Source organism: Mytilus trossulus, chromosome 6, assembly GCF_036588685.1.
Source record: "Mytilus trossulus isolate FHL-02 chromosome 6, PNRI_Mtr1.1.1.hap1, whole genome shotgun sequence".
NCBI lineage: Eukaryota > Metazoa > Mollusca > Bivalvia > Mytilida > Mytilidae > Mytilus > Mytilus trossulus.
In genome coordinates this window covers 2,580,587-2,792,883 of record NC_086378.1, presented here as the reverse complement: position 1 = coordinate 2,792,883, position 212,297 = coordinate 2,580,587, and the positions used below count along the sequence as shown (strand labels likewise).

The 212,297-nt window shown below is 32.7% G+C and overlaps 8 protein-coding genes and 1 long non-coding RNA gene across 15 annotated transcripts; 3 read left to right on the top strand and 6 right to left on the bottom strand.

The window, feature by feature from the left end:
- Positions 1 to 2,488: 2,488 nt before the first annotated feature.
- On the bottom strand, positions 2,489 to 32,749 carry LOC134720589 (DNA replication factor Cdt1-like). The gene is made up of 10 exons (XM_063582929.1): positions 32,136 to 32,749; positions 31,436 to 31,570; positions 10,207 to 10,409; positions 9,330 to 9,527; positions 8,645 to 8,784; positions 7,871 to 7,989; positions 7,117 to 7,305; positions 6,625 to 6,744; positions 5,801 to 6,002; positions 2,489 to 4,146 (listed from the first exon to the last, which is right to left on the bottom strand). The coding sequence occupies exons 1-10, from the start codon at positions 32,700 to 32,702 to the stop codon at positions 3,995 to 3,997; spliced, it is 2,025 nt and encodes a 674-aa protein (XP_063438999.1). The 5' UTR covers positions 32,703 to 32,749; the 3' UTR covers positions 2,489 to 3,994.
- Positions 32,750 to 39,533: 6,784 nt separating this feature from the next.
- On the top strand, positions 39,534 to 108,622 carry LOC134722268 (RAB11-binding protein RELCH homolog). Its single transcript, XM_063585877.1, has 29 exons — positions 39,534 to 39,852; positions 42,951 to 43,040; positions 43,375 to 43,446; positions 44,261 to 44,433; positions 45,142 to 45,353; positions 46,684 to 46,762; positions 47,585 to 47,716; positions 48,395 to 48,483; positions 54,010 to 54,378; positions 54,862 to 54,940; positions 55,217 to 55,315; positions 55,776 to 55,888; positions 56,748 to 56,838; positions 57,699 to 57,770; positions 58,093 to 58,233; positions 58,923 to 59,081; positions 59,628 to 59,802; positions 60,268 to 60,424; positions 61,048 to 61,171; positions 61,637 to 61,682; positions 62,110 to 62,201; positions 62,810 to 62,916; positions 63,480 to 63,579; positions 65,423 to 65,505; positions 65,835 to 65,898; positions 74,588 to 74,726; positions 105,362 to 105,478; positions 106,272 to 106,422; positions 107,435 to 108,622. The coding sequence occupies exons 1-29, from the start codon at positions 39,579 to 39,581 to the stop codon at positions 107,544 to 107,546; spliced, it is 3,711 nt and encodes a 1,236-aa protein (XP_063441947.1). The 5' UTR covers positions 39,534 to 39,578; the 3' UTR covers positions 107,547 to 108,622.
- Positions 77,343 to 91,497, bottom strand: LOC134720588 (uncharacterized). The gene is made up of 2 exons (XM_063582928.1): positions 91,432 to 91,497; positions 77,343 to 79,397 (listed from the first exon to the last, which is right to left on the bottom strand). Exon 2 carries the CDS (start codon positions 79,334 to 79,336, stop codon positions 78,143 to 78,145), a length of 1,194 nt encoding a protein of 397 aa, XP_063438998.1. The 5' UTR covers positions 79,337 to 79,397; positions 91,432 to 91,497; the 3' UTR covers positions 77,343 to 78,142.
- A 4,130-nt stretch (positions 108,623 to 112,752) lies between the features above and the next one.
- LOC134720586 (zinc finger protein 260-like) lies at positions 112,753 to 117,985 on the bottom strand. Of its 3 annotated transcripts, none has more exons than XM_063582925.1 (3): positions 117,874 to 117,985; positions 114,949 to 116,176; positions 112,753 to 113,769 (listed from the first exon to the last, which is right to left on the bottom strand). In XM_063582925.1, the coding sequence occupies exons 2-3, from the start codon at positions 116,144 to 116,146 to the stop codon at positions 113,114 to 113,116; spliced, it is 1,854 nt and encodes a 617-aa protein (XP_063438995.1). In that variant the 5' UTR covers positions 116,147 to 116,176; positions 117,874 to 117,985; the 3' UTR covers positions 112,753 to 113,113. The 3 variants fall into 3 exon arrangements, with proteins under 3 accessions (XP_063438995.1, XP_063438997.1, XP_063438996.1); XM_063582927.1 differs by lacking the exon at positions 117,874 to 117,985 and adding an exon at positions 117,721 to 117,817; XM_063582926.1 differs by lacking the exon at positions 117,874 to 117,985 and adding an exon at positions 117,429 to 117,666.
- LOC134720585 (zinc finger protein 160-like) lies at positions 117,721 to 127,677 on the top strand. Of its 3 annotated transcripts, none has more exons than XM_063582923.1 (2): positions 117,721 to 117,830; positions 124,544 to 127,676. In XM_063582923.1, exon 2 carries the CDS (start codon positions 124,550 to 124,552, stop codon positions 126,797 to 126,799), a length of 2,250 nt encoding a protein of 749 aa, XP_063438993.1. In that variant the 5' UTR covers positions 117,721 to 117,830; positions 124,544 to 124,549; the 3' UTR covers positions 126,800 to 127,676. The 3 variants fall into 3 exon arrangements, with proteins under 3 accessions (XP_063438993.1, XP_063438992.1, XP_063438994.1); XM_063582922.1 differs by lacking the exon at positions 117,721 to 117,830 and adding an exon at positions 118,196 to 118,317 and having other exon boundaries at positions 124,544 to 127,674; XM_063582924.1 differs by lacking the exon at positions 117,721 to 117,830 and adding an exon at positions 118,219 to 118,307 and having other exon boundaries at positions 124,544 to 127,677.
- A 2,990-nt stretch (positions 127,678 to 130,667) lies between these two features.
- Positions 130,668 to 134,029, bottom strand: LOC134723135 (uncharacterized). 2 transcript variants are annotated; one of them, XR_010107986.1, is made up of 4 exons: positions 133,947 to 134,029; positions 132,484 to 132,572; positions 131,437 to 131,506; positions 130,668 to 130,833 (listed from the first exon to the last, which is right to left on the bottom strand). It is a non-coding gene; the product is annotated as an uncharacterized LOC134723135 (long non-coding RNA). The 2 variants fall into 2 exon arrangements; XR_010107987.1 differs by lacking the exon at positions 133,947 to 134,029 and having other exon boundaries at positions 132,484 to 132,603.
- Positions 134,030 to 135,831: 1,802 nt separating this feature from the next.
- LOC134722267 (uncharacterized) lies at positions 135,832 to 137,216 on the bottom strand. The gene is made up of 4 exons (XM_063585875.1): positions 137,185 to 137,216; positions 136,506 to 136,672; positions 136,190 to 136,268; positions 135,832 to 135,884 (listed from the first exon to the last, which is right to left on the bottom strand). The coding sequence occupies exons 1-4, from the start codon at positions 137,213 to 137,215 to the stop codon at positions 135,832 to 135,834; spliced, it is 330 nt and encodes a 109-aa protein (XP_063441945.1). The 5' UTR covers position 137,216.
- Positions 137,217 to 156,474: 19,258 nt separating this feature from the next.
- Positions 156,475 to 175,995, bottom strand: LOC134720583 (uncharacterized). Its single transcript, XM_063582918.1, has 7 exons — positions 175,941 to 175,995; positions 163,800 to 165,444; positions 162,127 to 162,518; positions 161,665 to 161,834; positions 160,698 to 160,908; positions 160,143 to 160,286; positions 156,475 to 159,222 (listed from the first exon to the last, which is right to left on the bottom strand). Exons 1-7 carry the CDS (start codon positions 175,989 to 175,991, stop codon positions 159,061 to 159,063), a joined length of 2,775 nt encoding a protein of 924 aa, XP_063438988.1. The 5' UTR covers positions 175,992 to 175,995; the 3' UTR covers positions 156,475 to 159,060.
- On the top strand, positions 175,911 to 201,483 carry LOC134720584 (enoyl-CoA delta isomerase 2-like). Of its 2 annotated transcripts, none has more exons than XM_063582919.1 (10): positions 175,911 to 176,054; positions 184,122 to 184,275; positions 185,223 to 185,321; positions 186,478 to 186,663; positions 187,304 to 187,376; positions 191,894 to 191,996; positions 192,876 to 192,996; positions 193,826 to 193,915; positions 194,729 to 194,872; positions 201,279 to 201,483. In XM_063582919.1, exons 1-10 carry the CDS (start codon positions 175,972 to 175,974, stop codon positions 201,435 to 201,437), a joined length of 1,212 nt encoding a protein of 403 aa, XP_063438989.1. In that variant the 5' UTR covers positions 175,911 to 175,971; the 3' UTR covers positions 201,438 to 201,483. The 2 variants fall into 2 exon arrangements, with proteins under 2 accessions (XP_063438989.1, XP_063438990.1); XM_063582920.1 differs by lacking the exon at positions 175,911 to 176,054 and adding an exon at positions 176,110 to 176,214.
- Positions 201,484 to 212,297: the final 10,814 nt, after the last annotated feature.

Sequence of the window (212,297 nt, the reverse complement as noted above, 5' to 3'; positions counted from 1 at the left end):
TCGGTCAATCTGTTGTTGGGTTGCTGCCCCTGAATTGGTAATTTTGAGGAAATTTTGCTGTTTTTGGTTATTATCTTGAATATTATTATAGATAGAGATAAATTGTAAACAGCAATAATGTTCAGCAAAGTAAGATCTACAAATAAGTCAACATGACCAAAATGGTCAGTTGACCCCTTTAGGAGTTATTGCCCTTTATAGTCAATCTTTAACCATTTTTCATAAATCTAAGTAATCTTTTACAAAATCTCCACTGAAACTACTAGGCCACAATCATCTTTGGGGTATCTAGTTTGAAAAATGTGTCCTATGATCTGGCCATTCAACCAAGATGGCCACCACGGCTAAAAATAGAACATAGGGGTAAAATGCAGTTTTTTGCTTATAACTATGAAACCAAAGCATCTAGAGCAAATCTGACAAGTAGTTAAATTGTCAATCAAGTCAATATCTATCTGCCCTGAATTTTTCAGATGAATTGGACAACTGGTTGTTGGGTTGCTGCCCTCCAATTGGTAATTTTTAAAGAAATTTTGCCGTTTTTGGTTATCTTGAATACTATTATAGATAGCGATAAACTGTAAACAGCAATAATGTTCAGCAAAGTAAGATCTACAAATAAGTCAACATGACCTAAATGGTCAATTGACCCCTTAAGGAGTTATTGCCCTTTATAGTCAATTTTTAACAATTTTCATTAATTTGGTAAATTTATGTAAATTTTTACCAAATATAGTTCTCTGTTACTAATGGGCAAAGTTCATGATAGATATAATTGTAAGAAGCAAAATCGTTCAGTAAAGTAAGAACTTCAAACACATCACCATCACCAAAATACAATTTTGTCATGAATCCATTTGTGTCCTTTGTTTAATATGCACATAGACCAAGGTGAGCGACACAGGCTCTTTAGAGCCTCTAGTTGTCTTGTGAGATGTAAAGATGACAATATTTCAACAGCAGCAGCAATTGCTTAAACTTCTTCTTTAAAGCTTTGTTTCAGAAGGTAGAAGACCTGGATGTTTCAAGCATTCAGATACCTCATGTGACTAAGTTTTTATCTGCAATATGACCATTGTCCTTGACCTCATTTTAGTGGTTCCGACCTCATTTTAGTGGTTCCGAGACTACTTGGGGAAAAAAGTTTATTTTTTGTCATGTAAAATTCTCATTTATGAGTAATAAGAAAACTATTCGGTTTATGGAATCCTTGTAGTCTGTGTCCCTCAGATAGAAACCCGACATAATCTCATTTCATTGATCAGTGGTCAAATTTTTTTTTTCTAGTCGTGTATATTTTTTCAAATACTATAAGCAAAAGATCATGTATATTTGGTGTATAGAGTTATTGTAAGGTATATGTCACATGCAAGATTATTCTGATTTAAATGACATCATGTTCATGCTATATTGGACAATATGCAAATAAGATGTGGTTAATTTAAAATTACCAATGAGACAATTCTCCACCAGACATCAAATGAAAAGTTAACAACTATACTATAGATCATTGTACAGCCTTCAACAATAAGCATAACCCATTCTGCAGTTGGCTATAAAAGACCCCAAAAATGACAAATGTAAAACAGTGAAATTAGAAAACCAACAGCCAGATTTTTTAAATAACCAAGAAGAAATACAAATATGGTATACAACAATAGACATTCACTGAATTACATGCTCCGGATTTTGGACAGGCACAAACAGTATGTCACTAGGTTAAACATGTTTGGCATGTACCAAACCATCCCCATAACCTGGGATACCACACAAGAACATTTTACCCATATGTTCTATTTTTAGCCATGGTGGCCATGTTTTTGACAAAACAAAAATCATAAGGATCATACAACTTAAGTTTGGTTGGAATTGGTTCAGTATTTTCAGAAGTAAAGATGTTTGAAATAATTTGCTCTGGACGCTTGATGATGGACACCAAGTGATGGCAATAGCACTTGAGTAATGGATGTTTGCAAAATATTGAGTGGCAAATATTTGACACAATTTTTGTTTTGTTTTGTTTAAAATCAATAACTTGTACATTTCTTTCTGTAATCTATTGGTATTTTACAGCTTACTATAAAGTCTGAGTTTTGCTCATTGTTGAAGTGACCTGAAGTTAACATCCCTTTTTAATGGATAACCTTCTCGTTGGCATATCAGAAGGTATTCCTGGTTATAACTTCACAAATCAAATGTTGATTACTGTGGATTCATTTATTTTCATGCATATCAATTTTCTTGGATTGAGAAAAACTTTCATTATTGTGGATATTTGATTTCGCTGCTTTTCAAGTTTACATAAATTTCTTTACAAATTTTTAATTCGTTGGATATTTGAATTCCTGGTTCGAGCAAAATTTGGTATCCAAGGTAAAATAATGAACAGTAACTATCATGAATACATGATATACTTTTTTACACCTCCTTCTCTCATTGAGAAATACTATGACTAGATCTGTATACATCAGGTCAAAAGAAAAGTCAATTGCTAAATCAACAAATTTATTTAACAACTGATAATTGCAATGTGTTATCATTTTTCATCACAAGTCGTACTACATCTACAGCATGCAAAAATGTTAACTAATACCCTTTTGATAATTTTATATAGTAAATTTTCTCAACCAATAAATTTTATTCTATTCTAATAAAAAAAAATACACATATTTAATCACTTTGAGTGACAATAACAGAGAAAAATATTAAACTTTCAGAAATCCACAATTTGAATGACATAATTTGTAATGTAAAATCACATAATGTTACAACTATGATTTTTATTATAGTTTGCATTAAAAATATAGTTCCCTACTTTATACAAAATAAATGTAATCCTTTTACAGCATGCAAAACAAAATCTACATTTTCATGATTTCATATAAAAATTTCTCTGAAAATGATTGATTTCAAAATAAGAACAAGATATGAAAGTTATTGAATAGTCATTAAAACATAGAAATAATAGTTTTGTGTCTTGTAAGACATAAAAATCTGTTGTTATCCTTCATGCAACTAAAAATTTAAAATGAAATAAGTTATCATTCTTATTTTTTTCTCATTTTGTATAAGCCCTATACCAGTTAAACCTATCAGGCCAAAAATAAAATACTATTTGTTTCCCCAATCCCGACCGACCCTGCAAAAACGGTGCTCCTCATAAAATTTGATTGTCAAAACTATGTCCAATTTTTTTTTATTCATTTCAGATTTTTTCGGCTTGCAGCATCGTCCGATACTATGATACTATTCAGGCTTTTTGGAAAAAATAAAAATATTTCCCTACCTACCTACCCACACTTTGCTTGGCAGAGTCGGGATTGGGGAAACAATCAATATATTTATTTAGGCCTCACAAACAGATATTGGATACTATTTTGAATTCATATACAAAATATTTGAATCAACTCCATAACCTATGAAATGTCGATTCTTTAACACACCTCCCTGAGTGGCTAATCTGTTGACAAATTTTTGTATTGTAAATATCTTTTCAAATTTAGTCATTTAAAAATGAAACCTAATTAAAATATTGCAGTTTGCAAAGCAGAAAACTACAACATCTATTTTTATCTATTGTAGGGTAGCTACAGAAATTTGATTCCAACATTATTTTTTTAATAAAAAAAAATTGAAGGAAGATATTGTCAAATTTAGATGCTCAATAGTTGTAATATTCTTTAACAAAAAAAAATTCAATGATATAAATTTGTTTTGATTAAACTTTTTATACTGAAACTAATTAAATGTCAAATATCAATTTCAAAAAGAATTTCAACTCCTGAATGATTTCAATAACATACATCTTTTGATATTTTTAAGTTCCCAGTGACTTATTAAAAACTTTATTGTATTTTAATTTAAGTACAACAAGCACAAGGATATGATGAATGTCCCAAAAGACAACCATCTTACATTGTTTCACATTAATTTTAATAACATACAACATATAAAAAATATTTACAATTGCACTAAAAAGTTAAAAATGCCTTTATCAACTGTCTACTGATTTGTTGACATGAGCTATGAGTGTTTGTAACTCCAGATTTCTGTCCATCTTGATGTATTTTCCTTTCTTTATTTCTATCTGTTTTAACCATTGTGGTAAAACCTCAATCATTAAATTCAAATGAGTTTCTACATCACCTGAAAAAGATCCAAAAAATTATTAACCAAAACCAACACCTTAATAAACTAGGCTATATTAAATCTATTATTATTGTAAATTCAACTCAAAATATTAAAAGCAATTCAGTTTCCTTTTTCAAAAACTTTTTAGGCAGTTCAGCAGTAACATGAACCACTCTTAAAAATAATGTTACAGTTAAGGTACCACACCTTGTGGCCCATAAATGAACACCATTCCCCTACCCACATTTGCATTGTCTGCCCAAAAATATTAAATTTGTTTCAACCCCTTATTGATGGTAGATATAATTGCTAGATACGAAAAAAAATCTAATAGTTTTAAGATTCTTCTATGTAAGTGATTGAAATTGAAATTCATTTTTTTCAAATTTTAAGTTTTCAAGTTATTGGTTATTTCCCTTATTCCAGGAAGATGTTGATATTTTTTTTTTTAAATAATCTGACTTAGGAATATTATCATTATTTTTTTTTAATTACCTGGTTTGCGACAGTTTGTTTCAGGTATAAATGGTTGTAAAAAGGGAGTTTTAACACTGGCATTACGATGTGTTATCAAATGTAACAAGAGTGCACACACTGAAATGTCTCGCCTTCTTTACTTATCATTGATATTATGTTGAAAGTCCTAAATATAAAGCTTTATTTCAACCGTCACATAAACCAAGAAAACTAAACATTGACCTTTGAACCATAAAATGAGGTCAAGGTCAGATGAACCATGCCAGGCAGACATGTACAGCTAACAATTTTTCCAAACAACAAATATAGTTGAACTATTGCTTATAGTTATAAGAAAAACAGACTAAAACACAAAAACTTAACACAGAGCAATAAACCCTGAAAATGAGGTCAATGTCAAATAAAACCTGCGCGACTGACATATAGATCATTAAATATTTCCATACACCAAATAAAATTGTCACATTGCATATAGTATTAGAAAAAAAGACAGAAACTCAAAAATTTAACTTTGACCATTCAACTATGAAAATGAGGTCAAGGTCAGATGACACCTGTCAGCTAGACATGTACACCTTACTATCATTGCATACACCAAATATAGTAGACCTATTGCATACAGAATAAGAAAAACCGACCAAAACACAAAAAATTAACTATAGCCACTGAACCATGAAAATGAGGTCACGGTCGATGACACCTGCCAGTTGGACATGTACACCTAACAATGCTTCGATACACTGAATATACTAGACCTACTGCTTATAGTATCTGAGATATGGACTTGACCACCAAAACTTAACCTTGTTCACTGATCCATGAAATGAGGTCGAGGTCAAGTGAAAACTGTCTGACGGGTATGGGGACCTTGCAAGGTACGCACATATCAAATATAGTTATCCTATTACTTATAATAAGAGAGAATTATACATTACAAAAATTCTTAACTTTTTTTTTCAAGTAGTCACTGAACCATGACAATGGGGTCAAGGACATTGGACATGTGACTGACGGAAACTTCGTAACATGAGGCATCCACATACAAAGTATGAAGCATCCAGGTCTTACACCTTCTAAAATATAAAGCTTTTAAGAAGTGAGCTAACACAGCTGCCGTAGACGCCGCCGCCGGATCATTATCCCTGTCGAGCTTTCTGCGACAAAAGTCGCAGGCTCGACAAAAACTACATACCAACAGCAATAGCTGATCTACAGCTGTCCACCAGTTTAGTGACTATTTCAGTTTTCAGTAAGGCTGGTTTCTTTTCTGTTACAAAATGTCCTCGTAAAATTCTCATCATTTCTGGTAATTTCTGTAACATCTTTTGTCTTTTGTCTTCTACTGGATTCCTCATCATTGCAGCTTCCATCTTCTTGGCTTCTTTTGCTCGGATCTATATGAAATAAATTAAAAGGTATCAGTAATAAAATCATTTTCTATGCTCATTGGACTGTGAAATTGGGGTCAAAACTCTAATTTGACATTTAAATTAGAAAGGTCATATCATAAGGAAATAAAGGAACATATGCACAAAAGTTTCAAGTTGATTGGACTATAACTTCATCAAAAACCACCTTGACAAAAAAATTGAGACTGACAGACATATCTGAGGGAGAGTTGTTGGTGTTTATTTTGTTTAAGAATTTACAAGTTTTCAAATCTGGGAAAATAGATAAAATTACTCCAGCAGTTTAATGACATATGTAAGTTGTTTTTCTGTGAGGTTTCAGAAATCTGGCTTTAAACAAGACAGTATCCAATTTTAACTGCCTGCCCATTTGTCATCACAATATTATAATCTGGTAACACAGCCAAATAAACTTCACTATATAAAAAATTCTCAAATTGTTAAGTGACATGAGATCTGATAAAATTTCATTTTTTATGGCCTGGACTGATTTAAAAACCTTCTAAAATCCAACATCTAATATTAGAAGTTCAACCTTTATTATACATGTACAAGTCTTGAAGTTCATTATTGGTCTGGTCAGCTCTAGTGTAAACATATACCATACCTTTTCTAGCAGAGTCTGTGGAACTCCCCTCATTTCATTAGGCTGGTCTTTAAGTTTATCTGTAGATACAACAGGGGTTTCTTTTCTGGTATTTGATACATTCTCTAAAGCTTTCTCTACCTGCAAACACAAAAATGAACAACTGTCTAAAGTACTTAGTTTGGGAGGTACAAATTAAAATATATTACAAAACAGAAACAATCTTACTGATACTTGCAGGTTTAGTAAATTGAATCTGTCAAAGGTACTCAAAAGTGCATAATTTTATTTTTTATATATGAACTTAACAACATTCATTCTCTGAATACATTTCACATATTTCTTCTAACACTATTTATCAGACACAGTCATTACTGAAGTACTAGTGTATTTAAACTGTTCAAATTAATTGACATGGCTCCAAAAAAACAAATTGTGAGATTGTATCGTTGTGAAAATCATTTCGTCATATTTGAATGTGTCCTAACATTTTAATACTTTTTTGATATTTACATTTGGTAATACTTTTCCTCTAGCATTCTCCAATACATCTTTAGCTGTTTGATACACTTCTACATTAGGTGGCTGGGGGAGATCTGATGGTTCAATGTCAGCTACCTCATCCAACCTGAACTTTGGATGCCATCTTGTAATCTTATCATCTGGGACATTCAGTGGTTTGTCCAAATTAGCCAGGAACTCCTGAAGATAAAGACAAACATTTTAAAGAAAAAACATACCTAAAGTTCAAACATCTTATAATTTATATCTTAAGACTTAATGATCTGTTGCATTGTCTCAGACATAAACATTATCTTGAGCAAAGGAAGTGCATGTCATTAGGTAAATTTTACTGTATACATACAAAATAGACTAAACAGGGTGGTTTTTTATCATTATTCAGTCAATCAGTGTATCGATAAAATGCACCATTAGTGAAGGTTTCAATGTTTGAGAGTCTACATATAAATAATTACATTAGATGTAGGTTTCATTATAATACTTTATCTTGATTGGCTGACTGCACATCATGTGTTATTCCGTAGCTTCATACAAAATGTACTTCGGTCAACGCTTTTACACCCCAATAAATTTACAAAAAGAAGCATTAAATTCTTAAATAATAACATGCTGTCCATTCACCTGGGAGAGAGACCCCTAGATGTCAGTTAACAGTATATATTTGGTTGCCTGTCTCATTGAAATTATCCCAGATCTCTTTTATATTTATTTTAACAATACAGAGTGACAATAATAATATCCTTACCTTGTGGTGTCTTTTAACAATAGATATCAATTTGTTTGCGAACACTGATCTTCTTTCCAGCAAATGTTTAGCAGTGAATGTCTGTCTGGTTTTATAGCTGACAGAAGCAGTCTCATTTTCTATGAAAATATGAAATAAATGTCAGTCGATGGTCCTTTTAAGTATGAAGATGTATTTCTTTAACTTTTTAATTTGTTTCATAACTAAATTAATATTCAATTGTCCACTAAAAAGTGTCTGAGAAACTACTCACATGTATGAAAGTTATTGGGTGGGTTCATGTAGCTCAGTCTTAAGTTTTAGGTTTTTTATGTTGAGTTTGTGTACTATTTGTCCATTTGTCTTTTTCTTTATAAGCCATGGTGTTGTCAGTTTATTTTCGATCTATGAGTTTGACTGTCACTCTGGTATCTTTTACAAGTGTAACAATAAACCAAAACATTAATTAAATGCAATATAGTGGAAACAGTAAATCCAGCATTTTTTTCCATTTATAAAGGGCCACAAGTGCAGCCCTGTGAAAGTCATCCTACACAAATTCAAACATGATCTGTGTATTAATTTCATTACATTTGGTTTAGGCCAACTAAAGTTTGAGATATTGTACATAATTGCATGTCTTCTCTATACCTATGTATATGGTTTATTGATAATAAAGATATATAGAATGAGATGTACAGACATATGGATAATCAATGTAAACTTAATGACCAGTTGATAAGTGACGGGGAATAATCCTAAATGATTGCCCTAAAGCAAATGTTTCGGATCTACCTTGTGGTAGATTAGCTTCTACAGTGAGCTGGTATCCAGATTTCTTGTTACCAAATGCAGAAAATCCCTTCTCCTGACGAAGAGTATAGACTGAAGGGTCAACTGCTTTGATCTGTCCTAAGTTCTTCTTTTCAAAGTTTCTAAAAAATTAAATAAAATTGAAATTATAATTCTTGTTTTTAATTCTACTGACCAGTCACATATAATTCATATCCAATGTTTAAATTGAAAATAGATTTCTGCATAGTGAAAGTTGCTGTCTAGTTTGTTTATTGGGTTTTTTTTCTGTTAAGTCATGCTTTTGCTTATTGCCAAGAAATTTCAATTTCAATAGATATGTAGATCGTTCTTTCTTTTATACTCTGTAAGTTACTAGTATTTTGAACATTTCCAATCATCATTGACAATATTACGCTATTCAGGCATGTGTAATGAAATATTAAACACAACCTCCAAACATACCTCATTTCATCCAATATAGCCTTAATTCCAAGATTTGAATAGTTTTACCTTGTCGAAGGCCGTACTTGGACCTATAATGGTTTACTATTACAAATTGTGACTTGGATGGAATGTTGTCTCATTGGCGCACACCACATCTCCTTAACAACAGATTAAACTGAGACATAAAATATATATACCTAAAACGACATTGTATTAATCAAATCTGTAAATGATATATTACCTTTTACCCATATCCTGAACGGCTGCCTTTAACTTGGAGAATGTACATACTTCAGCTCTGTTGTGTAACATACTAACTACTGTATCACAGTTTCTAAACATCTCTGCCAGTAGTTTGTACTTGTAAGGAAGTGACAAGGTGGGTGGGGTAGGCGTGGCCAAAGAATGGAATCTCTCATAAGCAGGTGCTTTCTGTTTACTGAAATGTACAAATAATAAATTTATATATATATAACTGCATTTCACTTTTTCAAATTTTTAAATATGAAAATGTATCAAAGAGAAACAACCTGACTATATGACTATAAAGCAAACAGCCTAAGGCCTCCAAATGTTTTGTTCTGAAGGCCTTCAAAACCCTTTTCACCAATTAACCCTTTCCTCCATAATGGCGTCTTTTGAAACCTGAGTAGTACCTCAGTTGAAACCTGTTGATTCCAAAATGTCTGCGTCAGACTTAAAAGAAATTGTATCCAATACGAAAAGGAGATTCATGAGAATATCTTACTTGAACTTCATTGATGAAATACTCGTTTTCACAATGCTTTAACACTTTAAACCTGCTGATTTTTTTACTGAAAAAAACCCTTTGCGAATCAATGTGTTAAAAAATAAATCCATGGAGGAAAGGGTTAAGGTAAATGTCAAACAATCACTCTGCCACATAATTTCTATACACTGCCTTGTTGTGTTCTGTGCTTTCTTATTTCTATTATATCTGATAAATTTTTAGTACAGACTTCAGACAAGGAGATAAAGCTACTGATGATGATTATTCCAATGGAAATGATTGGACATTCAAACAGTGCATCTCTGATATTTTCACATTTAAATCATGTATACTGTAAAGAAATGGTTTCCATATAAACATATCTTACATAGGTGAAGCTTCCTTAGGTTTTATAATTTCCTTCACTGGTGATTCTATTGTTACTGTTTCAAACTTTCCAAGCTTTGGACTTTCAGTTGGGGTCTTTTTCAGGTCTTTTAAGTTTTTACTCATCTGTGAAAGCTGTGCCTTGATCTCTTCCAGTCGTCCACATTTCTTCAGCTTGTCTTTTACATTGTCTGCTGTAAATTTCTGAAATGGAGATTATTCCCCTAAACAAGGATCTACAAAATTAAGATACTGCAAATTCAGAAGAAGAAAAATTGCATGCTTTTAAAACATTGCAAAAATTTCTGAATTTACAGTATCCTTACTTTTAGTTTAGTTATCTGTGACTATTATATGAGAAATGTCACAAGGACAAAACAACCTTGGAAATTATTTATTTTCTGCAGAAAAAGCAAGTAATGATTAATTATTCAAATGCTTATTTTTAGTTTAATATGTCTTTACATGTATGTCATACTCCATTTAATTCTTTCATTGTTTTGTATAATTTGTGTATAAAATGTTATATTATGCTATATATTGTCCATTGGATTAAATATTGTGCTTTTTGTGCTTACCGAAATAAAGTTTTATTACATTTCAAAAATTAATTCAATTAACTGTCATTAAGATTTAAGCAGGACACTTTAATTGTGTTGGTGATTACCAGATAGGAAAAGAAGAGTTTACGTTACTTAGAAACATGATAGCCAGAGATATGAAAGACATTACATTCATACATGTAGAAGGCATCAGAAAAATTGCCAAACTACAAAACTGTTACCCTTCACAAACACAGTGTGCAGAGGTTCTTCTTTTCATTTAAATAATAAGCACAGCTGAGTCTGAAAGTACTCTAAAAAGACGATTTGTTTATTGGAGTATTAAAACTAGATTGTGCAGCTTCGTGCAATGGCTGTTTTTTCTATGGATATATTACAAAGATGTGCGTTTGCATGACCAACGACTCATTGAGACGATTATTTTTTTCTGTCAACTGTATTTGAAAATGTTCAACATCATATATTTAAAATGTCTAACGACGAGGATGTAACGTTTATGACAACAGCCGAAAGACAATCGTTTGACAAAGTTAAGACATGGGCCATTGTGATGAGACTAACAGAAGCAACCATCGATGCGTTTTGGAGCTTGGGTTTAGCAGCATGGAAGCATTATCTCTCATCAAAGCGAAAGATTTAGTAGAGACTAACATTCCAATTGGACAAAAGAAGCTTTTGTTGAAGGCAATAAAAAAGACTTTTTCGACGATATAAATGAGGAGTTAGCGGAGACAGCATCAACATCTAGTATATGTGTACAACGAGAATTTCAAAATGGCGAATTTAGGAATGATTCCATTGGAAGTAAAGATGTGGCTCCAATGGACCGATCCAAGATGGCGACTCCACTGGACCTAAAAAAGATGGAATCTTCCAGAAACCGATCCAAGATGGCGGCGCCCATGGAAGTAACAAAGATGGCAGCTCACCAGAGGATTATAATTTGAATACAAAATTTGTTTTACATGCTGACGTATAAAAATTGTGTTTTTTTCCAACACAATCATAGGTTTGAACGTTGTTTTCAATTTAGACTTGTTTATAATTTGAATACGTCATACATACGACTGAATTTTATGTGAATGATTTTTTTCTAATTTGTAATATATACATATAAATATATTTCAATAGTGCCTTGATTTTCTTCAGGTTTTTCAGTTTTGAATCAAGTCTTGACTGTTCTTTACCTGGATAAATTATTATTGTTTAAAACTTCCATCATAATGTACATATGATTATCAATACAATGTTTTTTAAAAATCTTTCACTTTCAACATTTAGATTTTCAACTTTTTAGATGCATGGCTGAAACTACTTAATGATTGGCTTGTGTGATCACGGCATGAAAAAAATAAAAGATGCAGATGAGCACTGTTTAACAAGTACACAAGATCTAGACCATAACCTCGGTAAATCCAGATCAGGAAAAGCTTAACCAACATGTTATTCTAGATACTGAAAACATGGAACATGTATGGTTTCCTCACAAGACCTCGTCTTTAGCAAATATAACATGAATGACTGATGTTTCTCATACTGACAACAGTTGGTAGCTAATAAGTGGCTAAATATTTTGTTTGAATTAAAGATTTTTTTTCAGTTTCTATAGGTTGTTTTTTTATATGTATGTTTTCTCTGTACTGCATAAATATGTGCAAGCACTTGAGTTCCAAAATTCCATCAAATTATTAAAACTTTACAGATTGTTCAGCTTGATGATTAGAAACTAATTATATAGACATTTACTTTGATATCTGTGGTAATAGTAGCCAATACAAAAAATAAGGGTTGGATCTGAATGTCCATCACAAAGATGGAGATTAGATATTATTTCCTGATAGTCTGGTGTCAATAATTAAAAAAAATAGCCAAAGATAAGTGTACAAGTCAAATAAATAGAACATTGCCATGAATTTGAAGCCCCTTGCTCAATGAGGATTGTCATAAAGCTATGTAACGACCTCTCCTGACCATGAGACTACATTTTAAGCTATTACTTTATTGACACCTTGACTTCAGGAACTACTATTACCAAACCTGACTTCATAGCGATAAGTCACTTTGTTGTGTTGCTAAAAATACTCAAGGAGTTTATTTGAATATGTTTTAAGTGTCTATTTGTAGATTCCTGTTATATCTATATATCATGTGTATTTTATTTGCTTTATTTGTCTTTAAATCGATATACACAAATTAAAACTTGTTAAACATAACTATAAGTTGATTTATTCTTGTGATTGCATTGCTTATTCTTATTAAATAAAGTATTAATACAGGGGGAACTTTAACTTAGCATTTGCTTACTTAATTAATTACTATCTCCAGGAAGTTCCTTTTATCCAATGATGATTGGAAATCATAATTTACGCAGCCCTAATCTTTAACTAATTGGTATGGTTGGTATCTAGGATGCTAGCCAATCATTATTCTTTATTTATTTAAATTATCCAATCAGATTGTAAATTACAGTCTTTGTTTTATCACAAGCACGCTTGATCACTTTTGAATTTGAACAAAGCATGTGCAGGCTGCTTTTCATATTCCAGTTACAATTCAATTTTATTTATCACTGGAATTATATTAAACTTTTAAAGCTGAACGTTTTTAAAACATGTTTGTTTAAAATATGATGTCTGAACGTGCATATGTTTGTGTGGAACAACAAATTAGAAACATTCTAAATATTTCGGAATGGTATATTTTCTCCAATGCTGAAATTCGGTATGTGGCCAGAGAACTAAAGAACAGTAGAGGAAATTTAACGAGCTTTTATTGGACATTACAAATGTATTGTGCAGCGCAATGCAACAGGTGTCTATTCTGTGGAGAAATTCTAAAATTGTGTAATATTCACAACAGATATTCCAGACAGGGGTAAAGGATTTTATATAGCCATTGGATTTACACTTTGAACACTTGCATTGTTAATAAACTTAAACAATGTTTGAATCGGAAAACGAGGAGATTGGAAACCCAATGGTCATAATATCTGACATTGATCGGGTCAAGAAGTTGGCGGCCAGCAAAAAAGTAAATGAACATTCCGCGGCAGAGTTAATCAGGCTAGGATATGAATCCATAGAGGCGCTGTCTTGCCTCCTGCCTGAGGATTTGACAAAGTCGAAGATCCCCATCGGACAACAACGGCTACTGCTGCGTGCAGTAAGATCTACGTTTCCAGCGATGAGCGGTAGCGAATCCAACATGGCGGCAAATGAACAACTTCTTGCAACTTCACCTGCAGCACAACTCAATGCATGTGCAACAGAGACAATAGATGGTGGTGCAGATCACAACGGAAGTGAGATATGTACGTGCAAGCTATAACAAAACAGTTTTAACAGCAACAGTCGTTACCGTTGGGTGATAGCCTAAACAATCACCAAGAACAATCAACAGTGAATCCTGAACGTATTCAAGATTTTGACTGTTTTGGTATTTGGTGGAAAGACCCACAAATATTTTTAAAATCTTCCTTTAATGATGTAACTATAAATTTTTATGACATTACTGATTTTATAAATGTACATATGTCAGGTACTTGAGAGGAGAAACTTATTTCAGATGCTTCGAGGGGTCAGCTTATTTTTCAAATCTGGTCCAGTTAAGCCAAAACTCGAGTCCCTGAGTTTGTGTCAATGGTCTAGTGCGAATTTATCTATTATGTACAAACTGTTGTCCTCTGGGGATTTGCCACAGACTCAGTTACTTGATTACCTATCATATACTGCAAGGATTTACAATCTTGTTGCTTCTTGTGACATGGTTTTTTGTTGTTTTATTATGACAGAGAATATAGGCAGCTGCAGAAACAGCACACGTTTTGTTGGGGTACAGATGTTCCATATTTACATTCCATATATTTACGTCAAAATATCAGACCACTGGCTCAAGACCTGGGGTTAAACTTGAGATTTCATATGCTTCCAATACATCAGGTTGGCGGGAAATATGCAAAAGGTTTAACAGCAGGAAGGGATGTTTTATGTCAAATTGTAGGTTTGAGCATGTTTGCACTGTACCAGGCAAAGTGCTTTTTTTTTTTATAAAATAAAGTATCAATACAGAGAGAACTTGGGTCAGGGCTCACGCTACCAGGCGAAGTGGGCGAAGAAGTCGCTTTCCCGACCGTCACTTCGCTTTCCCGACCGTCACTTCGCTTTCCCCGACCCCCAAAAGCGAAAAGAAGTCGCCCTGTACTTGAGGATACTCGCTTTCAGTCGCTTCCGTCATCGGACATTTTCAATTTTTACCAAGTTGATGAAACATCAATTTTTTAGATATTAAAGAAATTTAGACATAAACAATTCATTATCTTAAGAAAAGAGGTTGAAGCATTTTCTTTGAAGTCTAGATCTGTAGCAGGTTATTTGATAAAAATACAACTTGTTATCACTTCGTGCATTTCCGCTTGTTCCGGTGCTTGTTACTCGAAAACGTACATCAACCTATATTTCGGCGGCAAAATAAGTTTGTTTCTTCATTTAAACGTGATACAAGTTGCCTCCAGTAAGTGTTTAATCCATTTATTGCATTAAAAACGTAATGTTCCCTTCCAAATAACTTGTCAAACATCGTTTATTTTTGTAAATTTTCTTGCATTCGTCCCCCATTGACCGATTTCTAAACTACGGATCTCAACCGGACCAGCTATGACAAAAATCCGTACTTTTACAATAATTACTACGGACGCACGGATGGAACAGCTGACAGAAGAATATTGATCCCAAAGGGGAAAATTACGTATTCCACACGAATTAAAAGACTTTTGGTTACATTTAATTGATTGGTGTATATAATTCTCTATATTTTTTATGGATTGTTTCACACTATTGTTCAAAGTTGTTTAACTCTGAGACTATCATGACTATTATACTATTATCAATATATTATGGCCCAGCTTAATAACTTATTTTTTTTAATGAAAAACACAAGATAGTTTTGAATTAAATTGTAATTGATATATTATAATTTCTTTACCTTTTTAAGATAAAAAAAATATTTTTTTTAGTGTTAGATACTATTTAATTGGTAGTTTCTCACAAGAACCTGAGTAAAACTTAACAACTTTTAATTTGAAATGTTGCTTTAATTGTATATTCAGATATGAATTGAACATTATAAAAAGAACATTATTTACATATGACCCTTTATACTATATATGCTATAGTATAATAATCCAAACATTGTAGCACACCGCGCGAAAGAGCACTTCTCTTTCAAATCTCACCACTTCTCCCTATCAGTTTCAAAAAGAGAAGTCACTTCTCCCTATAATTCTGAAGTAGTGTGAGCCTTGTTGGGTGTACTTTTTGATTCTGGTGAATTATTTCTTGTTTAACAATATTGGACTTATTCAAGTCGTATTTTGTCTTACATTAAAGGGAGACAAATCCTAAAACTTACAAGTTTAGACCTGTATGAGTCAAAAGCAGATTCAGACTTATTTATGTCTGAGCTCTGACTAATATATGTAAAACTTTGTTTATGGATAGATCGTTTACCATGGAGTGAAAAATTTGTAAGAACATTTCTACGTATCCAAGATTGGTATTTGTTAACTCCAGATGAAGTGGAAACAATTAAATCATACATCGTGGAATTGTCAGCAGATCGTGCTCTCGTTTACTGGAGCATTACCTTAGACTGTGCAGGGTGTTGTAATGGATGCTTTTTTTTTGGTTTCACAAAGGATTTGTGCAGTGGAAGCGTCAAAGTAGAAAGCAAGTCCGATTAGTCGGAATTTACTGTGAACTTTCGATCATGTTTGGAACAATACCACGTTTGCTTAAATTCATTTAAAGATTTGCGAAAATGTCGGATAACAGTGACAGCGACCATAAAGTAGAGATTTTCAATGACAGTGATCGTGTGAAATTGTGGGCAGCAACTATGAAATTAAATGATAACATCTCATCTGAGTTATTGAAACATGGATTTGACACTATGGAAGCAATTTCGATGATTAAGCCAGAAGGTATGCCAACTTTCAACATCCTGTTAGGCCAGCAAAAAGTTTTGCTAAAAGCGTTGCAGAAAACTATTAAGACCGGTCGAGATGAGAATGCTGGAAGTATTTCTAATGCACAACACTAGTGAGAGCGGAGGCGGAGTCACAAGAGAGATTGGAGGCGGGGTTTACAATAAACATGGCAACAGTGGTACTTCCGTAAATATCCAAGATGGAGGCAGAAACACTTCCGTAAACATTCAAGATAGCCCATGCGAAATTTATGGGAAAATAGATATACTAGAATTATTATGTAAATTAGATATATGAGTAATGAGTATTAATGCTATGTAAATTGAATAATGAAAAAACAATATATATCTGTCGACCATGTAGTAGGACAGTCATGTATTGGACACTTGTATTTTGACACTTGTGTTTTTATAAGACTTGGATTTAGACAGTTGTAATTGGATTGATATTAGACATGATGTTATATTATGTCTCATGAACTTATGTAGTTGTGATATATGTGATTACTGTGATTGATAAACTATACTGAATGCTGATTTAATAAACATTATATATTGAACTTTGAATCTGTGTTACGTTGACATGTACAAATGTATTCATATGAAAGCTACCAGCTAGTTCCCTCCAACTTAGCAAGATGAGTAACCAGGTCAGGAACGAGCATAGTACTGGCCTTGGTTATACAAGCATGTGTGAAGAGAAACTCATACAGATTTGTGATGTGGTTATTTGTGGTATACAATAGATTAAGGTTAATACAAATATTTATTTAAATTCCCAAATTTTTATTCATTTTTACCATTTGCACAAAAAGATATCGCCCTAGTAAACAATACAAAAAATAATAATATGAATTATAAATGAATGATCTGAATGTCCATCACAAAGATGGAGATTAGATATTGCTTCCTGATAGTCTGGTGTCAATTAATAAATAAAATAGTCTGATGTCAACTATTAAATAAAATAGCCAAAAATAAAACACAGCAATAAATAAATACATATGTTTCATCCAATTCTATCAACCACTCAGGCTTAACAAAAAATATTTTATCTAAAATCTCCATAAAATACCAGGAGACCAGTAAAAAGCCCCTTGTTCAGTTAGACCTCACTGACCATTGGACCATAGAATACTCAATCTGGTAAACAAATTTTAACTTAAACTTTATTGACACCATGACTTCAGGAACTAATATTACCAAAACCTGATAAGTCACTTTCTTAGAGTGCTTAAAATACTTAAAGAGCTTAAATTTTATATGTTGGTGTTTATCTGTACATGCTTGTTATCTTTATATATGTGTATTTTTCTTGCTTTATTTGTCTTTAAATCAATTGGGCCTACATAATGGATTGACTGACAAACTAAAAGAAGAGTATCCATGAAGGATTGAAGTTCATTGAGCTGTCCATTAGAGACGCAACCAAGAAGAGTTCACAGACTTGCAACTGTATTATAAGGCAAATATACCATTTCTACAATCATAGTCTAATACAGAGAAAAACACTCAGAAAACACTTTTAACGTATGTAAATTGTTGATTTTGTTATAATAAATAAAGTTCATTTTATCATATTCAAATTTTATAATAACTGTAAAATATTTGTTTTGTATATAAGTAAAATAACAAGTTAGGCTATCACCAGCAAGAAGAACATAAGTGGTAATACAGATACAGGTATTAAAGATATAGTGGCTAAACTAATGTTGAAAGATGATCTTGTCTTTAATCTTATCTAAAGACTAATATGATATAAACAACTCAGCTGGATAATCCATAACTATAGATGAATCTACAGATCACACCAACAAAAAACGCTTGATAACTTCTATAGAATGTATTCACAACTAAGTCTAAGAGAAATGCTTTCTGTCAAACATACAATTATCCTCAGGTACTGCCAATGCTGAGGTGATTACCAACTCAGTTCTACCTGATCTCAAATCAGAAATCTTTTACTTTAATTAAATAAATCAAAATATGTGAATATATGAAAAATAAAAGTGTTAACATACATGTATGGTAGCTATTAAGTTTGAACTTACAATTAAAACTATTATTTTTTATTCAAACAATGCTAGCTGGTCATCAATTCAAGATGAAAGAATTCATTGACACAAGATGGTTGTCACATGATAGAGCAGCGACTGCTATAAAATAATGCCTCCCTTCACCTATTGCAAGTTAAGAGGGAGAAGCCAGTGAAATATCAGATGCAGCTCTGCTGTTATTGCAATGTTTTAAAGCATTTGTTGCCTAAATCTACATAATGTCAGACATTCTCACACACCTTGCAAGATAGACAAGACATTCCAAGTGAGTTAAATATTAATTCTTTTATCAATTCAATATCTATTATCTCAAGTTATTTTTCAAATTAAAAAAAAATCTTACTTAAAATTAATGTGTTGACATATACATGTATATGTATAAATTAACTAGCTTATGTCAATTAATAAATTAATTTTAATGAGTGCAGTAAAATTCATTTTCTGAAATTTTATAATTGATAGGCTTGTGTCAGCAACACAGAACACACAAGTGATTGAACAAACAATCTGGACAGAGCATGGTGTTAGACTAATGCAGTCAGACAATTTACAACTTGAAAAAGGACCCTTCCTTGAAAATGTGGTCCAGAACCTATAGGACAGATTTCAAGACAACCCAGTTCTGGGTGCAGCAATTGGTCTCGTTTTCTTCAACGACTGATTATGAAGTTGTTGTTTTTTCTTTTGTAAACACAGGTAAAACACCTTTGAGTGTCAAACAATTCAAAAAAAGTGCTGAATTGCTTAACCCTTTCACCAATTGCTGTCCTGACAGAAGCTACTCTGAGACGATGGCTTCCCTGGCTACTATTACACAAGTGGGAGATCTTCATAATAAATGTCAATAAAAACTTGTTTATAGTTATTTGAGTATTTATTTCATTCACTAACATCATGTTCACAGTTTTGTTCATGTTTTGACAATTTTTTCTTAATAAAATATTCAAATTTTCAGCATTATCTAGGTAAAATTCTCAAAATCCAGCTCTCTCACCCCAATTTGTAGTTTTTTAACCCAAAATGGCAAAATTTTGAAAATGTGTTGACCTATGGAATGTTGAAACAGGAAGATATCAACACAATAATGTGTACATGGCATTAATATGTAAGGCCAAATAAAAATATATGTGTGGTTCTGTAGCAGAGTGATTTTTTATCATTTTATATAAAAATCATCTATTTAATTACTATATTTATTATAAAAGCTTTAATTTCATATTTTGAATATTGTATCTAGTTTAAATTATTACTTGCAAACATTACTTTTGTGTATAGTAATATTCAGGCCCAAAAAAAAAATAGGTGCGTTTCCAGTCGCCCGACCGACCCTAATTTTTTGGCGCCGACCCTAACTTAGCCTTTGAATGGCATCTTTTAAACCTTTGATTTCAAATAAAATTTTAATACAGTAAGCATTTGTGTGATACAGATTGAAGTCAAACAACGGCATGGCTTCTGCTATGGCCATCAGTCAAAGTGTGTTATCAATAACAGTCGATGAGTGTCCACACAGGAACGAGAAAAAAAGTATAATAGCCCCATTTTCTAATTCTACCACCTTTATTGATATATTCAATCAGTATCATGACTTTGGATTAAAGAACAATGAATTTACTGTGACTGGAAAAAACCATGAAATATCTCCCACATGGACTATTCATATCTTGTATACTTTATACAATGAACTGATGAAAATAATCTGAAAGAATAACAAACTGATTATAAAGATACACAAAAAACAACCGAAGCAGGCCAGTAAAAAAAAAAAAAAAAAAAAAAAAAATACCTACCTACCGACCCTAATTTTTTGGGGCATGCAACAGGAAACACACCTATTTTTTATTTTGGCCTCACGTTATTTTATGAATATTCATTAGGGATTCACTTTATTTGATCATTGTATTTGATTGGCTGTTAATATTTCGCGGTCAAGTTAAATTTCCTTAGTTTTGTACCTGTACATTTACACGGGACGATAGCCATGACAGTCCATTGAATTTATATCTGTTTTGACCACATATAGTTTACCTGTAAATCTTATATTTTGGACAACATTATAATAGAATACTGTAAGTTACTTCTTTATTAACATTATTTATATTTTTCACGTAAATGATATTATAGTAAAGTTTCTATTTTGCTTTGTAACGTTCTCCTCATATTGCATGTATGTAACACAAGTACACGAGATGTACATGATAGTATTTTATTAAGCTATAAGCATATGATTTTATAATCTACGGGTCATTTGCCATGGTAGAATTGTATTGTTAATTTGAGTACATTACTATTTGATTATTGTCATGAATAGTCTATATTTTATAAATGACAGCTTATTAAGTAAAAGACGGAAAAGTGTTTCCATTTATATAAAGTAATAGTTTTGTAGTAAATAGTTTTTATCAAGTACAAATATAAATGAGTAAAGAATATTTGTTACGTTGCATATTTTTATAATTAGAGTCCGAGTATTTATGTTCGTATTTGGTTTCAGGACTCCATGAAATGTAATTATGTAGAACACATGATTGTGTGATGTTTATATGATGTGCCGTTAACCTTATCAGTACAACTCACTCCACAAGTGGTAAGAGTATATTTATTTATAGTTAAGCTTTGTTAATATTGTGTTGTAAACATGAATTATCTCCCGTTAGTTTGGAGCTTTTAATGAATCAATAATATTGACATCATATATATAAGTCTTTATGTTTATTATATTTGCAACTTTATGATTGTTGTATAATATTATATAGCTAATTTTATTAAACTGGTGATATAGACGATTTCCCATGAGAGAACAGCCAGGTGGCGCTGTCAAAGGTCATTGCGGTCACGTTGTTGTCCGAGGTCGTACGTGCAATTTTATGAGCTTGATTAGTTTTTCGACATTTTTATCCGTTATATATTTTTGTTGGACTTTTTTCTCTTTATTTATTAACAATTTTGATTGATGGATATTCCGTAATTTTTGTGTGATGGTTTAAAAAACCGTGTGGATTTAATAGATTAACACTGCTATATTGACCAAAGTGGTCATCAAAATGGCGGATAGTAATATTGGTAATTCGACGTCCGAAAGGAACAATTTTGCCGAAATGGTAAAACGTCGAACGAAAGAGATATATAAAATAAAATCAGGAAAGGTTTCTGAAACAGTGGGAAACCACGATACCGATATGAACACTATAAGTATAAATAGAAGTTCGGATGCAATGCGCATGCCCGAGGGAAGTGCATTTCTACGCATGTCCGGGAACCCGGAAAGCGAAAGTGAAACTAACGATCATGAAAACAATAACAGTCCTACAATGAAGGACATGATGAACAAGTTTTCAAGTATGGAAAAGTCCCGAACAGAAATAATGGCTAATTTAGCCGTGAACATTTTGCAATTGCAAGACAAAGTTAGTGGAAAAGAGTCGAATAAAACTAAAACTCATTCACAAAAAGAGTCCGATAGGACAGTAACTGTTAGTGTCAGTGACATTCCTGAATTGTCAGACATATCAGATGATGATATGGAGTCTGAGGAGGAACAAGATGACCAAGATGTTGGTTGTTCTCTTGATCAAATGTTGGATGAGGTAGACGAAGACTTCTTTCTAGAGTTAGAGAAAGAGTACCAAGAGGACAAAAAGTTTGGTCCTGAGATAGATAGTGCTATGGCAAAACTTGCTGAAACAGCAATAGAGAAACCGTTGAAAGACGAGGAGTATCAAAAGTTAGCAGACAAGTATTTGGTGCCTGAAAATTGCAAAAAGATAAAGGTATATTTTCAGGTTATATAATATATTGCTTTAGATATATATAAGTATAGTTAAGATTAAAGCAAAATAAAGCAAAAAGTATATTTATAATTGAACGATAATGTTTTTGAGATTGAAGGTCATTTTTATTCAACGACACTATTAATTCTATTATCATGATAAAATGGTCAAGCATTTATGAATGCTCAATTGATTTTTTAGGTACCTCTGGTAAACAGAGAATTATGGAAGGTGCTAAAAACCAAACGAGAAGGAGATGTGGCGATGCAAAAGGTGACTCAGACATGTAGTTCAGCATTGGTCATGGTACTCAAGGCTTTGAATATTATAAGACAAAAGGGGACATGAGTGAAACCAAACCCATATTCAAAGACTTGTTTAAAGTTTTAACTCATGGGATATGTATGGCAAACAGAAAAAGAAAGCAAATGATAAGGCCTATAGTCCCAGCGAAAAACAGGAAATTGTGTGAAGTAGACACACCTGTAACAGAATTTTTGTTCGGTGACAACCTGGATGAAAAGGTGGACAAATTGGACAAAGATGACAAAAGGTCAGACAAGTTATCTATGGAAGCAGGAGGTGTTTTTTTAGGGAAAAGAAAGCACAATTGGTCAAAGGACAGTCATTGGGGTCCAGCAAAAGACAAAAACTGGCCAAAAGACAAATTCTGGCCAAAGGACAAATTCTGGGCAAAAAACAAAAAGAAACTGAAGAAACCAAAGACAATACATTAAATGTATCTGTAAGTACTTGTATGTTCAAGTTTTACAATACTCCAGATAATTTTATTGGAGGACAGATTTCAGTATTCATTCAAAACTGGAATTTACTAACTTTGGATAAGTGGATAAGAAATGTTTTAACTGGTTATACTATTGAACTAGACAATATACCATTTCAAAATACTATTCCAAAAACAATTGAATTTAATGAACACGAAAGTGATTTAATTCAGAAAGAGATTGAAAAGTTTTTACGGAAAGAAATTATTGAAAAAGTGTCAAATACATGTAATGATACTCATGGATATTATTCTAACATTTTTATTAGACCAAAAAAGGATGGTAGTGTTAGAGTAATTTTAAATCTCAAATCTTTCAATGATAATGTTGTCAAAAAACATTTTAAAATGGAAACTCTGCATACTGCTATTAACAACATTAAATTAAACCAATTTATGGCTTCAGTTGATTTGAAAGATGCGTATTATAGTGTACCAATACAAGAAAGTGATAAAAAATATCTAAGATTTAGATGGAAAAATGATCATTACCAATTCAAAGTACTTCCACAAGGGTTATCAAGTAGCCCAAGGGTTTTTACCAAATTGTTGAAACCTGTTTATGGAAAATTACGTGAAATGGGACACGTCAATGTGCCTTATATTGATGACAGTTTGTTATTGGGTGATACATATCATGAGTGCTTGAAAAATATTGAAGATACTGTTACTTTACTAGATGGATTAGGATTTACAATTCATCCTGAAAAATCAGTATTTTTACCTACTTAAGAAATTGTTTTCCTAGGGTTCATTATAAACACATTAAATATGACTTTACAGTTAACTCCTGAAAGGAAAACGAGTTTAATAGAACAATGTAAACTGCTTCTCTATCAAAAGAAAGTAACCATTAGAGATTTAGCACAAGTAATAGGGAAAATGGTAGCTAGTGAACCAGGGGTGAAATATGCTCCTTTGTATTTCAAGGATTTAGAACATTTTAAAGATAAGTCCTTGAAAGGTAATCAAGGCAATTTTGATACGATTATTGAGTTGGATATTAAAAGTAAAGAATTACTTCATTGGTGGATTGATAATATTATGTCCAGCTGCAAGTCGATGACTATTTCACAACCATCAGTTATTTTTTATAGTGACGCTCGTAAGACTGGTTGGGGTGGTTTTAATAAAACCTACCAATTGACTGATAATGGGTTTTGGACTCATGATGAAATTTTTGAACATATCAATTTTTTAGAATTGAAAGCAGCTTTATTAACATTGCAATCTTTAGGACATATGCTTCATGATACACATATACGTTTATATGTTGATAACACAGTGGCATTATCTTATATACACAATTTTGGGGGACGTATACCTTCTTTACATAATCTTACTAAAGAGATTTGGCACTGGTGTGTTGATAGGAATATTTGGCTAAGTGTTGCACATATTCCAGGGAAAGACAATGTTACAGCTGACAAATTGTCTAGAAAACTTAATGAGGATATGGAGTGGATGTTAAAACCAGAGGTTTTTGAGATAATTGAACAAGTGTTTGACAAAATAACAGTTGATTTGTTTGCATCTGGCTTAAATAAACAATCAAAGAGCAGAATGCTCTGAGGGATACGATTGCCATAGTTTTCATTGACACATGTATAGCAGTTCTGCCAAATTTTCATTAAACAAATGCATGAGATTTGGCCAAAATTCAAAAGATCAAAGAGGAAAGAAATAGATCCAAGAATACTGTTGCAAAAAAAGCATGAACATGCGCGAGTCTCAAGCATTTTTGGCCGGTAACCCTGGTACAGCTGGATAGTATTATTCTCTAAACTAATTCAACTGCACATGCAAAATGTAACAATCTGAATAGTCACTCAACTTAAAGAATAGCCAATCCCCGTTACAAGTGTATGAGCCATGTACTTATTGTGTTTTATCGAATTATAGTTATCTTGTACCATTGTAAACTCGTACCATTAAAAAAAAAAAACTCGAACCATTGCTAACTCGTACCAACTTATTTAAATGCATTCAAATGGTGTTAAATGATGAATATACATGATATACGTTACTTTCACCCAATACCTCTTAAGTCTGTAAAATGTATATAATTTGAAAGTACAATGACCAATTTATGTTCCTTGTATATTGGATAGAAAATACTGTGGCAGATGTAGATAATTAAGGTATATACAGTTTCACCCGAAGAAAATTTTTCATGAATAAAAATTTGTAAGGGTTCCGCGGAACCCAGTGTCTCGCCTATTTTTGCTGTAAATCGCATGCTCAACAACAATGAGGAAAAAAATCAATAAAAATTCCTCTTGTTACTATTTTATGATTGTAAGAAAGTCCATTTAAAAGTAAATTACAGAAAAAACGGAGTAATCTTTTTACAAACTTTACTTCTGGATACAATCTTATGATCATAAACAAGCTTCTGTCAAAGTTTGGTACAAACCCAGGATAGTTTAAGAAAGATATTAAAATTTTAAAAACTTTAACCACAGAGTGAATGTAATGGTTCCCCGTAGAAAAACTAAGTCCATTTAAAAGTAAAATATGGAAAAAATGGATTTATTTATTTACAAAATTTACTTCTGGATACTATCTTATGATCATAAACAAGCTTCTGTTTAAGTTTGGTACAAACCCAGGATAGTTTAAGAAAGTTATAAAAATTCTAAAAACTTTAACCACAGAGTAAATGTAATGTTTCCCCGCAGAAAAATTTAAGTCCATTTATAAGTAAAATACAGAAAAAATGGAATTTTATTTTTACAAAATTTACTTCTGGATATTATCTTATGATCATAAACAAGCTTCTGTCCAAGTTTGGTACAAACCCAGGATAGTTGGAGAAAGTTGTTAAAATTCTAAAAACTTTAACCACAGAGTGAATGTTTTGTTTCCCTGCAGAAAAAACTAAGTCCATTTAAAGTAAAATACGGAAAAAATGGAATTTTATTTTTACAAAATTTACTTCTGGATACAATCTTATGATCATAAACAAGCTTCTGTCAAAGTTTGGTAGAAATCCAGTATAGTTTAAGAAAGTTATTGAAATTTCAAAAACTTTAACCACAGAGTGAATATTTGTTGACGCCGCCGATGACGCCGACGGAATGTAGGATCGCTTAGTCTCGCTTTTTCGACTAAAGTCGAAGGCTCGACAATAAAATCTTAGCAGTTAGTCAAAATGATTGCCAAAATTATTTTTACTGTCTATAAATAAATGTAACAATGAAATTTAACTGATTCCTGTTAAGGGGGTCCGCATTTTCCCCGCAAAAAAAGCACATGGCTTTCAACAATTGTAAACATAGCATTCAATTTGTGATCATGGATTACAGCTTTAATTAACTTAAATTGGATATATACATATTCAACATGTTCAATTTTAATAAGGTACAGTTAAAGCAATGTTTTAACTTTCCTCTGGATTAAGTTCTACAGTGGCCGATCCAGAACTTTTCCTAAGGGGGAGCCCGCTGACTGACCTAAGAGGGGGCCCGCTCCAGTCATGCTTCAATGATTCCCTTTATTATCAACCATTTTTTTTCCACAAAAAAAGGGGGGGGGGGCTGGATCCGCCTATGTTCTAGTTTGAAAGATCAGTTAAAACATTAATGCTTTTAAACATTCTTTATTTTTGTCTAAGTTTTCATTTAACTCCTGTGTAAAATTCAAGTAATTCAACTTTATTTCTATTAAGTTTACAAACAGAAACCCATAAAACATCATATTTTTTATATATTTTTCTGAATGTTACGACTTCCCAGTAGTACAAGTTAACTTTTTTGGTTCCAATGCCATGGTACGAGTTAACTTGCTTCCATATCTTATCACCGTAATTCTAGGAGGAACCCTAAACTGGACCCCTATCATATTGTGTTCACTTATCGCGACCTTCGGTGCGAAGCTAGGGTATCACCAGCCCAGTAGCCAGTACTTCGGTACTGGCATGAAAATACGGATTGTTTGTGTTATTAAAATTTGCTGTTACAAAATATTAAAAATTATTTTAAATTAAGGAATGTATCTCCCTCATGCAAAGCTCTGATTCCTTTCACTGATTTGGCTATACTTTTTGGACCTTTTGGATTATAGCTCTTCATCTTTTATATAAGCTTTGGATTTCAAATATTTTGGCCACAAGCATCACTGAAGAGACATGTATTGTCGAAATGCGCATCTGGTGCAAGAAAATTGGTACCGTTAATTTTATTATATATATATAGAACGGCGGACCAGTTTAGGAGGAACCCCATTTCTTACTCTTTAATTATTGAAGTTCCTTTGGGTCAGAGGGCATGACTCCTTTCCGTACACACTCCTCTGTTTACATTGAGATCGTTCTTAATATAATCAACGTTTACCGGCATTAACGAGTTAATTCTTCTTGACGAATACTTCGAAAAGGGAGACAACTCGAAACGATAACATGGATGATTCCATTTCTGCTGAAGGGGTGTTATAGGTAATTTTTACGATGAAACATTTATTTTAATTTAAATTATGCATGTGATTTAAAATTATGCAACAACAATAGCCCTCCATATGCAGACAGACATAGAAAGAATCCCATGAGTTTCAAATTAATCAATGAAGCGGGGAATCACTCAATCTGATACCCCTTGAAATCAGGAAAACTACACGCATGTGGGGTCTCACTAATTAGCGACAAAAAGCGTCAAGAAGCGACAAGAAGAATAGTATTAGCAACAAGAAACTATTTTTGTCTCTACAATTCTTTTTGTCTCTAATTAGTGAGACCACGCATGGGCATTAATACATTAACAATCCGCGACTTGCAATTTGGAACAAGAACGTTTATTAAATGATGAATGGTTCTGCATTTCTTTATGAGAGTACAGTATCAAATATCAGTTTCATAACGGTAAAATATAGAAATACTCCTCTTCAGTTCTTGTGACAGAAATAGAATTATCAATCGGCTTTCAGAGAACTCTCGCAAGTTATCAAAATTTGGGAATTCCCTCTGACGTGTTTCTAAATTTATAAAAACACTAAATATAAATACTGTTTAATTCTGATTTTCCATATTGTTACAAACACGCAAATAAGTCAAGGAAAATATCACACATGAAGATTATGAGTAAAACATTACAGGAAAGTTGTTTATGTTCAATTGTTTTGCTTGTTTTTACCTTTTAAAGCAAAACAATCATAAGAATCTGAGATGTTGCTGAATGTTTAGAATAAAACGAATGACGTGAGGGAGTGTATCATAGGGTAAACGGTAAAAGTCTACAGATTGCTTGACAGCAATCGTATCCCAAAAACATATCATAAAATTGAGAATGGAAATTGGGAATGTGTCAAAGAGACAACAACCCGACTCAATAAAAAAACAACAGCAGAAGGTCACCAACAGGTCTTCAATGTAGCCAGAAATTCCTGCATTACTGTTTATTTTACAACCAAACACATGTAAAAATGGTGGACTTCTGGTAGGGGCGTCTATAATACTGGAAACAATTTCGGTAAACACACGCTTTTTTCCGGATTTTGACATTAAAAAAAAAATTGCCGACCTACCGACCCTATCTTTTAAAAGTATGTAACTGGAACCACACATATATTTTTATTTGGCCTAATAACTATTGCAGACTGGAATATTTTTATTATTGTTGTCATTAATTCCTCTCATCTGTGTTAAATACTTCAAAGTTCAATGACAGACTTATATGAATTGCTGTACCTCTAAATTAGATTGCTGTATGATTGGAAATACAAATTATATAGTGTACCTAATTCTGAAAAAAAAGCCTCACAGATCACTGTAATTTTCACCATGGACCCACCTTGCATGATAATTTTCTGGGGGAGACACTGCAGTGGTCTCGCTAGCCCAAAATAGAAGGGTGCCGCGCCCTGAGTGCCTTCATCCGCGCTCTTCTGCCCTGACGTTTATTTCTAACCTTCTCTTGTGCCGTTTTTGTAAAATTTCCTTTTGGTTTCATCGATTTCTGATCTCCAAGTTAATTACATATATGACACCTGTGTGAATGTCCCCAGGTTAATCATGTCATTACAATCAATTAAAATGATAAAGACTTCAAAGGTGTTAATAACTAGGTAATTTAATTAGGACAATGTATCTTTTAGTCATACATTTGATGAATGTGTCAGCGAGTGTGTTTAGCGAGTGTGTTTAGCTTGGGTCGGCATTTTAGATCTTCAAGTCACAATGAAAGAGTGTATAAATGAAGACTTTCGTAACTTAAGAAACGAATTTAAGTCATCAAAATAATAATGTTACTGTAAGGTTATTAACTGTCTTTGAACATATTAAAAAAATATATTGCAATTTCTTTTTGATAATTATACTTATACCAATCGATGTTCTAAACATTGATAAATTAGTAATACACATATTTACAAAATTTTGACTGTGCATGGGCTGTATAGGCAGTCAAGGTTGTTAAAAACTTCCATATGTTGTTAAGATATATGATGTATCTAAAGCTGTATATATTATATCAACAAATAAAATATAATGTCTGACAATGGGTAGAGTGAAGATAAACTATAAAAACATAATATGTTGATGAAGCTATAAAGATCATAACAACACAAACAATGAAATAAAGACAATGGTTGAAATGCATCTTTATTAAAAAAAAAAAAACACAATATACACAGTAAAAAAAAGAGATTTGTAACTCGCGATACACACAGAAACGGAGACAAAAAAATTAGCAGTGCCTTTTCTTATCATCAGTGATTTTGCTAGCGCTCGTCACTTTCATATTTTACGAAAAGGTTTTCGAAATGACGAAAATAATTCATATCAATTTCGTCACTTAAATTTTGGAAAGTGTAAAAATATTTACACATCGATATACTTGAATTCTACCTGTCTTTATGTTTCTGACAAGTTTATGACCCTCAGGTAATTAATGTTTACCAAAGGTGTTAAAAGTTGTGATGACAGGTAATCCGCCTATCAAATGGGTCACTAATCCCTTAATTATTATTATAAAACCTCATAAATGACTATCATAATAATCTATTAAGTTAAATCAGTCAGTCAGCATTTCATTTTAATAATTTCTCACAATTCTGTCGTATTTTCGTCATTTGAACAAAATTGATAATCTTCCCGGACATTTCAACTTTATTTTAATTTCAATATTTCCCTTACAATCATAATTTGCAGTTTGCTTGACGTTGTTTCGTCATTTTAACGTATTTTCGTCATACTTTATATAAATATTCATCAAAAACTTTCGACAACTTCGATTAAAGAGAATGAACTTTATTCAAAACGTACATATTTTCACTTGCAAACAGGTGCTTCCTGTTCTATGTATTGCGCATGTGTAGAAGTTCGTAGATGAATCCAGTTTTATTCTGAAATTATAATTCAATTGTCACTTCCCGTTTTCATTTCATTTCGTTTCAAAAAAATCGAAAGTAAACGTGATCTACAGTCTACAGTCATTAGAATCGTCACATTAAGTATAGATGCAGATCCTTCTATCCAATATTAAAAAGAAATTGATTACAAATAGATATTTAAACGTATTTTCAAGGATATAATTTAAATGATTGTGAAGTGAAAAAGTCGTTACAAGTTCATTTGTGCAGTGGTTTAAAACAAAAAATAGAGGCACCCAACTTCTGTTGATCAGGGGTGTTCCCTGAAAATAACTGAAGTGAAGTTGTGAACCATATGACAAGATCCCTGTTCTTATCTTCATATCTTAGCATCACATCAGTCAATTCATTCAATATTGCCAATAACTGCCTACATTAGCAATCCTAAAGTCTTCAAAGATCCAAGACTAGTCCTTGAAGGACTTGGACATATATGTATAGCTAGTTTGATAACATCATAGACCCCTTGCTATTATAAAAAATAAGGCTGATTTTTATCACGCGCAAAAGTGACTAAAGCCCTCAAAATCCTAGCTGAAACCCTGCTTATCATAAAAAGTGCCCTGCCCTCCACTGGCACCCTGCCCCTTTTGATTTCTAGCTAGAGCACTGCACTGTATATGTTTGAAGTTTATTTTTATATATTGACCTAGTTTATCTCTAGAATCTCCACTTCTTTATTATCTAAAAAAAATAAATTATAAAAATTTACCTTCTCGATACTACCCAACAGCTTAACCTTTTCAATTGTTTTCTTTAATCTTGGTGACATAGGAATATCTTTACAAGTAGAAGTTTCTGGTTTATTTAACATAGGAGTCTGGTCTTCAGATACATTGTCAGCAACCTGAAAATAAGAGAGCAAACTATATAATTAATTAATTTAATAACATCACCAAATCAAAGACAAATTCACTTTTTTATTCTTAAAATGTCATATTTATTTTTTATGAAAAGGCTCTAGTTATAGAATTGTTGAGTGAAACAGTACTTCTACAGTTCAACAGAAAATTTATAAACCCCTCAAATAAATGTGCTGGCCATGGTAAAGCAGTGCTTTAATGAAGGTCGTGAGAGTGGTACCTTCATGACAAATAATGGTAAATATTCTTCCAAATGACGTCTGACATCAGTTATTTTTGGTGCGATAAATGGTCAACTTTCTGTTAAGATGATAAAAATTTCGCCATATTAATATTTTCTCGAAATTAATGCTTAAAATAATAATTCAATACCTCTGATGAATCACGCTAAGAATAGTTGGGAATAGTTGGTGAATCGTAATAAATCTTGAGTCATTCTTGACCAATCAAAAATGTTGACATTAACGCATACAGGTAGCTGAAAATTACTGTTTGACACCTGAGAGTAAAGGGCAATCGTACTTTCTTTAATGTTATAACTTATAGTACCTGTTTAAGAATTAATTGTTTTCTTGCTTTAACCTCTGTTCTCGGATTATCTTCAAAGCATTTCTCTGGTGTTTCTTCAATTTCTACCTTTTTTGAACCACATCTTGATCTTTTCTTCGATCCTTGAGCCATTTCACTGTCTGAGTCATTCTGTTCTTTGTTTCTTTTACTTGGGGTTAATAAAGGTCCGTCGTGTTCATCCCATGCCGAGGTTACTTCTTCCATGACCTGACGGTATCCATCTTTACCAGACTGATGATTAAACAAATCTTTCAACAAAGGCTGATTTTTACTTGCTAATGATTTTGGAAGTCGTTTCTTTGTGGATCTGTTGGTTCTAGATGAAGATTTAGCCTCGGGCATTGTTTGCAAAACAGCATTTTCAGGTCTTGTATCCTCAACGTTTGCACTGATATTAACTGTATGTTGTGGTGTTTTGTTTGTTTCTTGTACACTAAATACGTTTGCGGCTTCATTAGTTCCTCCCAGTTTCCTCCTTTTGGAAGGATTCCCCCCATTTTGGTTTTTTCTAGTGGAGAAAAAATCTGTTACGTGCGCTTGGGACATTGTTATGGTTCTAGTTTGGCGCGGTTGAAATCACGTGACCTGATTTTTATTTTACCTAAAACCAAACGTTTACATCCGAACAAGTCACTCGTAGTTTGGGCTCTTGTAGTCACAGAATACAAATCTTCAATACCAGGGTAAATGACAAATTGTGAGTTTTTTATGAAGTTAAATTAAAACAAGATATTGCCCCTTACATTTATTGTTTCAGCATCAAAGTGTTTTTGTAACATTGCTATTAAAGTGAAATGGTTTTCAAAAGATAAAAAGAAAATTGTATTTGACGGAGTGTCAAGTCAGTCATTGATTAAAGCATATAATTCTATATACCAAGTGAAGCATGCTAAGTCACTCTAGATATAAAACGAAACAGGTATGATATTGAAATAGCAGAATATATATTATATATTCACTTGCTAAAATAATCAAAGTCTTGTAGTTATAGGATTATATTTCTGGAAATAACCATTCTACTTAACGGTTCTTTAAGAGAGAAAAAAAATATTCTGTTATATAAGACTATTAAATTATGTTTAGCAGCATTGGGGGTTAAACGGAGTTCAAAGTGACGGTCATGTAAGTGAGCGTTTTATCTAACTAATTTCATTTTTATAAATTTGAGACAATACGTTTTCGATTTATTGAGTTTTATTCATGATAAAAAGGGTGATTTTCAAGTTTTAGGACAGCTTTGTTTATGTCTAATTTTGTAAGCTCTCTTTTTATTGTTTATAAATTTTCGATTTTACGTTTCCGAGTCAGTATAAGATTTTATTTTTTTATAGTCTGATGACAGATTTTCTAAGTATTGCACAACATTACGGTGTATTGCGCAACAGCAATAAATCTTTAATTGAATATAAATCCAACTCATATAACCAATTTCAAGTTCTTTGACTAAAAACTTAAAAAGCTGTGTAAGCTCATTAGAACCATTAATACAAAAATGGATTCTCTCTGATAAAATGGAAGCCTCCAAACTATGCATTCTTTTCTTCTCTATTTGCTGTAACCTCACCATGTTTTATAATATTATTGTGTATGTCTATGTATTTCTGTATACCATTGTATCAACATAGGTTCTTCAGAATAAAATATATATACTACATTTATTCAGAAACCTATAATATGTTTAATATTAAATAACAATTCAAATTCAGGCCTGTATCAAACTTGAATATTGTTGTGTCCTTTTTTGCCATACTGTTCAGGGTTGTACCTCGATCTGCGGGCGTATCTAGCTGCGCTCAGCGAAGCAGTTTATTCACCAAAGTAGCGCCAACATATAAAAAAAAGTTGTTGCTGAAAAATTCTAAAAGCATCTCCAGTATTCGTTGTCAAGTTGATGATAAAGTTAATTTATTATAAATTTGAGTGAACTTCGGAAAACATTGCTTAAAGGACATTCTGAAAAAATACCCTCAATAGCGTGATTCAATTTTGCCCTACCGTGAGTTCCTGATAATTCTCATATATAATCATTTACATGTATATAAATATGAAGATGTGGTATGAGTGTGCCAATCATAGACAAATCTCTATGTAAGTCACAATATATAAAACGTTTAACCACTATAGGTCAAAGTACTGCATTCAACATAGAGCATTGAACCACGCTGAAAAGCTAGCTTTTTAGGGCACCAAATGACCAGTAGGAAATAATTCAAACAATAAACTCAACTATCTAATCTCATGATATACATAAAAACGAGATACGAGAAACACCTATATGAATTACACCACTGAACAACAGGCTTCTGACTGCATATAAAAAGGCACATAAGGAGATGTGGTATGTTTGCCTTCAAACAGTTATTCGAAGCCTCAAAGCAAAAAAAGATAAATAGTAGAGGAAACTAAAACAGCTCATTGTTGAAGGTCGTACGATGATCTATAGTTGTTAATTTATGTGACATTTTGGTCTCTTGTATAGAGTTGTCTAATTGGCAATCATACCACATATTATGTTTTGTCATGACTAGTATGTAATAACTAATGAAAAGCTCGAAGCTCTTTTCGGAATTACCATCAGGTACGACTGATAAAATCTCAAAATCTAATTTGAAACTCATTGATTAATGACTAATTGACGATTTATATAACCAAAAGATGACTAATTGACGATTTATAGGACCAAAAGATGACTAATTGACGATTTATAGGATCAAAAGATGACTAATTGACGATTTATAGGACCAAAAGATGACTAATTGACGATTTATAGGACCAAGGACCAAAAGATGACTAATTGACGCTTTATAGGACCAAAAGATGACTAATTGACGATTTATATGACCAAAAGATGACTAATTGACGATTTATATGACCAAAAGATGACTAATTGACGATTTATATGACCAAAAGATGTAAACATTTTAATCAGTTTGTTGACATTGTACATGAGGAATTCTCAAAAAGCTTGAGGGAGTCTTCTTCATCTTCTTGAAACGGGAAATTGAACGCACAACCATCATTTAACAGCTCACAGACACTATCGTGTCAAAGTTTAGCTAACAAATTGGAATGCATGAAAATCTTGGACTATTATACTAACTGTTAGTAGGAAAAATTTATATAAAAAAAACTGACCCGTCTATCATTTATCTATATTCACAGATTTTTCATAACACTATAATAACAAGAAACTAGTTTCATATGACTTTGAACATAAGTGAACCCAACTTGGGGTTAACAGTGGAGCACTGCCCTGTGCTATAGTTTCTCATTCATGATTTACCTGCATACAAAGCCACATAAAACGAGTCTCTTGTAATTATAATGTTATGGAAATTATTGAACCAATGTAATCATAATATCAAAAAATCAAACACATATTTATGTTTTCTAGTACTTGCACTATCAGGAGACACTGAAATAAACCCAGGCCCCAGAACACCTGGGTGGCCCTGCGGAACATGTGGAAAATCGGTCACATGGAAACAAAAAGCACTCTATTGCAATTCATGTGATGTTTGGTATCATGCAAACTGTCAAGGCATGTTATCTAATGTATATCAATGTATGGATTCATCAAATATATCTTGGGCATGCATACAATGTGGTATGCCAAACTTCTCCTCATCCATATTTGATCTTACCATACATGAAACATCAAACTCATTCTCACCATTATCAGAACATTCAGTAGGAAGTCCTGGCTTACCTAAAGCAACATCGTCACCTATAAAACAAAATTATATCAAGAAAGCTCAAAAGAAAGAAACACCATTGAAAATATTAACAATAAACTTTCAGTCTATTAAAAATAAAAAGGCTGAACTTGATGAAATTATTTCTGATGAAATTATTTCATCTGTACAACCAGAAATAATATTGGGCACTGAAACCTGGCTCAGTAGCGATATCTTATCATATGAATTCTTTCCAGCTAATGATTTTACAGTTTATAGGAAAGACCGCCCTCCATCCAATAATAACCAAAGCTACGGTGGCGTCCTCATTGCCAGATCAACACAATTACTATCCAATGAAATCAGAGAATTACAAACAGACTCTGCATGTATATGGGCAGAAATAAACATGACAAATGCAAGAAATCTCACACTAGGCTGTTACTATATAGACCACCTTTAGATAATGGCATATCAATTGAAAATCTCAACATTTCACTTAATCGCATCAATAATAATACAAAAACCACTGTGATGCTAGGTGACGATTTCAACCTCGGCCACATTGACTGGGAAGTACCATGCATTATTCCCTGCAAACCAGAAATTAAATTGCACACACAACTCTTAGACATCATAAATGACCACTCTTTAGAGCAAATTGTAAATAAGCCTACTAGAGGTGACCGAATACTCGACCTCCTTCTCACGAATACACCAAGTATAGTTAACAAGACAGAAACTATGCCCCTATTGGGAATGCGGACCACGACATTGTCTATTCTAAATGCAATGTATCTTTAAAAAGAAACAAACAAGAATATGTCCTCAGTACACGAATGCCCCATGCACTCGCACTATTATTTTCTATGTTCATTTGACCGTGAAATTGGAGTAAAATCTCTAATTTTGCATTAAAATTAGAAAGATCATATCAAAGGGAACATGTGTACCAAGTTTGAAGTTGATAATCAAAAACTACCTTGACCAAAAACTTTAACCTGAAGCGGGACAGACGGACGAACAGACAAACGGAAGGACGGACAGATAGACAGACAGACGGACGGACGGACGGACGAACGGACGTACAGACCAGAAAACATAATGCCCCTCTACTATCGTAGGTGGGCATAAAAACAACCAATCAAAGTGTTACAATACTAGTATACCAAAGCCGACTGGAACAAAATAAAAATAGTTTAGGAACACTCTTATGCAAAATTAAAGAGCAATTTAAAGAATCAACCTCAAATATTCTATGGAATACATTCACAGAAGCTCTAACACAATCAGTAGAAGCTAATATCCCTCATAAAATAGTTACAAACAAGAAAAAACTACCATGGGTAAACAACAAGCTTAAAATTGACATCAACAAAGATAAACGACTTCATAAAAAGAGTAGAAAAAATGAACAACTGAAGAAAAAGTACAAGCCATCTCAAAAAATCAATTCAAACAGATATGAGAAGATCCTACTGGAACTACATCGAGAACAGGATATTTGATCTCCCAGTAAACGAACCAGATAATCCCATATCTAAAAGACAACCTAAGGCCTATTTTAGAATATGGGAACATAATTTGGGATAACTGCACACAAAAAGAATCAGATCTAATTGAGTCTGTACAACAAGATGCTGCCAGAATTGTAACTGGGCTTCGAAAGGAAACTCCTAGATGGAAATATATTTATAAGGAATTAGATTGGGATTTCCTCCAGAATAGACGTCAGAAAAACAAATTATTGTTTCTTCATAAAACTATTTCTGGAGATATTCCTAATTATATTGCTGCTGATATCTTGTCATATACAAACACTAATGACCAGTATGGTCTGAGAAAAAAAAAGGGAATTTAAAACTCCTCAGTGTCGAACCACAGCCTATAAAAACAGTTTTATTCCACATACTCTTGAAAAGTGGCATTCATTTGATGGAGAAGTTAAAAATATGTTAAGCTTTACAGGATTTAAAAGAAAACTGAATGAGGACATAAGTCCTTGTCCTGCTATCTTTTCCCACTGGTTCACGTAAAGTTAATATAATCCACTGCCAATTAAGAAATGAGGCTAGTGATCTAAAAGTCTTAGATCATCTCTTCTGTGATCATTTGTCGGACAGCTCTATATGTGCCTGTGGAGATCCAGTAGAAGATAATTTTCATTTCTTTTATGTTTGTCCATTTTACATTTATCAGAGATATGAGCTCTTTCGAAAAATAAGTAACTTTGATAATGTCAATCTTGATGTCCTACTACGGGGTTGCTCAGACTTAAATATTGACGAAAACACGGAGATATTTACATATGTACAACAATATATTCATGAAACTGGAAGATTTTTATAATAATTCATGTGATATTATACTGTTTAGAAATCAGCCTATAACCATAGTGTCTCACTCTTTAGTCTAAAGACAAACCTAAATTTAAACACAAAAAACAACCAATTGTGTTTATACCATCAGACAGTCGACCAAGACAAAACACTCATAGTCACTCATTCAGGCACATACAGACAAAAAAAGACTCATATAAATTTTCATTTTATCCTAGGACAATCGTCCAATGGAACCTTTTACCAGTTACTGCTGTCCAATGCACCACAGTTGAAGCATTCAGAGAACAGATTCCTATATCTGTTCTTAACAAATACTACACCATGTAATGTAACACCTTGTAAATAGTTTTATCCACTTGTATTTTTGTCTATCTGATGAGTTAATCCTTTCTCAACTGATTTTTATAGTTCGTTCTTATGTTGTACTGTTATATCACTGTCCCAGGTTAGGGGGACGGTTGGGATCCCGCTAACATGTTTAACCCCGCCACATTATTTATGTCATGATATGCCTGTCCCAAGTCAGGAGCCTGTAATTCAGTGGTTGTCGTTTGTTTATGTGTTACATATTTGTTTTTCGTTCATTTTTTTTCTCACATAAATAAGGCCGTTAGTTTTCTCGTTTGAATTGTTTTACATGATTGTCTTATCGGGGCCTTTTATAGCTGACTATGCGGTATGGGCTTTGCTCATTGTTGAGGGCCGTACGGTGGCCTATAGTTGTTAATGTTTGTGTCATTTTTGGTCTTTTGTGGATAGTTGTCTCATTGGCAATCATACCACATCTTCTTTTTTTATATTATCTTATATGTACAGTGAAAATCAAAAACAAGTTATTATTTCTTTATTAAATTTTTTGATGTAAATATAAAATTGTAAATTTTACCCACGCATGCACGGCACATAGTCATCAATATTATGATGGAGTGCGGAAACTAAAAGAAGAAGAGAGAAGAGAGAATATAAAATAATCTAAGTTTTCTGTGCGAATTGGACGATAGACTGATGCTTATTTGGTTTTCTATATTTTTTCCATGCGTTCTTAATTGTTATCTAAACTGTGTAATGACATTGAGTTGTTAAATGTGGACATTATCCGATTTATGGAGGAATAAAACACATGAATTAGACCTTACTTTACTTTAGTCTGTACTGTTCCGCCTATATCAGACCTCAACTGAATTGATTTTTAAAAAGGAACGTTTACGGAGATGCCAGACATATTTCGTAAATTTGGTTTCGTATTTACCTATTCTCCTCAGTGTGTGGACAACAATATCAATGTAGTTCAATATATATACAGTTTATTGACAATTGAGCTTATAATAAAATCCTTTTTGTTTAATTTTAAGGATGTAATCAAAAAAAATACTGGATATCCTTAATACCCACGTGATCGGAAAATGGCGGATCGTCAAAACACAAATCCGTTCCTCGATGACGATAGTATTTTAGAAGAAAATACCATAGCACAGTCTCCAAAATCTGATGAATCGACAGAAATGACCTTAGATTCTCTAGCAGCTAGACTTCTCAAAGAAAATTTACTGTTAACGGCCCTAGAACTGCATACGGAATTGACTGAGCTGGGAAGGGAAGTCCCACGTCTAAGGGATTATTTTTCAAATCCAGGAAACTTTGAAAGAACTAAAGAGGACCTTACATCTCCTACATTGCGTAAGATATACAAAAATATCAAAACAGCAGTGAACGTGTTTTTTTGTTAACATTATTTAAGGAATTAATATTCTACAAATGCAAAGGCAAAGTTTCTATCAGCATCAGAAACTTTGTCTTTGCATTTGTAGAATAGCTAGCTATAATCAACATGATACATCGTAAATATTCGGCCAAATTGTAGACAGTGTTCTCCCCAGGATTTTTGGATAGCACCAGGGTAACGCGTGACGAAATGAATTTTACAATATTTTGTGTCGCGTTGCGTCGCTTATTTTTTTCTTGTTAGTTTTTGTCATTACCTTTTTGCCTTTGTTTTGTTAACTGTGGCAATGTGTTATATAGACTTTGGGTCAGAACATTATTGGTAGAAAAAGTAAATCAATAAAACAGTTTGTATACTTTAATATCTTGGAAAAAGAAAAGGAGGCACAATAAGTCTTTAAACTAAAGTCACTTCTTATATTTTGATCAAGCCATTTTGTCCCAATACTTGTAGTTACACTACAATTCCCCATGTTAGATTTGACCATAACAATGAATTTTGAACAAGAATAATTTTTGATACAGAACCTTCAGTAAATTATAAACTATTTTCCATTCTTTTCAACATCAAAAAAATATTTATTTTCTCATTCATATTATTCATTACTTTAAAGTTAAAACATTGTTTCAAATGTAAATGGAATTTTAAAATCTACATTCCTATCACATTTAGACATGAAGCTCGTCTAGAATTATAATTTCAAAAACCTACCAACTTAATATAAAAATGTCTGTGTATCAAAAAAGGTATGATTCTCTAAAATAATTTGCAAAACATTTTTGTTGGTATGTTCTAAGAAAGTTTTTATCCTTAGTATAACATTCTAATATAATTTTGCATTCAATTTATACTTTATTTTAATTTTCAATGAGAAATTATATGTGAGGAGCATTTATTTGAAATAAGCAAAATCAGGGGAAGTAACTCCACAGTTATTTTTTAACAGGCAAATTATTTTGACAAAAGACTGGCGTAATAGAGTTCATTAACAAATGTCTGTTTGTCCCCTATTACAAGTCTGATGTTAAAATTATGATCTCTTAATTAATTAAAACACAAGACAATCATGTACATCGATTAAATCCAATCAACAAGGTTAGCCTCAACAGGTAAATCGATGACGTGATGTAAACAATCTACTTGTCAATACTGGATTAAACTGGTTAGAACTGGTCAATTTTCATGTAAAATTTTAACCCTCACTGAAAGTTGAAGTCATCTGAAACTTTACCGATTTTAATACGATTTTTTTTACTGAAAACTTTAGCACCACGGAGAAAAATTATACATCGCGGCAAGAACGATACCACCGCGGTAGAAAATTATACATCGCGGGCCCGTGGTCCTTTAAGGGCCTGGGGAGAACACTGGTAGACTGACTTCAACACATTCAATTATATACACACAACGCAACACTATACTAAAAAATAAAATCAGGGCGAACGGACTCGAAGCGAACAGGTATTAGGGCGGACAGAAACTAGGGCGAACCAGAATCAGAGCTAGCTGCTACTATGACTAGGTTATAAGGTTCTGTACATCCACTATTAAATTGAAATACCAAAAACACAGTCACACTGCTGTACATTGATCACTTGTTATCAGTGTTTTTACCCATCCAAGTTGACTATTTTATTTGAGAAAAATGTTATTGTCATTTTTAATCCATCAAAGACAAGTCATATAACAATCAGTGAAATCAAAGATTTCAAATGATACCTTTTCAGCAATCAAAATTCAATCAACAGTTATTAAAAGTAATTATAAAATAAAGTGTAACAATGCAGCCAAGAATTTTATTTAATTAATATAAATTTGGCAAATACTCTGTATTTAACTTTTAATAAATATACATGTACATAAATTTCAATATATTTCGTTTATTAATATAACATTCACAAATCGTAAATGAATATAGGGCGAACAAACTCAGGGCGAACAAACTCAGGGCGAACGGACTATCAGGGCGAACAAACTCAGTGCGAACTAACCTAGGGTGAACATGTAATTAGGGCGAACGATCCCAATACCTCAGCATCATGATAGGTCTCTTCACGTTTAGGTTGGTCATATACATCTTATGGCTTTTTGTCTTTATAACTGAACATCTCTAAGGTTATGGTAAAATTTGGACATTGATCATGATGTGAAATATTTGAGGCCGTAAATGATAAGTGAGGGCAGTCAAGGGTAGTAATGGGGGTACCTTCATGATGTACAATGGTAAACATTCTTGCCAAATGACGCCAGCTGTAATTTTTAGTGCATGATGATAAAATGTACAATTTTTTAGACACTGAAAAAATCAGCTGAATTTGACGAATCATGCTATTTTTTTCTCCCAAAAATAACAGTAACGATCACTATTTGAGACATCTGACAAATCTGGTCTTGTGATCTCGCGTATAAGTCTGTACCCCTCTCTGGTTGCTGGATCTGTACTATCATACAATTTCCACCTCTTTAAAAAAGATATGCCCCAATTCTATATGGCCGAAATAACCATGGACTGCCTATTGTCTGTTTGGAAGTCATGTGCATCTTCAGGAAGCATCCTCCATACACTACCTCAGTACTATTATCATCAAGTTTATTTTAGTATATATTCCTGAGGCATTGTGAAAATTTTAAAGAATCTACCTACACATGTTACAGTCAAAGAAACTAGGGTTTGGCATTTACAGCATCGAATTGATGATTCTTCAAATTTTTTCTTAGGAATGTTGTGTCTAAATTCATCAGGCCTGGATATATTTGTAATAATAATAATGTTCAAGGACATGTCCTGTCGGTCCTGTGCTAATGTCAAGGACTGTTCTTAAGTCAAGATAATTACTACATGTAAATACATTTGTTGATGGTCAAACAACCCCCTGTAGCTACTTTCTTTTGGTCTCGGGTTGGACAGGTGTATCATTGGCAATAACATAACATAGATTAATTTTTATCCTCTATAAGGACATAGTTAAAACAGCATGTGTCTGGTCTTAAATTTATGTGGCATTAAAAAATGAAGTTAAATTCATGTTTATTTTTTATTTTTTCATTTCAGAAAGAGCTTCCAGCATACAAACTTTTGATTCACTAGATTTTGCTCGATATTCTGATGATGGTGGGGGGCAAGTAGATGAAAGAGTTGCAGGTTTGTTAAAAACTTAATGAAAAGCAGATTCATGATAAATAATTTGAGTTTATACTGCAAACTGTAGCATTGTTCTGATTTAATAAATCTAAATTAAAACATGTGAGGGAGGGTACATGTATGATGATTCAGATATTCATGCAAGGCATGTGCTCCTCAGATCATTGTTGAAAACCTGTAAGCTTTACAAATTTTTGAAGATAAAGAAAGCTAAAAAAAATAGTATAATTTTGTAGTATACTAGCCGAAATTCTAACATAGATATTATTTATGATTATTTCACCTGTAATTAATGTATCTTACATGTAATGAATACTCATTCTTATATTGACAGTTCTGGAATTTGAGTTGAGAAAAGCACAGGACACAATCAAATCACTACGAGCTAGTTTAACTAAAGAAGCAGGTGAGTACATTTATACTCTAAATAAGAAACCCATTTAATGATAAGGAGATACAGGGTTAACATCAATGGAAAAGTAACCAAAAGAAAACTAAAATAGAAAAACAAAGACTGAGATTAATCCATGACACAAAATGAGAAAATGCACAACAAAAGCACCAAAAAAGTAAAGAAACAGGGCTTTTATTACTGTTCTTTAACTTTAAGTCAAAGCTTAGCCTATATACAGAGCTAATAAACTGTCACCTCACTGCAAGTCTAAGACAGCCCTTAGAACCAGCTTAAGCGGAATTATTCTCAAAATGATTTTGATTGAATTTGTAAGATTTAACTCCTAATAGAAGTCAATTTACAGTCTTCTACGTACAATAAGAAGATGTATATATTGTTATGTCAAGCTGTTGTCAGTCCAAAAAAGGTGAAAATATTTTGTTTTAAGTGATTGACTGTGAACAACATTTTGAATTTTTGATGCATTATAAGAGAACCATATTGTATCCACCTTTATTCAAAAGTAAATTGAAATTAAAATATAAATATTGACATTATATGATATATTTGTAACTGTGCAGAAACTGATTCAGTTCCAGCTGAGCAAGTAAATGAAGACAGCATGTTATACATTGTTATGTCAAGATCTTGATTGTCTATATATAGCTATAGTCCAAAAAAGTGAAAAGTCTTGTGATTCACTGTGAACACCAATTTTAATGTCTGATGCATTAAAAAAGAACCATATTGTATTTACCTGTACTATTATTCAAAAATAATTATAAGATAAATATTGACATTATATGATATATTTGTAACTTTGTAGAAACAGATTCAGTTCCAGCTGAGCAAGTAAATGAAGACACTATATCACCAAACAAGGACGATCCAATCAAACCATTGGAAAGAAAAGCTTTAAACTTCCTGGTCAACGAGTACCTGTTACAGAACAATTATAAACTGACATCAGTTACATTCTCAGAGGAGAATGAAGAACAGGTAAAAGCTTTAAACTTCCTGGTCAACGAGTACCTGTTACAGAACAATTATAAACTGACATCAGTTACATTCTCAGAGGAGAATGAAGAACAGGTAAAGGCTTTAAACTTCCTGGTCAACGAGTACCTGTTACAGAACAATTATAATCTGACATCAGTTACATTCTCAGAGGAGAATGAAGAACAGGTAAAGGCTTTAAACTTCCTGGTCAACGAGTACCTGTTACAGAACAATTATAATCTGACATCCGTTACATTCTCAGAGGAGAACGAAGAACAGGTACAAGATGTTAAAAAAGGGGAGCTTACTTATCAAAATTAATTACCACAAAACATGCATATTTTTCATTTATTCAAAGTATGCTAATCTCAAAACCCTTTATTTTAAATCTAACATATCACTGTTTCACTTGTTCACAAAACATACAGGTTGCTACTCTTGGAGATATGCAAAGTATAATGAAATACATGTTTCCAACTTTATACAATTTAATAGTCAGATTTTCTTTATATACCAATTATTTTTTATAGATCTTAGTAAAGCATAAGCAAAAAGCATAAAAGATGTATTTAAAGTCGGTTAACTTATACTTATAACAATACAACATAAGCTCTGTAGACCTTTTATCCGACATGTTCCAGTGTTGTAAAGTTACATTATAAATTGAAAAATTTCTGTGAATAATGATTGTGCTCTTATTTGAACTAGGATTTTGAAGATTGGGATGATGTAGGACTAAACATTGCTCGACCACCAGACTTACTCCATTTGTATAAAGATTTTGGTAGCCATACAGCACCATTGGTAGAAACCTGTAGTGTGGGCTGTATGGTATGCTTTGAAGATGAGAGGATTGCTGCTATACAGGAACAACACAAACTGATGTGTCAGGAAATGGTAAGATTAATGTTGTATAGGACGTAGGGGGAAGGGGAGGTAAATATGTATGGTGTGCTACCATTGGTAGAAACTTGTAGTGTGGGCTGTATGGTATGCTTTGAAGATGAGAGGATTGCTGCTATACAGGAACAACACAAACTGATGTGTCAGGAAATGGTAAGATTAATGTTGTATAGGACGTAGGGGGAAGGGGAGGTAAATATGTATGGTGTGCTACCATTGGTAGAAACTTGTAGTGTGGGCTGTATGGTATGCTTTGAAGATGAGAGGATTGCTGCTATACAGGAACAACACAAACTGATGTGTCAGGAAATGGTAAGATTAATGTTGTATAGGACATAGGGGGAAGGGGAGGTAAATATGTATAGTGTGCTACCATTGGTAGAAACCTGTAGTGTGGGCTGTATGGTATGCTTTGAAGATGAGAGGATTGCTGCTATACAGGAACAACACAAACTGATGTGTCAGGAAATGGTAAGATTAATGTTGTATAGGACGTAGGGGGAAGGGGAGGTAAATATGTATGGTGTGCTACCATTGGTAGAAACCTGTAGTGTGGGCTGTATGGTATGCTTTGAAGATGAGTGGATTGCTGCTATACAGGAACAACACAAACTGATGTGTCAGGAAATGGTAAGATATTTGTTGTATAGGAAATAGGGGGAAGGGGAGGTAAATATGTATGGTGTGCTACCATTGGTAGAAACTTGTAGTGTGGGCTGTATGGTATGCTTTGAAGATGAGAGGATTGCTGCTATACAGGAACAACACAAACTGATGTGTCAGGAAATGGTAAGATTAATGTTGTATAGGACGTAGGGGGAAGGGGAGGTAAATATGTATGGTGTGCTACCATTGGTAGAAACTTGTAGTGTGGGCTGTATGGTATGCTTTGAAGATGAGAGGATTGCTGCTATACAGGAACAACACAAACTGATGTGTCAGGAAATGGTAAGATTAATGTTGTATAGGACGTAGGGGGAAGGGGAGGTAAATATGTATGGTGTGCTACCATTGGTAGAAACCTGTAGTGTGGGCTGTATGGTATGCTTTGAAGATGAGAGGATTGCTGCTATACAGGAACAACACAAACTGATGTGTCAGGAAATGGTAAGATTAATGTTGTATAGGACGTAGGGGGAAGGGGAGGTAAATATGTATGGTGTGCTACCATTGGTAGAAACTTGTAGTGTGGGCTGTATTTAATGCTCTGAGGATGAGAGGATTGCTGCTATACAGGAACAACACAAACTGATGTGTCAGGAAATGGTAAGATATTTGTTGTATAGGACATAGAGGGGAAGGGGAGGTAAATATGTATGGTGTGCTACGATTGGTAGATACTTGTAGTGTGGGCTGTATGGTATGCTTTGAAGATGAGAGGATTGCTGCTATACAGGAACAACACAAACTGATGTGTCAGGAAATGGTAAGATTAATGTTGTATAGGACATAAGGGGAAGGGGAGGTAAATATGTATGGTGTGCTACCATTGGTAGAAACCTGTAGTGTGGGCTGTATGGTATGCTTTGAAGATGAGAGGATTGCTGCTATACAGGAACAACACAAACTGATGTGTCAGGAAATGGTAAGATTAATGTTGTATAGGACGTAGGGGGAAGGGGAGGTAAATATGTATGGTGTGCTACCATTGGTAGAAACCTGTAGTGTGGGCTGTATGGTATGCTTTGAGGATGAGAGGATTACTGCTATACAGGAACAACACAAACTGATGTGTCAGGAAATGGTAAGATTAATGTTGTATAGGATGTAGGGGGAAGGGGAGGTAAATATGTATGGTGTGCTACCATTGGTAGAAACCTGTAGTGTGGGCTGTATGGTATGCTTTGAGGATGAGAGGATTGCTGCTATACAGGAACAACACAAACTGATGTGTCAGGAAATGGTAAGATTAATGTTGTATAGGACGTAGGGGGAAGGGGAGGTAAATATGTATGGTGTGCTACGATTGGTAGAAACTTGTAGTGTGGGCTGTATGGTATGCTTTGAAGATGAGAGGATTGCTGCTATACAGGAACAACACAAACTGATGTGTCAGGAAATGGTAAGATTAATGTTGTATAGGAGGTAGGGGGAAGGGGAGGTAAATATGTATGGTGTGCTACCATTGGTAGAAACCTGTAGTGTGGGCTGTATGGTATGCTTTGAAGATGAGAGGATTGCTGCTATACAGGAACAACACAAACTGATGTGTCAGGAAATGGTAAGATTAATGTTGTATAGGACGTAGGGGGAAGGGGAGGTAAATATGTATGGTGTGCTACCATTGGTAGAAACCTGTAGTGTGGGCTGTATGGTATGCTTTGAAGATGAGAGGATTGCTGCTATACAGGAACAACACAAACTGATGTGTCAGGAAATGGTAAGATTAATGTTGTATAAGACATAGAGGGATAGGAAGTGTCCTTTTGAGGGGCAAGTATGGTATGTATTGTAGATTTAACTGTTTCTGTCACACAGGAAAACATACAAATTTGTCAAGTGATTTGTGTGTGAAAGGACTTGAGTGTTTTTTTTCTCTCAGGAAACTATGGGATTTGTAGTGTGTTGAAATACAGTCATGACAGTACACAATACTTGTTTAGGGTATATTGATTTCTTGGGATGCTAAATATCGGTTTATAGTAGTATTTATTTTCTAACTAAGTCAGTACACTGAAATTTTTATGAAGATATGTATGTTGAGCTTGAATGTTGGTTTCCAAGTAAATTGGTTCAGTTTAAAAACAACAAAAACTCTTTTAAAAAATGTGTTTAATTCTAATATTATTATAAATAGAATACTGTAAATTCAGAAATTATTGCGTGCATTTATTATTGCGATTTTGTCATTTTAGACTTAAATGCGATGTTAATTTTTACGATGTTGAGAAAAATCCTGTTAAATTCATGTAAAATGTTTCAAATTGCAAGTTTAAATTATTGAGTTTACCACTCAGTTGCATTTTTCGCAATAATAAAAACATCGCATTAATTTCTGAATTTACAGTATAACAAAAACAAAATAACACATTATTATATTTTGATTCATCTCTTGCAGGATATAAGAATCTCACAGTTAGAAATAGAATTAGATTGTTGTAAAATAGAGAAAGATCAACTGATGTTACAGTTAGAAGATTATAAAAGGTTGGTATTCTGTGTAGTTAGTTATCATATGATCTTCATTGCAACTCAGCAAGCTTTAAGTTAATTATAAAGTGAAAGAAGGGGAGATGTGGTAAGACTGCTAATGAGATAATAAATCAAAAGAGTTCAATTAATGAAACCTAAGGCAATTTTTATTGCATTGTATAGCCTTCAACAATGAGAAAACCTATACCATATAGTTAGCTATTATAGGCAAGACAATGGTAGACATAAAAATCAATTAAACAATATGAAAAAAATGGGTAATGTGTCAAACAACAACAACCCAACCAAAGAACAGAAAAATTAGACTGCTTAATTTATACAATACAAGATTTAATTGGAAAATGTCTATTTATAATAGGTATTATGTGACGTCTTAAGATTGTGTCAGGATTTGCAACTTCTGCTTTTTGGGATACGATTGCTGTCAAGCAATCTGTAGACTTTTACCATTGACCCTATGACACACTCCCTCACGTCATTCGTTTTATTCTAAACATTCGGCAACATCTCAGATTCTTATAATTGTCTTGCTTTAAAAGGTAAAAACAAGCAAAACAATTGAACATAAACAACTTTCCTGTAATGTTTTACTCATAATCTTCATGTGTGATATTTTCCTTGACTTATATGCGTGTTTTTAACAATACGGAAAATCAGAATTAAACAGTATTTATATTTAGTGTTTTTATAAAATTAGAAACACATCAGAGGGAATTCCCAAATTTTGATAACTTGCGAGAGTTCTCTGAAAGCCGATCGATAATTCTATTTCTGTCACAAGAACTGAAGTGGAGTATTTCTATATTTTACCGTTATGAAACTGATATTTGATACTGTACTCTCATAAAGAAATGGAGAACCATTCATCATATAATTTAATAAACGTTCTTGTTCCAAATCGCAAGTCGCGGTTTGTTTATGTATTAATGTCCATGCGTGGTCTCACTAATTAGAGACAAAAAGAAATGTAGAGACAAAAAGCGTCAAGAAGCGACAAGAAGAATAATATTAGCAACAAGAAACTATTTAGCGACAAGAAAACATTTTTTAGCTCACCTGGCCCGAAGGGCCAAGTGAGCTTTTCTCATCACTTTGCGTCCGGCGTCTGTCGTCGTCCGTCGTCGTCGTCGTCGTCCGTCGTCGTCCTGCGTCCGGCGTTAACTTTTACAAAAATCTTCTCCTCTGAAACTACTAGGCCAAATTAAACCAAACTTGGCCACAATCATCATTAGGGTATCTAGTTTAAAAATTGTGTCCGGTGACCCGGTCAACCAACCAAGATGGCCGCCATGGCTAAAAATAGAACATAGGGGTAAAATGCAGTTTTTGGCTTATAACTCAAAAACCAAAGCATTTAGAGCAATTCTGACTGGGGTAAAATTGTTTATCAGGTCAAGATCTATCTGCCCTGAAAATTTCAGAGGAATCGAACAACCTGTTGTTGGGTTGCTACCCCTAAATTGGTAATTTTAAGGAAATTTTGCTGTTTTTGGTTATTATCTTGAAAAATATTATAGATAGAGATAAACTGTAAACAGCAATAATGTTCAGCAAAATAAGATTTACAAATAAGTCAACATTACCGAAATGGTCAAATGACCCCTTTAGGAGTTATTGTTCTTTATAGTCAATTTTTAACCATTTTTCGTAAATCTTAGTTATCTTTTACAAAAATCTTCTCCTCTGAAATTACTGCGCCATATTAAACCAAACTTGGCCACAATCATCATTGGGGTATCTAGTTTAAAAATTGTGTCCCGTGACCCGGTCAACCTACCAAGATGGCCGCCATGGCTAAAAATAGAACATAGGGGTAAAATGCAGTTTTTGGCTTATAACTCAAAAACCAAAGCATTTAGAGCAATTCTGACTTGGGGTAAAATTGTTTATCAGGTCAAGATCTATCTGCCCTGAAAATTTCAGATGAATCGAACAACCTGTTGTTGGGTTGCTACCCCTTAATTGGTAATTTTAAGGAAATTTTGCTGTTTTTGGTTATTATCTTGAAAAATATTATAGATAGAGATGAACTGTAAACAGCAATAATGTTCAGCAAAATAAGATTTACAAATAAGTCAACATTACCGAAATGGTCAAATGACCCCTTTAGGAGTTATTGCCCTTTATAGTCAATTTTTAACCATTTTTCGTAAATCTTAGTTATCTTTTACAAAAATCTTCTCCTCTGAAACTACTGTGCCATATTAAACCAAACTTGGCCACAATCATCATTGGGGTATCTAGTTTAAAAATTGTGTCCGTTGACCTGGTCAACCTACCAAGATGGCTGCCATGGCTATAAATAGAACATGGGATAAAATGCAGTTTTTGGCTTATAACTCAAAAACAAAAGCATTAAGAGCAAAACTGGCATGGGTTAAATTGTTTATCAGGTCAAGATCTATCTGCCCTGAAAATTTCATACGAATCGATAGTCAATTTTTAACAATTTTCATAAAATTTGTAAATTTTTACTAACACTTTTAACTGAAACTACTGGGCCAATCATTATAGATGGGGATTTATGTACGCAGCAGGAATGTTCAGTAAAGTTAGATCTACAAACATATCACCATCACCAAAACACAATTTTGTCACGAATCCATCTGTGTCCTTTGTTGAATATTCACATATACAAATGTACCAAGGTGAGCGACACAGGCTCTTTAGAGCCTCTAGTTTTATTTATATTACTTATTCGAAATAAATATTAAAAAAATATGCAAAAGAAAACAATTTCAACGACAGGAAAGTTAATTTTGATAGGGGGAAAAATGAAACTTGTAAATCTAATTCAATTGCTACATTTATTTACATGATATTTTATAAGGTATCACAGGAAGTATATTTTGTCATTTTATTTGTTTTTAAAACCATTTTTGTACAATATATAATTAACTTGCAAAATGCATTATTTGTGCATAATTGTCCAGAAAATACATACACAAATTGTGAAATACAAATTAAGAACTGAAATCAAACAAGAGGAAAACATAATTAAAATGTGAATATTTTTCATCATTTTATTTAGTGTATTGTCACATTTAACGATATTTATCATGTTTATGCATATAGATTGAAGATTTAAGGAAACTGATGACAATCTTGAGTTTTCAACAGGTGTTCACTATTCGGTACAATAATTTTATATTCTGGTGCGTGTAATTGATGAAGGTGTTAATGGATGTTATTGTTGCAATAAAACAAAGGACACGCACCTAGTTAATCTCATTTGTTGCTCTTAATTGTGTATTACCTTAGAGTGAAGCCACAGCTAATGTTGGTCCTATCAGGAAAAATTAATTGTACAGTTAGGAAGGATATAATATTTCATGTTTTTGTTTTATTAAATCCTTCAAAAGGAAGGTGACAAATCTTTGTTTTTATTTTCATTTTATAGCGTTTACATTTCCTTTGCTCTTACACATGTTTAATTTCTACATCTATCAATATGATAATAAAAAGTAGACAATCTCTTCATCGAATTTTTTTTATTTCTTCATCTTTCAATATAATCTTAAAAAATATTTTAATGTATGTGATAACAAAATGTATTCTTGTCGCTAAATAGCTTCTTGTTGCTTTTTGTCACTTATTATTTTTCTTCTTGTCGCTTCTTGACGCTTTTTGTCGCTAATTAGTGAGACCCCACATGCGTGTAGTTTTCCTGATTTCAAGGGGTATCAGATTGAGTGATTCCCCGCTTCATTGATTAATTTGAAACTCATGGGATTCTTTCTATGTCTGTCTGCATATGGAGGGCTATCGTTGTTGCATAATTTTAAATCACATGCATAATTTAAATTAAAATAAATGTTTCATCGTAAAAATTACCTATAACACCCCTTCAGCAGAAATGAAATCTTCCATGTTATCGTTTCGAGTTGTCTCCCTTTTCGAAGTATTCGTCAAGAAGAATTAACTCGTTAATGCCGGTAAACGTCGTATTATATTAAGAACGATCTCAATGTAAACAGAGGAGTGTGTACGTAAAGGAGTCATGCCCTCTGACCCAAAGGAACTTCAATAATTAAAGAGTAAGAAATGGGGTTCCTCCTAAACTGGTCCGCCGTTCTATATATAGCTTCGCACCGAAGGTCAGTGTAGCGATAAGTGAACACAAAAGGGGTCCAGTTTAGGGTTCCTCCTAGAATTACGGTGATAAGATACGGAAGCAAGTTAACTCGTACCACGGCATTGGAACCAAAAAAGTTAACTTGTACTACTGGGAAGTCGTAACATTCAGAAAAATATATAAAAAATATGATGTTTTATGGGTTTCTGTTTGTAAACTTAATAGAAATAAAGTTGAATTACTTGAATTTTACACAGGAGTTAAATGAAAACTTAGACAAAAATAAAGAATGTTTAAAAGCATTAATGTTTTAACTGATCTTTCAAACTAGAACATAGGCGGATCCAGCCCCCCCTTTTTTTGTGGAAAAAATTTGGTTGATAATAAAGGGAATCATTGAAGCATGACTGGAGCGGGCCCCCTCTTAGATCAGTCAGCGGGCTCTCCCTTAGGAAAAGTTCTGGATCCGCCACTGTAGAACTTAATCCAGAGGAAAGTTAAAACATTGCTTTAACTGTACCTTATTAAAATTGAACATGTTGAATATGTATATATCCAATTTAAGTTAATTAAAGCTGTAATCCATGATCACAAATTGAATGCTATGTTTACAATTGTTGAAAGCCATGTGCTTTATTTGCGGGGAAAATGCGGACCCCCTTAACAGGAATCAGTTAAATTTCATTGTTACATCTATTTATAGACAGTAAAAATAATTTTGGCAATCATTTTGACTAACTGCTAAGATTTAATTATTCATGAAAAATTTTCTTCGGGTGAAACTGTATATACCTTAATTATCTACATCTGCCACAGTATTTTCTATCCAATATACAAGGAACATAAGCTACAAATTGGTCATTGTACTTTCAAATTATATACATTTTACAGACTTAAGAGGTATTGGGTGAAAGTAACGTATATCATGTATATTCATCATTTAACACCATTTCAATGCATTTAAATGAGTTGGTACGAGTTAGCAATGGTACGAGTTTGCATTGGTACAAGGTTTTTTTTAATGGTAGGAGTTTACAATGGTACATGATAACTATAATTCGATAAAACACAATAAGTACATGGCTCATACACTTGTAACAGGGATTGGCTATTCTTTAAGTTGAGTGACTATTCAGATTGTTACATTTTGCATGTGCAGTTGAATGAGTTTAGAGAATAATACTATCCAGCTGTACCAGGGTTACCGGCCAAAAATGCTTGAGACTCGCGCATGTTCATGCTTTTTTTGCAACAGTATTCTTGGATCTATTTCTTTCCTCTTTGATCTTTTGAATTTTGGCCAAATCTCATGCATTTGTTTAATGAAAATTTGGCAGAACTGCTATACATGTGTCAATGAAAACTATGGCAATCGTATCCCTCGGAGCATTCTGCTCTTTGATTAATATCTATAGCTAATGAGTATAAATATGTTTTTTTTGCAGCAATACATATAATAATGATAAAGTGATACACTCCACACCATCCAAACCATTAAATTCTACCAAGAAATCAGACAACTCAGACCGTGTGTCGTTAAACTTATCTGAAAATAGTGTTGACATTGTGGAAAATGGTATGTTCTCTATAAGAGAAATGGGGGATGGTTCAGAAACTTTGTCTGTCAATCAAATAACATGTGACTCTGTATCTGAGTCATCAGAGACCAATCAAAATGAAGATAGAAATACAAATGAGAATACAAGTGAAATGAATCAAAATGAGGAACCGACAGTAGACACAACAGAGGGAACACAATCTCGTAAGGAAAAACCACCTGATAAAGGACAACAACGTGATAAAAATCTGTCAAGGTAGTAACTAGAAATTTAGCTTGAAATTACAGCAACCTTTCTTCAACAACTATCAATTTTCAAATTTCAATTTAATCTCTGTAATAATTGTAGAGTACTTAAAAAATTGAATTATTGAATGTCATATCTAAACCTGTTCTTTGGAAATTCTTCTTTTCAAATTTTTATATAATTCAGAGTAATTTAGAAAAATATACTTTTCAAAAGATTGAGGATATAATATGTTTTGTCTGATTTCAAAAGTTAATTATCCTTTTTTTTAAATTGCAAAGACTGAGAAGACAACTGCTGATCAACAGCAAAAAAGTTTTGTCATTTGAAGAAAGAAGTTTACATAAGACAATGGATTATCCCCCTTTCTTGAATATATCTGAAAACTTTTTATATTTTAGCAAGAATTTTCTTATTTCTTGATTTTATGCAATGTTTTTATTTTTTTGTTATGTACTGTATGTGAAAATACTTTAATAAATTAATTTACAGAAGAACATCAGTATCATTCCAGAGAGCTTTACGAGATGTGTGTTTCCATGTTTCCAAAGATAATAGATTGATAAATGAGGTATGTTTAGATTTTATTGTCTCCCCTGTAATGCGAGATAACAGTATACAAAGTATTATATATAATACTTTGATTATATAATACTTTGATTTAAGATGGTTAAAAAGTTAGCTATATAACTAATCTATAGATATAGAGATTCTGAATTACAGTGTTGGCATCAACAACATTTAGGTCAAAATATTTTCATATACAGAGTTCATTTTATGTTTTCATATTGCCAGGTATCTTGGATATCATTTCTACAGTGCTGATTTTTTGTTTTATCCTTTCCAGGTGTCTCAGATAGTAGGATCAGATACTGACACTGTAGTGTTGATGTTAAGTCGATGTCTGCCACATATTGTACCTAATGTGCTGTTGGCTAAACGTGAGGTCAGTAGAAGATTTTTTTATCAGCATAATCTTAAATTTCCTGGTGTGTTTTTTTTCTTCAATTTGCTAACCTTATGACCAATGAAACATTATTGTTGAGCCTGTGTAATACATGTTATTGACAACTTGATGAAATGGTAAGTAACAAAATAAAAAGGAACACATGAAACCTGACATTTTTTATTAATGCTGAGATTATTTTATATAACATGCTGATTGGAATTATGAATAAAAGGTGTCGGGTATTAACCAATGAGATATCAACCAAACAAAACCATAAAGAACAGGTATCTTAAAGTCAAGATCAGGTTTGATGTATAATTTACTGCAGTAAGATTTTTGTTTAATTTGAAGCCAAGAGATTATTCAAAGCTATATTTAGTTTATTTATCTTCTTTATCTCGTGAGTTGTCCTAGTTACATGTATACATATTGTAATAAAATGGTGGTTTTTTTTCAGGAGTTAATTCCCCTGATTATATGCACAGCCATGTTACATCCTAACAGTAAAGATAGAGATCGGCTACTGAATATTTTATTCAATCTAATCAAAAAGCCAGATGAAGAACAAAGGTATTTGATGGATAATATTGTATATCAACAATACAAATTAAATTGAGTTCTATTTTTATGTTTTATTCCTTGTACTAGAAAAGTAAGCTATATCCTTACAATTTTTGAAATAAAACTGAAAATTCAATTATTGATATTCTGCTGAAGCATTAACTGTATATATTAACCCTTTCGCTGATGAGTTCCCGTTTACGGGGATTCACGCTTCAGACAGCTCAAAACAGTGCAAACATGAGTTATCTTTCTTTGATGAATACCGGGATGAAAGTGTAATCATGGCGCTTCCGTTTGTTGAAAACTGTGTCAAAATCAGAGGAAATTTACGAAATTTACAAAAATTTGAAATGAGGGAACATTTTTTTTGAAAGAATAAGGAAGAATGGAAGCCAAATTAGTATATTTTTTTTACATAAAATGTCAATTTTTTGTACAAAACAATTTGAATGGACAATTTCAGTGTGAGGAATTTGTCCAGCCTCGTAAAATTTTTCATAATTTTGCCGTTTTGGGTTAAAAAAATACAATTTGGGGTCAAATAGCAGAATTTTGACAATTTCACCTAGTTTATGCTGAAAATTTGAAAATTTGAATATTTTATGAAGAAAAAATTATCAAACCATAAACTAAACTGTGAACATGGTGTTAGTGAATGAAATAAATACACAAATAACTACAAACAAGTTTTTATTGACATTTATTGTAAAGATCTCCCACTTTAGTAATAGTAGCCAGGGAAGCCATCGTCTCAGAGAAGATTCTTTCTGGGCAGCAATTGGCGAAAGGGTTAAAGTTGTTTGTGGAACATATTGCTTAAATAACAATAAAATTACATATTTTTATTTCTGCTTTCTTTTTATAGGAACATGATACTGACTGGTATTGTGGCATTTGCTCAAAGTGTTGGTCAACAGAGGCTGGAGGAAGAATTATTACCTCAATGTTGGGAACAGGTAGGTTTGTTTAAAGCAAAAAGTAAAGAGTTTTACAGGAATGAAAAAAGTTAATATGATAAAAATGAATGTCATCAAATTTCAAAAATTTATGTGATGTATTGGAAGCAGAAGTAAACTACTATTTAAACACTGGCTGACTTCATTTGGATATCTAGAGTAGAAAGGATTGACATGGTCAAATATAACCCGCCATTAGAACTGAAGGAGCCCTGGGTTGTGGCAGGGTTCCTTGAGATTGACTTGATATCCAAGATGTTATGATGTCAACCCAGTTAAATTAGAATGTAAACATATTCAGAGTAAGGGCCTTGTACTTGCGGTAATCTAGAGACCTTACTCTTCAAAATTATTTAATGTTCATATGGAAATCAAGTCAGAACTTTGGTTCCAAATGTAGTCGCCCATTATGTGATGTAGTGAAAATGGGAGGTAATTTACTATTATGTAATTTAGTGAAAAAGGGGAAGTAACTTACTATTAAAACATTATATGATTTAGTGAAAAAAGGGGAAGTAACTTACTATTAAAACATTATGTGATTTAGTGAAAAAAGGGGAAGTAACTTACTATTATAACATTATGTGATTTAGTGAAAAGGGAGGTGACTTACTATTATAACATTATGTGATGAAGTAAAAAGGGGAAGTTACTATTAAAACATTATATGATGAAGTAAAAAGGGGAAGTAACTTACTATTAAAACTTTATGATGTAGTGAAAAGGGGAGATAACTTACTATTAAAACATTATCAAAGTTGTTATCACTTTTATTTAACATCACTGATTTTAAAACACAGACAATAGAACATTTTATGCATGATTGATGATAACATATTGACCATACATGTGTTTTACAGATCAACCATAAATATCCCGAGAGGAGAATTTTAGTAGCTGAAGCATGTGGGGCATTATCTCCATACATTCCAGTAAGTAATTATCAAACACTGTTACATCACCAGTTTTGTCTAAAATCACTCATAGAATTATCTAATGAAATTAAGATAAATCAGAATTTTAAATGCCCTGATATTGTGATAAATGTTTTTATCACTTTTTAAGTTAATATAACAAATTATGATACCTTTAAGGAGTTACATACATAGATATTTTCATAATTTCAGAAAATGCTAATTTCCATTCAGCTTTTAAATGCTTTATTATTGTTATATTGTAAGTTTTATGAATTCTGTGTTATGTTTAATTAAGTCTTGCAGTAAAAACTCATAGTAAAAACTCCATTGATTTCAGAATGAATTACTGAGCTCGTTAGTGTTATCAATGTTACAACAAATGTTGATGGATGATAAAGATGACGATGTTCGGGAAGCTGTGATACGAAGTCTAGGGCTTATTGTAGGATTTATACAAAATCCTGATAAATATACCCAGGTAGGAAATTATATACAATATATTCATGAGAATGTTGATAGAAGACAAATGTATATTGTTCTTTATCTTCATACACTTAGAATCCAACTAAACAATAAGATTGAAAAAAATATTCACATATTGCAAACAGAAGCAAAATTTTAAAAATTCACTCCCTAACCCCTGAGAAGGTCAAAAATTTTGCCTATTTGTTTAGAAATTTTAGTTTTATGGATACAATAAGAACAACACAGAGGAATGACAATATAGACAAAGATCCAAGGATACTTATTTACTTTAGATACAGTCTATATCACAGTCAACAATATAATGGATCAGTTTACAAAATTCCATTGTCTAGATTTGTGAGTTTTCCTGCTGAAGGTTGGTTAATCTATCTCTGGACAATTGGCATCCTCCACCAATTGAACTGACCGCCACAAAATAGTGCCGAAGTGGCATTCCTGTTAATCACCAATCAGTCAATACACAATATTATATAAACATAACTTCTATATTCTTTTCAATTTCTTCATATATACATATACGTTAAGGTCAAAAGCAAAGTTACCATAAATGTCACTGAAGTTGTAATTACTTTTCACCATTTAATTGATAATCATAATCATTATACTGTGTTATAATATATGTATTTAACCTATTCTGAATTGGTTCTGCTGTAGCTATTTTTTCCTTTATTTTATTTATAGGGTTATGAGTTATTAAAGATGGCATTAAAAGATACCTCTGAGAAGGTTGTGATAGCCACACAGCATGTGTTTCTGCCATCGTTTGCTATGTGGGCGTGTGATTTGGATAAACTACAACATAATCTTATACATAGTATACTAAGAGATCTGGAAGATATGGTGAGTCTTAGCAACACAATATTTGTTTCTTCTGTCTTTAAAGATGTATGAATGGATGGAATACAGCTAAGTCTGATACATAGTATCAAAGTTATATCAAGGTAGAAATACGGTTGTAATAACATCATGACATTTTGGCTATTACCTTAACTAATGAAAAAATATCTGCACATCTGTATACATATTAATTCGTGTTCAAACCCACTCGTGCAGGTGCACTCAACTCCAATCTAAATCGACTAAGATTGTCAGTTTTCATATCAAAGGTCAGTGTTTTTCTTCGTTACTCCAGCTTCCTAAAACAATAAAAACTGGCAGCCTCTAAATAGCCCAAGAGTAGTCCTTAAAAAGGCATTACAGACACAAAAAAAATCAAATTTTCTATTCATTCTTCATTTTTATGTACAGCAGAAATATTTGTATTCAGAAATAGTAATATTTTTATGATATACTCATATAGATATGAGAAAGTTCATTTTTAGAGATTTTCTCATCACTGGGCGTCTGGGTGGAATATACATTACAAGTTGTTTACTTGTATTTCAGTGTGCAGCAGGGGCCAAAAGAGCATCAACAAGTCAGACCATTCCATTAAATGAGGGTCGATTCTTGTTGTTATTGTCTTCATTGAAGGAACTTGTGACATTCCTTTATATATCTGTGATATCATCTGGGCCTTACCTAGATAAAGACATAGATTGTGATATTCCCCAGTTAGATGGTATGTAAATTTATTGGCATCGTTATCATGCATCATTCCAATATTTATCTGTGATATTTGGGCCTTACCTAAATGAAAATTAAAACTGTATTAATTTTATAGAAGATATAATGTAATTTATTACCTTAGTTACCACGTCACAGTATACAAGTAGCTCAAATAAACATGAACACACAATGTCCAAATGATAAGTTCATTTTTACCCCCAGAAACACTGTCAAAATAGGAAATTGTATGCAATTGAAGTAATGTAACTTTCATTTCGTAACAGAGTTTAGATAAGGATTAAAAAGAATTGGTTAGTGCCCTTGGATGATAAAACATGTGTTTTAACATATCAAATTCAAATTATGTGCATATTAACATAAATTGTTTATCTTCATTATTCTAATGTATTGATTTTTTTTCTTTTTTTCTGTAGAGATATCTAATTGATTGATATAGTTCTCAGCGTTTTCTTTCCAGAGTTTCAGTTTCCTAAATCCAGTTCTCCTTTAACAGATCTGAACGTGATAATAGGTGACAGTGAAGAGTTATCTTCCTTGGTTCACAGATTTCACAATCATCTATCTCAAGAATGGTTTGAACCATGGGATAGCTTTAATTGGGTTGTAAATAATTTGTAAGTATTCCTTTGACATACACCTCAATTATTTTAAAGACTTGGCAGAAAACAAATAAACAGTTTGTACCACAAATAAAGAACGTTATTAAGTATATAAACTCATCATAGATGCCAGGATTAAATTTTGTATTTACGCCAGATGCACGTTTCGTCTTCAAAAGACTCATCAGTGAGGCTCGAATCCAAAAAAGTTAAAAGGCCAAACAAAGAACGAATATCGCAAGCATTGAGAACCAAAATTTCTAAAAGTTTTGCCAAATACCGCTATGGTAATCTATTCCTGAGGTAGAAAAGCCTTCGTATTTTAAACATCCAAAAGTTTTGTAAACAGTTAATATATTAATATAACTATAACAATGAATTCATGTCAGCACAGAAGAGTTGACTACTGGACTGGTGATACCCTTTGGGAATTTAAAAAAAACTCCAACAGTAGTGGCATCGACCCAGTGGTTGTAAATAAACTCATCATAGATACCAAACTAGGTATACTAGGGTTATTTCAAGAAAATTACTTCACTATAGGATAGGATATGGTATTATAAATTTAATGAATGAATCCTTCAATGTATGTGATTAAAGATTGTTATGTTATAAGGATTATTTATTATTATTTTCAGTATTCCACGTTTATTAGAAGTTGTAATGGGGTCAGGATTATCTATGCCAAAGGTCATAACCCAGTTGTGTTCATGTTTTCTCACTATATCTCGGACGTTTGGCAAAGTATTTGTAGAGAAAAAGGTAGGATCTTTAACTATACTACAACATTTACTGTACTATTTTTGAGTGATAAGTTGTTAGACTTCTATAAGATTTTTTTATCAAAGCAAACATATTAAGGGGTGGATCCAGCCATTTTAAAAAGGGGGGGTTCCAACTATATGCTCCCATTCAAATGCATTGATCGTCCAAATAAAAGGGGGGTTCCCCCCCCCCCCCCCCCCCCCCCCAACCTGGATCCCCTTATGAAGTTCTTCACCCCTGTCAAAATTCTGGTACTAATTATGAACTGTTTCAAGTATTCAGCAATATTTATGTGGTAACCCTTTAATGGCAGGTGAATATGCTTATTTATTCAAAATCCCTTATTATAGAAAAACCTATTAAAGTTTTAGCAATATGGAATAATAGTATTTATTGTATTAATAATCAGAAAAAAAGCTGGCACTATAGTATTTGACTTCAATTTTATTTACACTTTTTCAGGTTAGACCAAAATTTATAGAGCTACTTATACAGAATGACGATGAAGGTATGTTGAAGAGATTTATTTTTTTAATAAAATCAATAAATTCATAAAAAATTATATCAAATAGGTGAACATGTATATCAATATTATTATATACCCTTTTATCTCAAATTATTTATAATCAGTTTGATTGATTTTAGTATAGTAAAGATAACTTTGCTGTAGTCCAGACCTTTTATTTTCAATGACATTAAATGCAGATTTTTTTTTAAAATATTATCGAATGATAAAATGATTCATAATGGCTTTTTTTATTGTAACTTTTAAATTAGTACAAAAATGTTTCATAGAAAAATTTTTTAGCTTTTAAATGGATTGTTATACAATGTACATATTATTATTAATCTCTATTTTTTTGGTGTCCAAATCATTATTACAAAATCACAGAATTTAGTGAAAACAAATCACAGTAAAGTGTATTTTTTTGTAGATGTAAATTCTTATATGAGGAGCAAACAGACAGCAGTAACTACCAGTATAGTACCAGTTTATGCAAGTGGAGTTTTAACTGCATTTAATTCAGTAAGTAAATTGTATAAATACTGGAATTTAAAGAAAATAGAATTTTATTAAAGAATACACCAACTGATAAACTTTGAAAAAGTAGCCTAGATATGTTGCAATCCTCCTTTAAAATTCTTTATTTTCCTGACAACAAAGCTATTTGAAAACTTAGTGACACACTTTTGTTGTCTTGATTAGTCGTCTGTCACACTTAGTTTATTGTTTACTTTTTAAAAACAGCTTGACAAAATTGAATTTTCTCCTCAGAAAGTGCACTTTTGAATTTGTTGTGATCCAAATTTTGGGTTTCCTATACCAAAACAGTGACATACCCATTTCTGTTTATATCAGTTTTTTTAAACAACAGCTGCTAGAAAACACCTTACAGAATTTCAAATAATTTGCTTACATTCTTGTTTAGAACAAGCATTTGGTAAACTTCTATTTAAATAGTTTTATTGTAAAATTCCCATTCCAAAACCTTTTCTGTGTATATTGAAATAATTGATGACACTTTATTTTATGTGAAAATGCAGTCTTAGTCAACTTCGGATTTACATGGTTTTGAAAGAAGATGATTGTATATAACCTACATAAAATATTGGCATTTTTTTTTTCTTTCTCAGGAAGAAGACAAACAGCAACTATGTCAATTTTTACATGAAATTCTGTGTACATTATCATTATACCAAGCTCCTTTAGAGAGCCTCAAATCAGCCATATCTGTTTTAAGGTAAGACTTTGTACCAAGTTCCCATGATGAAATTCTGTGTTCATTATCATTATCCCAAGCTCCTTTAGAGAGCCTCAAATCAGCCATATCTGTGTTAAGGTAAGAATTTGTACCAAGTTCCCATGAAATTCTATATACATTATCATTATACCAAGCTCCTTTACAGAGCCTCAAATCAGCCATATCTGTTTTAAGGTAAGAATTTGTACCAAGTTCCCATGAAATTCTATATACATTATCATTATACCAAGCTCCTTTAGAGAGCCTCAAATCAGCCATATCAGATTCAAGGTAAGTTGTGTATTGCTATCTTGTTTTAAAAATCTTTCTTAAAACTAACATTATTGAAAATGTGAATTACTTGTAGTTAAAATTTTTATTTTTTGGAAATTTGAAATAACTCTGGGAAAATCCATTTTTATTCTGAGAATATCAAGTAATATATGATATCCAGTGAGATATCTATGTATATAAATTTAGATTTTGAACTAGAATGCTAAAGAATGGCTAACATATTACTTGCGGATCTCTTGTTTCCAAAAATATGTATTTATTAATTTTAGTTGTGATTCTACAAACCACGAGCTCTTGTTAACAGTTCTATGGGAAGGAGTTGTTCACACATCTGCCCAAGTCAGGGCATCAGCTGCAAGGTTGTTTGAGGTGAGTAATCTCCCCTGGATAATGGAATTCTATACCAACGAACCGAAGTATGAAGCTAAAATGTTATGATGATATTTCTTGTAGGGTAGACACTTAAACATATCATCTTATTTAAGTTAAATTAAAGAGTATCATTTTTATCCTGGTCACTGCAATTCTGTATTATTTTGTAAAATATCAGTTCAATTATATGACTCAAGATGGTATATATTTGAACTGAATTATTTCTATCAATGATTGAGTTGTTTCTATACCTCCAAGTAAATGAATTATTCTGCTTTAATGGTTAACTTAGAACTATTCTGTTGTATTTTGTTTGTGAAGTCATGTAAGATGCTAAGCTATTTTAAAATAAATTATACTTTGTTGTAAAATGTGGAGATTCTTGATGTTCAATGTTAAAGTTTTCTTGTTACATGTACACAGTCATTCCCAAGGTCATTCAGACTTGTGGCAATGTCCTGAAATTAATTGTTTGGTCCAATAAAATGTCATCAATTACTGGACCAAATAACCAGTTTAAATGTAAGAATCTTGTAATACCCATAATGTAACAGACTGCAAAAACAATTACTGGACCAAAAGACCACTGAAGTCCTAAAAAAATCCATGTTTTGTACATTAATACTGATTTTTGAGAGAAATCTTTATAGCCTTAGTATTCTGTTTTTTAAACCAACAGATGTTATCCAAAGAGGTTCGTCTAGTTACCAATAATGTGATTTTTTGTGGCTATCTTAGAGACCTTTATTTATGCATAATGTAGTATAATAGTGTTATTTGTGACCAAAGTTTTATCTATGATTTGCTAGCAACAACAATACCACATAGCCTTCTTGAAAATATCAATATCATATCTTTTCAATAAAATTGGAAACATTGCAATACACATATACCTTACATGTGTTTTGTAATGTTTGTCTCTTTACTTTTTAAGTAATATGCATTGAACATATATAAAACTTCTTTTCATACTTTTTTCTTCAAATTAAAATATTTGCTTTGGAGTTGTCTTGTTTGCTAAACAAAGATAATGAGAAAAAAATTGAGAATTGAAATGGAAAAATTTGTCAAAGGGACAACAATCTGATCAAAGGGTAGACAACAGGCTGTTTTTACTTCCAAAATACATTGAAAGACTGTACAAAAATAATTTGGCAATGCAATTCACTAAAACATGATAATTGATAAGTGTTATCATTAATTGTATAATGCATTAAAGATATAATTCAAATTGTAAATGTTCTTATCTAAATAACAAATTGAAAGTAACACGTCAAGACAGGTGCCAAAGTCTAAAAGCAAGCAATTACTATATCTGATGTAATATCAGCTTTGTACATTACCAACTTATGTAGGTAAATGTTTATCAAACAGCATTTTGATATCTATGAAATAAATTTTAACACTACAGCGAAATTATCAGACTCTGGTGTAAATTTGGATTTTCTGTTTAGTACTGAGATTTTTAGAAGCAGTATCATCATCAATAGAGCTTATATTTTGTCCTTGTTTTGTAAACAATGTTCTTAAAAAAAGTTTATTTAGTTCATACATTCATTGTCCGTCTGTTCCACTTAAGGTTAAAGTTTTTCATTAAAATTTTTAGTCAAGGTAATTTTTGATAAAATTGAAGACCAAACAACTTGAAACAAATTACACATGTTCCCTATGATATGACCTTTTTAATGTCAATGCCAAATTAGAGTTTTGACCATAATTTCACTGTCAACTGAACATAGAATATGATAGTACGATTTGGTAATTCATGTACAATGGACACATTCTTGTGTCATGTTGCTATTAGAAAAAGACATTTAAATATTTCCATTTTATTTTTCAGCTTCTAGTCAAAGGTGTAAATGAAAGTCTAGTCTCTTCAAGGGTGTTTCCTGCCTTGGTTACACTTGGAAACGACCCAGAAATGTAAGTTCAATCTTATACAAATAAAAATTATATACTTTATGATGAAATTTAAATACTTAGATGGACAGTCATGGACTCTGCATTACATGTGTTTTTATTTAGTCTTTGCAATTATGAAGTACTGGCATTCATCAAAATTTTCAGACATTGAAAAAGTTGTTAGTTTTCATGACAAAAATAAAAAGGCAATTTTTCTGATTTAGGTTTAAAAAAGGTTTCTTCATCACAAATTATCAGTCAATCAATTAATAAATGGTTTTATAGTAAATTGAATAGAATTTTACGTGAATAAAATTCATAAGATTAATAATTTTAAATGTTGATTTCAGATTGGTTAGAACGTCCACCATTCCAGCACTTGGTGCAATAATAGAAAATGTTACTGTTAGAGAGGTGAGTCTTAACTCTTGTGTATATGTTGTATTAAAGCTTTCTCTGGAAAGAAAGGCATTGCATGTGTCTCAATTCCTTTAAAAATATAAACATCAGTGAGCAATGTTGTAGATATCCTTAATATTATAGTTGCATTTCTTTGAGTGTTTTTCTCTGTTGTTATTGACCAGATTTAAGTTCTATCTTTGATCAGGGCCATGTATTGAGAAGATATTACATTCACACTGTTATACTTGACCAGATCTCATGTATTGCACTAACTACTTTTTTCGTCAAGCATCAGGGTCATGAAGGCCTTTGAATGTAAATGGATCATTTGTTTTTCCTTTAATCAGAGAATTACTTCACAAAATTATTACCAATATCCAACAATATTATTTGTTTTTGATTCAGTGATGTAACAGCATGGTCAAGGTTGAAGACTAATTTAAAATAATCAAAATCACACCATATCAAATTTTCATTCAATATGTGTTCGTCAATATTGGAGGCCACAGTAAGAAACCTTTTCATTTTAACTTGATGTTTTTGCCTTAATATAAGAGCTGTTTCCCTAGCTCATGTTTACTTAAATCCATTATAAAGTCTTCATTATATAATATCAATCCAATGTTGTTTTTTTGGTAAGATTTTTCCAATAAATATAACTTGAGACAGAAAGTTTTGTAAATTGTTTTTACAAAATAAGCTTTTAGAATTAATGCTCTCAATATATAGTTGTTAAACAGACTTCAAATGCATATAGTCACTGCTCTGTTAATCCATCTGTCTGTCCATCCATCAAAAATATAAGGTGTCACAATTTTATTTTTGCAACAAACAAATATGAACTCAATAACCTCTCCCTCACAACCACAAAAAAGAAGAAAAAAGACACAGTTTGAAATTGAAATGGCAACACCATTAAGAATAAGTGTTAGGAATATTGTACAGATTTAATAGATTTCCAATGCTATTTAGCACCATGATATTCTTGTGTACAATTTGGAAATTAGTATGGCGTTCATTATCACTGAACTAGTATATATTTGTTTAGGGGCAAGCTGTAGGACACCTCCAGGTGCAGGAATTTCTCGCTACATTGAAGACCTGTTGGTGACCCTCTGCTGTTGTTTTTTCTATGGTGGGGTTGTCTCTTTGACACATTCCCCATTTCCATTCTCAATTTTATGAACACTTTTGTTCCCAATCCTATTTAAATTTGTCCTCTAGACAAAGTATAGAGTGTGGCAAAATGAACCTCTTTATTCCTAGTTATATTTTCTTTAAGCAGGTATAAATAAATTTATTTCAAGAGATTATTAATATTATTTGTTGGATGAGCTCAAGTTAAATAACTTTTCTTTATTTGTCAAGACAGCTTGAAATCAACCAATTATAGTTATAAATATTACAGTGACATGGAAAGACTGAAGGGCAACTTTTCACTTTTCAAGGTCAAATGCTAAAAAGGCTTAAATGGGTTTTTTTCATGATTTGTTCAAAGATTTGAACACTTGGCTTGATCAACTAATTTGTAAAATTTTGTTAATTCAAGTTTTGGTAGAATTTGTTTTGAAGGATCTATTTTACAATTTAGACAAATGATATTAAATAATGTGAATGTCAAGTTCCTACAAATGCTATTTTATAAAAAAAAAAGTTGGATTTAATCCATGCTTTCATCAGTTTTCTTTAATCGGCTTATCCAACATTTTACTTTGTTTACTATAACAAGGTGATTATAGCCCTCTGCTAACATGCTAGTTTATAATTACATGTCAGAAATGTTTTATTGTTTTAATGTTAAATGATTTACCAGGTTTGATAGGTGCTGATTGATTTGTCTTTTCTTGTTAACTATACCACCTGACTTCATGTTGTGAAGCATTACAAAAATCTAAGTAGTTACACTGCTGCACTTTGTTATCTTATATAAGCTTTACCAAAACCAATTTAGAACGACTCTTGCACTTTGTAATCTTACATGAACTTTTCGTATGGTTGCTTAAAAACACCAAATTGTAAAGTTACTGTTTCTACTTTGTAAGCAGAGATAATTAATCTGAAGAAATAGGAAAATGTTAATTGACATAACATCCAAGGGTTGCAGCGTTGGTGTTACTATTCACAAAACAGACGTAAAACACTGTATATCAAAACACCAAGATAATGCCAAGATAATCAGCTTAGTTTTTCAAGCTTTTAAAGCTGCACTCTGACAACATTTAAACCCCGAAAAACTTCAGTCCGGACTGAATTTGTAAGATCTGTAACAGCTACAGTATTTTATCAACTTGTGACAGATTTAATTGCCAAACAGTTGAGGTTGTGGTTTCACATCTGATAACAGTTCACTGAGAAAAGACAATGACCTTAGTTTTAGAGGAAAGAATTTTTATTATCAAAATTCATATGCATTGAATATTCATATAATTATTTCAGAGTTAAATTATTTGTATAAATTGAAAATTTATTTTTATTTTTTATTATTTATATTTTCCCAAGTACAATGGTCTATAATTAAACCAATGAAACTTTCAAAAATCATGATGAATGTATCCACTTCTTGAGCAAAAGTGTCCACATGATTTGTCTTTCTTCAATGAAGCAATATACACAAACTATAAAAGAAGTATTGAATACATTGTCAAGATCACAAATCAACATGATCAATTGAAATGAAATTACAATTAAAGATATGGAAGCATTAAAAATTGTAAACACACTTTATATTTTGACCTTCATCATACGTTCTTTACATTTCAAGTATTTGTAACAAAAGTAAAACAAGGCTAGGCATCTGCAAGTCATCTGCTTCTTGTTGTCAAATATATGGTCATAAATTCATTGATAAAGAGAATCCATACAGTGACTTTCCTCATCACCAAACTGATCAAAAAGCGGTGTACTTCGGGGTTTAAACATCAAATGATTGAAGGTATAAACTATCGAACCCTGCCACATTTTTGTACCTGTCCAAAGTCAGGAGCCTCTGGCCTTTGTTAAAGTCCTGTATGCTTTTTAATTTTAGTTCATTTATATGTTTTGGAGTTTAGTGTGAGGTCCATTTTCACTTAACTAGTACATAATTTTAGTTAGGAGCCAGCTGAGTACCACCTCCAGGTGGGGGATTTTCTTGCTGCATTGAAGACTCATTGTTGGCATTTGACTGTTGTTTGCTTTTTGTTAGGGTTGTTGTTTCTTTGACATATTCACCATTTTCATTCTCAATTAAATATTCCTTCTGACCTTTAAGTTCCTTCATTTATTTTATTTTTCTGGGAAGGAAGTCTGGTTAAACTTTTTGTTTCAAACTATTTTTTTCAGAGTGCAGAAGACATAGATACTTCTAATCTTGTATACAGATCTTTATGGTTGGAAGTTTCTATCTGATATATGTTCATTGTCCTCAGGTTCTTGATCAAATGACTGCTACACCTGAAGTAAAATCTTAACTATTGTCTTTCAACCTAACATTCAATTTTGATCAGTATAGTATGTGCAACTTCTCAGCATGTGTACTCGTGTTAATAAATCTGACTAGAATTTCTACAGAACTGCACAAAAATTAACCTCAGCAACTGACAGGAAATGATTATGCTTTTATGTATGTTCAAAATTAAAATAAGTTTTAAATGTTAGATATCCAGCAGTCATTACAGCAGCTCCGACAAAGTTCAAACAGTACAGATGTCAAAACCTATTAGGAAGTAAAGACATTGTCGTGTCCGCAGAGAGAGAGTTGATTATGGTCAATTATTGTGAATATTTTATATTATTGGCAACTGACTGAGGTTGTTACTGACCAGTTCACCATTTACGATTGATTTTATAGGGAATTAATTAGTATTTAGAAAAATACAGTTCCAACCGTATATATATATTTAAAACTAAAGCAGCTCTTCAAGTATGTTTTTAAAGGCAGTGCTTTAAGGCCTGACTTTTAAGTCATGAGGTTCATCTTTTCATACGCAATCCATGCTGGGGGTCTTTTGGCCAGAAATAGATCCGGAAATGTTCGAATTTCTCCTCTTCTTTTTATGGTATGATATGGTTTTTGTTTCTTTCATTTACATTGGGGACTAAAGAAACGATCAGTGTGTATTGTTCGTTTTATAGATCTTGTTATAAGTGTGTATTTTGCATTATAAGCAGTCAACCTGACTACAAACTATCATTATTTGTATATTCCGTGTGGAAAGAGGTCGGGTCAATTTCAAGTGTTATCCGACATCTAAAGATTCTTTAATTAGTTCAGACGTTGATATAACAATGAAAAGTCGACTGAACATGATTAATATTGCATCTTCTATAATTCAAAGCGGAATTCGGTTTATGAACGAGAAACCGTAAAGCGTTTTCAATTTCGGTATTAGTTATGTATGTTATCTACGTATTATCCTGGTTCCCGGTACTACGTTCCGGGTATTAGCTATTTGATATATTTGATGTGTAACATTACAATCGGGTACCAGCCAATCTACGTGTGTATGTGTATATGATTTACCGCCAAAATGACCGACTTAAAAAATAGTCCATAAACGTTCCGTATAATGATATGCAAATTCATAATTAATCGTAACTTTTTTTATCTTTGTATAATTAATATAACAAAATGGATTCCACAAAATTGAAAATAGCATTATTTTACGAGGATTTCTCATATTTTTTTCACTTCTGGCGCAGTAATACGTATGTTTTGAAGAAGCTCGAAGAATTTGACAAAGTGAATTGAGAAGGAAACGGATAGATATACGTTCTTGCTATCAGGTAAAACAATATAAATGTACAGAACAAACACATTTACTTCACACAAATAGTACAGGCTTAAGCTTTTTATTGTCTAGCTTACACACGACTGTAGTCAAGTGTTTAAACGACGGCGGTGACATACTGGGTCAAGTCTAAATATGTAAACATATCCACGTGCTATTAGGTAGAACGCATCGTAATGCAATATCTACAATTTTTCCTCCTTTATACATCGTTTAACCAGATATATTTCTCCTTTTTACATCGTTTAACCAGATTTATTTCTCTTTCAAATACACTTAAACACGGGTTGTATGTACGTATCTTTTCTAGTGTTTTCTTGTTGTTATCAAAGTTCATTTGTTGATGTTTAGAAATTTTTGAACGACTGAACACAGAAGTGAATGAATGCAACAATATATATACTGAAGACTTGGGCTGTACAATGATAGTGTACGTATATCATACTGATAATCATTCTAGCAGTAATTATGTTAATTTAGGATGTAATGTCTAATGACAGGAATTCATGAGCTATGCCTCAGGCTTTCTGAAAAAATATCAATGACAATGTAAACAGGAACAAAACATTGACACAAATGATGCTCTCTTCTATGTAATATAGTTATTTAGGTATATGTGTTGCACAAGTTTCAATTAAACTTAAGTTATAAAACTTTTTTTCAGGGCACAAACCCACTTTAAAGAGACTTGGCTACTGCCATACCCATCCTATTTTCATGCACCATTTGCAAGCAAGAGACTGAATGGTTTGCAAAATTAAAAATCAGGACGGTGTCCAATTAAAACAAAAGAACTAAACTGGATGAATATTGTAGGAGAAATCTAGACATGCTAGAGGAAAGTTTTGATTTGTGAAATTGGTTTTCCTGAAAAGTCATTCATCCTAGCCTGCAGAAAGGAACTATAACTGTCCACCACCAACTGACGAGCTAATGTTGAGCTTCACATATGGAATTACTCAAATACCATCAATGTCTATGTTTTCAGCACAGATTTCACAATTTATGACACAGCTGTGCTTTTTCTTATACCGTTAAAGAGTTGTATACTAAATTTTTTTTTTTTTTATCAATAAATATATATTATATAATTGTGTCATCTAAGAACAAAGTCTTGTATTTTGCCAAAAGATGCATACTAGAGAATGAAAGTGGTGCAGTTCATTTTGCTTTGGTATATAGAATTGAATTACAATTGTTCATGTTATTGGAATGCATATAAAAATAAGGAGATGTGGTACAATGTATATGATATTTAGTGAGTTTATCAAGCAAAAGTGAATAAGAAATAGGTATATGCAGTTACAGGTACTACTGTACAATCTCAAACAAGGAGAAAAACTCATACCGTAAAGAGAATTTCATATTTACAAGTAAGTTTTGTTTTTGCGTTGAATAATTTTCTTCTATTGTTTTAATTGCAAATATGGGAAGTGGTTAAAATGCTAATGAGACAGCTGTTATATGGCCACAGAGCCTTAATTGAAAACTTCTTTTTCATTCATACCGGTAGATTTTGCCTGGAGTTAGAAACATATCTGCCAACTTTTCAAAATGCACATGGGGGTTTTACGTGAAAGATGGTTCATATAGTCATACAAAACCTTCAAGGGGGCCTTCAAATGGAAGCAGGACAAGTCGCCCCACTGGCTAATCGGCCCACTTTTTAAAAAAACACCACAAACTGATTTATCAAATCACCCCACATGTGAAATTGGTTAAATCATGTTTAATATTACTCCTGCCAACTCGCTCCACATGTGAAATTGGTTAAATCATTTTAAATCAGGGTTCTCGCTAAGGATTTTTGAAGGCGAGTCCAGGGACTGGTCATTTTTGGCCACGGTGAGTCATGGTAACTGTGTTCAGTTTATTCGGTCATTTTTGGCCACGGTGAGTCATGGTAACTGTTCAGTTTATACAAAATATTTCAATATTCATGTATTTGTGGACTCACCAGTTTTGAAAATGGTGAGTCCAGACAGATTTTGTTGAGTCCAGGACTCATGGACTCGCCTTAGCGAGAACCCTGTTTAATATTACTCCTGCCAACTCGCCCTACTTATAAAAAAACGGTAATTTTTAGATTAATATATATATATATATAATTAAAAATAAAAACTCGCACCACTTTAATGAAAACTAATCTACACAGAATACAAACAAACCGAAAATTAATTTAATTACTATTATTGATATATACTGAAGAATAAATGTAAGTTTTGAAGCTTAGTTATTTGCATAACAATTAAAAAGAAACCTGTTAATTGTATCATAATGCAATATAAGGAATTGAACTTATATTCAATGGGATAACATCTTTTTCCAAGTTAGTGAAAAAGTGGGGCTATTTGCTAATGGGGCGATTGTCATGGATTCCCTTCAAATATATTCTAATGTGGTTTTTGGCTTCTTCTTGCATTAACAAGCTTATAGCCATTGTTGAATTAATTGTTTTCTTTAAATAGTCGACAAATTGCTCTTACAAAATTTCCATTTGGGAGCCTCGAGCTCGATGGGGGAAATACTCTGCAAATACTGACAGTTGGCAGGTATGGTCATCAAAAAAGTTGACATGTTACTATGTACATTTACCATTATGTTACTAATACTTGATGTTCTTGCTATACACACAGTACAGAGACTAGTCAATCTTTGTGAACTATTTTTTTATGGGAGTCATAGAATATGCGTATACAATCAATAATTAAAAATAGTCTATTTATATTGAAAAGGAAAAGTTCTTATATGTCTAAAGAAGAGGGACGAAAGACACCAAAGGGACAGTCAAACTCATAAATTTAAAGCAAACTGACAAGGCCATGGCTAAAAATGCATTTCATGGCGAGGCACAGAAAATATACTGTAAACAGTAGACTATAGATATAGGTGAACTAAGGTACAAAAGAACTCTAAAACTTTAATTCTACAAACCACCTCTGTTCTATGGAAGATAATGATATAACTGGACTAGAAATACACACAACCTGTAATTAACTGCCTTTACAGCGCTTTCGCGCTTTGATTAATAACATGGTCAAAAGACTCAATAATAGAATGAAAAAGATTTCTAATGTTTAAGTAGAGCACATACCTTGATAGTACTGATAATTTCTGGTAATTTTTTAGTCATTGTAGGAACTTTTAATTAACTGTGGTCATTATACCGTATAGCGGGTTATTTTCGCGGGTGTAAAATTTCGCGATTTACATTGAATAAGGTATACAAAATATTTTGGCGGATTTAAAACTTTCATCAATACGTTTGCATGTACACTTTTAAATTTGCAGAATTTATTTTGGCGATTTTGTTCTGTCCGCGAAAATAAGCGAAAATAAGCGAAAATTTACACCCCGCGAAAATAACCCGCTATACGGTATAAGGCAAAGGTGTGTTGATAGTGTTACTGTTATGTACTGGTGTCGTATGGAAAGTGAAACCGCCTGCTATCTGAACCAATTTCTGAGTCAATTTTGCATGTGTTGTTTTGTGCTCTGTCTTTTATATGAAAATCTGTACAAGCACCATTTCAAATGTATAAGATAGTTGATTTAGGGGGGCACAAAGACCCTGTGTCATGCAATGAGTGTTTTAGATCATTTCCTATTCTGATGTATTTTGGTGTACTGTGGTCATTATGAATTAGCATGTAAAGAATCCTGATCAGCATTGTCGGTCTGGTATAAAAAAAGGTTTATATTCAAATCATATTAACAGGTTCTGAGGCTTTAAATGCAGTTCTCATCCTGATATTAATTTAGTATTTGCCACTGGCATTAAAACAATAATCAATCCATCCTACTTTAAATACAGAATTTAGGTGCATACTATCATATATGTCTGCTTCCTCCTGAATATGCATGATAGTTTGCCACAGAACGTTAAGCCACACACAATTAATCAATCAATCAATTATATGTCTTTTTTTCAGATGTTAGACAGAGCTTATATGCAATTTTTAACCTTCATGGACGACCCTGCATACCGGGATGAACATAAAGTTCACCTAGAACTAATCCATACCCTTGCAAGAGTGGGACCTAACACAGAACCAAAGTTTAGGGAGGAATGTAAGTAGAACATGAATTTTTAAGCTAGAATTAGTCCAAACTGTAGTTATAATCGCACTTAACATATTGTACTAAGTTGAGAGACTTATGAAGGCCACCAAGAACAGAACCTCATACCTGAGTGGCAAAAAACTCAAAACCAAAATTAAGGGAGGAATTTAGAAGTGGAATATAAAGTTTGTCTAGACCGACTGTACAAAGGCTGGTTAGTCGGTCAAGGTCATTAAAAACTTCCATCATCGTGAAACCTTGTTTGTCTATACTGATCTGAATCCTGGGCTGATATAACTTGGTAAATTGACAGTAAGCAGGTTTTATTTAAAATGATAGGAATCAAATCAAACTTTTTGTATGATGAACTGGAAAAAGCAGTACAAAAATTGTCTGTCCTGTTTGCATCGCATGGCAAATAAATCCTATCATATTCTCAATATATGTCTTCTTTTGAAGATTTTGTCGCTATGTTTAATGAAAATATGACATGGTATATTAAGTCCTTTTGTTATGGCTTTATAAAAAAGTCAAATAGACGTAAATGAATCAATTTTGTCTCTTTGGAGATAGCAGTCGTTATGTAATTTGAATTATTAAATAAAAACTGTCAATATAAAGTAGTGGATAAATTTTTGTTATTGAATTGGATACATTTGTATTGACTGTTATGTCTGTTGGTAATTAAATGATTTGTTGTCAGTCTGATTAATAAAACAGAAAACAGACTCCTGTATGTCCTTATGGGACGTCACTCGCACTGCAGCAGACTCATGTTTGTCCTAAGGGGACTTCATAGTAACTACAGAATTCACTTATCTTAAAGATGGTTGAAAAATTCTTATTATTTAGATAAGAAAGCACATTGTACATATAGGTTGTGGATGTTACTTGATTGGAAGGTTGGTTAAAATTTAAATGATAGAAGATCAAGGAATATATATGGAATAGACTGCAATTATCTTTAGAAGGCATGGTTTTCACAAGTAATTCCTTCCTTATGAATTTTTCGAAAAACTAATGATTTTCTTATCCCAGGCATAGATTAGCTTAGCCATATTTGGCACAACTTTTTGGAATTATGGATCCTCAATGCTCTTCAACTTTGTTCTTGTTTTGATATGAGTGTCACTGATAAGTCTTATGAAGACAAATTGCGCGTATGGCATACTAAATGATAATCCTGGTACCTTTGATAACTAGTTATGTATACATGTCAAGTTTGCAAGGTTGCCTGCCAACCAGGTTTTAAGGGGGATCACTAATGATTAATCTATGATTTTTGTTATGTGCCATCTCCATGGAGATTATTTGACCCTGACCCCTCAAGCAGGGTCTTCTGTATTTATGTTTAGATTTTATTATTTGTGATAAGGTCAGTTTAAGGGGAACCACTTATGGTTATTGATAATATTTGCATTCTACTACCAAAATAACATGCAGGCAAACATATCTCTGTGTCAGTAGTTTATTAACACTGCTTGAATCAACTCAGCCTTTAAGAGGGGTCTCAATGGGGGGATCCCTGATCCCGCTTACTGTTTTGTCAGATTCCCGTATCCCGCTTACACTATGTATGTTTAGCAATTCTCATTTTTTTGTGATTTCCCAGGTCCAGCAAGACCTCATTTCCCATTTTCACGACACAATAATTTGACTTTCACGTGTCATGCTTACAAAAAATCTGCAATCCCACTTCATGCTGAGACCCCAATGAGACCCACTTTAAGGCAAGCTTGCTACCATGCTGTAACTGATAAATAACACTAAATAATAGACATATCAATATATGGTATAATTTGATATATTTTCCATTTGAACTAATTAGAGAATATTTTGTCAGAGCAATGCAAGTGTTTATATGTGTTTAGTGATTCCAGTAGTTGGTGTCGATTTTATCAGCTTCATTTGGTTTAGAAAATTGGAACTGAAATTTGGTTGAAGTAAATTTTTGTCTTGTGTTTTAATTCCAAAAATCAGACCAACGACCTGTTAGAGTATCTGTACTGTTATAATTGTCAACATTTTACTTCTGTGTTATGTATATACTGAAATCCCTGATGGTGATACGGTTCTTATAACACTGTCATAAGCATTAATCAATATCTGAGTTCTGTGGATTTATTGGTATTTAATTAGATAAGTATATGCATCAGTTTAATCCTCATTGGGACAATAGAACTATTAGCAAACATTTAGTTTTCTCTAGAAGCTTCTTGGTTTTCTATTATTACATTTTCTGTCAGATCATTTACAGTCAGGCTGTTTAAACTCTCCCACAGAAAACCAATTCAAATCCATATATAGTTAATTTTAGTGCAAATGCATGCTTGTTTTATTTTTTTTTGTAGCCAAATTTTTGTTTGAAAATGCAGAAAATTTAATAAGTGTGCATTGCAAAAAGTATTTTTGACTTCAATTAATTTTGTGGTTCTAACTTTAGTGGATATTTTACTCTGTGGTGTTGTTAAAGTCACATACATGCTGAAAGACAATACTAGTAGTTGTTGAACATTTAGACATTTACCCGAGAAATCAATCAAAATTTGTATCAAATGAAATGCAATGAATCCACTCACTCAGTATATATCATTTGTTTATTCTGGATAAACTAGCTGTGTATGATTTAGCATTTGCAGACATGTTGTTAATTTAAATTAACAGACTCTTAGTTACTGTGATTTATTTATGAGCATTTTTTACTGGTACAGATACTGACCATGACAGAAAGATAAGCATTATAAGGGTATCTCTTATAGTTCTTCTCTGATCAGAGTTTATACACTTGGACAGATTTAAACTTCATATATGACCCATCAGTTGTCAGACATGTTCAGAATATCACCTACACAGAATAAGAAACTTCAGTAGTTTGTCTCTGATCAGAATCATACCAAACAGAATAAGAAACTTCAGTAGTTTGTCTCTGTTCAGAATCATACCAAACAGAATTATACATGTTACATATTTCCACCATTTGTTCATCTCTATATAGTACTGGATCTTGACAGAACTTACTCTACTGTTCTACTGTTAGGTCATTACATTGCATTTTCCTAAATAAGAATTAACAGCCAAAAATTTGGCCCATTGTCTTTTTATCTGCACCATTTTTCGGAAATCAATTACAGTATTGAACAATTATATGACAGAATTTATACATATTTAGATATTTTGCTGTCATCCTGTCATTTAAACATTGATAAAATCTGTTCACTTATTCAATGGCTGTAAAATGTTTATCCTTGTTCAGGATGTATCCTTGATAGATATGCAAACAGTTTATCCAAATACAGAGTTTGATCTGGACAGAATTACACACTTGTACAGTGTCTGTAAGGTGTTGATCCTCATACAGAATGGGTCCTTGATAGATATTAATCATCAAACAGTTTATCCATACACAGAACTTGATCTGGACAGAATTACACATTTGTACATTTAATTTTTGGCAAGAGGTCCCCATTGGACTGTTTGTCTACTGCCATTAAAGCTCCAGCTGTTGGAGACATGGTCTCTGGGGTAATATAAGATTTATATCGACTCTGACCACAAGAATCCCATCGACAAAGACATTTCGTAATATTACATAATCCTTTTTTTATGTCTTGTCTAAGCTGCTTGCACATTACGATAAATATCAATGGTTTGAAGCTAATGAAAAAATAAGTCAGTGTGACATTAAACATCGCTATGTATTTTATTTCCCATATAAGGCCGATTGTCGTTCGGTTTTGTATGAAACGTATAGTTTGTTCTGTACAGTGACATGCCTTTAAGAGGGCAAACCAAACTAACATGATTACAGTAGGTTTTCTTAACTGAATTAATGTATTTATGTCCACTATGTACTTTTTTAGGTCAAATTTAACGTCTTTTTTCTTTGATATCATTGTTACTAAAGTCATACAGACGAAAACAGTTACCATTATGAAGGGAATAATGTTATCCAATAAAAATTCCAAAAGTGGAATAATAATAGTGATCTCGTCAGAAAGTTGTGGCTGGTAATTATTATGGCACATTCGATGGTCAACATCTGAATTTGTCTCTGGTAGAGATAGTCCTATAGTCCAGAAATAATGAAGATTTAAACAAACGACTAAAACTGTGATTAAAAGTACAATTGACCTTGCTCGCTCAACCGTACACATTTTATACATACGATGTGGATACACGATGGTTATCATTGTTTCTACGGAGATGGCCACCATGACCCACGAGTTGAAGAAAAGAAGAACAGTAGTGACAAAATTATACACTTTACACACAGCATTAGACAAGATGTTAATCTCAAATGTTAGATTCTTGTCTGTTATCGACACGAACCACAAGTTTCCACAGTAAATATACAATTCTATTAATCCAAACATCATTGATAGCACTAGATAAAAACAAACTGACCACGCAGTCCTACAATACTGTGAAAGACCATACACGCATGAAAGATTTCCAATTGTTCCAACAAGTAGAAACACAACATATAAATACCTACTGAGGCTATTCTCTATGTTCATAAACTTATCATAATTTTTATTATACTGTTCCACATAATCCTGTATCATTTGTTCATCATTCATAGGTAATGGATAATCATATGACAAAGTAGTGTTCCACATCTTCTATGTTATTGTCACTAAATCAGAATATTAACATTTTCCTTCATTGATCTTTATTTTCCTGCAATAGAGAAAATGTAATTTTGCAATAAATTTCATTTTTGAAGGAGTTAACTGATGTGTGAACAAAGGAATTTCTTAAATTTATAAATGAAAGTTCCAACCTTTCTTTATAAAAAATATATGTACTTAAAATTATGTCTAGCTTTAAAAAAAAATAGTTTCCTCAACACTGACACAAAACTATTTTGCCTGTGTAGGAATTCCTTCGTGTAACAACATAAAACTGATTTATACACCTTTGTGTTACCATGAATCTTAACATCAACACAACTTTAAAACTTTTTGGAACCAATGAATTGCTTTATGAACTATTTTTTCTTTTAAATAAGGGGGGGGGGGCAAACCTATTGAGTTTGTTGTTTTTCTTTGTCCTCATTAATATGTTGAGTTGAAAACTTCTATTAAAGATAACAACTAAATTAATAAATGATATAAGTAATGTGTTATGCTTAAAAGAGAATACTGTAGAAAACTGTTCAACATTTGTTGTCTATTAACCAAGTTTCTGGTAGGTGATTACAAATCTTTTCACATTTTTGGCTTCAAAACACTAATCAAATAATCAACACAGGAATCCAGAAAATATGTAGAAACAATTAGTTATAATTAACCCTGGTGGGTAAATATTATAATATAACAAGTAGTGCCAACACAGTTTTAGTTTGCCCATAGGTGACAAGATGCAGTTAATAAAGATATATAATGATATATATTTTTGGGAGGTTTTTTAGATTTTAAGTAAATTTTTTATGCATTTTAGGAACTTGTTGAATAGCAACTGAATATCTACAAATGTTACATATTGTATTTATACTTTCAGAGAATCAATCAGTTAAACAGTCAAATGAAATAGATCTGTTTAAACACGGGATTTTTTTTGTCCCTTATAGCCTGTAATCTAATCATTTATTGATATAAAATGCCTGTTCAAAGTCTGGAATAAGACAGTTGTTATCTATTCATTTGAAATTATGATATTGCCTTTTTATTAGAGACTTTCCATTATAAATTTCCCTGTGGTTCTCAGAAATTAAACTGTTAAGTTTCTTATTTTACCTTACCCAATGGACAAGAACTAGACAGTGAATTCAATAATGTTTTCAAACTGTTTTATGGAGATGGACCTAACTGAGCACTCCACCCTCTCTAAAGACTTTTACAACCTTGAGTGCCAAATAATCAATAAAATAAAAGATTCAGTAAACATAAATACCAGTTAATTGTTATTTTCTACAGTTATCTGATGTGAATAAGGATCTGTTCTGTCGACCAGATACATAAAGTTCTGTTTATATCACAAAAAACACAGCTGGAAGCAGATCAGAGTAAAAATAGCAGCTCGAATCAGCTATACCAATTAGACATAGAAAAAATAAACATAAGAAAAGATTTGAATAATTTGTCATTGCCTGTGTTTTATGCATTTGAACTCCAGATGAGGTTTTCCTGTCTGTTATTACATAATAAATGGGAAGTAAATATCAGTTTGAAATTACTTTCTTGAACAATTAATTTGATTTCAAATACGAATAAAAAAAGCATTATAGATTCAGTATAGGTACAAACTTTAAAACAAACACGCTATAGATCATTTAACAAATTTCTGCTAATACTGTTTTCATTCAGATTAAAGAAAATATCATACAGTAAACAATGTAAGATTTAACTGTGAAAGTCAGAACACGTCTGTTGAACAGCAAATAAGTCATAACACATCTGTTAAACAATGAACAGTAAGAACACATATGTTAAACAGTGATAATCAGAACACATCTTTTAAACAGTGAAAAGTCAGAACACATCCATTGAACAGTGAAAATTAAGAACACATTGTTGAACAGTGAATAGTCAGATCACATCTGTTGAACAGTAAATAGTCAGAACATATTTGTTAAACAGTGAAAATTCAGAACACATCTATTGAACAGTAAATAGTCAGAACACATCTGTTGAACAGTAAAAAGTCAGAACAGATCTGTTGAACAGTGAAAAGTCAGAACACATCTGTTGTACAGTAAATAGTCAGAACACATCTGTTGAACAGTAAATAGTAAAAACACATCTGTTGAACAGTAAATGGTCAGAACATATCTATTGAACAGAGAAAAGTCAGAACACATCTGTTGAACAGAGAAAAGTCAGAACACATCTGTTGAACAGAAAAAAGTCAGAACACATCTGTTGAACAGAGAAAAGTCAGAACACATCTGTTGAACAGTAAATAGTCAGAACCCATCTGTTGAACAGTAAAAAGTCAGAACATATTTGTTGAACAGTGAAAAGTCAGAACACATCTGTTAAACAGTAAATAGTCAGAACCCTTCTGTTGAACAGTAAATAGTCAGAACACATTTGTTGAACAGTAAATAGTCAGAACACATCTGTTGAACAGTAAATAGTCAGAACCCATCTGTTGAACAGTAAATAGTCAGAACACATCTATTGTACAGTGAAAAGTCATAACACATCTGTTGAACAGTAAATAATCAGAACACATCTGTTGAACAGTAAAAAGTCATAACACATATACTGAACAGTAAAAAATCAAAACACATCTATTGAACAGTGAAAAGTCAGAACACATCTATTGTACAGTGAAAAGTCAAAACACATCTGTTGAACAGTAAATAGTCAAAACACATCTATTGAACAGTGAAAAGTCAGAACACATCTATTGAACAGTGAAAAGTCAGAACACATCTATTGTACAGTGAAAAGTCAGAACACATCTGTTGAACAGTGAAAATTCAGAACACATCTATTGAACAGTGAAAAGTCAGAACATATCTATTGAACAGTAAATAGTCAGAACATATCTATTGTACAGTGAAAAGTCAAAACACATCTGTTGAACAGTAAATAGTCAGAACACATCTGTTGAACAGTGAAAAGTCAGAACACATCTGTTGAACAGTGAAAAGTCAAAACACATCTATTGAACAGTAAATAGTCAGAACACATCTATTGAACAGTGAAAAGTCAGAACACATCTGTTGAACAGTGAAAAGTCAAAACACATCTATTGAACAGTGAAAAGTCAGAACACATCTGTTGAACAGTGAAAAGTCAGAACACCTCCATTGAACAGTGAAAAGTCAGAACACATCTGTCGAACAGTGAAAAGTCAGAACACCTCCATTGAACAGTGAAAAGTCAGAACACATCTGATGAACAGTGAAAAGTCAGAACACATCTGTTAAACAGTGAAAAGTCAGAACACATCTATTGAACAGTAAATAGTCAAAACACATCCATTGAACAGTGAAAAGTCAGAACACATCTGTAAAACAGTGAAAAGTCAGAACACATCTGTTGAACATTAAATAGTCAGAACACATCCATTGAACAGTGAAAAGTCAGAACACATCTATTGAACAGTAAATAGTCAGAACACATCTGTTAAACAGTAAATAGTTAGAACACATCTGTTGAACAGTAAATAGTCAGAACACATCTGTTAAACAGTAAATAGTCAGAACACATCTATTAAACAGTAAATAGTAAAAACACATCCATTGAACAGTGAAAAGTAAGAACACATCTGTTAAACAATGAACAGTAAGAACACATATGTTAAACAGTAAATAGTCAGAACCCATCTGTTGAACATTGAAAAGTCAGAACACATCTAATTAAGAGTAAATAGTCAGAACATATCTGTTAAACAATGTAAAGTCAGAACACATCTGTTGAACAGTAAATAGTCAGAACACATTCATTGAACAGTGAAAAGTCAAAACACATCTATTGAACAGTGAAAAGTCAGAACACATCTATTGAACAGTAAATAGTCAGAACACATCTGTTAAACAGTGAAAAGTCAAAACACATCTATTGAACAGTGAAAAGTCAGAACACATCTATTGAACATTTGAAGTAAATCCTTGGTTTTGAGGAAGGTTAGAATTGAAAGAAAAGTAAATTTTAGGATTGTGAGTTATTAGTATAAAACATAGTTCTTTCTATAGGTTACTAATGTGTATGTTATCTAGGATGCTAAACATGAACTTTTCAAAAAGTCGTTCTAACTTTCATTAAGTTTGTGAGTTAATCGGTCAGAAGTAAATGATAAAATCACAATTGGAATACATCCAATACTATTTTAATCCCATATCACACTTTTAGTATTTGAAAGGTTAATCTATGATGTTATTAAATGTTTTATCAGTTTTTGATGTTAAGTACAATTATAATAGGATTAATGTTTCTACAAATCTTTTGTGCTAATGCGGCGTAAAGCAACCAACAATCAATCAATTAATCTACAAATCTACTTTCATTTTAGACTTAATCTGTAGCCTATTAATCTTCCTCATTGACTAGTGTTCATCATAGTTAAAATCATACCATACTTAAATTGTTGTCAAATTAATTACTTTACAATGTTTCGCTTCATAATCTTTATTCTTTCGGAGATGATATTTAAGTCATTGAGTGTTGTAATGCAATAGATTTGAGCTGATGGTTGATTATGGTTGAATGTGATTTGTCTTTAAAAGGATTACTACAGGAAATTTTTACGTTTTTTTTCCTGATTGATAGTAATAAAATCTCAAAGACAATTACTTAGTGCATTTGAAGATTGGGTTTATCATTCTATTTGTTTCATGCTTTAAAAAGTATGTTTAAAAGTCACATGACTTACATTAATAATCCTAAAATTTAAATTTACAGCAATAAGATGGAGCTTATTTTTATACCCACAATTCAGCAGTTTAAGCAGCTGTGTGTAGTTTATGATGGACTGACTGCATTATGAATATTCTCTCTGCAAAAGGCAGAAGCCCATTTGGTCAGGTTTGCTAAAGCCATCATTAGGGTCTTTTGTTGGCCTAAAATCGTATCCTCTGAAATTTCTGAATCATTTTGAACCAAACATGTGGTTAATGATCATTATGGTATCCTTGTATATAGTTTGTGATTTTTAATCCAATAGATGTACAAAAATTACTGACACTGCAGTTTTTAAATAATCAGTGGAAAATATAATTGTTTGAATCAAAACTCCCTTTACCAAAGGTAACTGTAAAAACCTTATCTGAGAGGCCAATGATCGAACTGGTATCTTAGATTTGGGTCAGGGAAAAAAATGTGTTATTAGTTTATTAGGTTTGTAATTGTCGATATAAATTGACCAATCAAAAATGTGATAATAATATATTTCCCCTGAATATAATTGCAAAACAACAGTTATTGAAGTAATTATCAAAATAATGCTCCAATTAACAGTGTAGTAATTTATATATTGGACAATTTTCCCAAGGGTAATTTGCTACTTAACTACTTTCATATAATCAGAAAGGTATTTGTTGTTATTTTATTGTGCAAAATTGTTGTGTCCTGAATTGGATACTTTTAAAGTACATTTTTATGCCTAACCTAGGTGTCTTATGTTTTTCAGTCTGTGCATCCATTCATCTGTCACTGTGTCCTGCGTCAGGTTAAAGTTTTTGATGAAGTAAAATGGAAAATAGCAAATGAAAGTATGAGTTGGGCTTCAATGTACTATGGACACATTCATGTTTATTTGTGGATTCTAATATTTATTTTGAGAAAATGATAATGATTAATTCTCAGTCTTTAATTTTCTGAGTTTTGGCCTCTCTTTTATTGCCATGGTGTTGTCAGTTTATTTTCGACTAACAAACAAATGTATGAGTTTGAATGTCTCTTTTGGTATCTTTTGCCTCTTTTCTTACTTTAATAGGGCAGAGGCGGATTTAGGGCGGCCCTCCCCCCTTTTGGGAACAAATTTGGTTGCTTATATAGAGAATTACTGAAGCATGACTGGAGCAGGCCCCCTCTTAGGCAGTCAGTGGGCCTCTACTTATGAAAATTTCTGGATCCCCCACTGATAGGTTCAAGTTACCTGGTACAACAGTTATTGCTTTGTTTACTCAAACTGGAATGATGAGATTAGTTACTCTAAGCATCACTGTTAACAGCATTACATAATGTAAATAATATTTTAATTATTGTAATATGAAAGGAAAATTTTATCAAGCTGAGATATAATCTGCAGTTAATATGACAACTTATTTGCTTAACGTTAATTGCTCATATTTTCAGATCTGTTAATATATTGATTTTGTATTAAATTGTCAAGGGGAATTACTCCATCTATGAATTACACATATCATGATATTGTCCATCACAGCTATGATTTATCGGTCTGTGTACTCCATTTGAGATAATTAGTCCATCTCAGGCTACACAAAAAAATGTAGCCTTCTAGCCTGGGAATATTTATGATTATTTCTATGAGAATTTTTGATTGAATTTTGTTATTCAATTTTGTAAAGAAATTATTTCTCAACACTTCCTTTGATTTTTTTTTTAATAAGTGAAAATCATATTTTGCTGTTGTTATTTCTATGGTTGGGTTGTTGTCTCTTTGATACATTTCCATTCTCAATTTTATTTGTTTAAGACAAATTTGAATCGCTACATATTTTTTTAGCGTTGTTTAAAAGTTTTCATTATGTATAAATCAAAAGGACACAGCAACCTAACAACACTTAAAACAACCACAAGACATTTAGAGGTCAAAATATCATCTTATATTTTCATAATTATCTTTAGAATATGTTATGTTCTAAATCACCCAGAGTATATAATCCTGATAGCAAAAGATTTAACCATGGCCTAGAAAAAGTACTGGACTCTTAGTATAAATCAGTATAATAGATTAAAAAAAAACACACTGGTACACATAGAAAAATACTCAATAATGCTGTATAAGATAAGATTATACTTGGTGTTATTTGCTGCCATCCTATTCTTAAAATAAGATTGGCAGATGTACTTTAAGATGTAGATTAGGTACCCAAAGCTCAAGATCATTACATTACAAGAAGTCAAGTAGTTCTGCAGATACTGTTTGTGAATTATTACCTCATAGTACTTGATTGAATGTTGCTGGCTTAATGTAAAAAGGATGTAACTCCTAAACTAGGTTACTTTTAATTCACCCATTGAAAATAAAATAGATCAACGTGTGAACTGCTTTCCATGATTTTTGCCGTAGAATAAGTTTGATTTCTGACTTCAGATTAAAGGTACTACCAAGTGGCCTGCTCTCATGACTTGTGTAGAATTGCAGCTTTGATATGACAATCTCTTATAAAAAATTAGGTCAATAACATACATTTCATGCTTCATTGCCCTTACATTTATCGCTCATGTAGGCTACCCCTTAAATACAAAGGTCACATTTAAAATTACCTAAGGTTGCCAGGTCATTTTAAAGCAAATTTAACAGGTTTATGTTATACCTAATAAAATTGAGAATGGAAATGGGGAATGTATCAAAGAGACAACAACCCGACCATACAAAAAACAACAGCGGAAGGTAACTAACAGGTCTTCAATGTAACTAGAAATTCCCGCACCCGGAGGTGTCCTTCAGCTGGCCCCTAAACCTATGTTAATGGTAGCAATTGTCCTTTATGTCTAGCCTTCGACTTTAGTTGAAAAAGCGAGACTAAGCGATCCTACATTCCGTTGGCGGCGGCGGCGGCTGCGTCCACAAATATTCACTCTGTGGTTAAAAGTTTTTGAAATTTTAATAACTTTCTTAAACTAAACTGGATTTCTACCAAACTTGGACAGAAGCTTGTTTATGATCATAAGATAGTATCCAGAAGTAAATTTTGTAAAAATAAAATTCCATTTTTTCCATATTTTACTTGTAAATGGACTTAGTTTTTCTGCCGGGAAACATTACATTCACTCTGTGGTTAAAGTTTTTAAAATTTTAATAACTTTCTTAAACTAAACTGGATTTCTACCAAACTTGGACAGAAGCTTGTTTATGATCATAAGATAGTATCCAGAAGTAAATTTTGTAAAAATAAAATTCCGCTTTTTCCATATTTTACTTGTAAATGGACTTAGTTTTTCTGCGGGGAAACATTACATTCACTCTGTGGTTAAAGTTTTTAAAATTTTAATAACTTTCTTAAACTAAACTGGATTTCTACCAAACTTGGACAGAAGCTTGTTTATGATCATAAGATAGTATCCAGAAGTAAATTTTGTAAAAATACAATTCCATTTTTTCCATATTTTACTTGTAAATGGACTTTAGATTTTCTGCGGGGAAACATTACATTCACTCTGTGGTTAAAGTTTTTAAAATTTTAATAACTTTCTTAAACTATCCTGGGTTTACACCAAAATTGGACAGAAGCTTATTTATGATCATAAGATAGTATCCAGAAGTAAATTTTGTAAAAAAATAAATCCATTTATCCCATATTTTACTTTTAAATGGACTTAGTTTTTCTGTGGGGAAACATTACATTCACTCTGTGGTTAAAGTTTTTAAAATTTTAATAACTTTCTTAAACTATCCTGGGTTTACACCAAAATTGGACAGAAGCTTATTTATGATCATAAGATAGTATCCAGAAGTAAATTTTGTAAAAAAATAAATCCATTTATCCCATATTTTACTTTTAAATGGACTTAGTTTTTCTGTGGGGAAACATTACATTCACTCTGTGGTTAAAGTTTTTAAAATTTTAATAACTTTCTTAAACTATCCTGGGTTTGTACCAAAATTGGACAGAAGCTTATTTATGATCATAAGATAGTATCCAGAAGTAAATTATGTAAAAAAAAATCCACTTTCTCGGTATTTTACGCTTAAATGGACTTAGATTTTCTTCCAGTTAACATTACATACCTGTAAAGTCTGCAGTTAAAGTTTATAAAGCATTTATTAGAATAATTAACTATGCTGGATTTTACCAAACTTGGACAGAAGCTTCTTACCATCAAAAGATTGTATCAAAAGGAATATTTTTATTGATTTTTTTCCTCATTTTTGTTGAGCCTGCAATTTACAGCAAAAGTAGGCGAGACACTGGGTTCTGCGGAACCCTTACAAATTTTTTGAATGAAAAGTTTGGTCAAAAGGGCACTGTACAAAATCCCCAAGGTTGAAGGTCAGATTTTTTCATGTTGGAGACACTCATGTAGTTTTAATGTTTAACATCAGTAAATGGAGATGTATATATAACCTTCAATGATACAGCAACCTGTGTGTGTTTCTGAACCTCTCAACTCTAGGATTTTTTTTTATCAACCTGGACATCATATGATAAGCTCTTAATGACCTTGAGTCTAGACAAGTTGTGATCAAAGATCTCAAATATTCATTTAGACAAATTAAAGGTCTGTAAAACTGAAGATGGGGGAATCCCTCATAGACCATCAAATATCCATTGTGACAAATTAAGGTCTGAATAACTGAAAATGGGGAATTACAATTACCAATATGCTAAACTTCAAGGACTGAAGGTGTCCCTATATGACGTATGCTAGTAAATTTTCATACAACTTAATGTGAAACTGATGGCTTCCAACAAAAAAATAGACGTTAGTCACCCAGAATTATTTCGCTTTAAAGCTAATTTAATTTTTACATATAAGATCGTGTATCCGTGATATTTGTACAGAAACAGAGTGTTGTTGAATTGTGAATTAAATCCCATCCAATCTAAAAATTACCCTCGCAGATCTAGATTTATTGACACTGTTGATGTTAGGTTTTAGTGCCAATTTAGGAAACGTTGTAACCCTTCTGCTCTTAACTGTAAAATGGTATAATCAAATATAGGATTTTTTTCCTGCCAAAAATCTCTTTGCAATGAAATTTATAACAAATCCATTCTACTCTAAATGTAGCTATCATACACTGAAAAAAATTCTTGAATCCATTTTACATCTTTCAACTTTTATGGCTCTTGAATCTACTAGCTTATGCAAAACAGAATATAATTATATAAAGCAATCTTCAGCTATCATCTTCTGGCAATATAATTGAAGCACAATGAATGTCATTTATTATCAATGTCGCTTGATCAGGTCAAAAATAGATGTAGTTAAAGATTTATTTAAATTAGCCTGCTATTTTGATACATTTCTATGGCAATACCATCTACAGTCTTATGATGATCACTTTTTGTCATTTATTTTCTATTTTCAAGTGACAAATACGTCTTTGCAATAAAAATATTCATTAATTTACTCAAATCTTATTTGTTTTTTTTTAACTACTTTAGAAATATAACTTGAAACATCAGCCTTATATATTGATATACAAAATGTATTGGTATCTGTTGCTGCTACTAAAGCAATCAAATGTATGATTTATACATCTGAAAAAATAGTATAAAATAAAGATAACTTCAAATAAAGTTTAGTAACAGGACAGTTGCAATTTTGCTGGAGTAGCAACTGTTAAATACTTTTATTTTTATTATGCCCACCTACAATAGTAGAGGGGCATTATGTTTTCTGGTCTGTACATCTGTTCGTCCGTCCATCCATTCGTTCGTTTATCTGTCCTGCTTTAGGTTATAGTTTTTTGGTGGCTGAAGTTGAGGTCCAATCAACCTGAAACTTAGTATATATGTTCCTTATGATAGATCTTTCTAATTTTAATGTCAAATAAGAGTTCTGACCCCAATTTCACGGTCCACTGAACATAGAATATGATAGTGTGAGTGGGGCATCTGTGTACTGGGGACACGTTCTTGTTGAACATATAATAACCTGTATCAGTCTGTATCAATATTTTAGGTGTATCATAGGTATGTCATGTGAAAAACTGTATGTTGTAAAGAGGGCAGAGGTAGATTTAGAGGGAGGGGCCCCCTTTCTGGGAAAAATTTGATTAATTATATAGGGAATCACTGAAGCATGACTTGGGTGGGCACCTCTTAGGCAGTCAGTGGGTCCCACTTTTGACAATATCTGGATCCACCACTAAAGTGTATTAGTAATATGTTTACACCCCAAATGAAAATAAAATAAAATATCTCTATCTTTTATCTTATATTATATTTTGATAGCTACTCCTATGGATTTTTTTTAAAGAAAAATTGAAATTAAATAGAAAGTGCTAAGAAACACCACTGTGTCTTTTAAATCTTCCAACTCTAAACATTTTGTCTTCCAACTCTAAACATTTTGTCTTTCAAAATATATAAACATATTGTTTCCAAATTTTAACAATTTGTCATCCAAATCTAAACATTTTGTCTTCCAAATCTAAACATTTTCACATTTTTGTCTTCAAAATCTATTCATTTTGATTTCCAAGTCTAAACATTTTGTCTTCCAAATCTAAACATTTTCACATTTTTGTCTTCAAAATCTATTCATTTTGATTTCCAAGTCTAAACATTTTGTCTTCCAAATCTAAACATTTTGTCTTCCAAATCTAAACATTTTGTCTTCCAAATCTAAACATTGGTGTGAACCTAATCTAAACATTTTGTCTTCCAAATCTAAACATTGGTGTGAACCTATCTAAAGTCTTATATAATGGATAATAATTTGCAATGTTTAAATACTTAATATAAAAATCAGATTGTGTTAGTTTTATTGGCTTTATTGTTCACAATATTTTATATAATACACAATTAACGAATGGCATTATGGCAGTATCCTCTATATGCTCTTTTCATAAAAAAAACCTGCCCCTCAAAACAAAAAATTTGGGAAACATGCTGTAGATTCTTTATTATTCATTGGATACCAATTTTCTTGGGTTACACAATTAACAAATGGCATTATGGCAGAATCCTCTCTATGTTCTTTTCAAACAAAAAACCTGCCCCTCAAAATAAAAAAAAAATACTGTGGATTCATTATTATTGATTGGATACCAATTTCCGTGAGTTTCGTGTGTACCAGTGAACCAAGAATTCAAATATTCAGCCAAATACACATTTTCTATAGGCATTGTACGCAGAAATCAGCAAAACCACAAAATCAAATATTCATGAAAATGCACGTTTTCATTAATCCACAGTAGTTGAAATTTCATTTTTTAATGCTTTAATTTTCATATTTTTAAAGATACTAAACTAATACTAATTTTAAAATATTGAATAACAGCTTCTTTTAAAAATTAAAAAAGTAAAATAACAACAGAATCATTTTTAGAAATTCACAAATATCTGTAATATTGATAATAACAGTAAAACAAAATAATTATAAGCTATAAGTAGACTAACCTGTCAAGAATCAATATTCCAATGATACAGATTATACTGTTTCTCTACAATATTATCCACTGATACTAATCATCAAACTGATTCTCTCCAATAGTCACTTCATCTTTTATCTCACAGCCTATGGAATTTACTCACTCCATCTTTGATCTCACTGTAGTTACAATATTCAGATTATTGATACACTAATTGTTTGTCTAATCAAAAAGGTTTTACTGTAATTGATAATCAGTTCATCAAAATATCATTTTTGAAGGAAACATTGAATTGAACATAATTGTCTTTTGTTACTTTATTTATTTTTATACACAATTTTTGTAACAGATCCTATAAAAACTGTAGACATGGTGTACTCCAAGATATTTTTATTTTAAAAAGGAAAATTTACAAAATTTAGTTTTTTCACAGAAATCTATATCCAGGATATATTTTACATTTTCAGGATTATATTTTGTGGAGCCTTTGACTTTAGTCGAAAAAGCGAGACTAAGGGATCCTACATTCTGTCGGCGGCGGCGGCGTCAACAAATATTCACTCTGTGGTTAAAGTTTTTGAAATTTTAATAACTTTCTTAAACTATACTGGATTTCTACCAAATTTTGACAGAAGCTTGTTTATGATCATAAGAAAGTATCCAGAAGTAAATTTTATAAAAATAAAATGCCTTTTTTTCCGTATTTTACTATAAATGGACTAAGTTTTTTCTGCGGGGAAACAAAACATTCACTCTGTGGTTAAAGTTTTTGAAATTTTAATAACTTTCTTAAACTATACTGGATTTCTACCAAATTTTGACAGAAGCTTGTTTATGATCATAAGATAGTATCCAGAAGTAAATTTTGTAAAAATAAAATTCCATTTTTTCCGTATTTTACTATAAATGGACTTAGTTTTTTCTGTGGGGAAACAAAACATTCACTCTGTGGTTAAAGGTTTTACAATTTTAATAACTTTCTCAAACTATCCTGGGTTTGTACCAAACTTGGACAGAAGCTTGTTGATGATCATAAGATAATATCCAGAAGTAAATTTTGTAAAAATAAAATTCCATTTTTTCCGTATTTTACTTATAAATGGACTTAGTTTTTTTCTGCGGGGAAACATTACATTCACTCTGTGGTTAAAGTTTTTTCAATTTTTAATAACTTTCTTAAACTATCTTGGGTTTGTACCAAACTTGGACAGAAGCTTGTTTATGATCATAAGATAGTATCCAGAAGTAAATTTTGTAAATAAATAAATCCATTTTTTCCATATTTTACTTTTAAATGGACTTAGTTTTTCTGCGGGGAACCATTACATTCACTCTGTGGTTAAAGTTTTTTAAATTTTAATAACTTTCTTAAACTATCCTGGGTTTGTACCAAACTTGGACAGAAGCTTATTTATGATCATAAGATTGTATCCAGAAGTAAAGTTCGTAAAAAGATTACTCTGTTTTTTTCTGTAATTTACTTTTAAATTGACTTAGATTTTCTTACAATCATAAAATAGTAACAAGAGGAATATTTTTATTGATTTTATTCCTCATTGTTGTTAAGCCTGCAATTTACAGCAAAAATAGGCGAGACACTGGGTTCCCCGGAACCCTTACAATTTTTTTAAAATTCCACACAAAATTCTGGTTTATGTTTTTCGTTTTTTAACTAAGATGGGATCCCGGTTTCAGACAGTTATCCCAATGGGATCCCAGTTTCGTATATTTATCTTGCTTCAACTGGGATTGGATCCCGGCTTGAGACAGATATCCCAATGGGATCCCAGTTTCAGATGTATATCCCGAATGGGATCCCAGTTTCAGATATTTATCCTGAATGGAATCCCGACTTCAAAGGCCCATCCTGGCTTATCCCACTTATTTCATTGGGATTTGACTGGGATCCTGATGGATCCCATTTTCATTTTCTCTTGAATGGGGAGCAAGAGTGTTCGTTTTACAAATTGCGTAATTTATGCCTGTAGACTTAAAATTAATGGTTCACCTGTTAACAATGAAATAAATAATAAAAATTAATACCTGCAAGTAAAGATGAAGCCTGACCGGTGGAAGCCACAGAAACTTTTTTTACTTTTAACTCTGAACATATGGAAATATTTAAAAAAAGAATAAAAGACCTAAAAATTGACAATTTCCGTTAATATTTTGTAATACTACATTAGTATAATTAAAGATACAAAGTTCTCTCACTTTACAAATTTTAGATTTGCTGTGGTATTTTTATTTCCAAGCACAGTCTGTAATCGACCTGACACAAAATAGATTGACTGTTGTTTTGCTTCATGTTCAATAGTAAACATTTCATGCATATTTTGGAGAAAATCTTACATGATAAAGGTCGCTGAAGGTTTAAGTGAAACAATGGTCAACTGATTGTGTTTACTGTCTAAATCTATTATTCACAAAATGTGAATTGTTTCAAATTATGATTGATTGATTGATTGTTTGTTGCTTAATTCCAATGGCAATTAACTTATTCATGAAATACACAAATTATCCTAACCATTTAGACATAATATACTGTTGAACAATATGTAATTACTGTTTATCTACTGATTGACTAAAGTACACAAGTTAAGAGAATTGACCTCAGCAATACATTTTAGACAATAGAAGACCTAAATGCTTCATACCTTGTGAACAGATAATGTAAACCAACTAATTTTCGCGAGCAATCGAGAAGAATACTATTGCAAATATAAATCATCACGAATTTGTAAAACTTGGGACTTTTCTTAACTAAAACTACATCAAGTAAATTTTAGTATCTCGAAATTAAATGGCAGGGAATTTGATAGAAAGGTCTAAACAAGAAATAAAGTATCCTTGAAAAATAAGTTTATTTACAGTACAGTATGTTTTGTTACAACACTCCAGTATATATTCATTGTCCTTGACCACATTTTCATGGTTTCATAATTTAAGCAATAAGTCGACTATATTTGGTGTGTGGAATGATTGTTAGGTAAACATGTCTGTCTGGCAGGGTTCATATGACCTTAACCTCTTTTTCATGGTCAATGTTTTAAGATTTTGTGGTTTGACCTGTTTCTTGGGTACTATTTGTGATATGACCACTATACAAGGTGTATGAGATGATTTTAAGGTGTCCATGTCTGTTTGACATGGTTTATCTGACCTTGACTATTTACAATTTTACAATAAGTTCACTCCTATGAATAAGAACTTTTTTACATTCATCATGATGTTCATTGGATCTTTAATACCCTACAGGTCTAACTTCCTGGTGGGTATATCTATTACTGGTACTATTAGAGTTCTTTTGAAAAGATTGGTCATCTTTTTTCCCTTATTTGTTTGTACATTTGATATATCATAAATTATAACTCTTTTGACTGTTGACTATCTTAGTAAGGGTGCCAAAGATAAGACTTTTCACTTTGACTATCTGTTTCAGAACTTTGTTTTCTAGATAATGATTTGTTCACATGAAATCGTCACGGCTCTTGTCCTTCAGTTGATGATACTCACTGTTATAGATGAATACCCTAGAATACTAATGCTACAAGTGAGGAATTTTCTTTTTGAGGAAAATATGATAGTTTTTTGCATGTTATGACTTATTTTACTGTAGTAAGGGTCTCTTAGGAATCCTTGTGTGAATATATTATTAAAAATTATCTTAATAACTCATTCTTTCTGAGTGAATTATGAACAAGCTGAAAAAATGTTCATAAATCGATGAGAGCAATTTAATTATTAGTCATATTAATTTTATTATGATTAAGAGGGTAGAGTTATTACTTTTATAATGATCAGAGATAACAGTTATTTTAATTAAACATCTAGTTTTACAAAATTATTAAGATTAAAAAATTTAGAAACAATAACCATTATCATTGTTTCATTTTGATGAGAAATTGTTAACAAAAGATTGATCATTTTGTCCAATATCTCATTTCCCCCTGTGTTATTTTTATCTGAATAATTATTTTCATCGGTGGTACTCTGTTCTTTCGGAAGATCGAACAGATTGAAATCTATGTATTTATTTTGAATTTGATAAAATCACTATCTAAAACTGACAGATCCGAGGGCAATCACTTTTCTGAAGCTGTAAATACCATATAGATTAGGTTGACAAATTCTGGATTGTAATGGGCAAATGATTTGAAGCCTAGCAAGTTTTCTAGAGATGCTATAGAACCTAATGTCATTTGTAATGGTACAATATTCTATAGATCACGGAATAATAATAGAATGGCAGAAACCTTTAAACCTGACAAATTAAATTTGATTAATAATGTTATACAATTCTGGTTATATGTCTGTCAGGTTATTATAATATAGCCAAGAAGTACAATTATAAAGAAAAAAATAGGAAACGTGCTGACTTTGGACATTTGACCACTCAATAGGTCTTTGACTGTTGGTTTCCTAGGGTATCATTTTAATGCTTCAAATGAGGATATTCAACCTATTTAAAAAGTATGCTAAAACTTTCAAGGTACAACTAGCTAACATTGAGAAGTACATTTTAATAAAAGAAATAGGTTCCGTGCTGACTTTGGACATTTAAATACTGATGGTTGACTGTTAGTTCCCTATGGTATCATTTATCTAGTATTAATGTTTCAAAACCAGGATATAAATTCAACCTATTAGAAATTTACATATGTTCAAACCTTTCAATGCAAAACTAACATTTAAAAGATGATTATTATCTCTCTAAGAGTACCTCAGTAGAATCACTTTCCAATTTAACTGATGACACTATAGCTTTGTTTGGGTCAGATTTTATTTATTGACTAGGAAAATAGGGAGATTAAATTGATTACAGTTCAGTAAAATCAGAACCAGGATGAAACAAATAGACAATATAATTCTACCTTAGTGGCAGTAATCACCTGAAAGTATTTATTCATGTATAGATTTCTGTGCACTATTAAAAGTTGAGTTATACTGAGTTAACAGGTGCATTGGGGGCTTGGTTTGTATCCAATGCTTTTTGTAAAGCTAGAACTTGTCAATAAGTGATACTCAATGAATGTGCTCCATGCTTTATTCTTCTGTCTCAAGGTGTTGTTGTTGTCTGGTTTAGAAATCCTGAGGTGATGTCTGTGTTGTTCTCTGATAGAAAATCCCTATCTTGTACAGCCATGGGTCCAGTTGCTTACCATCGGATGGGGGGGGGAGAGTTTGGTTGCTTATAAAGGGAATAGTTGAAGTGTGACTGGAGCAGGCCTCCTCTTAGGTGGTCAGTGGGCCCCCACTTATAAATTTCTGGTTCTGCCACTGCTTACAGTGGCGGATCCAGGAGGAGGGTTCCGGGGGTTGGAACCACCCTTTTTTGTTGAGCCTTCGACTTTTGTCGAAAAAGCGAGACTAAGCGATCATACATTCTGTCGGCTGCGGTGTCGGCGGCGGTGGTGTTGTCGGTGGCGGCATCCACCAATATTCACTCTGTGGTTAAAGTTTTTGAAATTTTAATAACTTTCTTAAACTATACTGGATTACTCTCAAACATGGACAGAAGCTTGTTTATAATCATAAGATAGTATCAAGAAGTAAATTTTGTAAAAATAAAATTCCATTTTTTCCCTATTATACTTATAAATTGACTTAGTTTTTCTGCGGGGAAACATTACATTCACTCTGTGGTTCTAGTTTTTAAAATTTTAAAAACTTTCTTAAACTATCCTGGGTTTGTACCAAACTTGGGACAGAAGCTTGTTTATGATCAAAAGATAATACACAGAAGTAAATTTTGTAAAAAAAATAATTTATTTTTTCGGTATTTTACTTTTAAATGGACTTAGATTTTCTGCCAGGAAACAACGCATTCACTCTGTGGTTAAATTTAAAAAAAAATTAAAAACTTTCTTATGCTTCTTTTAATTTGTACCAAACTTAGACAGAAGCTTGTTTATGATCATAAGCTAGTATTTAGAAGGAAATTTTGTTAATATTTTGTACCTGTGCATCTGTATTTTACTTATAAATGGACTTAGTTTTTTTTCAGTTAACATTACATACAGTCTACAGTTAAAGTTTTTAAACATTTATTAGATTCATAAACTATCCTGGATTTTCACTAAACTTGGACAGAAGCTTCTTACAATCAAAAGATAGTATCAAAAGGAATACTTTTATTGACTTGTTTCCTCATTTTGTTGAGCTTGCAATTTTTTCAGCAAAAGTAGGCAAGACATTGTGTTCTGCGGAACCCTTACAATTTTTTTTGGACAATCAATGCATTTGAATGGAGACATATAGTTGGAAATCCCCCACATCCCATTTAATCTTGGTTGGGAACCCCCCCTTTTTATAATAGATAGATCTGCCTCTGGCTTAGGTAATGGTAAGACAATATGAAACATTTGTTCTTCCATATTTATGGTAATTACCCTAAGTATTTATTGGTGTACTCCAATTCTGTGCATTTCAAGTTGCACTTTACAAATACATTTGTGGATGTTCTAGTCTCTTTGTTCTTGTGTTTATTGAGTAGTTGAAGAGAAATAGTCAGGTTAACAGTATAACATAATTTTTGATCATCTAAGTAACAAACAGTAGTCAAGTATCAAAGAAACATATTGGTAATAAACATACTAATTCTTTGTCTATAAAACCTCTTATTATTATTTTCATATGAATTTTACAGCTATCTTTATTAAGCTATTATTCTTAAGTACAGATTTGGATTCCTTTGTTTAAGAAAAGTATTATGTTTTAAGTACAGATTTGGATTCCTTTGTTTAAGAAAAGTATTATGTTTTAAGAGTAACTATCAAGCTGTGCCAAGTAACAGTTTACAAGGGTGCTTGCCTGGGTGGGTGCAGGGGGCTCCCCTTTTGTTTGAGAATTTGGGTTGATTATATAAAGAATCACTGAAGCATAACTGGAGTGGGACCCCCTTATGAAAAGTTTTGGGTTTGCCACTGGCTTGTTTTGTTTTTTAATGGAAGTTAAATAAAAATCGAAGTAGATAACAATACATGTATCAACTCACAAAACTGCATAAGATATGTTTTTTCAATAAAAAAATTATATTTTCAATATGTTCAATATAAATACTGATTTACATAGTCATAACAAAGTTAACATTGTCTCAATTGAACTTTGCATTTTTAGTGTGCATTTGTTTACTCTAAAATTTATATCATAAATTTAAGATGACCTTAATTTGAACATTGTCATTTTCCAGTTTTTATTTGTCAAGCACACAAAAAAAACAGGTCAACCAGTGACCTGGGTTTTTTTCTGCTTCTATTGTGATCTTTATGTTTTAATGCTCCAAGACACATATTGGTATATTTGGGTGTACAAACTTTGTTTTGAAGGTTATTCCTGATGGTATTCCTGAAGCATGTGTCATTCACTCTGAGATTGTCCATCTATACCACACACAATCTGTTTGATCACTAGATAAATCTGTTTCAAAGATTTGGTACAAACGAATTACTACCTGTAGTTTATAATCATTACTATAAATACAGGTATCAGGTTAATAATCAATGCATGTAGCGACAGAAGAAGTTCAGTGTAATCATTAACCAGAAGATTTCATCTTAGAACTGTCAAGTAGAAACTTTTGTAGTTTGGAAAAAACATGGTTTTGTAATGGTTATGTGAAGATTAGATCAGCAGTTTAATTATCTCTGATGTATTCTATGTAGTTAACTTATTGGCATTGAAGTAGTTAAGACATTACAATATTTACATGGCATTGAATTAGTTAAGACATTACAGTATTTACATGGCATTGAATTAGTTAAGACATTACAATATTTACAGAACATTGAATTAGTTAAGACATTACAATATTTACATGGCATTGAATTAGTTAAGACATTACAATATTTACATGGCATTGAATTAGTTAAGACATTACAATATTTACATGGCATTGAATTAGTTAAGACATTACAATATTTACATGGCATTGAATTAGTTAAGACATTACAGTATTTACATGGCATTGAATTAGTTAAGACATTACAGTATTTACATGGCATTGAATTAGTTAAGACATTACAGTATTTACATGGCATTGAATTAGTTAAGACATTACAATATTTACATGGCATTGAATTAGTTAAGACATTACAGTATTTACATGGCATTGAATTAGTTAAGACATTACAATATTTACATGGCATTGAATTAGTTAAGACATTACAATATTTACATGGCATTGAATTAGTTAAGACATTACAATATTTACATGGCATTGAATTAGTTAAGACATTACAGTATTTACACCACATTTCCTATTGGCATTGAATTAGTTAAGACATTACAGTATTTACACCACATTTCCTAATTATCACCATGCATTGAATTAGTTAAGACATTACAGTATTTACAGAACATTTCCTAATTATCACCCATGCTAGTTTTGAAAGAGAAACAGCCAAGGTAACTTTCTGTCAGTGGAATGTGTTAGTAACAACAGTCCTGAAAAAACCAATATAGACTGGGATGAAGACAAGGGTTGTATGGTAAAATTTTGTCAACATAATACAGATTTATTTGGATGGAGAGTTGTCTCGTTGGCACTCTATGCCAGTTCTGAGGTTTGATTATATGATTTCAACCACTTTAAATCTAATTTAATGAATTTTGTTTCAAGCACCTTAAATCTAATTCATTAGGAAGTTTATGTTAGATGTTTTGTTGAAATTGAAACTATTTCAGAGTGTATGAAATTGCATCAAGTTATTTATTTCAAGACACATGTTCAGTTATATAAGTAACTCAATGAAATTAAGATGATGGAATTGTTGACCGACATTTTCCTACAAACAATTAGATACCAATAATGTGATCACGCTTTTCTATTCACTATACAAATAATACTTTTATAGCGAACCCTATTGAACCTTTCTATAGATTCACCTGCAAGTTACCTGTCCATTTAAACTTTTGGCAGTTCTATTGTCCCATCTAACAAATACAACAGGTATTGTTCTCTGTATAGTTTATTCACTCAGACCTTTAAATTTCTTCTAAGAGAAATATATCACTCATTGATTAATCTACCTCAGTAGAAAATTTATCTGCTAAATTGATAGAAATTACATGTTTCACATAATTAAAAATGCCTGTGATTTCGTGTTTATTAAACATTTATAATATTTTTTTCAATATGTTCAAAATTAATAATAACTTAATCATAAACAGTTTGTTTTTAAAATAAAAAGTATTGTTTGTATGAAAATTTGCATTTTTTAGTTTTTGTTTAGTTATAGAATACTTTTAAGAAGGCCTTAATATGTAAACATCAACATTTTTAGGGTTTTTTTAACAAATTTTTTTTTGGAAATAGGAATAATGTTAATTTTTTGGAGGAATCAACTTTTATTAATGTTTGAATCAGTGTTTACATTCAACAGATTGAAAATATAATACATTCAAACTCATATACAGTTTTTTATAAATAGTACACATGTTATTTCCATCTAATTTAGCAGATAAATTTTTGACTCAGGTAAATTAATCAATGAGTGATATATTTTTCTTAGAAGAAATTTAAAGGTCCTGGTGAATAAACTATACAGAGAACAATACCTGTTGTAGTTGTTAGATGGGACAATAGAACTGCCAAAAGTTTAAATGGACAGGTAACTTGCAGGTGAATCTATAGAAAGGTTCAATAGGGTTCGCTATAACAGCAAATAGCAAAGGATGCTAGTGGGTGAATGTACAATGACTTGATTGTGAGCAGAAGTGGATCCAGACATTTTAAAGAAGGGGGAGGTTCCCACACCAGGATAAAGGGGTTTCCAGCAATATGTCCCCATTCAAATACATTGATCGTCCAAAAAAGGAGGGATTCCAACAACCTGCCCCCCCCCCCCCTCTTCCTTAATCTGCCACTGGTGAGGATTTGTAAAATCATTTTGCACTATGATGACTGGGAAACCACATTCTTCTTCTACAGTTGGTTAACATTTCTGACCAGTTGAACAGGTTTTATGAAACAAATTGCAATTTCATCAGAATTTTTAATGAACTGCAATAGGTGGAGAACATCACTTTCAATCAAGACAAAGTAATTACAGTTTACTTGATTAGAATGTAAAGAAAATTGACAATTATTTCTTGCAGCTAACTTTCATCCCTGTTATATAATTAAAGCCAGGTTTATGCAATAAGTTTTTCAATTGCTACAGGTCTTCAGAGGGGGATTAAAGGGGGGGCCTCTCTTTGGGAAAAAAAATTGTTGCTTATATATAGGGCATCACTGAAGCGTGACTGGAGTGGGCCCCCTCTTAGGTCAGTCAGTGGGCCCCCACTTATGAAAATTTCTGGATCCGCCACTGGTCTTTTCTGGTAATATATGGTCACCTGCACTCTCTTCACCTGTTTTATACTTCTAATAATCTACTGCCGCCATGCAGGCAGTTCAAATGTCCACAGTGGGTTAACATACTGTTTGTCTTTACATAATGTTTTTATTTTATTCAATCAAAAACTTTATCAAAGATCTATGCTCAAATATTGTTATTCCTGTAAAACAAATTAAATGATTTTTTATCAGTATTTGAAGTTTTCAGAAATGAACAATTTCCGTTGTTTACTTTCCTCAAGAGAGTGCGGATTTCTGTTGTATTATAATTCAATTATATGTGCCGACTCTGAGGTATGATTGCTATATAAACCGATAGTTTTATATGTCAATGGAGACAAATAACTGAAATCTGCAGGTCACAGAGTAATACAAGTTATTTGCATATATATTGTAATATTAAAGTTAATGATATTGATAATCACAGAATTGTCTGAAATAAATTGTTAATTGGATGGTAAATGAAAAGTACAAAAGTTTTACTGGTATAACAGATATTGGTAGTGGAATTTGTTTTAGTTTTCAGGAATATTAAAAGGGGAATATAATCATCATATATCAAGGTTATTTGAACTCTGGTGGATAGTTGTCTCATTATATTTTTACCAATCCACTGTTTTTCAAGAGGTGACATTCCTTAAAAACAGAAAATCTTCTGCAACTGACTAATGATAATGGGTGAAAAGCATAGTCTAGAGATTAATCTTTAATCAAACCTGCAACTGTTGAATAATTTACATGTTTATACATAGTCATGGCACTTAGCAAGTTCTATGGTTGTGTCTATGTTCTCTCCTTTTCCAACTTTGTGCTTTTCTAACTGCTTGCATACTTGTCACGTATTAAGTCTGCCTGTTTTGATTTGTGGTTTGTTGTTGAATATTCAAAGGATAAACTATGCTAATAAAAGTACTACATTTTACACTCCTTTCCTGTATAGGTAAGATCATCCCATACTAGTTGCTATAAGTATTTGTGTAGTTGTTATGGTTTCCTTCATCAATAAATTTTAATTGTTATATTTACAACAGATGAAATGAGACTTGTCTCCCTTAGCATCGCTTGTCAGATCTGATTCCGTTAGTCTATATGCTGTGAAAAGATTCCTTTGGGGGAAATTATTTTCACGAATATGAATCAATACAGAGCATATCCATTTCTTATGAAGTTTTTCTGTTTAGACATCTAAACATTGGTTCCTGAGCGACTAGCGAAACATTCATCATCAGGAACAAATTGTGATTTGATTTGCATTAATTGGTCAATTTATTGTCTATATCTGTATGTTAAGTCTTATGTGTTGGTGCCATTTTGTTTACTTTTTGTGATTGTTTACAACTTATTATCGGGATTGAGTGATGGTTGGTGTTTAATACTATCATTTTCAGCACTATTGGCTTTATATCATGGCAGCCAATTTTTTATTGGGGATGGAAACTGAAGTGCCCATAGAGAACCACCATCCTTCTTCAGAAAAATTTGCAATTACTAAACCAACTAATTTTCATTATCGATTTATTTTCACGACTTTTGCGAGTAGAAAAAAAAACTTGAATATTAATTGTCACAGATATGTAAATTCAACTGCATAACACAATTGGAAAATAGCAAAATTAAATAGACGCTTAAAGACTAGTAAAAGCCTAAAATGGAATAAAGTATCAGTAAAAATAAGTTGGTATACAGTATAGTCAATTAAGATTGGAGTCAAATTCACCTTCCATGAGATGGTTTTTGATGTACAACCAGAGCCTCAGTTTTATAACAGACTAAGTGTAACTGTAGATAACTACTTACACTGTTCTTTGACTGAGGCCCCTCTAATGCAGCTTGCATATATGTAATGGACATTGAATTATTGTATTACCTGACCAAATCCATTTGAACCGATACCCCATTGGTTTACACCTTTCTGGTCCCATTGATGTCCAACTAATTGAAAATGACTTGCTCTAAACTTTCCTAGATCTATAGAACTCTATTTCAATTGTTGAATGTTTTGGGTGATTTAAAGAGTTGTCCCAAGCCAATAAATGGAATTTAGCAATTCAGCAAGTCGAGCGACAGACAAGAAATGATTATATCTAATGTAAGTATAAACCAACCTACTGATGAAAGAAAAAAAAAATTAGTGGTAATCTAAAAAAACATTTATATTATATAGCAGTTTTTAAATGACATGACTTTCTCCTTACTGACAAACTTCTACCCACCAGTGCATTGTGACAATGACATTATCTATATTTAGTAGCAATATTTCATCGAATATTTGATCATTCTCTTTATAATTCCCAATATGGCTGCAGTGACGATCGGTGAAAAGAAACAGATTTTGATTGTAATTGTTTTGATGTGATGAATTATGACGTGGATCTGCCCAACACTTTATCGTAGCTCATCATGACTTTGGTTTAATGGCATTTTTAATTCTATTTCCTGATTCAGATTTCCCACATGTGATCATTTTGAGTTTTGAAAGCATTTTCTCATTTAGATTTATCTTATTTGTGCCTTTGGTTGTGTCACACAACAGATTAATATAGAATCTACTAAAATGCATAAAATGTTACCAAAAAAGGGCAGGGAACATTTTCCGCATTCCTATTTGTATGCACCACCTACGATAGTGGAGGGGCATTATGTTTTCTGGTCTGTTGGTCGGTTCGTTCATCCGTCTGTCTGTTCATTTGTTCGTTCGTCCCTTTTCAGGGTAAAATTTTTAGTCAAGGTAGTTTTTGATGAAGTTGAAGTCCAATCAACTTGAAACTCAGTACACATGTTCTTTATGATATGATCTTTCTAATTTTAATGCCAAATTCAAGTTTTTACCCCAATGTCACGGTCCAATGAACATAGAAAATGATAGTGTGAGTGGGGCATCCATGTACTTGGGACACATTCTTGTTGGTTATACTTTTAACTTGAGAAAATTCGGATTTTTTTTTTTATATGACAGATCTTTCCCATTAGAACATTATCCTAAAAACAAAGATAGGTCTAGTGAATATTACATGTGATTAGATAAAATAATTAGATGTTCTTTCACAAAAGATGAATTTATGTTCACAGCTATTCAATGATAGTATTTTATGGAAATTACAATTTATAAATTTAAAATGGTATAACAAACATGATTGGATGAGGGCTCAGCTTAAAAACCAGTGGCAAATATTACATACATATCAGACCTGCCAACTTTTGAAAATCTCCAAGGGGGATTTTCCCCGCAGGATAAAAAATTATGTGTTTCGCTTCATATCTTATGACTATTATTTTCTTATGTCCAGTAGAAAGTATTTCATGTATATTTTGGATCAATTTTGGTCAAATTTTACCATGCTTAGCTTACAGGGTAAATTACAACTGTAGAACATATCTTGGACTCTGACTTACACAGACACCCTGACTGGAAGCTCAATAGTCTTAACTCTGTAATTCTAAATCTTACATGTAAGAAGAAGCACCTTCGCTAGCCTTTAACCCTGGATTGTAAGCCTTGGCTAGCGAAGGTGAAGAAGATGCAGCAAATACTAATTTTAAAGTTCTTTCTTGACCAGTTTTTCATTTTCTTGCTTTAAAATCCTATGAAGTAATTATCTTATTATTTATATTTTTCCAGTTATTTTACCACGATTGGCAGCAATGGCCTCAGCTAACAACCACATGACAGAGGAAAAGAAGAAAAGAGAAATAGCATTGGAATTATTTGAAGCCTACAGCTCTATGTCATGTTGTGGTATCCTTTACAAGATCAACAGGTTAAATAAAGTTCAAATAAAAATTCATCATTTTTTCACAGATGTATATGTGCATATTTAAAAAGGGGCCTGGGTGGCCGAGTGGTCTAAGTAGTTACTATACTGTAATCACTAGCCAGTCAACACTGAGGTTGTGAGTTCGTGCAGGTGCAATTGACTCCAAACTCAATTGACTAGGATTTTCAGTTTTCCCATTGAAGGTCTCCAGGCACTCTGGCTTCCTCCACCAATGAAAATGCCCGCAATAAAATAGCCTAAATGCAGTGATTTAAAGTGCTGTTTAAACACCAAATCAATCAATCATATTTTAAAAAAAAAGTCTTTTGAAATAAGATGGATTTTCAAATAAAAGAGTTATTTATGACCGTAACATTCAGCAAAAGTAACCAACATTGATTTTTCTCCTTTGAAATTATTCTTCTGAAAGATTTGATATATGGAATTTACTGAAAAAAAATTAAAAGATGTGTTCTATTTTGTGACAGTTGTCTGCTATATAAATGACATAGAATATTACTTAAAGTAAGCAGATAAGAGATGTCTTTTTATGAGTAAGAGGTTTTTCAAAGTAATTGTCAATCTTTTGAAAATAATGATTTTAGTAAAATCTCATTTATACAATTGAATTCGGGCAATTTTTTTTAAAATTATAGATTTTTCTAGAAAGAAAAAATAAATTTGCGTTTGTTTCAGTTTTGTACTTATTTTATTATATAAATAAATTTATTATTGTTTCTCTTATAAACTATATTATCCTTAACCTGTACAAAGTAATGAATGACCAGTTGGTACGAGAGACTATGTTACCAGGGTTACGGTGTTTACAACACGACATGGTACAGATAGCACCAGAACATGAGGAGGTCATCCAATCAATGATCAGAGATTACGAGACCAAAATGGAACTCTCTAGATCTGACAGGTAATATAGTGGTGTCTTTATGCTTTTAGTGTTTAATCCCACAAAAAAACTTAGACATCTCAATGTTGATTATTCTGTAACTATGTCTATAAAATAAGGAGATATGATAGGATTGCCGATGAGATTAACTTCTTATTAATTTGAAATATCCTATTTTTTGAGTCACTGTTAGATAAGGTCCACATCCACTGAGCACTGATATATTGTAAGTGGATAAACAAAATGTAGGTTTATTCAAAAACTGGATAGTTCTGCTTTCTGTGCAAGTCAGTGTTGATTGACCTGAAGTTCTTACAAAAATTTAAATTGTATCACCTTGACCTTCATTTAAGGCATGCAAGAGTGGTATAGGTTCAAAGGAAGACATTTTTGTCAGAATAGTTTCTCAGATGATTAGGATGGCTTGTATTGTTTACTTTACTTTATTTCAAAAAGATCATGTAAATTCTGTTCTCCCTGAAAGTAAAGCTAACTTTCTAACTTTAAACATTTTAATTGCCTCTTTGTTTCCATTAGATCCTGCTTGCCAGGAGAAGGAAAACCTCTAAGTTCAAATGTATCAAACCCAGACCTAAAGACTGGTTTTCTGTGTCTGTACCAGCATTTAAGAATATAAGCAAATACTGATGTTCAAGAGTAGATTTAATTTGTACCATGACTGCAACCTTTTCCTTCTGCTGACTACATGTGTGATCTAATATAATTAAATATGCCAGTAGTGTATAAACTATAAGAAAATGTAATATGATTAACTTATAGACAACTCTCCATCAAAGATCAATGTCATAGAAGTTTCAACTATAGGTCACTGTATGACCTTCAACAATGAGCCAAACCCGTATGCCACATTATTTCCAGCAGGGTTGGTGTATCTAGCATATTGAACCTAAAGGATTGCCTACTTTTTGTAGTGTTTTTGCATTTAAATGCATTTTACTGATATTGAATTATCTGTTAGGAAATTTTCTTTTGCTATGGTCAATTTTTTAACCACCAAAATTGTTTATTTCAGAAGTTCAAGTTTTGGACAATCAAACACTGGATCTGATGATGTGAAATATCGTATGATGAGCCGATTAAAAGACACGGCAAACTTATCCAATATATTTACAAGGAAAAAGTGAAAATACAAAATACACAAGTCACAACATTTATATAAGAGGTACATTTGGATGCACTCTACATTGATTTGAGATATCCAAACGTGAAATTTAAACGATCTGGTATTGTAAGATGTCTTTACTACAGCAGTTGTGTGACAGCTGTTATCATTGAATGTCTTTCAGAAGAGAAGACTGTAGAAGGAGCAATATACAAACAGACAATTTTCCATATGCTTTGTTAAAGATATTTACTTTTGATATAAAATGTGATATTGCAAATATTGCAAGAAAAGGGAGATAATCCAAGAATATTGATTATTTTTGTTCAATAATATTTATTTTTTTGAGTAGACAATTGTTGTTCACAAATTTTTTTTATGACAGATAGTTTTTATACATGACCAAAATAGGCATTAATGGCATTTAGTAATTTGCAAATTGATTTTGTTTTTTTGTTTTTCCCTCTCAATTCAGTAAGGATTGGTGAAATTTTTTTAATTGAGTTATCTTGTTTAGGGTCCAACTGTTGAACTTTTTTTTGTTTCTCATTTGTGGTAATAGAGTTATTATCCTTCATAATACAGAAAATAACAATATTAAGTGTAGCTAATCCATATATTTTCTAGAGGTCTGATCAAACTGGACCAGCATAATGATAATTGATAAATCTCTTATAGGGGAGACAATACAGTTTTGTTTTTTAACATTTCTATTTTATTTTAAGATATGTTGTAAGGTGAAAAGTGACCTTAAAAAATTATAAAATTTATAATTATTTTTATTTGTCAACTTTTATATGTCGGTATTTTTTGCAATTAAGTGGTATTCATTTAGTTTTGAATCAGGTTTAGTTAACATTAGGTATTTTTAGCATACAACTGCTAATTAGTAATTCACATCTTCACTGTGTTTTTGCTATTTTACCAGTAGTAAATGTGGATATTTCTAATGATTTCGAATTTGTGCATTTTATACATCACAATGCTTATGTTATTTAGGTCACAGTAAGGAAAAGTACAGAATCGATTGTACAATGGCATAAAATATCACTAAAGATTGGCATATGCTTTAACTTTTTACAGAGGTTAAGCTCAATAATAAATGTTAATTGTATTAACAGTTTGTTTTTCAAGTATTTCCATTTTTACATTGAGATTCAAATTTATAAAGAAACTTTACATCTTTCTTAGAATAGCAATTAGTATGTATCATACAACTATGCAATGACCTTTTGATTGTTAAGATTTAAAATAATATTTATGTAAGAAGGGATTAGCCTTTCTAAACAAGTGCTTCATTTCTTTTCCTCTTATGCATACATTATGGCCCTACTAAAGGAACATGCATTTTGCTTTCAATATTGTTATATCTAATTCATTCCAATGTTTACTGAACCAAGCTTGTACTTAGTGGCTTTGTTAATTTATACTATAGATTTATACATATCTTTTATTGACTATACATGTACAACCAATAAACTGTGATCAAATTCATTTGCTTTTATAATATTCCCTTGATGTCCTTATGTAACATTACCGAAGGTTATGGACAGTAAAAGCAAACCTGTGTTCTTGATAGCATTCCCATAGGTCAGGGACATTCAATATCAAAGTAAAAAGATGTGGTATATATCCATCAGATTCCACACAGCTTAGGTCTATCAACTTCAGGTTATCTTACAACCTTTAACAATGAGCAAATCCCAACCACATTGCTATATAAAAGGTTTCCATGAGGACATTGAGTTTCAATACAACAATTCAGATGTGGAATAATTGTTAATAAGACACCTTCGCCAATGAGAAAAACTCATTCTGTTTAGCAAAATATATAAAACATGATAAAAGTTCCCAAAATGACAAATAGTAAAAAGAAAATCAAATCAAACAAGAAAATACAACAGCATGGTTTACAAAAATCTTATTATAATAGATCTCTTGAAATTTGATTTGATTTGCTGTATCTCATTATAAATGGACTGATATTGTTTTGTTTGTCAATGAACATGTGCTTCTGGCTTCATTTGACCTTGACAACAATTGCAGAGTTCATTGACCCTTGTAATGATTTACGGGTAAAACTTGCTGCAGGTACAATGTCTGAGTCTTAACTTGTTTCAATATTCTTATATAGCAATTAGCTAATTTATCAAATAATGTATCAGAAATGGTATTGACACCAAAGTTTTGAATCAAATCTCAAAGACTAGGCGTTTCCAGAAAAAAAACAGAGAATAGTTAGAATATAAGGAAAAACTAGAGTTCATAAGACAAACTGTTTTTTTGCCAGATTCTGATTTATAAGTATTTGTTAGCAGTTTTAAATAGCTGTAAGATTTACTTAACCAAAAGGGTTATCAGTGAAGGTACCACAAATTATTAAGTTTGAAAAATGGAGCAACAGCTTATAGATATAACTAAGTCAAAAAATCTGTCTAAGAAGTAAAAAAATAGAAAGTCAAAACATCCTGATAACTGGACAACTATTCTAATATAGTCCTTGAATATTTCATAAATGTATTGTGTGCTTGCCATCTCATTTTAATAACTGCCCTTTTTATTAGGCAAACTTCTATAGCCTATTAATTTTCACGTATGTGATAAAAGATGTCACACAACAGTGGACATTGAATTGTGCACTCGACTAATACTTTTAACCATCCATCCATGAAAAGGAGGTCATGGTCAAAATAAACCAGTCTGACAGAAGTGTACATCTTGAATCATACCATATACCCAATATAGATAACCTTTTGCTTTTAGTATACCAGCAATGAATAAAACCATATTAACTTTATATTGACAAATGAACCATGAAATGAGGTCAAGGTCAGATGCTTGGGGTATCTGATGAAAAGACCAAATCATAAAAACTTAGCATTGACTAATGAACCATGAACCATGCAAGTGAGGTCAAGTTTAGGTAAACCCAGGCTGAAGGACATGTGCATCTTCATGAGAACTTGCCCACACAATGAAGCCATCTGGTGAAAAATTAAAATAACAAAGATACTGAACTCTGATGAAAATTCAAAACAGAAAGACAGAAGTCAACTATCAAAATTAATAAGAGGCTCTCAAGAGCCTGAATCGCTCACCTGAATTTTTTTGGTTTAATCTCTCATCAATGATTATTTTGGCTTTTCAATTTATTTAAATGTTCTTTGAATCGTCCTATTCTCTTCAAAAGCAAATAAAAAAATCATTTTCTCCTATGTTCTATTTTAGCCATAGGAGCTATGTTTCTTGACATACAAGGAAATGAAATATAAAATTTATACTAGATACTCTGAAACTCTGAAACTCATTTAGCCTAAGTTTGGCTGAAATTGATACAGCAGTTTCAAAGGAGAAGATTTTTTAAAGTAAGTCAACATGAAAAAAAGTCTTTAAAGGGCAATAACTCCTTAAGAGGTCAATTGACAATTTTGGTCAAATTGACTTATTTGTAGATCTCACTTTGCTGATCATTTTTGCTGTTAACAGTTTATCTTTATCTATAATAATATTCAAGATAATGACCAAAAAGTGCAAAATTTCCTTAAAATTACCAATTAAGTGGCAGCAACCCAACAATGGTTTGTTTGATTCATCTGAAAATTTCAGGGCTCATAGATCTTGACCTAATGAACACTTTAACCCCATGTCAGATTGGCTCTAAATGCTTTGGTTTTTGAGATATAAGCCAAAAACTGCATTTGACCCCTATGTTCTATTTTAAGTAACGGCGGCCATGTTTTTTGACGGATCAAAAATCTTGGTACAGGCTGTCTGTTGGGAACCTTGTCTGGAGGACAGGTAGTCCCTACAGTGGGATCCAATATACACAAAATATAGTTATCCTATTACACATAAGTGAGAGTTTACTAAAATCTGCTGTGTTTTTTTAAACATAAGCAATCACTGAACCAAGAAAAAAAAAGTAAAAGGGCATTGGACATATGAAAGAACAAACTTTGAAACATAAGGTATTTGTTTATAAGATATAAAGTATTTGTTTCTTCTACCCTCTGAAGTGCTTTCACTGTTGGTTATTCATCTCACTGTGGATGCTTTTACAAAAGCAAATACTTTATTGGAACAACATATTCAAAAGGGTATATATTGTCACATGGACTTTTCCTGTTCCAGGAGATAATAGATATTTGCAGCTGGTGTCTTCTCTCGCTTTTTGTGATGTTTAAAATTTAAATTTGAAACCATGGTATGTCAAAATCTGATGTCTCATGTTAATAGTAAGAGACACAATCTCTGCATGTTGTCAGGATCTTTATAACAACCACACTCTTAAAGTTCTGTCTTATCCAACATGCTCTTATTCCCCAGTGGCAGTAACACTTTCAACCTTGTTGTCCCTCTTATTGTATCCATTGTTAAACAGATCTGGTCCCAAATTATCTGATAAGGTCAGGTATTTCACATCCCATCTTTTATGGTTTGGTTTTTTTTTGAATTCATATTTTGTTGTTTTGGGACCAATTATTCGGATAGTTTTGCTCACTATTAAAGGCTGTAGGTACAGTTGCTTACATACACGTCCTATCGTTTCTGTTGGATAGTTCTCTCATTGGCAGAATATACCATACTATCTCCTTAATTAATACTTATATATTTCACAAAAAAAGTTGAAGGATAAAAAGGTAGAAGTACATCCTTCACATGAGATAATATTTTAGGTGTTGTGAAAAGCTGATAATCAGTAAACAGGCAAAGAAAATAAACACATAAAGTATTATGAATGTTCATTATGTATAAAGATATAAGAAAACAAAAAGAGCATGATAGATAGAGATAGTGCAATAGCATTTAAACAATTAACAACTATAATAAATTACAAAATGCTAAACATTGCTTAAAAGTTAATCAACCTGGTGGACATTTTGCTTGTTTTAATACAGTGAAGATGAAAATAATGTTTGATACAAACTTCAAGGTTTATGTATTTAAAGTATGGTACAATTGCACATCTTCAAAATTTTCATTCATTTTCAATGGAGTTGATTATAAAACTAGCAAATAAGGATAAGATGGAACAGCAATCTTTTCACAATGTAAAAATCTCACCACTTTTTCAGAAAATTGTTACTTACAGAATTAAACAATACATACATTTAATTATTTCCCCTCTTTTTAGATATGTTTCATCAATACAATAAAAAAACAATTAATTTCTGAATTTGAAGACAACTGTTGCTATTGGGGTTTTTTCTTTTTGTTTTGTAACATATACATATACATGATATATATTTTTTTCTCACACATGTAATAGAACCTGAAATTAAGTTATTAATCTCATTACACATGACCAGGATTTTTTCATTTACATTTTTTCGAAAATTCATTTATATCATGCCTACACATATGCATGTACAGAGCTGCATGACAGCAATATTTACAAAAATAACTTTGTAGTTTCCGTTTAAACTCCAGCAAAACTGACCAATTAAACATTTTTGTATTAATGATTTACTAAAATGAATTACATTTCTCTACTGACAATGATTGAATACAAAGTTAATATTTGTGTTTTGTATACATGTATATAACGGAGAATATTATTTTTTTGACATTTCTTTTCTTGTATTTAAATTAGGTTGTTGGTTCTACTTCTACATGTTCTACTACAGATGCAGCCACAAGTTGGGCCAGTTCTTCCTGCGATAGTCCTGTCTCTACTTCCTGTGCGTCTTCCGGTACCTCTATTAACCCTTCCTCATTGTCGGCTGCAGCATCCATCACATTCTGTACATGAATTTGATCTTCCTCTTCAATATTAGAACTTTCTTTCTCTTCCTCCTGTTGTTTTTTTAGTTCCTCTAGTTCTTCCTCCTCATGGCCTCTCATGTGATTGTCTAAAATTTGTTTACGACTAAATCCAAAATTACAAATATCACAACGATAAGGTGTTTTCCCTGTATGTGTGCGGTAATGTGTCTGTAAGTTCACTTTCTGAGCAAACGCCTTCTTACATACATCACATTTGTACGGTTTATCCCCGGTATGGATTCTAATATGTCTATACAAGTCTGATATCTTAGTGAATGATTTTCCACACGTATCACACACGATTTTACCGCTGTGAACTTTCAGATGGACGTGGAGACGATACATGTCACTAAATCCCTTGAAGCAGACTCCACATTTATATGGAGTGTCATCACCGGCATGGATCTTCATGTGCCGTCTTAGATTACCACTCTCATTGAAAGCTCTCGTACAGATGGGACATTTGTAGGGTTTCTCACCTAAAATGTATAGACATTATACGTACAATGTAAAAAGAACAATCATTCATCTACAGTAAATACATGAAATATAAAATCATATCTTACTATTAAAACACTTAGAAATCTAAAACTAAAATTGTGTGTGAACTCCACCTCTCAATTTTTTAATAGCAAATAGTGATTTTAGTACTATATAGTTGAATATTTTCTAATTTGAATGAATTTGTTAAGCCCTTTATAGCTTGCCAGTTGGTTTGAGCCAAGGCTCTGTGTTGAAGACCGTAGTTTGATGTATAATGTTTTACTAATACATATTGTGACTTCGATGGAGAGTTGTCTCATTGCCACTCATACCACATCTTCTTATATCTATTTCATCTATTTTTTCTTTGAGAAATAGTTGGCTAATTTAAATAAAATATACTAGAACACACCCGTGATTACGCGGGTCCGTGACTGAATCAAAGTATATAACTATGTGCAAGCCTTATTTTAGTATTAGTATTGTCATCTGATAAAGTCATGCTGATTATAAGATACACAGTTTTCTCTGCTTTCAAATCTTTTTGTTTGAACCCGTCGAACTGGAACTTATCAATTATTGGTAATATTAATTATTTGGAAAACAAATGGTCCTGGAAGGGAGTATTTTTTAATCAACATTATTGTCCTATATCAGTTATAAATAAAGTTGAATTTTTTGATTCGCTGTTTTACGTCATGCCCACTAACAAATTGAAAACTGTACCTATACGCCTTATTTTTAGTCCACATTTTTAGTATTCGTATTGTTATCTTAAAAAGTCTTACTGATTAAAATACTACAATTATATGTAACAATTTGACAATTTAGTAGTGTCAACCCTGTGATTATGACTTGTGTATATAGCATATTAATCCTAAAGACACCGTTTGGTGGTGCGCCTGTCAGATGCGGAACGTTCAGATAAGGTAATAGGTAACAGGTGAATATACTATTGGTATCGGTATCGGACTCGATCCGGAACTTCTTAATTATTGGCAATATTAATTACGTGGAAATTAACAGGGCCTGGAGTGGTGTAATTTTTAATCTACACCTTTGTGCTATATTAGTTATATATAAAGTTGAACTCTTTGATTGGTGGTTTTTATTGATGACGGCTGACAAATTGGACCTCGTAATTTTAGTATTATAGATGTAATGTAAATGTTTACCCGTATGAATACGCCTGTGCATCTTAAGTTCATAACGATGCATGTATGTCTTGTCACAATCATTACACTTGTAAACTTTGGCATGAGTATGTGTCTTCAAATGACGATGGCAGTTACTCTTACTGTTATACTCCTTGCCACACACATTACACTTATATATGTACTTAGTATCATCTATTCCATCACTGGGGTTATAATCTAGGTCATTATTCATTATACCAGACTCATCCAGTGGGTCTGCAGTTATTGTCTTAGGAGTTTCAACGCCATCAATTGTACCATCCTCGTTCACGGAGACATCCATTAGATTACCAAGATCTATCAATGTAGCCACTTGTTGATTTGGTAATGTCACTTGATGACTTTTGACCATGAACTGTTTTTCTCCATCAGATGATTCTGTTTCTTGAATGGTTTGTTGTGGGGGTTGGGCCGTGTGTGTTGGTTGTTGTGTTTGTTGTGTTGGTGTCCGTGGTGGCGGCGGCGGTGGAGGTGATGGTCGATCAGGTCTACGTGGATTGGTCTCTATTATAGGTCTCAGATTAGCTTCATCTTGCTCGTCTTTGTGAGTCTTCAGATGTTGTAGAAAGTTGGCCTTCTGAAACAAATTTCCACAATAACCACACATATAAATTTTCTCTTTTGCATGAGTTTTTAGATGATTCTGCCAGTTAGCCCTACGTTTATAAGTAATGCCACACAGTCCACATTTATGAACAGTTTTATCACTTTTCTCAGACTCGTCATCCTGAATATTCTGTATAACACTGGCATTGGAAAATGACTTTCTGGGTTTAACAGGTTTAAATGTAGTTGGAGGACGTCCTCGTTTTCTCTTTCCTCTTCCAAAATTTTCCTGGTTTTCTTCATCCCGAATCATCTCTTCTACTTGTTCATCTTCTACTTCTAAGTTAGTATCTTCTGTAACTGTAGTTTCTTCGTCTTCTTCTACTGGAAAGTCAGTCTGAACACCACTGTCAGCAAAATCATAACTGTTATGATGTGGTACAGTTGTGTTTTGGATACCTATAGTACGACAATAATGTCCTTTCCATTTGAACTCTCCCTCTGCTCCGGTATCAACAGTAGTGTTGGAGTACACAACAATCTGTACAGTTCCATCTGGTAAATATTCTGTTTTATAGTTCCCTGCTGGTATCTGCACTGGTACCCCGTCAATTAAGATTTCTTGATTCATTCTGAATCTATACGCTTAACTCAATTAACACTGAAATGACAGAGAGAAAAAATGTATAAAAAAGGCAATCACAAAACAAAACTGAAAATGGTAAAAACTTAAACTATCTCTTAATTTGTATAAAATTCTTTTATATAATTAGGCTGGCAGTACTCTTATATCGGTGCTAAGTGTATATTGTACATGTTTTTACATGTTTTATATGTGTGTAGGTTTTTATTATGCTTTGTCTTGAAAAATCAATAAAAAAATATTTTTATAAAAAATTGGAAAATTTTCATTATGCTATAAATGAACTGAAAATCGTTTAATTTTTTTTTGTCGCTTTTTTTTAATTCCCGCATTTGGGCAGAACGTAGTAATATACTTCCTTCTTTCAGTCTCTTTGTTGTGAGACTTTGGGTAGTCTTGTAAAATACAGGAACTCAAGGAACACAATACCAATATTTCATTTTCAATAATTCTTTAATATGAATTGACTTTACCTGATGCATTGTGTTTCATTGTTTACATTGAACATGATGTCATAACTTAAATAATGTCACAAGTAAAATCCCTAACATTAACAACAGAACCAAACTCGGAAACATGACAGTATTTCGTTTGGGTTTTTTTAAGTGATAAGAAACCTCAAATTAAAAAATATAATGCATATGTTTTTTTATAACTCAATGGATAGTTTTCATTATAATACTTATGTGCATATATATACTTTTTTCTGAAGAAAATTCTTTAACTTATTCATATTTAAAAGAATTTCAATCGTTAAATTTCGGCTTTAAAACACGAACTTTAATTACCTGCCATATTTTCACAACAACTCTGACCACTTGAAAAAAAAATTGACGATTATAAGAAATATATGCGAAATAAATGAAAAATTCTTGGACAGACGACTTATTTTAAGATGTTTGTATGCATTGGTTCAAGAATTGGAAGAACATTATTTTTCACCGGTCACTCGTTTCTTATGACTTTAACAAATATGTACATGTAAGTTACAAAAAAAATAATTCATACAGACTTTGTCCCCATTCACGGGTAACGCCTGCCTCACATTCATGATATTAGTCATTAAATTAGTATGGCGTTCATTATCACTGAACTAGTATATATTTGTTTAGGGGCCAGCTGAAGGACGCCTCCAGGTGTAGGAATTTCTCACTATATTGAAGACCTGTTGGTAACCTTCTGCTGTTGTTTTTTTCTACGGTCGGGCTGTTGTCTCTTTGACACATTCCCCATTTCCATTCTCAATTTTATTAAAACAAAATAAAACTACCCTTTCTGGTTTCAAGAGGTCATAATTATTTGGACTAGGTTGCTGCATGTTTATTGTTGATATCTTTTTTTGACAAGGAAAAACATTTTCCTTGTCCTTGACAAGAGATGACAGTCAGACAGATCATGGATGTCATAAAAAAAATTTACACTTCAACAAAGATTTTTTTTTTAAAGACTGAATAAATTGAAAAAAATGATCCATTGTTACTAAAGAAGTAACCAGAAGCGGAGTTTGGCAAATCGAAAGTAGAAATCCGCTGAGAAATCTACAAACAAAACGCTTATTCTACCCTAAATGTCGAGATGATGCTTGCATATCTGTAGAGCCTCATGACTGCCAAGCTTCTGACTGAAAGACTTTTCTAGGTTTGAGAAATATTGTCCGACTGGGAACTCACAAGTAAGAATAGCAAATATTTGGTGAAAAAATATGAAACTTACACCTCTAATTCACAATTTTCTATCTAATGTGCAAGACTAAATGGAATGGCGTCTCCCGCATTACGTTGACAGTAAAAGGGAGTTAAATCTAAATAGATTGCAACACATTCACAATCTTTACATATAGCGTCTGCTATTTTGGGGTCCCTCAAGGGTTTTCTTGTCTTTTTCTACCATGAAATAAGCATATATAACCAATAAAAGACTTTTTCAATTTGAATAAATTTTTTTTAAATATTCTAGAATAAAGAAAAATATTTGTCATATTTGTTTATATTAATGAATCATTATTGCAACCCATATTGTGCCTTAAGTGTTGCTGAAGTTATCTCCCTTATAGTTGACTGCCCAACAGAGGGCGGGTCTTTTTCAAGAACGCGGTATAGGAAGATTAGTGGCAGACATCTTCAAACGCACACATAAATTTAAACTTTAGGTGAATATAGGTATGTTCCCTAAATCAAATGATTTCTGTCGTAAGCCAGAAAACAATTTTGTCCACGTGCTATTGTTGTGACCTTGGAAATTGACTATCAGTTCAAACCTCTGAATGATTATCAAACGGAAGCTTTACAGCCATTGAAATTGTTGGCATTCAAGCATCAGATTGATTACTTGGTACAGTGTGCGCTTGCACTCGAAGAAGTTACTTTCACTTTGTCTTTTTGCACGTGCAGAAGTATAATATAGAACAGTTCTCTTGTATACACAATAAAATCATTTAAAAATATAAAGCGTAATATGCAACTTATAATTGCTTAACCTCAATATTTGTTAATTTCCAGATGTTCATAGAAATGGCTTCTTTACGGGTTACACTAATGTTCTGACAGTGTCCTGACACAAATGAAAATGCTAAATATTTTTTTTATTATTGAAAGGATTTACTTGAAATTTGGAACCAAGCAAGATGAAATCTTATATTTAATGAATAGAATTAAAAAAAAAATTAAAAAAATATCTATAAGAGTTTGAAAACTTGACCTGACCAACTTGACTTTGAAACTACTAATGGGGGTCTCATACACCTTATCGCTATTTGTCCGCTATTACTGGATATCACACAGGTTCCCGTAAAAGTTTGACGTCATAAAACAAAATGTCTGACGCCACAATGGAAAAGTGAATGTTGTATGCGTCAAAAGGTCAAGTGGCTGGGCCGGCCGCCTGAGTAGGCTAATAGCGATAAGGTGTATTGGGGGGTGGGGGGTTTCCTGATCCCGGATCCGGCTTATAGTTATGTCAGATTCCTGTATCCCTCTTACACTATGTACGTAAGCAATTCTCATTTTTTTGTCATTTCCCCGGTCCTGCTAGACCTCATTTCCCGTTTTTCCAACTCAATACTTTGACTTTCACGTGTCACGCTTACAAAATATTGGCTCTCCCTTGTCACAATGAGACCCTCACAAATGTCCTGACCGAAATAAAACTGCTAAAAGGTGTTTTATTATTGACAGGATAGACTTCAAAATCAATACCAAGGAAGATTATGATGTAACGGAGGGGGTCGGTGACGACACCTCCCGGGACGTGTAGCGGCCAGTACTTCGCCCCTATTCGACCATTGGGATACCTGATATCAGATTATGGCTGAACAACAGACAATGAATCAAATGAAACTATAATTTTATTCACAAATGTACAGTAAATGCATGAATATTAAACAAAGTCGGAAATAAACAGGAGTCAGAAAACTTTCTTAAGCGGAGTTCAAAAATAAAGTAATTTCAAATGTAAAATGAAAAATAGAGTGTTCCCAGAGTTAGTCTTAAAAATAAAATAAGGTAAATTTGCTTCGCGTTGTGTTTTAAAGTGGTAAAATTGCACCAAAAAGGGGTGACTAACTCTTGTGAACTGCACCGAAGTGGTGGCTAACTCTAGACTCGATTAGTACTAATATTAGTTCCGGCGAGTATTTGGAGGCCTGTGCAAGGCCGACTCCGACTGAATATCAAATGATATCCTAAACTTGTCATTAATCAGGAGAACTTTAACATAAAAGGTACTGAAGAAAAGTTAAATAAATGAATATTCTTAAAACATTATAAAAACATCAAAAGTTAAATACTAAAACAGTTAAATAAATAATCCTTACTTTTATCCTACTATATTTAAATCAAATTTAACTTAAAATAAACATTTAAATACTAAATAATTAATCTGTCCAAATTAAGGGGAATTAATCAGGCACATCAAAGCACATCTATTACAATGATTAAAACATTTAATACAAAAATATAAGAAGAAAAAAGAAAAAAAATATTTTTCAAAGTTACAAAACTTGACCTGACGAACTATGTCCTCCCGTGACTAATGTCCTGACCAATGTAAAATGCTAATAACTTTTTTTTGTTCTGTGAAGGATCGATTTTAAATTTGATGTCAACGAAGATTCTAACATTGAATATAGAGATATATGAAAAATTATTCAAAAAGCTAATTTTAAGTGTTAGAAATCTTGACCTGACCAAAGTTGAATCTGCCCTGAGGCCACGTTTTTGTGATAACAATGTTGCGCCATCTACCGGAAGATAAAAATCACGCCAATTCTGAATACATTAGTCTAACCAATGGTAGCACTTGAACTCTTCAATTTGGAGGTAAAAACACGGTAGCGTCTAGACAGGGACTAAACTTAACGCTCGCCCGGGCGCCCGGGCGACCAGATTTTCGGCTCGGCGAATATATTTAGTCATCATGGTAGCCCAGCTGGCGACTGTAAAAAAATTGAAGTAAATCCCATTTGTACCCTTTCCCCCGCGATATTAACAAAGACTGTTCCCAAAAGGAAACCTGTTTGTCTTATCAAAGCGATATAGAAATATAGAGTATTTCCGAAAACCAGTAGGTTATTTCTAATCACTGTATTAGAGGATGGCTTGGATTGAGATAATATTTAATGTTCAAAGAAAGAGCCATATTGTCTAAAGGTCAACAGGAAGTTGAAAATTTGAAGGGAGATAATTTTGTTAGGAAACAACCTAAAATAAATATTGTCAAATCTTATGATACATTTCTGGTGGCAATAATTCAAATATTATAATGGTAACCACAGAAAACATTTTCAAGACTACAAGTAGGATTTCACAATAAGGCTTCATTAGAAAAACTGTTTTGTTTCATACCATGAACATACATTTAAAGAAGAATCAAAGAAGTTTGTATTTGAACTTCTTGTATGAATGATCCTCCTTACGTGGGAGCAATTAACAAATGTACAAGTTTGTTAACATAAACATCAAAATGATTTGCTTTGCTTCATGGTATGATAATTTGATAAAAAAAAAATCTGACTGGAACCAACATCAAGAACATATTAATTTCTGAATAAGGTTTAAATACAACTAATGTTCTCCAGCTGAGCCTATAGCTAGCAATATTCAAGGTAATTTATACAAAGTATCCTTACAATCCCGGTTATTGCGCTAAAGTGCCCTTTCAGAAAACTAGCACCCTTCTGCCCTGAGATTTAAGCTGGAACACTGTTAGTAAGTATATACTAAGTAATTTTCAGTTTTGTTTTATTTTAGTATAAATATTAGTGGGCTCCTAAAATTTTAAGCGGGCCCCTGAAAAAAATATCTTAGGGGCCCAGCTGGCCCCTAGAGAAAAACAGTTAAGTTTAGTCCCTGCTAGATTCTACACACTTGGTAAAGCCGGAAATGAAAGCATACGTCAACATTCATGCATTTGTGCATGAAACATACACAGGAACTTCTATTTGTTGATTAAAAACATTCAAGTATTACTAAATATAGTCGTATGTTTAGGGATGTAAAGGCTTGTTGCACAAAAAACACGTGGCAATTGTTTACAAACACTTTCTACATTTACACGTGATCATGTTATAGGCGCATTTTGATTGGATGCAGCGAGTTTTGACTGCAACCAATAAAAATCCTTACCTTGTGTCTCCAAAATTTTATCTCAATCTGCCAAGGGTGAAGAGAGCGGGAGTGGATCGTAACCCTTGGCTAGCGAAGATGATCTAAACCCAAAGCATTTGACCAAATCTCTCAAAACAAAATTGTTCATTAGGTCAAGATCTATCTGACCTTAAATTTTCAGACCATTCAGGCAACCAGTTGTTGGGTTGCTTCCCCTGAATTGGTAATTATCTTTAATATTATTATAGATAGAGATAAACTGTAAACAGCAATAATGAACAGCAAAGTAAGACCTACAAAGTCAAGTCAACATGACCAAAATGTAGTTATTGCCCTTTATAATCGATTTTTAACAGTTTTCATAAATTTTGTAAATTTTTACAAAATAATTTCCACTGAAACTACTGGGCCAAGATAGAGTATATAGAGACAATTGTAAGCATCAAGAATGTTCTGTAAAGTAAGATCTACAAACACATCACCAAAACAGTGATATTGTTTGCCTTAAATAAGTGGAGAACACATATTTCCCCTGGAAAAGATTCCGAATTTGAAAAAAAATGGCTTAAAATTATTCCCTAAAAGAATTTTTTTTCCCCCCAAACAGTGCAGTCTCAGTAGTAATTTTTTGTGCATGAATACATAAACACTACTTAAAAGACTATATACCTAAGTCAGGAATCTGATGTACAGCAGTTGTCGTTTGTTTATGTAATATATACGTGTTTCTCATTTTGTTTATATAGATTAGACCGTTGGTTTTCCCGTTTGAATGGTTTTACACTAATAATTTTGGGGCCCTTTATAGCTTGTTGTTCAGTGTGATCCAAGGCTCCGTGTTGAAGGCCGTACTTTAACCTATAATGGTTTACTTTTTAAATTGTTATTTGGATGGAGAGTTGTCTCATTGGCACTCACACCACATCTTCCTATATCTATATATGTCATGTATGTGCAGATTTGAGGGTCTATTTATGTATTATTACTGACAAAAAGGGGTCTTATTTGAAAGCAGGTTTGACTCTTGAAAGGGGGTCTGTAAATTGAAATTTCAGTCAAATTCATGGTTATTCTAAATTTCCCAATTTGATGAAAATTACGCATATTTTCCCAATAAAAAAGGGTAGAGGTAGTTTTGAAAAAAGCCAACAATATCACTGCTTGAAAACACAATTTTGTCATGAAGCCATCTGTGTCCTTTGTTTAATATGCACATACACCAAGGTGAGCGACACAGCCTCTAGTTATATTGTTAATGCTTGTGCTCTAACTGATAATACGGTCATGAAATATATGACATTTTATGGACAAGGTTGTTGATTGAACCATTAATATCTGAAACTTGTAAAGAAAAAAATAGATTTAAACTACTGACATTAATACATCAGGAATCTGATGTACAGTAGTTGTCGTTTGTTTATGTAATATATACGTGTTTCTCGTTTCTCGTTTTGTTTATATAGATTAGACCGTTGGTTTTCCCGTTTGAATGGTTTTACACTAATAATTTTGGGGCCCTTTATAGCTTGTTGTTCAGTGTGATCCAAGGCTCCGTGTTGAAGGCCGTACTTTAACCTATAATGATTTACTTTTTAAATTGTTATTTGGATGGAGAGTTGTCTCATTGGCACTCACACCACATCTTCCTATATCTATGTACATCAGATATTATTCAAATCTATTTATCTTTACATGAAATAGCATTAGCATGATACTTGTAGCTTTTATTTGTCAAAATATATAAATAGGAAGGGTACTCAATATCTCAGCTGCTCACCCCTACCACAAACAGGTCCTAATGTCCCTGAGACATCTATTCACCAGAAACCAAAAGACTTTGTTAAGTTAGCAACTATTTGTCATTTTAATGCAACAACTTTTGTAACGTTCATTTTTTATTGGATAACGTCACTTATTTACATGGCATCAATTGACTATTGATGCTACGGAAAGTAAGCGTAATCGCAGTCAGCATATGAAAGATTTAAACTACATGTTTCAACATTGTTTTATGTGATCAGTTTAATTAGAATGGAGATAACAAATTTTAAATATTGTATTTTATGCTATCACAGCGTCAATATGGGATCTGATGTTTGCAAATACCCATTTACTGACTCAGCTAACATGTTGCCAGTAAACTTAATTTTCGACCATCAAATCCCCAATTGATGCCATCTGAGCTTAGAATACAATACAACTACAGCTAACTGCACCGACTTCAACAATGAGCAACACCCATACATGTACCACATATCAAGTTCATGTAGCAAGCTTAGTATAAAAATCCAGGAAACAAAAATGTGAATCAATTTCACATTGAAAACTAACAGCCTGATCTGTGTACCAAATGTATGTCACTTTCAGAAATATCACAGGAATATATAGTTAAACATTGATTAAATAAAAAATATTTGTAACTGTACAAGAAAAACTGTTTTAAAATCCAACTGAACAAATTTGAATAGAAAAAAATATCATTGGATTTTAGAAACTTGAATTTTCACAAGGTGGCCCACTGACTGCCCTAAGAGGGGTCCCACTCCAGTCATGCTTCAGTGATTTCCTATATAATCAAACATTTTTTTTCCCCCACATTACCCCTCCCTAGATCCTTATTCATGTAATGATGTATGTACTCTGTAAGCACTATTCCAAGGTCAACAGGTCCTGTCTGAAAGGATATAATATTATTGTTATTTGTTGTTTGTTGTTACACATGTAGAACTTAACATGATTGCTTTTTGATGCTTATAATTTATCCATTGGTTTCTGATTTCAGAAATCCATGATGACAGACCACAGTGATGGTCAGCCCATGTATATATTACAGGAAGGTGGGGAGGAGGATACCAGTACATTAGAATCCCAACAGGGAACAGTCAACATCTTTACCCAGGATGGTCAAATGGTAATGGAAATCACAGGACAAGGGGACAATACTCAGTTTGCTGATTATGGTATAGATGAGGTTCAGGCAGGGGAACAGATGTTACAGATAGCTAACACTTTTATTAATGCTCAGGAAGGAGAGCCACATTTATTACACATTGCTAACACTTTTACTGATCAAGGCAAAAATAGTCAGGAAAAAAAGACTGACGAAAATTATGACACTCATATTAAAGGGGAGATCATGCAGTCTGAAAATGGTAGTGAGGAAATGCATATTGTTTATGGTGAAAATGAACACATGTATTCTGTACAAGAAAATTCAAGCTTAAGTTCTGGAGAGCAGTCGGTTCTGGTTCAAATTCCTGAAATACAGAATATAACTGATCAAAGTTTTATGAATTCTGGGGTACAAACTGTTGATGACATTTCACAAGACGATAATCAAGAAATAATAATAGAAGGTATGCCAATACAGTATCAAAATCTGCAGAATGTCCGATCAGAGGTTTTACCTGATGGTACAGTCCAATTATACGTGGTTGATGAAGAGGCTGCAAAGGAAGAAGACCAGACTACCGAGAGTGACGAGAAGTTTATTGTTACTGAGGAGGAGCAACCTTCTGTTGTATCTGTAGTCAAGGAGACCAGGTACCGTGATGTGGCCACTCAAATCACATGCTATCCTAAGTTTTCCCGCCAGGGTTTATTTGATGTAGCTACTCAGGTTACTAAGAGAGATATTTTAGGTGGAACTGTTAAAAATCGTCAACTTCCAAATGGAACAACTATCATTCAAAACAATATTAAAACTCAAAATCAAAGCACTGTTATACTAAATGCTGGAGCAAGTTCTCAAATGGTCTTCTATAAATGTAATATATGTGGGAAGTTGTACAAAAATAAACCAAACTGGCAAAATCACATCAAAACTCATGCTACTGAAAAGGTTTATATGTGTGGACATTGTGGTAAAATTTTCCAGAAAGCCAGTTTGGCATCCCATTTAAGAACTCATTCAGAATTAGCTCAGATTGCTGTCTTTGAAAATTTGCCAGACAATATGAAGCGTAAAAATCATAAAGCCATACCTGGACTAATACTGTCAAGTGAAGAGGCTTCTATTATAGAACTAGATATTATTGATGTACCGACAGAGGCTGATGAATCTATGTTACCAGAGCCAGAACCCGAACCTGAACCTCCACAAGCCGATCTATCAGAGGTTTACACAGATAACGACATTCCTGCCAAAATGCACATGGAAGTTGAAGCTGAGACAGAAATACAAGAAGGAACAAAGTCAAAGTTTGTTTACAAGTGTAACGTGTGTGGTAAAGAATATAACAGTAAAAGTAACTGTCATCGCCATTTAAAATCTCACACAAATGACAAGGAATATAAGTGTGGATATTGTGGTAAAGGTTTTACACATAAATATGAAGTCAGAATGCATTGTAGAATACATACGGGTGAAAAACCATTCAAATGTCCAATCTGTACCAGGGGATTTAATGAGAGTGGAAATCTACGTCGACACATGAAAATTCACGTCAAGGACGAATCTCCATACAAATGTGGTGTTTGCTTTAAAGGATTCAACAATACAGCTAGGTTAAATGCTCATATGAAAGTACACACTGGAGAAATTGTGTGTGATACATGTAATAGAAAATTCAATAAAATCTCCGATTTGTACCGACACATTAGAATACACACTGGTGAACGTCCGTATAAATGTGATTTTTGTGATAAAACTTTCTGCCAAAAAGTCAACTTAGTCACACACAAGCGGACACATACAGGACTTAAAGCATTCAGATGTGACCTCTGTGGACTAGGGTTCAGTCGTAAGACGATACTTGATACACACATGCAAACTCATGACAATCCTGCTATTGCTAAGGATAGGGGAACTGTTGAACGTACACCTGTTAAGATGGAACCTTCAGAGGAATTACAAATTATAGAGAACGAAATGTCACGAGATCAGTCACAGATAAATAGAGTGGAAACCACACCACGTGAAATCATTACTACAGACAGTGGTACAGAAATGGAAATAGAACAATTAGCTATTCAGCAAGATATATCATTAGATGAAGAAATTCATGTTCAGGAAGAGACTTGTGTAACGATAGGCTGACAATGGATCTTACTTCTATCAATGAATTTTTATTTATTTATGTGCATCAATGATACAGAGAAAATATGGCTGTAATAAAATATGCATTTAAAATGTGATGAATATTTATTGAAAATCATGTTAAAACATCATCGAAAATCTTCAAATTGATGTATACAAAAAATTTTCATTGTTGATTACATTATAGATTTAACAGTCAGTCATGTCAGTTGGTCAAATTCAAAAATTGAAATATGCATTACCTTTTCACAAATTGTCAGTAGAATTTAGAATTATTTAAATTTAGAAGGGGAGAAATACATGCAATATGATGGTTATATTCTGCTTAAACTGCAATTTTACAAATGAAATATTGAACTCATTTTAGCTTCTTTGCATTTACTGTAAATTCAGAAATTATTGCGTGCATTTATTATTGCAATTTTGTCATTTTAAACTTAAATGCGATTTTAATTTTTACGATTTTGAGAAAAATCCTGTTAAATTCATTTAAAATATTTCAAAATGCGAGTTTAAATTATTGCGTTTAAAACTCCGTTGCATTTTTCGCAATAATAAAAACCTTGCATTAATTTCTGAATTTACAGTATACATTTTGTAGTTATAACACCCTCTTGGATAAAGCTGTTGATCATGTGCATGTCTATAACAAGATCATAGAATAAGTAAGAGTTGAAATTAAAAAATTAGAAAAACTGATGTCAGCCAGACCACTGTTATTTTTTTGAACATATTGAATGGTCTTTTGATAAATAGGTGATACTCTTAACTACATGTATTAGAATTGGAAGGGATAAACAATTGCAAATAAACCTATAGCTATTATACAGTCTTCTACATTGTTAAAAATTCATATAGGTTCATTTTCTTACAGCTACAGATTCATTCAATTATTTTGAACTGATTTAATATTTATACTGTACAATCTTACTGCTATTTATTACATGTGCCACAAGCATTCTTTTCAACTCCTCCCTCTATTTTTTTGTCATCAATTTACTTTTGCTTGATTATAAAATGTCTAATTTTATTTAGCTTATATAAATATCTCAAAAAGACTAGTGTGAACTTTCTACATCAGTTTGTCATTTTAAAAAATCCTCTAAACAACCTATTAGCTGGAAAAAAAGAGGTGGTATGATTATCAATGAGACTTCTGGCCACAAGAGAACAATTGAAACAGACATTAACAACTATAGGTCACTGTATGACCTTCAACAATGAGAAAAGCCCATACCACATAGTTCTCTATAAAAGGCCCAGAAAAGACAAATGTAAAACACTTCAAACAAGAAAACAGAAGGTCTAATTTATGGACAAAAAAAATAATAAAAATAAATATGTTACACATCAACAAACAATGCAACCACTAAAGTTCTAAATTTATACAGGCTCTTGACTTGGACATGTACATAGATTCTGAATGTTTAAACATGTTAGCAGGAACCCAACCCTTCCCCTAACCTGAGACAGTGGTGTAAAAGTATGGGATCTTGTCCATCTGGAGGGTTCATCTGACTTTGACCTCATGTAATGGATTAATGGTCATGGCTAAGTCCATACCACAGATGCTAAAATTGATGGATCAACAATATTTGGTGAATGTAATGGCTGTAAGTTTTATCCAACTGTCTTACAGGTTTCATCTGACCATGACCTTGTTTTCGTGGTTTGTTGGGTAAGTTAAGTTCTTATCAATTTGTCTGTTCTTGGATTCTGTTTAAAAATAGGTAAACTGTATTTCAGTGTAAGGAATGGTCAAATGTACCCTACTATCTCCTAGTGACAAGACTTAATTGACCTTGACAACTTGATGGATGAGTTTCTCGGATACTTTAAAGTATGCTAACTGTATTTCATGGGAGGAATGGTAGCAACATGTACTACTGGTATTATCTTTGTCTGTCAAGATTTGAACTTGATCACATTCTAAAGTCCATTTGACAAAGTTGAGTCTGTTTCTCACATACTGTAGGAAATTAATAAACGGTATTTGATGTTAGAAATGGTTGTAATTTAACCTTGACCTCATTTGCGTGGTTCATTGGTCGGTTTTTTAAAGTTTCATAATACATAGATATCGGAAGAGGTGGTAGTTGTGCAAATATGACGATTCTCCATCATCCAGGTAACAATTTATTTAAGTAAACCCTAAAAGGTCAAGGTACGGTCTTCAACACGGGGCTTTGGCTCACAACGAACAGCAAGCTATAAAGGGCCCCAGAAATTACTAGTGTAAAACTATTCAATCAGGAAAACCAACAGTTTAATCTATATAAAAACGAAAAACTAGAAACAGTTATGGACCACATAAACAGACGAAAACCACTCCACTAACAGTCAGTTTTTCAGATTTTATAAAAAAAAAAATTTAGGTCAACTCAGTGTATATGATGTTGAAAAGAATGATTGTAAAATGTACTTGTCCGTCGGTCTGGCAAAATTCATTTTACCTGACCTCATTTTCTTGTTTCATTGGTCATTGTTGAATAGTTTTTTTTGAGACTGACAGAAGTCGCAAAAAGCTCAACATTGGGATAGTGATCCGGCTGTGGCGGCTTACTGCTTGAAGACAAAGACTTGGATGCTTCATACTTGGTATACAGATGCCTTCTCATATTACTAATGTTATAAAAGTTTCTGTCCATTACCCTTGACCTCATTTTTATGGTTCAATGATTATGACATATAGTTTTCCTATTATTCATAAGAGAGAGATTAACATTACAAAAACTTGAAAAAAAGTTTTTGTAATGTTAATTTCTCTCTTATGAATAATAGGAAAACTATATGTCACAGTTTTCATTTGACCTCCACCTAATTTCATGGACCAGTGAACAAGATGGAGTTTTCGTGGTCCAGTCCATATCTAATCTCAAATACTATAAACTATAGGTCTACATAATTTGGTGTATGGAATGCTGAAAATGTTCAGAATGTGTCACATGACCTCATTTTCAGGGTTAAGTGGTTAGAGCTTATTTTCATTTTTTTGTGTCTTTTTTTCTAATATTATATGCAATAGGTCAACTATTTTTAGTGCATGGAACGATGTTTATATCTAGTCTGACTGGATTTATTTGACCTTGACCTCATGTCCACGGTTCCTTACTCAGTTTTATTTTTTTTATGTTTTTGGTCAGTTTTTCTTATATTTATAAGCAATATGTCAACTATATTTGACGTATTGAATGATGATAAGTTTTAAATGTCTGTCTGGCAGGTATCATCTGACCTTGTCCTTGTGTTCATGGTTCATTGGTCAATGTTTAGTTTTCATGGTCAAGTTTGTTTCTTAGATACTATAATCCACCATTTGCCTATGCGTCACCGATTTTGCTCGGCGGCATGGTTGATGGCTGTACGGTGACCTATAGTTGTTAATTTCTTTGTCATTTGGTCTCTTGTGGAGATTTGTCTTATTGGCAAATATACTTATATTTGTATAGACCATGGCCAAAAGAAAAATGAACATAAAACATACAAACATTAGAAAACATAGAACTTGAATCTTCATTGCAAGACTGCACGCAAAAACCAAGATTAGAGAACTTTTGTACACATTTTTTTGTGAGAAAAAAAGCATTGATCATCCTGGTTTTTGTTTTTGTGTTTCACTTTGAGTTGCTTGGTCTTTTATGTGGTGTTATCAGTAACGTGTATGTATATGATGCGGTGTATACTTTTGTTTGTCTTTTCGTTGTTTAGTGTCTTTCTCATGGTTTTGTGGGTTTTTTTTCGACTTTTAAATTTACATTGTCACTTTCGGTATCTTCTGTCTTTTTATGCAGATATAACTGTACGAATATTGAGCATGCGATATTTTTACTTTTGAGTATTGTCATCATACAACTTAGAATAACAACACTACATTTTTTAATTTAATTTGATTTTCTGACAAACACAGAGCTAAACAAATATTGCAATCTATATCCTTTCGTACATGTTGAGGTAGTATTAGTTTTCATGGTCTGGGTCTCCTATAATGGTATCGTCTGTCAGGAACTGACCAGTTGGCTTCATTGTTACCATTCCTAAATACAAGAAATGTTGTAAACGTATAAGAATTGAATTTTTTTAGGTCACAAGTTAGATAATTTTGAAAAAAAAACTTATCTGAATTTACTCAACACTAAATTATAAAACGTGTCGATAGGAAGTTGTATACAGTCACAAACTGAAGTCGTTTGTGGTGAGATCTAGAATTCTTTAACGGTTTTTATAATTTGCATTACGTCCAGTAGCAAATATCTCATGTTTATTCGAAACGAGACTGACGTATACAATACATTAAGTAGGTATTACAGTTATGAGCTTAATGTTAATGCAGTATAGGACATTTAAACTGCCACTAGAAGTGATAGATATTATCTCCGGACAAGTAAACCCCAACGAGGTATTGCATGGATTCTTAAAACGACAAAAGAGCGCGATGCAATTCATAAACACAACAGCGTAGCTTGGATATAATGCCCAAAAACCGACTTCATGCAGCTGTATATTTATATATTTGCAAAAGACAATTAAAAAGTTCTCTTCGACACGGTTTTTACTGCCGAATCATTGTTGTGTACTGAGAAGAATTGGACATTAACCGGTATAGTTCTAAAGCTGCAAAAAAGCACTTGAAATTGTACCTGTTTTCTCCTTCTGTTTGTGTTTCTTTTTTCTCTTCCTTTTTCGATGAAGGACATTCTGATCATCAATCTAGAAGTATAAAATGCTTCAAATATATTCAAGGAAGATGTATTCCTAACAGTTTTACTAACGCGTATGTCTAAAGTTTTACGTTGTAGACTCAAACAGATATAGGAAGATGTGGTGTGAGTGCCAATGAGACAACTCTCCATCAAAATAACAATTTAAAAATTAAACCATTATAGGTTAAAGTACGGCCTTCAACACGGAGCCTTGGCTCACACCGAACAACAAGCTATAAAGGGCCCCACAATTACTAGTGTAAAACCATTCAAACGGGAAAACCAACGGTCTAATCTATATAAACAAAACGAGAAACGAGAAACACGTAAATATTACATAAACAAACGACAACTACTGTAAATCAGATTCCTGACTTAGGACAGGTGCAAACATTTGCAGCGGGATTAAACGTTTTAATGGGCCCAAACCTTCTCCCTTTTTCTGAAACAATAGCATAACATCACAACATATAAAAACATACGATAAAATATCAATTAGCAGACTTAACTCAATCAAAAAACCTTGTTTTAGGCAAAGCACACTTTTATCCTCGGCAAAAAGAGCCTGAGTCATTCTTGGTTGTAACATTAACCAAGTCTTACTATGCAAATCCTTGCGCTAAATCTACTGCAGTGTACAACAACGATCTCACCACGCTGCTATGTTTAAAGCATGTAAGAATACACATGGACGGCTGAAAAAAAGTTTTTAGTTAAAATCTTAAAAGTCAGTTGTCTTATTTGTCATTTTTAGGAACTCATGATTGAACTGTCAAAGTATATTTGTTCCACCTTACAGATGTTCCCGAGTGGAAACTTTGTTATAAACAATGTCATAATACCTGTACCTGTTGGAAAACATATGCTATACTAATACTATTTATTCTGTTAGCCTGAACATCTACTGTAAATGTTCCAGAATATTTTTTTCCATTTGGAACTTATATTACGAAGGAACTTCCATTCCGTGACAGAACTACTTACATCTGACACCATTGGTTGGAATAACAAGTTTGTCACATGTTTTTCTTTATTATAATGCGGTGAAACTGAGTGTCTTTTCCCTAAAATATCTAAAAATATATCAAAAGTTTTTATCATTAGAGTAAATGCATTTATATTTATCATTAGAGACTCTAATTTAGAGTAAATGAATTTAATACTCTATTTATCATTTGAGTAAATGAATTTAATACTCTATTTATCATTAGAGTAAATGAATTTAATACTCTATCACATTATTATCCTTATGATAATTAATTAATCTGCTATTGTGTTGTCCTAAGGTTAGCATCCTTAAGGGCATACGATACAGTTACAGGGAAGGTAATGACGTTGCTAACGTAATTTGTTATTTTCGCGACGTCAAACTGTGACATATCGGGGAAAGATGCATTTTTCGACTGATTTTTATCATTCAAACTGATTTAATTTGAAAACGAGTTCATGGACCCCTATTTTTCAAAACGGCATTTTGTTTCATTTTGCAGGGAGATGATGTGACCCAAATTTTATAAAACTGTAAATAGAGGATTTTTTTTAATTTTGATAAACATGCAGTAAAAAATGACGTTTTTTCCTCAATTCATGAACATTTGATAAATATGAGTTATTTCTGAATAAAAAATTGTATATTTTTTATGATATTTATCAAATACAGAAATTACCGATTATTTAACAAAAAACAATTTATGTTTATCTTTTATAACAAAAAAGTTATGTCTATCTTTCGAAAAAGATTTTACGGCCACAAATCTGAATTTTGCGCAAATATACAAAATTTCGACCTCATTTTACTCAAAAAGTAGCACATGAAGGTATATTTTTTATTGCATATTTGATTTAATCAGGTAAAAATTAGCCTATATGCAAATTTTCACGAACTTGTAAATACAGGTTCAAAACTGTATCGTATGCCCTTAAGGAATATCATGTAATCTTTTGCCGATTAAAGGAGATATAACATGTAAAGAAAAGCAACTGATTGTTTTCTGCTTTTCTAACATTTTTTATACAATATCAAGTTTGATATAAAGGTACTTTTCAAACATGCAAAACATATAACCCTTCACTACCGTTTTAAATATAGTTTTTACAATGCCATCTTTACATACTATCATATTTTGTGTAGGTCTTTTCAATATGTTAGTTTTTGTATGCCACGAATGTAACAGAATGACTGCCAAAGCAGGCTATGATATCTGATGGTCAACTGTATATATAAGTTGTCTAGAATTACTATACTGCATCATCCATGCATGTTCGTCTGAAAGGATTCATCTTACCTTTAGCTATTTATATTAACAGTTTTCCATCCAGATATAGAAAGATGTGGTGTGAGTGCCAATGAGACAACGCTCCATCCAAATAACATTTTTAAAAAAGTAAACCATTATAGGCTTAGTTTATTAAGAGTCCAGTAGTTATTTTCGAAAATCATCACTTACCAATCCTTGGTTTCTGGTTTTGTTTGTTGTCATTATAATCCTAATAACATAAAAGAATTTTATTTATATACCATTACGTTTGCGCGCATTACCATTACATTTACGCGCAGCTTTGCATTACATTTGCGCGCATTTTTTTGGCAGGTAAACTCAGGTAAAATACAGGTAATAAGGCTTATTTAGCTATTAATTTGTTCAATTATTTTTAAGTATCAGTACCCCTTCCGTTAGTCTTAGTACATGTATGTTGTCTCTTTGACACATTCCCCATTTCCATTCTTAATGTTATCATAAGGCACATATTTTGAAAGTATTCAATCAGTAAGATTTCAGGGAAAATACAGGTAATAATGCTTATTTATCTATTAATTTGTTCAATTATTTACAAGTATCAGTACCCCTTCCTTTAGTATAAGTCTCTTAAGGCCGGGAAAAAAGAGATAAAACCGCAGATTTTTTTCGATTTTCAGACTCAATTCAATAAGTCAAAGGTGTATGCAAAATTTTAAGAAAATCCGTCACATTCATATATTGTATCTTGACCTTAAAGGAGCACTAGCTACGATATATATACAAAAATAAAGTATGATTTTTTTTGGGATTAATCATTAATTGAATTGGAATAATGAAATAATAATTTGCTTATAGCAATCAATTTGCTTTAATTTTGTTGAAATAAGCGATTATACATAATTTTTGACGGATTCACTTGCAAGTGAATACGTCATCATCATTCTAACCGATATTCATGTGAACTCAATTTAACCCCCTAGCTAGAGACTGACAACGCATGCATTGTACATGAACTGGTTATTTAAAGAAACAAAATGTCAACAATGAAAGTGAAACTACGGTAAATCATTTGATTACTAATTCGATCCACATAAATCATTCTTATACGGTTAAAAACAATAAGAAACTTATATTTTTAATCTATAAATTCAAATCAAACAGACCTATAAAAATCCAATTGCACGTGCTGGTTTAACCTATTCATATCTTTGTTTGTGTTTACATCGCTTATATGGTCATCTGAGGTCAAATCGATAGTTAATTAGATGGCATCTGGATTTTAATACACACGAAACGAACCTACATATCATCTACCCCATGCTCCGTAAACTGTTTATTTTAAACGTTTGATAGATTGGATAAATGTTTTACATTGTTATTAATCAAATGTGAGAATTTGAGTCAAATTGGTGACCATGAATTTGACAGCTAGTGCCCCTTTATACTATAACGGAGTTTTTACTTGCTTTTAGAATTCAATATGAACAGTATATAATTTGACTGATAAGCAAACTATTTTTAAAAATTAATAATTATTTATAACTTAATATAATTTTAATTTATATTTTTATCTGAGATTACCTGTAAAATAAATGCGCGCAAATGTAATCTTTAAATTGTTATTTGGATGGAGAGTTGTCTCATTGGCACTCACACCACATCTTCCTATATCTAAAAGCTGCGCGCAAACGTAAAATATTTTAATCCCCAAATGCGCGCAAACGTAGTGCGCCCATATGTGCATGGTGGACATCAAATATGTAGATTTTGAACCGTTTCTGAATTAAAACTTTGTTGGGGAAATGTAGTTTTAGTTTTCACCTAATTTCCTTTCAGGTTTAAATTTGATATTGCTTTTAGTCACAAGGATTTTGGCCCGATATTTTATTGATACTATCCGAGGCTAAGGCGCGAGGAATATTAACATTTTAGTTCAGAGTCTTCTTCGAGACATAGTTTTACACAAATTCAAAATCTGTAAAGTTTTATCAAAATCATTTGTTCAGCATTATCTTTAGCAGATATTCGAATTCAACAAAAATCATCACTAAAACATAAAACTTCAAGTAAAAAAACCCACTACTGCACTATGTCATACCTGTGAAGACTCTATTTCTAATGGCCTAGTCTCATCTGAAAACTGTTCTGTAAATAAAGTAAAAATATAATTACTCAAAAGGAATGTGGGGAAAAAAACGCCAAAAAACCTACTGTAACTGCGAAATTAAGAGCAAGGAGAGTTATTATCTCAATAATGGAAACTAAAACAATTTTGGTTTAATTTATACTTAATTCAATATATTTATCTATTTGGCCAGTCTTTTAAAAAGTATCTTCACATGTATAATGGTTCTTTAAGGTTGATACATGCAATGGGATATTACCCTAAATAAAAATTATAAATAATGTTAATTTTGGTTGTTCATTGAGTTTTCGGAGCTGCAGTTTACCTTTCTTTCTTCTTTTTTTCTTCCGCTTTCTATGGTTTTCCACATTATCACTTGGTGGGAGTTCTTCGTCGGTATTTAACTGGAAAAAGTAGTTAGCATGAAAATGCAATCGAGACATAAACTACTTAAATTACTGAAGATATAATGTGAAAATTTTAGGTTTATACAATAGATATAGGAAGATGTGGTATGAGTGCCAATGAGACAAATCTCCATCCAAGTATAGATGCCTGCTAATGGCGAATGAGAATCTTGTATATATATTCATATTATTTGTAATGATTTTGGAATGATTATCACACCATTATATTATTACCTTTTGGGTTCTTTGTCGAAGTTTTGATTCTAACCCGTCATCTTCCTCCACTAGATTTTCTCTCCACCCGACCCGTCTGTCATTCGATGGTTGTACAGCAGGTCTCATTGTTCCAATCCTTGGCATTGTACGTTTTATTTTCGGATTTTTCTTCAAACATATCCCGTCTAGAAGTATTACATGGAAAAAGTCCTTATAATCTGACATCATTCAGTTGTTATTGGATGGAACAATTGGCAAATGAAAGATTAAAACTCCGAAGTTCTTTAAAACCAACATACTTTTTTTTATAAAATTCTCTTTGATTGAGAGTTCTCAGACCCATTGATTGCCTTCGGTTGTATGGTCGGGTTGTTGTCTCTTTGACACATTCCCTGTTTCTATTCTCAATTTTATTCCTCATATGTTCACTTGTCAAATTATTCTATTTCTTTTTCAAATAATGAAATATTTGTACCGGAATTTAGATTTGTTGAATATCTTACAACGAAAAATCCCATTATTATTACTTATTGTTATGTGTTTGAAATCCTGGATTTATACATTTGTAATTGTCTATACTTTTAAAAGCTTTGACTCAATATGATAGCTATTACAAGAATGCCTGTTGAACCAAAACAACGTAAAACCCTTTGCATTTGAAAACTAGTATGTATAATGATCTATAATGTATACGTACGTTTGCAACATGCTTTTGCACAGTTTCCCATGCTGAAAAAGGCATAAAAATATTTCAAAACCAATATTTGTAATTCTACATACTTTACAGAACATACCAATAGCATCTTTACTAATTCGACATGCTTTACATAACAAGACAGTGCCATGATCACTAACTCTATACGTGCCTTCCAGATTAGCAAAACCATGGATAATAAAGATAGTTTGATGTTCGGTGTGAGCGAAGGCCCAGTGTTGAAGACCGTACATTGACCTATAATCGTTTAACTTTTTTTTAAATTGTTATTTGGATGGAGAGTTGTTTAATTGGCACTCACACCACATCTTCCTATATCTATGTATTTTATTGACCTCAACACCATTAACTACACGTGACTTTTACTGATCCCAGGACTTCGTTACTTTGGTAATAAACGTGTCTCCTACTGATCACACCACTATGTAAAAAGATACATTCTACTGATATTTTCACCAGTTTTCTGCTGACCTCAGCACTCTATATATAGTACACGTGTCTTCTACTGACCGTAGCACATATAAAGTATACACGTCTTCAGCAGCACCATGTTATACACTGACCTTAGAAATATTTAAAACAGGTGTTTTCTACTGACCTCAACACCTTGTTATAATAAAGTGTCTTCTAATGACCTTATCGCTATCATACAAGTGTCTTCTACTGATATCAGCAATAAACAATACAGTTTTTTTTATCGACATCATTACATAATAATACATGCGTCTTCTGCTGACATCAGCACTAAATAATACATGCGTCTTCTGCTGACATCAGCACTAAATAATACACGCGTCTTCTTATGATAGTACTACACTATACCCGTGTCTTTTACTAACCCAGATCGGGGGTTGGTACATGGCAGAACAAATATCAGGAGAAAAATTAAGCAACATCCAAACAGAAAATGACTGACAAGCACCAAAACGAAACTAAATTTAGTAAACCAAACGTTTTCTATAGCTTATAAGTGCCAATAACACTTACCTTAAATTGGGGTAATTAAAATGATGATATATTTTCTGTATGTCAATGTGTTTAAATTATTCCAAGTCAAAAGAAAACTTTCACGGACAGTAAACAAAAATAAAGGCATTGTTTTACATTGTATATGTCGTTTAACAACATGGATTTAACTTCGAGATAATCCTAATGCATTTGCATTTACAGTAAAAATATAAAGTGTCATGTATAATTATCATGAAAGTGGAGGTTAATAAAACTTAAAGAATAATGAAGTTGTCTATAAATATATATATAAACGGGATACAAGGAACTAAAATATAGCTTATGTTTTTTTTTTGTATCAATGCTCAGTATAAAAATTGTAACATGTAGTTATGGAAATATGATAGAAATATGCAGAACAAACGACTGTGTACTTGCACCATCTATATATTTTAATGTAAAAAAGAAGATGTAGTATGATAGCCGATGAGAAAACTCTCCACAAAAGACCAAATGACACAAAAATTAACAGCTATAGGTCACCGTAAGCCTTTAACAATGAGCAAAGCCAATACAGCATAGTCAGCCATAAAAGACCTCGAAATCACAAATGCAAAAAAATTCAAACAAGAAAACGAACGGCCTAATTTTTAAATGTACTAAAGTATGTACAAAATGCAAATATGTAACACAGCAACAACCGTCAATAACCGTAAATCGCATGCCCCTGACTTTGGACAGGCACAAAAACACAAAATCACATTGAGACAATAGACGGATCTTCACACTGAAACAATGATTGGATCATCACAATGTAACAATTGTGGGATCATCATAATTAAACAATGGTCGGATCATCACAATGAAACAATGGTGAGATTGTCAAAATGAAACAATGGTTAGATTGTCAAAATGAAACAATGGTTAGATAGTCAAAATGAAAAAATGTTTAGATTGTCACAATGAAACAATGGTTAGATAGTCAAAATGAAACAATGGATAGTCAAAATGAAACAATGGTTAGATAGTCAAAATGAAACAATGGTTAGATTGTCAAAATGAAACAATGGTTAGATAGTCAAAATGAAACAATGGTTAGATAGTCAAAAAGAAACAATGTTTAGATTGTCACAATGAAAAATGAATGGATCATCACAATGAAACATGGTTAGATATTCACAATGAGAATACGGTTGGATCATCACAATTAAACAATGGTTGGATCATCACAATGAGACAATGGATGGAGAATCACTATGAGACAATGGATGGAGAATCACTATGAGACAATGGACGGATCATTACAATTAGACAATGGTCGGATCATCACAATGAGACAATGGTCAGATCATCACACTTAGACAATAGTCGGATCATCACAATTAAACAATGGTTGGATCATCACAATGAGACAATGGATGGAGAATCACAATGAGACAATGGATGGAGAATCACTATGAGACAATGGACGGATCATCACAATTAGACAATGGTCGGATCATCACAATGAGACAATGGTCAGATCATCACACTTAGACAATAGTCGGATCATCACAATAAAACAATGGATGGATGACCATGCAATAAAACAATGGACGGATCTTCACAATGAAACAATGGATGGATCGTAACAATGAGACAATGGTCGGATCATCACAATGAGACAATGGTCGGATCATCACAATAAAACATTGGATGGATCATCACAATGAGACAATGGTCTGATCATCACAATGAGACAATGGTCGGATCATCACAATAAAACAATGGATGGCTCATCACAATGAGACAATGGATTGATCATCACAATGAAACAATGGTCGGCTCATCACAATGAGACAATGGTCGGATCATCACACTAAAACAATGGATGGATCATCACAATGGAAAAATGGATGGATCATCACAATGAAACAATGGATGGATCATCATAATAAAACAGTGGATGGATCATCTCAATAAAACAGTGGGTGGATCATCACAATAAAACAATGGATGGATCATCACAATAAAACAGGGGATGGATCATCACAATAAAACAATGGAGGGATCATGACAATAAAACAATGGTCGGATCATCACAATAAAACATTGGTCGGATCATCACAATAAATTAATGGATGGATCATCACAATAAAACAATGGATGGATCATCACAACAAAACAATGGATGAATCACCACAATAAAACAATGGATGAATCACCACAATAAAACAATGGATGGATCATCACAATAAAACAATGGTTGGATCATCAAAATGAAACAATGATTGGATCATCACAATAAAACAATAGATGGATCATCACAATAAAACAATGGATGAATCACCACAATAAAACAATGGATGAATCATCACAATGAAACAATGGAGGGATCATCACAATAAAACAATGGTCGGATCATCACAATGAAACAATGGATGGGTCGTAACAATGAGACAATGGAGGGATCATCACAATAAAACAATGGTCGAATCATCACAATAAAACAATGGATGGATCATCACAATAAAAAAATGGATGAATCATCACCATAAAACAAATGATGGATCATCACCATAAAACAATGGTCGGATCATCACAATAAAACAATGGTCGGATCATCACAATAAAACAATGGTCGGATCATCACAATAAAACAATGGATGAATCATCACAATAAAACAATGGTCGGATCATCACAATAAAACAATGGTCGGATCATCACAATAAAACAATGGATGAATCATCACAATAAAACAATGGATGAATCATCACAATAAAACAATGGTCGGATCATCACAATAAAACAATGGATGGATCATCACAATAAAAAAATGGATGAATCATCACCATAAAACAAATGATGGATCATCACCATAAAACAATAGATGAATCATCACAATAAAACAATGGTCTGATCATCACAATAAAACAATGGATGAATCATCACAATAAAACAATGGATGAATCATCACAATGAAACAATGGTCGGATCATCACAATAAAACAATGGATGGATCACCACAATAAAACAATGGTCGGATCATCACAATAAAACAATGGTCGGATCATCACAATAAAACAATAGATGAATCATCACAATAAAACAATGGATGGATCACCACAATAAAACAATGGTCGGATCATCACAATAAAACAATGGTCGGATCATCACAATAAAACAATGGTCGGATCATCACAATAAAACAATAGATGAATCATCACAATAAAACAATGGTTGGATCATCACAATAAAACAATGGATGAATCATCACAATAAAACAATGGATGGATCACCACAATAAAACAATGGTCGGATCATCACAATAAAACAATGGTCGGATCATCACAATAAAACAATAGATGAATCATCACAATAAAACAATGGTTGGATCATCACAATAAAACAATGGATGAATCATCACAATAAAACAATGGTCGGATCATCACAATGAAACAATGGATGAATCATCACCATAAAACAATGGATGAATCATCACAATAAAACAATGGTCGGATCATCACAATAAAACAATGGATGAATCATCACAATAAAACAATGGAAGGATCATCACAAAAAAACAATGGATGAATCATCACAATAAAACAATGGATGGATCATCACAATAAAACAATGGTCGGATCATCACAATAAAACAATGGATGAATCATCACAATAAAACAATGGTCGGATCATCACAATAAAACAATGGATGAATCATCACAAAAAAACAATGGATGGATCATCACAATAAAACAATGGATGGATCATCACAATAAAACAATGGTCGGATCATCACAATAAAACAATGGATGAATCATCACAATAAAACAATGGATGAATCATCACAATGAAACAATGGTTGGATCATCACAATAAAACAATGGTCGGATCATCACAATAAAACAATGGTTGGATCACCACAATAAAACAATGGATGAATCATCACAATAAAACAATGGATGAATCATCACAATAAAACAATGGTCGGATCATCACAATAAAACAATGGATGAATCATCACAATGAAACAATGGTCGGATCACCACAATAAAACAATGGTCGGATCATCACAATAAAACAATGGTTGGATCATCACAATAAAACAATGGATGAATCATCACAATAAAACAATGGTCGGATCATCACAATAAAACAATGGATGGATCATCACAATAAAACAATAAATGGATCATCACAATAAAACAATGGATGGATCATCACAATAAAACAATGGTCGGATCATCACAATAAAACAATGGATGGATCATCACAATAAAACAATGGATGGATCATCACAATAAAACAATAAATGGATCATCACAATAAAACAATGGATGGATCATCACAATAAAACAATGGTCGGATCATTACAATAAAACAATGGATGGATCATCACAATAAAACAATAAATGGATCATCACAATAAAACAATGGTCGGATCATCACAATAAAACAATAGATGGATCATCACAATAAAACAATGGTCGGATCATCACAATAAAACAATGGATGGATCATCACAATAAAACAATTGATGGATCATCACAATAAAACGATGGTCGGATCATTACAATAAAACAATGGATGAATCATCACAATAAAACAATGGATGAATCATCACAATAAAACAATGGTTGGATCATCACAATAAAACAATGGATGAATCATCACAATAAAACAATGGTCGGATCATCACAATAAAACAATGGATGGATCATCACAATAAAACAATAAATGGATCATCACAATAAAACAATGGATGGATCATCACAATAAAACAATGGTCGGATCATCACAATAAAACAATGGATGGATCATCACAATAAAACAATGGATGGATCATCACAATAAAACAATAAATGGATCATCACAATAAAACAATGGATGGATCATCACAATAAAACAATGGTCGGATCATTACAATAAAACAATGGATGGATCATCACAATAAAACAATAAATGGATCATCACAATAAAACAATGGTCGGATCATCACAATAAAACAATAGATGGATCATCACAATAAAACAATGGTCGGATCATCACAATAAAACAATGGATGGATCATCACAATTAAACAATGGTTAGATCATCACAATAAAACAATGGATGGATCATCACAATAAAACAATGGTCGGATCATCACAATAAACTAATGGTCGGATCATCACAATAAACTAATAGTCGGATCATCACAATGAAACAATGGTTGGATCATCACAATGAGACAATGGATGAATCATCACAATAAAACAATGGTGAGATCATCACAATAAAACAATGGATGGATCATCAAAATGAAACAATGATTGGATCATCACAATAAAACAATAGATGGATCATCACAATAAAACACTGGTTGGATCATCACAATGAAACAATGGTCGGATCATCACAATGAGACAATGGTCGGATCATCACAATAAAACAATGGTCGGATCATCACAATGAAACAATGGTTGGATCATCACAATGAAACAATGGATGGATCATCACAATAAAACAATGGTTGGATCATCAAAATGAAACAATGATTGGATCATCACAATAAAACAATAGATGGATCATCACAATAAAACACTGGTTGGATCATCACAATAAAACAATGGTCGGATCATCACAATAAAACAATGGATGAATCATCACAATAAAACAATGGATGGATCATCACAATAAAACAATGGTCGGATCATCACAATAAAACAATGGATGAATCATCACAATAAAACAATGGAAGGATCATCACAATAAAACAATGGATGAATCATCACAATAAAACAATGGATGGATCATCACAATAAAACAATGGTCGGATCATCACAATAAAACAATGGATGAATCATCACAATAAAACAATGGTCGGATCATCACAATAAAACAATGGATGAATCATCACAATAAAACAATGGATTGATCATCACAATAAAACAATGGATGGATCATCACAATAAAACAATGGTCGGATCATCACAATAAAACAATGGATGAATCATCACAATAAAACAATGGTTGGATCATCACAATAAAACAATGGATGAATCATCACAATAAAACAATGGTCGGATCATCACAATAAAACAATGGATGGATCATCACAATAAAACAATAAATGGATCATCACAATAAAACAATGGATGGATCATCACAATAAAACAATGGTCGGATCATCACAATAAAACAATGGATGGATCATCACAATAAAACAATGGATGGATCATCACAATAAAACAATAAATGGATCATCACAATAAAACAATGGATGGATCATCACAATAAAACAATGGTCGGATCATTACAATAAAACAATGGATGGATCATCACAATAAAACAATAAATGGATCATCACAATAAAACAATGGTCGGATCATCACAATAAAACAATAGATGGATCATCACAATAAAACAATGGTCGGATCATCACAATAAAACAATGGATGGATCATCACAATTAAACAATGGTTAGATCATCACAATAAAACAATGGATGGATCATCACAATAAAACAATGGTCGGATCATCACAATAAACTAATGGTCGGATCATCACAATAAACTAATAGTCGGATCATCACAATGAAACAATGGTTGGATCATCACAATGAGACAATGGATGAATCATCACAATAAAACAATGGTGAGATCATCACAATAAAACAATGGATGGATCATCAAAATGAAAAAATGATTGGATCATCACAATAAAACAATAGATGGATCATCACAATAAAACACTGGTTGGATCATCACAATGAAACAATGGTCGGATCATCACAATGAGACAATGGTCGGATCATCACAATAAAACAATGGTCGGATCATCACAATGAAACAATGGTTGGATCATCACAATGAAACAATGGATGGATCATCACAATAAAACAATGGTTGGATCATCAAAATGAAACAATGATTGGATCATCACAATAAAACAATAGATGGATCATCACAATAAAACACTGGTTGGATCATCACAATAAAACAATGGTCGGATCATCACAATAAAACAATGGATGAATCATCACAATAAAACAATGGATGGATCATCACAATAAAACAATGGTCGGATCATCACAATAAAACAATGGATGGATCATCACAATAAAACAATGGTTGGATCATCAAAATGAAACAATGATTGGATCATCACAATAAAACAATAGATGGATCATCACAATAAAACACTGGTTGGATCATCACAATAAAACAATGATTGGATCATCACAATAAAACAATAGATGGATCATCACAATAAAACAATGGCCGGATCATCACAATGAGACAATGGATGGATCATCACAATGAGACAATGGAGGGATCATCACAATAAAACAATGGTCGGATCGTAACAATGAGACAATGGAGGGATCATCACAATAAAACAATGGTCGTATCATCACAATAAAAAAATTGTCGGATCATCACAATAAAACAATGGTCGGATCATCACAATGAGACAGTGGTCGGATCATAACAATAAAACAATGGATAGATCATCACAATAAAACAATGGTCGGATCATCACAATAAAAAAATGGTCGAATCATCACAATAAAACAATGGTCGGATCATCACAATGAAACAATGATTGGATCATCACAATAAAACAATAGATGGATCATGACAATAAAACAATGGTCGGATCATCACAATAAACTAATGGTCGGATCATCACAATGTGATAACGGTTGGACCATCACAATGAGGAAATGGAGGGATCATCACAATGAGACAATGGTCAGATCATCACAAAAAGACAATGGTCGGATCATCACAATGAAACAATGGTCAGGTCATCACAATGAGACAATGATTAGAGCATCACAATGAGACAATGGTCAGGTCATCACAATGAAACAATGATTAGATCATCACAATGAGACAATGGTCAGGTCATCACAATGAGACAACGGTTGGATCATCACAATGAGACAATGGCCGGATCATCACAATGTGATAATGGTTGGACCATCACAATGAGGAAATGGATGGATTATCACAATGAGACAATGGTTAGATCATCACAATGAAATAATGGCTGGATTGTCACAATGAAACAATGGTCAGGTTATCACAATGAGACAATGGTTGAATCATCACAATGAGACAATGGTCAGGTCATCACAATGAGACAATGGTTGAATCATCACAATGAAACAATGGTTGAATCATCACAATGAGACAATGGTCGGATCATCACAATGAGACAATGGTCGGATCATCACAATGAGACAATGGTCAGGTCATCACGATGAGACAATGGTTAGATCATCACAATAAGACAATGGTTGGATCATCACAATGAGACAATGGTTAAAATTGGATGGAACATCACAATGAGACAATGGTCGGATCATCACAAAGAGACAATGGTCGGATCAGACCAATGAGACAATGGTTAGATCATCAAAATGAAACAATGGTCGGATCATCACAATGAAACAATGGTCAGGTCATCACAATGAAACAATGGTTGGATCATCACAATGAGACAATGGTTAGATCATCACAACTAGACAATGGTTGGATCATCATAATGAGACAATGGTCGGATCATCCCAATGAGACAATGGTCGGATCATCCCGATGAGACAATGGTCGGATCATCACAATGAGACAATGGTCGGATCATCCCGATGAGACAATGGTCGGATCATCCCGATGAAACAATTGTTAGATCATCACAATGAAACAATGGTCGGATCATCCCAATGAGACAATGGTCGGATCATCACAATGAGACAATGGTCGGATCATCCCAATGAGACAATGGTCGGATCATCCCGATGAGACAATGGTCGGATCATCACAATGAGACAATGGTCGGATCATCCCGATGAGACAATTGTTAGATCATCACAATGAAACAATGGTCGGATCATCCCGATGAGACAATGGTCGGATCATCCCAATGAGACAATGGTCGGATCATCCCAATGAGACAATGGTCGGATCATCCCGATGAGACAATGGTCGGATCATCACAATGAGACAATGGTCGGATCATCCCGATGAGACAATGGTTAGATCATCACAATGAAACAATGGTTGGATCATCACAATGAGACAATGGTCGGATCATCACAACTAGACAATGGTTGGATCATCACAATGAGACAATGGTTGGATCATCACAATGAGACAATGGTTGGATCATCACAATGAGACAATGGTTAGATCATCACAATGAGACAATGGTCAGGTCATCACAATGAAACAATGGTTGGATCATCACAATGAGACAATGGTTAGATCATCCCAATGAGACAATGGTTGGATCATCACAATGAGACAATGGTTAGATCATCCCGATGAGACAATTGTTAGATCATCCCAATGAGACAATGGTTGGATCATCGCATTGAGACAATGGTTAGATCATCCCAATGAGACAATGGTTAGATCATCCCAATGAGACAATGGTTAGATCATCCCAATGAGACAATGGTTGGATCATCACAATGAGACAATGGTTAGATCATCCCGATGAGACAATTGTTAGATCATCCCAATGAGACAATGGTTGGATCATCGCGATGAGACAATTGTTAGATCATCCCAATGAGACAATGAATGGATCATCCCAATGAGACAATGGTTGGATCATCACAATGAGACAATGGTTAGATCATCCCAATGAGACAATTGTTAGATCATTCCAATGAGACAATGGTTGGATCATCGCGATGAGACAATGGTTAGATCATCCCAATGAGACAATGGTTGGATCATCGCGATGAGACAATGGTTAGATCATCCCAATGAGACAATTGTTAGATCATCCCAATGAGACAATGGTTAGATCATCGCGATGAGACAATGGTCGGATCATCCCAATGAGACAATGAATGGATCATCACAATGAGACAATGGTTAGATCATCCCAATGAGACAATGGCTGGATCATCGCGATGAGACAATTGTTAGATCATCCCAATGAGACAATGGTTAGATCATCCCAATGAGACACTGAATGGATCATCCCAATGAGACACTGAATGAGACAATGGTGAGATTATTCCAATGAGACAATGGTCGGATCATCCCGATGAGACAATTGTTAGATCATCCCAATGAGACAATGGTTGGATCATCGCGATGAGACAATGGTTAGATCATCCCAATGAGACAATGGTTAGATCATCCCAATGAGACAATGGTTGGATCATCCCAATGAGACAATTGTTAGATCATCCCAATGAGACAATGGTTGGATCATCACAATGAGACAATGGTTAGATCATCACAATGAGACAATGAATGGATCATCACAATGAGACAATGGTGAGATCATCCCAATGAGACAATGGTCGGATCATCGCGATGAGACAATGGTTAGATCATCACAATGAGACAATGGTTGGATCATCACAATGAGACAATGGTTAGATCACCCCAATGAGACAATGAATGGATCATCCCAATGAGACAATGTTGAGATCATCCCAATGAGACAATGGTCGGATCATCGCGATGAGACAATGGTTAGATCATCACAATGAGACAATGGTTAGATCATCACAATGAGACAATGAATGGATCATCACAATGAGACAATGGTGAGATCATCCCAATGAGACAATGGTCGGATCATCGCGATGAGACAATGGTTAGATCATCACAATGAGACAATGGTTAGATCATCACAATGAGACAATGAATGGATCATCACAAAGAGACAATGGTTAGATCATCCCAATGAGACAATGGTTGGATCATCACAATGAGACAATGGTTAGATCATCACAATGAAACAATGGTTGGATCATCACAATGAGACAATGGTTGGATCATCACAATGAGACAATGAATGGATCATCACAATGAAACAATGGTTAGATCATCACAATGAAACAATGGTCAGGTCATCACAATGAGACAATGATTAGAGCATCACAATGAGACAATGGTCAGGTCATCACAATGAAACAATGATTAGATCATCACAATGAGACAATGGTCAGGTCATCACAATGAGACAACGGTTGGATCATCACAATGAGACAATGGCCGGATCATCACAATGTGATAATGGTTGGACCATCACAATGAGGATGGATGGATTATCACAATGAGACAATGGTTAGATCATCACAATGAAATAATGGCTGGATTGTCACAATGAAACAATGGTCAGGTCATCACAATGAGACAATGGTTGAATCATCACAATGAGACAATGGTCAGGTCATCACAATGAGACAATGGTTGAATCATCACAATGAGACAATGGTTAGATCATCACAATGATACACTGGTCGGATCATCACAATGAAACAATGGTTGAATCATCACAATGAGACAATGGTCAGGTCATCACAATGAGACAATGGTTGGATCATCACAATGAAACAATGGTTAGATCATCACAATGAGACAATGGTTAGATCATCCCAATGAGACAATGGTTGGATCATCACAATGAGACAATGGTTGGATCATCACAATGAGACAATGGTTAGATCATCCCAATGAGACAATGGTTAGATCATCCCAATGAGACAATGAATGGATCATCCCGATGAGACAATTGTTAGATCATCCCAATGAGACAATGGTTAGATCATCCCAATGAGACAATGAATGGATCATCCCAATGAGACAATGGTTAGATCATAACAATGAGACAATGGTTGGATCATCACAAAGAGACAATGGTTAGATCATCCCAATGAGACAATGGTTAGATCATCCCAATGAGACAATGGTTAGATCATCCCGATGAGACAATTGTTAGATCATCACAATGAGACAATGGTTAGATCATCACAATGAGACAATGGTTGGATCATCACAATGAGACAATGGTTAGATCATCCCGATGAGACAATGGTCAGGTCATCACAATGAAACAATGGTTGGATCATCACAATGAGACAATGGTTAGATCATCCCAATGAGACAATGGTTGGATCATCACAATGAGACAATGGTTAGATCATCCCGATGAGACAATTGTTAGATCATCCCAATGAGACAATGGTTGGATCATCGCATTGAGACAATGGTTAGATCATCCCAATGAGACAATGGTTAGATCATCCCAATGAGACAATGGTTAGATCATCCCAATGAGACAATGGTTGGATCATCACAATGAGACAATGGTTAGATCATCCCGATGAGACAATTGTTAGATCATCCCAATGAGACAATGGTTGGATCATCGCGATGAGACAATTGTTAGATCATCCCAATGAGACAATGAATGGATCATCCCAATGAGACAATGGTTGGATCATCACAATGAGACAATGGTTAGATCATCCCAATGAGACAATTGTTAGATCATCCCAATGAGACACTGAATGGATCATCCCAATGAGACACTGAATGGATCATCACAATGAGACAATGGTGAGATTATTCCAATGAGACAATGGTCGGATCATCCCGATGAGACAATTGTTAGATCATCCCAATGAGACAATGGTTGGATCATCGCGATGAGACAATGGTTAGATCATCCCAATGAGACAATGGTTAGATCATCCCAATGAGACAATGGTTGGATCATCCCAATGAGACAATTGTTAGATCATCCCAATGAGACAATGGTTGGATCATCACAATGAGACAATGGTTAGATCATCACAATGAGACAATGAATGGATCATCACAATGAGACAATGGTGAGATCATCCCAATGAGACAATGGTTGGATCATCCCAATGAGACAATGGTTAGATCATCCCAATGAGACAATGGTTAGATCATCCCGATGAGACAATTGTTAGATCATCACAATGAGACAATGGTTAGATCATCACAATGAAACAATGGTTAGATCATCACAATGAAACAATGGTTAGATCATCACAATGAGACAATGGATAGATCATCACAATGAAACAATGGTTAGATCATCACAATGAGACAATGAATGGATCATCCCAATGAGACAATGGTTGGATCATCACAAAGAGACAATGGTTAGATCATCCCAATGAGACAATGGTTGGATCATCACAAAGAGACAATGGTTGGATCATCACAAAGAGACAATGGTTGGATCATCACAAAGAGACAATGGTTAGATCATCCCAATGAGACAATGGTTAGATCATCCCGATGAGACAATTGTTAGATCATCACAATGAGACAATGGTTGGATCATCACAAAGAGACAATGGTTAGATCATCCCAATGAGACAATGGTTGGATCATCGCGATGAGACAATGGTTGGATCATCACAATGAGACAATGGTTAGATCATCCCGATGAGACAATTGTTAGATCATCCCAATGAGACAATGGTTGGATCATCGCATTGAGACAATGGTGAGATCATCCCAATGAGACAATGGTTGGATCATCCCGATGAGACAATGGTTGGATCATCCCGATGAGACAATGGTTAGATCATCACAATGAGACAATGGTTGGATCATCACAAAGAGACAATGGTTAGATCATCCCAATGAGACAATGGTTGGATCATCGCGATGAGACAATGGTTGGATCATCACAATGAGACAATGGTTAGATCATCCCGATGAGACAATTGTTAGATCATCCCAATGAGACAATGGTTGGATCATCGCATTGAGACAATGGTTAGATCATCCCAATGAGACAATGGTTAGATCATCCCAATGAGACAATGGTTGGATCATCACAATGAGACAATGGTTAGATCATCCCAATGAGACAATGGTTGGATCATCCCAATGAGACAATGGTTAGATCATCCCAATGAGACAATGGTTAGATCATCGCGATGAGATAATGGTTAGATCATCCCAATGAGACAATGGTCGGATCATCGCGATGAGACAATGGTTAGATCATCACAATGAGACAATGGTTGGATCATCCCAATGAGACAATTGTTAGATCATCCCAATGAGACAATGGTTGGATCATCGCGATGAGACAATGGTTAGATCATCCCAATGAGACAATGGTTGGATCATCGCGATGAGACAATGGTTAGATCATCACAATGAGACAATGGTTGGATCATCGCGATGAGACAATGGTTGGATCATCACAACGAGACAATGGTTAGATCATCCCGATGAGACAATTGTTAGATCATCCCAATGAGACAATGGTTGGATCATCGCATTGAGACAATGGTTAGATCATCCCAATGAGACAATGGTTAGATCATCCCAATGAGACAATGGTTGGATCATCACAATGAGACAATGGTTAGATCATCCCAATGAGACAATGGTTAGATCATCCCAATGAGACAATGGTTGGATCATCGCGATGAGACAATGGTTAGATCATCCCAATGAGACAATGGTTGGATCATCGCGATGAGACAATGGTTAGATCATCACAATGAGACAATGGTTGGATCATCGCGATGAGACAATGGTTAGATCATCACAATGAGACAATGGTTGGATTATCACAATGAGACAATGGTTAGATCACCCCAATGAGACAATGAATGGATCATCACAATGAGACAATGTTGAGAGCATCCCAATGAGACAATGGTCGGATCATCGCGATGAGACAATGGTTAGATCATCACAATGAGACAATGGTTAGATCATCACAATGAGACAATGAATGGATCATCACAATGAGACAATGGTGAGATCATCCCAATGAGACAATGGTCGGATCATCGCGATGAGACAATGGTTAGATCATCCCAATGAGACAATGAATGGATCATTACAATGAGACAATGGTGAGATCATCCCAATGAGACAATGGTCGGATCATCGCGATGAGACAATGGTTAGATCATCCCAATGAGACAATGAATGGATCATCACAATGAGACAATGGTGAGATCATCCCAATGAGACAATGGTTGGATCATCGCGATGAGACAATGGTTAGATCATTCCAATGAGACAATGAATGGATCATCACAATGAGACAATGGTGAGATCATCCCAATGAGACAATGGTTGGATCATCGCGATGAGACAATGGTTAGATCATCACAATGAGACAATGGTTAGATCATCACAATGAGACAATGGTTAGATCATCACAATGAGACAATGGTCGGGTCATCACAATGAGACAATGGTTAGATCATCACAATGAGACAATGGTCGGATCATCGCGATGAAACAATGGTTAGATCACCCCAATGAGACAATGAATGGATCATCACAATGAGACAATGTTGAGATCATCCCAATGAGACAATGGTCGGATCATCGCGATGAGACAATGGTTAGATCATCACAATGAGACAATGGTTAGATCATCACAATGAGACAATGAATGGATCATCACAATGAGACAATGGTGAGATCATCACAATGAGACAATGGTGAGATCATCCCAATGAGACAATGGTCGGATCATCGCGATGAGACAATGGTTAGATCATCCCAATGAGACAATGAATGGATCATCACAATGAGACAATGGTGAGATCATCCCAATGAGACAATGGTCGGATCATCGCGATGAGACAATGGTTAGATCATCCCAATGAGACAATGGTTAGATCATCACAATGAAACAATGGTTAGATCATTACAATGAGACAATGGTTAGATCATCCCAATGAGACAATGGTTAGATCATCGCGATGAGACAATGGTTAGATCATCACAATGAGACAATGGTTAGATCATCACAATGAGACAATGAATGGATCATCACAATGAGACAATGGTGAGATCATCCCAATGAGACAATGGTTGGATCATCGCGATGAGACAATGGTTAGATCATCACAATGAGACAATGGTTAGATCATCACAATGAGACAATGAATGGATCATCACAATGAGACAATGGTGAGATCATCCCAATGAGACAATGGTTGGATCATCGCGATGAGACAATGGTTAGATCATCACAATGAGACAATGGTTAGATCATCACAATGAGACAATGGTTAGATCATCACAATGAGACAATGGTCGGGTCATCACAATGAGACAATGGTTAGATCATCACAATGAGACAATGGTCGGATCATCGCGATGAGACAATGGTTAGATCATCCCAATGAGACAATGAATGGATCATCACAATGAGACAATGGTTAGATCATCCCAATGAGACAATGGTTGGATCATCGCGATGAGACAATGGTTAGATCATCACAATGAGACAATGGTTAGATCATCACAATGAGACAATGGTTAGATCATCGCGATGAGACAATGGTTAGATCATCCCAATGAGACAATGGTTGGATCATCGCGATGAGACAATGGTTAGATCATCACAATGAGACAATGGTTAGATCATCACAATGAGACAATGGTTAGATCATCACAATGAGACAATGGTCGGATCATCGCGATGAGACAATGGTTAGATCATCCCAATGAGACAATGAATGGATCATCACAATGAGACAATGGTTAGATCATCCCAATGAGACAATGGTTGGATCATCGCGATGAGACAATGGTTAGATCATCACAATGAGACAATGGTCGGATCATCGCGATGAGACAATGGTTAGATCATCCCAATGAGACAATGAATGGATCATCACAATGAGACAATGGTTAGATCATCCCAATGAGACAATGGTTGGATCATCGCGATGAGACAATGGTTAGATCATCACAATGAGACAATGGTCGGATCATCGCGATGAGACAATGGTTAGATCATCACAATGAGACAATGGTTAGATCATCACAATGAGACAATGGTTAGATCATCACAATGAGACAATGGTTAGATCATCGCGATGAGACAATGGTTAGATCATCCCAATGAGACAATGGTTGGATCATCGCGATGAGACAATGGTTAGATCATCACAATGAGACAATGGTTAGATCATCACAATGAAACAATGGTTGGATCATCACAATGAGACAATGGTTAGATCATCCCAATGAGACAATGGTTAGATCATCACAATGAGACAATGGTCGGATCATCGCGATGAGACAATGGTTAGATCATCCCAATGAGACAATGAATGGATCATCACAATGAGACAATGGTTAGATCATCCCAATGAGACAATGGTTAGATCATCCCAATGAGACAATGGTTAGATCATCACAATGAGACAATGAATGGATCATCCCAATGAGACAATGGTTAGATCATCGCGATGAGACAATGGTTAGATCATCACAATGAGACAATGAATGGATCATCCCAATGAGACAATGGTTAGATCATCACAATGAGACAATGGTCGGATCATCGCGATGAGACAATGGTTAGATCATCCCAATGAGACAATGAATGGATCATCACAATGAGACAATGGTTAGATCATCCCAATGAGACAATGGTTAGATCATCCCAATGAGACAATGGTCGGATCATCGCGATGAGACAATGGTTAGATCATCGCGATGAGACAATGGTTAGATCATCCCAATGAGACAATGGTTAGATCATCACAATGAGACAATGGTCGGGTCATCCCAATGAGACAATGGTTGGATCATCCCAATGAGACAATGAATGGATCATCACAATGAGACAATGGTTAGATCATCACAATGAGACAATGGTCGGGTCATTATTGAGATCTAGTATAATTTGGAAGACAATACTTTTATTTACTTTTACACTTATACAAGATTTTGAGGTGCAGAATGCCACAATGAAAGAATGGTTTGATTTATTCTTCTGTTAGGAGTGTGACATGAACTTATCTCTTTGGTTTAAAATCAGAAAAAAAATCTGGATATAGAGACTTCTTTCTTTAATGTTACCCATCACATTAAAAATCAAACTTAGAATGTTGGTTGCATACAAAGTAAGGAATCTTCATATGAAATATTGTCCAGAATAATAGGTATATATATGCAATTTATATTTACATCTGCATGCTAATTTTCTATTATAAAATATGTTAATTCACAAATACTGAGGCAGTTGTATCAAACATGTCATATATCAAACCATAAGATTACCATGCATATCCGACAGTCATACAAGTAAGGGAATCTAGATTCAGTTTAGTGTATACTCACTTGTGTTAATATATCTTTTGATTGAGTTTAGCCCTTTCAATTGATATCTCATATAATGTGTTTTCTTTGTTGTGATGTTACACTATTGTTTCAAGTAAGGATGGAGGTAGGTTCCTTTTAAAACAATTAAACCTGTTGCATTTGTTTGCACATCATCTCCTAAGTCAAGAACCTGATGTGATTGTTGTTTGTTGATGTTGTTTAAAATTGATTCTTTTTTATATAGATTAGACCATTGGTATTCCTTTTTGAATGGTTTTACACTAGTAATTTTGGAGCCCTTTAAAGCTTGCTGTGTGTATAGTAAGCCAAGATTCCGTGTTGAAGACCATACTTTCATCTATAATGGTTTACTTTTACAAATTGTAACTTGGATGGAAAGCTGTCTCATTGGCACTCACACCACATCTTCTTATATCTATTGACAGTAGTTAATCAACTGAGTTATGTTTTCCATTTTATTACAGATTAAATAAGGAAAAAATACAATACACAGATCCATAAATAACTAAAACTACACATTATGACATTAAATAAACATGACTGACAAGTGAAATAATTACAATGAACACTTATGGAGGAATCTTATAAGTAAATTAAGAATTGGAAAACAATGTCAGATGTTATCAAGTGTCCCTTATGACATAGGCTACAGGGTTTTACTTATTTATAATGCATAGAAGGATCAACTTATTCAACAAGCCAGATTTCAGCGTATTGGAAAAGGAAATCTATCTTACAGAGGACAACATTCAAACTTAATGTGCCTGTATGTTATACATCTGAATTTTACTTTAAGGCAATCTAAAAGAAAAAAAGAAGTCTAAACATAAATTTCTAATAATTGTATTATAGCAAAGTACTTATTTCTTTTTTAAATGAAACAGTACCATTTTGTCTAATTATAACTTAACTTTAAAAATAAAAAAGATGGAAAAAATATTTGTTTAATCCCTGATGCATAAATTTCTGACTTTGTTGATTTATGAATGAATTAATTACACATTATGATATGAATCTCAATTGTTGTGTTACCCTGTTCCTATTCTTTCATAAAGTTCTGCATTCATTTATTTTTTATAATTTTTACACCTATAAGTAATGCAGGATTCTGGAAAATTGATGAACACTTTTGGTGGTGGTGCTAGTTTTAATTTAAGAAACCTTTAAAATTCAGTAGAAATTGTAGAATTTGCTGTTGAAGAAAACTCTTTAAAAACAAATTTTCAAAGGACTATTTGCAAAACATGATTTAATTAACACAAAAAATGCCCGAAATGACTAGTTTACAAATTAAATAACTGAATACACTGACACAGTGTAGTACATGTAACTAGTGTAACTCTAGGAAATTATTACTAAAATATACAAGGGACCAGTTCATTTACAATGACGAGCCTAACAATGGGAGTTTTAAAGTCAACCTGTTTGAATCACTACCTTGTTTGATTCTATATTTACAAACACTACTTCTTCTATTCATAGTGCTGAATAACAAATAATGTTAATCAATTACAACTTATTTCATTGTTAACCATAACTAAAAGTCAATTTTGGCAGTGTGAAAAAAATAGGACAAAATAAAAACTATACCCTATTATTGGGGAATATAACAAATTACACTTATCTATACAATACTGAATTGAAAGTCCATTACTTTTTAAGTGTGAGACAAAAATATTTCAAACGTGACAATATGACCATAATAAAAAGCTAAAACAATCCTACATTAACATCTTGGTTTTTAGGTACAATCGTCTATTATGTTTTGGGAATATTACCATTTAAAGCATCTATTTTTAACACTGATGAAATCAATAATTTAATACACAGAAACAGATATGTTCTTTAGGCCAAATAAAATAGTATATGTGGTTACATTTACATCTGAAAATAAGTTAGTCTAGGCAGGTAGGGATTTTTTTCAATTCTATGGTGTTTTTTTTTACATTGAGTCTATGGGAGCAACATTCTGATTTTAACAGTGCTTAATGAAAAATGACAATAAAATCTTTAGGGTAGGCTATTTTTTTAACAAAAAAGTAGGGACAGTCGGGTAGGGTAACTGGAACCACACATATATTTTTATTTGGCCTTATATGTTTTTATTTTCATTATATTGTTGTTTTGCTGCCTCATTGCCATATATCAAACAACATCATTTTAATCATTTGCAGGTCAAATTAAATTTCAGAAAAATATTTGATTGGAATGTAGTGGAATGAATTTCCTTTACCTTACATTATTATCATTCTGTTCTATTTCTTACTTATCATTTAAGACTTGGACTAGATTTTTTATTTTATATAAAAGTAAAATGCAAATCTAGGTGTACAAATAAGCTTGTGTATGAACTTGTATGTTACTTAACATGAAACTGTAGATACATGTGATGAACACAATTTAATATATATAAAAAAAAGATAATTTTATGACTGTTAAACATCATTTATATTTATACACAAGCCCAAAAAACTCATTATAATAAACAAACTCTGCTTTTAATCTTCAACAAAGCATTAAAGCCAATCACTACAGACTAGATATTTATGAACAACTCTTACATAATAGAAGGAAAATAATAATTGAAATAATATTAAATGGTTGAAGAAAATTTGACCAAGAATTTATTTTTCGGAAATAAGAATTAAAAGTACATGTATATACAGAACAGGTCATTTGAACCTGTTTGATAAAAAAAAATGTAGGCAAATGATATGTACAAATACAGAGCTTTACTGTTCATTGCATTGATCTTATTTACAATATAAGTCAACTCAACTTCCAGAAGTATATTAGTTATAGGAATATTCTTAACATATTGTATGTTAACTTCATTATGCAGTGAATTAAAGTAGAGACAAGGACTTTTATCGTAGACAGCTATTCCAAAGCTTTTGTCAGATTGGTTTCCTTATTGAAAAGGGAGATAATCCATCAATGTTATCAATATACTGATGGTCTCCCCTTTTCTGTAAATTGTTTCACAACTTCTTGATACAATTAAATACGACCTAAATGCAAGAATGTTCATATACAGAAGTTGTTATCATTGTTCAGATAATTTTCTATTGCCTTCTGACATTCCGTTGACGGCCATCTCTCTAATAATAGATTACACTCTGATTCATTGGTTAGTTCTATTTTTGTTCTCTGGTGACTTCGAATCAATAATTTTGTTGTCTCTAAAGCCTGAAAAGATAAATTGTATTAATCCATTAATCCATATCATTAATCTGCAATAAATCATCAATCAAACAACCAACAATCACAGTTTGAAAATACTAACATTAAAAATTTCAACAAGGAAAATGTCACTACAGAGCATCATTCTGACAGTAAGCTGTGTACTTAAGGTAGTACCCAATACTTTCACTAAAATTAATTTGGCTTGTTTAATTTTCATAAAATTTTGTCAAAGTATTTACTTTGACTTTTTAACAAAAATGTAAAAATTAAATTTTGTTTGAACCAACCATTTTGTCAGAAAAATTACACTGGTTATATAACAATTTGACAACACAAATTTTGATCGTTGAGAAGCTTAATATTCATTTTGCAACACAACGTCATTAAAACATTTAGCTGACTTTACATAGTTATCTCCCTGTAGTGTTAGGTACCACCTTAAAAGAAATCTTAATCGATGTTATAGGGAAGGACAAAGAAAATTTGTGATAATACATAACAATTTCATTTTCTACACTAATACAATGAAATGAGATGCTTTATTTTTCCTATCTAATGGAGTATGTCTGAAAGGGGAAATAACTCGCATAACCCTGGTAATTTTATTTTGAAAAGTGGTAATTGAGGAAAAATTATTATTTCTTTTTAAAGTGGGTGTATTATATTTTGAAAAGCTTATTCAATAAATGTGGGCAACTGAAGAAAAGAATAAAGAAACATTTTTACAGTATTTGTTCAATTACAAACTTTACATTGGATTTCCCTATCATATTTCAAAATAATTCAAATTGGTGGCCTACTTGAGAAATTTTCAAAGGTATTTTTTTTATATTCTAATATGAGTATTTATTCTGTCTATCTTAAAAAGACACATTTTCACTTGCACAGTTGACAGTCCCTGAATAAAAGTGTATTTTGTTTACCTTGCCTGACTGCAGGGCCATGTTTTCTATTCTGGGTATGACTTCTTGCATGATACTGGTAGGCCAGAACACCTGTGATACCAGACCAAGTTGACAGGCCTCAATAGCTGTGATCTTCCTTCCTCCAATCAGTAATTCATTAGCCTAAAATAATGGAAATCTTTTTTTAGCGTTACATTCAAGATACAAGGAAAGGTAAATGAAAATACTTGGAGGAAGCAGAGTTTGTAGGATACTCATTTATCATACATGATCTTAGTTGCACTTCATAAAAAAACACAAACAGAAGAACTTGAACAATTTAAAGTGCGTCCCCTTAGTATATTACAGATCTTATTGGAACATCAGTAAACTCCAAGGCTCTGTTTTGAAGGTCCTACTTTGACCTATAATGGTTTACTTTTCACACATTGTGACATGGATAGAGAGTTCTTTCATTGGCACTTATACATCATCTTCTCATTTGAATTTTCTATTACACAAATAATCAATTCAATTTTTTGTGTAACAACATTCAATATTTAAAAGTATTCTCATGTATAAATCAATACTGACCATGGCCATTCCCACCGTGGTAGGTAAGAGAAATGATGCACATCCTTCTGGTGTTTGTGACAGCTGCGAGTATGGTAGATGGAATGAAGCTTTATCACTGGCATAAACGATGTCACATAACGGGAGCATTGTCATCCCCAGACCTATGGCGGCTCCCGTCACTACTGCTATCAAAGGTTTTGGAAAGGTGATGAGAGCTTTCATGAAATCCCTATTAGAAAATGAAGGCAAATAACTAACAGTAACAAGCATTCTGTGAGTAATTCATGGCAATACATAGTCCCCTACTGGTTTACAATTCATTGTATTGGAACAAAATTAACTTGATCTACAACTTGTGACAACTATATAACAAATATCAAGTCAATTTCTTCAAGCATGATGAAACAAGAATGTATCCCCAGTACATGGACGCCCCATCCGCACTATTATTTTCTATGTTCAGTGGACCATGAAATTGAGGTAAAATCTCTAATTTGGCATTGAAATTGGAAAGATCATATCATAGGGAACATGTTTACTAAGTTTCAAGTTGATTGGACTTCAACTTCATCAAAAACTACCTCCACCAAAAACTTTAACTTGAAGCGGGACAGAAGTACATACAGACGGCCACACAGACCAGAAAACTTAATGCCCATAAATGGGGCATAAAAATGTGTTGAAAACTGCTGATTTATGTGACTTCAGTAAGTCCAAGGACCATAACTCTGCACAAAATCATCAGACTCTAACAAAATTTTGAAATTATGTGCTAAGATTAAGAATACCTTTTATTTCACTGCACCTGCATGTACTTCACAATGATAACCTTTCACTAATCAATGAACTGAAATATTTCACCAATTGCTCAGTTTGAAGAGGTGATTTTAACCTTGATTTGATAAAGCATATTAGTGATGAAAAGGGAAAAGTAAACAGAGGCAATTATTCCATTTTATTCAGATGCTGTTATAATTATGTATACCTGAGAGCATCCACCATTTTTCTTGCTGCCATTTTCCTATCCATTGAGTTTGAGATCAAGTAAGTGAGATCAATACCACTGCAGAACACATTCCCTAGACCACTGAACATGACTAGATTACTATCGTCATACTTCGCTGAGTTCAAAGCTGACACCACTTCTTGTATTACCTGAAACAAAGAACAAGACATTCATACTATTAAGTATATTAAATCACTACCAACGTATGTGGTAAACTTCAAAGTCTACATCAATTTAACACCTATATTAAAACTAGAGAAGTATTGATGGTATCAAGGAATAATACATAACCATGATAACTAGCAAAACGATATACCAGCTATACAATTGTCATCTATTCAGAAATGTGGGGGAAAATAAGCAAAAAACTTTTCTCTTAGACACAGATTTAGTATGTGGACAAAAGTGATGATCACTGTAAAGTATTAAACATATCCTTACCTGAGGATTAAGACAATTTTTTAACTTTGAATGTGTATTTAACCAGATCTGTGTGTAGCGGTTACACTTTTTCACAACAATTTCTTTATATCGATAGGCACATTCACTTTGTCTGACACTCATTCTTCGTTCCACATCATCTTCACGCACCATTTCTTCTTCTCGTTTCTTGCTGGCCTTCTTTGTGTGGAACTGGAAAGGGAGACTATCCAGTAACATTTTGTATGACATTGATGAAGGACTAATAGGGATCATAGCAGGTACATAGTGATACCCTGCCGGTACATCAGCACAAAGTGCATCCATGGCAACCATGGGTCGGGCATGTGTAGTAGACATAATTGGCTTGACTGATGTGAACACAGGAGTTGGTGATACTGGTCTGACAATTGCTGAAAATAGAAAGCAATATTGTTTAAAATATATAAGAAATATAAGACAAAACTCCTATAAAGAGAAGTTTAATATCTGCAAGCATAGTAAAAAGAAGTCCTATATTTTGACAGTAAAGAAAAACAAAATGCAAGACTATGACACATATATGTCATAACAATAATTCAAACAACTCAGCATCAGGTGTTAGAAAGCGGCATCCATTTGGTTGATTTTATTTTTATATTCATTATATTATTGTTAAAAAGGCACTATAGGTATGGACCTTAATTGTGTTACGTACATGCATATACTACAATTCTAAATGTCTCATCATCATGATCATGGAAAAAGCCATTCACTCTTTTCTGTCCTAATTAGTACTATCATGACTAGAAGATGTGTACATTAAAAAATAAGGTATATCGTCGAAAAAATCTTTTACTTATTTTAATACTATCTACATGTATACATATCAACTTGATATAAAAATAGTGTTGTACATGATTTTGAGACTCAATTGTGTCCGTGAGGTTTTACTGTACCTGGCTTTGAGACTCCAGGGTGAGGTTTTACTGAACCTCATTTTGAGACTCCAGGGTGAGGTTTTACTGTACCTGATTTTGAGACTACAGGGCGAGGTTTTACTGTACCTTATTTTGAGGGTCCAGAGTGAGGTTTTACTGTACCTGATTTTGAGACTCCAGGGTGAGGTTTTACTATACCTGATTTTGAGACTACAGGGTGAGGTTTTACTGTACCTGGCTTTGAAACTCCAGGGTGAGGTTTTAATGTACCGGATTTTGAGACTCCAGGGTGAGGTTTTACTGTACCGGATTTTGAGACTCCAGGGTGAGGTTTTACTATACCTGATTTTGAGACTCCAGGGTGAGGTTTTACTGTACCTGATTTTGAGACTAAAGGGTGAGGTTTTACTGTACCTGATTTTGAGGGTCCAGGGTGAAGTTTTACTGTACCTGATATTAAGACTCCAGGGCAAGTTTTTACTGTACCTGATTTTGAGGCTCCAGGGTGAGGTTTTACTGTACCTGATTTTTAGACTCCAGGGCGAGTTTTTACTGTACCTGATTTTGAGGCTCCTGGGTGAGGTTTTACTATACCTGATTTTGAGGCTCCTGGGTGAGGTTTTACTGTACCTGATTTCGAGGCTCCCGTGTGAGGTTTTACTGTACCTGATTTCGAGGCTCCCGTGTCAGGTTTTACTGTACCTGATTTAGAGGCTCCCGTGTGAGGTTTTACTGTACCTGATTTAGAGGCTCCCGTGTGAGGTTTTACTGTACCTGATTTAGAGGCTCCCGTGTGAGGTTTTACTGCATCAATCAATCTCATCTTCTTCATATGAGATGATGACGTCTCCATTGGACGAACTTTCACCTGCAGAGTCTTTTTACCCATCTCTTTTATTATCTTGCTAGGACTCTCCATCTTTTTCTCATTTTCAGGTCTTTTTGGTGAATTATCAGTTTTAGCTTTCTTAGATTTTGGAGATAAAGAGAATTTGACTTGTACATCATCATCAGACTCAGTGTCAATGATTTCAATACAATCTTCCAGCTTTCTCTTTACTCCTTTTACTTTTATTTCTTTCTTTCCTTCTTCATTGTTTTTCTTTTTCACTTTCACTTTTTTCCCTTCATTCATGTTTTGTTTCTTTATTTTTTTCCCATCTGTCGGATCTTTTGTTTTGATTTTTTTCTCTTTCTTTTTGCCTTCTTTGTTTAACTTTTCTTTCTTTATTTTCAATGATACAATTTTTTTCTTCACAATTTTCTTCTCTCCTTGAGAAGCCTGATTCTCTGTATGGACCTTTTCCTGTGCTGCACTGTTATTAATATCTTGTAAAGTTATGTCTTTTGTTTCAGGTTCAGAACACTCACTCTGACTTGATGCACTTAATTCGTTTTTCTTTTCCTTCTTAATAGCTGGTCTCATTTTAACTACCAACAAATTCCCAGTTTTCTTCATTTTAAAGTTTTTATCAGATGTCTTTATAGTTTTACCTCCTAGTGATTTCTTAAGATTATTCTTCAAACTTGTACTCTTAACTTTGGTTCCAACTTTAGAGGTTTTCTTTTTATTTCCTCCCAGTAATTCCTGATCAGACCTTTTGGTGTATTTTCTTTTTATTTTTGTAGCATTCTGAGAGCTATCAGATTTATTCTGAATTATTTGTTCACTTTCTTTGTCACTTTGCAACGCATCTGTGGTTTTGCTGCTGTTTAATGTCACTGAACTCACTGTGCATTTCTTAAGTTTTACACTAGCATGCATACAAGGACTGTTAATTTTACTTTGTTTTGTAGGAATAGGGAGGCTAGTGGTAAGTAAAGTTCTTAAAACACTTGGAGAGTTAACCTTTGAACTCTGAACACCATTTGACAATATTTTACTAGAACTTTTAATAAACATTTTTGATGGATCAAAATATTCTTCCAGTTTTGATGGTTTCTTTGGAGTCCTTTTGGTTGTAGTAATAGGTGTAGATACCCCTTCTTCCAACTTTCTGGGTTGAGGTGAACATTTTGGTGATTGTGTTGGTGATTTTGGTGATTTAGGTGATTTTGGTGACTTCTTAAATGGTGTAGATGTAAGCACACTTGTGTCCACTGATAGGTTAAGGCTTACATCTTCATTGTTTACAATAGCTGCATGCTTCAGTAAAGCTTTCTTGATATTATCACTTCCAGAATTCAATCTCTTAGCTTTCTTCACAATCTTTAATGCCTCTTTTCTAGCAAGTTTTGACTTTTCAACATTTGTTTTGGTAGTATCATGATGCTTTTCCTGAAATTCAAGGATTAAGTTAAAACAATCCAACAAATTGTCTACTGGTTCCCATGTATTCCAGTCTTCATTGAAATTCTTCCATTTGACAAAAAACTGCAGTTGTCCATCAACCTCTCTCTGTTCCAATATGTTTTCCACCTAAAAAATAAATTATTAGAATTTAATGCTATATTCCAATTTTGAATAATTTAATTATTTAATTATGAGATGTCAGAGCTAAATTTATAGGAAAATTAAAATTATAATAAAGTCGAGTTACTGAATTATTTTTGTTAATTTTCTTGGAAAAATTATAGTTTTGATTAAGTACATAGATGCCAACCCCCTTTTGACACAATCAGTAACAAACTATCAAATTTTCCGTATTTTTGAAAAGTTTTCAGTAATCATTCATAAATGTGCATTTACCAATAAGAATTACTGACAAGTGGTTGCAAAGAGATGTGCATGAAATTTGTCGTTTAACATGTTGTCTGTAGTATGTATTCCATTCATTTATTGTTCAGATGTTCTCGACTCATACATTTTCGTTTTGTCAAGGAGAAGCAGAGAAAGGGGGAAAGCTACTTCATAAATGCAAGTTTGCCTCTTTGGAAGTCAGTTAGTTACTCAACAATAGGTTGATAACTCCAGAGAAACCGGAAGCATTACATTGGTGTTTTCTAAATACCGGACCAGGACGGAAAAGTAATGATAAAAATCCATGTTTTACAAAATTGAACGGCGATGATTGGTAATCCGTAACTATTCGACTTTGACCGTAATAGCGTAGTTTTTATGGCAAAATCGGAAAAACTACGCAAAAATCAAAATGGTTGGCATCTATGTAAGTAACATATGATAGGATGATGAGGATGATATTTGGATAATGTCCAGTGACAGATATCTCATACATATCAGAACTAGAACATTTTATTTAATTGACATACATGTACATAACCCAGAAATGGTTCAATCAAGAGATGCAAGGTTTGACATTGGTGACTACCATCAACTCTACAAATGCCATAAACCTCATGCAACTGCAATGGCAAATCTTACAAAAATTTTGGGAGGAGAACTATCACATTCATTATAGTTTGAAATGCATCTTCATTTTTGTTACATACACATATTTGGTCTTATATATCCTGGTATTTTTATGTTCATGTATAAATAAATCATAAAGGCAAGTCTTAGAATTGAGAAAACTAAAAATATCTTTTCTTATTTGTTTTACTTTAAGGTCAAGATTTTTATAAATCATTTGTAATGTAATTATGAATTTTGTTAATATCTACAAGTAAAAAAAAAGGAAGAATGCGTCAAAGAACATGCACACCCATACTCAAGCGTGCTGTAATCCAAGGGTAACACTTAACAACCCTTTCACCTAGCAATGAAAAAAATTTGTCCTACATTGAATCACTCATGTTGAAATAAAAATTTCTGTTGCTTTACGCCATAAATTATGAAAATACCACCAGTTGGTAAGATTCTTTTATTTCTCATTACTTTTATGCTGATTACACAAAATTGATTGATTGAAAACAAGATAAGACTTTAATACTACCATAAGACAAGGACTTTAGACCATGGAAAAATAATTCATGGTTTCCCCTAACCCGACAGGGTCATTGTTTTACCGCCGGGTCATTTAATTTTTCTTGGGGAAAAAAAAAATAAAAAAAAATTACAGAGACAACAAAAAATGTTGGAAATATGCAAGATTAAAGTTCCGCTGTAGAAATAAAACATGAAGATATAAAATTATGCATGGTTACAAAGAAAAAAAGCCTGCCTGCCGGGTCTTTAAAATTTTCCCATGTTAGGGGAAACCAAATATCAATTTTCCATGGCCTTATATAAGTATTCTGTAAATAAATCGGGAATGTGTTCATTGGACACCGAAAAAGTCACAGATAATGCCCCACTTGTATGTCCTATAAAGTTATAAAGGGACATAACTTAAAAACGGTAATAATGAAGCTAGCTACCCAAATTTGTATTTGATCTGAGTTTTGTGGATATAACAAAAGACAACTTTCAAGTTCATAAAAAAATCCACAAATTTTCCATTTGTAATGGGCATAACTCTAGAACATAAAAAAAGAACCCCCCCCCAAAAAAAACTTGATCTGTATTTTGTAGTACATGTACATGCAATCAGCATTGTGTTAAAATTTCATAACATTCGCATGATTAATTTGAGGCTATTTTAAGTTAGAGAACGGAAACCAACTTTAAGACATACAGAAAAAATATATCAGAAAAAAAAATCAGATATTTTGACTGATTGATTGTGTTTTAACGCCACTTTTAAGAACCCCTTTTAAGCTATTTAGTGGCTGACAGCTTTTATAGTGGAAATTCAAACCATTGACTTTCGATAGGAAAACTGACAATCCTAGTCAATTAAGATTGGAGTCAAGTGCACCTGCATGCAGAGTTCGGACCTCACAACCTCAGTGTTGACTTAGGCTTATGATTACAGTAGTTACATTGTACTACTTGGGACACTCCGCAACAGAGGCACAGTTTTTTTAAATCTTTTTTATCATGTTTATACACTTTGTTGCATGTGTGAACAGTATGGACGTTATTTTTTTGGCTCGTTAAAAAATTAACGAAATTTATAGAAATGAACTTTAAAATTATATTATGAGAATTTATTTTTGTGAATATACGAATGAACTGACTTGTGATACTGTATGAATTCAAAAAAGGATGGAAATGGGACTCGAAAAAGGAAGAATTCGAAGGATCAAAATATCAGCGGTGAGAAACCTCAAAAACAAAAACAAACAAAAAAGAGTAGTACTCACAAAGTTAAAAATGTAAATAAACAATCGGCAGCAGTACAAAACAAAATTGATCCTATATTACCTTCTACTTCTACTATGACTTCTTATGACTCTTGTCAAATGATACAGGGAAAACAAAACATGCAGCACTTTATTCAGCCTCAACAAAATTTCGCATCTCCGGTTTTTCAACAGATGTCTCCTATGTCAGGATATTATCCCGTACCCTCTCAGAGCCCGAGTCACTCGATGCCCCCGCCAATTATGCAATCCACTTTAAATCAAGGCAGCGAGTCCGGTGATAAAATAGATTTTTTGGTTCAGAAAGTTGAAGAAATATTTACAAAACTGTCTTGTATTGATGAATTAACCAAAAAGATTGGAAATTTTGAAATCAGTGTTAAAAGTTTGACAAAAACTGTTGAGAAAGGCTCAAAACGAATTGATGAAGTTGAAAAAAGTATGGAGTTTATGAACCAAAACTTTGAAAGTAGTAAATCTGAGAGTGAATATCTTAAAAAAACAATCACGGAAATTAAAAGTGAACACAGTGAAATGATTAACGGTTTCGATTGTCTGAGGGCTGATATGGACGAATTACATGAGCGACATGTAGACTTACAAACAAGGTCTATGAGGGAAAACCTTGTGTTCTCGGGTATACCTGAACTTTCCGAAAATGAAACATCAGAGCAAACTGAAGACATTATCAAGGACTTTATGAAAATAAATATGAAAATGGATATTGTAATGGACTTTCAGCGCGCACATAGATTTGGAAAAAAAACACAAATTAAAATCGACGACAGAGACACTTTTATGACCAGACCAATAGTGTGCAGATTTAAAAACTTCAAAGATCGCGAATTGGTCAGATCTTTTGCGCGAAACCTCAAAGATACCAAATTTGGGGTGAATGAACAGTTCCTGAAAGAGGTGAATGACCGCCGCAAACTTCTCTGGCCATGTTATAAAGAGGCAAAAAAACAAGGGCAGAAGACGCACTTCAAACGAGACAAGCTGTTTATTAACGGCAAAGAAATTGGACCACCTACCGATCGTCACATGGAAACGGATAAAAGACAACAACAAGAAAAAGAAGGTGCACGACAAAAAGAACCATCCCGCAGAGGTCCTCAACAGAACAACGACCGTCCCCGTGGAGCCCCTCGTAGACGTGGAAAACAGAGCTAGGTAAACCATGGAGGTTTAACGGACACTTTAAAAGACAGTTTAAATCATTCAGATGGATCTAACTCTCACATTAACACTAGTAGTAATTATAATCATGTAAATAAAGATATTGTTCATCTATTGTCACTAAATGTTTGTGGATTAAAACGTAAACTACTGTATCAAGAATTTAGAGATTTATTAAAATGTAATGATTTTTTATGTCTTACTGAAACAAAATTGGGCGATTTAGATGAAATTAGTTTTGAAGATTTTACTTTTCATTATAAAAACAGGAAAAAATTTACTAGCTTTAGATCAGGTGGGATAGCTTTAGGCTATAGATCACAGTATGCAAAATTTATTCATTGTATAGAAACCGATTGTCCTTTTGTTTTATGGTTTAGAGTAGATAAAATATTATTTAGAACTGAAGATGATATAATAATGGGTATAGTGTATATCCCGCCTGAAAATACTCGTTATACGTCTGAAAATGCGATGTCAGAAATTGAAATAGAATTTCTTGAATTACAAAAGAATAGTAACTGTATTTTTCTTCTTGGTGATTTCAATAGTCGCACTGCAAATGAACAAGATTTTTTTAATATATTTGATTTCGAAGAACATTTAACCGATTTTATTGATGTAAATGAGTTTAATGACATTCATGTCTTAGACGATCTTAAGATACCAAGAATACGTAATAGTTCTGATACTGTTGTCAATTCATATGGAAGAAAATTAATTCAATTTTGTAAAAATAATAACATGTATATTTTAAATGGAAGAGTCGGTAAAGACCGAGTACTTGGTAAACCAACAAGTCGAAGTATTAGTGTAGTAGATTACATTGTATGTACTGCTAATATTTTATGTAAAGTAGATGATTTTGAAGTTTCTGATTTTTGTAATTTATTCTCAGATATACACGCTCCTTTGTGCTTGTCTTTAACTGTAAATGGTTGTAATGCTACACAAGGTGAAAGCGAAGTAATTAATGACAAGAATGTACACATTGGTAAATGGAAACACGAAAAGACAAATGAATACAAAAACAACATTGATGTTGATAAAGTAAACGAAATATTGTTAAATGTAATGTCTAAATATGATGATATAAGTTCAGTTGATCAAGGTACTGTAGATAGTATTGTAAGTGATATTACGACTGTATTATTGAGTGCTGCAATAGACACTTTTGGGGTATTTACTAATTCACTAAAAATTCAAAAAACATTGGCGGGGAAGGGAATTTTTCAAACAAAGATTGGTTTAATAAAGACTGTAAAAAGGTTAGATAAGAATTTAGAAAAAGCAGAAGACTTTATAAACACTATGGCTCTAATTTATTTAAAGAAAGACTTCGACAGTCAGAAAAAACATTTAAAACCAGATGCTCCGCAGGGCGTAGCTTTATACGACCGCAGAGGTTGAACCCTGAACGGTTGGGGCAAGTATGGACACAACATTCAAGCTGGATTCCACTCTAAATTTGGATTGTGATTAAATAGTTGACACAGCATAGGTTTCTGACACAGAATGAATGTATTCAAATGAACTTAAAATTTTTGTTTTCTCTTAGAGCAATTCACTATGCTGTTGAATATTAATCCTCTCAAAAAAATGTTTGAAGAAATTTTCTTTTTATTTATGAAATTTCAAATGAGAAAAATTGAACCCAATTTTTTATTCACATCCCCCTTTCCCTTATTCCAAAACTAATCTCAATCAAAATATTCTAATGGAGTTTGCAACAATTACTACTCATTTAAATACATCATAAAATATTAAGATGTAAAAAAACTGCTTGTTATCACTGAATGGTAAAGATTATTTAAATTTATCAGTTGGTAGTAAAAAGTGAATATACATTGTATATTGTATATAACAAAGATTTAAGTTGATTCTGGACAAAGAAAGATAACTCCAATTAAAAAAAATTCTTGCAGATATTTCTTGCTTACTATACTGGACAAAGAAAGATAACTCTTAATTAAAAAATAAATTGCTATTTCACAATATTGTGAAATTAGATATTTCTTGCCATTGCACAATACTGTGCAATTGAAAAGACTTGCTATTGCATAATACTTAATATAATAATTTTAGATCCTGATTTGGACCAACTTGAAAACTGGGCCCATAATCAAAAATCTAAGTACATGTTTAGATTCAGCATATCAAAGAGGCCCAAGAATTTAATTTTTGTTAAAATCAAACTTAGTTTTATTTTGGACCCTTTGCACTTTAATTTAGACCAATTTTAAAACTGGGCCAAAAATGAAGAATCTACATAGACACAGTTAGATTTGGCATATCAAAGAACCCCAATTATTCAATTTTTGATGAAATCAAACAATGTTTAATTTTGGACCTCGATTTGGGCCAACTTGAAAACTGGGCCAATAATCAAAAATCTAAGTACATTTTAAGATTCAGCATATCAAAGAACCCCAAGGTTTCAATTTTTGTTAAAATCAAACTAAGTTTAATTTTGGACCCTTTGGACCTTAATGTAGACCAATTTGAAAACAGGACCAAAAATTAAGAATCTACATACACAGTTAGATTCGGCATATTAAAGAACCCCAATTATTCAATTTTGATGAAATCAAACAAAGTTTAATTTTGGACCCTTTGGGCCCCTTTTTCCTTAACTGTTGGGACCAAAACTCCCAAAATCAATACAAACCTTCCTTTTATAGTCATAAACCTTATGTTTAAATTTCATAGATTTCTATTTACTTATACTAACGCTATGGTGCGAAAACCAAGAAAAATGCTTATTTGGGTCCCTTTTTGGCCCCTAATTTCTTAACTGTTGGGACCGAAACTCCCAAACTCAATATTAACCTTCCTTTTGTGGTCATAAACATTGTGTTTAAATTTCATTGATTTCTATTCACTTTAACTAAAGTTATTGTGCGAAAACCAAGAATAATGCTTATTTGGGCCCTTTTTTGGTCCCTATTTCCTAAACTGTTGAAACCAAAACTCCCAAAATCAATCCCAACCTTTCTTTTGTGGTCATAAACCTTGTGTCAAAATTTCATAGATTTCTATTAACTTAAACTAAAGTTATAGTGCGAAAACGAAGAAAATGCTTATTTGGGCCCTTTTTGGCCCCTAATTCCTCAAATGTTGGGACCAAAAATTCCCAAAATCAATACCAGCCTTCCTTTTATGGTCATAAACCTTGTGTTAAAATTTCATAGATTTCTATTCACTTTTACTAAAGTTAGAGTGCGAAAACTAAAAGTATTCGGACGACAACGACGACGACGACGACGACGACGCCAACGTGATAGCAATATACGACGAAAATTTTTTCAAAATTTGCGGTCGTATAAAAAGTCATGGATGAGAATATTAAACTATATAACGAAAACTTGCGCACTAAGATGAGAAATATGAGATTCAAAAACCCCAGGGAATTTTGGAAAATTTTGAATAAAGTTTAACATAAAAACAATTGTAATATCACCACTGAGTCATTGTTTACTTTTTTTAAAGATATAAACAAAAATAAGTATGAAGGAGATACTTATGATATTAACAATGATGTTAGTCAAGAATGTTCAAATTCTATGTTAAATGATAGTATTACAGCTGAAGAAATATTAAAAGCTATAAAACATATAAAAAATAACAAATCGTCGGGTGACGATATGATTGTAAATGAATACATTTCCTCGTCTATTGATTGTATGATTGATATTTATGTGTATATATTTAATATTATTTTTGATTCGGGTATTTTACCCGAGGCATGGATTATAGGTAATGTCATACCAGTCTTTAAGAACAAAGGTAGCTCTGCCGAACCACAGAATTACCGTCCTATCACTCTTTTGTCATGTCTTAATAAGATTTTTACTTCTATTTTAAACACTAGATTGTGTGATTATCTTGATGAGTACTCTATTTTACTAGAAAATCAAGCAGGTTTCAGACATGGATATTTAACTACTGATCATTTATTTTCAGTATATGCACTATTCGAGTTACTTAGATTAAGAAAGAAGAAACTTTACTGTGCCTTTGTCAATTTTGAAAAGGCCTTTGATTTTATACAAAGAAATTTTTTATTATTTAAACTTTTAGAGAATAATATAAATGGCAAATTTTTCTGTATTATACAAAATTTGTACGAAAATGTAAAATCACGCATTATATTTAATGGTGAGAAATCAGAGTTATTTACTTGTGAAATGGGTGTAAGACAGGGAGAAAATCTTTCCCCTGCTCTGTTTGCAATATTTTTAAATGATTTACAACATTTTTTTGAAGGCAAAGATGTACTTGGTGTAAATTCTATTAGTGATGACCTCGAACATGAGTTAACAGTATTTTTAAAAATATTTTTATGTTATTATATGCGGATGACACTGTGATGTTTTCTGAGAGTAGTGAAGATTTACAAAACATGTTAAATGAATTTGATGATTATTGTGAAAAATGGCAACTCAAAATAAATGTTAACAAGACAAAAGTTCTTATATTCTCCAAAGGGAGACAACCCAAAAATATTAGATTTGTTATACAGAATAGAGAATTAGAAATTGTAACTGAGTATAAATACCTCGGTATATTTTTTGCTAGAAGTGGTTCTTTTTTAAAGACCCGAAAATATATTTGTGAACAAGCTACAAAAGCAATGTATGGTATTTTAAAAAAGTGTAGACAAAACAGTTTGACTATAGAATGTCAGTTAGACATGTTTGATAAGATAGTTTTACCTATTCTTCTTTATGGTTCGGAAATTTGGGGATTTGAAAATTTTGATTTGATAGAACGTATACATTTAAAATTTTGTAAGCTTGTTCTACATTTAAAACAGAGTACGCCTAGCTGTATTGTCTATGCGGAATTGGGTAGATATCCTGTAATTATTAATGCCTAAGTTCGTATGGTTAGTTTCTTATGTAGATTACTATGTGGTAAAGAAAGTAAAATTTCATGTCTTTTATATAAACTATTGTATATTAATTTTCATAACTATGGTCTTAACTGTAAATGGATATCATTTGTAAAACCTGTTTTTGATACCTGTGGAATGTCAAATATCTGGTCGAATCAAATGTTAGATAAATCAGTCTTCACGCTGAGTGGCAGCCCTGGCAGCCCAGGCTTGTAAAATTGCTCTTGGGCCTGTGAAAATCATGTATACAGGCCAACAGAATGTAACTAAAAATTTTCAAAAATTGAGCTCCGGGCCTGTAGATTTATCAGTTCATCGTGAAGACTGATAAATGGGTAATCAAAAGTATTGAGTTGAAACTTAAAGACCAGTTTTTGCAGAATTGACTAAGCGAAATTAACACTACTCCTAAATGCTTATGTTATAGAATTTTTAAAACTGATATTAAATTAGAAAGCTATTTTTCCAAATTGTCAATATATAATCAATTTTTATTGTGTAAATTTAGATGTGGAAGTCACCGATTACCTATCGAGACGGGAAGGTGGAATAACATATCAAGAAATGATAGGTTGTGCCATCTTTGCGAATCAAGTGACGTAGGTGATGAATATCATTATGTTATGTCATGTAATGCTCTTACTCAAGAAAGAAAGAGGTTGTTACCAAACTATTGTACTCTTCGTCCAAATATTTATAAATATCAACAATTAATGAGCTCTAATAATCATATTGTTCTTGAAAAACTTTGTAGATTTATAAAAATTATAAATGTGAGGGTCACTCCTCCTGGTTAGTTTGTAATTTAATGTTTATGTTTGTATTGTTCACATGTGCTTCAATATTTTATGTAATTGCTTATAAAATATATTCTCTGTAACTATGTAACTTGTAGTTTATGAGAAATAAAATTCATTCATTCATTCATTCTATTCCTGGGTGACCAAAGAATCTGTTCTACTTGAACTATTGACGTCATAAAGCAAACTCTTTTCCATTGTGGCATCATGACATATATTTTGTATTATGACGTTAAAATTTTAGAGATGTCCACCAATGGTTGACAAATAGCAATAAGGTGATTTACATGTACCTTCATCAAAAACTTTCAAGGCTGATTAAAATAAAACATATTCACTATTAAGACCTAATTTACACTTTTATTAATATGCAAAATTGTCTAGATCTGCCCGTTATTAAAATAAAAAAATTCCCGCAAAATTTTGCATCACATAAATTTCTTTTAATTTATAAACAAGGTACATTGTAAAATGACTGTTCTTCAGAGAAGGATCTCATTGAGTCATTCTATAATAAAATATATAATGACACAACCTTCAAATAAGGGATATATTTTTTTAAAGTAATAGTTACAAATTTATAGATATAAAAAATAAAAATAAATCATTCATAAAACTAAAAGATAAATTTTATTATACTGAAATATGAAGAAGTTACATGCTAATTAGAGTTCTAAAAACATGATTTTTCAGACTTATTTTTGTTTCTTATAATACAAAACTGTATCTCTAAGTAAATTATGTTACATAAGACTGGGTTAGGTACCGGTTTATTTTAGGTAATTGGACGAACCTTTTTCAAAACTGACAGCTGAAATAAGCATAAAAGATGAAAATCATTGTGCAGATTTACTAATCTTCCTTTAAATTGATCATTTTGAGGGCATATTTATTTCCTTAACTTGTCATATGCGTTCCAAAAGTGGTTGTTTATAAAGATCTTAGTTTTTTTACCTCGTAAACTTCGTTTTCCGCCATTGGGTTTATGGTCGATAGGTGGCGCATTTGTTTGAAAATGGCTGCCTCCATAAGGAGGACTTTTCAAAATCATATTTTCACCTTCAAGAAGTTAGTTTGATTATGAAATGATAAGACTTTAATGTATACATCACATGTTTTTTCTAAGAATTATAATCTTAAGTTCCATAACCCTTTTCAACTACATGTAACTATTTAAAAAAAGTTTACCTCTTTCTCAGTTTCTGATCAAAGTCCACTTTCTCCTCAGGTAAGGAACGAAAGGGAGGTTCAGGTTGGTTTTATGTAGGTCCAAACTGACAGTTAGTGATGAGGTACTGCTGTAACCTCTTGTCGGTGACTGTATAGAATAGGGCTCTTCACGGTTAGTTCGGCCATGTTGGTTAGGGGGCAGATTTTTTAGAAAGTATGGGAAATACTATGTGTGTTTCCAAGCAACTGCTCTGTTTCTATGATGTTTTCCCGTATTTTTGCCCCCTATCCAATATGGCCGAACTAACCGTGAAGAGCCCTATTCTAGTCAAATCGGCACCTGGTTTAATCGGCACTTGGTCAAATCGGCACTTGGTCAAATCGGCACCTAGTCAAATTGGCACCTGGTTAAATCGGCACTTGATGTAGTCAATTCGGCACCCATGTAAAATTTGTTTTAATATATATATATGTTGTGTACAACAGGTTGGGAACAAACCCTCTCTATGGTGATTATACCTGTATAGAGGGATAAACCTTCTATAGAGGGATAAAATTATCCCTCTTTATAGAGGGGTATTTTTGTTTATACATCTATACTATAGCTGCGGACAGTGGTACAATGTATCACATCAACTGCCAACAAATTAACCGCTCCATGTATGAAATATTAGGAAACAGTAACATCTCATGGGAATGCGTCAACTGTGGCTTGCCAAATTTTTCCACAACCTTTTTCAACACCACAATTGAGACATCAAACAGTAATTCAGAATTAGACATAAGTAATGAGCCAAATGGTGTGGATAACATCGGGCCACCAAATTTTACATCTTCACCCTTACCAAAAAAACAGGGGAAATACAGAAATAACAAAAACAAACCTAATCCATGTAAAACACCTCTGAGAACACTTACCATCAATTTTCAGTCTATGAAAAATAAAAAGCCTGAAATAGAACAAATAATTGAATCTTGTGAACCAGACATAATTTATGGCACAGAAACCTGGCTCTCAAATACTATATCACCATACGAGTATATATCACCATCAAAGTACACCGTATACAACAAAAATAGAAAAGATGGATATGGAGGAGTACTACTAGCAGTATCAAATAAATACGTATCATCACTAGTAAATGAATTTGACACAGATTGTGAAATAATTTGGGCAAAAATAACATCACCAAATAGTAAAACGCTCTACTTAGGTGCCTACTATAGACCACCTTCAGATAAAGGGGAATCATTAGAAAACATGGGTATCTCTCTTAATACTGCATGCAAGAAAACAAATGCAAACATCTGGCTGAGTGGTGACTTTAATCTAGGCCACATAAACTGGGAAAAACACTGGGTATTACCAAACAAACCTGATCCAGCACTACACCAACAACTGCTTAATATTCTGGATGATAATAACCTAGTACAAGTAATTGACAAAAACACCAGAAATGAAAGAACTTTAGATCTAATGTGCATGACAAACCCATCATTTATCAACAGAGTTGAGACCCTCCCACCAATAAGAGGAAGCGACCATGATATTGTCTTTTGTGAAATCAACTTTGCTATACCAACACCAAAACAACAACCACTTAAAGCACTAATATACAAAAAAGCAAACTGGGAGAACATAAAGAAAGACCTTATTCTTATATATGATCATTTAAAAGCAAACAAGACAAATATGACTATCGATGATCTATGGACCACCTTTAAAACAAAAACAACAGAGACCATCAACAAAAATATACCAACTAAAGTAATTGGAAAAAAATCAAAATTACCATGGGTAAATAGAGACCTGAAAAGACTCATAAGAAAGAAAAACAAACTCTATAAAAAGAAAAGTCATGACTCAAAATACAAAAATAAATACAAAGAGGTAAAGACCAAACTCCAAAAAGAGATGAGAATAGCATACTGGGCATACATCGAAAATATGATCTTTGACATCGACATAAAAGAACCAGATCAGCATTAATATTGCTTTAACAAACAACCAAAAAAGTTGTACTCTTATATAAAAAGCCAAAGAAAAGAAAACACCGGCATTGCATCCTTAAGAAGCGAAGGCACCCTCCATACAAACCCCTCTGATAAAGCCAACATACTAAACCAACAATTTAAATCTGCTTTCACATCAGAAACTAACACAGAAATACCAACAAAAGAAGCTAGTACACACTCTAAAATGGAACTAATTAACATCAGTCGGGAAGGTGTATACAAACTCATAAAAAACATAAACATCAATAAAGCTACAGGACCAGATACTATCGCTGGCAAAATACTGAAGGAAAACATCGAAATAACCTCAGACATACTTGTAATCATTTTTGACAAATCTCTTGAGACAGGCAAAGTACCATCAGACTGGAACCATGCAAACGTTACACCAGTATTTAAAAAAGGAGACAAACATCATCCTGGTAATTATAGACCAATCTCACTTACCTGTATCTCATGTAAATTACTTGAACATATACTAGCTAGCAATATGATGAAACATCTTGAAGCAAATAACATCCTATATGAACTACAACACGGATTTAGAGCAAAAAGATCTTGTGAATCTCAAGTAATATCTCTTATACACCAACTAGCTCAAAACAACGATAAAAATATACAAACTGACTTAGTTATCATGGATTTTGCCAAAGCATTTGACAAAGTGCCACACAAACGCTTACTTTTCAAATTAAAACACTATGGCATCTCTGATCAAGCAATAAACTGGATCCAATCATTTTTATCTAACAGAACTCAAACAGTCCTTCTCGAAAACACGACATCTGAAAAAATTCCAGTAACATCAGGCGTTCCTCAGGGCACTGTACTAGGACCAATACTCTTTCTTATCTACATCAATGATTTACCTGACTACCTTAAACACAGCCAAATAAGACTCTTTGCAGACGACAGCATTATCTACCGGCCTATTACCTGCCAAAACGATTGTATTAAGCTTCAAGAAGACATAGAAGCAGCTATTAAATGGGAACAAGACTGGCTCATGTCATTCCACCCTGACAAATGTAACATCTTAAGAGTCTCAACAAAGAAAAAACAAATACACTTCTATTACAACATGCACGGTCATATCCTAGAACAAGTACAATCAGCTAAATATCTAGGCATTACAATCTCTTCATATCTCAAATGGAACAAACATATACAACAATTAGCAGCAAAAGCAAATCAATCTTTATCTTTCGTCAGACGCAACCTAAAAATTAGTTCAAAATTAGTGAAGGAAAGAGCATATCAAACTATAGTAAGACCAAAACTCGAATACTGTTGTACCGTTTGGGACCCATACACATCAGAAAATATATACAGACTGGAACAAGTGCAAAGAAGAGCTGCACGATATACATGCAACAAATTTCACAACACCAGCAGTGTATCTAATATGCTTCAAAATCTGAAATGGCAAACTCTACAAGAACGAAGGCTTAAAACCAGATTACAAATGTTCCACAAAGTAATAAATAACGAAATTGCTATACCATCACAAGATATTCTGATAAAAAGCCAGTCCAAAACAAGATCTACTCATCAATTAACATTCAGACAGCTCCAATGCAATAAAGACAGTTTTAAATTCTCATTCTTCAGCCAAACAATCAAAGACTGGAATAAACTACCACCTGAAATTTCAAACAAAACTTCTACAGACAACTTTAAGGATGCACTTACCCATGAAGTACTCCTTAAAACCTTCTCTCACTTAAACTAAATGTACCTATTGTTTTTATCTTAATTTAAAAAAATAAAATAAAAAATGTAAAAATTAAAAGTTCAATAAAAATTGTAAATCTTAAAAATAAAGAAAAATTGAAATTAATTTTAAAAAGCAACCTCAATCAGGCATGCGCCAGAATGTAATCTTCAAAATGTTGATGGTATTCTGTAACTAAAGAAGAAGAAGAAGAAGACTGGATTTAAATCAAAACAGGGCAGAATGGCATTCTCTACTTATTATGGCAGTAACCTGCAACAGTTGATGCACCAATAGGGCTCTTCACGGTTAGTTCGGCCATATTGGATAGGGGGCAGATTTTTTGGAAGGAGGAGGAAATAGTATGAAAGTGTGGGAAATCCTATGTGTGTTTCCAAGCAACAGCTCTGTTTTAATGATGTTTTCCCGTATTTTTCACACCATTTTTACCTCTATTATGAAAATCTGCCCCCTATCCAATATGGCCGAACTAACCGTGAAGAGCCCTATTGATGTACTTAGTTTAATATGCACATGCCCAGTTTGCTGCTTATCTGACTAAATATAAATTCTATTGTTCACCATGATTGAAAGCTGTGATGATCAGGTAAATTCTACTCACTTATGCCTCACTGAACAGAATTTCTATTGTTAGATTTAACATGAAATTTAAAGGTCAACTATTCCTTTTGATGTTGATCAGGTGTTCAGATAGGTATACAATAGATTTCATGTTTTGTCACTTTAGCAGAAAACCGGTTATCCCAATTTTTAGTAAAGTGCATATGTAGCCAATATAATTAGAAAATGCCATTCTGCCCTAATTTGCTTTAAATCCAGTGCAAACACAAATACCCCTCTATAGAGGGATAATTTTATCCCTCTAAAGAAGGTTTATCCCTCTATACAGGTATAATCACCATCCAGGGGGTTTGTTCCCAACCTGTACAAGATGTAACTTTGTACAAATTATAATTTGTTCAGGGTTTTTGTACAAGTTATATTTTTTTTGACACACATTTTCTTACACCAGGTGATACAAGTTTATCTTTAAAAATGTTCTTGTTCAATCTTTAGATTTCAATTTATATACTTTAACCTAACATTTCGTGCTATTATCCTTGTCCTCACAATCTACATCTATATCGTTGAAATGCAAAGGGTCTAAGACCCATCACGCAAGTACTAATTTGGTCATTCAATATGGTGCTCATTATGAAAATGAGAATACCTAAATGGTTTAAATTCTAAATTTATTAATTTAATTTTCTCCTGATACCACATATATCCATAAAAAGTCTTTAAATGGTCTAACAATGTTTTTGTATTAATTCTCACTATTAGACTGTATCATAAAGTTGTGAAAATATGACAGAACTGTGCTAAACAAAGGCCGGTGTTACATTGTGTTTTCACTATGTACTTGATTATAAAAGTTATTAATTAATTGAAAGGTAAATTTATTAAAACATCAGTCACATTATGTTGAGAAAACTTTAAATGATTAACTTTTGTATTTTTACTGCTTGATGCTTTTTAACATGTAATGCATGATAAAATCCAACCCCCAAAATAGATCATGATCGATTTTATACATTTTAGAATTATTTATATTGTAACGTGATCAAGGGGAGGTCAATACCGACACAGACGGACGGACATAGCCATCTATGGCACGACAATTTATCCTGTGGTAAATTCCCAGTAACTAAATAATACGATATTTATATATACAAGTTTATTAACAAATGTACATTACTTCCGACTTATTGACAGTTAGCTACAAAGTTTTCACATATTAACTTTAAATGCAAGTCCTCCAGAATCTAACTGATTCAAGACTGAAAATGATCAAGGAATACACAACATCCTTACAGTATCACAGCTGATACACAATCTCCCAGTTGCTTGACCAACTGACCTTTATCATAGAGTGTAATTACTTCATCTCTAGACAAACAAAATAGGCATAACAAATTTTATTACCCTACACACAGGACATCGTTTCTGGTTTTAATCACATCTGACAGTTCAACTTTAACTGCAGATAATAAACTAGCAACTTGTCAAATTAGCCTTGCGTTATTACTTTTCTCTATACACAAATAAACAGTTATAAAGCCTAACTAACTTAAGGTCAATATTTACAAAACATTAAAATATTACAATATATATCTGGGACTATTATGCTAGTATACTTAAATTACTCTAACTTAGCATAATAGTCCCAGTCCCATATATTATATTAAATATTATTGGATGCTAAATTGACTTAAATAGGTGCCGATTTGACTAGATGCCGATTTAACCAGGTGCCAATTTGACTTTTTTCTATGGGTGCCGATTTGACTTGTACCCACTGTATACACCTTTTCGCTATTTGTCCCCATAACTGGACATCAAACAGGTTAAAGTAAAATTTCGATGTCATAATACAAAATAGCTGATGCCACAATGGAAAAGTGATTGTTTCATGACATATATAGTTCGAGCGGGATAGATTCTGTGGTCAGCCGCGATTAGCGATAAGGTGTATACACCTCTTTGGTATTTGTATTGCATTTTTGGACATTGCATAGAAAAAATATCTAGTGCCACCATAGAAAGTTTATAGTTGTATGTTCAACGTCAATAGTTCATTAGACAACTTTTGAGTTCGATGCATCTCCGTCCAAAACATTGGTTTTAGTGAACATCACTTGTGCGTTAAGGAGCCTTGTCACTTCCTTTCCCATATTGAGCGAGTGGTTGGCAAACTATGAAGCGATATTGCACTAATTATCATGATTATTCAGCAAATAGAATTCTTATAACTTACAGTCAGCACTTGTATCATTAGGGAATTGTGATTGTGTACCTATTGAATAAGCATAATTGCTAGTTTATCCTGAACAATGACAATCACTTAGAATTGAATGTTATTAGTGCAGGGTTAGTGACAATCCCCTCTATCTGGTAAATGACGTCAGAAAGGCGTGCATAATTCACAAGTTTATTCCGGTGAATGATGAACTCGATAGTGGTCTATGGAAGCAGATTCTCGTGGAACCAATGCAGATTTCTAAATAGCAATTTATAGGTGTATTGAAATTGCATGCACTATTAATACATGATCTTACAATAGACCACTTTACAGTTATGTCCTCAGCCAGACAAGTATGTCAACTTTGCAAGCTTTTATCTGTTTATGACTTCTTTACCAGATAGTTAGGATCACCAGTATCCCTGCACTACTAAAGTTAACTTATTATCAAGCTTTTTAAAATTGTCATTATGCAGAATAAATTAGAACTAACGTTTGTTCCATAGGTATTTAATAAAAATTCCCTAAAGGCAGCAGATCTGAAGAGCAATTATTCGTATTTGATTTCAGAAAATATTGTGCAATTTAGCTTCATATTTTTTCAACAACTTGCTAAACATGGAAAGGAAGTGAATGCACAAATGATGTTCTGACACTGAAAACAAAGTTTTTAACTGAAATGCAACACACCAGAAAGTTTCCCATTGAAACGTGTAGGTTGTTCATTCATTGAAATAGGAATTTTCAGCTCCAGCTGGCCCGGAACAAAAATTGTACCTTAGAAAATGGACCTAATACAAATTTGCTTGTTTCGGAATCCTTGTATTTATTTCATTCGTATAATATCTTTAATGTTGATTTATCTGAATAAATATTGTTTGAACTAAACTGATATTGTGTATATATAAATGAACTAAAATTTAAAAAAAATGGAACTTGTAATTTTGCCAATTTTGGTCTTTATGTAAAACTGGAATAGTTTACCACAAACCACTCAAAATTTGTAGTTAGTGAGGACAAAATAATAAATACATTTTCATATTCAAAAGAAATTTTGATCAGTTGACTTTTGTATGAGTTATGAGTTAATGTGAACTTATAAATCTGGTAATATTTTGTTGCCTAGTGCCAATGTGGTTATGTGAGATTGCTCTCAGAAGGTTCCTTAATTGCCGAATGAATAATGTTTAATGAATATAATCATGATTTAGTAAAATATTGTGAAAACAAATCGCAACTTCAAAACTTATATTGCTAAATACTCAGCTGTATTAAAGTCAGAGAAAAACAGAAAATTCTAAATTTAATGTAAAATGGTTACATGACGTTTTTTCTTGAAATATTTTGAAATTTACATTTTAATGGTACATGTTACAGAAAAAACATAGATCAATTATTAATTCTTAATTTAAACCATTAATTTTTCTTGTAGTGTACATTTTATGCCAACAAGAGGATTTCAAAGAACAAGGCCAGTCCTAGGGGCTATGGATGCAGAGTTTGAGAAAGCAAAAGTTCAATTGAACACTCTGAAGAATGAACCAGGCAATGATGTAAAACTAACAATTTATGCTTTATTTAAACAGGTAAGTGAACTAGAGGTAAAAGAATAAATTCATAGGCAGATCTACATCCAGGCAACATAAACCTTTTAGATGGTACGTTACACTACAGGGAGATAACTCTGTAAAGTCAGCTAAATGTTTTAATTACGTTGTGTCGTAAAAGGAATACAATGTATATTAAGCTTCCCAATGATCAAAATTGGTGTTTGTCAAATTGCTATATAACCAGTGTTATTTTTCTGACAAAACAGTTGGTTCAATTTTTTTTATATTTTAATATATTTGTTAATGGTCAAAGATGATACTTTGAAAATTTTTATGAAAATTAAACGAGACAAATTAATTTTACTGAAAGTAACATTGTCAGAATTTATTAAACTCTAGTAGAAGGCAGTGTACATTTACTTCCATAAAGAAATATATTTATCTATTTTAACAGTTTTTTTGGTAAAGATTGCATGAAATGCAATCGAAACCCTATGTTACTAACTTGATATCTATATCATACAAGGCCAATCACTACAGTTTTTGATACACAAAATAAAGTGCATTGATCATAACATTCTTTGAACATTCCCAGAAATTTATCAATTTAATATATGCTCAGATATTCATGTCACAAAATGATGTTACACCTATCAACCTGTCAAGAAAATTACATAACTATTGCAAGTTGCAGGAATCTAATATCTGATCTAAAAATATAAATGATTTCATTGTTAAAGTCAGGCCTAAAAAATTGGAGTAATATACCATTGTCCAGAACTGTAGTTGAATCAACTACAAACAATGTGTTATACAATACAATATTTAATTTTACTTCCAATTGATAAACTAAAATAATCTTTACCATTTACCATTCAGTGCTTACAAGTACTTTGATTAATGTCGAATGTTTTGGCTTATGAAACATCCTCTAGAACTACATCAAATTAATATTATTTTCTTTTTTTCATTTTCTTTTTAAGGCAACAATAGGAAAGTGTAATGTTAAAAAACCAGGCATGATGGACTTCGTTGGTAAAGCTAAATGGGATGCATGGAACAATCTCAGTGATATGACCCAGGTAAGATAGATGGTAAAAAACCAGGCATGATGGACTTCGTTGGTAAAGCTAAATGGGATGCATGGAACAATCTCAGTGATATGACACAGGTAAGATAGAGGTGTAAAAATCAGCTGCATGGAACTAACTGAGTGATATGACACAGGTAAGATAGAGGTGTAAAAGTCAGCTGCATTGAACAATCTCAGTGATATGACACAGGTAAGATAGAGGTGTAAAAGTCAGCTGCATTGAACAATCTCAGTGATATGACACAGGTAAGATAGAGGTGTAAAAGTCAGCTGCATTGAACTAACTCAGTGATATGACACAGGTAAGATAGAGGTGTAAAAGTCAGCTGCATGGAACAATCTCAGTGATATGACACAGGTAAGATAGAGGTGTAAAAGTCAGCTGCATTGAACTAACTCAGTGATATGACACAGGTAAGATAGAGGTGTAAAAGTCAGCTGCATTGAACTAACTCAGTGATATGACACAGGTAAGATAGAGGTGTAAAAGTCAGCTGCATTGAACTAACTCAGTGATATGACACAGGTAAGATAGAGGTGTAAAAGTCAGCTGCATGGAACAATCTCAGTGATATGACACAGGTAAGATTGTTGTGAAAAAAATCAGCTGTATAGATAAAAAAATAAGATATGGTATAATTGCCAATGAAACTACTCTCCACAAGAGACCATATCACACAGAAATCAACATCTAAGAGTCACTCTATGTTCTTCAACAATGAGCAAATCCCATACCACACATTTAGCTATAAAAGAGGCTGAAATCACAAATGTAAAACAGTTCAAATGAAAAACATTAATTAACATCCTTATTAATGTACAATTTTTTTTATCAAAAAAGAAATATGTAACAGAGCAAAACAACGACCACTGTGGTTGTTCTAAAGGCAAAATACAATGAAATGATACTGGTATTATTGTCAGAGCTGTTTTAATTTGTAACGGAAGTCTTTATTGATAGTAAAAAATTCTGCAAAGTTGGCTTTTGACGTAGAATGCTGGTCTTTTGTTTCATTTCTCAAACTCATTAGTATTGCTTGAATCAAAAAAAGGTTTGTAAACCCAAACATACAATTTTAATCAATCTGTCCATTTCTAGAATATTGCTAAATTACAATAAAATTGAATAATATAACTTTACACAGGATGAAGCACAGAAGGCCTATATAGATTTAGTACATAAATTGGCAGGAGATGAGAGTCAATCTAAAGCAGCAGCCCCTTCTACAGAAACAGCTGGAAAGTATGAAACTGTTGCTGTTACATTGAATGATGGTATCTTTAAAATAACACTAAATAGACCAGCAAAGAAAAATGCCATTAATTATAAGGTAAAATATGCATACATTTACCTCAAAGCAGTGACAAAACTGTCAGAACATGAACAAAATATTATATGTTTAATCTTTTCTTAGTTGATATAGCTTATTTTTTCAATCACTATTTGTTTATCATTCATTTGTAAACCACAAATTGTTTTTTAAGATTTTCTCTGCATGAAATCAAAGATTCGGTTTGAATCCCAATATGTCATGAGTCTTATCTAGATACTCAGTCTGTCATGGTCACCATTACTGTAAACGGAACAACACTAACTCATCCGCCCATTTCTTCCTTCAACTATCACCTATTTCTCTTCAGTAACATGGTCTGTTTGGTCAGTATACTGATGAAATGGTGTTGTGGTGCTGCCTTCCAGTATTATTTTGGATCAACTCTTTCAACCGTTGAGAAAAGCTACCATTACTCACGGCAAATGATATTCATAATTAATAAGCCAGATTTATATCATTTAAACATTCTCATTTTAAGGTAACATTTACGTCCTTAGTTCTCAACACAGCATAATCATGATAATGGAAGGACAACATAAAATTTTAAGAAGACATTCTCCATATGTTTTAGGGAAACAGCCTTAACAAAATTATTTAAAAAATAAATAAACATTTAGAAATATCATTCTATTAACAGATGTATGAAGAAGTAGGCCTGGCATTATCTGAAGCAGCGAATGACAAGAACTGTACATTAGCTGTTTTGACAGGTATAGATATTTTCATTTTTCTGTCTGTTTAAAATTCAACTGTATGTCAGCATTAATTCTATTTAGTCAGACTGGATCAACTGTTCATGACTAGTAATTATAAATGTATACATATTTATTTACCAGTCATCTTAAAGCATATTTTTTGTTTGATATCAAAGTATTTACTTTTCTACATTGGTTAAAGGTATAGGGGGAGGGTTGAGATCTCACTAACATGTTTAACCCCGCCGCATTTTTGCGCCTGTCCCAAGTCAGGAGCCTCTGGCCTTTGTTAGTCTTGTATTATTGGGGAAAGACGGCTTCAAGCCGTCAATCCCCTATGGGGTTGACCAGAATGACACTCCCTCACATCATTCATTTTGTTTTTATACATGTTATAGTGTGGGAAACCCCCAACAAATCTTACTTAGATTGAAGAGAAGGAGACCCAGAAATGAATAGTTTGACTTTAAACACTTTTTTACACATTTCCCTTCTGTTTCTCACGAAATTATCGTATCTTGAACTCTTCTTTACACTATTTACGTTTATTTAACAATCCGGAAAAATTAGTATGACGAGATATTCTAAATATATCCAACCTACATTGTATTTTATAGTGACGTCATTCTTGGAAGAAGCAGGGATATCCTTCACCAGTTCACTGGTTATTTAAATCATTCTTAGAGATCGTGCACTAATCACAAATTTGTATTTGTTAAATCTAAACATAATATTGTTTACTGTAGATGATTTAAACATCAACATGCAATACTTTAATTTGTAGGTCAACAACTTTCAAAATAAACAAAGATCGTGGGGTTACATGACACAGGGGAAAGAAACGATTTTATTACTTTTTTCGGGTCTCACTAATTAGAGACAAGAAGCGTCAAAAAGCGACAGGAAGCGTCAAGAAGACTATTTAGCGACAAGAAAAATATATTCTTCTTGTCGCTTCTTGTCGCGAAAATTCTTTTTGTTGATAATTAGTGAGACCACTTGTTTCTGTAAAAATTCTGAGAATCTTCCTCCAATTCAGGAGCACCTCAATTGATGAGTAATTATCCACTAAAATAAAAGTTAAAGTATTTAAACACTTCAAATGTGACATTTCATTAGATTAGTAGTCTTCTATTAAAACTAAATTTTTGTGTACCTTCATAATCATTGTAATTGTAAAAAAAAAAAAAAAAAAAATTTGCATTTTTATAGTTTTAACATATTTATATTTACAAATATTTCAAAATTATGATTTGGAAACAAGCTTCACACAGTTTACATCACTCATATTGTTTTTTTTTTTATTAGTACCTGTTTCCCTGTGATGAGAGTTGTAACTAAGAACTTTAACAATGGAAATTTAAAACTGAATAGATTTTTCAGTCCACACTTTCTAAAGAAAACCCAAGAGAAAACAAATCTGGAATTCCACTGGAATCCCGCCTGGAATTTTGATGGGATTCCAAGTGGGATCCCACCTTATTCCACCGGGATAAAATTTCGGGAATCCCGTCAAAAGTCCGGGAATTACGATTTAAATCCCATTTGAAATATACTGGAATGCCACTGGGATATTGTGGGAATTCAATTGGGATCCCACTGGGATAAAATTTCGGGATTCCCGCTAAATAAGCGGGATCCCAATGTAAATGTACTGGGATAAAATTTCGGGATTCCCGTAAAAGAAGCGGGATCCCGATGTAAATCCCAGTGGAAATATACTGGGATTCCCGGAAAAAAGAGGGATCCCAAAAATAAATACCAGCAGGATATACATGCACCAATTCAAATTGCACTGCCACTGGGATTCCTGGGTTATTTATGCAAAAGGATACATGTCATGTTTTCCTTTCTGTTAATTAATTTGCTGTCTCTGTACTTCCAACTAGAATTGCTGAGTAAATTATGGTAACTGGAATATCTGCATGCAATCTGTTTCGTTGGCAGCTCCATTTAAAAAGATCAGTATATCCCCTAAAAGTATCAAAAAAATCCACAAAGAATCATTTGTTCAATACGTTTTGAAGCAACAAATTCAATAGAAATATTATTGCATGTTAATATTTATAGAATACAGTAGATTGGAAGCTAGTCCAAATAATTATGAAGTCTTGGAAGGTTATTTTAATTTTTTTGCAAATTAATTACCTTCCCCCTTTTTTATCCCCTGATAATAAATAACTGGCGACTTATTATTTTCACCAAATAAACATACACACAACTGAATTAAATTTTGACATACCTACTATTTATGCCTGTTATGTGACAAGTTAACAAGTTTATTCATTGTAAATATGTTAAAAATAAATATATTTTCAGTTTATGCTTTCAGACTTTCTGATGTTGATTTGCTCAGATAAAAACCATACAAATCATAGTTCCTCAATAAATTATTTTTATAATCATTATGCACATATACACATGTTAAATTAAATTATTAATGCACTTATCTGAAAACATCTTCATCTTCGTCCTGTCCATAATTCAGCGTAAACAAATTTTGATGACGTTTTTACCAGTACACAAACGTCGACGTGACAATCTGGCCCCAAAGTATATCGGCCAAGTTGATCTGTCTCCGTAACGGTATTATAAATAAATTAAGGGTATCGCATAAAAGTATTAATTACTGGCCAGTTTTTACTAAATATAAGAAAAGAATACTTTAGAAATCGGCACCTGGTGCATGCGGATAAGATAGTGGCTGCATTATTTAGGACAGTATTTTCTTGGGTCGAACTGTTCAGCACAATTGAAAACAAAGCACGTGGTCATCATTTTTTTTTTACAGTTTACATAAGTTGAGAAACCAACGTTTCACGACGTCAGTCATTATCTTATCATTGATGCCTGACGACAACTAAATAGAAACGCACTTATGAGAACTTGGGGAACATTAGAAACGCCCAAGCTTGTCTGGCAAAACACCCGTTGACATTTCCTCGGACGCCCTCCAGTATAATTTTTATCGCGAAAATCTCGGCATTTTTCTGACTTATAAATATCTGTCAAACTGAATATTAAGTGACACTTAAATGTGATTGGCTTCACCTGACAGCTTTGGTGTCATACACATTGTTAATTAACACCAATAACCTATACTTGATGTTATTAGAGACATATGTATACACAAACAAAACACTTGCATATTTTCAACAACATAAATTAAGTATGGTTCATACAATTTCCCGTTTTAACTAGACTGGGATCCCAGCATCAGACAGTTTTCCCGATTGGGATCCCGGCTTTAAACAGTCCGATTGGGATCCCAGTGTCCGATGTTTATCCCGTTTCATCTAGACTGGAATCCCGGCTTCAGACAGTTATCCCGAATGGGATCCCAGTTTCAGATATTTATCCCGAATGGGATCCCGCCTCCAGATGCTTATCCTGGCTTATCACGACAATTTCACCGGGATTGCATTGGGATCCCGATCGATCCCGTTTTCGTTTTCTCTTGGGAAAACTTTAAAATCCAAGAGTACTGTCACAAAAAAATGGAAAATGGCCCTAGCCTGCAGTTCAGTGGTACACAATCAAGATTTCAAAAAATATTTTAGTTGTTGTGAAATGACAGAATTCAGTTGAGTTTTAGATAATTAGCTATCAACTTTAATCAAATGTTTAGATTTAGAAGATGCAGATCACTTCCATTGGTCCAAATTGAATCCTAAGCTAAGGAAATGAAATTACATAAACAACAATTGATTTCAATATTGTCAACCTTTCTACATGTTCTAGCGGTTCTCTTTTTCATTCTTCATATGTAAACTATCAAAAGATACCCCCCCCCCCCCCCCCCCTTTCCAAAAACATAATAAAATAGAAACAAGGGCCGTCTTTCCCCTCAGAGCTATTCAGCTCTTTGATTTTAATTTTAGTTTCTTGTGTACAACTTGGAAATTAGTATGACGTTCATTATCACTGAACTAGTATATATTTGTTATGGGGCCAGCTGAAGGACGCCTCCGGGTGTGGGAATTTCTCGCTACATTGAAGACCTGTTGGTGACCTTCTGCTGTTGTTTTTTTATTTGGTCAGGTTGTTGTCTCTTTGACACATTCCCCATTTCCATTCTCAATTTTATGTTTCTCCCGTCTTTATTGGTAAATACTGGATACTTATATCTGAAATTTTTTTGTGATACCATGAAAAAAGATGACCGATGTCTGATGATGCACAAATAAACAACACACCTTTTTGTTTATCAGTGAATACGTTTGTCTAAATATATAAAAATCTTTAGACTGGAGAAAATGATTCTAACACAGAATTGTACAATATAATGTTTATCTTCTCTCAACAGTTAAATTTCAAAAGTTTTGTAAGCGGCTTATGTGAAATTGTTACCTAACTGTCTTGAGATGGGAAATATGGTATTATTCTTGATGCAGTGGTAAAATTATTTTTGTCTAAATCAGTATGCATTTATAAGATGTGTTTCCTACCATTTTGGTAGATCTTGATAAACCACACATTTATTATATTTTGTCTTGTATGAATTAATAGATTGATTATACTTTATGTTGCAGGTGCCGGTGATTATTATTGTAGCGGTAATGATTTGAGTAACTTCATGAATATCCCAGCAGATGGAATTGGAGCTATGGCCAAGCAAGGAGGAGACATATTGGAGTAGGTTTGGATTTGAGAATTTGGCAGCTTGGTTTATTGATGTGGAATATCCTTCCTTGTAGTTGGAAACTCATTTAGCAATGTAAAATGTAAAAGTAATACATGTACTTTAAACCAACAAAATTCAAGAGTGATCTGTTTAAAAAACCTTGAATTTTTGAAAAAGTAAGGATTTTCTTATCCCAGGCATAGATTACCTTAGCCGTATTTGGCACAACTTTTTGGAATTTTGGATCCTCAATGCTCTTCAACATTTTGCTTGTTTGGCTTTATTAATATTTTGATGAGTCTTGTGTAGACAAAACGCGCATCTGGCTTTCTAAATTATAATTCTGGTACCTTTGATAACTATATACTATTATCGAGACTTTTGCAAGTAGAAAAATATAGTGAATATGAATTGTCAGGAATGTATTAGACATTTAATTTTCCTTATTTAACTACATATAGCAAATTTGAGAATTGGAAATGGGCTAGAAGGGGCTAAACACAAAATAAATAAACTCATCATAGATACCAGGACTAATTTTAGTATATACGTCACACGCTCGTTTCGTCTACAAAAGACTCACCAGTGACGCTCGAATTCAAAAAAGTTTAAAAGACCAAATAAAGTAGGAAGTTGAAGAGCATTGAGGACTAAAATTCCTAAAAGTTTTGCCAAATACAGCTAAGGTAATCTATGCCTGAGGTAGAAAAGCCTTAGTATTTCAAAAAAATTAAAAATTTGTAAACAGTAAATTTATAATTATAACCATATCAATGACAATTCATGTCAGCACAATAAAGTATCCTCGGCAATAAGTTGGTTAACAGTAACTTTTTTATGCAGAAGTTATGTTAAAGTTAGTAAATCATGTATATTCATGTTTTTTTCAGGAAATTTGTGAATGCCTTTATAGATTTCCCTAAGCCATTAATTGGACTTATCAATGGCCCAGCCGTTGGTGTTTCTGTTACTGTCTTGGGACTTTTTGATGTTGTTTATGCTTCAGATAAGGTACGACTATATGAGAATAGAAAGTATAGGGTGTGAAGATTTATTTTATTGATCTCACAAATTAGTTTACCAGTTAGATTTTACAAATTCCTTATTTTCTATACGACCTGAAAAAAATTTGCATTTGTATATTGGTAGCAACAAAATGAAAAATAAGGGGGGCAATTTGCATAGTGTATTGCACAAAAGCAAAGAATTTAGCATAAATTCTAACCATATAACCAATTTTAAGTTCTTCTAAGTCATACTGTGTCAGAAACCTGTTGTATGTCAAATATTTGATTAAAATCCAAATTCAGACCTGTATCAAGGGTGAACATTGTTTCCATTTTTGCCCCCACGGTTCAGGGTTAGACCTCTACTGTCGTATTCAGCTGTGCTTGATGAAGCAAATTTTTTCTGTTTATGAAGTATATATGGAATTTGTTGTAAATGCTATTTGGTGAAATTGGGCTCATCAATTTTGAAAAAACTTTAAATTGTTCAAAAATCACTAATTTGAAGAAAATCCTACCAAAATACATGTCAAAATTTACTAAACAACATATGAACATTTGCTTTTTATGCAGTTGTATCTTTGCCTCACTTAAAAAAATGATAGGAGCTATAGTCCCTTGTTGACTTGTGAGTTTTCTTTAGTTTGATAATAAATGGTCCATGTATTCTGTTTATTTCAAATCAAAACACAATAAAATCTTCTTTGAAATAACTTCACACTAAACAAAGCTAACACAAACTCACAGTACTTAGTTAAAAATCTATTTGATAATAATTTTAACTAAAAATTTACAAGCAAGGAAATACAACTGGTTATGTATTACAATTTTAGGCCACATTTCACACTCCATTCTCACAGCTAGGACAATCACCAGAGGGCTGTTCATCCTATGTATTCCCAAAGTTAATGGGAACAGCTAAGGTAAGCATGTGTACATGAAAGATGTGAAATTTTAGTCACAAATTCTTAGGAACAACATGTAAGCATCTATTACTGCTAATTCATTTCCAGTTTCATTGTTCATCAGCATTCTATTGATATGTTCTGCCACAAAATTGCAATTTTGTTTTAACACAAATATAAAATGTTATACAAATCCATATTTTACAACTTTGTTTCATGAGGGGAGATAATCCATAAAAGTTTTATAGAACGTCTGTGGTAGATTTAAACTTCTTTTACTGGAAGTTTTATTAATGAAATAAAACTTTTACCTTGGTAAAAGATAAAATTAATTATCTATTAAATTATAAATAACACAGTAATTTGTTTTATATATATTCACTGTTGATTTTTGCCACACAGAACAGAATATGCCCACAAATTGCTAGATAACAAAAATCTTGAAAAATACTTAATAGCTTATACTTAAAAGTTAAAGACAGTGAATACAGGTAAAATACAGGAAAATTGAGTTATGTTAGTGGATTAATTTTAGTCCATCCGTTGACTTCTTTTTTTAACCAAGAAACCAAGATGTTTAAATGAAATAGAAAAGGCCACCAGCAGATGTTAAAGCTTTCATTGAAACTGATGGGGAAATTATATTTGATTCTTTATACAAAAAAAAGATGAGGTAGAATGAAATCTAGCCAGTTTTGTATCTTTGGTCTGACAGATGAAGTCCGATTCGGTCTTAACTATATAATTTTATTTTGAAAAAATGTTTTGTTATTATATATTAAAAATTGTGATATAGGAATCTCAGTAATGAACATTTTGTTCTATTTTCAGGCTAGTGAAATGTTATTATTTAACAAGAAGATAACTGCTCATGAGGCATGTGATAGAAATCTTGTGAGTGAAGTTTTCCCTAATGATGTATTCCAGAAAGAAACAGAAGCAAGAGTACAGCAGTATGCAAAGCTGCCAAAAATAGTAAGTTATATAGACATTAAGGACATATGATACAGTTACAGGGGAGGTAATGACATTTTCTAACCTGAATTTTTATTTTCGCGACGTCAAACTATTACTTATTGGGAAAGGATTTGGTTTTCAACTGATTTTTATCATTCAAACTTATCTAGCTTAAAAATGAGTTCATGGACCCCTCTTTTTTAAAATGCTATTTGGTTTGATTATGTAAGAAGATAATGTGTGTCAATTTTCATTTTAAATTAGATAAATATACAGCAAAAAAGTTGTTTTTTTCTACATTCCTGAACATTTGATAAATATGAGTTATTTGAAAAAAAAATTGCACAAATTTAAAGAACATTTATATAAAACAGAATTTACAAATTAACAAAAAACAGCTTGTGTTTATCTTTTTAAAAAACAAAAAAAGTTATGTATTTCTGTCAAAAGGAACGTCCACCAATCCGAAATTTAGATCAAATATACAAAATTTGGACCTCATTTTAGTAAAAAATTAGCACATGAAGGTATATTTTTAGCTCACCTGGCCCGAAGGGCCAAGTGAGCTTTTCTCATCACTTGGCGTCCGTCGTCGTCGTCCGTCGTCGTTAACTTTTACAAAAATCTTCTCCTCTGAAACTACTGGGCCAAATCAAACCAAACTTGGCCACAATCATCATTGGGGTATCTAGTTTAAAAAATGTGTGGCGTGACCCGGTCAACCAACCAAGATGGCCGCCACGGCTAAAAATAGAACATAGGGGTAAAATGCAGTTTTTGGCTTATAACTCAAAAACCAAAGCATTTAGAGCAAATCTGACATGGGGTAAAAATGTTTATCAGGTCAAGATCTATCTGCTCTAAAATTTTCAGATGAATCGGTCAATCGGTTGTTGGGTTGCTGCCCCTGAATTGGTAATTTTGAAGAAATTTTGCTGTTTTTGGTTATTATCTTGAATATTATTATAGTTAGAGATAAACTGTAAACAGCAATAATGTTCAGCAAAGTAAGATCTACAAATAAGTCAACATGACCAAAATGGTCAGTTGACCCCTTTAGGAGTTATTGCCCTTTATAGTCAATTTTTAACAATTTTTCGTTAATTAAAGTAATCTTTTACAAAAATCTTCTCCTCTGAAACTACTTGGCCAAATTAATCCAAACTTGGCCACAATCATCTTTGGGGTATCTAGTTTAAAAAATGTGTGGAGTGACCTGGTCAACCAACCAAGATGGCCGCCAAGGCTAAAAATAGAACAAAGGGGTAAAATGCAGTTTTTGGCTTATAACTCAAAAACCAAAGCATTTTGAGGAAATCTGACATGGGATAAAAATGTTTATCAGGTCAAGATCTATCTGCCCTAAAATTTTCAGATGAATCGGTCAATCGGTTGTTGGGTTGCTGCCCCTGAATTGGTAATTTTGAGGAAATTTTGCTGTTTTTGGTTATTATCTTGAATATTATTATAGATAGAGATAAATTGTAAACAGCAATAATGTTCAGCAAAGTAAGATCTACAAATAAGTCAACATGACCAAAATGGTCAGTTGACTCCTTTAGAAGTTATTGCCCTTTATAGTCAATCTTTAACCATTTTTCATAAATCTAAGTAATCTTTTACAAAATCTCCACTGAAACTACTAGGCCACAATCATCTTTGGGGTATCTAGTTTGAAAAATGTGTCCGATGACCTGGCCATTCAACCAAGATGGGCGCCACGTCTAAAAATAGAACATGGGGGTAAAATGCAGTTTTTTGCTTATAACTATGAAACCAAAGCATCTAGAGCAAATCTGACAAAGAAGTTAAATTGTTAATCAAGTCAATATCTATCTGCCCTGAATTTTTCAGATGAATTGGACAACTGGTTGTTGGGTTGCTGCCCTCCAATTGGTAATTTTTAAAGAAATTTTGCTGTTTTTGGTTATCTTGAATACTATTATAGATAGCGATAAACTGTGAACAGCAATAATGTTCAGCAAAGTAAGATCTACAAATAAGTCAACATGACCTAAATGGTCAATTGACCCCTTAAGGAGTTATTGCCCTTTATAGTCAATTTTTAACAATTTTCATTAATTTGGTAAATTTATGTAAATTTTTACCAAATATAGTTCTCTGTTACTAATGGGCAAAGTTCATGATAGATATAATTGTAAGAAGCAAAATCGTTCAGTAAAGTAAGAACTTCAAACACATCACCATCACCAAAATACAATTTTGTCATGAATCCATTTGTGTCCTTTGTTTAATAAAATTATGCACATAGACCAAGGTGAGCGACACAGGCTCTTTAGAGCCTCTAGTTTATTTTATATTTGATTTAATCAGGCAAAAAATAGATCAGGCAAAAAATAGCCATTATGCAAAAAGGGGGCTCAAGGGTATAAATCATTTTTTTTTTTTTTTTTTTTTTCTATATTAAAATGAACTTTATCATATACTTAATAGAAAATTGAAATAAAAGAATGGGGTCACCGTTCATTTAAGCTCACAATCTGCCTCCAAAAGAGGCATACATTTTTGTTAAGTCCTTTTTTTCTGTGGAACTAATAGAAGAAATAGTGGTAATATCAAAATTAAATAAGAACTTAATTACAGAAATCGTTTGAATTTTACAATTATTTAGTTTCTGTACAGCATATTTGAAAACAATTATAAAAGATATAGGTCGCCGATGACTTAAAAAAGATATTTCAATTTGAATGCCTAAAAATTGCATTTTTTGCATCAAAGGGAGATAATTTGGAGCCTTTTCAATGATATAAATGTAGTTGAGGGGGTATCAAGTTTTATCCTTGTCCATCTGTAGGTCTGTATGTATGTCTGTCCCAAAATTGGTTTCCATTTTCTAACTTTATTTTAATCTTTCCTCACCCAAATGTTTTGACACTTATACACAATGCATATTACTACAAAACACAGATCAAGTTTGATTTTTGGTGGTGTCACTTTTGCTGTTTTTGAGTTATGCTCCTTTACAATGTGAAAAATTGCTGATTTTTTTGTTTCCATTCTCTATTAAACTAAAGCTTGCTTCAACCACATGTTATGAAACTTAAACACAATACTTATTACCACAAAACACAGATCAAAGAGTAGGGGCATTAAGGCCTACTTTTGGCCCAAGAAAATAAAATGTTTGATATAAACCATTTCAAATTGGCACATAATGTTTAGAAATGCAGAAGGTCAAGAAATTAAAATGAAAAACATAAAGATTTTTAATCTGATGACGTCACAATTATGTCATAATATGTGCTGTTTTCACAAAAACAATGAAAAATACAGAATTTATGCAGTTTTTAAAGCAATTGCTTTCATGCCGTCGCGTATGGCCATCTTTGTGACCCAGATCAGAGACTCCGCCCAGATCAAGCCATAGTATTTTGTTAAACAGGCTCCTGGTCTGTCATTCTTAAACACCTGTGTATGTTTTCTAATGCAATACGTAGCTTGAAACTTTTGAAAAACGTTAGTGGATTTAAGAAGTTTCAGCATACGTTCTTGTAGATGTATTTTTGTATTTAGGGGGACAACCGTTTGACTATCAAAAAACATAGACGTCCGAGTGAAAAAAATGCATTTTTATACTTGCGATTCCGTTTTCCGTTCGTACGATGTTTCAACAAAATATGGAATCATTTCAGTTGTTGATTTAGTATTGAAAATTTGACTGAATTATCTTTTATAATATACGGTTTTATATGTTTAATTGGTGTTCTTTTAAGAAAGAGGTCAGGTGCTCTTGTTCATTCATAAAATTGTCGTTCATTCATAAATTTATCGTAAAATCAAAATCACTACACAGGTTATCAGGTTATACGTAGTGTCAAATGATTACCTGTAATCTAAAAATAGACAAAGTTAACTGACCTATTTTGTTGATTTGTTTGCGCAAATAATTTAGAGGAACGAAACCCTTGTTAAAAACACACAACAATAAGTTTGTTTTCCTTTTTTGCCATAACTCCGTAAGATTTATCGATCACCTTACTAATGAAATGGACCCGTCCAAACGTGATAGATGCCAAGTCCAGATGAAGAGATATTTACAATTTGGAATTTTCTAGTTTCATAGATTAAAAAAGTACATCCTTTTTGGATATCATATTCAAAACTGGGTATGCATGACAAATGATGAAACCATTATCCTAGTCTTTCCAATGAACGAGTCTACTACGTTTGTTGACCCTCTACGGTCCACCGTGTTTGCAATTTTATTTCACATGAATTCGAAATATTGAAGATCATTTTCACAATGTTTCCTGAAAATTGGATAAATATCAAAGCAACTTAGAGCTGTTTGTTCTTGTTCGTATAATGACGATTTAATGTCATGTTTGTCTGTGATGGCCCCTCTTTTCGGGATTGCACGATAATTATAGTTATCTCGTACCCCATGAGGATCACACATATCAACTGAGCAATAATGTTTGGGACTTAGTTTTTAAGAAATGATGACAAAGTAACATTATGAAAATATTTTTAGTCAGCTGAAATATATATTTATTTTTTACATGTTTATGCCTTGTAAAATATTTTGTTTCTTTCCCGTTTTTCAAAATTTGCGTCTGGAAAGTTGAAATGTTTTAACTGAAGTGTTAAATTTAAATTAATTATGAAAATTAAATCAATAAAGGACATTATTGTCCAGTTACAAACACTACTAGGGGATAATCCATAATAATTTCTCTTGGAGTTATATGTTTCAGCACATGTATATTTGACCCCAACTTTAGCCTGGTAAACGTCTCCTTGTGAAATATAAAACATATTAAAAATGACTTTCTGCTAAAGTCTTTAATTGATATAAAGTTAAAACCTTCTTAATTCTCACTAGAAAACACTCCTGTCATGTTTAATTCTTAAATATATGTGGATGAAAAAAAAGTCCCCAAAACATAAACATGGCAGCAATTGCTTTTACAGCCTTTCAGGCTTTGATTTCTCTTTATTTCCATTGTGTAAACATCCTGCGCAGCCGAGAAACTCAAAAATAATTTAACAGAAGCTTTATTGTAACTAATGGCAAAATCCCACCAAATATAAAGTTGTTTCTTGGGTGCGCACATACTTTTTCAATCTTAAAAATTCTTAAAATTTGATGAAAAAACAGGGAAAATTACGAAATTAAAAAAAATATGCAAATTAGGTCATGATTCCTTGCCATGGTAACTTGTTTGATGTCAAATTTGTTTTGTTTTTCTTAGTACCTTATGTACCCTAGTCAAGTTTTCAGTAATTTAAGAATATTTATGATCAATTTTAAATTTGCATTAATTTTTGGGCCAAATAAGGGTCTTATTGCCCCTACTCCTTTGAATGGTGGTGGCGTCACTTTACTGTTTGAGAGTTATATCCCTTTACTAATGGAAAAATTGCTTAATTTTTTGTTTCTGTTCTTTAACTTTACTTTGTCTCAACCAAATGTTATGAAACTTATACAATACATAATGCTTATTACCACAAAATTTTGTATTTTGATGGGAACTTCTTATTATAGATCATTGATATATTGATAGAAAAACATATTAGTTTGACTACTACTATGAGGTATTGTCCCCCTAAGTTACGGTCCAGTGACTTTGGATTAACAAGCAATTTTAAATGTTAAGTTTTCTGCTGAAGTTTGTTTGATAGGATCTATTTGTGATAGAACAATGATGTTTTGTACTATCAGTTTTTGAACCATTTCTACGCCCTGCCTACATGGTTAAGCCAGGGGTGATTCCAGCCATTTTCAATTTTTCCCAACCTAGGACAAAGGGGGGAGGGGGTTCCAACTATATGTCCCCATTCAAATGCATTGGTCTTACAAAAAAAAAGGGGGGGTTCCAACCCCTGGAACCCTTCCCCTGGATCTACCACTGGTTAAGCGACTTTGAATTTATAAGCAATGTTGTTGTTCCTCAGATTGTCTTTTTCTGAATTTTATGCAAACAGGCGAGACATATCTTGTATCAACAGATTATTGAAAATTAGGATTATTACATTTAATTAGTATATTAAAGTTTATAAAACAACAATGTTACTGTTAAGCATGTAAACTTCATATGATATACAGTTTCAGATCCTTACACATGTTTACTTATAATATATATACGCTAAAAAAATGATAAGATGTTTTGTCTCAACGAAAATATCATAAAAATTGGCTTATTCTATTGACTGAATCAAGATTACCGTTAGACCATTAAACAATAAATAAGGCTCCTAGAATTATTGATTTTTGATTTAACTTTGTTTACTATTTTTTGTTCATCAAAATTACTACTTTAATCTTTATTCCTGTTTGATGAAATAAATTGGCTTTTTTAACCATGAACCCACCATTACTCATAATTATATAAACATAAAAAGATAGATTAAATTAAATTGTGTAAGCAGTTATAAAATAGCATTTACTTTTTGATTTCAGAGTTTACAAAAATGTAAATTAGTGTCAAGAGGACTGGAGAAAGAGAAATTATATCAAGTGAACAAACATGAATGTGTCATACTAATGGAACGATGGCAGTCAGATGAATGTATGAATGCTATAATGGGATTCTTCTCAAGTAAAGGCTCCAAACTGTGATTTATATACCTAACTTATTTATTAATAAAAATTATATTATAGATGTCTTGTGGTATTTTTTCATTATTTTAAGATTTTTTTCCTGAAATTTAAAGAAAGATGATTAGTTATTACCAAACAAATTTCAAATAACCCTAACTTGCAAACATTCAAATATTCACAAAGGAAATGATAGATAGTATATTAATGTATAAGAAAACAAAATAAACATTCAATGTGAAAAACATCACTAAGATTTCATAGTAATGATTTTACCATTTCATGTTAACTTATTTTGTTAGGTTGTGAACATAGGAAGATGATTTGAAAAATACATTCATAAAAAAAAAAAAATTGAGATTCATACTTTTAAAAAAAATAAATAGTATATTTTGGGCTTGTGCAGCTTTTTACAACAAAACACACTTACATTTCTGTTTACAGAAAAATTAATACATGAATATGAAAAACTTGAAAATAAGATAGTATCTCGCTACTTCATTATCTGGGTAAATCATTGCAACAACTGTATTTGAAAACAGACTTGGAGAATACCACACATTTTATTAGCTCACCTGGCCCAAGTGAGCTTTTCTTATCATTGGTGACGGCGTCTTTTGTCCAGCGTCGTCCTCTTTTACCTTTTACAAAAATCTTCTCTGAAACTGTAACACAAAATTTAACCATACTTGGCCACAATCATCACTAGAGTATCTAGTTTAAAAAATATCAGGTTGAGTGACACAGACTACTTGGAGCCTCTAGTTTAATGTATGAAAAAAAAGATAGGTTAAACAATATGAATTTTTTGACATTTTCATTAAGATAATTGCAGGGAAATAATTAAAATTCAGGGGTGACTAAGCCAAATATACATTGAATACATACATGGGTAAAACAACATCCGCACAGGATCCAGTCATCAATAAACTTATTGAAAATTTTAAATATTTACAAGATACATAAAAAGTCACCACAATAAAAGTCCAAATGGCCAGTTATTAAATTGGAATCGAATATCAACTGATGGCAATTGCTGTTACTTTTGCTGGACTGGTTCTATGGAAATGGAAATTGCAAACTGGTTGCTGATGGTGTTGATTAACTGAAAGCTGATTCTGGTTTCTGAAACTGTTGACTTGTGTACCAATGTGGATTGTTGACAGTAATGACTTATTAAATGATGTTATGGATGAGTGTATAGGAGCCACCATTGCTGCATGGGTTACTACTATAGTCAGATGTAGAGGAATACACCGAAGTTCTCAGACTGCCTCAAACCCTACAAGGTAATTATCAATATCAGTTTATTTGTCATTATTAACAATTTTAAATGGGATCATACATGTATGTTATCACCAGCATGCTACCAAAATGCCTACATATTAATTCAAGTCTGTATCTGAGTATTAGACTACCACAGAAGTCCTTTTTGAATTGTTAATTTAAAATAGGGGTACCACTGAGCACCCTCACTAAATAATAATTGGTTATCAACAAGCTATTAGAAGATTTTGATATCAATGCCAAACCTGTGGAGATCCTGTTGGTTCAGGATTCATTAAACAACCTTTGAACACCTTGACTTAATAAGTAGCCCCATGAGACCATCAAAAGATGTTTATTTCTTAGGTGCTACCCATAAATATCCAATCAATAGAGTTCCCTCTGTGGACTTTCTCTGGAAACATGTATTTTGTTATCAGCTGAAGATTCTCTTGGGTTTTGTAATGAATAAGTAAGTAGCCCCGTGTTTATTTCTTAAGTGCTACCATTTAATACCCAATACATAGATTCCCCCTTGTAGGCCATCAATAGATACAAGTATTTTTGTTATCAGTTGGTTGCATGAAGGAAAACACACACACACATGCTTTAAAGTTTGGATAAGAACAGTTTGTTTATTTACATAGTACCATTAATCAGAATCAAGTAATTATATTTTAATTTACCTAACACCTTGTAATAATATAAACATATAGTACCATAACACATGCCTATCCGAAGATGGTAGCAGAAATTATAGGTGAACAATAATTTAATAATGAGCCTCATTAAATATCCTGTTAAAGAATAAGAGTCTATAGAAATGCCAGAATAGGTACATGACCCTCAACAATAATCTAATTAATTATATCTAATCTAATTATATTGACACCTTTCAATGGCGGATCCAATAATTTTATAAGTGGGGGCCCTCTGACTGCCAGCTCTGGTCATGCTTCAATGATTCCCTATATACATGATATAATCACCCCACCCCTAAATCTGCCCGGCACGGGACGTTTGCTCTTTTTAATAGGACATTTGCGCTTTTTTTTGTGGACACTTGCGCCACAAAACATAGGACATTTGCGCTTTTTAAAAATTGACATTTGCGCTTTTTTTTATACATATATCTATGACTTTCCTCCTCTTTTATCCGGGCTTGGGACACATTGTTAATATATGTTTAAAAGTTTATGTACAGCTAAAAGATCGAGTTTCTCCTTCTCAATTCTTGATTGGGGAGCCTGTTCATCAATGTACCGAATCTTAATATAAGTTACTGACTGTTGTTCAATAATGCTCTTCAAAAATATAAAAATTACAGGATGAGTTGTGTAAAACTGTGCATTGTGTGAAAATCTCGATTCAACTGTAACATAATTTCTGTCAGGTAGTCTGCAAATTTGGAATATCTCGGTTCTTTAGGTGCTTCAGCCATCATATCTTCAACAACTGGGTCTTCAACATCTGAATATTAGAAGTCTCATTGTCCGTTTTAATTCTTGCATTACAATTTTTAACGGTACACCTCCATGAAAGGTCTCCAATGTTTAGGGTTTTGTCGAAACGATATAAAAATCCATCATACATTTTTTTCCTTTACTAGTCTCTATAACTTTAAACTCCATGTTCAAGACTGTGTAAATGTGAACTAACTAATAGCAAATTTATTTACGTAATGGACACTTCTCATGAAGATTACAGGTAGTCGACTATAGGTAAAAAGCGCAAATGTCCGGTCAAATTAATACAAGTGAATCAAAATTAAAAGCGCAAATGTCCATAGTATTTGAAGCGCAAATGTCCTATCGTTTTACAGGTAAAAAAGCACAAACGTCCTGTGCCCAATCTGCCTCTGTCTTGGTAGCAAATTTGTATGAAGTCAAATGAAGATTTTGGTTGCTTTGTTTGTTTTTATCATTACTGGGATAAAAATACATGAAATGTACTAGGGTTTGAAAATGTATTTTTATCAATAGTTTTACTTCATTCAAAAAGTTGAAGCTAAAGATAGTATTCCTGTTTGACAGGTTGTATACCAAGTGCAATTCTGGCTTATTGTATAGTTAATGTTAGGTTGATAGATGGAGGGGGGATGGGTATCTGCTTTGTGTTATCAACTCCTTGTGCAGATTCAAACTAAATTCTGGAATATCTTATATATATTAAAAATTTGTACCTCACTTTGTTAAAATAATTTGATAATCATTGGCAAAGTGCATAAAAAGGGAGACAAATATTTGAAAGTGGTTCTTTGAGAAATTTATTTTTACAGTCTTATTTTTTGTATCATTTATGAAGTTAAAGTTTATTTTCACAATTCTACGATGTTTGAAATGTCAGATGTAAACAATACTAGTGATGTTATAATAAGATAAACATGTTGTAATTCTCTACAAATAAACATGTCAAATTACTTAAATTAGATAAAGTGAAAAAGGTTAACTCACGATTTAACTGATAGACATCTAGGTAGTCAAAATAATATCACTAATTCAAGTGAATCTCTGCCAAACCAATTAAATAGGCAGATAACGTGTTTGACCAGAGATAAAGGTTCTACTTTAATGTCAAGGTCACATAGTGTCTTGGTGCTCCCTCCATCTTACTCTTAAAAAATCACCTCTGTTTGTTCCATAAATGAATGACAAAAAAGAAGCTACCAGTAATTCATGTTTGACATATAGTTTGATGTGTTTGAGCTTTTGATTTTGCCATTTGACCTCATACTTTTCTGTTTTTAATTTTCCACATAGTTCATATTTTATTTTTTTTACTTTATTTACTTACAAAGTGTAATTTATTATGGCTGAAAGTATAAGAATTTCAAGCAAAGAAATGGGTAACTTGAATAGAGGATACCTTTATTTCCTACAGCTTTTAACCTTAAATCTTCAAACTTCTACAATGTTTGTATAAACATTGAAGTTGTGCATCTCATTCTGTATACACAGATGTTTTAACTAAGTCTATTTTCAGAAGCAGTTTTAATGGAAAGCACCAACATTGTCTGATAAACTTGTGAAGTTTTAAACATAGAGCTATATAAATGATTATCTAGAAACTCTGCAACAATGTCATAAACCTTTACTTAGTTCTCAGAGTACAAAGTGCTCCTGTCACAAAATCCAGTGTTTTGGTTGGTTGATTTATGAGACTGAGTATGATAATCATGCTCTGAATTTATGACTGCAGGAGCAAAGCAAGAAGTCTGAGATTGCTTTGACCTAACAAAATTGATCCTGTATTGACTGAGGTCAGAATTTCTTGGTTTGGCCTTAGTTGACTAGGTGTCAGTATTACAACATAGTAAGGTGTCTATTTGTCTTAAGTGACTTCCTGTTGACACTGTTCTATATTGATGGTCATAAATAGTACTTCCTCATGATCCTGTCTTGACTGAGGTCAGAATTTCTTGGTTTGGCCTTAGTTGACTAGGTGTCAGTATTAAAACATAGTAAGGTGTCTATTTGTCTTTAGTGACTTCCTGTTGACTCTGTACTATATAGATGGTCATAAATAGTACTGTAACTATATATGTATTGATAGTATACCTGCAAATAATATTAAGCTCCAATTGAAGGCTACTTTTAAAATTAAGATGTCAAGAGGAATTCTTGTGATATATTTAATATCTTCATTATTTATCTAGAGTATCTTTATTAAAAAACTATAAAAAGAAAGAAAAAATTACGCAAATTGAGGAGATAGTAGACTTATTAAAACTGTATCATACTTTTGGCAAACTAATTAAAAATCAACCCTAAAATTAAATTAGATTGATTTTGTTTATTGCCTCATACTTGATTGGATAACTTTAAACATTGGCTGTTGCCAATAAAGTTTTTCTGAATATCTGGAACACAAATCATACATCTCTACATACAGTTGCCCTTTCCCCCCTGAAAAAAATTACATAAATTTTAAATCCAAATTGAAATTTAAAAAACAAATGTTTTATATTTGCTAGTAGTTCACTGGGGTAAAGCTGATGACCGTAACTGCATTCACGGTCATCCCAAGATGTCGGACGAAAAATTAGGTCAGTATTTTTATTGTCTGTTAAGGTGTTTCTACATCATTTTCTTTACAAAGCATACATTGGTACGATGTAAATTTATAAAAGATTCACACGGAAGTCACAAATCTCTACCGAGGAACGTGTATAGAACGGGAATTTGGATTTGAAAAATTCGCTAAGATGACCGTAAATCATCTTTAAAATATTTTCAAGATGACCGTAACATATAATAAGGATGACCGTGATTGGTAAAATGATGACCGTAATTTCGAAAGGATGACCGTAATTTATAAAAAAAAATTACAAAAAGTTCTAAGCAACCTGTAAATTCCAAAACACCTCGTGCTGAGTCACTAAAGTCGAGCGCACCCGAAAAGGTGTACTTGATTTTGGCCATATTTATATTTGTTTAACCAATAACTACATTTATAAAGTTGTTTTAAGGAAATCAATGCTAGCACTGCATGGAATAATCCTATTTCTACTAGTCATCAAATTGCCAAATATGAGAGTACAAGGATAAAAGCTGTGGATTTTCTATAAAAATCTTGATTTATTTGCCACAAAGTCCTCTTTTTCTATTAAATGCAATGAAACAGTAAAAAATAATGCTTTGCATCCAGTTTCCCCTTGAAATATGTACAAAATGGCCAATCCCTATTATTCATTATATCTGTAGTTTTTATACAATTGAAGTTTGAAAAGTTCGTACAAAAATGGCTATAGAAGGGTACATATTGGTTTATACTGGTAAGCTTAGTACACCCCCCCCCGTGACTATACGCGCTGCGTCAAGCTGAATACTTTCAAGTTTAGCAATCAAATTCTGATTTTGAGAGTCCCAAACGACATTGGCATATTCAAGTCAAAATCTATTAAGAACATTTTTCATTTTTCTCATTATATTTATTCTTTTGTAAGATTTAGAAACTATATATTCAATATGGTCGTTCATGGATCTGTTGTTAGAAAAAAAGACACCTAGATGTTTGTGTTTACTTACTGTTTGTAGCTCTTGGGTCTTCATATTTAATGGAGGATGAAAGGGTCTATTAATTTTTTTTGTAATTTTCATACTTTCAGTATTTTGGGCATTAAAATTAACAAGCCATTTTTGTTTTACCAATTATAAATCTCATCTAGATCGTCATTTAAAATTTTAGCTGTTTCTGTTGGATTGTCAAAACATAATATATAATGAAGTGTCATCTGCGAATAGCTTAATTTGAGATTGAATGTCTTCTACAATATCGTTTATAAATATAAAAAAAAGGAGAGGGTCTAGAATGGACCCTTGTGGGACGCCTGCATTTACAGGTAACCATTCGGAACTTGAACCGTTAATAACCACCCGCTGGACTCTATTTGTAAGATAATTTTCAAACCACCTTAGTAAAGAACCCGGTATGCCCGCTTGTTGAAGTTTAAATAGCAGTCCCTTATGCCAGACTCGATCAAACGCTTTTAAATACTTATATCACAGAATACTACCCTTGTTTCTTTATCGCTATTTAAAGCCTTCCCAAAATCATTCGAAATGTTAATTAATTAATTAACTGCTGAATCCCCCCGTGTAAAGTCCGCCGACTGATTTTTCGTTAAAATATTATTGCGCATAAAGTGTTTGTAAACATGTTTATATACACATCGTTCCATACACTTTGATATTACACTCAACAAGGAAATAAGTCTATAGTTTTTAACGTCATTCGGTTTGCTATTTTTGGAAAATGACGCAGTCATTGTTCCATAACTGCCGACCTGATTTCTCTGCCTACCGCGCTTGGTTTCGTATTTACTAATTTCAATACAAACTGGAATGTGCTTGTGTTATCATTATGCATGAGCATTGTGTAGTAATCAGCCAGGAACCAGTTTACAAACTAACTGGTTTCTGTTTGTATTCCACTACAGTCGAAAAAAGTGTTGTAGTTTGACAGGAACCAGTCCAGAATTTTGTAAACTACAAAACGTAATCGGTTATTATCATTCCGTTTTGGTGTTTCATACCGACTTATATGGTTTGAATAAGCTTAAGACCCTTCAAACATTAATGTGATAGGTATATTTAAGACTGTTTTACAAAAGGATGAAACTGTTTTGCTTTAAAAGTCGTACTATAGTGATATATGTTATGTACGGATTTCCACTCTCACCGGTTAATTTCTTCTTTTACACGTGCTTTTGAAACTTCCTGTTTAAACATCGCAAGTTTTAAAATTGTTTCTTGAGTGAATTAAACTTATTTTAACAATCACGAAGCGTTCGGGAATCATTTCAAGCAGTTTCTTCTTCTCTTTGATGATGGAAAATAGGTTTTCTCAAGAAAATACCGCAAAAGATCGCAGAGGAATTGAAACGTACAAGTCAAGTCGGCACCTGGTTAAATTGGCATCTAGTCAAATCGGCACCTATTTGACGTCAATTCGGCTTCCAATAATATTTATTATAATATTTTCTATTCAATTAATTAATAACTGTTACCAAGGACATAGTGAATATTAGGTAAACAACGAAACCAAAGTGAATATGTTGTTGTGTATAAAAGTAAACAACGAAGCTATTGTTTTAACCATTAGACAATTATTAAAATTAAATGGAAAACTATGAGTCCCTTTCAATAAATCAAACTTTCATGCCAAATAATTAGCAAATTTAAGGTGGGTTTTTTTCAGTATTAAACAAACAATCCTGTAAAAGACTCAACTGGTTAAATAATGCATAAAAATATCCAATATCTCATGTATTAGTCCAAATAATAATGACGTCTGACAAGGCTATTTTATTTTTTTCTGGGACGCCTTCCTAAGACGTTCGTAGGAAGGCTTCCTAAGAAGGCGTCCCAGAAATAAATTAACATAGCCTTGTGGTCATAGGAAGGTGTCCCAGAATAAAATTTAAAAAGCCTTGACGTAATAATTATTTGGACTACTCATATATCATTAAAAATACACCAAAAAATTCATGTAGTTGAGAAAAATAAATACATACAAAATGTACATGAACATCCAAAAAAAGTGAAAGTTAGTATTAACTCTTTTTGCTTTAAAAATTTACAACTGCATTTAAGTATTGAATGCTTTTTTTTTTGTAAATTCCTTGAGGTGTAAAAGCGTTGACCGAAGTACTTTTTGTATGAAGCGCGTAAGCGTAAGCGCTTCATTCTAAAAATGTGCACACGGTCAACGCTTTTGCAACCCTATGAGGTTGATGCTTTTGCAACCCTATGAGGTTACAAAAAGAAACATTCAATACTTATAATTACTTTTTTTAGCTAGGATCATGAAAACACGAATTTTATAACTTTTTTATTCAATTCATCTGTGCACTTTATTGTGGGACCACGTGTTATCATGAATGAAAAGTTTTATTGAGTGATGCAATTGCTTGAGGAATAACATGTGATGTGCAGTTAGCCAATCAGAATAAAGTATTATAATGAAACATATATCAAATGTAATTATAACAAAATACATTATGTTGTAAGAGTTATCTCCCCAAACACTGTTTTTCTTGTGGCTACCTCTCCTTCGTAACTGTAAAAGATTTTATTTTACCAAATTGCTCGTTACATATTTAGGATAAGGATATTCATTTGAACCATAGCTCTTTTGGGACTCCATATGAGAGTTATTCCCCCTTTTTCATTTGATTCAAGCGATATGCATTTTTAACTGGTAAACCATAACTGATAGAGACCTAAGGTCTGCATGAGGTCATTGGTACTAAAAATGAAAATGAGGTCAATGTCAAAGGTCAAGGTCATATTATAAATTTTGATTTTGGCTTATTTTCACTTCTTTTCAAATACTGTATGACATTTTGACAAATAATTTTTCATAAATTATTAGTTGCGACATGTCCTTACTTGTATATTTTGGTTGAAAGGCTGCGCATACAATAAAAGGGAGTTTTTGTCCATCTTACATTTAAAATTACGCGTCAAGTGGTAGTACTCATTAACCAAACATATTAAAAACCTGGGATATTTTAATTCAAGGTCCATGGTTTGTGACCTTGAAATTGAGGTCAAGGTCATAGGTTAATAGGACGTCATAAAGCCATAGGAACTAACATTTTAAACTGATTTTTCATATTTCAATATAAAAATAGATCTTTTCTAGTGGAAAGACTTCAATTGTTCTCTGAACAATTTGTTTTTAATTTACTTCATATTTTGTGGGAGAAGGGGGTTCAGACTATGTGGTATCAGGTCTGTTTGCGCCCAATACACTTTCGCACCTCGCACGTTCACACCCAAGGTTCGTTCGCACTCTACTCATTCGCGCCCAAGTTTAATTCAAATTCAAGTTGAATAATTGGAAAATCATGATTGTTGTTTTAAATTGCTTTGGTGTAAATACTGAATGTATTTAAAGCTTGGTATGAGTAAAACATTGAAGATTTTAAAGGAAAAACACAAAAGATAATTGTTTTTAAGCCCTTTGATCTGAAACAACGAAACAATAAAATATAGGAACCAAAATATAGCAATCCACTATTATAACCAAAACATGATAAAATTTATTCAACACACAGAAAAAAAAATAGTCAGAATCTCACTTCATTATGAAAGAGGTCAATGAAACAAAGTATAGCAATACACTAACCAAAACATGATTAAGAGTTATTAACGCTAAATAAAACATTGACAAAATACCACTTTATTTAGAAAGGATTATTATTATCTTTAACAATACGCTATCCAAAACATGATTAAGATTTATTCAACACAAAAAAAAAATGCTGTCTCACTTTATTTTGAGACAATGACAACAATTATACTTATAAGAAAACACTTGCTTACAGAGTTATTAAACACAAAACCAATTAAGATTAGTTGCGAACATGTAGGGTGTGAAAGTGAAAGGGGGCGAACATGAGTTGGCGCAAACGTGAATGGGCGCGAATGGACCCGGTGTCATATGGTATTTTGAACCCCCTAAAAATTGAACCCGGGGTCAAAATACCATGCGGTAAAATGACCCCGGGGTCATTATACCACATGGTATTTTGACCCCGGGGTCATTTTTCACATATGGTATTTTGAACCCCCCTGCGGTATATTGAACCCCCCTGTTTTTAAGAAATAGTATTGCAGATAATCTAATTTACAATTTATTGGCTATTATTTTTTTTTATTAGAGGTTATGAGTAGGGGGTTCAATATACCGCAGGGGGGTCAAAATACCATGGCTATATAAAATTTTGCAAAATATCTTTTCCAGTATGCCAAATACATATAAACTACTTATTGGAGTATTATAACTATGTGAAGGAGTTAGAATAGCTTGGATTTTTGAAATTCAAGGTCTATAGTAGGGGGTTCAATATACCGCAGGGGGGTCAAATTACCATGGCTAATTAAAATTTTCAAAATATCTTTTCCAGCATGTTGAATACATACAAATTACAATTTGGAGTGTTATTACTATGTTAAGGAGTTAGAATAGCTTGAATTTTTGAAATTCAAGGTCTATGGTAGGGGGTTCAATATACCTCAGGGGGGTCAAAATACCATGGCAAAGTAAAATTTTCAAAATATCTTTTCCAGCATGTTAAATACATACAAACTACTTGTAGGAGTATTA

Coding starts and splice junctions, on each gene's coding strand:
- LOC134720589 (XM_063582929.1), bottom strand. CDS start 32,702: ATGTCCCAAGCGCACGTAACAGATTTTTTCTCCACTAGAAAAAACCAA. Junction 8,785..9,329: donor GTTCAGGATATGGGTAAAAG/GTAATATATCAT, acceptor TTAATTTTTTAG/AAACTTTGAAAAGAAGAACT. Junction 4,147..5,800: donor TAGATCAGCTATTGCTGTTG/GTATGTAGTTTT, acceptor GATCTTTTTCAG/GTGATGTAGAAACTCATTTG.
- LOC134722268 (XM_063585877.1), top strand. CDS start 39,579: ATGGCGGATCGTCAAAACACAAATCCGTTCCTCGATGACGATAGTATT. Junction 43,041..43,374: donor AGTAGATGAAAGAGTTGCAG/GTTTGTTAAAAA, acceptor TTATATTGACAG/TTCTGGAATTTGAGTTGAGA. Junction 62,202..62,809: donor TTTTAACTGCATTTAATTCA/GTAAGTAAATTG, acceptor TTTCTTTCTCAG/GAAGAAGACAAACAGCAACT.
- LOC134720588 (XM_063582928.1), bottom strand. CDS start 79,336: ATGTGGAACACTACTTTGTCATATGATTATCCATTACCTATGAATGAT.
- LOC134720586 (XM_063582925.1), bottom strand. CDS start 116,146: ATGAATCAAGAAATCTTAATTGACGGGGTACCAGTGCAGATACCAGCA. Junction 113,770..114,948: donor GCACAGGCGTATTCATACGG/GTAAACATTTAC, acceptor TATACATTTTAG/GTGAGAAACCCTACAAATGT.
- LOC134720585 (XM_063582924.1), top strand. CDS start 124,550: ATGATGACAGACCACAGTGATGGTCAGCCCATGTATATATTACAGGAA.
- LOC134722267 (XM_063585875.1), bottom strand. CDS start 137,215: ATGGGAAACTGTGCAAAAGCATGTTGCAAAC. Junction 136,673..137,184: donor TGCAAAAGCATGTTGCAAAC/GTACGTATACAT, acceptor TAATACTTCTAG/ACGGGATATGTTTGAAGAAA. Junction 136,269..136,505: donor TTCGACAAAGAACCCAAAAG/GTAATAATATAA, acceptor TACTTTTTCCAG/TTAAATACCGACGAAGAACT.
- LOC134720584 (XM_063582919.1), top strand. CDS start 175,972: ATGGTCGATAGGTGGCGCATTTGTTTGAAAATGGCTGCCTCCATAAGG. Junction 184,276..185,222: donor TTTATGCTTTATTTAAACAG/GTAAGTGAACTA, acceptor TTTCTTTTTAAG/GCAACAATAGGAAAGTGTAA. Junction 187,377..191,893: donor TACATTAGCTGTTTTGACAG/GTATAGATATTT, acceptor TTTATGTTGCAG/GTGCCGGTGATTATTATTGT.
- LOC134720583 (XM_063582918.1), bottom strand. CDS start 175,991: ATGCGCCACCTATCGACCATAAACCCAATGGCGGAAAACGAAGTTTAC. Junction 165,445..175,940: donor CGGAAAACGAAGTTTACGAG/GTAAAAAAACTA, acceptor TTTATTTTTTAG/GTGGAAAACATATTGGAACA. Junction 159,223..160,142: donor TGGCCCTGCAGTCAGGCAAG/GTAAACAAAATA, acceptor TTATCTTTTCAG/GCTTTAGAGACAACAAAATT.